The sequence below is a fragment of the Leptodactylus fuscus genome, chromosome 11, assembly GCF_031893055.1.
Source record: "Leptodactylus fuscus isolate aLepFus1 chromosome 11, aLepFus1.hap2, whole genome shotgun sequence".
Lineage (NCBI taxonomy): Eukaryota > Metazoa > Chordata > Amphibia > Anura > Leptodactylidae > Leptodactylus > Leptodactylus fuscus.
In genome coordinates, this window is record NC_134275.1 from 46,248,945 (window position 1) to 46,537,302 (window position 288,358).

The 288,358-nt window shown below is 43.3% G+C and overlaps 5 protein-coding genes across 13 annotated transcripts; 2 read left to right on the plus strand and 3 right to left on the minus strand.

Moving 5' to 3' along the window:
• Positions 1–11,635: 11,635 nt before the first annotated feature.
• On the plus strand, positions 11,636–90,941 carry ZNF618 (zinc finger protein 618). Of its 3 annotated transcripts, XM_075259574.1 has the most exons (15): positions 11,636–11,733; positions 57,355–57,592; positions 58,863–58,970; positions 59,179–59,256; positions 63,886–63,924; positions 67,387–67,476; positions 70,680–70,757; positions 75,838–75,927; positions 77,196–77,276; positions 77,955–78,035; positions 79,800–79,844; positions 80,051–80,134; positions 85,842–85,919; positions 86,428–86,529; positions 88,996–90,941. In XM_075259574.1, the coding sequence occupies exons 2-15, from the start codon at positions 57,418–57,420 to the stop codon at positions 90,519–90,521; spliced, it is 2,655 nt and encodes an 884-aa protein (XP_075115675.1). In that variant the 5' UTR covers positions 11,636–11,733; positions 57,355–57,417; the 3' UTR covers positions 90,522–90,941. The 3 variants fall into 3 exon arrangements, with proteins under 3 accessions (XP_075115675.1, XP_075115676.1, XP_075115677.1); XM_075259575.1 differs by lacking the exon at positions 85,842–85,919; XM_075259576.1 differs by lacking the exons at positions 11,636–11,733; positions 57,355–57,592; positions 58,863–58,970; positions 59,179–59,256; positions 63,886–63,924 and having other exon boundaries at positions 67,393–67,476; positions 70,680–70,897.
• An 11,434-nt stretch (positions 90,942–102,375) lies between these two features.
• On the minus strand, positions 102,376–116,132 carry LOC142184607 (cholesterol 7-desaturase nvd-like). Its single transcript, XM_075259593.1, has 7 exons — positions 115,709–116,132; positions 110,652–110,840; positions 109,792–109,970; positions 107,453–107,578; positions 106,890–107,009; positions 103,426–103,602; positions 102,376–103,250 (listed from the first exon to the last, which is right to left on the minus strand). Exons 1-7 carry the CDS (start codon positions 116,130–116,132, stop codon positions 103,089–103,091), a joined length of 1,377 nt encoding a protein of 458 aa, XP_075115694.1. The 3' UTR covers positions 102,376–103,088.
• A 12,984-nt stretch (positions 116,133–129,116) lies between these two features.
• Positions 129,117–181,734, plus strand: GRIN1 (glutamate ionotropic receptor NMDA type subunit 1). Of its 7 annotated transcripts, none has more exons than XM_075259567.1 (21): positions 129,117–130,129; positions 144,989–145,123; positions 145,230–145,406; positions 150,725–150,787; positions 151,683–151,783; positions 155,082–155,203; positions 155,339–155,513; positions 156,348–156,492; positions 156,832–156,915; positions 157,688–157,823; positions 157,910–158,037; positions 159,345–159,509; positions 160,797–160,915; positions 161,010–161,122; positions 161,607–161,755; positions 162,947–163,104; positions 164,006–164,167; positions 168,761–168,870; positions 170,531–170,676; positions 175,204–175,314; positions 180,929–181,374. In XM_075259567.1, exons 1-21 carry the CDS (start codon positions 129,674–129,676, stop codon positions 180,995–180,997), a joined length of 3,024 nt encoding a protein of 1,007 aa, XP_075115668.1. In that variant the 5' UTR covers positions 129,117–129,673; the 3' UTR covers positions 180,998–181,374. The 7 variants fall into 7 exon arrangements, 6 of the variants coding, with proteins under 6 accessions (XP_075115668.1, XP_075115669.1, XP_075115667.1 ...); XR_012711842.1 differs by lacking the exon at positions 175,204–175,314 and adding an exon at positions 181,383–181,734 and having other exon boundaries at positions 129,125–130,129; positions 180,929–181,083; XM_075259568.1 differs by lacking the exon at positions 150,725–150,787 and having other exon boundaries at positions 129,120–130,129.
• A 6,623-nt stretch (positions 181,735–188,357) lies between these two features.
• Positions 188,358–190,485, minus strand: LRRC26 (leucine rich repeat containing 26). The gene is made up of 2 exons (XM_075258891.1): positions 189,784–190,485; positions 188,358–188,669 (listed from the first exon to the last, which is right to left on the minus strand). Exons 1-2 carry the CDS (start codon positions 190,394–190,396, stop codon positions 188,362–188,364), a joined length of 921 nt encoding a protein of 306 aa, XP_075114992.1. The 5' UTR covers positions 190,397–190,485; the 3' UTR covers positions 188,358–188,361.
• Positions 190,486–263,665: 73,180 nt separating this feature from the next.
• Positions 263,666–278,391, minus strand: LOC142184759 (CCN family member 1-like). Its single transcript, XM_075259821.1, has 5 exons — positions 278,220–278,391; positions 269,566–269,779; positions 267,488–267,859; positions 267,000–267,193; positions 263,666–266,743 (listed from the first exon to the last, which is right to left on the minus strand). Exons 1-5 carry the CDS (start codon positions 278,292–278,294, stop codon positions 266,441–266,443), a joined length of 1,158 nt encoding a protein of 385 aa, XP_075115922.1. The 5' UTR covers positions 278,295–278,391; the 3' UTR covers positions 263,666–266,440.
• Positions 278,392–288,358: the final 9,967 nt, after the last annotated feature.

Below are 288,358 nucleotides of genomic sequence, written 5' to 3' on the forward strand. Positions count from 1 at the left end.
GCACCGCATTACCCTGTGTGAATGCCCTCTTATAGAGCAGTACTGCAGTGTAAAGCATAGGGGGGAGAGACTTGGACACAGCAGTCATTAGTACGTGGTGATAGAGAAGAGCTGCAGTGTAAAGCATGGATGATGGATAAAGCAGGAGGTGTATAACGCTATACAATGGGCTGATGGATTCTAGATGTACCAAGCAGAGCTGCAGTGTAAAGCATAGTGGGGGGCAGGGCAGTAGCCAACTCCTGATATTATGTGGGGGTCACACTATGTCGGCCAGAGCTGTGTTCTGTTTCCTGTACCGATGACATCACATCACTGACCACATGGTACAGCAGTAGTCAGTCTCATTCAAGCTGCAATGCCAAACACAGCCACTATACAAAATACGGCGCTGTTCTGCTTGCTATTCAGTACAGCCTTTCACACCAGCTGATGGGACTACATCCTGTATGCTGGGAGTTGTAGTGCCATCACAATACACAATAGAGCCAGGTGTTATCTAGAAAGACTGGTCATCTTAATATGGAATTACTCCAAATGTTTCAGGATTATAATGAATGAAGATCTGTGGCAAGAAATCGCCTGAGGCCCTGACCCATGTGAGAGATTATTGTGAGGTAAGAGGGTGGAGGGCGATGGGATCAGGGGGGGGGGGGGCACAAGTGGTGACATCTCCAGGATAATCGGTGACCTCTTCAGGCCAGGTGGTTACAGCTCTAGAATAAGCGCTGACATCCTCAGGATTAGCGGTGACAGACCCAGGATAGGTGGTGACATTCACAGTATAAGGGGTGACATCCTCAGGCCAGGTGGTGACCCAGGCTAAATGGTGACTTCTCTGGGATTAGCGGTGACAGACCCAGGATTGGTAGTGACATCTCCAGGATAAGCGGTGACAGACCCAAGATAGGTGGTGACATTCACAGGATAAGTGGTGACCGACCCAGGATTGGTAGTGACATCTCCACGATAAGCGGTGACAACCTCAGGATATGTGGTGACTTCTCCAGGATTAGCGGTGACAGACCCAAGATAGGTGGTGACATTCACAGGATAAGCGGTGACAGACCCAGGATTGGTAGTGACATCTCCAGGATAAGCAGTGACAGACCCAGGATAACGGGGGGCAACCTCAGGATATGTGGGGTCTTCTCCAGGATTAGCAGTGACAGACCCAAGATAAGCGGTGACCTCTTCAGCAGACTTTTTTTTTTAAAATGTAGATTGTGAGCCCCACATAGAGCTCACAATGTACATTTTTCCCTATCAGTATGTCTTTTTTTGGAATATGGGATGGAAATCCATGCAAACACAGGGAAAACATACAAACTCCTTGCAGATGGTTTTTTGCCCATGGCGGGATTTGAACACCAGGACTCCAGTGCTGCAAGGCTGCAGTGCTAACCACTGAGCCACTGTGTGGCCCCAAGCAGACTTGACATGCTGGCAGCAGTTCTGGCTCTGCTACATAGGGGCTGATTGTTGTGATGTGTCCTACCTGTATACTGTCAGGTTAGAAAACTTTTCCATTAGGTAATTACAGATAATGCAGGATGTGTCGGTAGTTCACAAATGTGGCCACAAGGTGGTGCTGTGTATAGTGTGAGCACAGAAGAAATAACCCCAAGACTAGAGATGAGCGAACAGTGTTCGATCGAGTACATGTTCGATCGGATATCAGGCTGTTCGAGATGTTCGATTCGAGTCGAACACCAGGTGGCAAACTCACTAAAAATTCGATTCTCCTCCCACCTTCCCTGGCGCTTTTTTTTGCACCAATAAGGGCCCCTTCACTCCGAGTTTACGCTCCGTGTATTCTGTATACGCTCCGCTCATTTTTTTCATTTTACACATGTAAAAATACATGTGTAAAACGTAGTTAACCATTGAGTTCAATGGCTTTTTCGTATAACGCGCGTCTTGTGCAGGGGAGGTGGGACAGGAACTTCGACAACGGAGGCATTGAAAAAAAAAAAAAAAATCGGAAAGAGTAATTGCTGGCTAATTCAGGTGACCTCCAATTTATACAAACATCTGAGACTGTGAACTATGTGACTGTGAGACAGGGATAGATGTACTGGCAGGGTTAGCTAGGGATTACCTTTATTTAGGTGGGAATGTCACTCACCCAGCTCTTTGGGGTCCTATCTGGACAGGATCCCTGTCAGCTTGCGATATGCGGGAGCTGACTTTTTCCCATAGGAATGCATTGACCAGCGTTGATTGGCCAAATGCCATACAGAGTACAGCATTCGGCCAATCAACGCTGGTTCTGCCGGAGGCTCGTCTGTGAGGAGGAGGAGTCTAAGATCGGACCAGAATGGAGGCTGCTGTGGACCAATCTTAGACTCTGCCTCCTCCGGCAGAACTAGTGTTGATTGGCCGAATGCTTTACTCTGTATGGCATTCGGCCAATCAACGCTGGTCAATGCATTCCTATGCCAAGATGTAGCAGTGCTGGCCGTGTGCTCAGCTCGGCTACTCTGGAGCGCCAGCACTGCTACACCGGAGAAACACTGAACCCTGCTGCACACTCAGCTCTGCTGCATCAGAGATGCGCTGAACCCTGCTGCACACTCAGCTCTACTGCATCAGAGATGCGCTGAACCCTGCTGCACACTCAGCTATGCTGCATCAGAGGTACGCTGAACCCTACAGCACACTCAGCACTGCTGCATCTCAGCAGAGCTGAGTGTGCAGCAGGGTTCAGCGTACACTCAGACCTGCTACATCTCTGATGCAGCAGAGCTGAGTGTGCAGCAGAGTTCAGCGCACACTCAGCTCTGCTACATCTCTGGTGCAGCAGAGCTGAGTGTGCAGCAGGGTTCAGCGGTTCTCCGGTGTAGCAGTGCTGGCCGTGCGCTCAGCTTGGCTGCATCTCCAGAGTAGCCAAGCTGAGCGCACGGCCAGCACTGCTACATCTCGGCATAGGAATGCATTGACCAGCGTTGATTGGCCGAATGCCATACAGAGTACAGCATTCGACCAATCAACGCTGGTTCTGCTGGAGGAGGCAGAGTCTAAAATCGGTCCACAGCAGTTTCCATTCTGGTTCGATCTCAGACGGCTACTCGAATCAAACATTTCACTGTTTGCTCATCTTTACTCAAGAGCTATCTATTATATGATAGAATTATTCAAAGTGGGAGATAAACTGCAATGTAAATTAGAATTTATCTGCTCCTTATAGGGTGGAAGTGTCAGGACATGCTGGGAGTTGTAGTTTCACAACAGCTGGAGACCAGCCTCATGAGATGGATAAACGTATTCACACTGTACTTAAAGAGGACCTTTCATCAGATTGGGCACAGGCAGTTCTATATACTGCTGGAAAGCCGACCGTGCGCTGAATTCAGCACACTGTCGGCTTTCCCGATCTGTGCCCAGTGTAAAGCGCTATCGGTCCCGGTACCGTAGGGCTTTACAGTCAGAAGGGCGTTTCTGACACTTAGCCAGACACTTAGCCAGGGACGCCCTTCTGCTCAGCAGCGCCTATCGCGCTGTACAGTGTGAGCGGGGAGGGGGGCGTTCCTCCCAAGTCTTAGAGCACAGCGTGATAGGCGCTGCTGGGCAGAAGGGCGTCCCTGGCTAAGTGTCAGAAACGCCCTTCTGACTGTAAAGCCCTACGGTACCGGGACCGATAGCGCTTTACACCGGGCACAGATCGGGAAAGCCGACAGTGCGCTGAATTCAGCGCACTGTCAGCTTTCCAGCAGTATATAGAACTGCATGTGCCCAATCTGATGAAAGGTCCTCTTTAACTCTTAGTATAATATCCGTGCTTATAACAAGTGATCACCTTGGTAAGTAGGATGCTGCACCCATGGAGGACACTGCACCTGCTTACAGAGCTGTACTAGTTGTGCGGTCACTGTGTACAATCATTACATTACTACGTATCCTGAATTATACTCCAGAGAGTTACATCCTGTATTATACTCCAGAGCTGCACTCACTATTCTGCTGGTACAGTCACTGTGTACATATATTACATGACTTATCCTGTACTGATCCTGAGTTACATCCTGTATTATACTCCAGAGCTGCCCTCACTATTCTGCTGGTGCAGTCACTGTGTACATCCATTACTTACCCTGTACTGATCCTGAGTTAAATGATCCTGTATTATACTCCAGAGCTGCACTCGCTATTCTGCTGGTACAGTCACTGTGTACATACATTACATTACTGATCCTGTACTGATCCTGAGTTACATCCTGTATTATACTCCAGAGCTACATTCACTATTCTGCTGGTGCAGTCATTGTGTAGATACATTACATTACTTATCCTGTACTGATACTGAGTTATATCCTGTATTATACTCCAGAGCTGCACTCACTATTCTGCTGGTACAGTCACTGTGTACATACATTACATTACTTATCCTGTATTGATCCTGAGTTATATCCTGTATTATACTCCAGAGCTGCGCTCACTATTCTGCTGGTGCAGTCACTGTGTACATACATTACATTACTTATCCTGTACTGATCCTGAATTACATCCTGTATTATACTCCAGAGCTGCACTCGCTATTCTGCTGGTACAGTCACTGTGTACATATATTACATTACTTATCCTGTACTGATCCTGAGTTACATCCTGTATTATACTCCAGAGCTGCGCTCACTATTCTGTTCTCCTTACACCAGGTACCTGTGTCCTTCACTCCCTCCTCCCCACATTATATACTCAGCTGTGTTGTTAGGCGTTTACCTGTGAACAAGCATATTGACTGTTTCTTGTAGGAACGAACAGAATTGTAAATGCAGCTGTGGAGCATAATACAGGCTGTAACTCAGGTCATACAAGACCTGTCCTGTGGCTCTCAGAGTTTGCTGGGAGTTATAGTCTGGGGAGTCACAGGTGGGATAAAGCTCCCTCTTCTGGTTAGTTCATCATCACACATTTGCCGTCAACAGGAAGATTAAGGCTCTGTTCTCACGGAGTAAAGCGCCGCTCATTTAGACAGATATACACGTGTCAGAGCGCGGTGCTTCAAAACAGATCCCATTGATTTCAATGGGTGCCGGCTTACGTGTGTAACTCATTGAAATCAATGGGATCTGTTTTGAAGCGCCGCGCTCTGATATGTGTATACCTGTCTAAATGAGCGGCGCGTTACTCTGTGAGAACAGAGCCTAAGGGTCCATTCATACAGAGTTTATTAGCGTGGAAACACCTCCCATAGAGTTCGAGTTCCTCACCAAAAAACTCCGTGTGAATGGACCTGAGAATGAGCGGAACCCATAGAACTCTATGGGGAGGCGTTTTTTCCACGTGCATTTTGACACGGATTCAGCGCCAAAATCCTTGCCAAAAAATTCCATGTGAATGGACCCTCATAATGCTGAGGATCACACTGTGCTATGGGCAGGGCTGGCGTCAGCGCACGGCGTATTTGGGCAAGTGCTGGGGCCCACAGAGCTTCTGGGGGCCCCCCGGCACTTGCCCGCCCCAGCACTTGCCTGTCCCGATTTCAGCTCATCGGTGTTCGACGGACGACGATGAGCTGAATAGGGGATTAAAGCAGGAGCTGTGACAGCTCAGCTCCTGCTTTAACGCTGCGGGGTGTGTAGGCGCGATGTGATGACGTCACATCGTGCCTACAACTATGTGAACGGTGTGAGAGCAGAGAGAGGAGCGGCGGGGGAGCGATGGAAGGTGAGTGTAAGTGTTTGTTTGTTTTTTTGTGTTAAACATTAAGGTGGAACATAATGAAGGGGGGCCCATGAAACTGGGGCAGATGAGGGGGGTAGAACGGCATGACACTGGGGAAGATGAGGGGGGGGAGAATGGCATGACACTGGGGCAGATGAGGGGTCGAGAACGGCATGACACTGGGGCAGATGAAGGGGGGGAATGGCATGACACTGGGGCAAATGAGGGTGGGAGAGTGGCATGACACTGGGGCAGATGAAGGGGGGGGAACGGCATGACACTGGGGACAGAGATGGAGGGGGGACATGAAACTGGGGGCAGAGGAAGGGTGTGTATGAAACTGGGGGAGAGATGGAGGGGGGCATATAATTTACGGGTGACTGTAGGAGGATTATACTGTGTGGGAGCAAACGAAAAATGAATGAGAATGGGCGAAGTCAACATAAAAGTGGGCAGAGCTAAATTTGCTGCGGCGCGCAGAGCGTGCCGCACATTTTATCCCTCTTTCTACTCTTCAAAAGTTGGGAGGTATGGCGTTGGTGACGCCACACTCCTGCGTGACGTCACTCACTTAATCTGCGACGTGCAGTGTCCCGACTCCCCTGCCTCCTCCACAAGGGGGCCCACTGAGGCTCTGTCGCCCAAGGGCCCATGAAAACCTGGAGCCGGCCCTGGCTATGGGTGTCCTGTGAGTCGTGGAGCTGTGTTATAGGGGCCCGTGTATGTGGTGGAGCTGTGTTATAGGGGCCCCTGTATGTGGTGGAGCTGTGTTATAGGGGCCCCTGTATGTGGTGGAGCTGTGTTATAGGGGACCCTGTATGTGGTGGAGCTGTGTTATAGGGGCCCCTGTATGTGGTGGAGCTGTGTTATAGGGGCCCCTGTATGTGGTGGAGCTGTGTGATAGGGGCCCCTGTATGTGGTGGAGCTATGTTATAGGGGCCCCTGTATGTGATGGAGCTGTGCTATAGGGGCCCGTGTATGTGGTGGAGCTGTGTTATAGGGGCCCCTGTATGTGGTGGAGCTATGTTATAGGGGCCCCTGTATGTGATGGAGCTGTGCTATAGGTGCCCCTGTATGTGGTGGAGCTGTGTTATAGGGGCCCCTGTATGTGGTGGAGCTGTGTTATAGGGGCCCCTGTATGTGGTGGAGCTATGTTATAGGGGCCCCTGTATGTGATGGAGCTGTGCTATAGGTGCCCCTGTATGTGGTGGAGCTGTGTTATAGGGGCCCCTGTATGTAGTGGAGCTGTGTTATTGGGGCCCCTGTATGTGGTGGAGCTGTGTTATAGGGGCCCCTGTATGTAGTGGAGCTGTGTTATTGGGGCCCCTGTATGTGGTGGAGCTGTGTTATAGGGGCCCCTGTATGTGGTAGAGCTATGTTATAGGGGCCCCTGTATGTGATGGAGCTGTGCTATAGGTGCCCCTGTATGTGGTGGAGCTATGTTATAGGGGCCCCTGTATGTGATGGAGCTGTGCTATAGGTGCCCCTGTATGTGGTGGAGCTGTGTTATAGGGGCCCCTGTATGTGGTGGAGCTGTGTTATAGGGGCCCCTGTATGTGGTGGAGCTGTGTTATTGGGGCCCCTGTATGTGGTGGAGCTGTGTTATAGGGGCCCCTGTATGTGATGGAGCTGTGCTATAGGTGCTCCTGTATGTGGTGGAGCTGTGTTATAGGGGCCCCTGTATGTGATGGAGCTGTGGTATAGGTGCCCCTGTATGTGGTGGAGCTGTGTTATAGGGGCCCCTGTATGTGATGGAGCTGTGGTATAGGTGCCCCTGTATGTGTTGGAGCTGTGTTATAGGGGCCCCTGTATGTGGTGGAGTTGTGTTATAGGGGTCCCTGTATGTGATGGAGCTGTGCTATAGGTGCCCCTGTATGTGGTGGAGCTGTGTTATAGGGGCCCCTGTATGTGATGGAGCTGTGTTATAGGGGCCCCTGTATGTGGTGGAGCTGTGCTATAGGTGCCCCTGTATGCCGTGAAGCTGTGCTATAGGGGCCCGTGCATGTTGTGGAGCTGTGTTATAGGGGCCCCTGTATGAGGTGGAGTTGTGCTATAGGGGCCCCTGTATGTGATGGAGCTGTGCTATACACTCACCGGCCACTTTATTAGGTACACCATGCTAGTAACGGGTTGGACCCCCTTTTGCCTTCAGAACTGCCTCAATTCTTCGTGGCATAGATTCAACAAGGTGCTGGAAGCATTCCTCAGAGATTTTGGTCCATATTGACATGATGGCATCACACAGTTGCCGCAGATTTGTCGGCTGCACATCCATGATGCGAATCTCCCGTTCCACCACATCCCAAAGATTCTCTATTGGATTGAGATCTGGTGACTGTGGAGGCCATTGGAGTACAGTGAACTCATTGTCATGTTCAAGAAACCAGTCTGAGATGATTCCAGCTTTATGACATGGCATTGCATTATCCTGCTGAAAGTAGCCATCAGATGTTGGGTACATTGTGGTCATAAAGGGATGGACATGGTCAGCAACAATACTCAGGTAGGCTTTGGCGTTGCAACGATGCTCAATTGGTACCAAGGGGCCCGAAGAGTGCCAAGAAAATATTCCCCACACCATGACACCACCACCACCAGCCTGAACCGTTGATACAAGGCAGGATGGATCCATGCTTTCATGTTGTTGACGCCAAATTCTGACCCTACCATCCGAATATCGCAGCAGAAATCGAGACTCATCAGACCAGGCAACGTTTTTCCAATCTTCAATTGTCCAATTTCGATGAGCTTGTGCAAATTGTAGCCTCAGTTTCCTGTTCTTAGCTGAAAGGAGTGGCACCCGGTCTGGTCTTCTGCTGCTGTAGCCCATCTGCCTCAAAGTTCGACGTACTGTGCATTCAGAGATGCTCTTCTGGCTACCTTGGTTGTAACGGTTGGCTATTTGAGTCACTGTTGCCTTTCTATCAGCTCGAACCAGTCTGGCCATTCTCCTCTGACCTCTGGCATCAACAACGCATTTCCGCCCACAGAACTGCCGCTCACTGGATGTTTTTTCTTTTTCGGACCATTCTCTGTAAACCCTAGAGATGGTTGTGCGTGAAAATCCCAGTAGATCAGCAGTTTCTGAAATACTCAGACCAGCCCTTCTGGCACCAACAACCATGCCACGTTCAAAGGCACTCAAATCACCTTTCTTCCCCATACTGATGCTCGGTTTGAACTGCAGGAGATTGTCTTGACCATGTCTACATGCCTAAATGCACTGAGTTGCCGCCATGTGATTGGCTGATTAGAAATTAAGTGTTAACGAGCAGTTGGACAGGTGTACCTAATAAAGTGGCCGGTGAGTGTAGGTGCCCCTGTATGTGGTGGAGCTGTGTTATTGGGGCCCCTGTATGTGGTGGAGCTGTGCTATAGGTGCCCCTGTATGTGGTGGAGCTGTGTTATAGGGGCCCCTGTATTTGATGGAGCTGTGCTATAGGTACCCATGTATGTGGTGGAGCTGTGCTATAGGTGCCCCTGTATGCCGTGAAGCTGTGCTATAGGGGCCCGTGCATGTTGTGGAGCTGTGTTATAGGGGCCCCTGTATGTGGTGGAGTTGTGCTATAGGGGCCCCTGTATGTTGTGGAGCTGTGCTATAGGGCCCCCTGTACGTAGTGGAGCTGTGCTATAGGGGCCCCTGTACATTACCCTGCCTGCAGCCTCCATGTTGTCACAATGTCACATGACCAGCCCCTCCCTCTGGGGAATTTCACAGCTAAATGTATAAAATGTTTGCTACGCTGATCTGACTTTTTGTGTCAGAATTATATATAATGGCCCCGGGCAGAGCAACCACTAAAGTAACACAGACAGCACATCACACATAACACCGCCATATATCATACGTAACATCACACATAACACCGCTATATACTACACATTATATCAGACATATACCATACATGACATCACACATAACAACGCACGTTACATCACACATATACCATGCATGACATTACACGTACTGTACATGACATCATACATCACATGGCCATATACCATACATTACATCACACATATGCTACACATTACATCACACATACACTGTACATGACCTCACACATACCCTATACCATACATAATATCACACACTCCGCATATAACGTCACGCATATACCATACATGACATCATACATACACTGTACATGAAATCACAAATAACATCACCATACACCGTACACGAAACCACACAACATAACATCACACATATACCGTACATGACATCATACATAGACCATACATTACATCACACATACTGTACATGACCATCACATAAACTTCACCATATACTGTATATTACATTACAAATAACGTCGCCATATAGCGCACATAACATCACATATATGCCATACATTACACATAATGTCACCATATACCAAATGACATCACACATAACATCGCTATATACCATACACTACATCACACGTAACATCATACACATACCATATGTGACATCACACATATACCATACAAGACATCACATGTATACCTTGTATGACGTCACACATATACCATACATGACATCACACATACACTGTATATGACATCACACATATAACTTACTTGACATCACACATATATCTTATTACATCACACATATACCTTATATGACATCACACATATACTATACATGACATCACACATATACCTAATATGACATCACACATATACCTTATGACATCACACATATCTTATTACATCACACATATACCTTATATGACATCACACATATACTATACATGACATCACACATATACCTTATATGACATCACAAATATACCATAAATGACATCACACATATACCGTACATGACATCACACATATACCTTATATGACATCACACATATACCATACATGACATCACACATATACCTTATATGACATCACACATATACCTTATATGACATCACACATATGCCATACATGACATCACACATATACCTTATATGACATGACACATATACCATACATGACATCACACATATACCTTATATGACATCACACATATACCATACATGACATCACACATATACCTTATATGACATCACACATATACCATACATGACATCACACATATACCTTATATGACATCACACATATACCATACATGACATCACACATATACCTTATATGACATCACACATATACCATACATGACATCACACATATACCTTATATGACATCACACATATGCCATACATGACATCACACATATACCTTATATGACATCACACATATACCATACATGACATCACACATATACCTTATATGACATCACACATATACCATACATGACATCACACATATACCTTATATGACATCACACATATACCTTATATGACATCACACAAATACCTTATATGACATCACACATATACCATATATGACATCACACATATACCATACATGACATCACACATATACCTTATATGACATCACACATATACCATACATGACATCACACATATACCTTATATGACATCACACATATACCATATATGACATCACACATATACCATACATGACATCACACATATACCATACATGACATCACACATATACCTTATATGACATCACACATATACCATATATGACATCACACATATACCATACATGACATCACACATATACCTTATATGACATCACACATATACCATACATGACATCACACATATACCTTATATGACATCACACAAATACCTTATATGACATCACACATATACCATACATGACATCACACATATACCATATATGACATCACACATATACCATACATGACATCACACATATGCCATACATGACATCACACAAATACCTTATATGACATTACACATACACTGTACATAACCACCAGCCATTAACCCCCTGTGCTCCGGCTCAGCCCCTGCTCGGTGACATTCAGTCTGTGCAGGCTGCTCTCCTCCTCCTCCTCCCCGGCCTCCTCCTCTTCGCAGCCTCCTCCCCCTTCAGCCGATCCGCTCAACTCTCCCGGGCCGAGGCTGCCAGGGAGCCGGGGACTGATCGCATCCAGCCGGCCAGGAGAGCCGCCCCTGCACCCCCAGCAAGGTAAGACGGCCACTGCCCGACTCGGGGCCACTGCCCGGAGACCCCCCTATCATGTGCGAGAGGTCGTGCTGGAGGGGTGGGGGGTTACCGGGAGGAGGAGGGGGCTGCACAGGGCACCCCGAGTGTACACCCCCCTCCGGGCAACATGGGGTCCGAGCGATGTATACATGTGTGAACGGGCACTGCTCTGGAGAGCACCCCCTACTGTGAACCCGGGGGTGTCTGCAGGGAAAACAATGTCCCCCCTAGTAACCAGTGGGCACAGCTACCCCCACCCCTGAACATTTACCATTTCATACATATTGAAAAAAAAATCTCAATTTCCCCAATTCCAGTACAGTGAGCAATGTGTATGTCATATGAGGGTGCAGCTCCATAGCCGGCGTGTATGGGGCCCCCCACTCCTCCAGGGGCCCCTCCTCTCCTCCGGCTCAGGCCTCATATTTCTCTTCTCTCTCAATTTTTTTTCCAATTTTTTTTCTGATTTATTTTATTAAAACAGCGCCACCTGCTGGAGCAGTGCCCCCAAATGCAGAAATTCTCCAGCAAAACAAACAATTATTTCCATTTAAAAAGAAAAAAAATCCAAATCCCAAAACTTTAATTTCCTCAGTTTTTTTTTTAGTCCTCCACTTGTATGTGGGGTGGGGGTTCCCCTATATTTATCATTGGGATTTTATGAATTCCTCGTCCTCCCTCTTTCATCTTGCAAGGCAAGAAATTAAATATGTATTTTAATTTTCCCAATAAAAGATTTAGCGTAAAAAAAAAAAAAAAAAAAATTATATATTTTTTTTTATTTAATTGTAATTGTTTTATAGCTCAAATGTTTCCTTTAGGTTGTCAGTGCCGGAGATAGATGGGGATGCAGTGCAGTATTTTTTTTTTTTTATTTTTTTTTTTTTTTTTTCTGGCCAGGGAAGAGAAATATGAAATTTCAATTATTTCTGCAAAAGATGAAGAGCTGCTAAATTGTCATATATTCCGACGTAGCCGAGCACCTCCGGATCCCGGCTCGTAGGAGATAAATCCCAGTCTTCACTGTATGCACAAGGGCAACACCCTGAAAATAAAAATTAAAAAAATTCCAGAAATCTAGTTTTTGCAAGTACCAAAGGATTTAGCTAATTTTATGTAATTTTTTTTTCATTGTATTTTTTTAAATTGTGAATATTTAGTTTATGTTCTTACACTGGGTAAAGTTGAAGTGGAGATTTGTAGCCAGAGGTCTCAGCAGTATTTTATTTTTTAAGGTTTTTTTTTTTTTTTTAATAATCATCCATCATGTGCTGTCAGAATATTTCCCACTTCACCCGCGTCTGCCATATTGGATTAAATTTTAATGAATTGATTTACTCATACGATCTGCAGTGGTGGGGATTTTTTTTTTTTTTTGTATTAATTATATTTAAATTTTGTCATCTACAGTTTAAAAAAAAAAAAAAACTGTGACCAGGTTGTGTTTCTGTGAGATTTTATGCTGCCTGGTCTGCTCTAGTTGTATTGGATGGAGTCAGTTTTGGTTTGTTTGGAATGTGTGTTTTTTTGTTTTTTTTTACCAAAGTTTTTATTTTTTGTTTTGTTTTTTTTTTCTATTATGTTGTGATTTTGTTTGGTTTAGGGATTGTTAAACGCTGCTTTTAATGTTCTTTACTTGTGAGTTGACTTGATGTGACAGGTGTATGAAGTAGTGGTAACCCAGAATTTTTTTTATTTTTTTTTTCACTTCCCACACATTTTTTTTTTTTTGTATATATATTTTTGTCTGTACATCTGTTACTACATTCATTGTCTCTTCCATTTTCTGCTTTTGTTAATTTTTGCTTAATTTTTTGTAAAGTCTTCATGATTGTGTTGGTGAGGTGCAACTTTTTGAAAACTTTACCCCAAAAAACTAACAACTTTAAAATTTGAAAATTTATTTATTTTTTTTCTTAAACATTTGAGCTTTTATTTTTTAATGCAACATGTAAATGAAACCATTGTCACCTGTTCCAGTCGACGCTCCACCGAGTGGCCTGACAATTGACGAGCCGCCATCTGCCATTTTTGATGTTTACTTGAATATATTGATTTGCCGTCAATCTCTTGGGTCCCGGTCCTGTTTCTAGCTGAAATGTAATTAAACAAATTGAAGGGTTAATTTAGTGGATGGGGGGGGGGGGGTGTGTATTGTTGTTTTTAATTTTACTTGAAAACCAATTTTTTTCTTGAGTCAGATCAATTTCTGGGACCTGGCGATGTGACTGTTTTTGTTTCATGGATTTAGAAAAAGTCAAAAATTGCAATTAAAGAAAAAAGATAGCAAAAAGTTATTCCAAATGATAAAGTTATGAATTGGGAAGATGAATCCTTCCTTTGTTTCAGGGAATGTTCACTGATTTGGTCTTATTTGTTGTAAAATCTTTGTTTTATTTTTTATTGCTATTTCATAACTTGACGCAGTTTCTTGTGGACGTCTGTCCAGGCCCGGCCCAGGTGTCTGGAAATGATTGGCACATGGTGGGGGGGCTTCTTTTTTTGGAAACCTTTTGACCATGAGAAGCGCTGTTTTCTGAAAATAACTTGACCTCTCCATACTCTGGCTTCTAGATATCATTAGACCAGTAGCGGTGCTGGTTTCTAGACATTAGACCACTGGGGTCTCTGCTTTCTAGATACCATTAGACCAGTAGAGACGCTGGCTTCTCAGTAACATTAGACCACTGGGGACACCGCTTTCTAGATCTCGTTAGACTAGTAGAGTAGCTGGTTTCTAGATATCATTAGACTACTGGGGGGGGGGGGTTCACTGATTTCTAGATATTAGACCAGGAGAGGGACTGCTTTCTAGATATCACTAGACTACTGGGGCACTGTTTTCTAGATATTAGACCAGTATAGGGACTGATTTTTAGATATCGTTGGACTACTTAGAGTCACTGGTTTCTAGATATTAGACCAGTGGAGGAACTGGTTTTTACATATCATTAGACCAGTAGAGGCGCTGGTTTCTCAATAACATTAGACCACTGGAAAGGCCACGTTCTAGATATCATTAGATCACTGGAGGCGCTTGTTTTCTAGATAACATTAGACCAATGTAGGTACTGGTTTCTGAAAATGATTAGAGCACAGGGGGTTTCGTTTTTTTTGTAATCTTGGCCTTTAGATACTCTGCTTTCTAGATAGCATTACACCAGTAGAGGCGCCACTTTCTAGATAGCATTATGCCACTAGAGACGCTGCTTCCTAGATAGTTACTGGGACAGTTTTTAGATGTTACGTCACGAGAGGCGCTGGTTTCTTTGTGGTAGCATTTTGTTTATTTTTTTTTATTTTGGACCTTTTTTTGGTTAATTTACTTTAGTGAGTTTTCTGGAGCCCGTGTCTATTGTCCCAGGCTCTCCTCAGGCTGATAACAGAGAATGATAGATTGTTCTCAGCGGTATGGGCATTCAAGATTAGGGTCCTTCGGGACTACAGTATTAATGGCTATTAATATCAGAATTGTAAGGCATCGGTTCCCAGCACCCATGGCGGTCACTGGAGGAGCGCAGCCCCTTAGTCAACTGGTCGGACTGATCCATAGTATAGTCGTGGGCCTTGCAGATTTGTACCCGGGTGCTTATTAATTTACACCCTAAATGATACTTTGCAGAGTTTGGGCCAAATGTAGAATAACATCAGATGGGTCCACAGGGAGGTTCTGTGGTCCTGCGACCTAGAACCTTTTGTGGCACGCTGATTATAAATCTATTGTATGTGGCATTTCACCATCTGTGGAAATTATTTCAAAAAATAAAAAATTTATAGAACAATATTTTTTTAAAATCACATATGCATTGGAAGTATTCAGTCTCCTCCTGAAGTGCTCTGTGCTGCTGCGTCGACATTTCATAATGAATCAATTTTGCTTGGAGTGTTCCTTTAGGCCTCATGCACACAAGCATGTGCACGGTCATTGTGCTAGGTGTGTTTTTCATGGCTAGCACATTGACCCATTCATTTCTATGGCCCCGTACACACAATCCTGCATTTTCAGGGTGTATTTTCTGGAGTATGGCGCTGGGAGCAGAACTCCACACTGGTTCTATTCCTATACATTTTGTGCACCGTGCTCCTGGCCTCAAGGAATGGGGCCGCAGAGGCAATGGCGGCACGCAGATGTCATCCATGTGCCCATTCAGTCACGACCTGGTGACACGCACACCGTTGTAGTCACTTTCTTCATCCCACTGCCTGAATCTCCAGCGATCAGCGGTGATCTGTGTAGCAGGTAATCCGTTTTCCTGCAGCGCCACCACAGGACAAATGAGTAAAAGTTCTTATTGAAGTCAATGGTCTAATAATAATATAATAATATATACATGGTGCAGCCTCCAAAATGAGAGACTCCATAGTCACTGTTCCTCTGACTAATAAATTAGGGTAAGGATCAGGGTTCCCCCTCTATTAACTCAGAACTCCTTAATGGGCCATTTTTCAGTAGGTTTCTTGTGTGTACTAGTGCCACTGTGCTGTCACCATATTACACAGTACCGTATGGCACCCAGTATGGCTGAAAGCCCCCCAATTGATGACATGGCGCCCATAATGCGCTTGGGAAAGTATTTGTTACCGATGGCTCCAGAGGGTCTGATGTCATCTAAAGAGATAAGTCACAAAGTCTACAGTTAGAAGTCATTATACAGATGAGTCTATAGAGGGCGCCGCTGTCTCTATAGCGCCCTGTGTAGGATCTGCAATCTGACATCCTCAGGACGGCCGGTGCCGGAGTATTGGACCTTTACTAAGCACAATGCTGCAAAAAAATGGAGTGTACAAAGAGCAGCAAATTTATTCGTGGCAGAGGGAAAAACAATTTTCTTACATTTTTTTTCTTTCTACATTTTGCTGGTCTAGATGTATCTCTGCTATTTTGATTAATATTTTTCTAATTTCGGCTAATTCCTAAGCTTTTTTTTTTTTCTTCCAAGAACCACAATTTTTTTTCCTTTTAAGGGAGCCTGCACATGGAGTTTTCTTTCTTCTGGAATCAAACATATTAATAGTTTGGGCATCTTCAGATGCGATACCAATCATTAGAATTATATTTTTGGTTTTAGATATCAGTTGAAGGGGTTATTTGAATTTTTAGATTTTTTTCGTTTTTAAAAACTTTTTTTTCCTGCCTTTTTCCCATTTATTTTTAGTCCCTCTAGGGGGTTACAACACAGCCTGAACCTACCACATAATGCCTGGGGTCAGCTCCTGGGCCTGTACTATATTACCCCAGTGCACATCTGCCATATATGTACCATGGATGGGATGGTCAAAGGGGAAAGGTCATCAGTGCCAGATCAGTGGGGGTTTGACTCTTGTCACCCGCACCAAATAGCCATGACATCACCCCGGTCTACATATATATTGACACACCCCCCCCCACACACACACACACACACACACACTTTAATAGCTTTGGCAATGCCAAATATCTATTTGGACGTGCCAATAAAGCTTGTTTGATTTGATTTGACATGGCATCTGCACTGGGTATTACAGCATTGTCCTATGCGTTTGTAAGGCTCGATTCACACACAGCATTTTTGTTGATATTTATAACTTTTTTATTTTTTTGACATGTCAAAGGCCGTGGCCAGATGTTACAGTAAAGTATATAGAAAATTATTGAAAAAAAAAAGTCTTCCTAGGCGGTGCTCTTGTTTTTTTCTATAGGTTTTGAAAAACAACATAAAAAAATCCTTAAACCAAAAACATCAAAAACAAAACTGAATTTTTACAAATGTTTTTGCTTCTAATGCTTTTAAAAATTAATAAATTAAAGTAAAATATTTATTCAAAACACACTAAATGTGAATGCACACTTGTGGCACCCACCTATCAGGGTAAATAATTCAAGTGTGAACGGACCTTAAATCAACAAACTAAACTCTTTTCTTTTTTTTTTTTGTATTATCATTTCTTTTACATCCTGTGTGGGATATCGGCTTACTTTTTTATCTTTGATTTTTTGGGGGTGTTTGTTTTACTTTTTTTCTTTATCTGGCAGAGCATCTGATTTTGGCTCCAGAAATAATAAAGACTTTCTCTAACGTTTCCTCACCGATTCTTTCCTCTCTTACTTTGATTAAAATCATTGTGCAGGAAAATAAATCTCCCACGTCATAAATGAAAGGGAAAAAATCGAAACACAAACTTGTTTAAAAAAAATAAAAAATAAGCATCATGGCTACTGCGATAGAACCAGACACAGGCTGACCAATCCCCTTCTTCCTTAATGAGATTGTTCGGGGGGGCCCATTTTTCAACCCCTGTGACATCATTTAAAGGAGCTCTCCAGGCAAAACTGTTAATATCTTAAATCAGCAGCACAGAGTGTTTCAGGAAAATTAGATTGTGGGAACAGTGACCTGTTGATTGATTCGATGATGTTTTCGAGGGGAGGGCTGTGTCGAGGAATATGTGAGGAATCTCAAACTGATTATGGAAGATCCAGAGTTCCCAGCAGCACAGTGTATTTCAGGAGATGAGGTGACGGTGACCTCTCTACTCATGTTCACACATTGAAGTCGTGTCACTTTTTTTTTTCTTTTTTTTTTAGGTACCTCAACATTTTTGAGCAATTTTATAAATTTGTGGCAGAACCTACCATGATATAACTGTAAAGTGTGAATCAATCTTTAGAGATCAGTGGGGTCCCCAGCAGCACAGAGTATTTCAGCAATAATCAGAAGAAAGTATCTCTATACATAGTGCCGCCTGTCTGGGGTTGTCGATGAATGCCGCCTTTCTTCTGACTCATGATAACATTTAGTGTAAAAATATTTGCTCTTTTTTTAATGCTCTAAATTCTTTCGAGAAATATTTTCTCTGCAAATGCCCGCGCCCAGAAATGCCACCCTGCATAGCTGTCACTGAATAACTCAATGTCTCTGAGGTTTGCTGCAATGTATCAGGCCGGGAAAGTCCAAGTAGGCAGGCTGGTCCGCAGTATTGTTTTTTGAAAAAAAAAAAATTCTTAAAGGGCTCCTTCAATGGTATTGAGCCTGAGGGTTTGTAGATTAGTCCTGTGGTGTCCTATGTCTTTAAACACATTGAGCTCTAGATACTTGCCCCCCGATACCCCTCGGTGTGGCTTGTTTTTGGCTTCATATAGGATTCTAGGGCTTGTGAGTTGGTCATTTTTGTGCGTTGCATTCCCCTCGGCCTGCCTCAGCCTGCTGTGTATTATCTGTATGTAATCCCTAATGAAGCCTCATCATTGTGTTTACCGGAGGAGGATGTTATGTTTGGAGATTTTCAAGATTATGAGTTCAGTTTATTTTTTTTTAATTCTCGCTGCCAAATCTTGCGTCGTTACTCACGGGGTCAAGTTGTCCTGCAAAGTTTTATTTTCTTCTGGCAATAGGGTATGCAAATTAAAATTTTCCATTCAATTAGCCCTACTCCAACAAACACATCTGTCCCCTTCCAAAAAAAATAAAAAATTTACAAAAATATCCAACATTTTCAATAGTAAAATTCAAATTCTATTTATTTTATTTAAAATGTATTTTTCCTTCTTTTTTTTTGTTCCCAGCTTTAGCAGTTAAAGGGGTAATTTTTTTTCGGGCAAAAAAAACAAAAACAAAACTTTTTGCCCGTTGCTCCCGTTCTGATGCTCTCCGGATTCCATCTGGATATCACTTCCTGGTTCTGATCGATAGACAGGAAATGACCCTGACCAGACCGTGATTGGCTGAGTAGTCACTTCCTGTGTGTCGAGTTGGGCCAGGAAGTAAAGTATCAGAGCGAGATTACCAGGGGGTCAGTGACGTGAATGTGATATTTTAATTTTTCCTTTTTATTGCCATTTTCACAGTAAAAATTTTCCAGCCTTTAATCGCAGACGGTGATCACAGTAAAGTGTATTGAGGAACTTTTTCGACTCAATATTTTTTGGGGTTTTGGAATAGGCTAAACTGGATGATCTAATGCGTGTGGGGGTCTCCTAACTCTCCTTGAGATCAGACTGTTGGATCCCAACATGGATTTTCAGGGGAGATAAGCCAATGCAATTTATAGCACATGCACACTAAGTCAAGCTGAGCATTCATGTGTATAGGGAGGTTGGGAGGACTACCTGACGACGGCTATCTAATGTGTATAGCCAGCTTTGAGATTCATTGCCCAGAGACCCATATAGACTTGACGCCGATGTAGCCTTTGATCAGACTCCATGTCAACTTTTTGGGATGCTAATAAAGATATGCTAGTGGGTACATATGCCCTTCTATTCATGGTAAATTGCCCATAGGGAACCAACACTCTACAGAGACCTAAAAATCCATATCTGCCCTGTCACCTACTCAGAAGCCCTGAGAGGGATTATGTTTTTGTCCAGTAACATCTTGGCAGTTTTTGAAGGGTGATGTCACACCTTTTTGGCGCTCTGATTGACAAACAGAAACCTACTTGTATCTCCCCCAGCTACCCTCAAAATCTAAAGGGGTTTCAGGAGCGATTTCGTATCTGCAAATCAGGTTTGTGTATTTTCTAGAGGTCCTATAATTCTCTATAGCTGACCCATGATGATCTCACATCGGCTCCAGATCTAGAGCTTGTTCCTTGTGGCCTCTTGTAGATAAGGTGTGAGCCTGCTCGGTACGTGACTATAGACTTCGCTCTGCAGACGGATTACCTCATTTCTTATTCACATCATTTCATTGTGTTTACCAAACAAACATGAGAAAATGAAATCTTGAGACGTCTCAATAAACGCCTCATCAGCTCAGCTTCCTTATTACAGCAATTTCTTTTTGTCTTTGTGTTTTTAGGTTTTTTTTTTGGTTTCTTATAATTGATCCCAGCTGAATCCATATCTGGTCTGTGTCCCCTGGTCTGGACTTCGCTTACAGGGATATAGATTTTTATTCGCCGTGAAATTAGAAAAACAAAAACTTTTAAACTGCAAGAAGCAAAGTTTTTTTTTGTTTTGTTTTGTTTTTTTTAAAATGTAGATTGTGAGCCCCAAATAGGGATCTCAATGTACATTTTTTTTTTTCCTATCAGTATGTCTTTGTAAAATGGGAGGAAATCCACGCAAACACGGGGAGAACATACAAACTCCTTGCAGATGTTGCTTCTGGCGGATTCGAACTCAGGACTCCAGCGCTGCAAGGCAGTAGTGCTAACCACTGAGCCACTGTGTTGCCCCAAAGTTTTCTGTTTTGTCATATTCCTAACTTTCGTCAATCGTGCTAGCAAAGGCCGTGTATTTGCTAACCTTGTGCTTGAGGAATCTGTTACTTGTCAGACTTTTGAATATAGTTTTCTGAGTTCAGTTTAGGCTCTGTTCACATCTGCATTTGAGTCTCTGTTAGTTAGTGTGATTTGTCAGACGCTGTTGGCCTGGAGTGATGATCAGTTACGGTTGTGTACATATAGCCGTACTTATTGACAGCATACGGAGTATATGTCCGCATGAAGTAGGGGACAGATGTCCAGAATGGCAGGATCAGACTACTCGGGGTGTATTTGTAGTCTGTTACCAAGGAGACACACAGGTCTGTATAGGAGCTGTGGACACTGGTCAGTTCACCAATTAGGAGCTGCTTTCCGGTCACTCTAATGGGGTAAATAGACAAGTTTTGTTAGATGGGATGACCCCTTTGACTTTAGGAGTGTTTCCACTTTCACTGTTTATAAAACCATTAGCTGACCCCTTTGACCTCCTGCCAAAAATCTTTGAGACAGGAAGTACCTACAGTATCTGACAACTACAGTTTTCAGACGACCTCTTCTAGGGTTGAATAATATTTAGGGATTTGGATTGCAGACCTGAACCTGTACACTTAGGGAGCCTGCACATGGAGTTTACGCTCGCTCATTCGAACGTAAAACTTGTTTAGCGTGTGTGGCGTAAAAACAGATCCTATTGACTTGAATGGGTGCTGACATACGCACGCTCCCCATTGAAATCAATGGGAGGCTTTTTTTATTTATTTTTATTATTTTTTTACACCCTTTGTGATACGCACGTATGCCGGCACCCATTCAAGTCAATGGGATCTGTTTTTTACACCACTCACTCTGAACGAGTTTTACGTTAGAATGAGTGAGTGTAAACTCCGTGTGCGGGCTCCCTTAGGCTAAGGCCCCACAAAGTAGGCGGCAGGAAAATCTGTGGCGGCAACGCATTGAGGTTTTTCCTGCAGCGCTTTTCACAGAAAGTCCTCAAAGCTTTCCTCTGCAGCCTTTCTGCTTCCATTAAACCAGTAGGGAAGTTGCCAGCGTTTCCATAGGTATAAATGACACTGCGGCGCTTTTGGAAATCGCAGCATGTCCTCAGTGTGTATTTTTCTGCAATGTGTGCATGGGATTCACTGCAATCTCATCTCTTTTGCAGTGACTGTAAAACACTGTGGTTTTTGGCGTTTATGCCATGTTGGGCTCCAACCTTAAAAAGGAAAAAGGGAAATCCAGGGTTACCAGTAGTGGGGTAAAATAAAAAACAAACTCCCTTTCCAACGTCGGGGCGGACTACCACCCTTTCCCATTTCAGCATTGGCCGAACCAGAAATGAAGCAGCTCTGGTGACCGCTACAGCGAATCATTGTCCACAGCGATCACATTTTGGTTACTGATGACATCAGTGCTAATACATCATCCATACCCAACAGGTGACCACTGAGGCCAGTGATTTGCCACTTTACTTCTGGTCCAGCCAGTGCTGGCACAAGATGGAACCTACAAAGACTGGGCGTAAGTGAGTATTGCTTTAAAAAAAAAAAAAATATATATATATATATATATATATATATATATAATTTTACCCCACCTCTGCTCCCTCCTAGATTTTTCACTTTGTCTGGAAAACCCCTTTAAGCTGTGCAGGTTAGAAGATCAGCGGGTTACCGATATTATTCTAATGTTCATGGCAGCTTTCTGAACCTCCCCTGACAACCCATGTCAGGGGAATGAATGATCGGGTTGTTAAAATTTTAGCATGGCCAATTCTTTTGTTCTTTTTAAGAACACATACACACTCAGCCCAAGCCAGCACATATGGGGTTGTTTGGGAGGACAGTGTTCGGCCAAATAAGGGTTTGATTGTATATGGCCAGTTGGTAGTTGTGTGTTTTCGTTATGTTCCTGGGAAATGAAGCCAAGTATTAATTTTGACCTGTCAGGAAGTAGCTAACTTCTCCACCTGGTCAGAATGAAGTGGAATATGGATCTCATAAATAGAGGTCATCGTAGTGCTCCAAATAGGGGTATTGAGGGCCGCTCCCTTCTAATACTGGTCCCACTTGGCCAAGAGGAGCTACATAAGAAACTCAATAATATTAAGAAATGGGGCCGACTAGAATTTTTACCAAGATGGTAAAAGAAAGTGAGAGGCTTAAATTTATTAGTGTTTTTTATATTTTGTTTTTGTGGGGAGGGGGGTTCTGAATAAATAGTCATGGTGTAATCGACCTCCAAGAACAAAGAACTTCTCTTATTTCGCCAGTACTAAGAAATTCCAAATATGAGCAAAAACCTTGTAAATGTATTTCAGCACATAATGTTGCTATTTTTATGGGAATTTTTGTGCTCGTTTTTATTGGAATTCCTTTCTGGGTATCAGACCTTTCGGTCTGGATTATTAGATTGAAGCTTGTCGGTTCCTCTGACTTTTCTGGTAACTGATAAAGAGACAACAGGACAGTTTTACGGCTTTCTCAGGAATTTCTCTTATTCCTTAAATCCTTCACAAATAGAATTTTTTCTTTTTTGCCGGCGACAGACAAATAACAAGATTTTTTAGCTCTACCTTGTCAGCTCAATCCAGAGGAAATAAATCATTTTCTGTGATTCTATGGAAAACAATTTCAGGAGAATAACACTCTAATAAATTCTGATCCATTTTCTATGACCGACAAGAAACAGCCACGTGGAGTTTTGAAATAAAGCACTCTGTAGAAATATGGCCAAAAATTATACGTGTAGCGGAGATGAAGTGTATATAAAATACCTATTATTTGGCCAATATATAATCTCTGAAAGAATCTAAGAAACTTGAAACCTTTGTACTAAAAAGAAAAACTCAAGATTACAATGTAAATTTTGGAAACAAAATTATTTACATAATTTCCTCACTTCGTGGTAGAATCTCCAACTCCTCTTAAGGGAGAAAAAGTGGGATAATCCAGCAACTCTCTGAAGTTAATAAAAATGAACCTTTAATTTAACAAAAAATAAAACAACATGACAGTGAAAAAAGAAAGAAAATCAAATAAAAAAATCCCCATAAAAAATCTGACGCGTTTCGAGACCTTAGAGTCTCTTACTCATAAGTGAAATGTAGAAAACAGGGCACTCACCCGCCACGGGATACATAAAACATTCGTTTTTATTTCATCCTCTTTAAAAAAAAAAAGGTCAAACCTTGACCATTGGGGTACAGAAGACGGAATGATGCAAAGAAACAAACAGCGACGATCGTTTCGTGCTTAGTGCACTTCGTCAGGCTTCCGAAGAGGATGAAATAAAAACGAATGTTTTATGTATCCCGTGGCGGGTGAGTGCCCTGTTTTCTACATTTCACATATGTCACTGCCTGTCTAGGTTTTTTCACAGTGAGCACCACCCTGGGATTTTATTTATTCCATGGTTTTTTGGCTGTTACAGCTGGAAGATTTGCCAATACTGACACAAGATTGTGAATATGAGCGCTGTTGCAGTAGTGCCGCTGACTACTTTGTTCTTTGCAATCTCTTACTCATAACGTATGAATAAGAGACTCTAAGGTTTCGAAACGCGTCAGGGAATTTTTTTGATTTGATTTTTTTCTTTTTTCACATGTTGTTTTATTTTTTGTTAAATTAAAGGTTAATTTTTTATGAACTTCAGAGAGTTGCTGGATTGTCCCACTTTTTTCTCCCTTGCTCTAACTACTACTCCTCTCAAGTCCGGAGTATCCCTGCACCCTGAAGATTTCACCACAAAAAAACACAGCTTTCTACAATAGGTGAGCCACAGAAATACTTTTTTGCCTTTTTTTTCTAACTCCTTAAGGCCCCCATAGGGGAAAGGTCAGTCCAACCCATCAATTTTGGATTCCCCTCCACACACGCATCTCAACATTTTTGAGCATTTTGCCCATGTTTTTTTCAATATTTAGATTTTTTTTTTTTAAATTATGTACCGTATATACTCGAGTATAAGCCGAGTTTTTCAGCACAGTTTTTGTGCTAAAGAAGCCCCCTTGGCTTATACTCGAGTCAAGCGCTTGAGCAACACAGTCGGCAAGAGCCGTATCTGCTGACTGTGTTGCTAGTTTTGCAGGTTGTCTACATCCCATAGGATCGGGGATAAATACTAGATTGATGTTGATGGGGGATCGGGGTATGGGGTGCAGTAGGTGCTGTGGGAGGGAGGGGTGGCGTTTTGGTTGTCTGCCCCTTCCCTGAGCTTGAAGACTGGGTTTTTTTTTCCCCCACTTGGAATTCAGCCTGACTACAGCCAGGCTGAATATAGGGTATCTGCAGTGCTCCTGTTCCATTGGGAAGGGGTTAATAGGAGCACTGCAGATACCCTATATTCAGCCAGGCTGAATTCCAAGTGTGTGTGGGGGGGGGGGAACCCAGTCCTCAAGCTCAGGGAAGGGGCAGACAGACAGAGAAACAAAACACCGCCTCCCCTTCCCCAACACCCAGCAACTACTGCACCCAAAAACTCCGACCATTTTAATTTTTGAAATTTTCCAGTAGCTGCTGCAATTCCCCCCTCGGCTTACACTCGAGTCAATAAGTTTTACCAGTTTTTTGTGGTAAAAATAGGGGCCTCGCCTTATATTTGTGTCGGCTTATACTCGAGTATATACAGTGTGTGTATATATATTTTTATTTATTCTTAATCATATGGGCCGTACACGTTAGATTAATGTTGACTGAACCCGACAATTTTGGCAGCCATGGCTGACTATCTAATGTATATTTTGATAACCCGACTCTTTCCCTCTCGACAGATTTAGGGTGATAAATTTTAAAGTTTAATCCTTCAGCTCTAAACCACCTCCATAGGTGTCTAGCATTTTACCCCCTTCTTTCCTTTGAAACATTTGCACACTTGGCTAAACTGAGCATGCATGGATATTGGAGTTTTTTTGGCTACTTTTAGTGACCTTCAGATAACATTAGTCAATGTATTGTTAAAAGTTTTTTTGGAATGTCAATTCAGCATTCGCAACCCATGGGCTTTTCATGGTCTATGGCCAGCTCAGTGCTATGGTTCCAGATTGTTGTTGCGGCCCTGTAAGAGGTTGTCCATGTCAGATTAGATAAACTTCTGTGAACAGACCAGCCACAGGGATGATAAAAAGTGACAAGTAGATGCTTAGATCTCTGCAGAATTTTTTCAAAAATTTCCTTTCTACATTTTTTTTTCCTATCATAATACAAAACTGGAAATATCTTGATACGTTGTAGCTTCAGGGACGTGCGCTGTGGGTCTGTAGTCTGCCTTCTCGTCACTTTGTACAGTAACGTCCTAGGTGGCACAGACGCTGAACAATTACAGGCCAAAAATAGATCACATCAAGTGCATTGCGTTGGCGTTTCAAAGGCTTCATTGTGCAGCGCTCGGGATTAATATACAAAATTGTCATGGAAAATAAAAAATGTTAAATTTGGAATATGTGTAAACTTGGCTGCAGACCAGGACTCTCGAACATGTTCTACGCGAACTGCTAAATCTCCCTCGTCCCGGAAGGGAAACCAAATCAGATCCGCTCTGAAAAATCCCAAATTATTTTGGCTCTTAGAATCTTGATAGATCAGAGGTGTTTATGGCCGGTCGGAGTCACACTGTTCTGTATTCACTTACAGTATGCCGTCCAAAAAGGCTACAGATTTATAATAAATAAATTAATAAATAAAAATTTGTTCACAAAGAGAAATTTTTGATGTAACTATGGCACAATACTAAAAAAAAAAAAAAAAAAATTTTCAATCTCAGTAAATAAAATTTTTGCAGTACCACATACATTTTCTGTTCATTTTTGCTGTTTTATAAAAAGAAAAATCTTCCTCTGCCCTTTAGAATTTTCAAAAAGTTTCTCTAAAAAGTTTTCTCTTCTGTATTTGGGCTTGTTCACATCTGCGCCCGAGAGTCCATTCTGCAGGTTTCCATTTCCTGCACTTAACAGGGCAGGAGACAGAAACCTGCAGGCAGCTTTCCAAACCCATTCATTTGAATGGGCTTGAAAAGTGTCTGGCCATGAGCGCCGATGAGCGTTTTATGCTCTCCGTGGCGAAACCGTTTTTTTTTTTTTAACCGGACACGGAGTCGGACATGCAGCACTCTGTGTCCGGTTTTAAAAAAAAAACAGTTTCGCCGTGGAGAGCTCAAAACAGTCACCGGCGCTCACAGCTGGACTCCGCATGACAAGTTTCTGTCTTCTGCCGGCATAATACGGAGTGCCGAACGCTGGTGTGAATCCAGTGTTAGATAACTTTTTCTTCTAAACATTAGAACACAATACAGTTTCAAAATTTTTAATTTTATAAAGCAGTCAACAAAATATATAACACTGGTTTTGTACAAGCGTTTTTCCAATTTTTTAGATCTGTGACCAGTTGTTACAGGTTGTTGAATAAAACGCTGATTTTTTTAAAATTATTTTTGTTTTTTTTGTTTTGTTTTTTATTTAATAACATAGCATCCTTTGGATATGGTGTATTTTTCTTTTCAGGGGTTTTTAGGGGCCAAATTCAGTGTGAATTTTTTTTCAAGAAAAATTGTGTAAATTTCTTTTTTTAAAAAAAAAAAAAAAAAAAAAATCCCCTGTAAGTTTCATGTTGCTAATCATTGCATGTTAAAAGGGTTTTACCAGTGTGATAATTTTTATTTTTTTTCCCCTCATACATGGTTCTGGTTTGATTTCAGGTGGATTGAAAAATTTTAAAATTCAATGCCCACCTCATCTATCTTCTGCTGTACCTGTTCTGACACTACCTCTGGTCACTATTGTGAGGTGATCCATTTCAGTGTGTCAACGGGGACTTGATGGACATAATCCATTTGAGAGCTGTAATTTGGCAGTGTTTTTTTTAAAGATTTAATGGAGAAAATTTAGCACCACATCTACACTAGTTTTTCTGGTGATAATGTGCCGCAAGTATTATTGGACAAGTTTGGACAGGGACGCCTCGGCTTGACATAGTGCTATTAACACATTGATTTCAATGTGTAGCGCGCGTAAGCCGGCACACATTGAAGTGAATGGGATCTGTTTTGAGCGCTCACACTCTGACACGTGTATACGTGTCTGAATGCACGGCGTGTTACTCCGTGGGAATGGAGCCTAACACTACAAATTTGTTCTCGTCAGACTAAACTTGCTTGCAGTAATTTCTCTCACTGGTTACTAGCCAAAATGGGCAATTTTGTTCAGAACTAACTTGTATTTCTTATCTATCCTGAAATGTTACTCCACTTTTTATGCCACCCCCTCCCAGATTCAGATCGCACCAATTTTTATACAACTTTTTAAAAAGTTGATAAGTCTAGTCTACATCAGCTCGACAGGCTGACCCTGCCCAATTTTTCACCTATTTTTTCTAAAAATGGAGTGAGCTGCATAAAATGTTGCAACTTTTTTTTTACCCCAGAAAGTTGCAGAATCCTATTTTGAGACATGATGACACCAGATATTTATATGCCAATATTTATGGCAAACTTTTTCTTCTTTTTAGAATTTTGGGGCTTTTTTTTCTTTTTCTGTAATATTATTTTTAAAAGTGAAATGGACAAAAATTAGATTTCCTGCAATTGTCAGAAAGAGTTAAAGCTGAGTGGTAGAGCAGACTCATCTCGGTTTACAGCTTGCTGCAAAGGGAAGAGCTTCCTTAGTTGATAGTGATAGACATGCACTAATTATTGGCGCGGTGATGTTGTTCTCTCTTCTATCTGGTGGTGAGATTTTCTGATGCCACCAGGTAATTTAGTATTTTCTTACCATGGCAGACTCTTTGTAGAGACAACTGATTGGAGCAGAACTTGACCTTGTCACAGACAATTATATTTGCAATTTTATACTAAAAAAAATTACTTGTGAAGACAAACCAATCTTCCATCCCGTAATCATAAAGCCGAGGATTGTAGGTAATAACTTAGAAAATCATCTATGCAGGTGTGGCTTTTGCTGCTGTGTAAAACAACTCAAGGGAACGTGATTGCTGGGGAACTACAAGTCTTAGCAAGTCTGTATTTTACCCTATAACTTAACTTTTTTTTTTTTCTTTGAGTTGTTGGGATCCTCAGCGATCATATTTAGACTAGGGCCACTTGGCAGCTTTGGCCGTGACTCTCATTGCAAGACCACCATGTCACCCTGAAGCCCAGTTCACAACTGCGTTGGGGTTTCCATTTGGGGAGTCCACTTGGGGTCCATGTGGTTTTCGTTCGATGCGGAGAGAAAATTGCTGCTTATAGGTTATGGGGTCCGCATGTTTTCCCAGGTAGCTGCTTTTCTATGCGTATAGGTTTATGTCCGGGAGGTCCCCAAGCGGACTCCCCGAACGCAGATGTGAATCGGGCCTAAGACTCCTTCACTCACGTAAGGGAACACAAGGGTACTGTGCTGCAATTTATAGTCACAAAACCATCAAGCACTACTGAGTTTTCTTGCAAGCGGAAGTCAAAGCCGCACCTTGTTGTTGGTGCAGGGCAATACAGTGATCTTTCGTTACTTGCCAGGAGTTACAGCCACACTTACCGTGTAAAAAGCCTTAATCTCTGGCAATTAGTAAAATAAGTATTTAAAGGGGTCCTGGATATTGAAAAACCCCTACAATAGCCTGTGGCCATCAGCTATTCCTTCCTTCCCCTTGATGTACATATGACTTGACACTTGAGGGTGCATGTGTTCTTAATGAGGAGAAGGGAGTAAGTTGCTGCCGGATCAAGTGTGTTGAAATTCGGTATATCCAATTCTTCTACCCTTGACTTTTGACTGTATATAGTAGTTATCCCTCCTCCCCAAATTTACGCTAATGTTTACGGGGACCTCTAGATCTTCAGGTGAAATCGGCGCCCTCAGACAAATTTTATCTGAAGATTTTTTTTCTTTCTTTCTTGAAGTCTTCCATTGACTTTGCCTTTTTGTATTTATTTTTAATAAATACTTTTATTGAAGTCTGTTGTGAAGAGAACGCAGGATTTTAATTGAAAATACATAATTGGAAAGACTCTGAGTGTATAAATGTGATTGTCCGCCATGTAATGTACAGTCACGCACATCAAACAACGCTAATCCTCCCTTTCATGTGCTCCCTTTTATAGATCATATTAAAAAAAGAACGCTAAACCTGCAGATCTTACCCCGTGTGCCCACTTTAAGAGCCCAGGGGCTTCCAACCTTGTTGAAAACAAGTCATGTTCAGTGGATATGTAGGAAGGGGTGGAGCCTATAAAGGAGGGGGGGGGGCTTAATTCTCTGACGTCAATCACAGAAGGTTCCTGCTGTCCTCGGAGTGAAGGGCCCCATAATAGTGGAAAGGACTGTTGTGTTCCAGTATTCACTGTCGCTCTTGGGACAACGGAAAGAGAGATTTGGATGTATCTAAATTGGAATTTCAAAAAGTTTAAAAATCGACAGTCCCTTTTAAATGTTTTATTTATTAGTTTTTAAAAAAAAAAAAAAAAAATTTAAATATAGCAGCTTTGTGTTCTCTTAAATCTTCCCTTGTGTTTTGTGCGAGTTACTAATCTTGCAATTTAACGGGAGCTGGTAATACAGAGAAGGAAAGAGCGGCACTTAATTACCCCGGAAGAGAGAGCCCGTATTCTAGAGAGAAGGATCAATACCCTTTAACCAGTTACTAGAAACAAAGGGAAATGATCGATATCCCTGTAGCAACGAGTGATGATGCTGCCACCACCGCCAACCCGCAGCTTTATTGATGGCGCTTTAATTTATATTGATACGATTGATTGGAAGCGCTCGGCCATAGGAATCGGATCCTTTTAAGTTAATTGTTGGATGTTTTTGCACAGGACTTCCACACTGTAGATGAATTGGGATTTGTGTATGGATTTCATTTACTGCTTACTTTTTATTGGGTTGTGTTTTTCCTTTTAGATTATGAGATTTTACCCAATAAAATAGTATAGACCCTATATGTAGGGGTGCACCCCCAGAGCCCCAACTTATTAGCAGAGCTGGCACACCTCAATGCCATCACTGCAGTCACCTAGCGCCATCCATTTCTGTGTGGACATATCTGTTATTACAAACTCATATACATGCACACTGCCTGATAGACCATGCATGTGTTCTTAGTAGAGAAAAGGGAATATGTTTCAAAACAAAAAGGATCAGGCATTCCATTATTCCCCTCCCATCTGTACATCAACATCCTCCATAAGTCAGGACACCCCCATAGTTACTTATTGGTCTGCCAGTCCTGATGAAATTGGTGGTCTTGGCTGAAAAATGTAAAGGGGTTTACCAGCCCCAACAGTGGGTTTTATACTGATGATGTATCCACAACATAGGACATCAGTATTGGTCTGACTTCCGGGTCCCGCAGCAATTAGCTTATCCAGATGCCTCAAATCCTGTGAATAGTTCATCGGTATAAAAAACTATAAAAAAAAAAAAACCCTGTTAGGGCCAGAAAACCGCTTTAACATTAGCGGCGTTTTGTATAGTAATTTTATCTCTTTCATCTATGGCTGCAAACTTGCTTCTCAGACTATCAGCGCAGAAATGAGAGCAAGGGGGGGGAGGGGGTCTGACTACAACCGCACACTACAGGGTAGTCTGAGAAGATGGGGAGGGGCTCAGGCATTGTGGGCCTGGTGGCTCAATAATTTAAAAAGGAGGTCAGGCTATATTTACTATGCATACACCACCTAACATTGAAATTTTTTTTGTAAATCTAGAGGGTTACATTGGGGTATTGACCTCAGGAGATTTTTGTGGGACTACTGAATGACCATTGGTGCATTCCACAGGAATACATTGAGTTGTGTCCAATATGATGGACCATAGACATTTTGAACCATATTCGGGAGTGTCCTAACCCTCCCCACAGATGTTGAAGTGTAGGAAAGGATTGGGTATGTTGGATTCGACAAACCAAATCCTTTGTTTATATGGGTGTCTGGCAGTAACTTACTGCCCTGTCCGTATTGAGAACATATGCATGCTATAGACTGGACTGAGCGTACAAGTGTTTAGGATGAAGTTGGTAGGAATAGCTAGGCCAGTTTTAATCTTGGCATAGTCTTTATCTGTATGTCATCCCAGGTAACCCCTTGTTTTCTTAAGTTGTGAATAAGCCCTTTAATTGCCATCAGTACCTAACACTCGCGCCTCCATGTTGGCTCTTATCCAAGTTTCTCAGAAACAAAAAAACCAAATTGAATTTCAACTTAGCAGAAGAAAACTCAAAAACTTTCATTTCATTTACTGATTTTTTTTTTTTCCTATACTAATATAACTTGCTTTGTTTAGGCTCCTTTATTATAGCCTTGTGTCACCCTGTATAGAGTAATATCCTATGGGCAGCATTCGAGGAGAGCTTGCGGGAGGCGACTTACTGGATATATTTGAGACCTGATTATACGGCTACAGGGAATCTTACATTTTCGCAGTATTTTCACTTCCTCTACTAATTTGAACTTTTGTTAACACCATATTGGGGAAGAGTGGGTAAATGCCTTACATGTTTTTTCATGGTAGTCCCAAATGAAGGTCTTTTCTCACTGCTGTAGGTAAGGCCAGGGCTGCACGGTGTCTTAGGTCTGGTTTGGAAGGGATTTGCCTGCAAGTTTTCTATATCCATTAGAGAATGTGTTAAAAAAGATCTCAGACACTAGCTTGTGACGGGTGACCAAAAACCCTAGCATGTGATGTCCTGTGCTATTCCCCCTGCCTATACACACAATACCATTTTGCTGTGACCAGGCAGACAGTGATTGGCTGTTATGGTCACATGACAATACATAAAAGGACAGAGATAAGCAGAAGTAGTGGGATGTCTTTGTAACCAGCTCCTCGGGGGCAGAGCTAAAAGTTAAAAATAAGGAACGTAAGTATACAATTTTTTTATTTTCCTTTTACAGAATTTTTTTTTTTTTTTTTTAGTATTGTTATCCTGTGCGAACATATTCTGTGGAATCAGAGCTCACTTTAAAGGACTCCTACACCCAGATGTTTTTGTTTGCAGACCGTCACTGAAAGTATTCTGCCTCTGTACAATTTTTTTATTTATAGCGTGTTTTTTGTTTTGTTTTTATTTAATTTTGTAAGTTTTGTATAATTTATTTACATTTTTCTTAAGGATTAATGCCATTTAAATTAATTTGGGGAAAAAAAAATATTTTTTAAATTTAATAAAATAATATTAATATTTATTAAGAAATAATTTTTTATTTATTTATTTAGTTTTGTGTTTTGTTTTGTTTTTCACTTATAATTGCAATCATTTTTTTTCTTGCTGACATAAAATATTATTCATCCTGTCCATCGGCTTCAACGTCACTGACCGGACAACAGATGAGGGAAGATATATCTATATATTTTTTATTTATTTTTTCATTTTTCATCGGAATTGCTATTTGTGGGATGATGCAAGGACTGTTTCATACAGTCTTAAATGAGGAAATATTATTTCCCGTTGACAGGTGCACTCTTAAAAGCTGCATCTCAAAATTACCTTTGAGGTTTACTTGTGCCGGCAGCGAGCCGTGACTGCCATTCAACGCTCTTCTTACGACGATCATTAATTATTTTCACAGCCTAAGAATAAGGCGGCCGGACACAAATATCATTACCGCAGAAACACAAATGCAAATTGACAACCCAGATTTTTTTTTTCCTGGAACAAAGCTGCAGTCTCCAGTAATAGCAAGATGAGGCCGAGTGGGAGGCGAGGGTAGAGGGTGGCGGGCTTCTCGTGTACGAGCAGATGCTTCATGCCGGAGTGCGGGATCTGGTGATGATGCATTGGTCCACATAAGATATAAAGTGAGGAAGATAAGACAAATAACATGTAAAAGTCAATAATTGGATTGTCTGTTTTTTAGAAGAAGGGGAAAGGGGGCTTATTAAAAAGCTGTCTAATAGGGTGGATTCTACCATGGTGGTGACTACCAGTTAGGATGGAAGGTGGCCAGATACTTGATTTGCCTATTAGTGTCCGTTACATGTGGATCATGGGCCGTTGGTGTCAGATCTGAATGTTCACAAGTAGGAATAATTGGCAGTGCCCGTTGTTAGGACTGTGTGCTGGTGGAATTGTGGCCGTCTTGTAGAGGTCTGTGGGCCTGACGTTGGGTGTTTGGCAGGCTGAAAGCAAGGCATTTGTAGATATTGACTTGGGTTGAGGGCAGTGGTAAAGTGTGTATATACAGTAGTTCAATAGGATATGTCAATTGGGTTGGATGAGACAGTCACTGAAGGACCATTGGGCTGCATGGTGGGATAGTCACTGTTGTCGTGTTGGGCTGCTTAGGGACAGTCACTGGTGTCACATTGAACTGCATGGGGACAGTCGCTGATGGTCCATTGGGGTTAGTCACTAGTGACTATTGGGCTTTATGGGAATAGTCACTGGTGGTATATTGGGCTGCATGGGAAGCTGTGATTGTTTGCCCTCTAGGGTCCGTGATTAGGAGCCAGTGATGTCCCAGTGGACTGCCTAGAGGTAAGTCATTGTTGGCCCATTGGACTTCATGGTGGAACAGTCATTGACGGCCTATTTGATTGCCAAGGGGACTGTCATCGGTGGCCCAATAGGAAGCATGGGAGGCAGCTATTCATGATCCAGTAGTTTGCTTAGGATACCCCAACAGAGAGCGATTTTTATCAGTGAGGAGATGATATATAACTATACTGATATATCATCTTATATGGCCTGCTGTATAAGACTGTACTTTGTGTTACATATTGCACATGAGCTTCTATCCTTAGGTCATATTTACCTCAGCAAATCCATACTATCTTTCAGCAGAAGACCAAGGTGGGTCTCCTGTCCATTGTGGGTGGGTGTCCTGTATTATTGTCTGGATAGTATGGGCTCTCCTTGTATATTCAGTGCTACCCGTCTGCAATCCTAGCCGGAGCTGTGTCCCTCCTGGCCGAGGTGCTGGCGGGCAGGCGGAGGGGGGGTAGGCCGTGCTACAGGCTGATTAGTTTCTCACTCTGAATAATTCTGTCACCGTCTCCGTCGGCCGCTGTATTACTCTGTCTATTCCTGCGTCGCAACTCAGAACACTTGTGACAAAAGAGACATCAGCAATGTGGATCTGGGAACGTACTTGACAGCTGTTGTGTAAAGCGCGCCGTTGCTTTCTGTGCGCCGCAATCTCGCACATTTGGAAATTGTTTACAAATGATTTGGCGACATTCAGAGTATTCCTGTCTTGTCCTTTACAAGCTCTTTATTTGCATATAAATGAGTTTTCTCAGCTGCACATTAGTGACATTACAGGAACAAGTACAATTAGGATCGGGATTTTTTTTTTTTTGCCCCCCATCCCCCATTTTTCTCGTCTTTAAAATCTGCGCTTCGGTTTTCTCGTCTTAGATTTATTAAGTTCATTTTATCCTGTTACACTCTTAAAGGGGTCACTCACTTTCTTCTTTAAAGCCGAACTTCATTCCAGCAGTAAGTGGCTTTAGAAATAGCCTGTGGGTGGGAGAAGAGCAGAGCACGGCTGCCATATGTATTTGGAGAACTTTCAATGTAGAGGTCGCCTATAGCTGGTGATCCAGTCAGCACAAGACTTCCTGATGTTGGCGTTGGACAGCTTGGCCAGCGGGTTGTCTGCAACTGGACATGGAGAGCTATTTATTTTTAGTGGCCAGGCTGTAAGAACCAATAGACATTGACTAGAAGCCACCAAAAAGTTAAGCTGGCCATACAGATTAGATAAACGTCTTCTGATCTAGCTCATTGACCTTCATCCTAATGTTTATGTAGCCTATGGTTGCATATGGTGAGAGAATGAAAGATCAGGCATGTTGGTTTTTAACCCCCCCCCCCATCTTTTATTTCCATTGAAGATGCCAATACCGAAGAAGCAGAGTGAAGGTTTATCTGAAAGCTGTTGAATGCCTATGGCCAGCTTAAGCTACCACTACTAGTTTTCTAGGTGAATTGGTCATTTGGCTCCAAGCTTGGATAAGAAGAGTAGTAGAAAGACCAGATTTGATCACTAGTAGACATAGCCGACATTATCAGTCATCATGGTGCCTACACAAAGCTTTGGTTGTGGTTCAGGGATGGTACATTCCTGTAATGAGACAACCCTATATCCTCCTACATGCCATGTGTCATTGTTTAGCTCTAGCTTAGTTATATGGTCAGGATGGACACACATGGTTAAGCCATATTGTTTCCTACTTCTACAGTTGGAATGATACAACATTCATGTGTAGGGCAGGGTAGTCCTTCTTTAGCATTTTTTTTTTGGTCTTTTTCTTTTCCCCCATTGTTACTGAGGTTGACCCTTTTGTTTGTGATGCCATAGACAGTATAGTAGTTAAGGGATTGTCCAGGATTAGAAGAACATTGTAGCTTTCTTCCAAAAACAGTGGCACGCTTGTCCAAGATCTGTTCGTGGTGCAGTCCCATACACTTCAATGGAGCCAAGCTGTCCAGGTTTGGTGCTGTTTTTGGAAGATAGAAGCCATGTTTTCCTAATTCTGGCCAACCCCTTTTTGCTGTGCTCACATTGGGGCTTGGGATTGGGGAGTTTGGAATAATTTTGTCCACACATCGAGTGAGGTTGTTTTTCTGCTCAGTAGTCGTTGGCATGAAGAGATTTCGGCACATTATAATATTTACACAGTGTCAGTTTTTGTGTTTCGGAACACAATACCCGTCTGAGGCTTTCCAGGTTTGAGCCTCCTGCGAATAAATCTACGATGCATTGGAAGTAGAACCACCACCAGGAACCGCTGCCAAGTTTACTTCCAATGTGATTTTTGTTACCGGCTACTGTCAGTTTGCATGCCAGCTCTGTGATTAGGAAAATGTGTGCCATGTCTATGCCAGGATAGGTGATAGACCTCTGTGCCAAGCTGCGGGCTTCTATCTACATGACTGTACAGGGTTACATTACTCCGGTGCCTGTAGCATGCGGTTTTATTTCATGCTTTATGCATTACAATAACGTGTAATAGGTCCCTCAATTTAGTCTAAATTTGCTTTATTTTGTTTGTGATGGAATATGTGTGGAGTAGCTTGGCACATCTTCCACATCAGGGGCGGTAGTTTGCATGACATAAACAAAATTAGAAAGATTGAACTGCCTACAAATAGGCTGCAGACCTTTCACCCTAGATGCTCTTACTGCACCCACCTAGTCCAGATGACTGTCACACATACATGTAAACCTCCAAAGATCATACTGCACCCACCTAGTCAAGATGTCCCTTAATGCATACATGTAAACCCCCAACCATTATACTTCACACACCTATTCCAGATGTCCCTTCCACCCATACATGTAGTACTCCGACTATCCTATTGCACTCACCTACTCAGATGTCTCTTAATGCATAAATGCAGACCATGACCATCATACTGCACCCACCTACTCCAGATGACCATTCCACCCATACATGTAGTCCTCCGACCATCATACTGCACCCACCTACTCCAGATGACCATTCCACCCGTACATGTAGTCCTCCGACCATCATACTGCACCCACCTACTCCAGATGTCCCTTCTACCCATAAATGTAGAGAACATGATAGTGGAGAACTCTCTTTCTGATGAACTCCTTGCAGAAATGATCACCCAATCGTGTCCCCATTCACCTAAAACATGAACTTACATCATGTAGGTGGATGGAGTATAGCCCACCAAATCTAGATACGGTGAACTCTCAGGTACCACTTTGTGATAACACCACTGCCCTTACCCAGACCAGATTTCTTGCCTTAGCCTTTCAGTTCCACCATACTATGTATACAGATGACATCTTTGAGACAACCTCTTCCCAATGGTAGAAGACCACTTGTCAATGCAGTTTTGGGAGGTCCTCTCCATAAGGTTCCAGTAGACTTTATATCTTTCATGTAGACAATGGGACAAAAATGTTTGTGACACAATCAAGTATGTTTTGGTCAATTCCTAGTTTTCTCAATATGGACTATTACCTACAGGTTATGGGTAAATACAAAATTCTTTTGTGAGCTTTCTCTGTCCATTATGACCCCCTATATAGCCTGCGTGTTCCTCATAGTGAGAGTGTCTGCAGTGAAGTTATTGCCTCTGTCATGCTGAACGCCGGGTAATCTCCACTTCTAAGACTTTGAGGCTAATTTTGGAGCTGGGGGTGAAGAGTTCATCTATTCTGATGTTACAGTAAGATGACCTCATGTGTCGGGATATTCTGAGAATATTTAATAATTCTAACTTGTACAGGAGGAAAAAAGGAGCCGAGATCTAGACTCAGAATATAATAAAGGGACTAAACCTAAAAACACCAAATATAATAAAAGTATTACAGTGAAAAAAAATTAAACTTATAATTTAGTGGTATTTCCATCTCAGTCCGCCATGGCTGAGATGGAAATATGTGGCTTAAGGTCCTGGCCAAGCGAGGAGGATCCGGGACAGAGACCCCTATAGAAATACGTGACCAGTCACCATAACTAGAATATTTTTATGGTTTTTAATAATAAAAAAAATTATATTTAAGTAAAAAACTAAGGGTGCATGCACACTACGTAACGCCGGGCGTGTATGAGAGCCGTACACGCCGGCATTACAGCAGACTGCCGAACACTTTCCATTCACTTCAATGGGAGCGCTCGTAAACGCCGCTGTTACGAGCGCTTCCATTGAAGTGAATGGGAAGTGTTCGGCAGCCCTGCTGTAACGCCGGCGTGTACGGCTCTCATACACGCCCGGCGTTACGTAGTGTGCATGCACCCTAAGATTGTATTTGGATATAGCAGAAATATTCTGTGTGAAGTTTTGTGCTTCTTGGTTGGTGGCAACAGGTAGCAGACTATTTATCTGAGCTGGAATATGTGGGTGACGGTTCTGCGTATAGAAAGAACTATTCTAAAAATAATGCAGGTATCATTGCTATTAAAATAGCTCCGATGAGCCCAAGGGATAAGCTGACCCACATTTCACTCTGACAGAGAGAGAGTTTGGTGTTTGACAGGCAGCTGTTTGCATAGCGAGTGCGGCCTAAGTCAACATGATTAGGTAGATCCAGTCAAGGGGGGGGGGGAGAGAAAGGGTCCTGTCTATACGGCCGGACTGCTGCATTGATGGCCTATCCCTTACCATGTCATTCACTTCTACTAGACTGATGGAGATAGAAGAGTAGGGTGCTCTGCCAGGTCCTGTGGAAGTAGATGGAGAAGTGCTCATGTGTGCGCCCTACCATTCATTCTCATAGGGGATTTTAGGGTCCTCTTATCTTCTGAACTGTGGGGGTCTCGGCAGCCTTACTCCCAGTGATCAGACACATAACTGGTGTTAGTTTGAAAACCCCTTTAAATGGCTTATTCAGGGATGTTTATAAACTTCCCACAGGTTCTATTTGGGGTACACCTTGGATTTTCAGGCTGTTTCCAACCTTTGATCACATGATCAGATCCAGGACATGGCATCTGAGTCAATCTGCTTCCTCCTGGATGAATAGATTATTGAAGATGAAGAGTTCATCGGCCATGTTCTAGGTTTGGGGACCATAGTACGGACTACCATTAACAAGGGAGAAGAGATGGGTTGACATGGGTGCTGGTTCTGATAACAGAACTTTCTAAGGCTTAGACCAAATAGAACCTGGGGAAAGTAAGTTTTTAAACAATCTCTGGATAACCCCTTTAACTTCCCATCAGTTGACCCCTTATCTCCATAGACTATAGAGAACTGTATCATTGGCCATGCAGATTAATAGCTGTCATCGGAGCTCTCCGAAGGATATTCCTAATGAATTGTGTATACACGTTCATGCTCAGATTGGCCAAGAGTGCATGTGTTCTGAATAGTGAAAGCTTGTGTACAAAGGCATGTAGAGACATCGGCCAAGCATTCGATTAGACCATTAGGTGATGTTGCTGAATTTGGAAGGTTCATCTAACCCTAGTCTCATGTGTATGGCCACCTTATGGCTTCAGAACCATTCATAGTCAACCCGTGTCATGCCATATTGTAAAGATATTTGCCCATTATATTAAATAGTTGAGATATGACAGGGATACAGACGAGTCTAAACGTATTCAGCCTTCATGTCATCCAAAGGTTGGCCACACCTGTTATGGGGCTGTGGTAATAGGGTATTTAAAGGGCAACAGGGGCGACACTGAGCAGTAGAGAGCTTCTCCTACCAGAATAAATCTAAGGTTTCTACTCCATCCCGAGGCCCGATGGAAATAAACGTAAATTCCGGTAAGTTCAAGAAAATTTTTATGAGCGATTAGTCTTTGTACTAGTAAGCTGCCGTGTTTATCCGCTTGCCCGTTTTCACTTATCTCCTACTGATTTTTCTGTTTCTGGCACATTCTTGAACTTTTTGAAGTTTTCGCCTGTGCTTTTGAGGAATTTGCTGTTGAAAGGAATTTAGCAAATAATAAGGCGGGCTGAGAGCCCGTGGCGCCTGAATTCCACAAATGTTGTCAGAATTTTTTTTTCTTGTACCCTTTGGCTTCTGAAGCTTGAATTCCTATCATTCTGCTCACTGAGAGCGGTGAGGCCTGAAACAAAGGCTTAAGTAATTTTTTTTTTTTTTTTTAATTTTAGTAAATGCCGGTTTTTACTTAATAATGTTTTTCATTAAGTTTGACTTTCATTTTATCCTTATTATATTTTGAGCATATTGTGTTGTAAATAGGTTCTCAAAGCTTGGAGGGAACATACTGATTGTAGGAATATTAAGGGATTTATGTGGCCAGTGGTCTTTATCCGATGGCCCTCCTGATATAGCAAAACTACAACACCCCGAATGATGGGAGTTGTCCATACAGAACAGTTAAGGATTGAAAATTGTTTGGCCATTTTAAAGACCCTTTCACATGGGGCATAATGGTGCTGTTATGGCGCCGAATTTACTGTGCATAAAAAAAAAAAATCGTCCCATTGATTTCAATGGGTGCTGCTTGCTTTTTTCTTCGCCCTGAATTTATCGCGCGGTAAATTCCGCATGTAGAAAAAAAAGCGAGCAGCACCCATTGAAATCAATGGGACGCGCTTTTTTACGCGTGGTAAATTCGGCGCCATAAACAGCACCATTTTTTCCTGTGTGAAGGGGCCCTAAGAGTTTTAGTTTCACAACAGCAAATATTTCTCCTGACCTCCGCCCCCATTACCACCACCATACACACACATGCTGTGCTTGGTTCAACTGAGTATGCATGTGTTCCAAATGGGAAAGGTGCGCAAACATTTGCCAGACACTCCCACATCAGATAGTCATCTACCTCCCCCCCTTAATACAAAAAAAAAAAAATCACTGGCAGAACCCAAAGTGGGAGAGGTTTTTTTTAATTTTATTCTGGATCTTTAGGTTCATTTTTGGATACTGTATATACTCGAGTATAAGCCGAATTGTTCAGCACAGTTTTTGTGCTGAAAAAGCCCCCCTCGGCTTATACTCGAGTCAGCAAAAAAAATAAATAAAAATTATTTCTCTTTTTTAGTGGGGGGGGGTCTATGACCAGCCGCTATATCAATGTATAGAATCTCCCATAAAATAGTGGGAAAAAAAGAAGCTTTAAAAATAATTTTTTAAAAAAGTTGTAAATCCCTCCTTTCCCTAGAATACATACAAAAGTAGAAAATTACTATGAAACACATACACATTAGGTATCCCTGTGTCTGAAAGAGATACCCTATATTCAGCCAGACTGAATTCCAAGTGGGGGGGAAAAATACAGTCCTCAAGCTCAGGGAATGAGCAGACAGACAACCAAACACCCCCTCCCCTTTCCCAGCATCTACTGCACCCGAATACTCCGACCATTTTAATTTTTGAAATTTTCCAGTAGCTGCTGTATTTCCCCCCTCGGCTTATACTCGAGTCAATAAGTTTTCCCAGTTTTTTGTGGTAAAATTAGGGGCCTCGGCTTATATTTGGGTCGGCTTATACTTGAGTATATACGGTATTTTACCTGCAAATCTGCAAAAATAAAAGTTGAAAAAATTATAATAAAAAAAATGCCTGTTGGATTGGGTAGACTATATAACCTTGTTACTAATCTTATATATTTGAAGACATGCCTTATTTTACATTATTTTTCTGCAAACCTACGACTTGTCTCTTGGCGTATTAAAAAAAAAAAAACTCAGTAAATATCCAATATATTTATCTCCAATATTTTCTAATGATCTTTTTTTTTTATCTAATCTTCTCCCATTCATCTACTATGGAAAATCTAAGTGAGGTTTTTTTTTCCCTTCCCCGTGGTCGATACTCCTTTAATATTTCTGAATTTCATGAGTACATTAAATGTGACCTCTATAACTCTAAATTAAGAATTTATGCTGTCTTGAAATTTATGAAATATTTCAACATGAAAGAGAGGCCTGTTCCCTTGGGAAGGGAGTATAATAAATCACAGCTCTGTGGATTTAATACTCCGTAGTCAGCAAGATCTGATTTTTTTTTTTTTTTTTTTTTTTTTCTTCTGCTTTCAAAAATGAAAAAAATGTAATCCTATAAAATAGCTTAACTGCCATCATCCCACATAGTAGAATTTTTAATTTCTGCTGTTTCGGCCTGGATTTATTTCCAATATTCCTGCTCGGCTTTTCAATTTCCTCTGTTATTAAAATTTAATTCAGTGCATTAGCATTTAAATTAAAAAAGGTTTTATTTTGTAAGAATCATTGGCGAGGAGGAAAAATTGTAACAGACCCATTCTTTCGTTACATGAATTTCTGATGCGGTTACAGGGATTGTTCAATTTAAAATGCAGATGGTTTTTTTGGGGGGGAGGTTGTATTTTTTTCTTTTTTTTTCTTTGATCTTGTTAAAATTTAAGAGTGAGGGCAAAAAAAAATCTAATTATTGGGAAAGAAAATAAAAACAGACGGAAAATAATGAAGTTATATATAATTTAAATTTGCCTCTTCATATATCGTTTAATTTTAGTATGCTGATGGAGTTCAACTGGAAAGGTCTAGGTTGTTTTTTTTGGGGGGGGGAGATTGGGTTTCTCTTTCTTCCTGGCAGGAGTTTAGGTGGTCATGTAATACAATGATGGCTCAAGTCCATCAGGACCAAGGCAGATTTGACAGTAATGCAAGTAGATATCAAGCATGCCCAACAGTGGGGGGCTACTTTATGGTACCCCACAGCCTACTGTCCATTACCTATTGGATTATCGGTGCCTACTAGGGGGGCAATAAAAAAAAATTTTTTAATGTTTGCTGTTAACAAAAAGAGCTGTATACTGTATGGATGCTTTATACTGTGTTGGGGTCAGTAAAGGGGCATTATACTCTGTGGAGCAGTCTTCTCTAAAATATAAAGGGATGTAGCATAGGGAGACTGGAATTTTTTGACCTGCAAATGGGGGAAGATCCTATAAAAAGGGAGTGTTACATGAAAATATTGATTAATATTTTTAATGACACCCCTTTTATACAGTTGGGCCCATACTCTACTTGCGGACATCTCCATTATCACACATAGGATGTCTTCTGCCTGTAATACGGTGTTGTTATTGCGGCACCATTTGACGTCGCATAACTCTCAACTTAGGGAGGTTGGGGATAATGTCACTCCTTGGGGAGACGCCACCTTGTCAGGTGTGTTGAGTCTTACAAAGCCATTTTTGCTCCACTGTAGAGGATTATGGGAAGAATATGCAAATTTGTTTCCCAAGATTTAAATAGGGAAACAGTGCCTCTGTATGCTGCCTTCTAGGGGAAGCTCCCGTGAACATCATGCCCGACTTTCCCATAAGCCTTTGCTGCAATGATGCGGGATTTTGCCAAGTCAGTATCCCAGCTGTGGACAGCGCTGTTTCGGTCTGATTGGATCTCTTCAGCACAGCCTAAGGAGAACTGACTTGGCAGAGGTGAGAGACTTCTAGACCAGGTTATGGGATGTTGTGAGACACCAAACTGGCTTCATGTAGGGAATTCTTTCACTGCTGTACAGGTCTCTTTGGATATAATATATATTGCCCAATCACATCACAGCTTGTTGCCTGGCGCAGTATGGGTAATGTAATACATGGCTTGAGAGGAAGATTTACTGTCTCTCTGATGGGGGTTGTAGTTTTGGACCAGCCAGAGAGTATAGGTGGAGAGTTATTAATGCTCGGCCTAGGAGAAGCAGGTTACAGAGCCAGCGGGTGCAGTAGCGGGCAGCTCATTCATAGGGAGTCTGGATAAGCTGAGACTGTGCATACAAAGGGGCAGAGCTCAGCCGAGCCAGTCCTGACACACACACAACTCTCTGGTCCACTATTACCAGTAAGGCCTGTAGATGATACAGTCCTATGAAAAAGTTTGGGCACCCCTATTAATCTTAATCATTTTTAGTTCTAAATATTTTGGTGTTTGCAACAGCCATTTCAGTTTGATATATCTAATAACTGATGGACAGTAATATTTCAGGATTGAAATGAGGTTTATTGTACTAACAGAAAATGCGCAATATGCATTAAACCAAAATTTGACCGGTGCAAAAATATGGGCACCTCAACAGAAAAGTGACATTAATATTTAGTAGATCCTCCTTTTGCAAAGATAACAGCCTCTAGTCACTTCCTGTAGCTTTTAATCAGTTCCTGGATCCTGGATGAAGGTATTTTGGACCATTTCTTTCTACAAAACAATTCAAGTTCAGTTAAGTTTGATGGTCGCCGAACATGGACAGCCCGCTCTCAAATGATCTGAAAACAAAGATTGTTCAACATAGTTGTTCAGGGGAAGGATACAAAACGTTGTCTCAGAGATTTAACCTGTCAGTTTCCACTGTGAGGAACATAGTAAGGAAATGGAAGACCACAGGGACAGTTCTTGTTAAGCCCAGAAGTGGCAGGCCAAGAAAAATATCAGAAAGGCAGAGAAGAAGAATGGTGAGAACAGTCAAGGACAATCCACAGACCACCTCCAAAGAGCTGCAGCATCATCTTGCTGCAGATGGTGTCACTGTGCATCGGTCAACTATACAACGCACTTTGCACAAATAGAAGCTGTATGGGAGAGTGATGAGAAAGAAGCCGTTTCTGCACGTACGCCACAAATAGAGTTGCCTGAGGTATGAAAAAGCACATTTGGACAAGGCAGCTTCATTTTGGAAACAAAAATTGAGTTGTTTGGTTATAAAAAAAAGGCGTTATGCATGGCGTCCAAAAAGAAACAGCATTCCAAGAAAAACACATGCTACCCACTGTAAAATTTGGTGGAGGTTCCATCATGCTTTGGGGCTGTGTGGCCAATGCCGGCATCGGGAATCTTGTTAAAGTTGAGAGTTGCATGGATTCCACTCAGTATCAGCAGATTCTTGAGAATAATGTTCAAGAATCAGTGACGAAGTTGAAGTTACGCCGGGGATGGATATTTCAGCAAGACAATGATCCAAAACACCGCTCCAAATCCTCAGGCATTCATGCAGAGGAACAATTACAATGTTCCGGAATGGCCATCCCAGTCCCCAGACCTGAATATCATTGAACATCTGTGGGATGATTTGAAGCGGGCTGTCCATGCTCGGCGACCATCTAACTTAACTGAACTTGAATTGTTTGTCCAAAATACCTTTATCCAGGATCCAGGAACTGATTAAAAGCTACAGGAAGCGACTAGAGGCTGTTATCTTTGCAAAAGGAGGATCTACTAAATATTAATGTCACTTTTCTGTTGAGGTGCCCATACTTTTGCACCGGTCAAATTTTAGTTTAATGCATATTGCACATTTTCTGTTAGTACAATAAACCTCATTTCAATCCTGAAATATTACTGTGTCCATCAGTTATTAGATATATCAAACTGAAATGGCTGTTGCAAATACCAAAATATTTAGAACTAAAAATGAAGATTAATAGGGGTGCCCAAACTTTTTCATAGGACTGTAAATGGTTGTTGTGACTGAAATTTGCTTTTGAAGGGAGATTCTGCTCTGTGCTTGATTATTCTCTTCAGTGGCAAAGACTTTCAATTAAAAGGGTGCTCTGGGCCAGGCATGTCAAACATGCGGCCCTTTACAGGCATATCTGCGGCCCGCACAAAAGTCTCAAACTTTGTCTCTAAGAGACAAAGTTTGAGACTTTTGTGCGGGCCGCAGAGGTGCAATACTCACGCGGCTATTCGCTGCTGTGTAGACGTGATGTGACGTGATGACGTCACATCGCGTCTAAATCTTCAGACGGAAGCCGCGCGGGTTGAGCCGCGCGGCTTCCGCCCCCGGCAGCTCCCTCCTATGTCGGCTCATTCATTTGAGCCGACAGCGATGGTCGCGGCAGGCGGGAGAGAGAGAGAGTGCGGCGGGGGAGCGAGGACTCGGAATCGTCGGAGAAGGTAAGTTTAATGTGTGTATGTATGCATAGAGGTGGAACGTGAAACAGGGCAGATGAAGGAGGGGACGGCATGACACTGGGGACAGAGATGGGGGACATGAATCTGGCGACAGAGATGGGGGACATGACACTGGGGACAGAGATGGGGGACATGAATCTGAGGGCAGAGATGGGGGACATGAATCTGGGGGCAGAGATGGGGGACATGAATCTGGGGGCAGAGATGGGGGACATGAATCTGGGGGCAGAGATGGGGGACATGAATCTGGGGGCAGAGATGGAGGGGACATGACACTGGGGGCAGAGATGGGGGACATGAATCTGGGGGCAGAGATGGAGGGGACATGACACTGGGGGCAGAGATGGAGGGGACATGACACTGGGGGCAGAGATGGAGGGGACATGACACTGGGGGCAGAGATGGGGGACATGAATCTGAGGGCAGAGTTGGGGGACATGAATCTGAGGGCAGAGATGGGGGACATGAATCTGAGGGCAGAGATGGGGGACATGAATCTGGGGGCAGAGATGGGGGACATGACACTGGGGGCAGAGATGGAGGGGACATGACACTGGGGGGCAGAGATGGGGGACATGAATCTGGGGAAGAGATGGAGGACATGAATCTGGGGGCAGAAATGGGGGGGACATGAATCTGGGGGCAGAGATGGGGGGGACATGAATCTGGGGGCAGAGATGGGGGGGACATGAATCTGGGGGCAGAGATGGGGGGGACATGAATCTGGGGGCAGAGATGGGGACATGAATCTGGGGGCAGAGCTGGAGGGGACATGAATCTGGGGCAGAGATGGGGGGACATGAATCTGGGGGCAGATGAAGGGTGTATATGTAAATAGATAATTTTCTTTTATGAAACTAACAAAATCTCAGAGAACAAGGCTGACTGATCACCACTTATAATCTAAAAAAAAAATTGAAAAAAATGATAGCAAATAAATGTTTAGTTTTTAATTGCTGTATTTTTGTTAAATATATGTTGCTGTTACATATTACTACTTCATATCTTGTTTTCATGACTGCTGTTAAAATACGTTCGTGACATTAGCTGCTGTGTGCGGCCCTCGCAACAACCTCTTGTTACTCATGTGGCCCTCGGGGTACCCTGAGTTTGACATGCCTGCTCTGGGCTAAAAATATTGGTGACCTATCCTAAAGATAGGTCACTAATATGAGATCTGTGGGGTAAGCCCCCATAGATCAGCAGAAAGGAGACAGTCAGAGCTACACCAATCTAGCTTTTGTCACCTGCATAATGGATAGGCCTCGGTCTGGAATGCCCCTTTTAAAGGGAGTCTGTCACCAAAATCCAGCATCAGTCCATCCTGCAAGTAGATATATAGGTGGGGTCATCTGAATAAGACGATGGTTTCTCTTAGTGAATTGTGACTTTCATTGCTAAGTTATTGCCATTTTTGTCAATATACAAATAATCTATTTGGATCAATAAGAACACTGCTACTCACCTTTTTGGAGCATTTGCATATTAACCCAAAACAGCAATTCACAAGGGAAAAACACTGTTGGGTTAGGATCACCTGACTCTAGCTGCAGGGCTGGGGTCTGGTAGCAAACTCCCTTTAAAGGGGTTGTCCAGGACCTGAAAGTGTTTTGATACTGATGACCTATCCATAGGATAGACACCCAGACCCTGTTCCGTTTATCAGTTCCGGCAGCTAGAAGCCATATACTAGGTATACAGCCAGGCGCCACTGCTACAGTGTACGGACCGGAAGCTGTACACCATGTATGGTGCTCTGTACAGTATAGTGGTGGTGCCTGGTACTGCAGCCCTGGTACTATACACTGGAGTAGGAACAGAGTTGTTTTTGGAAATTTACGTACTAAATGGCTACTGGTAGCCAAACAGATGACTGGTTCGGTGTCTGGGTGTCGGACTTCGACCGATCTGATACTGATGGACAGGTCATAGTATTGAATATGTTCAGATCCTGGACAAGAACAGTCAGTAAGTGATCGTTGGTCTCATTATTGACACTCCCTAAAAGTTCATGAACCCTCTCCAGGTGTCCCTGTCTTATCATTTAGTGCATTGTGATAGATGACTGTACCTCGGTGAGATGGCGGCCAGGTATGTGTGTGTTTTAATGTTGGACTCTTTAGAGTCTTTCATGCTGGATGACTGATCACTGGTTCTTATCTTTTCTCCATAGGGTTGTAATAAATATTCATGCCGGGGAAATAATGATATGTTCTCATTTAAATTAATTAGGATTATTAAAATGAGTGAAGAAAATAGGCGACCTTTCTACCCCGCGCTTCACACCGCGCATATATTATCAGCACAACCATTGTATAAATTAGCGGACAATAAGCAAGGGGGGGTGGGGTGGCCTTTCACAAAATTACATTATCATTATAGGTTTTCATGCCTCTGTTATTCTGCTAGTTTTGGGGTGGGTGTTGTTTTATATTTGAAATTGGATTAAAAACAAAACAAAACTCTTTGATCTCTACTTTACAATAGACCGTCACTGTAACACAGAATTTTGCACAAATTTTCTTACACAATTAATGTAGCTATGCGGTGGATGTCTAAAGGAAAAAAAAATATATAAAAAAAATTGACCAGTGTGAACTCAACCAATATTCTTTAAAATGTTATTTATTTTTGTAGAATTTTTAAACATTACTTTTTTATCTTGTAACCTTTCGTTCACATTGGCGTCAGGAAATCCAGTATTCTGGGATGACGGAGGAATAGAGGAAGAAAAAGTGAAACTCAAAAATAGCAGACTGGAATGAAGCCCAAAGGACTTCAATGAGTATAATGGGCTATGCCGGGGGCCTTTTTGTTTTTTTTTTTGATTGAACTAAAATTCCTGGTCAAAAGATATTGGGCTTCAGATGATGATACTGCAACAACGTCGACGTGCCATAGCCTAAGATATATATGGCATGTACAGGCTTCATGGGTTGAAACATTTTTTGTATGTGCATTTTTTTATTTTTCTTTTTTTTATTTATTTTTTGCACGTGTGTTGTGGCCCTTACTTTGGTGTCCTTCATTACCAATTTCTGTACCAAAATAAAATATTTCACCTAATCTTAAAGTCTGGAAACTTTATCAAAACATTTTAAGCGTTTTTATTTCTGAGACAGTTTTCTAGAACAAATTCTCAATTCGGACTACATAGATGTCACATTTTCCATGTCCTACTTTACATTTTATTGAACTGCCTCTGACTGGGCTGTGACAAAAAAAAACTGTAAAAAAAAAAAAAAAAAATAACCTGATCTATTCTTTACAATTTTTTGACATTATTTGCATACTATTTTCCTAACCACATTTTTTTTTTTTTAGTCATGGCTCATGCAAAATATTTCATAAAAATTTCCCTGCTGCTGCTCACTGATGCAGTCAGAGCTTTTTTTTCTTTGCCTTTGACATGTTGTAATTTATAGAAATGGAAAAAAAATTAAATTGACAAGAAATATACATCAGTGGAAAATTCCCCCTAGCTCTTGAAATTTTTCCACTAGAAATCATTGGCTGCCGTCTGAGCCGTGTCTGAATATTCCATTGTGTAAGGAATAATGACTGAATTCCTAAATGGGCTCCTGGAGCAAATGTCAGCGCAGGCTTTATATAGAAATGTAGACATTGTCCTGGCTCTCGCACTAGTCTATACTTATTCAAGGATATTTGCAAGCAAACAAGATTTGGTATTTTTATGCAAAGCAGCTAACTGTGTGATATACTGTAGATGTTGTATAGTAAAGGATGTAATGTGATACAAAACCGGCAATAGGTTACTATGGGTAACAGCAGAAAATCCATGCACTAGTGATTGTGTCATATGTCAAGGGTCACCATTAGGGGCAAGATCATAGCTGTAATGAAAAGTGGCCCAGCGGCCATCTCCAGCCTGACCCCTTTATATTAAAGACCAACCGCGTTCTGCATTAGTAGTCAAAGACATCAGTCCAGTGGTGACTAATGAAGTGGCTTGAGGTCACAGGGAACATTATACTGTGTGGGGCCCACTGGGGAGCATTATACTGTGTGGGGGCCGCTGGGGAGCATTATACTGTGGGTAGGCCACTAGTGAGCATTATACTGTGTGGGGGCCGCTGGGGAGCATTATACTGTGAGTGGGCAACTGGTGAGCATTATACTATGTGAGGGCCGCTGGGGAGCATTATACTTTATGGAGGTTATAGGGAATCACAATACTGTTTTTGGGGAGCATTATACTGTGTGGGGGCCGCTGGGGAGCATTATACTGTGGGTGGGGTAACTGGTGAGCATTATACTATGTGGGGGCCGCTAGGGAGCATTATACTGTGTGGGTGTCATTGGGGAGCATTATACTGTGTGGGTGTCACTGGGGAGAATTATACTGTGTGGGGGCCGCTGGGGAGCATTATACTGTGTGGGTGTCATTGGGGAGCATTATACTGTGTGGGTGTCACTGGGGAGAATTATACTGTGTGGGGGCCGCTGGGGAGCATTATACTGTGTGGGTGTCATTGGGGAGCATTATACTGTGTGGGGGCCGCTGGAGAGCATTATACTGTGAGTGGGCAACTGGTGAGCATTATACTATGTGAGAGCCGCTGGGGAGCATTATACTTTATGGAGGTTATAGGGGATCACAATACTGTTTTTGGGGAGCATTATACTGTGTGTGTGCCGCTGGGGAGCATTATACTGTGTGGGGGCCGCTGGGGAGCATTATACTGTGGGTGGGCCACTGGTGAGCATTATACTATGTGGGGACCGCTAGGGAGCATTATACTGTGTGGGTGTCACTGGGAAGAATTATACTGTGTGGGGGCCGCTGGGGAGCATTATACTGTGTGGGGGCCACTGGGGAGCATTATACTGTGTGGGTGTCACTGGGGAGCATTATACTGTGTGGGGGCCACTGGTAAGCATTATACTGTGTGACGGCCACTGGTGAGCATTATACTGTGTGGGGACCGCTGGGGAGCATTATACTGTGTGGGTGTCATTGGGGAGCATTATACTGTGTGGGGGCCACTGGTAAGCATTATACTGTGTGGGGGCCACTGGTGAGCATTATACTGTGTGGGGGCCGCTGGGGAGCATTATACTGTGTGGGGGCCACTGGTGAGCATTATACTGTGTGTGGGCCACTGGGAAGCATTATACTGTGTGGGGGCTGCTGGGGAGCATTATACTATGTGGGGGCCACTGAGGAGCATTATACTATGTGGGGGCCGCTGGGGAGCATTATACTATGTGTGGGACGCTGGGGAGCATTATACTATGTAGGGGCCACTGGGGAGCATTATACTATGTGGGGGCCACTGGGGAGCATTATACTTTGTGGAGGTTATAGGGGATCACAATACTGTTTTTGGGGGGGCATTATACTGTGTGGGGGCCACTGGGTAGAATTCTCCTGTATAGGGCCACTACATGCTGTAGATCTATTTACCTTTATTACTTGGTAGGGGTGTCCCAAAGAATTTGTTTTATTTTCTAGGGGTGCCCAGAGTCTGAGAAGGTCAGGAAACTCCTTCATTGTAATTCACATAGTCACATAGCCTGCTAGCCCCCCTCATGTAGACCCTGCATGTCAGACAGTATGGAAAATGGTAATGTATATGCCGGGGGACCTAAACATTTGCCTGTATAGAGCCCCAAAATTCTTCCCGTCTATGTGCCAGATAAAAGGTGGCAATGTACAGTTAGGGCCAGAAATATTTGGACAGTGACACAATTTTCGCGAGTTGGGCTCTGCATGCCACCACATTGGATTTGAAATGAAACCTCTACAACAGAATTCAAGTGCAGATTGTAACGTTTAATTTGAAGGGTTGAACAAAAATATCTGATAGAAAATGTAGGAATTGTACACATTTCTTTACAAACACTCCACATTTTAGGAGCTCAAAAGTAATTGGACAAATAAACATAACCCAAACAAAATATTTTTATTTTCAATATTTTGTTGCGAATCCTTTGGAGGCAATCACTGCCTTAAGTCTGGAACCCATGGACATCACCAAACGCTGGGTTTCCTCCTTCTTAGTGCTTTGCCAGGCCTTTACAGCCGCAGCCTTCAGGTCTTGCTTGTTTGTGGGTCTTTCCGCCTTAAAGGGTGCATGCACACTGAGTAACGCCGGGCGTGTATGAGAGCCGTACACGCCGGCATTACAGCAGACTGCCGAACACTTCCCATTCACTTCAATGGGAGCGCTCGTAACAGCGGCGTTTACGAGCGCTCCCATTGAAGTGAATGGGAAGTGTTCGGCAGCCCTGCTGTAACGCCGGCGTGTACGGCTCTCATACACGCCCGGCGTTACGTAGTGTGCATGCACCCTAAGTCTGGATTTGAGCAAGTGAAATGCATGCTCAATTGGGTTAAGATCTGGTGATTGACTTGGCCATTGCAGAATGTTCCACTTTTTTGCACTCATGAACTCCTGGGTAGCTTTGGCTGTATGCTTGGGGTCATTGTCCATCTGTACTATGAAGAGCCGTCCGATCAACTTGGCAGCATTTGGCTGAATCTGGGCTGAAAGTATATCCCGGTACACTTCAGAATTCATCCGGCTACTCTTGTCTGCTGTTATGTCATCAATAAACACAAGTGACCCAGTGCCATTGAAAGCCATGCATGCCCATGCCATCACGTTGCCTCCACCATGTTTTACAGAGGATGTGGTGTGCCTTGTATCATGTGCCGTTCCCTTTCTTCTCCAAACTTTTTTCTTCCCATCATTCTGGTACAGGTTGATCTTTGTCTCATCTGTCCATAGAATACTTTTCCAGAACTGAGCTGGCTTCTTGAGGTGTTTTTCAGCAAATGTAACTCTGGCCTGTCTCTTTTTGGAATTGATGAATGGTTTGCATCTAGATGTGAACCCTTTGTATTTACTTTCATGGAGTCTTCTCTTTACTGTTGACTTAGAGACAGATACACCTACTTCACTAAGAGTGTTCTGGACTTCAGTTGATGTTGTGAACGGGTTCTTCTTGACCAAAGAAAGTATGCGGCGATCATCCACCACTGTTGACATCCGTGGACGCCCAGGCCTTTTTGAGTTCCCAAGCTCACCAGTCAATTCCTTTTTTCTTAGAATGTACCCGACTGTTGATTTTGCTACTCCAAGCATGTCTGCTATCTCTCTGATGGATTTTTTCTTTTTTTTCAGCCTCAGGATGTTCTGCTTCACCTCAATTGAGAGTTCCTTTGACCACATGTTGTCTGGTCACAGCAACAGCTTCCAAATGCAAAACCACACACCTGGAATCAACCCCAGACCTTTTAACTACTTCATTGATTACAGGTTTACGAGGGAGACGCCTTCAGAGTTAATTGCAGCCCTTAGAGTCCATTGTCCAATTACTTTTGGTCCCTTGAAAAAGAGGAGGCTATGCATTACAGAGCTATGATTCCTAAACCCTTTCTCCGATTTGGATGTGGAAACTCTCATATTGCAGCTGGGAGTGTGCACTTTCAGCCCATATTATATATATATATAATTGTATTTCTGAACATGTTTTAGTAAACAGCTAAAATAACAAAACTTGTGTCACTGTCCAAATATTTCTGGCCCTAACTGTATATGGCAGTCACGTCTTTCCCTGGCAAAAACAGCCGTTTGTCAAAAGCAAGGTGAAGGACTGATCAGCTGACTAGCCGGGGCCATACTTTGTCCACTGTCCACTTTCTTAGAAGGGTCTCCAAATAAGACCCCAATGGCAGGGAGCCCCCTACTAAGATCTCAAGCAATCGCAAGTAAACTGTCAGGAAATCAGGCAAGTGCTCAATTTATCTGCAGCGTCCCCACAGGTGAAATAGGGCATTGAGAGGGAGAGACAGTCTAGAGCAGGGGTCTCAAACTCAATTTACACGGGGGCCGCTGGAGGTAGAGTCTGGGTGAGGCTGGGCCGCATCAGGTTTTCCACAAGCTATGCTCGCCGCAGCAAATTTAGCTACACCCAATTTTATGATGTCTCCGCCCATTCTTATTCATTTTTCATGTGCCCCCACACAGTATAATCCTCCTACAGTCACCCGTACATTATACAGTCCTATGAAAAAGTTTGGGCACCCCTATTAATCTTAATCATTTTTAGTTCTAAATATTTTGGTATTTGCAACAGCCATTTCAGTTTGATATATCTAATAACTGATGGACACAGTAATATTTCAGGATTGAAATGAGGTTTATTGTACTAACAGAAAATGCGCAATATGCATTAAACCAAAATTTGACCGGTGCAAAAGTATGGGCACCTCAACAGAAAAGTGACATTAATATTTAGTACATCCTCCTTTTGCAAAGATAACAGCCTCTAGTCGCTTCCTGTAGCTTTTAATCAGTTCCTGGATCCTAGATAAAGGTATTTTGGACAAACAATTCAAGTTCAGTTAAGTTAGATGGTCGCCGAGCATGGACAGCCCGCTTCAAATCATCCCACAGATGTTCAATGATATTCAGGTCTGGGGACTGGGATGGCCATTCCAGAACATTGTAATTGTTCCTCTGCATGAATGCCTGAGGATTTGGAGCGGTGTTTTGGATCATTGTCTTGCTGAAATATCCATCCCCGGCATAACTTCAACTTCGTCACTGATTCTTGAACATTATTCTCAAGAATCTGCTGATACTGAGTGGAATCCATGCGACCCTCAACTTTAACAAGATTCCCGATGCCGGCATTGGCCACACAGCCCCAAAGCATGATGGAACCTCCACCAAATTTTACAGTGGGTAGCATGTGTTTTTCTTGGAATGCTGTTTCTTTTTGGACGCCATGCATAACGCCTTTTTTTTATAACCAAACAACTCAATTTTTGTTTCCAAAATGAAGCTGCCTTGTCCAAATGTGCTTTTTCATACCTCAGGCAACTCTATTTGTGGCGTACGTGCAGAAACGGCTTCTTTCTCATCACTCTCCCATACAGCTTCTATTTGTGCAAAGTGCGCTGTATAGTTGACCGATGCACAGTGACACCATCTGCAGCAAGATGATGCTGCAGCTCTTTGGAGGTGGTCTGTGGATTGTCCTTGACTGTTCTCACCATTCTTCTTCTCTGCCTTTCTGATATTTTTCTTGGCCTGCCACTTCTGAGCTTAACAAGAACTGTCCCTGTGGTCTTCCATTTCCTTACTATGTTCCTCACAGTGGAAACTGACAGGTTAAATCTCTGAGACAGCTTTTTGTATCCTTCCGCTGAACAACTATGTTGAACAATCTTTGTTTTCTGATCATTTGAGAGTTGTTTTGAGTAGCCCATGATGCCACTCTTCAGAGGAGATTCAAATAGTAGAACAACTTGCAATTGGCCACCTTAAATACCCCTTCTCATGATTGGATACATCTGGCTATGAAGTTCAAAGCTCACTGAGGTTACAAAACCAATTTTGTGCTTCAGTAAGTCAGTAAAAAGTAGTTAGGAGTATTCAAATCAATAAAATGATAAGGGTGCCCATACTTTTGCACTGGTCAAATTTTGGTTTAATGCATATTGCGCATTTTCTGTTAGAACAATAAACCTCATTTCAATCCTGAAATATTACTGTGTCCATCAGTTATTAGATATATCAAACTGAAATGGCTGTTGCAAACACCAAAATATTTAGAACTAAAAATGATTAAGATTAATAGGGGTGCCCAAACTTTTTCATAGGACTGTATGTCCCCACATTATAATGTACCACCTTTCCCACAGTATTAAGTGCCTCTCCTGGTTCCCCAGTTTAAACTGGGGGAAACTAGAGGGAGCATGAAGCTGGGGCAGCTGGAGGGGGACATAAACCAGTGGGGGTAGTTGGAGGGGGCAATAAATTAATGGCAGCTGAAGTGGAACATTAAACTGGGGCAACTAGAGGGGGACATTAAACTCGGGACGCTAGAAGCAGACATTAAACTGTAGGGGTAGGTGGACAGTGACAATAAACTGGGGACAAATAGAGGAGGACAGGTCCCCCTCCAGCTACTCCCACGGTTTAATGCCCCCTCCAGTTGTCCCCAGTTTAAGCGCCCCCCCTTCATCTACCTCCAGTTTCATCTCCCCCACCATTTCTCCCCCCGTTTGATATCCCCCTTCCTTTGCCCCATTTTATGTACCCCCCTCCATCTGTCCCCAGTTTCATGTCATCCCTCCATCTGCCCCAGTTTCATGTGCCCCCTCCATCTGCCCCCAGTTTCATGTTCCCCTCCATCTGCCCCAATTTCATATCCCCCCTTCATCTGCCCCCATTTTCATGTCCTCCCTCCATCTGCCCCCATTTTCATGCTCCCCCTCATCTCTGCCTCCAGTTTCAGGTCCTCCCCTCCATCTCTGCCCCTAGGTTACTGACACACACACACTCCACTCTGCATCTCACATTCCTCTCAGTACTACATCTCTTTGTCTTCCGGCCGGCACACTAAGACACACCTCCCTAGTCACCGATCACCCATCACCTTCTATTGCTGTTATAAGAGCGGGGGAGTGATCGGAGGAAAATTAAGTAAAACACTAAAGGGACATAGTGGGACATGCAGGGAGCTGCGCGGGGGCCGCAAACTATCGTCCCGAGGGCCGCAGTTGGCCTGCGGGCTGCAAGTTTGAGACCCCTGGTCTAGAGTCTGTGTTGGTCTAGACTAGAGTCTATGTTGGCAGTGATCCTGAGACCAAGTGATGCTGTGATATAAGGAATTGTCTGCTGTTATCACCAAAGGCATGTAAATGAGAAGACCCCAAAAACTCAACATTATAATAATAATACATTTTATTTATATAGCACCAACATATTCCACAGCACTGTACACTTTGTAGGGTTCAAGTACAGGTGAAAAAGATGATCACAAAAAAATAGGTAATTCACACAATGGGACTGAGGTCCATGCTCGCAAGAGCTTACAATCTATGAGATTATACCTTGGTCATTACCCTTTGAGTACTGAATCACATGAAGGGTATTCTTCATTATAGGGATTGTACAGAGTCAGAGAAACATTTCTGCTTTTTTCAGAAAGAGCGCCATACCTGTCTGCAGGTTGTGTGCGGTATTGCAGCTCAGCATTATTTTTGGGAACAACTGGAAGGAAGCAGCCATATGTGTTTCTAATTGCGTACAGCCCCTGATAAGTAGTGTAATGTTTTTATATGCTGCTAAACCCACACCTCTTCTGTATTTCCTAGGGAGCGTGCGGTCCAGGGGGAAAGCGCAACACTTTTCTAAATTCATTCCAAAGAGTGTGGACAATGAGTACCCAAGATGTGACCGTTAAAAAGGAAAAACCGGAAGAAGTTCTTCAGCCGGTCCTATGGAAGCAGAAGATTAAAAATTCTGCCAAGAACAAAATGGAAGATGGGGCTGAGGAAGTGCCTGCTGAAATCTGCGTTGTGATTGGAGAAAACCGTAATCAGCAGAATATTGGTAAGTGGAGGGTGGGCCTAGTGGCAGATGCCTGGAGTGCTGCTGACAAGCAGAGTGGCCCATCTCTATTGGAAAGTAGTTTTTGTTGCCTTTTCTGTACAATCTCTTCAAAACTGCCATTATTTCACACTAGCACTCAGGTTTCCATTCTTTGGGTCTGCTCTGGAACCCAAAGGCCGGACACAATGTCCAGTTACGACTCGACATTGTAAAGTGGTTACACTCGAAAACCTACAGACCCCATAGACTATAATGGCTCCCCTGGGTGTCCTCCTGTTTCAGGCCTTGCAGGACATTTCCCTGTCGATTTTAAGCATTTCTATGGCACAGTCTCCAACGCAAGTGTGAATCCAGCCTTACTCGGGACCATGTTAGAAGTAACACAGTTCTTAGCAAATCACAGTAAAATTATGGTGGTTTGGGGCAAAAACACAACTTGGCTGGGTTCAGCATGTGAAGGTTCTGCATCAGCACCGCCTAGGAGAATATAGACTACTAGAAGAGGGTACAGCAGGACGTTTGGTGACATCACAGTCACTTGTATTGACAAGGTCCTGCATCAGCAAAACAGGGAAGGACAGAGGCTAGAAGGATACAGCAAGACCTTTGGTGACTTCATGGTCACAAATCAAAGGTGCCGCATCAGCACCACTGTGATGGAGATGGACTAGTGGAAGGATACAGCAGGACTGTACGTGATATCATAGTCACATGTCAATGGTCCTATTTCAGCACCACAGAGTAGGACAGACTACAATGAACCATAGCAAGGAGCCTTGAGAGGGGGAAACTGTGTGGAACAGTATGTGAAAAGGGGGGAATGGCAGAGCCTTAATAGGCTTCCATAGATGACATACCTGTAGGATATAAGCCTCCATCCGTCATTGCAACCAGTCACCACCCTGTGATAGCGTTGCATCCACTAGATCTAAGGGGTAAACAGTTGGGATAGAGCTAGCAGTCTGTTAGAGGCAACACTCCTTGTAGATAGCATGTACTGAGATCCTTGGGGCACCCCTGTGACATACATGTACGGCATTGTCGACTGAACGCTTGTCACCCATTATGTACATCATGGGGTGAAAGGGAAGTTATGGGGTTATTAAGGGAATGGTGTGGGTTGTGACCAAGTAAAGTAACCGCATTGTGTGCCACTACTTTGGGTGGGCGGCCCCGTGGTGAGCACTTTTTACCCTTTTCTGTGTTTGGGGGGGGGGGCATTTATATGATGACTTATGTTCTTGTCATTGTCTATGGGTGTTCCCTGCAGGTGCAGACTCTCCAGAGAGACATACAGCTGCCATGAGCAGGGAAACCTCTTGGAGCGGTGGCAGTCGTCCTCGTAATATCCCTCCAAGAATCAGCACATCTTCCCCAGGTGAGCAGCCACATTGGTAGTCACGTTAACATGTACTGGACTCTTTAACCCTGTGATGTGGACGAAGGTTGAAGGGAACCATTCAGCTGGTGCAATATATTTTGTCCTGCTGAGAGTTGTAGTCCTGTAGCGGTTGGACAGTCAGAGGTTGGTGGTCTCTGCTGTGTAGCACACTCACGCTCGCTCGTCTTTTGCTTTGTTTTTCCAGGGTCTTATGAATGTGGAATCTGTAGAAAGAAGTACAAATATTACAACTGCTTCCAGACACACGTCCGAGCGCACATAGGTAAATATAACACCGCCTAATTGAGAGATCTCGTATTTCTGTCTTCACTTGTACTTGCCCGGTTCAGTCTATTCAACGCGTGTCATATGAAAGGGCACCTGCCCCATGTGAGTGTGGATAACGGATTTCATTATCTGGAAAAATAATTAAGTTGATCTAATGACCGCTGTCCACAATACAGTCCAGGGACTAGAGAATGGCCACAGCACTGACCGCATAGAATAGTAGAGACTGAGACTGTGGCACTGACCGAAGAAGATAGTAGAGAGATCAAGACTGCGGTACTGACCGAAAAGGATAGTAGAGAGACTGAGACTGTGGCACTGAACGAAAAGGATAGTAGAGAGACCGAGACTGTGGCAGTGACCGAAGAGGATAGTAGAGAGATCGAGACTGCGGTACTGACCGAAAAGGATAGTAGAGAGACTGAGACTGTGGCACTGACCGAAAAGGATAGTAGAGAGACCGAGACTTTGGCAGTGACCGAAGAGGATAGTAGAGAGACCGAGACTGTGGCACTGACCGAAAAGGATAGTAGAGAGACCGAGACTGCGGCACTGACCGAAAAGTATAGCAGAGAGACTGAGACTGCGGCGCTGACCGAAGAAGATAGTAGAGAGACGGAAACTGCAGAACTGTTCACAGAAAATAATAGTTCAGTTGATCTTCTTAAACATAGGTCATCAATTAATAAATCCTGTAAGACCCTTTCAACCTCTCCTTTACTGTAGACCACCAGGGAAGAGAATATTGACCTTTCTCCTATCCTAGACCACCTGGTAACACTTATACCCTAGACCACCAGGGATTGAAGTATTAATCACTCCACTATCTTAGACTTCCAGGGAATTACAGTACAAACCAAAAGTTTGGACACACCTTCTCATTCAAAGATTGCAAAAACCATCAAGTGCTACAAAGAAACTGGCTCACATGAGATTCGCCCCAGGAAAGGAAGACCAAGAGTCACCTCTTCTGCAGAGGATAAGTTCATCGTAGTCACCAGCCTCAGAAATCGCAGCTCAGAATAGAGACCAGGTCAATGCCACACAGAGTTCTAGCTGCAGACGCATCTCTACAACAACTGTTAAGAGGAGACTTTGTGCAGCAGGCCTTCATGGTAAAATAGCTGCTACAAAACCACTGCTAAGGACAGGCAACAAACAGAAGAGACTTCTGTGGGCTAAAGAACACAAGGACTGAACACTAGACCAGTGGAAATCTGTGCTTTGGTCTGATGAGTCCAAATTTCAGATCTTTGGTTCCAACCACCGTGTCTTTGTGTGACTCTACATGCCTGGTTCCCACCGTGAAGCATGGAGGAGGAGGTGTGATGGGGTGGGGGTGCTTTGCTGGTGACACTGTTGGGGATTTATTCAAAATTGAAGTCATACTGAACCAGCATGGCTACCACAGCATCTTGCAGCGGCATGCTATTCCATCCAGTGTGCGTTTAGTTGGACCATCATTTATTTTTCAACAGGACAATGACCCCAAACTCACCTTCAGGCTGTGTAAGGGTTATTTGAGCAAAAAGGAGAGTGATGGGTTGCTACGCCAGATGACCTGGCCTCCTGAACCCAATCAAGATGGTTTGGGGTGAGCTGGACCGCAAAGTGAAGGCAAAAGGGCCAACGAGTGCTAAGCATCCCTGGGAACTCCTTCAAGACTGTTGGAAGACCATTTCAGGTGACTACCTCTTGAAGCTCATCAAGAGAATGCCAAGAGTGTGCAAAGCATTAATCAAAGCAAAAGATGGCTATTTTGAAGAACCTCGAACATAAGACATATTCTCAGTTGTTTCACACTTTGTTGTTAAGTATATAATTCCACATGTGTTAATTCATAGTTTTGATGCCTTTAGTGTGAATCTACAATTCTCATAGTCATAAAAATACAGAAAACTCTTTGAATGAGAAGGTGTGTCCAAACTTTTGGTCTGTACTGTATATATGACCCCCCTGCCCCCTTTACACTCGACCAGTGTTTTTCAACCATTTTAAGTGAAATACCCCATAGTGAAAGAAGTCTGGAGTACTCCCAAAATGGTGATCACGTATAAATGTTAGCAATATAAAGCTTTATTTGGAGCCTCTGTCGTCCGTTCTGTAATGCCCCCCCTTGTGGTGAGCAGCGTTCATTACTTACCACTCTGCTCCAGGGCCTGCTATGATGTCAGCACTAGACACCCAGAACAGAGAGGAAGTGGTGAGTAATGAATGGAAGTCATTGCAAGAACTCCTTTCACTTCCATAGTAAGGATAACTCATCCTGTGGGGGGATATTGGTTGTCAGCCATGGCACGTACCCCCAGGGACCCATACTGCTGGTTGAGAACCACTGCTCTAGACTACCAAGGACTGCGACATAACCATAGAGCACCACGGAATGAAATTCTACCTCTTCTACTATCCTAGACCTGCATACATTAACCCATTCACTACCTCAAACCATCACGAAAGTCCTATTATGCCTGAAATATCTATTTTGCTGATGTTATCTTATAATGTCATGATGTGAAGTAGTCTTTAAGGAATATTGCACCCTCATGAAGTGTTCTGAGATGTGTATGAGTTTTTGATGGTTGTGGATCACACCAGAGGTCAGTGCAGGGGAGCTGTATATCTGTATGTACCATCCCCCAGCTATTCTGCAGGCGCTGTAGTATACAGAAAGTTATCAGTCTGTATACAGTTCACCTTACACATTACACAATACACATTACACATATATGCCATACTCATTACACCATACACAGTACATTGTACACATTACACTGGTCACAGTACACTGTACTAAGTACACATTACACCGCTTACAGTCCACATTACACCGCTCACAGTACATTGTACACAGTACACATCACCCGATACAGTGCTCACAGTACATTGTACACCGTACACATTACTCAGTACACCTTACATAGTACAGCACTCACAGAACATTGTACAAAGTACATATTACACCACTTACACTCCGCATTACACTTCTCACAGAACATTGTACGCAGTTCACCTTATATAGTACAGCACTCACACAACATTGTACGCAGTACACCTTACATAGTACCGCACTCACAGAACATTGTACGCAGTACACCTTACATAGTACCTCACACCCAGAACATTGTACGCAGTACACCTTACATTGTACCGCACTCACACAACATTGTACGCAGTACACCTTACATAGTACCGCACTCACAGAACATTGTACGCAGTACACCTTACATAGTACCTCACACACAGAACATTGTACGCAGTACACCTTACATTGTACCGCACTCACAGAACATTGTACGCAGTACACCTTATATAGTACAGCACTCACACAACATTGTACGCAGTACACATTACATAGTACCGCACTCACAGAACATTGTACGCAGTACACCTTATATAGTACAGCACTCACAGAACATTGTACGCAGTACACCTTATATAGTACAGCACTCACAGAACATTGTACGCAGTACACCTTATATAGTACAGCACTCACAGAACATTGTACGCAGTACACCTTATATAGTACAGCACTCACACAACATTGTACGCAGTACACCTTATATAGTACAGCACTCACAGAACATTGTACGCAGTACACCTTACATAGTACAGCGCTCACAGAACATTGAACACGGTACACATTACATCGTACACAGTACACAATACGCCATACACAGTATACTGTGATTAAAATGTGTAATTAAATCCCAGCTCCAATAATGAGATAAAAGCCTCAGAAAACGGATGGGATGTGCGAGATATTGTAATTAGAAGAGCGGATCCAGCCCGCGAATTCATCAGGATGAGAGAGACGCTTTATTGGAATCTCTTAGATTATTAATGGACCTCGCTACATCAAAAAGATTATCTTCAAACCCTGCTAATAGATTGGGTAAAGATTCTCACTTTGAGATGGCGGATGAGAACAGCCTCTTAGAAGAGCCGCCACCTATGGCAGACGTTCCCAAGTTCTCATCTGTCGAGGCTTCGAGTGCTATGCGTGTACTTGCTTGCAAAAGAAGACTGTATTTACAAGATATTTCAGTAGTGCAGCACCCCCAGTGGTCAACTGCAGTAGTGCATGCTTAATTTTCATCAAATTGAGGGGAAAGTTACAAAATCATTTGCGCCATTCTTTCCCATACGCGGATATTAGATCTAGTATTTTTCATCTAGTAGTTTAATTCCACTTTCTGTCCATGATTATGGGGGCAGCCATCTTGCTTGAGCTCCTCCTCTGCTCAGTTAACAGCACTTAGTGATCTGCTTTACAGTATAGTCATGGCCATAAGCAGCAATAGACTGGACATGCTCTGTAACATCATCTATTGTCAGTAGTGATGTCATTATGGGTCAGTGGTGTTCTCTGTAGAGATGTTATCTTCTATTATAATCCTGGACTGGACATGTTGAATTTTAATATGTCCGCTCCTTCTTTCTCACAGGAAGTAAGCTTCCACCAGAGGAGTCTGAACGCAGCTTACTCCCCTCTCCCCCTTGACCACATTACATTTTGGGACATTATCCTGTACCTGGTCCCTGTGTCTCATCTATGATACAATAATGTATTAATAATGTGAGAAATGTGTATTTATGGACTTATATATTTTGTTTTTCTCCTCAGACAATGAAGCTGCATCTGTAGAGGGCGCTGCACAGGGAAGTAAGTATACCATCCTACTTATTATCATATACCCTACAGATTTGGGGGGTTGGGTGGGGTTCCCTTACTGCACAATCAGGCCACATGTTGCAAAAAAGCTGTGGTTTATGGTGCAGAGTCTGTTGCATTTCTTTGAGCCAAAGCCAGGAGTGTTTGCAGAAGGACTGGGAAGTAGAAATCAAGCTCTTGTGCTCTGTTCACACCAGCATCATAATGCGCTAAAACAGCGGTTACACACGGAGCCCAGTGGACCCCGTTGATGATAATAATGCCTGTTGGGTGTACGTTCTCCATGCAGGACTTCCTTCTCTGCCAATTCTCAGCAGACTCTGTGATGGAGTCTCCATTGCAGAATCCTGCGCCGGTGTGAACGTCTTCTTATTCTTCTCACTTCTGCTATATCCACTAATGAAAAATCTGCCAAAAAAAACTCAGCTTTCCTGCAACTTGTCTTGCATCAGCCTAAAGGGGTTTTCAGAATATCAATGGTCTGTCCTCATGTACCCCTCCATACAGCTGACTTTTGGGGGTGCCAAGAATCAGACCCCTGTCCCCCTCCACTGGTCTGATATTGATACGCTGACCCCATCATCCACACCTATGACACCAACATTGGAATCCGTTTTATAAAGTGAGTCGCGTTCTGGAACTTTCTATAATATACTTTGTGTTTCAGTTCCTCACGGCTTGCTGTCAGTGAATAGAGACCATCCTGTATTTATTCAGATTCTGACCAGACCTGGTTTGTTACAATGTGTTAGTGGTGTAGCGTGAGCCTGGACTCCAGACTGATGTGTTTTACGTGCACTGATACATTGTAGCAAACTATTGATTTCCTACTCTGTTAACTCTTTTAATCTGGCACCAATAGGAGCCATCCGGGCCAGATTATCATTTATGATGGATTGTGGCCTCTCAGATGCCTGATATTGTATCTCTAGCGCCCCTATGGCCCATTTTACGTTACATTGCAGTGTACAGAATAGTGCTCCTTTCCCCGGCGTTCAGTGGTGACTTTATGGTTGGGAGTTATGTAAATCTGTCCTATGCTGATGTGCGATACATAAGACATGACCACATTACTAGACGTCCCTATTGTTGGCGCCTACTGTAGGTAAGTGAGGTAAGTGCAATACTCCTCATCTTACAGAACTGGATTGTCAGAACGGGCATTAAAACAGGACACAACTATAATCTCATTGAATTCGATTTTTTTTTTTTTTTTTTTCAAATTTATTCTCCAGTATTGTATTTTGTTATTTTCATACTATATTGTACTCTAGAGATGCATTCACAGTTCTGCTGGTGGTCACTGGATACAGTCAGCAAGCTAGTCATTGTATATTCCATGGCTTAGCTGAGCTCCTATCATATAGGGGGGGGGGTTGTTATTTTTCCTGCATCATGCTTTACCACCAGAGCAGCCATTTTGTAGACACTACCAGGAGGGAATGCTGAAAGATTTCAGCTGTGAAGCCTACAGGCTGGTGAATGCAGCCCAGCTTAAGACATGAAGTATAAGTTATATAAGGAATGCAGTTTGCAGATTATATGTGGATGTACAGGAGTGATCTGAGGTGACCGTATCCAATGACTTAAAGGGGTTTTCCTTTAGAATTTGTCATCAGTATGTGATTGGTCAGGGGCTGATACCTGGGACCCCACCAATCAGCTGTTTGCAGAGGGCACGACACCCACAAGTACTACGGCCTCTTTGCTGTGCCAGTTAAATCACATTCATCAGTCACATTGTGCAGCAGCTGCTCAGTCCCAATCAAGTGAATGAGACTGAGCTGCAATACCAAGCCCAGCCACTAGACAATGTATGGTGCTGCTTGGTATTTGGTGAAAAGATCGCAGCTCTATACCCGAATCCTGCAATGTCTTCAATCATCTGATCAGTGGGGGTCCTGGGTGTCAGACCCTACCGATCTAATAATGATAACCTATAGAAAGGAGAGGTTAATATATAAGTCCGGAAAGCCCCTATGTGGTGTAATGAAGGGGATCACTCGGAGACCCCTACCATTCCTGGAAGATCTGCAGGGACCACCAGCAATTAGTTGTAGTGATCGGTACATAATAACTACTAGATGGGGAGAGGTATGTAAGCCATTATCTGTCTGACCCCTGAAACAGAGCTAGTCATCGGCCCCTGGAGCCACAGCCATGGGCCCTTAGGGGCACAAAGGAGACAGAGCGCCCATAGCAACCAATCAGTGGTGTTGAAAAATGAAACCTGAGCTCTGGTTGGTGGTTGGTTGCCAGACACCACTAATCAGATCACGTCTTTCACTTCCAAAGACCTTTGTATAAATGGGATTTGTTGGTTGCAATGGGCAACTGCATGACTTTCTCATTCTTTCCCATTGTTCCTGATGATAATATGGCCGCCTCGGTGACATCACTGGGGTGTGATATTGTCTTACAGCATAGGATATAGGTTCTGATAGGATTGTGTACACGACGCCATGATCTCCATTATTAAGTGTACTGTCTCATGTCTGCTTCACATCACTCCATGTCTACTCATACACATGTAGCCAACTGAGACATTTTACTCCTATGTATTCCATCAGTTCTAGGCAAACCTCCTTATCCTTCCCATGTCTCTCTGGAAAACCAATATGGCTGCCACAGGGAGTTCTTCTCAAACTGGATTGCAAATTTAGACTACCCTGTTTTCCCGAAAATAAGACCCCCCCCCCCCCCCCCCCCCCTTCACCTTCTGGATCACATACAACCGGCAGTCATGCCGGCGCTCCGCTAAGGAAGCATCAGCATGACTGCCGATTGTTCCCCGCTCCAGCCGCTGCATAAGACATCCCCCGAAAATAAGAAAGGTCATATATTTCGTTAGATAATTAATTATAAGAAACTGTCTTATTTTCGGGGAAACACGGTAGTTATAAAGTAATGGACCCCACCCTATAGTTATGGGTGAGCGCCACACCTGTTTACAGGTTGTGTGTGGTATTGCAGCTAGGCCTCTTTCACTTCAGTGAAGTTAAGCTGCAATACCAGACATAACCATGGCCAATGGTGGTGGCTCTGTTTGCAAAAAAATAAAAAATGTTCCTTTAATTAGGCAGACTTGCCATTCAGGAGCATAAGAAGGCTGAGTGACAGCTGCTGCGGGCACAGCCATGGCAGCCATATTGACTTACTAGGAAGAGGACAGGCAGTGGGGTTGACAGAGTTAATAAGGTCAGTCTCTCACTCATTTTACTCAGTTGGACGTTGATATATTCTTACTTTGGTACTTTTGTTCTTTCTGGAAAGTGTCAGCAGGCCGCCCCTGTGCCTGAGTCCCACAAGGGTGGTACTGGGCGTACATCCCTAGAGCCTGCCCTGAGTCCCCCCCCCTCATCCGCCTGTCCCATGCTGTTGTCCTGCTTGTGCTTGTGAGCCTGTCCAGTCATTCATCTGAACGTGCTAGCATACATATTTTCATTCTTGCAGACAATTTTCGCTACACGTGCGACGTCTGTGGCAAAAAGTACAAATATTACAGCTGTTTCCAGGAGCACAGAGACTTACATGCGGTGGACGGTAAGTATCCCGATGTCCAGCGCTCAGAGGTAGGAACCAACATGGCCAGCATACTGACAGGCTTAGCTGTCTTTATCCCTGCCCAGTTTAGCCTATGAGATCTGTCACACTGCTAACTGCTGACAAGTTCCCTTTATAACCAATATTAAAGGGGTTATTTAGTCCTACAAAATGGATGGCCCCAGCCAATCGCTGGAGCAGAGCCGCCCCTTCATTGTTTACCTGTTACAGTGCCCTCCCTTTGGTAGTGGCTGTGTCTAGTTCAGTCCCTTACCTTTCATTGGAACTGAGCTGTAATACCGTGCACAACCACTAGCAGATGGATGGCGCTGTGCCTGGTATACAGTAAGGCTATGGCGATTATAAAAATCACAGAAAATACAATCCTAGGGCTACACGGTGGCTCAGTGATTAGCACTGCAGCCTTGCAGCGCTGGGGTCCTGGGTTCGAATCCCGTCAGGAACAACATCTGCAAGGAATTAAATGTTCTTCCCGTGTTTGCATGGATTTCCTCCCTTTCTACAAAGACATACTGATAGGGGAAAAAACAAGTACATTGTGATCCCTATATGGGGCTCACAATCTACATAAAAAAAAATAAAAAAAATGCAAGCCTATTGGCTTGCTGCAAGTCACATGCACCAATTAACCATAGACTTTGTAGGACCAGAGATTCCCTTTAATTGGTATCCACGCTGTCCTGAAGGGGATGTCCATACAACACCTAAATTTCTAAATTCTCACCCATCAAATAATATGACCGTCTTACCAGTATTGTCTATCCTTTTATGAGGTTTTTCTCCATATTTATTCCCTGAATTGGTGATGGCTTTGGACAGAAGTGCCGCCATGATGGTCTCAACCACCCGCCTTGTTTTTGTTAGGCCTGATTTTGATATACTATCCCTTATTTACGGTCGGATGGCTTCTGATTGGTTACTCAAGGTGGTATCAGATTACAGGTGGTATACAGTATTCCTGTCAGTCAGTCATTAGCCCCGCCCTTTAAGACTAGAAAGCACAGACATTTCACGCAATAAATGTTACGTTATTCTGAGTATTTCCCCACAGAAATAGTATACATCAATCTGCTCAACAACTCCTGTATTTCAGGAGGTCTTACAGCCCCAAGGTTTTTGTTTTTTTTCCCCACAGAATAGGACATCATTATCTGGTCAGTGGAGGTCCAGCATCCAGATCCTGCACCAACCAACTAGTCCGGTGCCTAGACTGAATCAGGCCGGACGCCGCTCTGCTCCTGCTCAAGTAATAGCTGCAATATCATCCACTGTAGAGTGGTGGCGCCACAGTACTGCAGGAGCAGAGCAGCTTCTGGATCCATCCAGTACACCAGCCTCAAGAATATGGCCGAACCAGCCTATCTGTGAGGGCTCTTGATGTTCAACCTCATCGGGTCCGATACTGATGACCTATCCACAGGATATAAAAAAAACCACCACCATGTAGATAGGGGTATCTGTGCCCAAAATGAAGGATCTTCCTGAACCCAACGTATCCAAGCCCTTGTGATGTGGTATTGAAACATTTACATCAGATCTATTGATGTCCTCTGTTATGTCAAGGGTGTGAGAATTTAGTAAATGAATGGGTTGTGCGGTGTCCCCATTAGATAGATCATATAGGCAACCCTGCACACATGCTTAGGGGTCTGTAGTGTCCACTAGAGGGTGAAGTTTATACAGCTTGACCCAATAGGGTGACACATACAAGACTTCCCCCTAGTGGTGACTACAGACTGATCCTCTTTACGAAGGAACTATCATCTCTGTTAGCATTGCCCAGGCAAGGCCCACTGGCCACTCTTTATCACGGCGATCTAACTGGGCAGGGGGGGACGTCATTGAGTATCGGCTGGGCTTTTATAATTTTTGGATTGGGCACATTCATTTCCCTCCTGGTTATTCTTGGAATCTTGTTCTCTTGCTGATGGATTTCCTGCCTTCCTTTATTACCTGGCATACAATAAAATCAGACCTTTAAGAGTGAGGAGCGCGGTCATAACCGATAACATGGCGTTATAGATTTAATAATATTCAGTCATATATATATATATATATATATTTATTTGTAATAAATATATATATATATAATTTATTTTTTTAATTTTTTAACCTTTTTATATTAATAGTTTAAAAAAAAAAATGATGGGTGCATTGAGCACCCCCAGTATCAGCTTAAACAGGAAAAATGCCCAGAATGTAAGCAAGGTGGTGGTGCACATGGGAGGAGTCTAGTACCATCTACATATAGCTGATCATTGTCCTTTTTGTCCTTTGTACATGTTCTTCAGTTCCCATGTAGAATTTTGGGATCATGTGCTGATATATATTGCATGGGCATCATAGTAAACATACGTGTTTTTGGAGCTCACGCCTATGTGTTGATAATTCTAGTACCTTTTTTGATTTGGTTTTGCAGAAATCTATGCACTTGCTGCAGAAACCACTCCAAAAATTTCTGCAAAAACATCAGCCACGTCTGTGTATGCCCCTTTACATCTAAGTCATTATCCCAGTCGTGTCTATATGGCTTGGGTTACAGGCTGTGAATTTAATGCGAGGACTTGGTATTATAATAAGCTCACAATAAAGTTGGTGTATACGGGTGCCGCCATATTCATGAAGTGCAGATTATAGCAGTTATTTTTTATTTATTGCTTTTATTATTGCATATATATATATATATATATATATATATATATATAGGGTCAGGGGATAATATATATAATTTATTTACTGGAATGTCACAGAGACCAGGCATCAATTTAATATCTAAAAATTATTTAGATTATTTAATTTAATACTATAGAGAATCTCACCTGACACCTTGTGGCCATAAGTAGAAGCGCAGGTATTAAGTTTACTGAGGCCTTGCCTATGTGAGTAGAGGCGACACACACAGAGGCCTATGGTCCCTATTATAGAGCCCTGAACACTCGGTATACATCTACATCCCACTCAGTAACCTCTTTAATGAGGCCACGTGGCCCTCAGAGGTGGCGTCTTCTGATTCCCAATGCTGCGCTGTAGTAAGAGGATGGGGAAATCTTGTGGGTTATAGCTTGGTTCATTCTGTATTTTCTGCATTTTATTTTTTATTTTTTCTTATCTTCAGAACATATGACATCAGTTTTCTTTTTATTTTTTTATGGTTCTTTTTTTTTTTTTTTTTGCCTTTTTAGACACCTATATCCATATGATGGTAACGTCAGGGGACGCAAAAGAAGAGGACCTAGACCCATGTGTGAAACTTGGTCCAAGTATGCACAGAAGTGGGAAATCTCTCGGATATCTCACTCCTTCCATCCGTATATATACACTTTGTTCCCTTTTATCAGTCTTGTCCCCATTTGTTTAGGGAGGACTCTTCAGTTTGAGGCAGGATGTGTGCGCTGCCGAGGTTTTGTGTGTGTGTGTTATATATATAATACCCATAGAAAAATAAAGGTAGCATATAAAGGTGGGGGGTCCCCTGTATGGGACAGAGAAGGGAGGAAGGGTGCACGCACTATAATGCATTGCCATCCATGGTAATAGTGTATCTATAAATTCCCTTTGATGTGTTTACAGTTTTTGTTATTAGAAGAAAGCAGCATCTCCATATCCTCCTCTTCCTGCTCATCTACCTCCTGCTCATCCTCATCCACCTCCTGCTCATCCTCATCCACCTCCTGCTCATCCTCATCCACCTCCTGCTCATCCTCATCCACCTCCTGCTCATCCTCATCCACCTCCTGCTCCTCTTGATTCACCTCATGCTCATCCTCATCCACCTCCTGCTCATCCTCATTCACCTCCTGCTCATCCTCATTCACCTCCTGCTCATCCTCATTCACCTCCTGCTCATCCTCATTCACCTCCTGCTCATCCTCATTCACCTCCTGCTCATCCACCTCCTGCTCATCCTCATCCACCTCCTGCTCATCCACCTCCTGCTCATCCTCATCCACCTCCTGCTCATCCTCATCCACCTCCTCTTCATCCTCCTCCTGCTCATCCTCATCCACCTCCTCTTCATCCTCCTCCTGCTCATCCTCATCCACCTCCTGCTCATCCTCATCCAACTCCGGCTCATCCTCATCCTCCTCCTGCTCATCCTCATCCACCTCCTGCTCATCCTCATCCTACTCCTGCTCACCCTCTTCCTATTCCATCTACAGACAATCCATGTAATGTAAAACCAAGAGCAGAGACTGAGGAGAAGAAAGGGGATGGTGCTGCAGTTTGTCTGTGAACCTGCCTGCTGTGGGGGTGGGGGTGGGGTAGACCTTTTCGTATACAGCACAGCTCTGATGTCACACCAGGAAGAGCCCACCCACTATTGAAGAGTGAAATGGCCAGAGATGGAAAAAGACCCCAAAACTAGGCCGCACTACTACTCTTTAGACACTGTGCACACATCACTATTTCACCACCTTTATTGGTTTTTATAAGTTTTTTTTCTTCCAGATTGTGTCCTCCTATGCCCATCACCAGTTCTGTAAAATGAGTTCGGCTCTGAATCGTTTGACTTAACATTACCATTTGTTGTTGTTGCATAAAAGTATCTGAGGCACCATATACAGTCCTATGAAAAAGTTTGGGCACCCCTATTAATCTTAATCATTTTTTGTTCTAAATATTTTGGTGTTTGCAACAGCCATTTCAGTTTGATATATCTAATAACTGATGGACACAGTAATATTTCAGGATTGAAATTAGGTTTATTGTACTAACAGAAAATGTGCAATATGCATTAAACCAAAATTTGACCGGTGCAAAAGTATGGGCACCCTTATCATTTTATTGATTTGAATTCCCCTAACTACTTTTTACTGACTTACTGAAGCACAAAATTGGTTTTGTAACCTCAGTGAGCTTTGAACTTCATAGCCAGATGTATCCAATCATAAGAAAAGGTATTTAAGGTGGCCAATTGCAATTTGAATCTCCTCTGAAGAGTGGCATCATGGGCTACTCAAAACAACTCTCAAATGATCTGAAAACAAAGATTGTTCAACATAGTTGTTCAGGGGAAGGATACAAAAAGTTGTCTCAGAGATTTAACCTGTCAGTTTCCACTGTGAGGAACATAGTAAGGAAATGGAAGACCACAGGGACAGTTCTTGTTAAGCCCAGAAGTGGCAGGCCAAGAAAAATATCAGAAAGGCAGAGAAGAAGAATGGTGAGAACAGTCAAGGACAATCCACAGACCACCTCCAAAGAGCTGCAGCATCATCTTGCTGCAGATGGTGTCACTGTGCATCGGTCAACTATACAGCGCACTTTGCACAAATAGAAGCTGTATGGGAGAGTGATGAGAAAGAAGCTGTTTCTGCATGTACGCCACAAATAGAGTTGCCTGAGGTATGAAAAAGCACATTTGGACAAGGCAGCTTCATTTTGGAAACAAAAATTGAGTTGTTTGGTTATAAAAAAAAGGCGTTATGCATGGCGTCCAAAAAGAAACAGCATTCCAAGAAAAACACATGCTACCCACTGTAAAATTTGGTGGAGGTTCCATCATGCTTTGGGGCTGTGTGGCCAATGCCGGCACCGGGAATCTTGTCAAAGTTGAGAGTCGCATGGATTCCACTCAGTATCAGCAGATTCTTGAGAATAATGTTCAAGAATCAGTGACGAAGTTGAAGTTACGCCGGGGATGGATATTTCAGCAAGACAATGATCCAAAACACCGCTCCAAATCCTCAGGCATTCATGCAGAGGAACAATTACAATGTTCTGGAATGGCCATCCCAGTCCCCAGACCTGAATATCATTGAACATTTGTGGGATGATTTGAAGCGGGCTGTCCATGCTCGGCGACCATCTAACTTAACTGAACTTGAATTGTTTGTCCAAAATACCTTTATCCAGGATCCAGGAACTGATTAAAAGCTACAGGAAGCGACTAGAGGCTGTTATCTTTGCAAAAGGAGGATCTACTAAATATTAATGTCACTTTTCTGTTGAGGTGCCCATACTTTTGCACCGGTCAAATTTTGGTTTAATGCATATTGCACATTTTCTGTTAGTACAATAAACCTCATTTCAATCCTGAAATATTACTGTGTCCATCAGTTATTAGATATATCAAACTGAAATGGCTGTTATAAACACCAAAATATTTAGAACTAAAAATGATTAAGATTAATAGGGGTGCCCAAACTTTTTCATAGGACTGTAGCTCTGTAATCCATAGCCGCGGTGTATGAGCAAAGCTGATTGGAGGAGAGGATGGGACAGTTTTCCTCCTCCATTGCCATGCCTCTTTAACCACAAGTTCATTTAAAGGGGTTGTTCACTCTGGACAGCAGTGAGCATTACACTCATTGACAAAAATATCTCGCACCCGGATAGATATATCAGATTGCTGTAAACTCATCTTGCAGGAAGATATGTAAATGTCTGATTAGACCATGGGCCTTACCACAAGAGGACGTAAAAAGTGCTTCCCTCTGAGGCTACTTTTAGGTAGTGTACTTCTTGGTGAGATATCGGTGACTGCTAGCCATGCCCCTACAATATGACATTTTTCCCAGTTTGTCTCACTTTAAGAGGAATTGCTGCCATCTAGACCAACACCTTGTTTTTGGGAGGTGTTGGGGCACTGGTTACATGAGGGCACGCTAATATGGTGAACAGGACGGCCCAAACACGTCACCAATAGAGAGGATCATTTGATCTGCTGACAAACATGGGCAGCGCCCACAGTTTCCTTGTCCACAATGATCTACAGGCCCAGTTGTAACATTTGTGGTAAATGTACTGCAGGATACCATACACAGCCTGTATACCTCCATGTCCTGCCGTATCTCATCTTGTATCCAGACTACAGGCCCAGCTGTAACATCTGTGGTAAATGTACTGCAGTATACCATACAGAACCTGTATATACCTCCATGTCCTGCCGTATCTCATCTTGTATCCAGACTACAGGCCCAGCTGTAACATCTGTGGTAAATGTACTGCAGTATACCATACAGAACCTGTATATACCTCCATGTCCTGCCATATCTCATCTTGTATCCAGACTACAGGCCCAGCTGTAACATCTGTGGTAAATGTACTGCAGTATACCATACAGAACCTGTATATACCTCCATGTCCTGCCGTATCTCATCTTGTATCCAGACTACAGGCCCAGCTGTAACATCTGTGGTAAATATACTGCTATATACCATACTGTATATACCTCCATGTCCTGCCATATCGCATCTTGTATCCAGAATACAGGCCTGGCTGTAGCAACTGTGGTAAATGTACTGCAGTATACCATACAGAACCTGTATATACCTCCATGTCCTACCGTATCTCATCTTGTATCCAGACTACAGACCCGGCTGTAACATCTGCAGTAAATGTACTGCAGGATACCATACACAGCCTGTATATACCTCCATGTCCTGCCATATCTCATCTTGTATCCAGACTACAGGCCCAGCTGTAACATCTGTGGTAAATGTACTGCTATATACCATACAGAACCTGTATATACCTCCATGTCCTGCCGTATCTCATCTTGTATCCAGACTACAGGCCCAGCTGTAACATCTGTGGTAAATGTACTGCTATATACCATACTGTATATACCTCCATGTCCTGCCATATCGCATCTTGTATCCAGAATACAGGCCTGGCTGTAGCAACTGTGGTAAATGTACTGCAGTATACCATACAGAACCTGTATATACCTCCATGTCCTACCGTATCTCATCTTGTATCCAGACTACAGACCCGGCTGTAACATCTGTAGTAAATGTACTGCAGGATACCATACAGAACCTGTATATACCTCCATGTCCTGCCGTATCTCATCTTGTATCCAGACTACAGGCCCAGCTGTAACATCTGTGGTAAATGTACTGCTATATACCATACAGAACCTGTATACCTCCATGTCCTGCTGTATCTCATCTTGTATCCAGACTACAGGCCCAGCTGTAACATCTGTGGTAAATGTACTGCTATATACCATACAGAACCTGTATACCTCCATGTCCTGCTGTATCTCATCTTGTATCCAGACTACAGGCCTGGCTGTAACATCTTTGGTTCACCAGGGCAACAATGAAGTCTGGGGCCGGAGAGTTTTTGTCAATGAGTGTATTTTGAGAGAACTGTGTAATTCTTCATGTCACCTGTTTGGGCGCTGCAGAGGAATTGAATGCTTGTATTTGGCTTCTCCCAGGATTTAGCTGGAGCAGCTTTGGCTGTGACTGGAGCAGTGTGTTATAGCTATGTCTAGGATTTAGTGCCGTCCTCCCCGAGTTGACTCCTCTATATAAAGTCATTTTGGTATATTTCTCGCCTTGGGTGATGTGGATTGATCTCCTCCTCTTTTTGTTTTTGCTCCTGTAGAAACCGGTAATTATATGTGTGAGTTCTGCGGCAAACAGTACAAATATTACACCCCGTACCAGGAGCACGTAGCTCTGCACACCCCTATCAGTGAGTATCACCATTAACCCCTTCTCCCTGACACAGCCAAGCGTTATGGAACATGCTGGGTAGCCAATGCTACAGGGTCCCATATACCTAGTATACCTATAACCGCTATACTATGTGCAAATAACCCCCTTCATTCAGCGCACACAACACTACACAGTGACTTGTGATGCCATATTGTCATCCAATCTTGCACGTTGTACGCAACCTCACCACCATAGACTACCATGCACACTGAACGCGACATGTCTGCAATTTGGCTGATGTTTTACACCCAAAACGTACATCACATGCTATTTGTAGTCGTAGTCTAAGTGTTTGTTCACACGATCAGTGTTCTCAGGCAGGTGTGATCCATGATCCATGAAAGAGTAGGGCATGCTGTACTTTTTGATGGATCAGAATAAAAAGGTCAGTGAAAAGAAAGGAGCAGCATTGGTGCGAACTGGGCCATATGTCCAAGAATCAGCATGGTGGTGTGAATATAGGCCAAGACTAGGAAACATCAAAAATAGAATTTGTGATTGGCCGAGACTCCACTGGTCAAAAATTCTATACCAATTTAATAACATACCATACATAAAATTCGGACTACCACCTGCCACCACTAGGGGCGCTATGGAGCTTATTGCATACAATAGTATTACAAGTCATTCACTATGCATTGGGTAAAGACTACCTACTAGACCACTAGGGGTATAACTGCAGAGACCCTCACAATCATGAGACCCTACCGAGTACCCCAATTTAAATTCCGGTCTCTTATGTAACATTCTGCTCTATTTTTCCATATAGACTGCTGCAGAGAAGCCAAGTGCGAAAAAATGGACCCTCATTCTCGTGAGCTGTGGGGGTCCCAGCGTAGAGGACTATCAATGTAGCAGTGGACAGAGCGTAATGTGTCCCTTTAATGTGAATGGGAGTTGTATCATTTGGATCCAATGAGCTCCCCCTACTGGTGGCTGCAGGCAAAGAGACAAGTTAGGGAGTAAAAGGGTAACTGGGCATGAGGCAGCTATAGAGTAAGTGAATACTGAATATAATATGGTAGGTGTAACGTACAGTCATCAATCACCAGGATAGACACCTTTGAGGAAGTCTCTTTTTTTGTGAGACGTCTTTTGAGTTTCCTCTGCCGGTGTTGTCAGATTTTCTATGGAAGAGAACTTTATTCCAAGAATACAGAGGCGACACTCTGCTGGGAAATGATAATCTACCGGCGTGATCTGTATCCGGGGAACACCAACATGACTTTATTGTCTGTTTCTTAGAAAGTGCATTCAACCAAGATGTGGAGGGGAAGCAGCCCAACAACTATGAGGAGACCAACAGCAACTCTCAGCACTCCAGCGGTGAGTAGACCTCATGCACCACTCACCTCCAGAGCTGCATTCACAACAAAGCTTTCCTATCACGGCACATTATATTGCGCTGTATTGCAGGAGATGTCGGATTTTCCATCATGTTTAATTTCTGCCTAATTAAAGGGGTTTCCCCCTATAAAGTGTACAGCGCTGTCCAGGTCAGTGAAGAGTCTGCAGTGAGCACGATCACCCCTCTCTCCCCTCTGATCACCACTCCTAAGGACAAGCCATCCAATGTATAAATCTTGGATAAACCCCTTTAGGGTATGTTCACACTGAGTTTTTTTGCAGACTGATTTTGAAGTGGAATCCGCCTCAAAAAATGCTTCCCATTCATTTCAATGAGAGTCAGCCTGCAAAAAAAAAAACTCAGTGTGAACATACTCTAAAGGATCTCTCCATTGGGCTCAGTTCAAACCTGTGCCATTATTTCCTTTAAAAACAGAAACCATGACCCCGTGCCGGATTCATCACCTGACAAGACATCATCAGTGCCTGAAGAACCCCTCCGGGTCTCTGGGGTTATGTTATGGTGTCCATAATTTGGCCACAAACTTTCAGATCATGCTATCGTGTTGGCTGATAGAATTCATAGCAAAGGCTAAAAGAGAAGCCTATGACGCAGATGTGAACGCCGCCTAACATGCATTTATGTTCTTCTCATAGCCGGCTCCAGTCGAACGCATGCAGGGATGTCTGACATGGTGGGTGGAAGTGGAGGAGGCAGCATGACCAACTGGCAGAAGGGTGAGTCCTCATGATCACACCCCACATGTACTGTGAGCATGGCATACCAGGTGTGGCCACTGGGTGGAGCTCTGACAGTAGATCATAGGCCAGGATTGTTGTAGTGATTATCAGAGACCATAAATTCTCTTTATGTTTCATGTCATGTGCTCTAATACTAGGCGGGGGCACAGTTAATCTGTAACCTCTAGATACTATGGGGCCACGCGGACTCCGTTTTACTCCTCATCCATCTTTTCACATGTCAGTGACACAATGCTATACACATCCACATGTATTACTGCTGGAGACATCCGCTTTAGATAGTTAGGTCTTGGCTTGTGAACCTGCTGCCCCTTGTGTGCCTTAAAGGGCTCATAAGACGTTATATACTCCCTATACTACTCATATGACATCATAATTTTGGGAGACTGAATAAAGAAGGCAGAGAAGGTATCCATATATAAAAAAAAACTTGATAGTCTTCAGTAGTAGTTGATACCTTTTTAATGGCTAACTAATAATGATGACAGATTACAATGTTTTGGAACTCTCGGCTCCTTTCTCAAGTAAATTTAAAAACCATTTCTGAAGGATGCATATTTATGTACAAAAGGACACATAGGGATAGAATTCTAGGAGGAGGGGGTTAGAGGGTTGTTAGTTATTGGTAGAAACAATGTAAACAATTCCTGGTTGTCACATATAACCCACACCTGGAGATGTTGAGAGGAATCACACGCAAACTACATCCACTACTGCAAAAAGATCACCGTCTAAAATCCATATTTCCAGACCCCCCTCTCCTGTGCTACAGACAGCCACCAAACCTCAGGAATATGATTATTAGCAGCTCACTGTCACCTGCAACTAAAACAGGAACATTCCCATGCGGACAGAAGAGGTGCAAAACATGCCCTCACATACTGACCACCAACAAGATAGAGATACCAAACTCTAACAGGGAATATCAAATCCGAGGTGCGTTCACCTGTAACACACCTAATGTAGTGTATTTAATAATGTGCACCAAATCTCCCACTGAAAATCTGTATGTTGGAGAGACCGGACAGCAGCTTAGAATGTGTATGAATTCACATCGCCATACAATTAGAGAATGAAGAATGGACCTTCCCATGTCAAAACATTTCTGTAATGAGGATCATAATACCACCGATCACATGAAAATTTTGGTTTTAAGAGGGAATTTTAAATCAAGGAAAGAGCGACGGATTTATGAGTATAAACTTATGACCCTGCTTCAAACACTGGAGAAGGGATTAAATCTGTCACATGGTTTTATGGCATCCTACAGAAATCACTGACCTGAGACCCTGTGAATTGATAAGAATTGTTTACATTTTTTTCTACCAAAAACTAATAACCCTCTTCCCCCCCCCTCTTCCTCCTAGAATTCTATCCCTATGTGTCCTTTTGTACATAAATATGCATCCTTCAGAAATGGTTTTTAAATTTACTTGAGAAAGGAGCCGAGAGTTCCGAAACGTTGTAATCTGTCATCATTATTACTTAGCCATTACAAAGGTATCAACTACTGAAGACTGAATAACAAACAAATTCTGCGCCGTCACATCCTGCAGTCATATGCTCTTCATAAAGTAGGGGGGAAATGTGACTGCAGGATTGGACGGTACAGGGATTCTTCACCCCTCGCCCCAGTCTTGTGCTGCCCTATGTACTGTCCGAATACAGCTACACAGATAGTACATAGAGCAGCACACGGATATGATGTCATATTAACAATACATTCCTGTGTCATTTCAGAAGCCACCAGTCCGATGACCTCCAGCTCCTTCCCGCTCATGCAAGGTTTGTGTTCTGCTTTCCATAATACTGTACATCACACTGAGGCTGCACTACTGAAATCTTCTGATGACATCACCATTCCTGATTTCTTTATATGACTCTTAATTTTACGGGTCTCATAGCTTTGTTAGTTTGACCCATCTTTGTGAACATTCTTCTAAAACATTTGAGTCTCAATTCTTATGGGGTTTTTTTGTTTTTTGTTAAAGGCAAAGGATGGAAGAAGAAGATTAAAAGGAAGGAAGAAACGAACAACAAGTCCGTGAAGGAAGAGAAAAGCGGGAAAGTAGAAGGTAGGTCCAGTGCCAGCGCGCAGCCTCATGGAGTCTATGACAGGCATCGGCAACATTCGGCACTCCAGCGGTTGTGAAACTACATCCTCAATTGCTCAGTTGTTCTCAAAACTTTCCTAGAAGCGAAAGAAGCATGCTGGGAATTGTAGTTTCACCAGCTGGAGTGGCAAAGATTGCTGAACCCTGGTCTAGGACATAATTGATGTACCCAAGTTGCAATGTAGTGAACATGTCATCTAAGTGACGCCATATGTAGATTTCAGGCTCTATTCACATTGTGCTTTTCCCTTTACATTCATCTTATGGGAAATCTACCAGCACATGCCATATAGTAGCAGATATTACATCACATAACATCATCCATAGGACCCAAAGAAAAACCGTTGTCACTGTATAAGAAAGTAATCCAGGCTGTGCTTTACTATACATTAAATTTGTATAAAACTATATCAACGCATGTCAGCCCGAGGTGACCAAAACGAACCTATGGATAATCTATACATTTGTACCAAACAGAACATGCAGGGAAAACATGGTGTGAACAGAGCCTTGTGTTATAAAGCTAACAAGTGCCCAGAAATCCTTCTTACATATGTCACCTTCACTGCAGTCCAGTAAACGTGAAGCCAATGCAATCATCAAGCCAATGCAATACATGCTTGGAAAACCTAGACCGCAATTCACAACCCAACCACTGGGTGGCAAATAACATATAGCATATCGTCTTGTGAGAGAGTATCACAAAATCAGGTTGTCTGGAAAATCTATTTATCTGGAGGTTAGTATGGACCTGGCTGTATGTGTCCCGGGCAGCGTCCATTCTGCCTACTCCTCCTTCTCATAAGTGTCAGGTCAGACAAAAGTCTAGCTCATAGGCAGCAGTGATAAAATAATACTTCAGCACTCAAGAGCTTGAAAAAATTCTTATATCAAAAATAATTTATTTTAACCATAATATTAAAATTCTTTCCCACAGTAGCAATTCTTGGATCAGTAATAGAATGTAACACCTGAATATAGAATAAAATCCCAAAATAAAATTAAAAAGTTGTCTGTTTGAAATTACTGTTATTTTTTGACAAATATCTTAAGACAAGTCAACAAAATGGTAGAAGGATATGAGCGATGTAATAAATATCCAAAAATCCCAAAACATAATCAAAAGATCATCAATATCTCCATAAATGTATATGTCATCACATAGAGAATAGACAAGTCATGAGGCAGCAATATATGAGATTAAAGATTGCTGAATACTGGACATTAGAAAATAACATGTCTAATGATACGCAAGCAATCACATAAGAGACGACAGCAGCACAAACAACAATAATGGATCCATAAAGAAGAGCAACATACCTTTTGTAGAAAACCAGCATGTGTGCGCTACTGTGTGGGGACCTGAATAGCTGACATGTTAGATTCACTTTAAGTAAATGATGTTATAATGAAATGCACGTGCTATAACTTACAATATAGGGAAATGGATTAATAACACGGGTGAGAAACAAGCCCTACTGTGTGGACGATATTCAAGATCTCATCTATAATATAAAGATGTGAAAAATGAGTATAACATGAATCTGCAGATATGGAATGAATAACAAGATAAGATAAGAGATAAGATAAGATAATCCTTTAATAGTCCCACAGTGGGAAAATTTCAGTATGTTATAGCTGCATAGTAATACAGATACAGGATAATACACAGTAATATATTACAGAAGTAGACACACATATGCTGAGAAAGATATACTAGGAGTCCATAGCAGCTAAGGAACAGAGAAGAAAGAAGGAGGACATACATAGTCATTTAGTTCTCTGTGCGGAGTGATCTTCGCTTGGTCTGATGTAGATTGTACAGCCTGATCGCAGTTGGAAGGAAGGACTTGCGATAGCGCTCCTTCTCACACTTGGGGTGAAGCAGACGGTCACTTACAGTGCTGCCAAGTGACATCAAGGTCTCATACATGGGGTGAGATTTGTTCTCCCACATGGAGGTCACCACAGACAGTATCCTTCTGTCACCCACCTCCTGTACTGGGTCCAGGGGGCTCCCCAGGACAGAGCATATACGGTTCCTAAAGAGATCACACGGTAGGAGTGCTGAGGTATTACTTTGCAAGTGACTGCTATTGTTCCAAGTACATTCTGGCACCAATCCTTTGCCATATAAGATGTACACTCTTCTCTTTCCACAAATTATTCCAATGTAAATTTCAAATAGGCAGCAGTGGGACCTACAAATAGGTAAGTACCTTGTTCTGCGTGCAGAGTGCTCGCCTACTCATCACTTCTCTATACTGAAGAGTACAATGTGATTGAGGACGAGGCCATGCATACAGTTACTAGGTCCATACACCCCCTTGTGGTGGTCAGGGTTCACATAGTGATGATCTATCTTTGGGATATGTCATCAGAAGATCTTCAAAACGCTCCAAATGTTCTAACTCCAGGTTTATTAGTGTTTGGATGTAAAATAAGAATTCTGTATTTTGGGTGGAGACGTCCGTCATAGACCTCATACATAATGTCGTGTTTAGGGTTCTGCTACTTTCACACGGCCTAAATTGGGGAGGAATGTGAGGCGGGCTGTTGTGTCAGAATCTTCTCTCAAAACCAGCACATGGAGCCTGTGGCAGAAAGCTGAAGCTTGCCGCACGCACAATTAATGTAACGTACCATGAGGCTAACGAAGCCTAAGCCTCGCACCCCAGTTTATGCTGTGGCAAGATGGATCAGGGCGCTGAAAAAAGAAGGATCGTATCTCTGCCTCCCATTGAAAACCACGAGAGGCAGATTCGGAAAGGTTTTTGGAGAGGATTGTGATGCAGAAGAACATCAAATTCCTCTCCAAATTCTACCACATAGACCTGGCCTTAATGGGGTTTTATATAAGTGTCAGAATACAGGGCATCCGACCCCTGGGGCCCCCATCGACCAGGAGAACATATGCGTTCCACAACCTGCTCTTCAGATCCCTGGTAATATAAGGTACAAGACCTGTGGCCCATCTGCCGTGTCTGAATATCCCCTAAAGCAGCGTCATTAGAGGAGCTGTTACTATCGCTCACATATATGTGTAGTACAGGTAAACCTGCCACAACACGACTGTGTGACCGCGCTGAACCGCACTCCTGACATTTCTGGCACATGTCCTTCATCTGGCGCTCTTATCTGCCATCATTAGTATCTCCAGGCGGCTCATTAATTAAGATTCACTCTGGCTGAATATTGTTCCTGGGATTAGCAGATAGCATCAGCCTGCCAGATACCTGTGAGCAGCCAGGGGTAATATTGTAAAATAATGCTCAGGAATGGCTTTATATACATCTCATGGCTTCACCCCTACCATTACAGTCATATTCCGGGCACATCCCACACGTCCTCAGGTGCACCGAGCGCTATTTTAGGTGTAATCAAATTTTATTGAATTTTTTTTAAAAAAAGATACAGAACAATTGTGAGGAACAAATGCAAAACACTTAGTTAAAGGGCCACCGGCCCAAGGTTCCAATGAAAAAGGCCTCTTAGGACCACACAGTAAGATCCAAGCTGGGGGGACCCCCAGCTCAAAGGAGAGCATTCTGAGAACCAAAAACAAAACGTAAGCATGGCCCCAATCGAATTGGAGGGGGGTGGGGGGTTGTAAGAGGACAGACAACACTCAGACTACTCACGAAAGACAACGGAGGGGGGGGGGGGGACAAGACAAACAGTGGACACGTAAAGAACAGAAAGGAGATCACTGGAGGACTAGAGCAGGTCAACCAAACAGTGAAGAGAATTCCAAAGTCTCCTGGAACACCACCCACGGCCGCCAGAGAGTTTCAAACCTGGAAGAATCGGGCCAGTCCCTTGCAACCAGAGCCTCCATTCTACGAATAAAGAGGAGCCATTCTACAAGAGAGGAAGGTGTGGGGCTGCGCCAGTGACGCGCGATAACTGATCTGGCGGCCATGAGAAAGTGACGCAGGAGATTCCCTTTCACCTTCAACAATTTATCCGGGATGATGGAGAGGAGGGCCAACTGGGGGGATGGGGTCAGGGAATGGCCAGAGACCTTCCCTGCAGAGCGAATACCGAGGTCCAGAAGAGTTGAATCATAACACAATCCCACCAAACATGGACCAAGCGCTATTTTACATCAGTGGCCATGATGGTTTCTATGACTATTCCCACAGGTCTCTTGGTATATACTGGTTGTGCTTTGCTGTACATAACGTCAGTTACTATCATATCCCGTGCATAATCCAGTTCTTAGAGGCGTTGTCCTGCCATAGCGCAGGATAGTGGAGAAGCCCACCTCTAGGACCTCCAGCAATCACAAAAAGGGGGGTCCAGTGTACCCTGTATGAGTGCACCTGACAGCTGCAGACAGCTAAGTACGGCACTAGGCCATCTCCGTCAGTCTCCGCGAACGAAAGGAGCAGCAGCACAAGTGCATGAACGTTACTCCACTCATATGGAGGGGACTCAAGACCCCATTGTCTAAACTGATAGAGGTCCTTGGAGTAGAACCCCCAGTGATCAAATACTTACTGCCTAACCTGTTATGGTGGACCAACCCCTTTAAAGGGATTGCATCACCAGACCTTTGCATATCAGCCTAGATAGATAGATAGATAGATAGATAGATAGATAGATAGATAGATAGATAGATAGATAGATAGATAGATAGATTAGGGTCACCTGAATCAGATGTTTTCCTCTTGTGAATTGCCTGTTACTGAGATATCACTATTTTTGTCAATATGTAAGTGAGCTCTTTGGAGCAATGACAACAGAAATTAAAAACTTGATATCTTAGCAATGAGGCAGTGATTCACAAGGGGGAAACCACTGTCTGATTTAGGTGACCGTAACCTATCTATCTGTGGGGCTAGAGCCATGTGCTGGGCTCTGGAGACACAATGCCTTTAAGAAGAAGGAGTGAAGTGCTTGTTATGGGTCCTCCAAGCTCTATGTCCTACCCATATATGATAATACAAGCTGGCCACATTACACTAACACCAGCCAAACCTTCTGATTTTGACTTTTCTGTAGGGAGTTAGGTCACTGGCCGAGGTATCCAGCACCTGCTCTCTTTACCCCATCCTCACAAAGAACACATACACATTGGGCCGAGCATGCACGTGTATGGAGGAGGGCCTGTGATAACTGTTGGCTGTAAGTCAAAGATGGGAGCGGTTCATGTTACATCTTCTCTAGGGTTAGAGACAGGCAGACAACAAGCTGACCCACCCACGGGTAGAGAAAAGTACTGAAGATGGAAGCAAATGCCTTACTCTGTACATCTCTAGTGATGACTTGTCTAATGGGGGATTTTAATGACGTCATCATTTATTTTATTTTTTTTTTTGTTCCTTCGCATAGCGATAAGTCCATGAGTAGCCTAGACCTCTGGGCTCATAGACAATGTGCTCACTGTGTGTAGGCTGCTAAAGACCGCTGGCCCCGTACCACATCTGATGCAGAGCTGTGACCAGTGTTTTGTCCGCACGGTCCTACCAATCTAGATAATCCCGGTTAGGTCTTTAGTAGGACTCCAGAATGTTTTCCACATCCTGGAGTCTTCAGAGAGAAACAAGGGCGTTTCAAGGGGCCTTCCCACCATGATTGTACTCGGAGCCTCTCGTCTGTGACGTATATAAGGACATTGCATTGTGAGAATTCTTTTTGAAACCCCCAAATTGTTTTCTCGCAGAACCGTACACTTGTGGGGCTTGCGGGATTCAGTTCCAGTTTTACAACAATCTCCTGGAGCACATGCAGTCACACGCTGGTGAGAATACTCGCAAATTCATTGTCATTTGCTTGTAAATGAAGTCTTCTAGATATTCCATTCTCAGATATGAGCTTTTTTGCGCTGCAGGCTTTGGGACTAGTTTTGCTCCATGTTAGGCGGCTTCATTCCAGCTCAACTTTTTGCTTCACCTTAATGTATGGAAAAATCTGATTATTATGGCAGCATGAGAGATAGCAAAGCCTCCATGCCCCTTACCCACGTGTCCCAGAGGTTTGGCTCAACTCTAGGGAGGACTAGACCAGGTTATTCCCATTTGAGCCGGCTTTATTGATCAGATTTTTTTAATATAAATTTTTGTAGAGAAGGAAATTTTGTGGCAGGAGTAGTCCATAGACCTCACACATTTCCCGTCTTTGTGGAGGCGTCTCTGTCCTCTGGTGGTCTTTCCGCGACTCCATCTTGCAATTTCGAGTATTGTCGCTCTTTAAGATTTACTTGGCGATTCCAAACTTTATTTCTTTTTCTTTTTTTTTTGTATCTTCAGCTGACAACGAGAACAACATCATCACCACCAACCAACCCAGGTCGCTGCCCCCTACGGAGGAGAACTGGAAGTCCCAACCCCAAAGAAACAACACCAATAACAGTATGTGTGCTTGTGTGTTTAACATGGTCAAATATAAAATACTATTGTGTTGTAAGTGGTTGTCCTGCAACCTCGGCACCCACAGAGAGAATCTTCAGTAGCAAATTGGGTTACAGCTTTTTTTATGGGATGGCAGAACCAAATATTAATAATATCTTCCTAATCTTAGTATTCCCCCTACACATATGCTAAAAAACAAACAAAACATTGGTGGCATTGGTGACAAAGAGGTGGGGAAAGTTGCTCCTTAATAATAATAATAATAATAAATTTTATTTATACAGCGCCAACATATTCCACAGCGCTGTACAATTTGTAGGGTTCAAATACAGACAGAAAGATACATAACAAAGAAAGTCATTTCACACACTGGGACTGAGGGCCCTGCTCACAAGAGCTTACAATCTATGAGGTAGAGGGGGTGACACAAGAGGTAGCAGTGGCGGCATTGCTTATACTAAGGTCAGACAATGTTGTAATAGAGGTTACTGTCATTACATAAACATCACTAGTGGTGTCCTTTAATATATGGATGGAGCTTGGACATATAAAGTTAGCCTGAAACGGCATCATATCATGTGGGGTAATGTGGGAGCGGGGACAGAGGAAGATTAAATTTTGGAGATTCTAATTATAGTATGGAAGGGTTTACGTTAGACATTGTGATAGGCTTGTCTGAAAAGATGTGTCTTTAGTTTGCATTTGAAACTGTAGTAATTGGGAGTTAATCTGATTGTCCGTGGTAGAGCATTCCAGAGAAGTGGTGCAGCTCGGGAGAAGTCTTGTATACGAGCGTGGGAGGTTCTGATAATAGAGGACGTAAGTGTTAGGTCATTGAGTGAACGAAGAGCACGGGTTGGGCGGTAGACAGAGATGAGGGAGGAAATGTAGGGAGGTGCGGCATTATGGAGAGCCTTGTAGATGAGGGTGATAACTTTATATTTTATCCTATAATGATTATGGAAGCCAATGTAGTGACTGGCACAGACCGGAGGCATCGCTGTAGCGTCTAACCTTATAGATGAGCCTGGCTGCTGCATTCAGAATAGATTGTAGAGTGGAGAGTTTAGTGAGGGAAAGACCAATTAGTAAGGCGTTACAGTAGTCAAGGCGAGAATGAATCAGAAAGACAATAAGTGTCTTTAGTGTATCTCTGGTGAGGAAAGGGCGTATTCTGGAGATGTTTTTGAGGTGGAGGTGACATGAACGAGCGAGTGATTCAATATGAGGGGTGAAGGAAAGGTCTGCGTCAAACATAACCCCGAGACAGCGGGCATACTGCCTAGGAGTTATAGTAAGGCCTGAGACTACAATGGATATATCAGGGACAGATCTATTAGTTGGTGGAAACAGTAGTAGTTCAGTCTTAGAGAGATTTAGTTTCAGATAGAGCGAAGACATGATATTAGAGACAGCAGAGAGACAGTTGCTGGTGTTCTGTATGAGTGCAGGGTTGATGTCAAGATGTGTATAATTGGGTGTCATCAGCATAAAGATGGTACTGGAAGCCAAATCTGGCGATGGTTTGTCCAATGGGGGCTGTGTAGAGAGAAAAGAGACAGGAGGCCTAGGACCGAGCCCTGAGGAACCCCAACTGCAAGGGAAAGAGGGGAAGAAACAGATACCTTGTCAATTTCCAACTTAAAGGGTACCTTTCACAACCTCCACCAACTCTGACTCTCTGTTTGTTTCGATAGCTGCCCCTGCACCAGTTGTAGCACAGTTGGATTTTTTTTTCTCTAGCACCCACTGTTCCTGAACAATCATTGCTGTTAGTTTCAGCAACCTAATTAGGTTTTCTACTGGTAGGTGGGTGGTCTCAGACTAACTGCTTCAGCGTAGAACCGCCCACCTAACAGTGAAGAGCCTAATAAGCGTTTTGATGCTGAAACTAAGAACACCAATTGCTCAAGAATGGTGGGGGCTAGAGAAAAGATTCCAACTGTAGCAGAATCAGTGGAGGGGCGACTATTAAATGATGCAAAGAATTTAAGTCGGTGAAATATCTCCTTTTAACTAGAAATGGCGATGGTTATTTCCCCCAACTTTCCCATGCACATATACACCCTTTTCAGCTGGGCATGCTTGTTTTCAATGGGAGAGGAGAATAAATGTCTGCCGTAAAGCCAAAGGCATGTTAAAATTTAGCGTCTATCGAATAAACAGTGACTGATGTTAGATGGTCAGCCCGGCCCACCAACGTTGGTTGGTCAGCATTAGTTTAAGGTGTGTGTGTGTGTGTGTATATATATATATATATATATATATATATATATATATATATATCATGCATATATATACCCAGCTTTAGAGTATTATAATTTGCTTTTGCAGAAGCCTCATTAATGTGAAATTCCCATCAGATAATGTTGCACATTATTCCTCTGCTGTAACACGCCTGACCCGGCCTGAGATCTTTATCACATAAACTTTGTCTCCTTATTGTCCCGTCTCTCACTTTTCCAGCAGCTGCAGCAGCGTCCTCTGCACCGGTGCCAACTGTAAACAACTCCATACCTGAAAAGGAGCGCCAACACATTGCAGAAAGGCTTCTGAGAGTGATGTGCGCCGACCTGGGCGCTCTGAGCGTGGTTAACGGCAAAGACTTCCTGAAGCTGGCACAGACGCTGGTAGACACTGGAGCACGTTACGGGTCCTTCTCTGTCAACGAGATTTTGGGTAACATGAACACGCTAGCGCTGAAACATCTACCACGAATGTACAACCAAGTCAAAGTCAAGGTGACTTGCGCTCTCGGGAGCAATGTCTGCTTGGGGATTGGGGTTACCTGTCACTCGCAGTCCGTAGGGCCAGACTTGTGTTATATCCTTACTGCCTATCAGGCTGAAGGAAATCAGATAAAGCGCTACGTATTGGGCATTAAAGACGTGGACAACAGGGACAGCGGCGAATTCATCCACCAGTGGGTGCAGAACGTTCTCTCGGAGTTTGTTATGTCAGAGATCAGGACAGTATACGTAACGGACTGTAAAGTGAACACTTCCGCTTTCTCCAAGGTCGGGACGTGTTTACGTTGTTCTGCCTGCTCGTTGAACGCTGTGGTACAAAGCGTGTTAAACAAACGCACCTTACAGGCCCGTAACATGCACGAGGTCATAGAACTTTTGAACGTCACCGAGGAGTTGGCGGGGTCAACCGGTATCGCTAGGGAGACCTTCGGCTCCTTGGAAGAAAGCTGTCCTCCTCCTTGCTGGAACTCTGTCACAGACTCCCTCTTGCTGGTTCACGAGCGGTACGAGCAAATCTGTGAATTTTACAGCCGGGCCAAAAAACTGAACATCATCCAAAACCTCAACAAACATCTACTGAGCAATTTAGCCGCCATATTGGCCCCAGTGAAACAAGCGGTTATCGAGCTCAGCAACGAGCGCAAACCAACCTTACAGCTTGTTCTTCCCACCTACGTGAAGCTGGAGAAGCTCTTTACCTCGAAGGCCAATGACGCCGGGGTCATCAGCAAGCTCTGCCACCTGTTCCTCGAAGCTTTGAAGGAGAACTTCAAAGTCGAGTCCGCACACAAAGTCGCCATGATTTTGGACCCTCAGCAAAAACTACGGCCCGTTCCTCCATATCAACACGAAGAGATTATCAGCAAAGTCTGTGAATTGATCCACGAGGTCCGAGACGGAGCAGAAGAAATAGAGTTTGAAGCGCCAGCCAAAAAACCAAGACAATCCACCGAGACGACCAAAGTTCAGGAAGACGATCGCATGGGGAAGAACGAAGTTTATGACTACTTACAGGAACCTCTTTACCAAGTGACTCCAGACCTTTTCCAGTACTGGTCATCGGTTTCCCAAAAACACACGCACCTCTCCAAACTTGCCTTTTGGCTGTTGGCGGTCCCCGCGGTTGGGGCACGGAGTGAGTGTGTAAATATGTGCGAACAAACATTACTTATCAAAAGGAGGAGACTTCTCAGCCCCGAGGACATGAACAAGGTCATGTTTCTGAAGTCCAACATGCTTTGAAGCGCTCATGTTTTTGGGTTTTCAAACTACTTTTAAAACACTGTTCCAAAAATATAGCGAACGACAAAGGATTTTATGCTGAAAACACTGTGGACCTCAAAAAAGAAAAAAAAAAAAAAAGGAAACGCTAGGAACCAAGTGCTTTTTTGTTTTTATTTTAGTTAAACTCGAGAATAGACAGAGCGAGTGTTGTTTTTAGGTTCACCCACGAACGATGGTGACTGTTCTTTACGCTACAGGCAGCTGACTTCCAAAGTCACTTGAAGATTCAACTTTTTATTTTTTTTTGGTTTGTTTTTTGTTTTTCTTGAAGTTAGTTTTTCTGTACACATAGTAACTATTTATTTTTCACAATTTTTTGGCAGGGCCTTATTATACGGTGTATTTGTTAAATCGACTTTCAAAATTTTGAAAAAATTTCAAAAATATCAGGGGAAGGAGATAAAAAAATATATATATATATATATATATATATATATATATATATATATATATATATATATATGAAAGGGAACAAGAAGGAGCCTTCAGCCAACTGTGAGGGTGAAGAACTAAAGATTTATCTCCAGGCCCTGTTTTTGTTTGAGTCTTCTACGTGTTTTATCCACCAGGAATCTGCCCGTTGTATTTTTTATGTCTGTTCCTTAGACTACTGTTATCTGACTGTACTGTTAGAACCCGCGTTATTGGGCTGTTTCCCGATCTGAAGGACATGAATTTTTGGGGCTTTTTTTTTTCACCTTAATTCTAAATGGTCTGGAATGTAACCATTGAACGTAAGGAGCGATGATTGTGAATGTATGTGCAATACCTGGCACAAGAGGATGCCCACACTATAACTGTAGCACAACTGTCTATGTAACGCAGCGCAGTCTCAGGCAGTACTTCCTGCTGTCCACCATCTAGGAAAGGGCTTTAGAACTGTTTTGATATTTATTTAAACTTAAAGGGGTTCCCTAAGATTACAACAATTTTTTTTAAACCCAAAAACAGCGCCACCTCTGACCATAGGCTAATTATGGTATTACGACTCAAGCCAATGATTTTGGTTTAAAAAAAAAAAAAAATCATCTCAAGGAACCCCATTAGGTTAACTTACAGGAGAAGCTGTCTCCCCACCTCCAGATTTTTGAATGCTTTAATTGCCACTTCACTGATTCTGGCGCAGTTGGAGTTTTTTCTCTAACCCCCTAGTGTCCGCAGCAATCAGTGCAGTTAGTTTTGGTGCCTGGTTTCCTAACCAGACTCCCTTATGGTGTCAGGCAGGAGCAGGTAAGGGGGACGTGACTCAAAGCTCCAATTAGAGGCAGACAGTGTGACAGCCACGGCTTCTGCCTGACACCATCCACTAGACATTAGAGAGTTTAGATAGTATATCAGGCACTGAAACTCAGGAAGAGCGGGGGCTAGGGAATCGATTCCACCTGTATACGGATTAGTGGAGGGGTTGTGAAGGTTTACGTCTTACATAAATGGCACTACGTCGGTTGTCAGGTTGTGCCCGGTACTGCAGCTTGGCATCATTACAGTGAATGAGTTGGGTTGCATTAGCAAACACTACCTGAGGACTATTGTGCTGTTTTTGTAAAAAGAAAAAAAAAAAAAGTGTTTTTTCTAATTCTGCACAACCCTGACCTTCTATGTGTTTCATCAACATGTTAGTTGTCTATTCTTTCACATTGTCACGCCCTGCCTCTACCAGCACCACTGTAATAGCACATCCCATTCATTAATACTCCATATTCTACACTACCTCTAGTAGCTCTCTCCCCCAACACTTTTTTTTTCGGTATCCCCTTCCATCCCCTAGCTAGCCCATGTGGTGCAATACAGTAGTGGGCCAGCAGTTACACAATAGGGGCCCTGCATTGAGTCCAGGCTGTTCCCCTTGAACATTGATGCAGTGGAAAACTTTTCAGGCCCTAATTTTTTTTTTGTTTTTACTGGGGGAAGGGGGGGCCTTAGTACCACTGTTTATTTGCACCTAGTAAAGTAAAAGTTTACTGACCTCTATTTCTATGAGTGTTGGGCAGCGATCATCTCGCGTACAGCGTAAGGCGTTGTTATATGACTCCGACACACAGATCAACAGAGTAATGCAATGAGGACATTCAGGTTTAGAGGAGACGTCTGCACAGAGTTATGTAGGAATCTACCATCACAGGGATGAAGGGGGGGTGACGCTCCAGGCTTCTTGTCCTGGATTACATGGTGGTTACCATATAATATTTTTATAGAATTTTTAGTAATTCACATTGTTAATCTGATTGCTAGGGTTGTCTTGGCATAGCAATGATGTCAGTCTCACTCCTCTAGACAAGCTATAACATAGGCTAACCGGGTTTCTGAGGGAAAAAAAAAAAGTTCTAAATGTTAAAAATATTTAAAATATTAACCAAAAAATGTGGAAATTCTCTGAATTAGCTTAAGGCTAAGGTTCCACGGGCCAGAACCGCCACGCTAAAGCGCTGCAGGAACAACCGCGGCTCTTCCCGCAGCGCTTTGAATAGAAAGTTCACCGAGTTTTGCTCTGCAGACTTTCTGTTACAATTATACCTATATCTAAGCCACCGGCGTTTCCGTAGATATAATTGACATGCTGCGATTTTCAAAACCACGACGGTTTGGGATTTGTTCCGCAATATGGGCATGGGATTCGCATGAATCCCATCCACTTTACAAGTACTGTAAAATGCCGCAATTTTTCCCGGGGCCAAATCGCAGCGTTTCCAGCCTGTGGGGCCCCGGCCTAATAGGGTTTTTCAGACTACAATATTGATGATCTATCCTTAGGATAGACTGTAGGAATTGGAGTTGTGGGGGTCTGACTCCCAGTCCCTCCACCGTACAGCTGATTTGAGGGGCCCACAGCACTCCATCTAGAACTGCGTATTCTACATGGTTTACCAGACACAGCGCCACATGTGTAGTAGTGGCTGTGCCTGGTGTTACAGCTCATTTGCACTAAAGTGAATAGGAATGAGCTGCAGTACTAGACAGAGCCACTGCTATAAGAATGATGCTGTGCCCGATGTAGCAATGTAGGACACAAGGTAATAGATGTATTACCCCAGGCCCTGTATAGAATATTAGTCCTTCTTTACAACCAGTAAGCACATGACGGAAGCCCTTCATGCCCTCTAAGGTTTCATATATATATATATATATATATATATATATATATATATATATATATATATATATATATATACAAAAAAAAATTATTTTTTTTTTATTTTATATTTTATTACTATTATTTTGTGATTTATCCTAGATTTTTGTTGCTGTGCACATTTAGCCAAATTTCACTTTTTCTAGAGACACCTGCTTGATTTAACCAAAACTTCATAAGATTCTATTTAGCCAAAGGGTATATTGGGTCTTTTCTGAAGTTGAATATAATGTGGGTGTTTTTAGTTGATTTTACACTTTTTGCTAATTCTATATTGTATTTACCTCCCTGTAATTGTAGGTAAGAGCTGTAGGCAGCGAAACGTCTTAGTGCACCGCCCCATATCGACCTATAGATGGGTATACAAGTATATGGAAATATGCCAGGATGTGAAAAATATCAAGTACTGGCACTAAAGTTATTGATAACAAAAATAAAAGCCAAAATTCCAATTTATAGAATACAAAACTTTCCTTTGAGATAACGGTCAGCTCTCGGTTTTCCATAATCACTTTAGAAGCCTTACAGTGTACATTTACCTCACAGACAGGAGGCGGCCATTCTGTGGGCTTGGCTAACTTATGGAGAAAAGATGATGTCACCAAGTCCCTGGTGATGTCATTAACAGCTATTAAATGATAGGTCAGGATCTCTGTATGTCACTAAATTTTAGGACTGATATCCAACCGAGTGGCTGTCTAGGTGACCCTTCGTTCACATCTGCGTTTGGTATTCCATTCAGGGGTCCCCATGCAGACTCCCCGAAAGGATTACCAAACACAATTGCAAGCGGTGTGCACTAAAAGCACACGGACCCCATAGACTATAATGGGGTCCGTGTACTGGCTGCGCGCTGCCCGCATGAACCATGCAGACAGGAAAGTAGATAGAACTGCTTTCTTGTCCGCATTTTCTGTGCGGAGATCTGGCGGCAAGCACACGGACCCCATTATAGTCTATGGGGTCCGTGTGCTTTTACTACACACCACTTGTCGTTGCGTTTGGTATTCTGTTGGAGGGGCGGTCCCCATGTGGACTCCCCCAAACGGAGAACCAACGCAGATGTGAACCAACCCTGAGGGGGCAGGAACTTTAAAGTGCGCTGGCATAGTAGGTGAGTGGTAAAGGGAGGCCAAAATGTTTTTCCAAAAACTTCATGTGAACCTACTGGTGAGCTTTAACTTGAAAATTAACCAAATTGTCTACAATTGTAACTAACCAGGGTGCAAAATAACACATCTATCTCATATCAATACACTGACCCGCCCCCTTTTATATATACATAATGTGATTTTTGAATTTTTTTTAGCTTTTGTTTTACACTGCTAAAATTCTGTATTTAATTTAACGTTGGCGTTTCCTTTGCTTGCTAGAATAATTTTTACCTCCCGTTTGGGGTGTGTATATATGGCAAAAATTTGTGATGACCCTGTAAATATTTAGAACATTTAGTCCACGATGAAAATTACGCCAGTCTTAGCCAAATTTTTTATTTTATTTTTTTTTTTGAGAAATTTCACAGATGATCTATGGACTTTGCACTGTGCTAAGACTAAGCCAGATTGGGGGGGAGGGGGAAATACTCTACAGAAATGTTTGTGTGGCAAACCGGGAACTAAAAAAAGAAAAAACAAAGATATATTTTTATTTTTTTACTTTTGTCTTGTAAATTTTATCCAACTGTTAAAAAAAAAAGTTTAATGTGAAGGAATTTCTCAAGGATGACGCAAGGATGAGGAGGATGTAGAGCGTTAATGGCAATACCACAAGTTCACTCCGCGGCTCGACAGGAGTCCGGACTCCAAAACAGAGAATCGCACGAGATTTTCTATGCCGGGTTTTCTACAGGTATTAACGAATATTTTTCTTAATCCTTTTTCGTTCGGTGTTTAATATTTCTTAATACCGGTAGCGTGTGTTCCTTTATACTTTTTTAGTAACACAATATTTTTCTACAGATAACATTTGCCTGCGCAGCGCTGACGGTTACGACACGCTGTACGGCCACTCCGCGTACCGTATGTCCCGTCAGATCGCTCCGAAAACTTCCTGTTGTACAAAATAGACTCGTTATTTTTGTTGGTGCAGATCGAGAATCTCACACACGAGCAATACTGCACTACTGACGTATCCGCTTCTTGTATGTTTTTGGAAAAAAATTAAACTTTTTTTTTTTTTTTTTTTTAAATTGTTGGCCATGAGGTGAAAGTGGGGGAGGAATTTAAAGTAGCAAAAAAATCAGATACTAGAGGAGTGTTATTTTATTACTAGATGTTACTTTTTGGAACTCTGTTAAAGGGATCCAATCATTAACATCGCTTTTTTTTTTTAACTAACATGTAGGAATAGCCTTAAGAAAGGCTATTCTTCTCCTACCTTTAGATGTCTTCTCCGCGCCACCGTTTGGTAGATATTCCGTTTTCCATCTTTATGCAAATGAGTTCTCTCGCAGTACTGGGGCCGGGCCCCAGCACTCAAACAGCACTGGGGGCGTCTCCAGTGCTGCGAGAGAACTCTTCGGTGCCGCCTCCATCTTCTTCAGGAACCGACCTCTACGCGTCCTCTTCCGGTTTGGCTTTCAATCTTTTAGGCATGCGCAGTCCGCTTTGCCAGTGGGCAGAGCCGACTGCACCTGCTCACGGCCATTTTTTTGTGACCACTTACTACAAAAGCTCGCGTAAGTGGCCACAAAAAAACGGCCGCGTGCAGGTGCAGTCTGCTATGCCCGCTGGCAGAGCCGACTGTGCATGCATAAAAGCTTGAAAGCCAGACTGGAAGACGACGTGTAGAGGCCGGTTCCTGAAGAAGATGGAGGTGGCACCGAAGAGTTCTCTCGCAGCACTGGGGACGCCCCCAGTGCTGTTTGAGTGCTGGGGCCCGCTCCCAGTGCTGCGAGAGAACTCATTTGCATAAAGATGGAAAACGGAATATCTACCAAACGACAGCGCGGAGAAGAAATCTAAAGGTAGGAGAATAGCCTTTCTTAAGGCTATTCCTATGTGTTAGTTAGATAAAAAGTGATTCTAATGATAGGATCCCTTTAAATTGAATGCCTTTAGACTATGTTCAGACCAGCGCTTGGTTTGTTTAGAGTTCATTCCTGAATCCGCTTTAAAAAAAAAAAAAATGTAAAGGGAAAAGTTGCAAGCAGAACTTTTCTCTCTGCATTTTTCCGGCCCCCAGGTGTAGGTGTGAACCTTGGGAATATTTTTTTTTTTTTTATGACTTGCTAACTTCCTCCCCTTAAAGCAGAATATGTCATAGAAATCAATATTATCTACAAAATTTGTAACTTAAACTTCCGTGTAGCCCAACAGGGAAAACGAAAAATTCCTCCTTCCCTCCCTCTTGGGCCTGTACAATATTTTACTGCGGCGCCTTCACATTCTTACTCTGCAGGTTTACAAGCAAATACATTGTGTTCCTGCTTGGATGTGATTCTTGTATCCATGTGAAGACGCCTCATGATTGTGTTATTTTTATTTTAAATATACTGACATTTGTCTAAAGTTCTATATATATATAAAGAAGAATTCTATAAATATCTATATACAAACTGAAGGGTTTTGCTGTTTTAGCAGTTTGTTGCTGATGCTATTCCTTGTATAGGTTCCAAACCGATGCGGGCCAGTCCGGTGTCAGAGGGCGATCACTAGGAGAGTCTTGTTACTTGGTAACGCAACAAATATTTTCTGATGCCAAGACAGAAGACACATTGTAACTGTGAGGACGACCCAGTTGCTTGATGACTGTCTGTGATGTATTTATGGTTTTACAATAAAATACAGTTTCAAAAATCTTCTGGGCTTGTGACAGCTGCAGCATAAGTAATGCTTGTTATTAGAGATGAGCAGTTTTGGAAAATTCGATTTAGCCACTTCTCCAGATTTCACAAAAAGATTTGATTCTTTCCGAATTGATTCGCAGCAAATAATGTTATAAACCAGCTATTTCCTGGCTGCAGAGAGCCTGTATAGTGGTGTAGAACACTGTGCCTTGTACTGACACACATGGGGCGTCTGCTGTGGTAGTCAAACGATACAGTGAGTGAGTAGGACAGCCGCACACTTCACTTATTTGGACACAGAGACCCAGTATGGAGATTGCAGCAGTCTTAGGACATGCAGTAATGGAGGTTGCCGCAATGTGAGGAGTCAATACCTAGTGGCAGAGTGTGGAGGTTGCAGTAACCGTATGAGGCTATACAGTGACCCAGTGGCAGAGTGAGGAAGTGGCAGCATCCTTATGATGCCATGCAGTGACCCAGTGTGGTCACTTCGCCATGCTAAACATCCACTCTGATGTCACAATACTGGCTGGGCAGGACGGCTTTTCCAGGGCAAACTCTGCCAGTTGCGGCCACAAATCCAGTTTGGCTGCCCAGAAGTCCAGCATATCTTCCACAATGGGTGGCCGGGTGCACTCCAAGTATGCCATCACCTGCTGGTTCAAGTTCTGCTCTGTGTGTAGGTGCTGGTAAGCAGCTTCTTCACTATGACAGTGAAGAAAGCTGCTCATCAGCAACTCAGGCTACTGATGCCCATAATGCTCCTGCCACCCACACAAGTTGAGCTCTTAGGGCTCCTCCAGTAGGACATGCAAGAAGATGGACAATGGTGCAGATAGACAGCACCGAACTTGCTATATAGCATGTCTCTATAAGTTATATATAAAAAAAATACTCCCTGGTAACAAGGGTCTAACATTGTTGAGAGCCAGTAGCCATGCCAGTTGTGATTGGTCACATTGTCATCCAATAATGTCTGCAGATCACTGATGTTGTCCTCAACTGTCTAAATCAGGAGCCTGACCATTTACAACATCAGAACCCTAATCACTCTCATCATTACTACCAGAGGAAGTGGTGGATGTCTCCTCCAGATCTTGGCTGGGCACTAGCTGCTGACTGCCCGGTAGTATCTCATCCTCACAATATAGTGAATCTGAGTCCACAGCATATAGTTACTCTTTGAGGGAAAATATAAAAGGACAGAGACAGGTTCAGAACACCTGAGAGCACAGGGCCTGCTGCTAGGCCATGCCAACTAAGGGTTGTGTCTGATGAACCCACCAACTCTCGGCTGGGGTTGTCTGATATGATTTGGGATTAAGTGGATGACTGAGTCAACCAGTCTTCAACTGTTGAGTTGCTTGTTAAAACACAATCGCAACTTGACACTAGAAGCTCAGGCCTCTGAGTGACCCCTGCTGCCACATCCCTTTACTCTGCTGCAAACTGTGTCTGCGCCAGAAACATTTAGGCCTTGTGACCCTCCCCTGGGCATGGCCTGTCTCCCCTCTATCTGACATACTGAGAAATGGCCTGTATTTGTATACTCTGCACACAATGGTTAATTTGCCCCTTGTGTCCCCACTATCAAACACCTTTAAAATCAGCATGATAATAACTGGTAACTATGAAGATTGGTGGCTAAGAATTCTTGTTTTTTTGTTGCCACAACTGTATTGAGAAATGGCCTGTAATTGTATACTCTGAACACAATGACTAATGAGCCCCTCATTTCTTTCCCCCACTATTAAATACCTTTAAGAGATAACAGATAAGTGCAGGTATGAATGGATAATTCACTGTTTTTTGTTGTAACGCACTGTCAAAAGCTTGCTTTGTTCCATTTTGAACACACAGGTATGACTAATGAGCAGTAGTATACTCCGAATACAATGGCTACTGAGCGCCTAGTTTCTCTCCCCCCCCCCCCCCCCCACTGAACACCTTCAAAAAGGCATGATGAGCTGAGTGCAGGTATGAGTGGCTAATATTTCAGTGTTTTTGGCTGTAAAAGGCTTGTTGTGTTCCACCTTGAACACACAGGTATGAGTAATGAGCAGCAGTATAATGGCAGTGAGTGCCACAATGTATATCAAATTTCTTTTTGTTGCTGCAACCACCCCAAATTCTTCTTCAATTTCCTCCCTATACTTTCCCTTCACTAGCAACCTTCCCCCTGAACTTCTATCCATTTTCTAGCACTGTCCCTAGCGCCTGCTGTCTATCCCTGCAGTAAGAGCAATGTAAAATAAATGTACCTAAAATGGACTTTTTTTTTATGTTGTTGTGATCAATCCAGGGTGGCTAGCTGCTAATTTGCTGCACGATTGGCATTATGGGTGATCCAGTGTTTGCAGAGGCCCCTGCTCCTAACGTGCAGTAGCCATTTTATTAAACAATCTGATTTCATGCATCAAAGCATGAAGAAATCCAGATTCTAGGTGAATTGAGGATTTGCTGAAATTCAGATAAAATTTCACTTTGGCAAAATTGATTCGCTCATCCCCAATTGTCATCTGCACAGCGTGTGGAGTGGTAAGTGATTTTTTTTTTTTTTCCCAGCACATTTATCAATATAATTGCGGTTATTTGCACACATGCACCTCCACAAAACCACTACCACAAAGTAGCCTGGTACTAAAGTGGTTAACCCTTTCCCGACATCCGCCGTAATAGTACGGCGCATGCCAGGCGTGTAACTATGGTAACTGCCCAGGAGCCGGGCAGCCGCCATAACCGCCGGGTGTCTACTGCTTTACGCAGTAGACAACTGGTGCTAATGTCTCAGATTGGTCCCTGGACCGATCGGAGGCATTAACTCCTCCGGCGCCACGGTCAGAGGCACCATTTTCCCGGCGGCGCATGGGTGCCGCCATTTTCTTTGTGTAGGCTGGCGTCACGTTACTAGGACAGCCGGGAGCCTTGTGAAGACTCGCCGGCTTGTCATTACATTACTTTTATTGCAGGCTATGCTACATAGCCTGAAATAGAAGTGCCGGTATATTGTAGTGCATTGCATTAGTGATCAGACTCCCTGAGGTTCAAGACCCCTAGGGGGTCTAATAAATGCAAAAAAAAAAAAAAAATTAAGAGTATTAAAAATTCAAATCCACCCCCCCCCCCTTTCCCTAAAACACAAAAATAGTTAAATACTGTGAAACACATACATGTTAGGTATCCCTGTGTCTGAAATCGCCCGCTCTACAAATCTATAAAAATATTTTTCCTGCACAGTAAACGCCGTAGCAGGAAAAATAGTCAAAAGTGCCAAACCGCCGTTTTTTCACAGTTTTGATTCTGATAAAAATTTGAATAAAAAGTGATCAAAGCAATAGCATTTCCCAAAAATGGTAGCACTAAAAAGTACACCCTGCCCCGCAAAAAAAAGACACCCTATGCATCCCCGTACACTGACATATAAAAAAAGTTACAGCTGTCAGAATATGGCGACACTTAAAAAAAAATCCAAAACTGTTTATAAAATGTTTGTTTGTTTTTTCTAAGGGGTTAAAATGTAAATAAAACCATATAAATTTGGTATCCCCGGAATCGTACTGAAACACAGAATATAGGGGACATGTCATTTTGGCTGCACAGTGAACGCCGGAAAACCAAAGCCCGTGAGAAAGTAGCAGAAATGCATTTTTTCTTCAAATCCACCCCATCCAGAATTTTTTTTCCAGCCTCCCAGTACATTATTACAGAATAATTAATGGTGTCATCATAAAGAAAAAATTGTCCTGCAAAGATTAAGACCTCATATGGCTCTGGGAGCGGAGAAATTAAAAAAAAAAAAAAGTTATGGGGTTTAGAAGGAGGGGAGTCAAAAATGAAAATCAAAAACATGCCATCGGTCAGAAAGGGTTAAACACATTCTATTGTAAACATGATAATTACAAACAAGTTAAAATACAAAGCATATATTACTGAAGATGTGGAAGAAAACTTTAGAAAGTCTGGAAGGCTCCATCTACTGTCACTGTTGTCTTTAAACAATTACATGTCAGTAAATCCAGAATTGCAGGAACGTTCAATGTATGAGAAGTTCAGACCATGCAGAGTTCATAAACCGTAGATGAAAAACTCATCACATCCCAGTTAGATTTATTCTATTCCTACGGACAAGTAAAATCACCACCAGATGTCAGGAAAACCACAGAAGAGCCATAGAAAGTCCTGACACTTTGCACAGGTCCTTACTGGAATCGGCTAATACAGAGGTACAATAGTAGGAAGAACGAGCAGAACCACAAGGATCCCAAACCTCTAGGACGGAGAAAGAATGGGCCAAAATGGCACCAGACAATGCAGGCACTATACAGTCTCCATACTGGAGGGGTCTTGTAGCTTCATTACCAATAAAGGCTCTAGGAGTAAGTTTAATACAAGTCAGTAAGGCCCCATGGAACCGAACAACCGCGACGTGAACGCATTGCGGTTCTTCCCACAGCACTTTGATCAGAAAGTTCAGCGTTTTCCTGCACGGACTTTCTGTTACAATTATACCTATGGGAAAGCTGCCGGAGTTTCTGTAGATATAATCGACATGCTGCAATTTTCAAGACTGCAACATTTTTGGAAAATGCAGTGTGTCCGCGCTGCGATTTTTTTCTGCAAAGTGGGCATGGGATTTGCATGAATCCCATCCACTTTGCAAGTACTGTAAAACACCGCAATTTTTCCCACGGCGTTTCCTCTGCGGAGTTTACAGCCTGTGGGGCCCTGGCCTAAGTGTGTTTGGAATCATTTCTCATTGTTACCAACATCTGGTGAGGATTTCGTGTCAAAGTCACATTTACAAAGTTGACATGTCCAATACTTCTCAGCCACTGTATTCACGGTCAGATCTCATCACCCAAACAAAACTACAAATTTTATAGAATTGTTCTACTCACAAGGAGAACTTTCAGAGAACCTTCCACTATCTTCAGCACCTCAAGCTCTGAGCACCTGCTAATACTCACCACCCTTCTACTATAGTACTGAGGGGGCAAATTCAGCAGTCAGTCTCACCCCTTTATCCAACACAAGCGAAATAAACTAGACACTAAGGGAAGAGCAGAGGGGCAGCAACTACAGAACATACAGAGCTCGAACTTGATGGTGAAAAGTTAAAATTTAAAATTCCAGCTTTAGAAGTGCCACAATGCACAGTCATTAAGTTCCTCAGGGGTGTGTCATCCAAGCTCCACCCACCACCCTCACAATACTATGGCAGAGAGCGTCCCATATTGAATTAAGCTTTTTGCTACTTGGTAATGTCTGTTACCCGGAGTTCTCAAATCCAGCCATGATTATTTAGTTGTACATTGGGCAGAGCGCCCCCTTTGGCACATTATAGTAATATTTAAGGGAAGACATTGTGTTCATTCCCATCACTTTGCATGAGTAAAGGCACTTTAAATACAAGAGGGAGGGAACAAAAAAAATAAAAATATCCAGGTCAACCAAGGCGTAGAATCTCCGCTCAGTGCCACCTAGTGTAAGTGAAGTCTCTCAGCGTCATCTAAAAACAATAAATATCACTTCATGCCGTCCTTAGTGCTTTTCGTTTTTAATTGCTGCCTTTGGTATAACATGTCGCTCGATCCTTCCCTCTTACTCTTCACCAATCCAAACTGTCCTCTTGGAAATGAAGTTTGGGGCTGTTTTCACTGTAAAATTGGGAATACCAGCGGCGGTGTTTCTGGATGGCGGAGTCCTCCTTCACCAGCAGAGGCTTGGAGATGTATTTCTTGTTGTTCCAGACCATCACATCCCGCTCAAACTAAAACAGGAGACAAGTCTAGTCAAGTGGGTGGATAAAGAAACAGCCATCAACGCCAACAGGTTACGACATTAATGGGTGTGCGTAGATCAGGGCAACAAACTCATCTCACCCATGGGCCCTCCAAACAACCCCCCTTTCCAATACCATTACCCCTTACCCATCTGTCACTTACTTGGATACACTCAGCCTTCAGAATGAACTTTGGGACAATGGCTGGGATATTTCTCTGGTAGTAGATACTGTGAGATACTCTCTGCAGCAGAGGCTCTGTGGGCGTCACACAGTGCAGGATCATCCCTTTACCCAAGAAAGTGTGGGAGAAGTACAGGTACACGATACCGGGACCAACCTGCGGAGACCAAGCACAGAATGTGAGAGAAATAGGTCACACTTACCACATCTTAGAGATTGGCAGCCAGGCTGTTGACTTAGATATGGCTGCTCATGTGAACATGACCATAGCAACCAGAGGGGAGCAACAAACACTGTACACACCCCAATAACGCAATACAACCCTCTGGACAATGCAGATGGGAACACTATCCTAATGAGATAACCTTATTGACTTAGTCAACCATGAGAAATAAGATCTTCAGCAACTATCCAAGACCAAACTCACCTGACCACATATCTGTATATAGGAACTTTGAGACAAGTATATACAGTAAATTGTAAAAGTATTCAACCCCCCCTGTACTCCAATATCCCCAAATAAGATCCAGCGCACAGAATTGCCTTCAGAAGTGACTTCCTGAGTGATTAGAGTCCAGCTGTATGTAATTAGTCTTAGTATAACTTGAAGTGGTTTGTGAGAACACTAGTGAACAAACAGCATCATGAAGACCAAGGAACTCAGACAGGTCAGAGAAAGTTGTGGAAAAATGTAAAGCAGCGTTAGGTTATAAAATCCATCTTAAGCTTTGAGCATCCCAAGGAGCACCGTTCAATCAATCATCAAAAAATGGAGAAGTATTCTACAACTGTAAACCTACCAAGACTTGGCCGTACACCTAAACTGATAACGCAAGGAGAGCACTGGTCAGAGAAGCAGCCAAGAGGCCCATGTCACTAGAGTAGCTGCAGAAATCCACAGCTCAGGCAAATGGAGAATCTGTCCACAGGACAACTATAAGTAATGCACTCCGCAAATCTGGCCTTTATGGAAGAGTGGCGAGAAGAAAACCGTTGTAAAAGACAAGTGCCGTTTGCTGTGTTCCCAATATGGCTTGTGGCAAACGTGGAAGATGATGCTCTGGTCAGATGAGACCAAAGCTGAACATTTCGGCCTAAATGCAAAATACTGTGTGGCAGAAGAGTAACCCTGCTTATCTCCCTGAACACCATCCCAATGTGAGAAATTGTGGGGGGCGGCATCATGCTGGCGGAAGGCTTCACTTCAGCAGGGACAGGGAATATGCTCAGAGCTGATGGGAAGATGGATGGAGCCAAGTACAGGGCAATCCTGGAAGAAAACCTGTTGGAGGCTGCAAAAGACAGACTGGGAAGGAGATTCACCTTCCAGCAAGACAATGTCACTAAACATACAGCCAGAGATACAGTGGCATGATTTACATCAAAAAATATTCATGTGTTAGAATGGCCCAGTCACAGTCCAGACCTAAATCCCATTTAAAAAGGCCATTCAGGTGCTGCCTCCAGTTCTTCCAGTACTGCACATGCCTGAGCGCCATTTTGGTGTAGCTTGCTATATAACAGCATATTGAGCAGTATGGCGAGTTCTATAGGCAGCTACAAGAAAATGGAGCATTACTGTGCATGCATGGGATTTGAAGCGCCAGGAGTGAGAGAGGATGGAGGCAGTTACAGTAAGTGTGGAGGAGGGCATAACGGAACACAAGCTACAGAAGGGTGTTACTGAGTTAGGAGGTGGGGGTGCTCACTGGCCCTAGGGTAAGGCCAGGGTGCTCTGTGAGCCTCATTAGCATATCGTTATTACTAAAACGGGGGGGGGGGGGTGCACCTTTAGAAGAACTGGAGGCAGCACCTGAATGGCCATTTCCTGAATGAGAGCCCCTTTAAGGCATGTACCATTTGCACTTCACAATTATCTGCTACTTTGTATTATGACTGAAAATCTCAATACATTTAAGTTTGTGGTTGTAAGGCGACAAAATGTGAAAGTTCAGGGGTGGGAATACTTTTGCAAGACACTAGCACAAGTAACAATCCAATGAAGGAACAGTCTGAACTCAGGAGCAAGATCAGAACGTAACGTCCTCATGTGCGCTACAACACCCAGAAGACTCACCTGCAGGGAAGGCATTCAAGGTTTAAAAGCCAAGACTGGCCAGAGAGAACATCAGACAGACAAGTCACAGCAGAAGGAAGATTTTAGAACTTTCTTCCCATCAGGAAGGGGAGCAGAGGACAAAACAAACAAAAAAAAGTTAGAATAATAAAGTGAGAGGTTCAGAGAACAGATCCAGGGGGGAAAAAACCAAACAAACCCAACAACCTTTTAAAACATACTTTCTATAACTAGGCATCATACATGGGGTGGCCATTTTTTTTTTTTGCCAATGTTCTCAATCTACTTTTCACAGACAGACAGCATAACATCCACAGGGAGGTGGAGGGGGTGTCCTTGTCTATAAAAATCTAGACATGTGAATAAGGCCCTATAGTGGCAGAGCCCAGGGCTCCCAGATAGCTCAGCATGTGCCATGTCTGGCTGGAGGGGACTCCATTGGGAAATCCACTCCCTAAAAGGAAGGAACAAAATGCTAAAAAACAAAACAAAAAACATTACTCCGATTTAAAGAAGTTAGCAGGGAAAAAAACTGATATACAAGATCTATCTGCAAACCCATCACAGTAGCATCATGTGACGTGACCTCAGATGTGGAAGGGATGTATTACCCATGAGGTCATTGCAGCAGAATGGAAAAGGGAGGGGCATAAAAAGGCAACATGTGCATCATGGGATATGTAGTCTATCCAGACAATTGCATGTAAATACATACAAGGGGCAGCAAGGCTGGGAATGGATCTGCAGAGAAAGGGGTTATCCAGCTTCAAGATATTAAGGCCAAGGTCACACATGGCAAGTCACAGCTTTTTTGCATTTGCACACTGGCCTAGCGTAGACCGACCCCTGATCACGCTGAGAAACCTGGGAAGGAATCTATGTCAATGTGCTCCATCCCCTCCCCCAGCCTCTATGCTGCCACCTAGTGCTGTAAATACCATAAAATGGCTAAAGATCAGACCTTCCCCTGTCACTGAAGGTGTGCAGCCGCTCCTCTTCCAACAGTAAACCTAGTCAGACTATCCAGTAAAGCACACACGGAGAATACGAATAGTTGTCCAGTTAGGCCATATCTTGCAGTGTCCCCAATGGCAACTTTTGAAACTCCAATAGAGTTTGCTAGATTCACATCCAAAGCTGCTTTCAAATATAAAAGTGGAATAATATCTTCACCCCTTGTCCATAGGCGCTCACTCACTGCTCATCCCTACACATGGCTGCTACTGAACACAGAAGTCATGAAGCCTGAAGTGACAGTGCAGATAAGGACCTGTACACAGCACCACTTACGGCCAGACAGATGGGTGAAGGGCCTCATGTGGCCGCTCCTCTCCAGCCCAGATCACTACCAAGTCTACAGACCTTACCTGGCGAGCGACGACATCCACATCCAGCAAGGAGAAATGCTTCCCGAAGACTAGAGAGGTGTGCTGCAGGAACATCTGGGAGCAGTGCTTGTTGGGGGCTGCTTCTGGCTCCCACCGGACCTGAAACCAACAAATACAATGGCTGTTAGGCTAGGGCTACACAGGGGTTTGGGACTCCCATCGCACATCCAATGATCACTCTGAGACTCCTTAATATAAGCAAGCAATGTTCAACTTTTTGGCAGCACCACCACCTTCTGGATCACAAGGCAATAACTTTCACCAACGTTAGGAGCTACAGAGTGACCCCACAATCCCATCCCAAGTCACTGAAAGGAGTCACAATGGGCTGGGCAGGGTAAGGCAATATGGTTGAGTCTTCAGGATCTTGCAGTGTCCTAATGTCAACATTTCCTGGTCCTGTCCCCATCCCAGCTGCCACTGCTTAGATTTCCATCAGTATTTGGGTCTGTATCCCTGTGATAACACTAGACAAGTCACAAGGCAGGCAGTGTTGTCATGGGGCCTGATGTCACCTCAGTAGGTGCCAAGTACATTTTTACCTTCCAATTGTGCCTGAAGAAATCCCACATCCTAGACTTCGTGTATCGGAGGTCGACCCCACTCATTATGCTGGGCTCGTGCAGGAAACTAAGATGGGCGATGTCTGCCGCATTCTCTGGGATCTCCTGAAATTGGAAGATGCACACACTGAGGAAGATTCAAAAATGGTCGCACAGGACGTACAAAGATTCATTTCATTAAGAGGGTTTCCAGGAATTGGTTAAAGTCTAGAGGGGCCCAGGGCAGATATACAAGTGGGCAAGAGGGTTTGTGCCGGCCATTAAAGAAAAACCCAAAGTCACCAAAAACTGACAAAAGGGATTTAATAAATATTTACTGAAAATCACCAGACGACAATAAGACATCACCTGAAACTTGTCATTCAGAAGAATTGTAAGATACAAACCAACAGAGGTGGCCTGGACAAGAACAGGGGTGCCCTTAACTGAAGATTGTTGCAAGACCTTTTGAGGCGGTCAAGGTGAGCCTCAGAGACTTCTGCCCCAGTTCACAGATATTGTGGTCACTCCTTGTGAGTAGACTCGTCTGGCTGTCTCATGTGATGTCTTCTCCAGACCGCAGGTCTGCAATAGGATTTCAATCAAGACGCAGAAGACCTTCCAGAATACGCCAATGCTTCACTCTTGCAATTCTTGGATGTTTCTACGACCGACAGCAAGCCTTCTGACAAGCCACTACTTAATGTCTCCATGGTCTGGAGGTTTCCTTGTACCCAGCACACATGGAAGACATACCAGAGCCCCCTCCAGGGGTCACAGCAGGTTCTGTCCTTTGTAGGCTTCATTGTGTGAATTGATGGAATTTGCCAAAAATCGCCAGGTTTATGTTCAGTCTCGTCTGTCCACAGGACATTCTCACAGCTTTGTGGCTTGTCAATATGGATTATGGCAAGTTCCAGCATGACTTTCTTTTCTCTGTCAACTTCCATTAATACTGTGGGGGATGGAGTGATCTGCTGTATCTCAGAGGTCACCTCTAGTCTTTGGTTACCATTCATATTCAGTTTGTCATCAGCTTCTTGTGGCCACATCCAGGGATGCTAGATACAGTTAGATATGGTTTTGTATAATATGTGCAGCCATAGAAACAGGTTTTAGGGCCTTCCCCTTTGTAATCTTCACTTCACCCTTTACTAACTGGTTACAAGTGTGACATCACACTCCGGTCCTCACAGACATTACTTTCACGCTTTTCTAAGAGATCTTTGTCTGATTTTCAGTAAATTTGCATTTATTAACACTTGTCAGTTTCAGGTTATTTTAGTAATCCAGTTGACCCCTCAATTTGTGCTGGTGTAAGAACCACGGCTGTAGTGCCTGTGACCAGAGAGACTGTGGCCAGTTAACCCCTCAGGTTAGGTTGGGAAGGGTTCCCTTTACTCCTTCCTCAATGGCTCCCACACAACATTACAGGAGCAGCTCACTTGCTATTGCAGCCCAGGAGGTTTCAATAGCAGCAAGGATTAAGATTGTGACCTATAAGATGCAGCTCTACTACAGCACCGTTTATAGGGCAAGTCATATTCGTACCCAAGCCCCCCCACAAGGCTGAACACAGGAACACTGTGACCCCTTCACTGCATTGCACTAGTCTGATCTGTAGTGGTCATGTGATGTCAGCCTCATCTTATAGAAGTGAATGGGAAAAGGCTGTAATTCTATCACATGGCCACTAGAAAATCATAGCATGTAATGTAAACAAAACTGGTCACAGTGCACAAGCACCAGTCTTTTCAATAAAGTCTTCCCCGCTGACCATCTTTGGAGACCCATCCAGAGAGCACATCAATAAAAAATGGCTAACAATAACCCTTTGCGGACATCTGCTCCAATGGAGGACACATGGTGAAACTAAGACTACTTTATGCAGTTTCCTCCTCCACTGCCAAATATAACATGGTCGTTTATTCACAGGGGTCAATAGCCGAGACAAAACCTCCACACCCTAGGACACATGTCCTGATGATCATACTATAGGTGTAGTGTATGGGACGACTGACTGCCACCACCTCAAAGCTTCCTCATGAGCATGTCTGAGTCATGTCCATGGCAGTTTTCTGCACATGCTCCATTCCCCTTCCCCCTCCAGAGGTGGTGGCTGATAATAGGGAGCAATAGCTGGCACTGTAACGTGTACTGCCTGCCAATCGTAGGACGGTTCTCACATTCATGAACCTCAAACTCCCAGCATTGTTCTGGTTGTCACATTTGTGGGTTTAAGATTTCACTGCAGAACTAGCATGACTACATTCCCCACACTGCACGGTGAGGACAAGAGAGGAGTTGGTGAGGACAGTGCCCCCTTCTGTACACCTCACCTCTATATGAGCGTTGACGTAATGCTCGGTGCGACCTCTGTATATCCATTCTTTACGGGTGATCTCTTCCTGCTCAGGCATGTTCCATGTTGGCTTGATCTGATCACAGTGATACCAGACGAACACCATGCCGTTGATGTCTTCACATGGCCAAGTCTTAATTTTGGCAAACTCTGGAACTGCAAGGATAGAGGAGATTGTGTAAGTGCCTTATGGTACCGTGAGTCAGCCGTTACCTCCTTTAATTCACCCCCCCAAAGGGGATCCCAGGATTAGAAAAATATGGCCGACCTCTTCTAGATACACAAGCGGGTATTGCAGCTCAGCCTCATTTCCATTACTGAACATACGGTCCAATACGACTACCCAAACATGGACAGGTGTGTTGCTATTTCAGGAATACAATAGCCATGTTCTTCTAATTTTGACAATCCCTTTAAATACAGCTCCACAAAATAACCCAGACATCTCACTGCCTCAAAACGCAGGTTTAGTCCCTTTGGGTTTCTCACGCTGCATGTACCCTGCAGAATTACATTAGTTTAGGTTGCCTCTACACTTACTGTGTGGTGACTAGTGTTGAGCGAATAGTATTCGTCAAATACCTCGTCGGCATAGGAGTGCATGTAATCAGCCGAACACCAACGGGTTAAACACATCGAATCTTTGAAGCGTTTAACCCCTTGGTGTTTGGCCGATTTCATGCATTCCTATGCTGGCGAGGTATTCGACGAATACTATTCACTCAACACTAGTGACTACCCAACATCTACACATACTGAAGTGACTACAGAGGTTCTGCTAGAGCGTACACTGCACCTCCTGCACACAGGAATCTACTCCCAACACTTGTTACCTACCCTTTTCAGCATAGGGTATGTGGCTGCATTTGCCATCCTCTCCGTGGAACTGCCAGCCATGGAAGGGACATTCGATACAGTCACCGACCACTCTGCCTCCCACGGCAAGATTTGCACCCAGGTGAGGGCAGTAGGCATCTACAGCATACACTTTACCATCCAGAGTACGGTACACTGCAAGCTGTTCACCTGAAAGACAGAAAGAGACATCAAGTCAACCAATCAGAACATTGTAAGTATCAGATAACAGTCATTCTGCCCATCATCCTCCGATTGTGTACAATAAATGCCGCCTCCCCTGTCTACACTCAGCCCATCATTTGTAGGATTTCACTGAATGAGCTTGCTGAGGCCCATTAGCGCATAGCTCAGCCTCCCACCACAACACCCACTATAAGGCAGCAGTCTATGCCGATGCTATGGTACATATCGGGGCCCTTTAAGGCAGACAGAACACTGCAGCTCTATAGCTTTGTTCATACTCTGACAGAGCACTGTGTGGTGGCAATTTTTGGCTCATTCATTTACCAGTTAATGAAGCCAAATATTCTACAAAGTGCCTGCTAATAACTCCCGAAAGCAGCAGCTCCTACAGCCAAGTTTGACACTCCTGGTGTGGAGTCGGAGGTGTTACATAAGAGGTGATGAGACCTGGAGCTCTCCCCCCCCCCCCCCCATGTAGGCCACACAAGTCCTGACACCTTCACAGTTATGTGCTTATCTGCCCAATCTGGAGGATCAGAGAGTTCACTGGCTCCACATTGCACAGTGAGCATATACTAGAGAAATATCACTTATTCCAGTAGTTTAGAAACAGTCAGCAAGCAGACTCTTACTATATACTGCGATCAGCCTAATCTCTGGCACCACCATGCATTAACAATGAAGTGGCATCCTGTTCTTGTGATTTGAGGGGTGCAAGGATTAGATAGACCTTTGCCCCCATCCTGTGGATATCCCTTTAAAGCCAAACGAGTACATTGCACAAGCCCTGCTATGAAAGATAGTGATCAAGGCGACTTGTTGGTTTGGGGGGGTAGGGGGGTGAGGAGATGGCAAAGTCATTCAGCCTCAACTCCCTTGAGGAGATTGCCAGGTCCAAGTGGTTGTCATGACACATATTGTAGTACATGGTACGTCCTCCCTACACTACAGTATATGGTAAAGTGATCAAGAAGTTTTATATTTTAACTTTAGAAACAACTAAACTATTACAAAGTAATCAAACTAACCAGGTCAGTGATCCCCAGGGCAAAAGTCTGCACCATCCAAAAATAATGTTATTTATCCTGTTCTGCAAAACGACAAATTACTGCCATACACCTGCTTGATCCTCTGTTGCTATTGTCAGGGGAGATGAGGCCAGTCTTACATGCCAAGAAATTGTACCAAGAAAAACTACAACTTAACCCACATAAGAAAACCCTACACACCGTCTTCTGCTAAACAAGTTGAGGTCGGGATTCACAATCATCTCTCATATTCTGAGCCTTGCCGGTGGATCACGAGTAGGTTGTACTACATTGTTCAGAAGAATTAAAATACTCTTTTTGTGAGTATCCTGACCCCAGATCACAGTAATGGAGATAGATGTAGGATAGCAAGGAGAAGAGGTCACTATTTAAAGGGGTTGTCCAGTTTCAGCAAATAAAGATTATTGTTTGTATAAGTCTGCATACATAATTTTTGTATTTTTCATTACTAATTTTTTAAACTTTTTTTAGCCTCTACAAAGTGCGATCCCTGTACTGTACCCCTGTATAGATAGCAGCCGGACTGTATATCTATAGGGGCTGGCCTCAGTTATCCCCTCATGTCTCCATAAAGCTCCCGCTATTTCGCAGAATCAGCAATGTATGGTAATCAGGAGGCAGGGCTCAGTCTGAAACAGGTTAACAGATCCCAGTACCGGCTCTGCCCCCCACTACTGATGACCCAACCGGTGATAGGCAGTCCGCACACCAGGCCATAGTGTTCACATACCTGAAAGCCTCATGTGAAACAATATAAGAACACAAACCCTTCCAGACATCTCAGTCACCTGTAATGGGGTGGTCACATGACATAGTATAGAGCTGCTCTATCCCTACAGTACCCCTTATATACCATCTCATATACCTGTAAGTATATTGTGCCCTCTGACCACATGACAGTATAGAGCCAATCTATCCCTACAGTACCCCTTATATACCATCTCATACAGCTGGCAGTGTTCTGCACCCTCTGTGCCATGTCCGGCAGCTCTCAGCAGCGTGCTAGGTGTGGTTGGCACAGGTACAGGGTATTACAGCAGACTGTTTGCCTCCGGGGCTGAAGTTCACTTTGCATCATTGTGAAATTGTACAGACACCAGCCTGGCATTGAGCGCACCCAGCACAAGCCATGAAGCTCTGTGCCAGACTCTGTATACCAACACGTAGAGGAAGCCATTAGTGTTTTACAAACTTCCCCCATGCAGCATCACTACTTCTGCCTCCTCCATAGACATACATACTGGGCTGAGTGTGTGTACCAGTCTGGGAGAGGCTCATCTCCAGTAGGAAACAAAGGATTGGGCATGACCAACTCAAACACACCTGTCCGGTCCCATCATGCCCATTAGAAGGGCTTTCATCCAATATCGCCAAACTGTGACCCTCCAGTTATGTAGAGCCTACAACTCCCATCAGGCACATGCTGAGAGTTGTAGTTTCATGACAGCTGGAGAGTCCAAAGAGATTGGGCCAAACATGTAGCTCCTCTGCACAATAATAGAAGAGGGTCCTACAATGAGAAAGGGGGTCACAACCATGAACTCAATTCTCAGTGGAGATGTTCCCTGGAGACCCTCAAGTTATTATATCATGAAAACCTCTGCAACTTTCTCAAACTTTGGGCAGATGGGTAAAACCCCCAAATCTGAACCTCTCTTGATCATGTGATCTAGATACAGGGTCATGGCCCCATTGCAAATTGACATAGATGGGACCTGCATTATAGGGCTTCATCTTATGCCCAGCTCCCATTGTAGCATTCTTTGTAAGGGGATTCTTGTGTCTATTAGAGACCCCCTTTAGGTGTTGGGGTTATTCACTCAATGGGGTTAACCCTTTATTTACCAAAGAATTGAGTATGGTTATTAGGTGGGCACATAACTCAGGGCTATTAGGGTGGAGCTATTATACTCTCCCATCGATCAGCATTATATACAGTTACCCCACTTTATATATTTTTTTAGTGGACTTCTATGTATTGTATGGTCTTTTTTAGTTTATTAAAAGTTATGTTTTATGTTACTCCTACAGTGACTACACAGATACAGGGCCAGACAGTCTCCAGTCACTGATAAAGTAGGCCATGACAATGATGGGACTGTCAGCCCTTTACCCAATTGCAGGCTGCCGAGCAGAGGCAGGTACCAAGCACCCTCTAAAATAAACTGGTTTCTCGAGAACTGTGACACGAACAAACTGCAGCGACCCCACATTCCTGACTATGGGAAACTGGTTCTACAAGAACTACCGCACAGGACAAAGGTTGCCGTAGTGTACGATTACACTCCCCGCAACTACAACCACCAGCATTGTCAACCTGGACCACACATGGCCCCCACCAGCAGCCATTGAGGAACTCAGCAAGGCATTGCAAAATTATCACAACTTTCCATCTTGTGATTCATCAGGTTGTCCCCACTCCAGCTCATGATGCAAGGAGACATCACCCAAGAAATCAGCTGCAGGAGCATAAGATGTTACAGTAACGGCAATCATACAGAGCACAGAACATGTCCCCAAGAGTACACACATACCTGGAGGTCCCCTTTAAGTCACACTCTGACAATGATACCAAACAGGTGACCAACAACCAGGATCCACCTCACCTGCCTGACTACACATGTGATGTTATTGATCCATCTATACTCCTGGTAGAGATGTAGCAGAGCTGAAGATGACATTTATCTATTGCTGTACATCAAAATATTCAAGACAAACAGGTTCATAGTGGTAACCCAAGAAACACACCGAGATGTAGCAGAGCTGACAATGAGCGATTGCCATACACCAGATAATGCAACAGTCTTCTAGTGATACATCAGACAACACTGAGATGTAGCAGAGTGGAGGTTGTCATCTGGGACAGTTACATTGATCTCTTCACCTTACACCTGTCCCCTAAGTTTATTCTTGATCTAGTATCCCAGGTAATGACAGCCAGAATGACCAGCCCAGGGTCTCCCCCCTCCTACCTAAGTGATCCCTTCATGTCAGTACCACAGCAGCATTTACATAGAAGCACATGGCAAACTACACAATAGTGTAATGACTAGTTTAACTCTGCTACACCAGGGTCATCCAAAAATCCCAGTATCCATGTTTTTCACAGTTAAATCGCAAACTCTACTCAACTACACCAAGTCCAGATCCCCACATAAACTTCACCATGCTACATGCTCTGAACCTAACCATATGCAACATCTACAAATTCCACTCAGCCTGCCCAAAATAGTAAGCACAACTTAGCCCATATTCTTTAAAATCCAGCAGACACCATGTCCCCCAAACCAAACCTAGCAAATTCCCCAACCGCCATCTCCCCAAAGTCATCTAAAGCACCCTACCCTAGCAAACTCCACCATGCCCACATCCCCCTCACCCTAATATAGAAATCTAGATACACCACACACACCGATAACCCCCAACCCAGCTGCACCATGCTCCAAACCTCGCAAAATACACTCAGCTACACCATGGCCATCATCTCTGCAAAGCAAGCTACACCATCCCCAGCTCTCCTCACCATGGCCACATCCCTAAATCCCACAAAGAACCAGGTTCACCTCCCCAAACCTACAAGTGTCACCTCAAATTCAGCTGCCCCATCCAGTCTGTCGGAAACTTCGCAAACTCCACTGTAGCAATCCTGCAGCACAGCAGATATGACAGAGGACTGATACAATGTAACCTTCCATCAGTATAGCAAAGCCATAATACATAATATATTGTACCAGTCCTGCAGCACAGCAGATATGACAGGACTGATACAACGTAACGGCAGCTCAGCTCTGCAGCTCTACATACCGCAAACAGTGAGGTTGTGCACGGTCCCGGGCTGCAGCAGGTGAGAGTCCAGCACTTGGTACCAGCCATTGGGGTACACCGGGGGCAGGTCTCCCTTCTTCCGCCGCCTCCGGACCATGTTGGCGGTCTGTGCCCGGCTCCGGCCCCGCTCCGGGATGTAGCCCACATCGTCCGGGCTCCGCAGCAGCTCTAGCGGGCGGCTCAGCAGCCTCCAGCCCCAGCACCCGAGCGGCAGCCCGAGGAGCAGCAGTAACCCCAGCAGCAGCAGGGGGCTCCTGGCGGGGGCGCTGTAGTCTGCGGAGCGGCTGAGGTCGGGCAGGAGGCTGGCGCTGAGGAGCAGACTCCCGGCACTGGCCAGCAGCACGGCGCCCAACAAGCCCAGCACCGAGAGCGCCAGCAGAGACCGCGGAACCGACTCCATCATCCCCTCACACACCTGTGACACAGCCCCGCCCCCGCCCCGCCCTCTTATTATACCTGCCGTCTCCACGCAACCGGCGCGGCGCCGCCTCCATGGCAACCGTAGTTCCCCAGAACCGCTACCTGGCTACGTGACCCGCACCCCGGCTGTGTGTGTACAGGCCCCGGGCAGACGCCTCCGGCTATGTTCACACACTGCACTAAAAAAATATTCCAGGATAAACTTTTCCCCCAAAATAACTGCCAGGCCAACTTTTCTTATTTTTTGAGATTCTATTCACATGCCCCCAAAATCCATCCGACAAACCGCAGTGTGAACAAGCCCTTAGTGAGGGTTCACGCAGCAATGATACAAGCTGGCACAAATTAATGTGTTTTTACAATGGAAGCCAGAGCAGAAATCTAATTCTGCCGCCGTTTGGGGTATTACAATGCTCTGTGCGCTCACTCGCTGACCCCATTATCTGCTAGGGGCCCAAAGAATCCTTGTATTAGGCCATGAGCCTGGGGCCACTGCAATAATGAATGGGCCTGTAGAGGGCGTGGGCAGCACACGGAGATCACACATGTACGGTCCGTGTTATCACAGAGCCGCAGGTACATGAAGCCGAAACCCACTAGAGACGGGCGAACCTCACAAGATTTATTCTGCGAATATCCATCAGATTTCAAGTCGAAAGTGCTTTTACTATACTCCAGGTGTGAACAGCGTCATGATGTCAACACACGACCAATCACAGGCCGCAGTGGGGCACCAGGGCCCCTGACATCAGAGAAGAGATCTGAAGAAGGCCAAAGACCCAGGGCCCAGGAGAGGTGAGGAGGGGGATGTTATTTTCCTGCCCCTCCTCCAGGCCTCTATCTCTGGAGACCCCCCAGAGTGTAATAGCGCAGCACAGGGGCTAGCAGCACTGGAGTCCTGGGTTCAAATACAGCCATAGCCGTGGCTACGAGGCGTTTGCATGTTTGTCTGGGCACTCAGGTTTCCTCCCACGTTTCAAAGTTACAGTGCAGACAATATGTTTGTAAAGCGCTGCAGAATATGGTGGAGCTATATATGTAAGTAAAATAAACTGCCCATCTCTAATGAGCTTTGCCTTCTATCAGTGCTTGTAGGGAGGGTCTTCTCACCATCTTGGAGAACTAAGCACAGATCTGTGGATGAAGGTTTGCTCCAATCCGTCTGTCTCTTCATGTCATCCCAGACTGACTGGACAATGTTGAGATCAGAGCTAGATCTGCAGGGGTCATATCATATAAAGGTGAGTTCACATGTAGCTTTTTGGACAGGATTTTGAGGCCGAATTCACCTCAAAATCCTGATCAAAAAGATGGCTCCCATTGAAAAAAGAACAGACATGCTTATACAGGCGAATCCTCCCGACTGGGCCCATTCATTGGGCCTAATCCAGAGCGGAGTGCGCACTGCACCATCCAGTCACGGCATCTTTGGTCTGGAAACTGAGACGACCAAAAAACCCTGTGTGCACTCAGCCTAACTGTTTTTCTGCAACATGGGGCCTTATGTCCGGTTCACACTAGCTTCTGCATTCCGTCCGCATGAGGACACCCCACCCCGGACGGAATACAAGATTTATTAACCAATGGAGGCCTGGATTTGGAGTCACCCCCAAAATTAAAGTGGAAAAACACACTATAGGCTGATCCAACATTGATGTAATGTTCTTAAAGGGGCTCTATCACTGGGAAAAAGTCATTTTTAACTAATCACACCTTTGCATAGGCTTTAGAAAGTCTATTCCATACCTACCTTTAGTATGTAAATTGCCTCAGTGGTTTCTGAATAAGTCTGTTTTTGTTCATATGGTAATTAGACGATACATCATGCACCCCTTTGCTATATTTTCCTATGCACAGGCTGATGATGATGACTCAGCTTCCTTTTTGCACACACACATAGGAGGTAATAGGAGAGACGAGTGCTGCTGGGAACTTCCTGTGCTGGCTGGAAGCTCATTAGCATATGAATAAAAACTGACTCATTCAGAAACCACTGAGGCAATCTACATACTAAAGGTAGGAGTGGAATAGACTTTCTAAAGCCTATGCAAGGATGTGATTAGTTAAAAATGACTTTTCCCAATGATAGAGCCCCTTTAAAACGTGTCAAATTGAAGCTCAGTAGTGTGTGGCCTTCACGTGCCCGTATGACCTCCCTACAATGCCTGGGCATGCTCCTGATTAGGTTACGGATGGTCTCCTGAGGAATCTCATCTCAGACCTGAACTAAAGCATCTACCAACTCCTGAACAGTCTGTGGTGCAATGTGACACGCTGGAGGCACTACCAGGAGACAGGCCAGTACACCAGGAGACGTGGAGGGGGGTGTAGGAGGGCAACAACCCAGCAGCAGGACCGCTACCTCCGCCTTTGTGCAAGGAGGAACAGGAGGAGCACTGCCAGAGCCCTGTAAAATGACCTCTAGCAGGCCACAAATGTGCATGTGTCTGCATAAATGGTTAGAAACCAATTCCATGAGGATGGTATGAGGGCCTGACATCCACAGGTGCTTGGCCTTTGCCACAGAACACCAGGATTGGCAACTTTGCCACTGGTGCCCTGTGCTCTTCACAGATGAAAGCAGGTTCACACGGAGCACATGTGACAGAGTCTGGAGACGCCATGGAGAGCGATCTGCTGCCTGCAACATCCTTCAGCATGACCAGTTTGGCAGTGGGTCAGTAATGGTGTAGGGTGGTATTTCTTTGGAGGGCTGCACAGCCCTCCATGTGCTTGTCATAGGTAGTCTGACTGGTGCCAAGATGAGATCTTCAGACCCCTTGTGAGACCATATGCTGGTGCGGTTGGCCTTGGGTTCCTCCTAATGCAGGACAATGCCAGACCTCATGGGGCTGGAGTGTGTCATCAGTTCCTTCAAGATGAAGGAGTTCAAGCTATGGACTGGCCCGCCCGTTCCCCAGACCTGAATCCGATTGAGCACATCTGGGACATCATGTCTCGCTCCATCCACCAACGTCACGTTGCACCACAGACAGTCCAGGAGTTGGCAGATCCTTTAGTCCAGGTCTGGGAGGAGATCCCTCAGGAGACCATCCACAACCTCAGGAGCATGCCCAGGGATTGTAGGGAGGTCATACAGGCACGTGGAGGCCACACACACTACTGAGCCTCACACTGACAGGTTTTAAGGACATCACATCAAACTTGGATCGGCCTGTAGTGGGTTTTCCCACTTTAATTTTGTGAGGGACTCCAAATCCAGGCCTCCATTGGTTAATAAATTTGATCTCCATTGATGATTTTTGTGTGATTTTGTTGTCATGACATTCATCTTTGTACAGAACAAACAATGAGAAGATTTCATTCATTCAGATCTAGGATGTGTTATCTGAGTGTTCTCTTTATTTTTTTCAGCAGTGTATATAGGAAGTTCTTATACTTCTCCCTTCTGCTCAACCCACTCCTGGCTTTGGCTCAAAAAAAAATGCAACAAAATCTGCAACAAAAAAAGCTGTGTTTCCGCAAAGTGGGGCTTCAGCCTTAGATGGCACCCAGCTTTCCCAGCAGCAGATATCTGTAGGAGACGTCTGAATAGACTGATCATAAATTAGTCTCTTCCTGTCATATCCTACAATCAAGTAGTCAGTGACTGGGTGAGAGTGCTGCCCCTCCCTGCACACAACACCTTCACCTGTAAGATATAAGACAGAGGTCAAGGTTTCCTGTAGACAGAGTGAAGTTCAGATTGCCATCTGTTATATGGGCTGTAAATGTAGCAGAGCTGACACTTTACTTGAACTTCCTTTTTTAGGCTCTGATATCACTTTCTACCCTACGCTGTGCCAGCTTACAAACTCAGCTCCTCTATATATGTACATGCCACAGCAGAAGATCTAGCAGAGCTTAAAGGGTTGTCCAGGAATTATAATAAAAACAGGGGTGGGTATAAAACGGAAAAAAAAGTCATACTCCTGAGCTTCTTATAATTCCCAGACAACCCCTTTAAAGCATTAGAAAAGCATGTCTGCCTCCTTCCAAAAACAGCGCCACCCCTCTTCACAGGTTGTGTGTGGTATTGCAGCTCAGACCCATTAGGTGTGGTTTCTGGAATAAAGAAATCATGTTTTTCTAATCTAAGTTCACATGTAGGAATTTGGCACTGAATTTGACTTGGAATCTGCCTCAAATTCCGCTTGAAATCCGTCTCTCCTTCACTTCTGCTGAATGTAAAATACAACAAGGCAATGTGATTGTTTTTCTCTTTGGCCCAAGCCAAATTTAGAGACATAGCAAAGCTGACTTTGTCATCGAGCTTTCACAGTGCATGAATAAACCAATTTACTTACAAATTCGGCTGCTACACCCTGTTCTAGAAGAATGTAGGGGACCCTTGCTTTCAAATAACTCTGCATAGAGCGCCCCCTCATGTATGTACCAGCCAGTTTTATAAGATTAGTCCCTTACATGTGAAAAGTGGACCCCTATCCTACCTATGTAAGTGCCCCCTGTGCACACATGGTAGGTCCGTGCCCAGGCACATGTATGTGATTGTGTCAGCCATACGATTAATAAAGCTTTTATTGTACAAACATGTCTAAAAATGTCTACGTCTATACAATAACAGCTGAGAAGTAGGTCAGGACGCGGCGTCCGGGGGGCGCAATTTAGGAGAAATTCATATTTTTATGGCTAATGTGTACCAGTCCATCAAGTGATGCGGTTGCTAAGGAGATGGGGCTGGTTGCTAGGGAACAAGATGGAGCAGTCAGCGAGCAGATACAAAGCCTCCAAGGAAACAATCAGGATTTCTGATGAAAAAACTGTTTTAATATCGGAGGGAATAATAATAGAGGGCGCATGCGGCCATATTGTGAGAGGAGCACTGATGGGAAGGAGGCGTCAGATGCCTCATACCTCAATGATGTCATCGGGTAGACCGCATTGTCATTATAATGGAGCTCTGTGCTGTATTATTATCATACTAATCCTTCACATCTGTTCCTGGGAAAGCTGAGTCAGTATATATATATATATATATAGCTACCTTGTGAGTTCTGCAGAACCAGGCTGGGGTGTAGCTATAGGGGGTGCAGAGGTAGCAGTCAGGACCGAACCCTAGAGCCTCAGGGAACCCAATGGCCTCGCTAATCATAAGATGACACCAGTATTCTAGATAGCACATGGTAAATTGGGCCCGGTACAGATACAGTGGGGCCCCGGTACAGATACAGTGGGGCCCCGGTACAGATACAGTGGGGCTCCGATACAGATACAGTGGGGCTCCGATACAGATACAGTGGGGCCCCGATACAGATACAGTGGGGCCCCGATACAGATACAGTGGGGCTCCGATACAGATACAGTGGGGCTCCGATACAGATACAGTGGGGCTCCGATACAGATACAGTGGGGCTCACAGACATATTGTCTACGGTATCTAGGTAAGCTGGGTAACAACCCCTGTATTTACAGTTATATGGAAACCAAGGAGCGATGTAGTAGAGCTGGGTTTGTCATTGAACTGATTCATTGAGCATATCTATAAGGATTATATTCTGCTATTTCTGTACTATGACAGGGACGTGCAGCGCTGCACATGACCAGGTCCCGGCATAGTGTGCCGCTGTGTACACAAGCCTCGGAGCAGCCGGCACCCTGCGCTTAACATCCACAGCCCGGCGGGAGTCTTTACGAGAGCAGAAAAGAGCTCAGCGTCTCCATTCATTCTGCCAGCTGCAGGGAGGGGGAGCCGCGTTCACCTCTCGTTTCATCTTCTATAGCCAGGATCTTCAGAGGAATCTTGTACGGTCACATCTACAAGGTCCTGTTATCACAGACCCAATGCAAAATCTGTAACTGGGCCCAATTTAACACACTCTTATTACGCCTCAGACTCTAGGGTCCAGTAGTGACTGCCACCTCCTATAGCTACGCTGTACCTGTTATGCTGTTATGGAGAACTTCCATAGCACTAGGGGCAAGAAACTGACTGTATGGAAGGGGGTCTTTCTGCTGGGACCCCCTCACCTGAAGATGCTGAACGGTAACAATGTGCAGTGTTTAGCATATTAGATTAATGTCAACTTTACTCCTTCCCCCATCCCGATATTGGAGGCCATCCAGTGAGTGTGGGGGCGCTCTTGCTCTCTCCTGTCCCCATGTTGGCGAAGATAAGGATTGGGAATGTTGGGATTCTATTGCCTGATCCATTTGCACTCAGGGAGATAAGATGTATCTGACAGTGACCTACATCCTCTCTCCATTGAAAACATCCACATGCATGCTTGGCTGACTTCAGTGAGCATATGTGCATTTGCTATTAGAAAAACGGGTATAGCTGTCTAAAGTGTGAGACCACCACTCTGATTTTTTAAAAAATTTTTTATGTAGATTGCGAGCCCCACATAGAGCTCACAATGTACATTTTTCCCTATCATTATGTCTTTTTTGGAATATGGGATGGAAATCCATGCAAACACGGGGAGAACATACTCCTTGCAGATGGTTTTATGCCCTTGGCGGGATTTGAACACCTGGACTCCAGCGCTGCAAGGCTGCAGTGCTAACCACTGAGCCACCGTGTGGCCCCTCACCACTCTGATATTGACATGCTATCCTTAGAATAGGTCATCCATATTAAATTTGTGGGGGTCCCAGTTGTTGGATCTGCTGCTCCAGGACAGCGCAGTTTACATGGATCACGCTAGTCCTATAGACTTCAATAGGACATAACTGTAGTACCTAAACCCACCACTATACTTCCTACAGCTCCCCGCATGCTTCAGGACAGCTGATCTGTAGAGGGTCTGGCTGCTGGACTTTCACAGACCTATTATTGATAATCTATCCTTAAAGGGTTTTTCTGGCCCCAAATAGATTTTTTTTTATACTGATGAGTATCCATAGGAGAGGTTGCGGCCTCTTCACAAACCTGTCAGAGCTCCCAGCAGCAGAATGAAAATCTACACTAGGTAAGACCTGCCATAGCTTTCTGTTCTAACACACATCAGGCAACTGCCTTAGTAAATCAGCCTTATGCCAAACGTGTGGCTCAATATCATCCCTCTACACCAGTTTTCTGATGTAAAGGGAATGATAAATTCTCCCCAATGGGTCTATTCAACGCAAGCTCCATGCTTTGGGTTTTACGGTAGAATCCACAGCAAGATGGACTAGGCTACCCAACGTGCTGAAAAAAATAAGCATCCATTACTGCAACAATGGGAGGCGGATTCTGGACGGAATTTGGAGCTGATTTCATGGTGCTATCTGCCTCAAAATCTGCTCCAAATTCCTCTGTGTGAAATTAGTCTAAGGTGAAAGCCAAATTTCCCTTAGATTGGAGACTCGGTAGGACATCCCCCTCCGCCTTTCCCATGAACGGTTTATACAGCACAGAGAACTACAGCTATAAAACTAAACAATTGTGTCTATAGAAAGCAAAATCTTGACCTGTAACTGGTGCCCCCTGGGCCTGAAAATGTGAGGAATGCAGGCAGAGTAAAAGCACTTTACACACCTATATATCCTATTCGGCTGTTTTGGGTGACACACGCCCTGTAGTCCTGACTTTACACCTGGATACGAAGAAGTTGTTGAACGTCAGCAAACACAACCTGACATTGTTACAAGAGGCCTCTGAGGTTACTCGGGTTCAGCGATGATTTTATCCACTATTCACAGCATCTACAGTATAAGACTTGTAGAGGAGGTGCAGCTGGTCCAAGCACTACCCTAGATTTATCCGAAATCACTATCTCGCCAACCATAGAGGCAGGAGAGCCACAGATGCCCATGTGAGGCTCTTAGAGGCTGCGCCCTGTGCAGTGACACTCAGCAGGTCACAAGCAGTGTAAGGCAGGGGTGTCTAGTTGGCAATGCATTGTCTCCAGAAAACAGACAACATTTTGGGACATCCCTGGCCCACAATCCCCAATCCAAGAGACAACAGTGACATCATGACACAGTACAGATCTCCATACACATTAGACTGTGTCCCCAACCCCCCCCCCCCCCCCCCCCATACACATGTACTCTGGATTCAGCTGAGTGTGCATGTGCTCTCAATGGGTTAAGGCTGCTGTCAGATATTTCTGGAATCATCTTATCTCCCCTGTGCACAAGGGTTAAAGGAGTTATACTTTGATGACCTATCCTTAAGTCATCAATGAATGACTGGTGGGGCCAAAATCCAGGACTCCCCTGAAAAACTGTTTGAAGAGGCCATAGCACTCATAATGACGTCAGACACAGAATGGTCACAGAGTACAGGGGCAGCTCAGTCCCATTAAAGTGAATGAGGATGAGCTGCCCTTCTCAAGTCTCTTCCACCAGCTAATCTATGCGGGTCCAGGGTGTTGGACCCCAGGTGATGACATATTGATGATGTAAGACCTAAGAATAGGTCATTAATATATAGGCCCCGAAATTCCCTTTAAAAGGTTGTACAGAATTAGAAAAACATGGCTGCTTTCTTTCAGAAACAGCACCATACCTATATGTGGGTTTTGGTTCTGGAATTGCAGCTCAATTTCATTGAAGTGAATAGGGCTGAGCTATAATACCATGCACAACCTGTAAACAGGTAAAGAAAGAATCCATGTTAAATTCCATCATGCCCCGCTCACCCATTCCCCAACATCTCCCGGTTGAAGATAGTTTAACACCCTCATATACACCACCATAAGTGAAAGTTGGGGATCTGTCTGGAATCAGTAAGGCCACCTAGAATGGAATACAGTATGTTGGTGCTTAATAATGACTTATCCCTTGACATTACAGCATCTTTGTGTGCCCATTAAACTGCCAGAATAAAAACAATGGGGCCAATAATGTTTGTGACCCACTATAACCCCCTGGAAGGCGCTGTATAAAAAGACTCAAAGATGATAGGAGATGAATACAAAGATTGTAGCACTTTGGCATCATGGAGTGAAGGCCAGACATGGGGGAAATTAGGATACAGGGGGTGCTAATTTCTGTAGGCACTTAAGAAGGTCATTTGGATTAGAAGCAGTGTCATATATAGATCCTGGGTACATATAAATAATACTGCTCACCCGATATAATCTATAATTTCCTGCTACTAGAAGACATGGCGCTCGTATTGTTCTAAGCAGGTTGCCATGACAACTGATAAGTGGGACTCTCAGCTGCAGAATAGTGCGGGTCTCTAGAGCCGGTGTCATTACATTTAGCATATATATATATATATATATATATATATATATATATATATACTGTTTAAGTGTAAGAATGAAGCCGGTATATCAGGGTGGCAAGAGCCCCCAACTCCTAAACACAAGATTTTTGGCTGCACTACATCTAATACAAAGAGGCTGCAGTCATATATCCAGACATCAAACATGAAGGCACCTGGCAGCTCCCCTTGGCTTGGTAACATTGTTGTCCACTAACTTTATTATGTTGTATGTAAATTTTGCAGCCTCCATAACAGTGTCAACTACAGTACCTCCATAACAGCGATAGCTACAGTACATCCATAACAATAACAGCCACAGTGCCTCCATAACCGTGCCAGCTACAGTGTCTGCATAACAGTGGCATCTACAGTACATTGATAACAGTAACAGCTACAGCGCCTCCATAACAGTGACAACCTAAAGTACATCCATAACAGTGACAGCTACAGTACAGTGTTGGCCAAAAGTATTGGCACCCCTGCAATTCTGTCAGATAATACTCATTTTATTCCAGAAAATGATTGCAATCACAAATTCTTTGGTATTATTATCTTCATTTAATTTGTCTTCAATGGAAAACCACAAAAAGAATTGTCAAAAAGCCAAATTGGATATAATTCAACACCAAACATAAAAAAGGGGGTGGACAAAAGTATTGGCACTGTTTGAAAAATCATGTGATGCTTCTCTAATTTGTGTAATTAACAGCACCTGTTACTTACCTGAGGCACCTAACAGGTGGTGGCAATAACTAAATCACACTTGCAGCCAGTTGAAATGGATTAAAGTTGACTCAACCTCTGTCCTGTGTCCTTGTGTGTACCACATTGAGCATGGAGAAAAGAAAGATGACCAAAGAACTGTCTGAGGACTTGAGAAACAAAATTGTGAGGAAGCATGAGCAATCACAAGACTACAAGTCCATCTCCAAAGACCTGAATGTTCCTGTGTCTACCATGCGCAGTGTCATCAAGAAGTGTAAAGCCCATGGCACTGTGGCTAACCTCCCTAGATGTGGATGGAAAAGAAAAATTGACGAGAGATTTCAACGCAAGATTGTGCGGATGATGGATAAAGAACCTCGACTAACATCCAAACAAGTTCAAGCTGCCTTGCAGTCCGAGGATACAACAGTGTCACCCCGTACTATCCGTCAGCGTCTGAATGAGAAGGGACTGTATGGTAGGATACTCAGGAGGATCCCACTTCTTACCCAGAGACATAAAAAAGCCAAGCTGGAGTTTGCCAAAACTTACCTGAGAAAGCCAAAAATGTTTTGGAAGAATGTTCTCTGGTCAGATGAGACAAAAGTAGGAAAAGGCATCAACATAGAGTTTACAGAGAAAAAAAAGAGGCCTTCAAAGAAAAGAACACGACCCTACAGTCAGACATGGCGGAGGTTCCTTGATGTTTTGGGGTTGCTTTGCTGCCTCTGGCACTGGACTGCTTGACCGTGTGCATGGCATTATGAAGTCTGAAGACTACCAACACATTGTGCAGCATAATGTAGGGCCCAGTGTGAGAAAGCTGGGTCTCCCTCAGAGGTCATGGGTCTTCCAGCAGGACAATGACCCAAAACACACTTCAGGTCAGCACTAGAAAATGGTTTGAGAGAAAGCCCCGGAGACTTCTAAGGTGGCCAGCAATGAGTCCAGACCTGAATCCCATAGAACACCTGTGGGGGAGAGATCTCTTGATGGCAGTTTGGAGAAGGCCCCCTTCACATCTCAGGGACCTGGAGCAGTTTGCTAAAGAAGAATGGTCTAAAATTCCAGCAGAGCATTGTAAGAAACTCATTGATGGTTACCGGAAGCGGTTGTTCACAGTTATTTTGTTTAAAGGTTGTGCTACCAAGTATTAGGCTGAGGGTGCCAATACTTTTGTCCGGCCCATTTTTGGAGTTTTGTGTAAAATGACTTTTTTTTTTTCATTCTCTTTTGTGTTTTTTCATTGCAAGCAAAATAAATGAAGATATTATTACCAAAGAGTTTGTGATTGCAATCATTTTCTGGAAGAGAATGAGTATTATCTGACAGAATTGCAAGGGTGCCAATACTTTTGGCCAACACTGTATCTCCATAACAGTGACAGCTACAGTACATCCTTAACTGTGACAGCTACAGTACATCCGTAACAGTGACAGATACAGTACACCTATAACAGTAGCAGCTACAGTACCTCCATAACAGTGACAGATACATTACACCTATAACAGTGATAGCTACAGTACATTCATAAAAGTAACAACTACAGTGCCTCCATAACAGTAACAGCTACAGTGCCTGCATAACAGCACCAACCACAATGCCTTTACAGCAGTGGTAGTCACAGTGTTTTCAGATCAGTGAAATTTACATAATAGGGACAGCCACTATGCCCCATACCAGGGACAGCCACAGTACCTCCATAACAGTGACAGCCACAGTACCTCTATAGCAGTGACAGCTACAGTACTTCCATCACAGTGACAGCCACTATGCCCCATACCAGGGACAGCCACAGTACCTCCATAACAGTGACAGCCACAGTACCTCTATAGCAGTGACAGCTACGGTGCCTACATAACAGTGACAGCCACAATACCTCTATAACAGTGAAAGCCACAATACCTCCATAACAGTGACAGCTACAGTACCTCTATAACAGTGACAGCTACGGTGCCTACATAACAGTGACAGCCACAATACCTCCATAACAGTGAAAGCCACAATACCTCCATAACAGTGACAGCTACAGTACCTCTATAACAGTGACAGCCAGAGTACCTCCATAACAGTGACAGCCACAGTGCCTCTATAGCAGTGACAGCCATAGTACCTCTATAGCAGTGACAGACACAGTGCCTCTATAGCAGTGACAGACACAGTACCTCTATAGCAGTGACAGACACAGTGCCTCTATAGCAGTGACAGACACAGTACCTCTATAGCAGTGACAGCTACAGTACCTCTATAGCAGTGACAGCTACAGTACCTCCATAACAGTGACAGCCACAGTGCCTCTATAGCAGTGACAGCCACAGTACCTCTATAGCAGTGACAGCCACAGTGCCTCTATAGCAGTGACAGCCACAGTACCTCTATAGCAGTGACAGCCACAGTGCCTCTATAGCAGTGACAGACACAGTGCCTCTATAGCAGTGACAGACACAGTACCTCTATAGCAGTGACAGACACAGTGCCTCTATAGCAGTGACAGACACAGTGCCTCTATAGCAGTGACAGACACAGTGCCTCTATAGCAGTGACAGACACAGTACCTCTATAGCAGTGACAGACACAGTACCTCTATAGCAGTGACAGCCACAGTACCTCTATAGCAGTGACAGCCACAGTGCCTCTATAGCAGTGACAGCCACAGTACCTCTATAGCAGTGACAGCCACAGTACCTCTATAGCAGTGACAGCCACAGTACCTCTATAGCAGTGACAGACACAGTACCTCTATAGCAGTGACAGCTACAGTACCTCCATAACAGTGATAGACACAGTACTTCGATAACAGTGACAGCCACAATACCTCCATAACAGTCACAGCCACAGTACCTCCATAACAGTGACAGCCATAGTACCTCTATAACAGTGACAGCTAGAAGTGATACAGCTCTGACCTCTGTCATGGTCAATAATCTATCCTGTCATTGTCCATTGTATACACAGGTGTGCTCCTCTCTATTTACAGCCATCTACTATCGTGCACAGTCCAGGATGCTATATTATCTGCTGCCCTGGATATAGCCCCGCTCAGCTTTGGAGGTGACAGGAGAAGATCCGCATCTCCGACACTTGTTCCAATTACCTAGTGACCCGAATATCTGCACGGAATAACTACAAGACATCAGGGAGGGGGATGTAGGTGCCTGCAATAGCAGCCGGTGCACAGGGGGTTAATGTAGCAGCGGGTCTGTGGGTGGGTTTGTTATTTGGGAGAGAGACCCCCCTCCTCTCTATTGGTGGAGACTGTGTCACTGCAGAGGAGACAGAGAGGGAATCAGCCGCAGCTCTCGTTTCAGCACCAAGGACAGCAGCAGCAGCCGCAGCCCCTCCATGAGGACAGAGGTCTTCTCCAGCACCAGCCCTGATGTCCATCACTGACCATAGCACCTAGACACTCCATCATTGTCCCCCTTCCAGCATCACCCCCAATTCCATCATCACACCCCCATCCAACTCCCACCCCCACCAACATCAGCTCCACCTCTGTTGTCCATGTCAACCATCTGTAGACCATTGGCACCACCTAGACTCTAGTATCTCCACATCTCACCATTGCCTCCTTGGAGACACCTGAGATCTCAGGAGATCTGGATTAGGAGTGACCAAGATTAAGGAAGTCCTCCACCTAGCCAGGACATTTATGCATGGTCTCCTCTCCTGTGAATGATCAGGACCTCGGCTCCCCATTGAGTACCATTCCTCCACCCACAGCCCACCCCTCCATATTGCAGAGAGTCCAGGTTTCTTCTTCTTCCAGACTGTGGCGTCTCGGCTTCACCCTGTTTGGAGCTGGGGGGCCCCCCAAATACAGGACGTTGGCTCAGCCGGGGTGTGCAGAGCCCATGGACAGAATGCGCCTCTTTCTCCTGGCCGTTCTATTCCTGTTCTCGTTTGCCAAAGCCGGCTGTGACCCTAAAATAGTGAACATAGGGGCAGTACTGAGCACCAAAAAACATGAGCAGATATTTAGGGAGGCGGTGAACCAAGCCAACAAGAGACATGGCACCTGGAAGATCCAACTCAACGCCACCTCAGTCACCCACAGGCCCAATGCCATCCAGATGGCACTGTCTGTATGTGAGGACCTCATCTCCAGCCAGGTAAATGTGGGCACAGAATGGGCACTGGGCAGGGAAGTGACAAGGGCAAACAATGTGTAGGCATAAGACAGGCAATCAGATTACTAGAAGCATGGCATCACTGGGGAACATGGGCTAGCAAATGGCACAGGGTAATCTGTAAACATGATGGAGCCTTCAACTAGTCAAAGGCGACTATCCTCTATATACACTGTATTATATATGTAAATATCAGGTTTGTAGACTATCCTCTATATAGACTGTATTATATATATGTATATCAGGTCTCTGGACTATCCTCTATATACACTGTATTATATATATACAGTATATACCAGGACTGTGGACTATCCTCTCTATACAATGTATTATATATATGTATATCATGTCTATGGACTAGCCTCTCTATACTCTCTCTCTGATAGATATATATATATATATATATATATATATATATATATATATATCAGGTCTATAGACTATCTTCTATATACACTATATTATATATGTATATATCAGGTCTATGGACTATCCTATATATATATTCTGTATTATATATGTGTATGTATAACAGGTCTATGGACTATCCTCTATCTACACTGTATTATATATGTATATATCAGGTCTATGGACTATCCTATACTGTATATATATTCTGTATTATATATGTGTATGTATAACAGGTCTATGGACTATCCTCTATCTACACTGTATTATATATGTATATATCAGGTCTATGGACTATCCTATACTGTATATATATTCTGTATTATATATGTGTATGTATAACAGGTCTATGGACTATCCTCTATCTACACTGTATTATATATATATATATCAGGTCTATGGACTATCCTATATATATTTTGTATCATATATGTGTCTGTGTATAACAAGTCTATGGACTATCCTTTATATATACACTGTGTTATATATTTGCATAACAGATCTATGTACTGCATATACTACATCCACATTACATATATGTATAACAGGTCTATGAACTATCATCTATATACATGACTGTATACATCACCTCTGCATTACATACAGTGTGTGTGTACATATATATCTCAGATGTATGAAGTACCAATGGTGCAGATGTCTCTGTAGAGGGTATCTTGCCCTCCTCCCCATTTGGCAATGTACTCATAGCCCCCCACAGACCTGGCAGCCTGGCTCTAGCACATACTTGGTGCTGCCTAGTAACACATCTCTACATGAAAATATACATAGAGGTCTGGAACACATGTACAACTCTTATGTAACCATCCCAGAGAATGAGGGGTTAATTATGCCCTATACATAGCTATACGCCCCCTCCTCCCATCAATCCTGGCGCCTCAAGAAGCTCTTGGGGCTGATTTTTTTTTTTGGTACGTGTTAGGGGGTTGCAGTCTGGGATGGAACTACAACTCCCAGCATATCTTTAGAGTCACAGCCATGCTTGTACATGTAGGGAGACGCCAACCACTGGTATACAGGTATCACCTGTAAGCTGTATATAAGACTCTACTATATGTACAGTCTTCCCCTCCCCCTCCTCCAAGAGGTACCACAGTGAATTTCAATGAAGCTCCTTTGTCCGCATTGCAGCCTGATCCACAAATCCCTGGATCACCAGATCTCTGCACAGATCACATCAATGTACAGAGCCGAATAGCTTCCGGTGACCCGCGGGTGATCTCAGGTGGCAGCTCCTCTCATCACTATGGGGGGTCATGCAGTAGATATACCAATGGTAGAAGGAAAATGACGTCACAGTCACTTGGTCATAATACCTCTGTGTGGTATATACAGGACAGCCTCTATTACTAGGGAGAATCTACAGTCCAGGCTGTATACCTGGGGGGGGGGGGGAGTATGTAAGAGGCTGCTGTTTATATGTACACCAGGTATCTATCTATCTATCTATCTATCTATCTATCTATCTATCTAATATCTATCTATCTCATATCTATCTATCTATCTATCTATCTATCTATCTATCAATCTCATATCTATCTATCTATCTATCTATCTATCTCATATCTATCTATCTATCTATCTATCTATCTAATATCTATCTATCTCATATCTATCTATCTATCTATCTATCTATCTATCTATCTATCAATCTCATATCTATCTATCTATCTCATATCTATCTATCTATCTATCTATCTCATATCTATCTATCTATCTATCTATCTATCTATCTATCTATCTAATATCTATCTATCTCATATCTATCTATCTATCTAATATCTATCTATCTAGCTATCTATCTATCTATCTAATATCTATCTATATCTATCAATCTCATATCTATCTATCTATCTATCTATCTCATCTCTCTCTCTCTCCTATCTATCTATCTATCTATCTATCTATCTATCCCAACCGCAGATTGATCTCCCACTCACACACCACCTCCTCACCTCGCCCTCTCTCTGTAGGTGTCCCCCAAGGCTCCGTCCTAGGATCCCTCCTGTTCTCCATCTTTACCCTTGGCCTGGGCCAACTCATAGAATCTCATGGTTTTCATTACCATTGCTATGCTGACGACACGCAAATATATTTCTCTGGACCAGACCTTACCTCTCTGTAGTACAGAGTTCCAAAGTGTCTAGCGGCTATAACCTCCTTTCTCTCCTCCCACTTTCACAAACTCAACATTAAGAAAACGGAGTTCATCATCTTCGCCCCACCTCGTATGGCCCCTCTACCTGACCCATCTATCAGAGTTAATGGAACCATGCTTACCCCTGTCCTACAGGTCCGTTGCCTTGAGGTAACACTGGACTCCGACCTATCCTTCAAATCACACATACAAACCCTCAACACCTCCTGCCGCCTCCAGCTCAAGAACATGCATCGAATCTGCTCCTTCCTCACCCCTGAAGCTACAAAGATACAAGTCCATGCCCTCATTATCTCCCACTTAGATTACTGGAACACCATTCCCTGCGAACACCCTCGCCCCCATCCACCTTAAACTGCACTCTTCACTTAATACATGTCTCCCCCTGTTCTTCATCGGCCGCTCCCCTTTACCAACCCCTTCACTGGTTACCCATTGCCCAGCGAATAGAGTTCAAAATACTAACGCTGACATACAAGGCCATCCACAACCTGTCCCTTCCATATCTCTCTGACCTAATCTACCGCTATCTGCCCACATGTAACCTCAGATCCTCCAAAGACCTCCTACTCCGCTCTCCTCTTATCCGCTCTTCACACAACCGTCTCCAAGATTTCTCGTGTATCCCCCATACTCTGGAACTCCTTACCACGACACATAAGACTGACCCCCACAATCACAGGCTTCAAGAAGACTGAACTATTCAGGAAGGCCTACAACCTCTAATAACACTATCACCACACCACCATCTGAACAGTCTCTCCCCTCACCTTCTGTCTCTATCCCCCTTCCCTCATAGATTGTAAGCCCTCGCGGACAGGGCCCTCTATCCCACTGTGCCAGTTGGTCATTGTTAGTATTATATTTGTATATTTAGTGTACCGTATGTAAACCCTAAGATGTACAGCACCATGGAATTAATAACAATCTCTCTCTCTCCTATTTACACATTTATTACTTGTTGGTTTCCATGTGATATAAATGATATCATATCAGGATGTAACAATGATATAGTTTTTGTTGATCACTCATCTGCTGCTTCACTTTGCCCTTTGCTTCTAATATGAAAGAAGCTGGGTTAACCAGCAGAACAGAGTATTTTAGGAGGTGGGTTTGCAGTACGCTGATGTTAGGAGAAGAATGGAGACAACTGGAGGAGCAGAGTCCCTCCAGCAGCACAGACTATTTCAGGAGAGTGGCACACTGCTCTTCACCTGTCTACCCTTGTGATGATGTCACTGAGGACAGGACTGCATGTCAATGTGACAACATAGTGGTGATAGATGTTACTTCAAAAGCTCCAGAGATTGGTCAAAATGTAATTTGCTAGATTTTATCTTCAGTAAATTTCCTGACAGCTGGTAACACTTCTGTCTTTATGAAAACCACTCAGTTGTCTTCCTGGGCCCCCAAGCGGCCATTAGAGTGTTCTCACAGGGGAATTGTTAGCCTTGAGTCTGATGAATGTAATGCTATTATGTGGTGTGAGTATCTGGAGCCTGTAAGATGAGACTGGCACGACACTACTGCAGCAGAGAGTACAGCGATGCCATCCACGGGGTGTGCCAGGGTAGCTCATCACCTACAGGGTGACTGGGGCTGTGTCTTCTTGTCTGTGGGTGCAATCAGTGATCTACACCTTTAGGTATTGTCAGGGTCTGGGGTTGCTAGGTGGGGTGGCATAGACACACAAGTCCAAATTCTTTAGTCCAAAACAAAGATAGAGTTTTATTTTCACTCAAAAAGGTAGTGCAGGAACAAAATACAAAAATAAATCCCTGCCCGGCTAGGCTCTAACTAAACATAGAATAGGTTACCTCACCTAGAATAACAGAAATCCAAAAGCCAGTAGAATCATTCAGGACACAGCTCCAAAAATATGACCTCTCTGTTTGGTACTCCAGCCAAGCTCTGCCAAAGTGTTGCTGCTGGAGCTGGCTTTTTAAGCCTCCCTTGATGAGGAGACTCTCTACAGCTGAGTCGCTGCTAGAACATCCCCAAAGTGTGGACTGGAGGGGGGTGGAATGACAGGTCCCACTACCAACCTACCTGCCATTCCTAAAAATCCAGCCCAGTAACTGGAACTCTGAAATAACCCTCAGCAGACAATAGTTATCTGCTGAGAAATGTTCTTTCTGGAGTTTTCTCATCTCACCCACCTGAGTAGTCTGGATGAGATGCACACCCCCTCCATTACCTGACCAGCCATCGGCTTACATTATCAATATACACTCACCGGCCACTTTATTAGGTACACCATGCTAGTAACGGGTTGGACCCCCTTTTGCCTTCAGAACTGCCTCAATTCTTCGTGGCATAGATTCAACAAGGTGCTGGAAGCATTCCTCAGAGATTTTGGTCCATATTGACATGATGGCATCACACAGTTGCCGCAGATTTGTCGGCTGCACATCCATGATGCGAATCTCCCGTTCCACCACATCCCAAAGATGCTCTATTGGATTGAGATCTGGTGACTGTGGAGGCCATTGGAGTACAGTGAACTCATTGTCATGTTCAAGAAACCAGTCTGAGATGATTCCAGCTTTATGACATGGCGCATTATCCTGCTGAAAGTAGCCATCAGATGTTAGGTACATTGTGGTCATAAAGGGATGGACATGGTCAGCAATAGAGATGAGCGAACACTAAAATGTTCGAGGTTCGAAATTCGATTCGAACAGCCGCTCACTGTTCGAGTGTTCGAATGGGTTTCGAACCCCATTATAGTCTATGGGGAACATAAACTCGTTAAGGGGGAAACCCAAATTCGTGTCTGGAGGGTCACCAAGTCCACTATGACACCCCAGGAAATGATACCAACACCCTGGAATGACACTGGGACAGCAGGGGAAGCATGTCTGGGGGCATAAAAGTCACTTTATTTCATGGAAATCCCTGTCAGTTTGCGATTTTCGCAAGCTAACTTTTCCCCATAGAAATGCATTGGCCAGTGCTGATTGGCCAGAGTACGGAACTCGACCAATCAGCGCTGGCTCTGCTGGAGGAGGCGGAGTCTAAGATAGCTCCACACCAGTCTCCATTCAGGTCCGACCTTAGACTCCGCCTCCTCCGGCAGAGCCAGCGCTGATTGGCCGAAGGCTGGCCAATGCATTCCTATGCGAATGCAGACTTAGCAGTGCTGAGTCAGTTTTGCTCAACTACACATCTGATGCACACTCGGCACTGCTACATCAGATGTAGCAATCTGATGTAGCAGAGCCGAGGGTGCACTAGAACCCCTGTGCAAACTCAGTTCACGCTAATAGAATGCATTGGCCAGCGCTGATTGGCCAATGCATTCTATTAGCCCGATGAAGTAGAGCTGAATGTGTGTGCTAAGCACACACATTCAGCACTGCTTCATCAAGCCAATACAATGCATTAGCCAGTGCTGATTGGCCAGAGTACGGAATTCGGCCAATCAGCGCTGGCCAATGCATTCTATTAGCCCGATGAAGTAGAGCTGAATGTGTGTGCTAAGCACACACATTCAGCACTGCTTCATCAAGCCAATACAATGCATTAGCCAGTGCTGATTGGCCAGAGTACGGAATTCGGCCAATCAGCGCTGGCTCTGCTGGAGGAGGCGGAGTCTAAGGTCGCTCCACACCAGTCTCCATTCAGGTCCGACCTTAGACTCCGCCTCCTCCGGCAGAGCCAGCGCTGATTGGCCGAAGGCTGGCCAATGCATTCCTATGCGAATGCAGACTTAGCAGTGCTGAGTCAGTTTTGCTCAACTACACATCTGATGCACACTCGGCACTGCTACATCAGATGTAGCAATCTGATGTAGCAGAGCCGAGGGTGCACTAGAACCCCTGTGCAAACTCAGTTCACGCTAATAGAATGCATTGGCCAGCGCTGATTGGCCAATGCATTCTATTAGCCCGATGAAGTAGAGCTGAATGTGTGTGCTAAGCACACACATTCAGCACTGCTTCATCAAGCCAATACAATGCATTAGCCAGTGCTGATTGGCCAGAGTACGGAATTCGGCCAATCAGCGCTGGCCAATGCATTCTATTAGCCCGATGAAGTAGAGCTGAATGTGTGTGCTAAGCACACACATTCAGCACTGCTTCATCAAGCCAATACAATGCATTAGCCAGTGCTGATTGGCCAGAGTACGGAATTCGGCCAATCAGCGCTGGCCAATGCATTCTATTAGCCCGATGAAGTAGAGCTGAATGTGTGTGCTAAGCACACACATTCAGCTCTACTTCATCGGGCTAATAGAATGCATTGGCCAGCGCTGATTGGCCAGAGTACGGAACTCGACCAATCAGCGCTGGCTCTGCTGGAGGAGGCGGAGTCTAAGGTCGGACCTGAATGGAGACTGGTGTGGAGCGATCTTAGACTCCGCCTCCTCCAGCAGAGCCAGCGCTGATTGGCCGAATTCCGTACTCTGGCCAATCAGCACTGGCTAATGCATTGTATTGGCTTGATGAAGCAGTGCTGAATGTGTGTGCTTAGCACACACATTCAGCTCTACTTCATCGGGCTAATAGAATGCATTGGCCAATCAGCGCTGGCCAATGCATTCTATTAGCGTGAACTGAGTTTGCACAGGGGTTCTAGTGCACCCTCGGCTCTGCTACATCAGATTGCTACATCTGATGTAGCAGTGCCGAGTGTGCATCAGATGTGTAGTTGAGCAAAACTGACTCAGCACTGCTAAGTATGCATTCGCATAGGAATGCATTGGCCAGCCTTCGGCCAATCAGCGCTGGCTCTGCCGGAGGAGGCGGAGTCTAAGGTCGGACCTGAATGGAGACTGGTGTGGAGCGACCTTAGACTCCGCCTCCTCCAGCAGAGCCAGCGCTGATTGGCCGAATTCCGTACTCTGGCCAATCAGCACTGGCTAATGCATTGTATTGGCTTGATGAAGCAGTGCTGAATGTGTGTGCTTAGCACACACATTCAGCTCTACTTCATCGGGCTAATAGAATGCATTGGCCAATCAGCGCTGGCCAATGCATTCTATTAGCGTGAACTGAGTTTGCACAGGGGTTCTAGTGCACCCTCGGCTCTGCTACATCAGATTGCTACATCTGATGTAGCAGTGCCGAGTGTGCATCAGATGTGTAGTTGAGCAAAACTGACTCAGCACTGCTAAGTATGCATTCGCATAGGAATGCATTGGCCAGCCTTCGGCCAATCAGCGCTGGCTCTGCCGGAGGAGGCGGAGTCTAAGGTCGGACCTGAATGGAGACTGGTGTGGAGCGACCTTAGACTCCGCCTCCTCCAGCAGAGCCAGCGCTGATTGGCCGAATTCCGTACTCTGGCCAATCAGCACTGGCTAATGCATTGTATTGGCTTGATGAAGCAGTGCTGAATGTGTGTGCTTAGCACACACATTCAGCTCTACTTCATCGGGCTAATAGAATGCATTGGCCAATCAGCGCTGGCCAATGCATTCTATTAGCGTGAACTGAGTTTGCACAGGGGTTCTAGTGCACCCTCGGCTCTGCTACATCAGATTGCTACATCTGATGTAGCAGTGCCGAGTGTGCATCAGATGTGTAGTTGAGCAAAACTGACTCAGCACTGCTAAGTCTCTGCATTCGCATAGGAATGCATTGGCCAGCCTTCGGCCAATCAGCGCTGGCTCTGCCGGAGGAGGCGGAGTCTAAGGTCGGACCTGAATGGAGACTGGTGTGGAGCGATCTTAGACTCCGCCTCCTCCAGCAGAGCCAGCGCTGATTGGTCGAGTTCCGTACTCTGGCCAATCAGCGCTGGCCAATGCATTCTATTAGCCCGATGAAGTAGAGCTGAATGTGTGTGCTTAGCACACACATTCAGCTCTACTTCATCAGGCTAATAGAATACATTGGCCAATCAGCGCTGGCCAATGCATTCTATTAGCTTGATGAAGCAGAGTGTGCACAAGGGTTCAAGCGCACCCTCGGCTCTGATGTAGCAGAGCTGAGGGTGCACAAGGGTTCAAGTGCACCCTCGGCTCTCCTACATCAGAGCCGAGGGTGCGCTTGAACCCTTGTGCAGCCTCAGCTCTGCTACATCAGAGCCGAGGGTGCGCTTGAACCCTTGTGCACACTCTGCTTCATCAAGCTAATAGAATGCATTGGCCAGCACTGATTGGCCAGAGTACGGAATTCGGCCAATCAGCGCTGGCCAATGCATCCCTATGGGAAAAAGTTTATCTCACAAAAATCACAATTACACACCCGATAGAGCCCCAAAAAGTTATTTTTAATAACATTCCCCCCTAAATAAAGGTTATCCCTAGCTATCCCTGCCTGTACAGCTATCCCTGTCTCATAGTCACAAAGTTCACATTCTCATATGACCCGGATTTGAAATCCACTATTCGTCTAAAATGGAGGTCACCTGATTTCGGCAGCCAATGACTTTTTCCAATTTTTTTCAATGCCCCCAGTGTCGTAGTTCCTGTCCCACCTCCCCTGCGCTGTTATTGGTGCAAAAAAGGCGCCAGGGAAGGTGGGAGGGGAATCGAATTTTGGCGCACTTTACCACGTGGTGTTCGATTCGATTCGAACATGGCGAACACCCTGATATCCGATCGAACATGTGTTCGATAGAACACTGTTCGCTCATCTCTAGTCAGCAACAATACTCAGGTAGGCTTTGGCATTGCAACGATGCTCAATTGGTACCAAGGGACCCAAAGAGTGCCAAGAAAATATTCCCCACACCATGACACCACCACCACCAGCCTGAACCGTTGATACAAGGCAGGATGGATCCATGCTTTCATGTTGTTGACGCCAAATTCTGACCCTACCATCCGAATGTCGCAGCAGAAATCGAGACTCATCAGACCAGGCAACGTTTTTCCAATCTTCAATTGTCCAATTTCGATGAGCTTGTGCAAATTGTAGCCTCAGTTTCCTGTTCTTAGCTGAAAGGAGTGGCACCCGGTGTGGTCTTCTGCTGCTGTAGCCCATCTGCCTCAAAGTTCGACGTACTGTGCGTTCAGAGATGCTCTTCTGGCTACCTTGGTTGTAACGGGTGGCTATTTGAGTCACTGTTGCCTTTCTATCAGCTCGAACCAGTCTGGCCATTCTTCTCTGACCTCTGGCATCAACAACGCATTTCCGCCCACAAAACTGCCGCTCACTGGATGTTTTTTCTTTTTCGGACCATTCTCTGTAAACCCTAGAGATGGTTGTGCGTGAAAATCCCAGTAGATCAGCAGTTTCTGAAATACTCAGACCAGCCCTTCAGGCACCAACAACCATGCCACGTTCAAAGGCACTCAAATCACCTTTCTTCCCCATACTGATGCTCAGTTTGAACTGCAGGAGATTGTCTTGACCATGTCTACATGCCTAAATGCACTGAGTTGCCGCCATGTGATTGGCTGATTAGAAATTAAGTGTTAACGAGCAGTTGGACAGGTGTACCTAATAAAGTGGCCGGTGAGTGTATATATATATATATATATATATATATATATCTATATATATATTATATAGATATATATATAGATATAGATATATATATATATATATATATATATATATTATCACTAGACAGGTTCCTCAGAGCCACAGCATCCTAATAAATTTGCTCGGTTCGTACAGTACATCAGCACAGTCTCTTGTAACAAGTACACAGCTGTGTGAGCAGAATTAGGTCTGTACAGATGTGTAAACGACGATGTTCCCATTTGCTATCTGTTGCAAAAAGTTGGTAATGTCCTAGAAAACTTTGCTCCAAAGGGGGTGGACTATGGACAATCCTGAATTGGAGGTGTAGACTCAAATAGAGGCGAGTCTGTGTAATGTAGGGTCCTATAAGAGGTCATCTGACAAGGATAAACTGCTCATACACTTACATCAACCTCACTTATATAGCAAGCATAGCCATGCACAATCCACATACAGTACTCATACTTACCAAACAGGTAAATTAGAGACATTCAGGCCCCACCCCCAAACCACCCTTTGACCATCCCTGGAACACCCAGTTTTTGTAAGGCATAACCCATTTTCTGTTCAGGTCTTGTTAAATTTGATGTAATTGTTCCAAAAAATGGGGTACACGGAGCAACTACAGGCATTTACTGTGTGTGGAGCGCTGGGGTATATAGTACTTATGTAGGTTTGTAGGAAGCGTCAACTATGTATTGTACTGTATATCTAACATAAAGGAGTTACTAGGTACTGTATATAAATAGCAGGGGAACAGTTACTATGTATTGTATATGTAACATGGGAGAAGTTACTGACATGGGAGGAGATAATGACCCCCAAAAATATTGTATCTATGACATGGGAGGAGTTACTATGTATTGTGTTTGTATGTCTATATATACAGTACAGACCAAAAGTTTAGACACACCTTCTCATTCAAAGAGTGTTCTGTATTTTCATGACTATGAAAATTGTAGATTCACACTGAAGGCATCAAAACTATGAATTAACACATGTGGAATTATATACTTAACAAAACAGTGTGATACAACTGAGAATATGTCTTATATTCTTGGTTCTTCAAAGTAGCCACCTTTTGCTTTGATTACTGCTTTGCACACTCTTAGCATTCTCTAGATGAGCTTTAAGAGGTAGTCACCGGAAATGGTCTTCCAACAGTCTTGAAAGAGTTCCCAGAGATGCTTAGCACTTGTTGGCCCTTTTGCCTTCACTCTGCGGTCCAGCTCACCCCAAACCATCTCAATTGGGTTCAGGTCTGGTGACTTTTTTGTTAAGTATATAATTCCACATGTTTTAATACATAGTTTTGTTGCCTTCAGTGTGAATCTACAATTTTCATAGTCATGAAAATACAGAAAACTCTTTGAATGAGAAGGTGTGTCCAAACTTTTGGTCTGTGCTGTATATATATATATATATATATATATATATATATATATATATATATATACAGCACAGACCAAAAGTTTGGACACACCTTAAATATATATAGTATGTGAGGAGTTGCTATGTATATAATATATATATATATATATATATATATATATATATATATATATATTGTGGAGAAGGTGACTCGGTAGTAGCAAGAGATAGCGACACAAAATCTTGTAGCAAACAGGTTTATAGAGAAAAAAAACAAAACATAAAAATAAATAAAGCTTCAGTTCAGGCAAAAAATGTGCAAAATAAAATACAGCCTTAACTTGAGGCAAAAGAATGTGAAACAAAACCCTGCTTGTCGGAGCACTAGCTAATCAATAAGGTACTAACCCTATGTGTGGCTTACTACCAGCCACACGAATAAACAGAAAATAGCACAATACAGTCTCACCAGACTCTCAGGTTGTCAGGACAGACCCCGCCACTTCCTCTCGCTCCCATGATCTGTCCTGAAGTGAAGGCTCTGCAGACTTTTATGGCCCAGCAATGAGCCTAGGATCCACACCAGGGGCTGAGGCCTATTCAAGATCTGCCCTGGAACAGACATATGTCAGAGACCTAGGGCAAATATATCAGGACTTCAGCACTCTGTCTGTCACCTTCTCACTATATATATATCTTTAATCTGACAAACTAGAATTTGTCAAACTACATGTTGACAAGCCCCACAAAGCTTCTGGGAGAGTGTCCTATGGACAAATGAGACAGAAATCTAAATTGGCGAGGCACATCAGCTCTATGTTCACAGATGGAAAAATGAAGCAAATCTTGAAAAGAACACTGTCCCTGCTGTGAAACATGGAGGAGGCTTTGTTATGTTCTGGTTCTGCTTTGCTACATCTGGCACCGGGTGTCTAGAATCTGTGCAGGGTACAAAGAAATCTCAAGACTATCAAGGGAATCTAGAGAGAAAGGAGCTGCCCAGTGTCAGAAAGCTTGGTCTCAGTCGCAGGTCATGGGTCTTACAACAGAATAATGACCCAAAACACACAAATAAAAACATCCAAGAATGGCTAAGAGGAAAACATTGGACTATTCTGAAGTGGCCTTCTATGAGCCCTGACCTAAGTCCTATTGAGCATCTTTGCAATGAGCCGAAACATGAAGTCTGGAAAAGGCAACCTTCAAACCCGAGACAACTGGAGCAGTTTGCTTATGAGGAGTGGCCAAAATACTCGTTGAGAGGCGCAGAAGTCTCATTGATAGTTACAGGAATCGTGTGATTGCAGCGATTGCCTCAAAAGGTTGTGCAACAAAATATTAGTTAAGGGGACCTTCATTTCTGTCCAGGCCTGTTTCATGAGATTTATTATTACTTTTGTCAGATTCAAGTTATTTCTGTAACCATTGTGGGTTTTTCTTTCATTAAGCAAAGGGTACCAACAATTTTGTCCACTTGTATATATATATATATATATATATATATATATATATATATATAATGGAAGGAGTTACTATGAATTCTATACATGATATGGAAGGAGTTAATATGTACTGTATATATGACTTGTGAGGAGTTACTATTTATTTTATAAATGGTATGTGAGGAGTTACTATGTAATGTATATATGATATGGAAGGAGTTACTATACATTGTATATATGAAATAGGTGGAGTTACTATGTATTATATACGACATGACAGGAGTTACTATGTATTATATATAGAAAAAGAGAGGAGTTACTTTATTGTATATAGGGTATTGGAGGAATTACTATATATTGTATACATGATATGGAAGGAGTTACCAAGTATTGTATATATGATGTGAGAGGAGTTTTTTATATAGTATATATATGATACGGGAGCAGTTACTGTGTATTGTATATATATGATGGGAGGAGTTATTATGTACTGAATATATATCATAGGAGGATTTCCTATATACTGAGTACATGACATGTTAAGAGTTATTATGTTTTGTACACTGTATTTAATATGGGAGGAGTACTATGTATTCCATATATGACAGGGGAGGAATTACTATGTATTGTATATATGACATGGAAGGAGCTATGTATTGTATATATAACATAGGAGCAGTTACCATGCATTATATATTTCATATGGGAGAAGTTACTATGTATCTAATATATGACATGAGAGGAGGTGCTCTGTATTGTATATTTCCTATACGAGGCGTTATTATGTACTGTATATATGATTTGGGAGTAGTGACTACTGTGAGAAGGTGACAGGTAGGGTGCTGGAATCTCACTATATCTCCCCCAGGTTTTTAACTTATGTGTGCTCCAGTGCGGGTCTTGAGTGGCCTCAGCTCCTGGTGTGAGTCCTTGGCTCATTACTGGGCCAGAAAAAGGCTGCAGATTCTGTACTCCAATACAGATCCAGGGAGTGAGAGGAGGCGGATGGGTCTGTCCTATAACCCTGGGTCCGGTGAGACTATATTGTGCTTGTTTTGTTCGTGTGGCTGGTAGTAAGCCACTTGTATAGTTAGGTTATAATTTCTGTTTAGTTAGTCGCTTGGATGAGCAGGATTTTGTTTTATTTTTGCCTGAAGTTAAGGCTGTATTTTGTTTTGATCATTTGTGCCTGAAGTCAAAGTTTATTTGTTTTCCTGTTTTTCTAAATAAACCTATTTGCTGCATATTTTGTGTCCCTGTTTTGACTGTTTGAGTCCACACCACTGCTTCTACTGAGCTACCTTCCCCACACTATGTATATGTATATGTTAAATGGAAGGATTTACTATGTTCGCTATATGTGATATAGGAGGAATTCCTGTGTAATATATACAAGACATGGGAGGAGTTACTATGTACTATACACAGGACATGGGAGGAGTTACTATGTATTAAATACTGAACATGGGAGGAGTTACTATGTACTATACACAGGACATGGGAGGAGTTACTATGTATTAAATACTGCACATGGGAGGAGTTACTATGTATTAAATACTGGACATGGGAGGAGTTACTATGTACTATACACAGGACATGGGAGGAGTTACTATGTATTAAATACTGCACATGGGAGGAGTTACTATGTACTATACACAGGACATGGGAGGAGTTACTATTTATGATAGCCAGGATATGGGAGGAGATACTATGTATTATATACAGGGCATGGGAGGCGTTACTATGTACTATATACAAGACATGGGAGAGCTTACTATGTACAGTATTATATACAGGACATGGGAGAGTTTACTATGTATTATATACAGGACATGGGAGAAGTTACTATGTATTACATGTATTATATACAGGACATGGGAGGAGTTACTATGTGTTAAGTATAGGGGATGGGAGGTTTTATCTCTTATTGACCAATTACTGATTTAGCATAGGTTCCTATATGTCTATGTAATAAATAATATAATAGAGTTTTTGTTGTTATTCACACCTCTCACTGTTTCCCGTCCAGGTTTATGCCATATTGGTCAGTCACCCTCCGGCACCAACTGATCACCTGACACCAACACCAGTTTCATACACGGCCGGATTCTACCGGATCCCAGTCATTGGGCTGACAACCAGGATGTCTATATATTCTGATAAGGTACATAACATGTACGCTACACATATACCACAAGCCATAAGTTATCCATTTATATATTTATATTTCATCCTGGATCACCTGTGTTCTTCTGCTTCCTTCAATCCAGAGCATCCATCTGTCTTTCCTACGTACGGTTCCTCCATACTCCCATCAGGCGCTGGTGTGGTTTGAGATGATGCGTATTTTTGGCTGGAACCATGTCATCCTCATAGTGAGCGATGATCACGAAGGTCGGGCTGCCCAGAAGAAGCTAGAGACCTTGCTGGAAGAAAAAGAATCCAAGGTTAGTATGGGAAGTGGCCGTTGACTTTTTGATAACCTTGTTAACACTCCTCAGACTGTGACCTGTATGTAGATTTCTATACATTAAGACATGTTTCTCTTCTCATTGTAACATGACAGCATTGTGCTTATACATCTAGAGTGTGTCACTAGCACCAGACAGAGCCTTGTACTAGAATTCATCTCACATGCTTTGCCATAGGCCAAATCTCCTTCAATTAAATCGATCAATACAAGGGAATAGCCTGGAGCTTTGCAAATCCAACTACGACACCGACCGACACAGAACAGGTCTCGTGACCACCTCTTCCCACCACCACCGCCACAGGTGGCCAGCAGCTTGGCGAATTGGTTAGCAAAGACCAAAAATAAATCTGATGGAACTTTTTGAGTTTTGCCCGTACAGTGCGGATTCTCAGGAGAGCTCTTGCTGTGACGTCATCAACATTTGCTCCACCATCTCCATCCGACACGCTGTCAACATGGCTTTTGCTGACATTGCTCATGCGATAGATTGGAAACCCCCCCGCTGGCTGCCCAGCTCCCTGAGAAAATGCATTGTGCTCAATTTGGCGTAGAGGAGCGGACTCCAAAATTTATAGAGATGTATTATAGGCTTAGAATGCTGCTGAGACCACGTATCCGGACACGTAAGTCGTACATGACACTAACATGATACTAGTACATGTTCACTGCCGCACGTGTTCACAAGCAAATTACCAATGGATCCATATGTAGTGTTGGATTGAGGTTCTGTGAACCCACCAGATAAAACGATTATGGGCCATATTATCCAACAACCCCTAGGAAATAGATCATATTGCTCTACAAATTTGGGTGTCTTTTGCTGGACCATTATTGTGTTAGAGCCTGGGCCCACCAAAGGATCCTCTAATACTCTGGAGCTGTAGTCTGACCCTGTCTAAATGGGTCTTAGATTATGAAGTGCCCATATGACTTATCGGGTTCTTCTTCTCGACAGGCAATAAGGCAGTTGCCCCTCTTTCAATATGAGGGAAAAGGGGTGCATAAAAAAAAAGTCAGGTCCTACTATCCTGGGTTGATGCGGTAGAGTTGACCGATATCATGAAAAGAGGTCCAACTTTATTATTTGCTATTGGACCTTTTCATCTCTACCTAAGCCCCAGGTCACGGTCTCTTCATACTTTTTATGAAGACAATAAAGAGTTGTGGGATAAAAAGCTTCTAAAGGAACACAGAATATTTCTACAGAGCCAATATCTAATCTGAGGTATGGGCGCATTGGATTGTAGACAACCCTAGAACCAAGACATTCCTGGAAGTTTCAAGGGGTTGTACCAAGATATGAAGTTATCCACTATTGATAGGAGATAGAGAATAACTTCAGGAAACACCCTCCGAACCCAAGAATGGGCCTCCCATTTGGAATATTGGGCTCTGGGTCTACTTGTTGTGGGATTCCTTCAGAGGCATCTTTAGCTGGATTCTGATGTATCTAGGTAACTAGGTATCTAGGAGGCATGCTGTTGGAGATAAAGTAATAGAGGGCTGAAAAATACCACAAATACCTGTCCTCTCTTTCTACGACTCAATGGAGTCTCGGTGGCACCACATGACAACCCTGACTCCTTTAAGGAGTTTTTTAAGACTGGTCATCTTTTTCTCTAAATGCAGCGCCACTCTTTTCCACAAAGGCTGTATCTGGTATTGCAACTCAATCATATACAAGTGTTTTCAAAGCACTAAAGTTTAGACAGCCCATTTTCTACAGAGTTGGGCAGTTGCAGGTTAAAATCTGGGCATCATTATTTAGTGGATGTAATGGCGCCCCCTCTAATCTCTAGGATACTGTGTGTGCTGCTGACAGATTTCCTGCTCTCTGATGTTGCATTTTTTTTGTGTGACTCAAAGCACTAAGGAGACTTTGCACAATGGTAATAGTCCGTGGGACTTGTTTGGCAACTTTCTTATGATAAGTGATGATAACGTCACCTTAAAGGTTGGCTGGAGAAAGTCTGTATTTAGGTGACTGCCATGTTATTATACCCCCTGACAGTTTGGAGGGCATGTGTAGCTCTCAGATATTGAGGCATGGCAATGTGCGAAAAATGGTAAAGTGTATTTAACCCGTATTGATTATTTAACCTATTTGATGTATAGGTGTATGTGATATATACATAGTGACCAGTGCTCGACGTCTCCTGGTAACAGCAGCTTGTTTGGGAGTCATGACACTGTGATAGCGATGGGATCCTTCTCTGTACACTGAAAACACCTCTATTATCAATCCTACACAACAGAGTAGACACGTAACACTACTATATGCCATGTCATACATACATTTTACTCAAATATAAGCATGGAAAAATGCTACTAAGTAACAATGCTTTCAGAAATAGAAAGGTTAATAGTTTACTTTTGTGAATGAAGAGAGAAATGTAAATCCTATCATTATTTGGTGTGACCTTTGCCCTTTGTGTTCCATCAACTATTCTCTGTATACTTGCATACAGTTTTTGGCAGACCTCGTCTGCCGCTGCCATCTTGGAGAACTAAGTACAGATATTCTGTGGATGTAGGCTTGATCCAATCCTTCTTTCTCTTCATGTTATCCTAGACAGACTGAACGATGATGAGATCAGGGCTATATCTGTGGGCGCCAGATCATCCAGGACTTCTCCAAAGGGCAAAGGTCACACCAAATATTGATGGGACTTAATTTCTCTTTTCTTCATTCACAAAAATAAACTCTTACCCCTTCAATTTAACATTATTTTTTTGTATTTTATAGCTGAATACTTCATTTTAAAAAAAAAAAATATTTAAAAAAAATAGTATTTTTATTTTAGAAATTAATATATTTTTTTATTAATTTTTTTTAAATTCAGCATTTTTAAATTCTCTTTATTTTAGAAAACCATTTGTATAAAAATTCATATCAAAAAGCAAACATGGAATACAATCACTGTAAATATTTACTCCAGCCAATTTCTATGATAACACAACCGATTATACTTAGACCTTCAGTACAAGAGTATTAAAGAATTATTTAGTATTTTTATGATGAAAAATGGCCCAATAATACGTATTAACCTGCCTGAAGTATGCACATAAGAGTTCATGTTATCTTACCTTTGCCCTTTAACTGTGTACAAAAGTTATTGCATTAGAAAATGTCAAATAAATAACAAAAAAATAAAAATATATAGATAAAAAAATTGACAATAAAAAAAATCACTAAACACTAAAATATTAAAAAGGTATTCACATTGAAACAATTCACGTAATTGGGGTTACTGACAAAAGACACTTTGACCCTGTTTTTAATATATACATACAAAACTCTAATACATTAAAAATGTATAGAAAAAATTCTATTAACCAAAAATTTTTTTAAATTAAATTGCATTAATAAAATTTTTTGATCTACAATTATGTTTTTACTATATATAATTTATCTGACATTTCTCATACATCTGGAAGTTATTTGGAAGTTATTGTATAACGTCGTCTATTTTTTTAATTCTATTTTTTAATGAAAAAATTGGAATATTTTTGAAATTCATCTATATACCATTAATAAAATGAATCTGTCTGATATATTGTGAGGGTGTTGGTAGGAATTTCATTGCATGTCCACAGTGGATAAACAGATGAGCCATTGTAATCTGGCTTTCATTTCCTCGCCGCACCCCCCTAATAAACATATTCTGCATTTTGACCTTCATAGATTTTTTTTTTACGCATCCCAAACGTACGAAAGGGCCCAGGGGCACAACACAGCAGAGTCGTAGCTAGGTTTTCCTTTACCTTGGGTAAAGGCTTAAGGCTCTGTTCACAGAGGTTGATGTGTTTTTTGTCCTGGACTACCATATTGAGTTCGGCAGACTCTTCACTACTTACCAAGCACAGCGCCATATATTGTATAGTGGTTGTGTTTGGTATTACAGCTTAACTCCATTTGAAAGAGATTCAACTGCAGCATGGGCATGAGACCAGAGTACGTGATGTCACTGGCCTGAGATGAGAAAATGGAGCTCAATATCATAGTCCCAAACTGTATTTCTTCACCAGAAATCCAAGGTCTTGGATTTTGCTGTAAATTTGCTGTGGGAAGGCATTTTCTACAGTCATTTTTGCCAATTTTGCCTAAAATATGTAGCATGTGCACAACCCACACTGGAAAATGTCCTTGGCATAGGATTGGAATTGTGGAAATACATTCACATGCATGGAAATACAGATTGTTGTCAGTTTTAATGCAGATTTTGGCACTGAAATCTGTTTCAAATCTGCCGCATGTGAACAGAGTCTTACTGTCCTAGCCCTGTATCTGAAAATCCTGGCCAAGGCAGAGAGGCTTGTTGGTGGGCTCCCCTGGCATCTAGCACCTAGGGCCAATGCCCACAACGTCATCCCCCCTAGCTATGGCCCTGCAACATAAAATTATATTTTTGATTTTAAGTCTCAGAGCTCTGAATTTTTATCTTAGATATTAAATAATATGCTGTGAAATAATGACACAGCTTTTTTTTTTTTTTTTTTTTTTTCTAAGACTTTAGTATTGATGATCTTTCCTTAGAATAGGCCATCAGCATTGGATCAGCAGGGTTTAGACTCCCGGTACCCCCAATGATGAGTTGCATGAATAGATTGTGACGGATGGGCTAGTGCTGTGACTTTTTCATTACCAGGCACAGATGCATAAAGTCTGTAGTGGTTGCATCTGCTACTATACATTGATGGACTACCCAAGGGATAAATCATCAATATTAAAGTCCCAGAAATCTCCTTTAAAGGGATTGTGTCCCTAAAACCCAGCATATCAGTTCAGCCTGCAGACAGGTAGGTTAAGGTCACCTGAATCATACAGTGTTATCCCCTTGTGAATTGGTGTCTCCATTGCTGAGATATCGCCAAGTTTGTCATCATGTAAATGAGCTGTTTGTCAAAATGGCGGCGTCCTAAGACATCTTTTACATACTGAAAAAACAAGGATATCTCAGGAATAGAGGCAGCGATTCACAGGGGGAAAACACCATCTGATTCAGGAGACTCTGACCGATCTATCTGCAGGGCTGGCCTGATATGTTGGGTTCTGGTGACACGCTCCCTTTAAGTTGTCCTCGGCCCTCTCCGTACAATAGCTCTGCTGCCTACGATCTACATTCACTGACATACATCATATGTTTTTTTGCAAGCTCCAGTGTTATTATCACCCTTTAGCAGAGGTGGAGAGATGAGGTGGATGTTGGATTGCTTTTCTACACACCATATTCAACTGTTTATAATATTCTTCTGTGTCTACATATTTTCTCTGTGCACATTATTCATCAGAGTAAAAAAAGGAACTATGAAAACCTCGAACAACTTTCCTATGACAACAAGCGTGGACCCAAGGTATATATGCATGGAAAATGCACGTAGCCCACCGGTTCTAACTAAGTCACAGACACCCCAAAACCAAAAACAATACGATCTAAATTCCTCCCCTTGCCCCCCACCTAAATTAGGTGGTCCGTGACTGTCTGCTATTTTTGTGCAATCCGGTAATGGATTGGACAAGACAATGGGAAATGTAAGTGCTGAGCCTGCCCCTGCAGTGAACTCTCTATACTCTTTGATGCTGGAGGGGCTAGCAAAAAAAATAAAATATTAAAAAATATATATTATAGTATAAAAAAATTGTGGGCACCTCCAGCAGCTAAAGTTTGTTAGGAATGCATGTGAACCAATGAATTAACCTGCAAGTTTTTTTATCATTATTATTTAAAAAAAAAATAAGGAAGATTTATTCTACAGTAAAAAAAAAACAATCACGTTTATTCTTCAAAGGTAAATTCTTTGTTTTATTACAAAAAAAATTCAAAACATTTTTTCTACTTTTTTTATTTGTGATATATTCTTTTTGGTTTTTTGATTTTGGGAAGAGGACACTCATTGGATTTTTTTTTTCCAAAAAAAAAAAAATTGCATTTCCAGACTTTTTTTTTCCTAATATCTTATAAAATGCACGTCTTTTTTTTTTTTTTTTTAATTTTTTTTTGTTTTTCTTTTTGGGTCTTGGCGAACTTCAGTTTGCATGCAGAGTGCAAAATGAAAGCAAGGAAAAAAGTAAAGAAAAAAAAAGAAAAGGAATAAAATAATGAAAGAAAATATTGGACATAGATTAAGAAATCAATTCTCTCTTTACTTGTGAGAAGAGTGTGTAACCTTCTTTTTCTAGATAGCATGGCTCTCTCTCGGAAAGGTATGTATTACCCATGCTAATTCCATTTGCTCACACTAATCACAGGCAGAAAAAGTTCTTCATTTTGAACCCGGGACCAAAAACGTGACTGCTCTTCTGACCGAAGCAAAAGGACTCGAAGCCAGAGTGATCATTCTCTCCGCTAGGTAAGATGGCACCCTTAACACTTTGACCTTTGTCATTGCCTCAATGCCAGCAGAATATGTTGTTTCTGATATTTTTTTTTTTCCATGAGCAGGAAATGTCCGTTGTATTTCATAAGGTCAAATATAGCCAGTTCATCTTTATGAACTTTTTAAATATTTTTTGATTTTCAGGTTATTCCCAATAAAGAACAAAGATGAGCAAATATAGATTAGTTTTGAGGTTTGCTAGTTTCATACCAAAAGTGCTCTTCAGACCCCAGCATATAAGAAATGGTGGCCAAGGGAAAGAGTGAAACAAAAAATTAAACAGTCATACTCACATTCCTTTACTACTTCAGGGTTTCCTTATGGTGTCCATTGTTCACTCCCACGTGTCTTTCCACCTCCTAAGTGACGCCATCAGCCCTTGGGGACCCCTGCAAGCATCACCACACCCCATGTGACTGTGGAAGCTTAATTACAGGGCCTCGGTCCTCTGAGGTCACTGCCAGGATGCCAAAAGTGGCTGGTACATCAAGCACTGTTAGGGAGGCCATGAGAGTTGAGGAGTTCAAGTGTTTATTATTTTTCTGCACCTCCCTTCGGCCTCCATCTACTCTGAGGTCTAAAGAGACCCCAGCGTTTAATAATGATACATGGGTGGCAAACCTCAAAAATCTCTAAGATCAATAGGTCAGTGTGTGTACAGGAAGAGCAAAATTATTTCTGGCCATTATATGACTTATATTCTGGATTTTTAGCAATTTTCCCCTCTACAGGCTCTATCTCTAATTTTCAGTTTTCCCTGAGCTGGTGGCTGGAGACTAGTAGAGGAGGATCTGCTTCATAACTCATTTTTGCTCAGATGCAACAGCAGGATTATATAAGACACTATAGAAAAGTACTGATCTGGTAAAAAAAAAAGTACCTTATATTCACTTGTACTAATAATGACTCAAACTCTTTGAATTTTCTGGTTTTACACATCAGGATATAACAAATCTGATCTTTAGAAGGTCTTAAAATTTGGTAATTCCAACCACAGATGAAGAACTCCACACCACAGATTCCACTGCGTCATTATTTATTTGCCAAAAATTAAGTAAAAATGGAAAAGCCCTGTGTGAAAAAATAAGTCCCCCACCTTTGTGGAACCATTTCACAGCAATAACTTAAAGGGGTTGTCTCATTTCAAGGATCCTATGTATACTGGTAGCTTGTGTAAATTGAAGACTTTTCCTAAATATATTGTTTAAGAAATGCTGCTTTGTTTGCCTGCTATGTGAACTTATTCCTTCCATTGATTACACAGCGTTGCTATAACCATGGACCTGTGAGATAGGACAAGTGAGATCAGTGACTCAGTGCTGGCAGGACAATCAGTTAAGTTAATTGCAGTTGAAGTTAAAGCAGACTGTTATCTCTCTATGCAAACAAGTTCTTAAGAGATTTTGGCCCACTCTTCCTTATAACGTGGCTTCAGGTTATTGAGGTTTGTGGAATTTGTTTCTGCACAGGTATGGCCACAGCAATTACATTAAGGTCCGGGCTGGGCCATTACAATACTGAAATTCTTTTCTTGTTTAGCCATTCTGTTGTAGCTTTGTAGCATTGTCCTGTTACATGCTCCAGTTTCAGCCAAGCTTTAGCTGTTGGATAGATGATCTCACATTTGACTGTAGAACACTTCGGTATATAATGGAGCTCATGGTTGACTCAGTGACTTTAAGATAAATGTTCTGCACAAATAAGCCCAACTCATCCCCCTCCACCACCAGGCATTAACGTTGGGATGAAATATTTGTAGTGATACCCTGGAGTTGGTCAAACATCTCCGTTTTGGTCTCGTTTCCCCAAAGGACGTTGTGCCAGAAGTCTTGTGGTTTGTTCAAATTCAGTTTTGCAACTTTAAGCCAAACTGTCCTGTTATTTATTTATTTTTTAAAAAGACGCTTTCTTCTGACAAACATTCCACACAAGCCATATTTGTTCAAGCTTTTTCTAATTGTAATATCAAGAACCTTAGCATTTCACATATCTGAGATGTACTTCTTGGGTTTTCTTGCATTCTCCCAAAAACGTAATTTAAAAAAATCAACAAGCGTATAAGGGATCTGTATAACACTCAGTGATGCGGGGATAAAAACAAAAAGACAAGTTAAATAGGCAGGCTGGGGTGACATTTGTTGGGACATTCACGTCTGGGAAGATTACCAGTTGTTTTGTACAGTTTTTCACTTGGGAATAACCTTTCTCACTTCAAATTGTTTGGAAATGGTCTTATATTCTTTCCTAGATTGATGGGCAGCAGGAATTGGTTCTCTAACATCATTGCTGATGTCTTTCCTCCTTGGCATTCTTAACACACACTTGAACACTCCAGGCAGGCGAACTGCAAAGATCTTCTGCTCTTACAGAGTTGGTGACACTTGTTGATGATCAGTTACTCAGGGGCACTGGATTAGCAGCACTTGGCTCCTATTTACCCTCGTAATTCCCATGGAAGTAGTAAGAGAGTACTTATTTTTTCCCACACTGCTTCCAAATTTTGCCCTAGCTTATGTTAAAGAAATAATGACATGGTTATATTTACCTAATTTTAAGGACCATATGTTTTTTGTATATACTGATACCGATTTCAGGAGGGTGAACGTTGTTTTTCTCATGACTGTAAGTACCTCTCTATATATCTCATATGTGTCTCTCAACATATCTATGATCTATTGTCTACTAAACATCTATCAAACATCTATCTCTTTTCTGATTATATCTCTTTTCTATAATATTAATGTTCTATCTATCTAGTCTTGTTCTGTGACATCTTTATCAGTATTTGCTCATGAGTGGGGACTACAGCCATCAGTCACCAATGAAAACACCAATAATACCCCTTCCTGTTGGTTGACTAGTTTGGCCTACAAAATGTCAGCCTATCCACCTACCCATATACACAGACCAAAGAAACAACTCAATTCTGACACTGGAGAAAAATTCATAGCAAAAACTTTGCTTTGATTGTTGATAAGTGTTACTGTGCAACCTGATAACTAACCTGGCACGTTTCAGTGTTTGCTTCTGTAAACCATATGGTGATTTTAGACCTTACCTGCACCTTGTTCTCCCGCTTTGAGATCTCTTGTGTTGATTCTGTATATAAAGTATTGTAAATATTCTTCATGCTGAGACCTGTAAGGCAACAATCAACATTCTGGGACTTTCCATGGTAGAGTCTGACCTTTTTCTAGGTCTGTACCATGTTGGTCCCCGGATGGCTTTATATGGGGTCTTTTATCTTTCTGTTATGTTCTTTCCTTTACAGTGAGGATGATGCCAGCACCGTATACAAAACAGCAGCAGTTCTGGAAATGACTGGCCCCGGTTATGTCTGGTTGGTGGGTGAACGGGAAATCTCAGGAAGTGCCTTGCGATACGCTCCTGACGGTAATGTAACATGGTCACCAAGACTTTATTTTTAGTAATATTTTCAAGATTATGTCAATATGGGCAAGGTCTGGACCTACTGGAGCCATGGTCAAAGGCTAACACATAACAATCATCTCTCTTTTCTTCCTCCAGGAGTCATTGGTCTCCAGCTGATCAATGGGAAAAATGAGTCGGCTCATATCAGTGACGCGGTTGCAGTCGCAGCTCAGGCAATTCATGAGCTGTTTGAAAAGGAAAATATTACTGACCCCCCAAGAGGTTGTGTTGGGAATACCAATATATGGAAAACAGGGCCACTCTTTAAGAGGTGCTTATATGTCTACCATTGTAGCAGAGGGAGAGAATGAAGGACCTGCTTCCTATGTTCCTATGAGAACTCTTCTGGTCTGCGCTCTGGTTTTGTTTACCCTTTTCTTATGTGGACCCAAATACCTTTCACATCAGGCCCACTCATATTAATTGTTACATGGGTTGTCTCACAAAGACCACCCTATTAGGACAATAGGACCTTTAGAGGGATCCAGGACAACCTTTAGAACTTAAAGTGGACGTTCCACCTCCTCCACCAAGTACAACAGTTGCATCCATCAATACGTGCCACCCTACTGATCCCAGCACAGATGGATTTTTTTTCCTCTAGCCCCTCCATTCCTGAGTAATCAATGATGTGACTTTCAGTACCAATTGGTGAATTAGACTAATGCTAATTAGGCTCTCTATTGTCAGGTGGGTGGTCCTGAGTTGGAGAAGACAGTCTGAGACCGCCCACCTGACAGCAGAGAACCTTATTAGCATATTGGGTGCTGAAACAAACAAATATTGCGCAGGTAGGAGCTAAAACAAGAATTCCAACTGTGCTGAAATTAGCAAAATGGGATCTAATGAAGGATGCAAACAATTAGAGTTGGTCGATGTGGTGAAGGGTGGAAGAAAGGAAGTAGACATCGATGTTAATGGTACCAGATCTCTATGGCAGGGTCGATGTAGGAAGTTTTGTTGTGAAGATGCAGTATTAAGTTAGGCGGATGAATGTCCAAATGTAATATAACAGGCAATTTTACAAAAATGACCACGCACAACTTTTTGTGAATTGGGCATACCAGCAAACAACATATTTCCATTCTATACTTTGTCGCTTTAGGGTTCTCATGTCTTCCAAGTATCCAGAAGGAGTCACGGGACGAGTAGAGTTTAATGAGGACGGAGATAGGAAATTTGCTAATTATAGTATCATGAACCTGCAAAATCGGAAACTCGTCCAAGTTGGTATCTTCAATGGCAGTCATGTGAGTTGGGGTAACGGGGAAATCTGGTAGTGATATGAGCTATAAGTCCTACAATATAGAATAGCAGGACTATTTCTATCTAGGTGTTTTTCACTATATTTTGCACATTTTGCACATGTTTTATCTATGATACTGTCACATACTTTTTATAAGAAGTCATTATCTGTTCTTGTTTTTGGTATGTCTATAATAATTACTGATTTTTGCTTTTTTACTCTGTTGTTCCAGTTTAAGGGGTCTTCCAACTGTCCTAATAATAACATTGATGCAGAGACCTTATTTGCCCTCTCTAATGGCATCTTAGTGTGTAGGTCGATAATATGACTTTTTTCCCCCCAGATTCTGCAAAATGAAAGAAAAATAATATGGCCGGGCGGTGAAACGGAGAAGCCGCAAGGTTATAAAATGTCAACTAATTTAAAGGTAATGAGAGAGCATTCTTATAAAATATTATGTCTTAAAGGGAACTTGTAATCAAAAATGACCTTTTAAACAATTTTTACATTAAATATAATTTTTAAGAATTTTTGTTGATTTAAAAAAAATTTCTATGTTATTATCTATATTTTAAGGAAATCCTGAAATCTTGTAGTTTTTACTCTGGCCACTTAGCCTAGCTATCAATAAGTTAACACTTCCTGTTCTGTAGAGATCACTTCTCAGCAGTCACCATATTATCATCACAGGCAGGATTTCATTGACAGATAATACCTATGTATAGAGAACATGATTACCTATTAGCAATAGGTGATGGATCACAGCTCACCTCCTCTTCCTCCCTGCACAATTGCCTTGGTATAGGTCACAGAGTATGCCCACAACAATCTTCCATAGAAATCGAGAACAGTCATCTCAAGTCTACAGGTTCCTGTGTATCTCTAAAATCAGATAACAGCAGTTTAGGCAAGATGGCTGTCTCCATGATCATATACAAAAAACAGAATAAAAAAAAAATCAAAAAAGAATCAACAAGTGTATCAACATTCCCTTTAAATTTAGTTGGAGGTATCTCAAAGGAACACTTTGGTTACAATTGATATTCTTAATGCACGAGGCGGTGCATGACAAAGATTCAAACAATACCCATTGACATGCTCCGCCCCTTTGGCCTTCACAAGACAAAGTTTTGCCTGCACGGTTTCTCTAAATTGCATGATATCTCCCCTTGCTCAATTCTTCATTGTTTGACCCACAGATAGTTACTATCCATCAGGAACCTTTTGTGTATGTGAAGCCAGCTCTTCCGGATGGGTCCTGTAAAGAGGAATATGCCATAACTGGGGATCTGATCAAAAAGGTCCCATGTTTAGGACCCAATGACACCATTCCAGGTAGAGTATTTCCCCAGTACAATACTGAGCTGTGTACTCTGATGGTGATATTGTCATATGTTCTCATATCCATTGCTTTTCTTTAGGTCGCCCCACCGTACCCCAATGCTGCTATGGCTTCTGTATTGATTTATTACTGAAACTTGCCAAAGAGATGAATTTCAATTATGAGTTTCACCTTGTAGCTGATGGGAAATTTGGCACTCAGGAGCGGGTGAGTTCTTTAGCTATTCATAGACCAATTATTTCAGGCTATTTTACATATATACCTATTATACAACTAACCATCCCATTTCACACTATGACCTTAAAGGGGTTGTATCATGTTATACTGTTATCTCCAACTAATAGGCTAGTGGATAACTGCATAATCGAGGGTCCAACTGCAGGGAGCCCAAACGATCCTGAAAACAGGACTGCAGTGCTCCCATCCTCATGGAGTGGCAGGTCGCACATTTATCCTGCTACTCAATTCATTCTCTGATGGCGCTGGAGAACCAAGCACTGTACTTGGAGCAACTTGGAGAATAAATGGAGAAACAGGGTGCATGCTTGGCCTGCTACTCCATTAGGATGGGAGGATTGGAGCCCTGTTCTTGGGGTTGGTGGGGGTCCCTGCAGTCAGATTGCCACTGATCATTAAGTTATCTCCTATCTTATCAATAGGGAATAACTTCATAGCTTTATAAAATGTAGGAAATTAAGAAAATATGTCCCAAAGTGGGGATATAAATGTTATATATGCTCCCTAAATACAATTTATATACCTGAAAACATGGTTGGCAAGTTCCTCATGACCATTAATAGAGTTATCCCACAAGACAGGCTATTAGTGTGTGACTGTTGAAGGTCCGACCTTTAGAACCCCAGTGATCACTAGAACAGGTTCCCCAAATCCCCTGTGTGACCACCACCCAGTTCTCTATGGAAATAAAGAGGTGGTGTGCATGCGTGACCACCACTCCATTCACTTCTGTGGGATTGGCAGAGCCTTGCACTTCGGCACTAGTCTACCTCTCCATTCCAATGGGGGCTCAAGATCGAACAAGTCAGAACCTGGACAATTAGACACTTATCACCTATGCACAGTCCAAGATCCCTTTAATGCATGAAGGCCCTGATCACATTGATCCATGGCGATCTCCTCTTATTTACACAAGCTCCTCCATGTTTAAACTCATATTCTACAATTATGAAGCCAAGGGAATAGACTTGCATGCACTTAGCTAGACTTGGGAGAGTGCAGCTACATGAGGGCATCTCAGATAAATCCAGATTGGAGTGGCTGAGCCCACAGGCCGGTTGGGACGACATGCTGCTGGCTCATCCACTTGTCAGATTACATGCAGCTGCTGGTGGATTAATCTGGGATAATACCTGACAAATTCCCTTTGGCTCTTCAACTCTTTGCTGTCAGATTTTCCTAATGTCATAAACTTGCTCTTGTAATCATCTTAGATTAATCTGATAAGAGCATCCGCCTAAAATCAAGAATGAAGCGGGTACTTGGTTTCATTACAGGTGAATAACAGTAATAAGAAAGAATGGAACGGGATGATGGGCGAGCTACTGAGCGGGCAGGCGGACATGATCGTCGCCCCACTGACCATCAACAATGAGCGTGCTCAGTACATTGAATTCTCCAAACCCTTCAAGTATCAGGGGCTGACCATACTTGTGAAAAAGGTATGTGGGGCAGGAATTAGCAGGGCAGCCCTTCTGGTACTAGTCGCCATGCCTTTCTTATAGCAGGACAGTGTGGGGCTTGTTGAACATCCTACCTCAGTCATAGGCCAGATGGATTTGGGCCTCCTTCCTTCATGAGCCCCATCACAATTAGCAGCTTCCATATTGTCTTTGAGACATGAAAAGTTCTCTTTAAGGGACACAAAGGGTGAGGGAAATAGTGGGTCATTTGATGGGGATAATATGCCAGGAGAGCACAGTGGAGGCCAAGAAGACATTGTACATATTCATGACACTTAGGATAGGTCATCAAAACCAGATGGGTGGGTGTTCGACACCTGAAACCTCAGCCAATCTGTTGATTTAAGTGGTTGTGTTTTTTTTCTTTGGCCTACTCATGGCCATGTACTACAGAGATGTGCCAAGTCCACCAAACTTCCCCCAATCCTTCCAATGACTGTCTGAGTCCAGGACTAGGTGGAGACCAACTTCTAAAGGTCCATATACCCTTGTGCTTGTGTATTAGGGTAGATGAGTTAGGGCAACACATTTACTAAGTGCTCCAGGAGGACTAGGTAAATACAGTTTATAGACTTTATACTCTTATTTGTGTATCTAACTATCTGGAAGAGTAGAATAGCAAAAAGCTAGATCCACATGAAAACAGATCTGCATACCTGTGCAGTAAGGTAAAAACTTTCATTTCTAAAGTGCTAAGTAAAAAAATGTTTAGTATTTATGTAAAAATTTGAAACATTCAGCTATGAAATATTTATTTGGAGATGAAGCAAGAACTGCGGGGCCCATGTCTTGTTATTCTATGATAGGCAAGAATACTGTGGTGGTAGTTATGTATCAATAATACCCTACATATTACTGCCATATAGTAATATAGAACATGCCGGTATAACCTGGGTATCTCCTGTATATAGTTATACATGTACAGCTGGTATATGTTATACATCTTCTTGTATATAGTGATATGCACTGTGCTGGTATAACCTGGGTATCTCCTGTATATAAATTATATATGTACAGCTGGTATAAGTTATACATCTTCTTGTATATAATGATATGGACCATTCTGGTATAACCTGGGTATCTCCTGTATATAATGTACAGCTGGTATAAGTTGTTCCCCAAGGTGGGACTATTAAAGGATTATCTTATCTTATCTTATCTTCTTGTATATAGTGATATGGACCATGCTGGTATAACCTGGGTATCTCCTGGTATATAACTACATATACAGCAATACTATAGATCTTCATTTGTATTTCCATACAGGAAATCCCCAGGAGTACCCTGGACTCATTTATGCAGCCTTTCCAGAGTACTCTGTGGCTCCTGGTCGGACTCTCTGTACACGTGGTGGCCGTTATGTTGTATCTACTGGATCGGTTCAGGTCAGTTCTATGATGAATATACACTATGGGAGCATTCCCTGTATTTACATGGTTGTATACCCCGACTTACCCAATGTAAAATCTTTACTTCCAGTCCATTTGGCCGATTTAAAGTAAATACTGAAGAGGAAGAGGAGGATGCACTGACACTGTCCTCTGCTATGTGGTTCTCCTGGGGTGTCCTGCTGAACTCTGGAATAGGAGAAGGTGACTATAATATATATACTTGAGATCTATGCAGAAATATTCATCATTATTAGTGACGGGATGATCCACTTTTATTAAATTCCTGTGCTCACTGTAGTCCCCTACTGGAGATCATAGTTTTCTTCCTTACCTGTGGGACCACATAGACCTTTCCCTGCTGAGGACTACAGATTTCCTCCTAATGAGTATAATGCTATTTTCAGCCTTGGGATCCAGAGGTCTAATAGATTTCTTGTTGATAAAGCGCTTTCCAGAGCGTGCTCATTACAGCAGGTCCCTTAAGCATAGTAATATGGGAAATAATATTGTAGCTCTGGGCGTCCATGATTGTTTATCTCCCAGGATGGTTGGTAGATCTCAGAATTAATAACTTGCAATGTCTTCCCTGGCATTACATATACATATAGCCTTTAATTAAAGGGGATAGCATCCATTGTCAGTGCCCCCCCCCACCACTAATTGGATCAGTGACATATTTTCTCAGGGGCGCCAAGAAGCTTCTCTGCTCGGATCCTGGGCATGGTGTGGGCTGGATTTGCTATGATCATTGTAGCCTCCTATACTGCTAACCTGGCTGCCTTCCTGGTGCTGGACAGGCCCGAGGAGAGGATAACAGGAATAAATGACCCCCGGGTGAGTAAGTGCACATAGGTGAGGAGTCAATATTGAATAAGACAGTAGCAATCTATTACCTATAGGTCACATGTAGAGCACATAATGGATTCAGAGTCTTCCCTAAACTCATTGATTCCTACCTGTGTCTGGGGTTCTGCAGCGTGCTCTGTGGTGTTGGGCTATTCTTTTTTACAGTTGTTTCCCTATAGACTTTTTAATAGGAAAAAAATACACCATAAAAATGCCAGTGATACTGTGTGCATCCAAAAACCACCAACATAACAGCAAAAAGTAGTAGTGTGCACTTAGTGAGGCCTCCATAGGAACCACCAGGTCATAATTCACTACCAGGGGTCTGCTATGATCTAATAAGTTTTTAGCAGGGGGCGCCACATAACTTCTGCCATTACATTCATGAACTAGGAGGATATAGATGGTGGCCATATAGAAAGTGCTGTGACTATGGCTGCAATATGCTAGCTATAGTTCAATTCCTTCTGGAATAATCTGGGTACTCAGTCTATCGTGAATATAACATACCTAGGCAATGTTTGCACTGTGTATAGAGATGTGGCGTGCAGTTACCAATGGGTGCATTGACCTTGGGTGTATCACTGCCTGATACAGAACATCAGGTAGGAGTGGTTGGATTATTGAACGTTATTCTATAACATCGCTACTGATCAGATAAAGTTGACATATTATCTCCTCACCTTCACTGAATGACCCTGCCAACGAGACACTAGGCTTTAGACTTATCCACCTACAATAGCCCAGTAGGTCATTCTGGAATCTTAAGGGGGTTTGGGAAAACCCAAGATCAAATACACAACTAAGAAATCCAGAATCTCACTAGCCAGTCATACACTTTATACACACTGGGCATAACACAGAACCGGCTTGGCCCAAGCTTACCTTTATATGTCTTTTCTAGGACTTATAAATTGATGACCTATGCTTAGGACCTACTCCTTACAGCACCTCTCACCCCACCGATCAGCTGGTTGAAGAGGTTGCACCGTTAGGGCATTGCCGTCTTTTCTGAACACCAAGCACAGCGCCGTACATTGTATAGTGGCTGTGCTTGGTATTGCAACTCATAAGTTGCAACATATAGGTCCCAGAAAACTCCTGTATGTGAAAGTAAAGGTGGGGTCTACTTTCTTTTGTTTTTTTCACATGACTATCTTTCATGGTTTCTCTCCGCAGCTTCGTAACCCCAGTGACAAGTTCATCTATGCCACGGTGAAGCAGAGCTCTGTGGACATTTACTTTCGGAGACAGGTGGAGTTGAGCACCATGTATCGCCACATGGAAAAACATAACTATGAAAGCGCAGCTGAAGCTATACAAGCAGTACGGGATAAGTAAGTACTCCCCTATTCATCTCCATGCACAGAGACCTGTGGCAAAGATAAAACACAACAACCCAGCTCTCTGCGTCTTAGTACATATTATAGGCTGGAATGTGACCTGACTACATTTCTCTGTAAGGTTATTACCGGGCACTTACAGGAATGCATGACATTATGGGAGAAAATGACATAGTGGTCATGACTGTGTGTGCCCTCTAGGGGGCACCGTATTCAATAATAGCCTTTAAGTGTTCATCTTTGCAGCATTGCATATAATGCCTGGTCTGTTATATTTAAGTTTTTCATGGATTTACCAACAGGGTGTTATATAATATGATATATGACATCCACAGGGTCATATATAAATGCTCCAAGTGTATTGAACTTGGAGGAATGATACCAGATATCTCTAGGCTATGCTGCCGCAACTTGGGGGTTTGTTATATGAGGTTCGGAAGTTGCAGTCACATATAGGCTCCAGTATCTGAGGGGGCCCAAATCTTATTTTGCCAAATAAGACACCAGTGTAATGTACATGGTACATGTTACAGGCGTAACTTAAAGCTCCTGGGTCATAGTGCAAAATCTGAGTATACTGCATGGTTTACATGGTCTCTTCATATAGCAAAGAGACCTTATGTGTCCCTAAGGCTCCTGGGCATAAGTGTGACCATGTTGTATGCACCCCTTTAACTTACACCCCTGTCTGGTACAGATTTAGTATCAGGGTCGAGAATCTCTTTGCACTAATATCTTCAGTTCATAGACACAGTCCATTCCAAGCATGCCCAGAAGGGAGCCACAGGTACTTCTGAGGCACTTATGGTAGACATTTATGGGGTCCTTTGATGATCCTATAAAATGGGGGATCAATGTGGTTCTCCTTACATGTCATCTTCCTTGTCTCTCTCAGTAAACTTCATGCTTTCATCTGGGATTCGGCTGTCCTAGAGTTCGAGGCTTCTCAAAAGTGCGATCTTGTCACCACCGGAGAACTTTTCTTCCGTTCTGGTTTCGGTATTGGTATGAGGAAGGACAGTCCTTGGAAGCAGAACGTATCCCTCAACATTCTCAAGTATGTTCCAGACTGAATACTTTGTAATAACTGGGAATTTTCAGGTTTAATGTCTACTTATACACTATATATATACTATAGGTACAGTACATGAGGTTGCATAGGGGCCTCAGGAGAGACATGGCCCTGTCAAAGTTGTTCCCATAGCCTTTGCTATTAGTGTTGAGAACCTATAAAGGACTCTCTTCTCCATGGGCATGTTGTGTTAACCAGTAATGGTGGGAGAAGCCATCACAAGGGTCAGGGAGGGTGAGCAAGCACCCAATGTCATACAGTGAAGCTCAATGTTAACTCTTGCTATAAGACCTTCTTCCCTTACTTGTGCTCATTAACACCCCTCCACCCCACATCCTGATGGAAACTTTCCCTATATGGTTATACTATGGTTATATTCTGTCCTTCGCTCTTCAACAAGAGCTTTCAGCAAAAATGTTGCTCATCAGTCTTATTAAGAAGGCCAGAGTAACTGATAAGCCATATTATGGCTGTGGAACAATGGATAAGAAAGCCTTAAAGATGGCCAGGGTTAAGGGGATATCGTCACTCCTTAGAGAGAGACCACCATGTAGGTGTGTGGTGTCTTATTACGCCATAGACGCTCCACTATGAGGGATCATGGGAAGAATATGCAAATCAGTCTTCCATGATGTAAATAGGAAGACAGTCATGCAGTCCACTAGGGGGCGCTCCCTTGAACATCATTCCCGACCTTCCCAGAGGCCTTTGCTGCAATGATGTGGGATTTTACCAAGTACAGTCTCTAAGCCGAGGACAGCAGTTTCAATCTATTTGGATCTCTTTAGCCCGGCGTAGAGAAGACTGACTTGGCAGAGGTGAGAGGCTTCTAGACAGGATTAAGAGGATATCGTCACTCCTTAGGGAGAGACCACCATGTAGGTGTATGGAGTCTTATTAAGCCATAGACGCTCCACGATGAGAGATCATAGATCTTTAAAGATGGCCATACTTGTTAGATTACCGTCGGCCAAAACTGACAAACATCTAATGTATATGGGGCAGCACTGTTCCCCTAGGTCAGTCATACTGAATTTCAACATGCACAATCATCTTATTCTCAGAGAAAATAAGTCACTGCCAGAAGTGAACTGGTTTACTCTTATCTACATCACATTAAGGACACATGTATGCTCAGCCAGGAGAGAGGGAAGATCTACCAGTAAACCATCTATGGTGCATGTTCTGCTTAGTCATAGTTGTCTTTATTTATTCACAAGGTATCAATACCCAAGGCAAAAATATTTACTTCAATTTCACAGGAATAGATAAAGATTCTATACAATCAGATAAGCACATTTCCTAAAAATTAAGAAAAAACATACACAAAGGACTGAATCACCTACTGTGACATTCGACACAACACGAGGGGTTGTTGATGTAATATTATGTTCTCTTATGCTGCAGACAAGGGAATGTAGAGAAATACCAAACATAACTCATATCAATAAAAATTGAAAGGAGCTCTTATAGTAAATGCCAAAAAACAGGTTTGGTTAAATACTTTCTGATCCTTAATGTTACACCCATCATGCAACATGAGGAAGCACTGATTCTTTATGTAAGAACATACTTGGTATAATACTGCCCTCTATATACAAGAATATAACTACTATAATACTGCCCCATATGCACACAAATATAACTACTATAATACTGCCCCTATGTACAAGAATATAACTACTATAATACTGCTCCTATGTACAACACTATAGCTAGTATAATACTGCCTCCTATGTACAAGAATATAACTACTATAATACTACTCCTATGTACAAGAATATAACTACTATAATACTGCCTCCTATGTACAAGAATATAACTACTATAATACTACTCCTATGTACAAGAATATAACTACTATAATACTGCTCCTATGTACAACAATATAACTACTATAATACTGCCTCCTATGTACAAGAATATAACTACTAGAATACTACTCCTATGTACAAGAATATAACTACTATAATACTGCTCCTATGTACAAGAATATAACTACTACAATACTCCTTAGTACAAGAATATAACCACTATAATACTACTCCTATGTACAAGAATATAACTACTATAATACGGCTCCTATGTACAAGAATATAACTACTATAATACTGTTCCTATGTACAAGACTATAACTACTATAATACTGCCCCATATGCACACAAATATAACTACTATAATACTGCCAATATGTACACAAATATAACTACTATAATACTGCCCCCTATGTACAAGAATATAACTACTATAATACTGCTCCTATGTACAAGAATATAACTACTATAATACTGCTCCTATGTACAAGAATATAACTACTATAATACTGCCTCCTATGTACAAGAATATAACTACTATAATACTGCTCCTATGTACAAGAATATAACTACTACAATACTCCTTAGTACAAGAATATAACCACTATAATACTACTCCTATGTACAAGAATATAACTACTATAATACGGCTCCTATGTACAAGAATATAACTACTATAATACTGTTCCTATGTACAAGACTATAACTACTATAATACTGCCCCATATGCACACAAATATAACTACTATAATACTGCCAATATGTACACAAATATAACTACTATAATACTGCCCCCTATGTACAAGAATATAACTACTATAATACTGCTCCTATGTACAAGAATATAACTACTATAATACTGCCTCCTATGTACAAGAATATAACTACTAGAATACTACTCCTATGTACAAGAATATAACTACTATAATACTGCTCCTATGTACAAGAATATAACTACTACAATACTCCTTAGTACAAGAATATAACCACTATAATACTACTCCTATGTACAAGAATATAACTACTATAATACGGCTCCTATGTACAAGAATATAACTACTATAATACTGTTCCTATGTACAAGACTATAACTACTATAATACTGCCCCATATGCACACAAATATAACTACTATAATACTGCCAATATGTACACAAATATAACTACTATAATACTGCCCCCTATGTACAAGAATATAACTACTATAATACTGCTCCTATGTACAAGAATATAACTACTATAATACTGCTCCTATGTACAAGAATATAACTACTATAATACTGCCTCCTATGTACAAGAATATAACTACTATAATACTGCTCCTATGTACAAGAATATAACTACTATAATACTGCTCCTATGTACAAGAATATAACTACTATAATACGGCTCCTATGTACAAGAATATAACTACTATAATACTGTTCCTATGTACAAGACTATAACTACTATAATACTGCCCCATATGCACACAAATATAACTACTATAATACTGCCAATATGTACACAAATATAACTACTATAATACTGCCCCCTATGTACAAGAATATAACTACTATAATACTGCTCCTATGTACAAGAATATAACTACTATAATACTGCTCCTATGTACAAGAATATAACTACTATAATACTGCTCCTATGTACAAGAATATAACTACTATAACACTGCCCCCTATGTACAAGAATATAACTACTATAATACTGCTCCTATGTACAAGAATACAACTACTATAATACTGCTCCTATGTACAAGAATATAACTACTATAATACTGTTCCTATGTACAAGACTATAACTACTATAATACTGCCCCATATGCACACAAATATAACTACTATAATACTGCCAATATGTACACAAATATAACTACTATAATACTGCCCCCTATGTACAAGAATATAACTACTATAATACTGCTCCTATGTACAAGAATATAACTACTATAATACTGCTCCTATGTACAAGAATATAACTACTATAATACTGCCTCCTATGTACAAGAATATAACTACTATAATACTGCTCCTATGTACAAGAATATAACTACTACAATACTCCTTAGTACAAGAATATAACCACTATAATACTACTCCTATGTACAAGAATATAACTACTATAATACGGCTCCTATGTACAAGAATATAACTACTATAATACTGTTCCTATGTACAAGAATATAACTACTATAATACTGCCCCATATGCACACAAATATAACTACTATAATACTGCCAATATGTACACAAATATAACTACTATAATACTGCCCCCTATGTACAAGAATATAACTACTATAATACTGCTCCTATGTACAAGAATATAACTACTATAATACTGCTCCTATGTACAAGAATATAACTACTATAATACTGCTCCTATGTACAAGAATATAACTACTATAACACTGCCCCCTATGTACAAGAATATAACTACTATAATACTGCTCCTATGTACAAGAATACAACTACTATAATACTGCTCCTATGTACAAGAATATAACTACTATAATACTGCCCCTATGTACAAGAATATAACTACTATAATACTGCCCTCTATGTGGCTTAATATAACTATAACATTCATAACCAAAATATATACAATTTTCACATGTAATGTGTGTTGCCTTTTAATATCTGATGTCGCCAGATACTTGTATAAGGTTTTCTTTCACAGGTCTTTGTATATTGGGGTACATATAATATGAGAGTGCTTCATCTACCAGTAATATAAGGCAGATGTATCTTACGGTATGTTATTTCTTAGATCACATGAGAATGGATTTATGGAAGATCTTGATAAGACATGGGTCAGATATCAGGAATGTGACTCTCGCAGCAATGCCCCAGCTACACTAACCTTTGAGAACATGGCGGGTAAGTAACAATACATGGTGGCAGCTTTGCATTAGTACTTGTAACTACTGGAGGTTACCCTTCATCTAGGGTAAATATTCACTTTTCTGTGCCCAGCACCAGGGCACATCCCGCACAGCCTCTATAGCTATGTTCCCACCTTTGGGATAAAGCTGCATATTCAGCCAGTTACTCCTCTTCATTCCTTCTATATATGCATGCTCGGCTTCTATCGGTACTAATACCATTAGCTGTGCGTTGCTGGGTCAATATTTTTACTTGTTTGAATGGAAAAAAAATTTGTAAGTGTGTAGGGTTCTTTTTTATTGAACTGGTTTTTTATTTTATTTTTTGTTCTATTCAGTACTGTCTCTTGTATTCTATTGCATCAAAGGTGTTCTAGAAAGAGCCAACATACAATAAATGTATAGAAACATGTCCAAAAAGAGATGATAATTAGAGATGAGCGAACAGTGAAATGTTCGAAGTTCGATTCGAGTAGCCGCTCAATATTCGACTGTTCGATCGAACATCGAACCCCATTATACCGGTAGTCTATGGGGAAAAACACTTGTTTAGGGGGAAACCAACGTTCGACTCAAGAGGGTCACCAAGTCCACTATGACACCTCAGCAAATGATGCCAACACCTCTGGAATGCAACTGGGACAGCAGGGGAAGCATGTCTGGGGGCACCTAACAAGCCCAAGTCACAGTTTTACCCCACCATCACAGCCTATCAACTACACACTTTCCACACTCAAAAAACCCACTATGAAAGTGGAAAAATACCTGGAAACCTTTTTTCCTCCCCAATTGGATGGACAGAAATCCAAATTTTACTCTAATGAAACCTTAACAAGCACCCCTTTAAATCCCATTGCCCATGACAACCACAGATGGAATAGGCAATGGGAAATCCAACAGTACCCACCCTGAACTGTCATTGTGGATGTGTGTGTGTGATGTGGTAAGACCTTCCAAAATTCACTTTCCTGGCCCTTAACGTGAGCCCTTCCAAATTAAGTTAGAAGCCCATAAGCTGAGCTACCAGCAGAGATTGAGGCCCTTTAGGTGACTTCAGCCTCTTACCAGCAGAGTTTTAGGCCCTTTAACTTAGTTGAGCCTTGCACCAGCAGTGCTTTTGGCCCTTGGAGTGAGTTGAGCCTCTAACCAGCAGAGTTTGGTGAAATCAGGGTGGATTGAACCTAGAAGGATCAGAATTGTGCAACGCAGATGGTAGAGGAATATGAGGAGGAATTGTAGAGGTTGAGCGCAGACATGACAATTCATGTTGGGGTGCTTGACAAAGGTGGGCACGAAAATGATGGGTCTATCCAGTGGCTGTTCATTTTGATGAAAGTCAGCCGGTCGGCACTCTCAGCTGACAGTCGGCTGCGCTTATCGGTGATGATCCATACAATCCATACAAAAAAACCCCATAAAACATAAAATAAAAGACAATATCAAAAATACAATAAAAAGAAAAAATTATTTTAAAAAATGTAGCCTATACATAACAACATAACATAACAAAATTGAAAATAATCTTTCAATTTATAAATATTCCTTACAAGTAAATAAAATGTAAAAAAAAAAACATTAAAAATGCAATTAAAAAAATTAGATTATTATTATTTTTTTTTAACGGATAGTTTATCGTGTCGTTTTTTTCCCCGCAGGTGTGTTCATGCTTGTTGCTGGCGGTATTGTTGCTGGAATCTTCCTGATATTTATTGAAATAGCCTACAAACGACACAAGGACGCCCGGAGGAAGCAGATGCAGCTCGCCTTTGCCGCCGTGAACGTTTGGCGAAAAAACCTGCAGGTATGACAAAACGTTTTAGAGAACTTAACCAACAGGTGCGTTCCCCGTTTCTTTGTCAGACAGCAGACTCTTCACCATGTTCCAGTCCACGTCTTGTCCAGTCTACATTAAAACTTCTCCATTTCACTGTGGATTCTCAGGTGTGGCCATCTTATAACGTGTTGGTTTACGTCATAGTTTGTGTGTTGTGACCAGGTCAGTGTCAGAAGATGGCTGACAATCGAACTTCTTCACACTGAACGGGTCATTCTTGTCTTCCATTTCTTCTTTTATGATGAGACATTTGTTGACCAGCGTAAAAACAAGATACTAAAACTGCAGTTAGGGGACAGGAGGGGCAGACACACTGTGACTCTGACTGGTTACTATCTACACACTGCCTAACAACAACTGAATTTAATATGAGGTTGTTAACTAGTTTGTCCTTAGCAACCAGTCTGTCTCAGATAATTTTTTTTTATCAATTCAAAAATCTTTATTTGTTCTTGTACTTAATGTGAATCAAATGGGTACTAGGTCTAATCCTTCTTTCAACCTGAAACCTTAAAATACAAATTTCTCCACCTAAATCTATATAGGCTTTTCCAAAAATTTCCTGATCTTTCACTGGCCTTTTTAAAGACCTGACTAATCTGAGACAAACTTATTGCCTGACAACCTCCAGTTGTTGCTCGGCAGTGGACCCATAGGTACCAGTCTGACAACAAGTAGCTGGTTTGTTTCTAGCCTGACAAACGGGGGAAAATACAAATAAAATTGCTTAGCTGGTTTAGGTTGAGAATATCTAACAGGGGGCTCTTCAGTATCATGTCTTCCAGTACAGAACCCACACTGAATAATTGCGGCACCCTGGTATCTATCGGGATCAATATAGGGGAGGTATAAACGCTGCCAAACATTGAAACCGTGACGTCAGGCAAATTGTCTGGGGTGGCCACACCCTTTTGTTGCGACCACAACTATTTTGGAGGCATGCCATGCCCTCTTTTTGGGATATGGATGCAAAAGTGTGCCAGCCACACCCAATTTTGTGACATGCCCATATAGAACAACAGTGGCTCTGAGGACATAGGAGCATTCCACCAGGCTTGGAAGTTTTGCCAACTCCTATAGGAGGTCACCCCTTATTTCAGGAGCCACCCGGAAATTTTAGAAGAGTTGGCAAAGGTGAACATCACATAAACCAGGGTACAGGGTGATGCAATTGTTTAGATGCAAGGGTGGAAGTCGTGATTATTAGAGACCCCATTTAATTCAATGAATTTGTTATTGAACATTTAAAGTGATGTGCTTATTATTTTAAACAAAGTTAAAACGATCAATTATTTAAGTCTGAAAATTTAACCCTTTATATTTCAGTTATCCATTTAGCCGTTATATACTGCAGTTTTAGTTTTTCTCAATTGTAGCAGGTATTACTATATCTATATTTATATATATGTGTGTGTGTGTATATAGGAATTCATATTCTGTTGAATGTGATGTCAGACTAACCCTTCCCTTTCAGCCGGGGCTACAAAGAAACGTGACCAAGTGAATCCATTTCATTGATGTTATATTGGACTGCACTTTCCTGATGGTCTACAGCATCCACATGGGTTCTTAACTGTTCCATACAACCTCATATATTTCCATATGACTTCCATATACCACACTGAAACACAGCCCCATGGCTATCACACAACCATGTGTCTCAGTCACCAAGATATTGAGGCTCGTCAAACACCGACAGATCATTGCCGCAGAGTCAACCCGTACCTCACCATATGTTGGTGACAAATGGATCACGAACCCATGTCTGTCCTGTAGCGTAATATATGACAATTAGTTGCCATGTTGCTGTAAATCTACTGTTAAAATCTGGAGACAGATGCTGGTGATTTTAAAGTGAATAAATATACAGGTTTGTGAAAAAAAAAAATATAACAAAAAAATAAAAATAAAAAAACAAACAAACTAAAGTGCAGTTGCAATCTACATAATCAAGATTAATTCATATAAACTTATATTGTGGTGCATGTGCTCTTTCTGTGAGGTCCTGCAGACCTGGGAGACCTAGACAATGATTTATGGGGGGGAATTAAAAACTTGGGTAAATATGAAAAACACAGCATTGTCTGAAAAAAAAAAAAAACTTGGTAGGGAAAATGAATCTTAAAGGAGATGTCCTATGATTAAATATTATTTTACACTGCAAAACAAGTTTTCATTAAAAAAAAATAATTCTGCATTTTGACATTACTGTTACTTGTTATAGCGCCCCCCTATGTTCTTCTGATTCCCTCTCCAGAATGTCCACCTGAAGTGTTCAGTGTCTTCCAGTATGTTGCCTCTTATCAGCTAGCCTGCACAATAGCAGGTATCATTTGGCCACTTGTGTAACTGAGGGTGCTTTAGGCTACTGAGCATGTGTGACCACCAGCACAGAATAAATTAGGTGGACATTCTCAAAAGGATCCAAACTCACACCAGATGGCGCTATAATAAATATGTAACAGTAATATCTAGACACAGGAGTATTTTTTATTATAATTCCAATCAAAAATTTGTCCTGCTTTTTTTTGTTTGTGGGACAACCTCTTTAAGAAGGTTGGGCAGTCAAAAAACCATCAGAATTAGTGTTCATTGCTTTATTGTTGAATGAGTGTACCTAGATTGGAGGTGCACGACCTGAGGACCAAGAGTCCGTAAATGGAATATCAGAATTTTTGCTGTAATTTTTTTTTTTTTTTTATAAGCCTTTGGTCGTGAGATATATGATGCGTTATGTTGGGAACAGAGTAGCATCCAAGATGAATAGAATAAAGAATTAAAAAGTTGATAAATTTAGTAAAGAAAAGAAATAAATTTCCCAATGGATTCTGTATTAAGTAGCGTTGCCCTTTTAAATAAGGTCAGAAAAAAAATTCTTTGGTGACCTAGATTCTTTAGAATCTCTTAATAACTTTGAAATAAAACAAGGCGCGAACATGTGCGTTCTTGTAAACCATACAAAAAACAAAAACTACCAGAACCTAGGGGTATAATTATATTGAGAAATTCCAAAGCAACAAAAACAATATACAAAAATAATATATCTACATTTTGCAGATATATAGAGGTATGTTTTTGGATCCTGATACTAAACAGTTCTCAAATTTTTGAATTTGTTCTACCCCCCAAAATTCAGCCTGACAAACACAGATGGTAAGAGCTATTTTCTGGTGTCTGGTCTCTCGGAAACACTCTCTCTCTTCGTGTTCATCCAGGGAGAAGTCTGCCGGCCAGGGGCACTAGACTGTCACGAGCACCACAATTTTCACTTGCCAACCTTCTAGAAATCCCCTGCACCCCGTGTCAATGTAGGGGAAATTTTTTTTTGTACATGTTACGTGTGCATGTCACTCTGTGGGGACTGTGAAAAGAAAAAAAAATACAATCTTACAATCTGAGACCTTTCCACAGGTGGGAACTTCAGAAAACAAAAGTCTGTCACGTTACTAGAAGGAAGGCAAGTGGAAAAAATCTATTTGTTTAAGCAAAAATTTGGATTTGGGATAATACATGGAGCAAAATATAGTCATTCCATGCCATCCATCCCGCTTAAACCCCATTTGTGCATGCCTATCTAAAAGGAGAACAACAAATCCCAAAATTTATCCCATCAATGGTGCCCGGGCACCTATGGAATAAATTTTTGTTATACTCAACGTTGGTATAACAGAACAAGCCTCATCTTTTTCTTTTCTCTCCCACCTTTTATGATTTCACAACATTTTCTTATGCAATGTCAAAAATAGCTAATGCTTCTCTATTTTATTTGCCATTTTTTTATTTTATTTTTTTTTTAGAACTTATTATTTTCATTTGAATTTTTTATTTTATTTTTTGCTTTTGGACAACAGAAAAAAAAACAAAAAAACAAAAAAAAACGCTTTGCGCCAATGCACCATTAAAATTTTTGACTACATTTTTTACAGAAATCTCATACAATGGCTGCTTTCTAATGCCGTCTTCTATCTTTCTTGTAACATTGCCTCCAGCTTAAAGATCCTAACCTTCTCTAGCCACCCACACAGTCCTTATACCCCACATAGCTGCACTTAGAATTCACCACTGTCCAATGCCGAAGGTGAGATTATCTATAATGCCCACGGTCACCAAACATTTTTCAAAAATTGGCATTGTGGACCGGTGGAAATTTAATGTTTGTATCTTTTGAGAAAAATCAGTCAAGAATATTTTCCCCCTAGTTGAAGCGATAGCAAAGTAGGCTTAGATACATGACCCTTACATGATTCCAATGTAGAAGACATTGGTGGATCTCACCTAGTAGAACTATAGAACCTTCTAAGATGGAACTGGTGACCATTTTGCTTACTTCTCCCTCCTGCCCAATCTACCAAAGCTAGGAGACCTTCTTCCTTAGTTGCAATACAGAGTCTTACGAGATAGGACGACATCTTGCCACCTTGGACTATATTCAGTAGAGAGTAGTTGAAGGAGAGGCACATTAGCTATCTAATTACTTATACATATTCATTTTAGGATAGAAAAAGTGGTAGAGCAGAACCTGACCCTAAAAAGAAAGCCTCTTTTAGGTCCATCACCTCAACCCTGGCCTCCAGCTTCAAGAGACGTAGGTCCTGCAAAGACACGGTAAGGAAGAAGAATTCAGCTCTTTCTTGCTCTCTCTTTCTCTTACTCTCTCTTTCTTGCACTCTTGAAGGAAGAGCTTTGCTCTCTCTTTCTCTGTCTCTTGCTTGCTCTCTTTTCTGTATAGCTCAACCTCTTCATCTTCTCTTCTAACTCTACGTCTTTGTCTCTGGCTTTCTCTATCTCTGTTCCTTAATTTCTTCTACCATTTCATTGGTTGCCAAACGCCCATCCAGAAGCTGCGCATTGTACATGCAAGTACATTCCAGCCCCATGTTTTTGTCAACAGTCAGTCATCGAAAAATCAAAATTTAGTTTTCTGGGCTCCGTCAAAAAACAATGGAGCTGGGTTTATAATTTTTTTTTCTTTTTTTGGTCAGTTTTAAGACACTGCTAAATTTATCTTTTTTTTTTTTTTTTATTCTTTAAACAAACAAAAAACAAAAATAAAAATAAATAACTTTGCGTTTATTGGTGCCAATCTTTAAATCGAGACTTTTTTGTGTTTCTTTTTTTATTATTTTTTTACGTGTTCCTTCCTGTTCGTTGTTGTTACGCCTTCTGGGCACACTCTATTTTTGTTATTTTGGCAAAGTTTCACATCACTAAGAGTCATGTTTGTGTCACAGGTTTGTGTACTTTTTTGTTTGTGATGACAGCATTTTGCTGAAGAGACCCCCTTCTCCCGCACTGAGAAATTAAACCCCTTTAACTCTCAACCCCTTCCAGATATGTTCCATTAATTCCAAATGCAACAATTTGCTTGAGTAAGAACCAAACAAAAAATATTTTTATAGGATAATGCCAACACAAAAAATCATTACAAAAAAAATCTGAATTGTCAAATTGTATGTTACTGGTTTTTATTGTGTTTATAAATGTGAGTTTGTTAGGATAGATTTGTTTATAAAACAATGTGAAAATTTTTTTGTGTGGCTGTACCATGTGCTAGGTTTGTATACCTTGTATATTGTCACGGTTTAATCAATCTGTATACCTTGTATACATATACACAATGATAACATACAGTCTATTCATATGAACAGTCACCTTAGCCAGTGGGTAAACAGGCGCGGAGATAGAGTGAATCATTCAGACAATGTTTTATAAAAATTTTCAAAATATGCCCACCAACTTTGCCGGGATTGGCCAACCATCTAATGTGCATTAGGTGTTTGGCCAATGTCAGGGAAGTAAATGATTGGTGTATGATAGCAAACTATTTCCCTCTGCCCATGGTGAACACTAACAAGCTCGGCCACACCAAACATGTATGTGTACAGGGGGATGGGAGAAATAGATGCCAGCCGAAAGATACCTATAGAATGTGTATATGCTGATAACCATCTTGCCCGACTACTCTATAGACATGCACATTTGGCTTGGTAGACTGCTGCTTGTACACTTAAACCGGGAGAGGAGATGAGAACACCTCTGGCAATGGCTTATTTCCCTATGAGCAGACAGACTGAGCAGCTTTAATCCAAAATTGGTAGGCCTTCAAACATATCGCAGCCAGGCCTCTCAGTATCACTGGGTTCAGCAGATACACATGTAATATGTAAATGTATAGCCAGCTTAAGTCATTCAATGCCACTTTAAGAGGAATATCACCTAATTCTCACATCATTGTGATATCCAGGGAAAGTTCATGTATTCAAGATAACCAGCAATCCCTGACTTGATCTTGGAAGAGATATGGTTCCTTCAAAGTATTCACGATGTTAATACTCCTGCCAAGGAATTCAGGAAAGGATAATAGTCTACTTTTTATATGGGAAATAAAGGTTTATTATCCAAAGATATAGATAAGTAGCAAAAGCAAAATAAGATAATCTTGACTTTTTCAGTGTCAAGGTTAAACAACCAGACTCAAAAACAATATTCCAGGACATCTATAGAAGAGACAATAATCCTATGTTCAACATTGAGATCTCCCACATTTTTTGGAAAAATTTTGTGCAATGATTATGATCCTTCTGTTATATCAGTGGTGTCCAACCTGAGGTGATCTAAAACTAGACCTTCAAAGATAGGAGGCTATTTCCTTAGATCACAGATTGGTAGTCACATCCGGTAAAGGTGACCACCATACAACTGTTGGCCAAACACTTGGTTGACTGATCGCTATTCCTTTCCTCTACCCATAGATATACAATCTGGAGAAATGAGGTTGCAGCCAAACACCTCTGGTAGTAGGTTATCTTCCATGAAAATAAAAGGAAGTTCAACTTGAGCGATTTTTCTTTCCACCAACATCTGCTGTCGGTGGAGAGTCGGGAGGGATGGTTGGCCAGTTCCAACAATATAGTAAAGTTCAGCTGTGTGTATGGGAAGTTCATGGTGGAAGATCCCATCAATTAACTTTAATGGGTACAAGTGTTTTCTATTTCTGGTGATTGTCCTATTTAGGGGCAAGAGAGGATGGGTTAAGCAGAAATATCTCTTTTTATGTTTTTTTTATCTGTGGAGACATTTTGCAGCTGCTTACCGCTCCCTTCTCCACATACCCACCATAAACAAATGGCCAAGGTATCTAAAGGGTCTCCTCAGTATGTGGCCTGACTTATTAGAACACAAGTTGCATTACTTGACACTTTTTTGGGTTGATCTTTGACTTACTGCCTATAAGGTAGTGCTTCAGAGACCATTTTCTTCTATCCAAGTAGCGATATATTGAATGTTACTCTCTTAAAGGTTTCAGAACAACACAACCTCTGACCATACTCTTATGGACACCATAGAGGAGGGTACTCCGATCAGGACACCTCTCTATGTTCCACAACCAAAAACCTGACCACAGTAAGGAAATCATGGCTGAGCTTCTGACAAATCCCAGACCATAGAAAGTTCCTGCAGTTATGGTCGTATCCACTGGCAAAAAATCAAGACAAAAAATATCCTCACTAAGATGGTTTGAGGAAATCTTTACATTTCAAATTATTTCAATTTGCAAAATTAAAATATTTAAACTTTTAATGGTCTACAAATTGAAATGTAGTTATATTCCCACTACTATAGTTTCCACATATCTCCCATTATCCTGAATAACAGGCCTAGGTCCAAAAAACCCATATAAGATATTATTTATAGCTGCTGTAATAAGACAACTATTACCGTCAGGTCAGTGTCAACAAACAGTTGCCATATACAGGCAGTCAGAGGCGGCAGCGACACAACCACATATGGAGTTTGAGCTTTGAGGGCAGCAGGGCATACACAGCACCTACTGTGCACAGATCAGACCGGCACACAATGGCACTTTATCTTCTAACACATTGTGGCTTTTCTTTGCCTTTTGCTGAGATTGCCGGACAAAGTCTCCCCTGCCTGGACGGCACAATAGACGACAGTGGTATTTCTAACCTTCTACTGTAGACAGAAATAAGGGAAGAACATTGACGGCAGATACTGAATATCCCAGGCTCCGTACCCAATCACATCCAAAGCTGCAGTCAGCAATCTCCTGCGTCTACACTGGAGTGAGGGATGTAACCTAATATTAACAAATTATGGGCATGCTCTTATGGCTCCAATAGGTCTAAAATATCATAGATTTGTTAGGTCAAATCTCGGACCACCTAAACTATCAGATCCAAGACCAGACCCCTAAAATATTAGACCCAAGAGCCCTTAATTTTATTACCATAGACCAGACCCCTTAATCTATAGTTATCTATAACTTAATAGTTATAGAGATAGATAACTAAAGTTAACTAAGATAACTAAGATATAACTAAAGATAACTACTGTAAGTTATAGAGATAGATAACTAAAATTCTGTACTACTACTATTTACATATGTAGCCCCTTTACAATGCTGTGTCCATATTCCTACAGGAAAAATCCCATAATTAGGAAAATGTGGCTGAAAACCACAAATAACCGGTTTGTCACCAGTTGAATATGAGCCCATGTGTAAAAAGCTTAAGACTAAGGCCCCGTGTAGCGTGCCGCAGCAAAAAAGCGCTGTGGAAAAAATCATGGTGGAAACACATCGCGATTTTTTCTGCAGCGCTTTTCACAAATAGCCTGTGGCTGCGGAAAGGTTTTTGCAATGTGTGGATGGCCTTAGGCGTGTTTATTTCAAGATTTACAATAGTATTATAGTAGTTATATTCTTGTACATAGGAGCAATATTATAGTAGTTATATTCTTGTACATAGGAGCAGTATTATAGTAGTTATATTCTTGTACATAGGAGCAGTATTATAGTAGTTATATTCTTGTACATAGGAGCAGTATTATAGTAGTTATATTCTTGTACATAGGAGGCAGTATTATAGTAGTTATATTCTTGTACATAGTTTTATACTAGCTATAGTCTTGTACATAGGAGCAGTATTATAGTAGTTATATTCTTGTACATAGGAGCAATATTATAGTAGTTATATTCTTGTACATAGGAGCAGTATTATAGTAGTTATATTCTTGTACATAGGAGCAGTATTATAGTAATTATATTCTTGTACACAGAAGCAGTATTATAGTAGTTACATTCTTGTACATAGCAGTATTATAGTAGTTATATTCTTGTACATAGTTTTATACTAGCTATAGTTTTGTACATAGGAGCAGTATTATAGTAGTTATATTCTTGTAGATAGGAGCAATATTATAGTAGTTATATTCTTGTACATAGGAGCAGTATTATAGTAATTATATTCTTGTACACAGAAGCAGTATTATAGTAGTTACATTCTTGTACATAGCAGTATTATAGTAGTTATATTCTTGTACATAGCAGTATTATAGTAGTTATATTCTTGTACATAGTTTTATACTAGCTATAGTTTTGTACATAGGAGCAGTATTATACTAGCTATAGTCTTGTACATAGGAGCAGTATTATAGTAGTTATATTCTTGTAGATAGGAGCAATATTATAGTAGTTATATTCTTGGACATAAGAGCAGTACTATAGTATTTATATTCTTGGACATAGGAGCATTATTATAGTAGTAGTGATATTCTTGTACATAGGAGCTGCATTATAGTAGTTATATTCTTGGACATAGGAGCAGTATTATAGTAGTCATGTTCTTGGACATAGGAGCAGTATTATAGTAGTTTTATTTGTGTTCTTGGGTGTAGTATTATAGAATTTTTTGCCCACTAAGAACATCATTTTAATTTATTTTTCATATGAAAAGCATAAATTCTTTACATTATTATTGGTCAATACTGAGTAATATATCACCTCGTGATTTGAAAGGGCCAGCCCCAGTGTTCTAGGACAGTTAAGAAAACACTACCATCTCTCATTATTCAGATGTGTGGGGGGACAGTAGACATATTAGACAGCTGTGGAGGTTGGATACACTCTTGTTTCTAGTAGTACATCCTGCACTCTCCATACATTACTACACTTACATCTTCCATGGTAATACAGATCAGATAGATGACAGTGATCTCCAGTGTGTGTCCTGTATATTGTTCTCAGTGTAACAAGTGTTCTCAGCAGCCAGTAACCCACCTGAATATATAACTGGCCCAACGTATTGTCATTTTTACAGACATAAAACTCTGCAGAATGAAACAGAAGCTGCGTCGGCAGTGTCCAGGCTTGGCCCCAGTTGATCCTCACCTTTCCTCTCTGTATATTTGTATTTTACAGCAATACCATCCAACTGACATCACGGGTCAGCTAAATCTGTCCGATCCCTCTGTTAGCACTGTGGTGTAGTACAAAGAAGAGAGACAGTGACTGTTCTGGCTTGTGGATGGTATATAATGGACCTAAGAGCAACGCAATTCACAATTGCATAACTGGTAAGAACGAGGTCACACCAGGACTCTGGGACTGCATGTTTTCCACATACCCCTTTCCCCCCTCTGCTCACTACACCTGCCTCGATGGTTGGATTTTACACTTCAAAAATTTACTGGAGAAAAATGAACTGAAATTTTTTTTTGCTTCTAATAAATTTTGCCCCTCTCTCCGCCCTTTTTCCTATTGATTTCTCTGTACATCATTGGACATACAGACGATATTGAACGCTATGAACACTTTGCATTTTATTTTTATTTATTTTTTTTACTTTTTTATTTTATTTCTTTTTTGCTGCTAGGTCTGTGTTATTCTCGTACTGCTGATCATCATCTGCCTCCTTTTTTTCCATCAGCAACAGTTGTCTCCAGTATGCATGGGATGTATATTTCTGCACATGTATTATTATTACTCGCAATGTCAAATCTTTCACTTTGCTTTTTCTTTTAGGTTTTTTTTTCTTATTGAGGGTCTTTTTGATTTTCCAGAAGCAGCACACCTCTTGTTGATATGCTGTGGTTGGTATTGCAATTCTGTGCCATTGACTGGGGCTGAGCTGCTATACCAGACACTGCCTGTGGACATGTTGGCGGTGTTTTTGGAAAAACAGACCCTTTTTAGTTGAATCTTGACATTCACTTGAAGATCCTTAGATCTATGGCGCATGCACATAGCACGCACTGAGGCTGAGGTCAGTACATCTTGCTTGGGCTTACTCTGAAGGTAAGGTGAAGTATACTGACCTTGGCTTCATTGAATGCAATGTGCAAGTGCCGTAGTCCCTCAATGGATTCATCTGAGCAGACACCAGGGATCTTTAAGTTTGGATTCCTAAGGAGACCAGTGGTGAATGGCGCTATGGTTCAGAAGTTTAGGACCCTAAAACTCAGCTGTTTAACACTATGATGGCGGTTTAGTGGTTCCCTTTAAATCTTACAATTATTTTTATTTTTTAAGTCAAAGTAAATTCTAGCTTCTGGCACCCATAATAACATGCTCACCAGCACTTTGTTGGTAAAATTTATGTTTTTTTAATTCCACCCATGGAAAATCCCAACCTGCTTTTGTGCGGGGTGTACAGAAACCCCATCTTTTTCGACCAAGACAAACCATAGTACTCCAGTATTTGGGCGTACCATATGCTGTTACTGGAGCTGGCCATTTTGCATAAATTAGGTATAGAACCAATTGAGTTATTTTTGTCTCCATTCAATAGTAGTCCAGACTATGAAACCTCCATTGACTACCTGTAAATGTAACCTGGAATAATGGGACTATAGTGGATAGGATTATGTTGACAATTTTAAGTTAATATTTATCCTACTTTTTTCATTAATATTTTAGATTTTTTATGTTATTATTTATTATTATTATCCAACCTGAAGATATAGGAGATAAGTAGGCTATTTAGAATATTTATTTTATTTGCATTTTATATTTATTTTTCCCCATATCCATATATATATATATATATATATATATATATATATATATATATATATATATATATTTGCAGGTTAGGACTATGATATAGAAATTTAATGTTAGGATAATACTATATAAATTTACATGTCCCAGATATGTTACAAATGCTAAAGGCTTGTCTACATGTGGCAGATTTCTTGTAGAAATTTCCACTTTAGAAGATTGGTTCTGTTCATGTAAATGGGTTTTTTTCTGAAGCATGTTTATAGATTTTTGTACACTGGGCAAAGTATTCTTGATGATATTGGATTGTTTGGACAATCCCTGGTTTTCGTCCATACCTACATGCTATTCAGATGGAAGGGAGATTTAATTTCTGCAACGTATCTGTTGCATGTGAATATACCCTAAGGGTCTTGTGACTGTTGGGATGAATTAGATTGTGTCAGGCTGTGGCTCCATGGTCCCCACCAGAGGATGTGGTTCTAATGACCCTCCTCCACCCATACGCAACTTGCTCGTCTGTCAATGGGCATCATGTATCAAAAGAATCATTCAGAATTTATATTTTTTTTTATTATATTGAAAATTAAATTGGTTGGCAGTTTCATACTTGTGGTCCATTACTTTTATTTTGGGCCACCTTCAATAACCATTGGCAGAGCACTCATTTGGCTGACAGCTATTCCTACCCATACACATGAATGCTCAGCCTGGGTAACTGTTTTTTTATGGAAAGAGCGCAGTAAGCAGCTACCAGACACCTCTGGCGGAAGCATAACTCCCAGGAAGCTAAGGATGTTGAAAAACAATATGCCCCATCCTTCCCCTAACATCATCTTCCTAGGGAGAGCTGACCATAACGTGATAAATCGGTGATTTTCTCTAATGTGCATGGGTACCAATCCAAATTTAAAATGACATATATACAATATGTATGGAAAGCTGTACCGATCGGCAGTGTAGCTATTGAGCTGTAAATACTCAGGATTCATCTGCATTGAGGTGTAATTTAAAGGGGTTTTCCAGGATTAAATTATTGATAGCCTACACGTATGTATAGGCCAACAATAGCTGACCAGTGGGGTCTAAAATATGGAACTCCCACTGATCAGCTGTTTGATTAGACCAGACCATTCAGGTGTACCAAGCACAGCGCCGTACATTGTATAGTGGCTGGGCTTGGTATTGCAGTTCAGTCTCGTTCACTTGATTGAGACTGACAAGCAAACAGATCACATGACGAATAATTGTGACGTCATTGGCCTGTGAAGCAGCGGTCACTCAAGTACCATTGCTGCTTCAAGCAATTGATCTGTGGGGACCCAGGTGGCCAACCCCCACCGACCACAAATCTATGACCTATCCTGAGGATAGCTCAGCAGTATTTAACCTTCTGAAAACCCCTTTAACCGTGCAGGGCTAGACAAAATATACAAACTATTCATTCCCATAGTCCAATACCTATAAATTGTTTAATATTGTTATTTCCAGAATCTTTTCCATAAAAACCTGTTTTTTTCTGTAACATTCTGAATATTTGATGTGAATATGATCTATAAATATATGACAATATTAATATTATTGTTATTATGTAGATTTTTTTTATGACTTGTGATCATGTACTTACCCATGTGATGGCTTTACATGGTGATAAGGGATTTATTATTAGTTGCAGGGGAAAAAATCCTGTTTCAGTGAAACTTTCTGCAAAATTGCCGGCAACCCTTCTATAGCAGTCCATTTCATCTCCCGATTGGCGCCTTCACTTATTTTATTCATTTATTCACTAAATTCTTCCTCTTCTGGACTGTACATAAAAAAAAAATACAATGTAATAATCCAATTGATTTTTATTTTTGTCACTTTTTATGTGCAATCTGGAAAAGTCCACATAAAAAAACCACCACCTTAAAAATATATATCTATAGATCACAAGACTATCCCTTCATTTCCAAACATTCTTAGGTAATTTATGGTAGACATGGATGAAAAAGATTGACTTCTCAATATAGATTCTTTAATTTAAGTTTTCTTTTAAAGGGATGGCCAAAACATTGCCACCTTTGACTGTTTTTGGTATTGCAGCTTGTCCTTATTTAAGTGCAGATGCTTTTGTTTCCATTTTTGGACAATCCCTTTAAGGCCTGGTTCACATCTGCATTTGGTATTCCATTCAGGGAGTCCACATGGGGACCCCCCGTACGGAATACCAAACGCATTAAAAGGCAGTGAACAATGAAAGCACACGGACCCCATAGGCTATAATGGGGTCTATGTGTTTTCCATGTGGTGTCCGCAGAAGTCATGTGGAGAGAAAATTACTTCAAGAACTACTTTCCTCTCCACCTGACTCACGCAGACACCACCTGGAAAATACATGGACCCCATTATAGTCTATGGGGTCTGTGTGCTTTCATTGCTCACTGCTTTTTGATGCGTTCGGTATTCCGTTTGGGGGGTCCCCAAGCGGACTCCCCAAACGGAATATTGAATGCAGATGTTAAAAAGACCTAAGGCAGGGGATTCAGTTGCGACAAAAACAATCAAATACCAACATAAATTGGTTGTTTCTTTGTGCCAGAGATTCAGATCTTTGAACTTGGGCTACAATACACATAGCTGGTCTCTTGCATTATGTATTTAAAGGGATTGTCCAGGACTAAATTAAAAGATTTTCTGTTTTCTTGTTTTCTTTTTTTCCGGAAACAGCCTCATGTCTGTGCATTGATTGTGTCTGGTATTGGAGCTCATCCACATTCCAGTGAATGGAGCTGAACTGCAATACCACACACAACCTGCAGACATAAGTTGGCAATGTTTCTGGAAAAACAGTGGACTCTTTTGACTAGTCCAAAACCCAGTTCAGTTTCACATACTTCTGTCTGGAGGTGCAGTAAATAAAATAACATATCAGTCATTTGCTTATAATTCCTGTAGGCCGGCGGGACGGGCCTGTAACCCAAACTGGTTCCGTTAAAGGGGTTTTTCAGCTTTAGACACTCCATTTTTGTTAGTTGATCATAAGGTATGCTGTGATCTTTATCGATCAGCTGTGATCATCAGGAACTGACAAGTGTACAGTTTCCCTGCAGCGCCACCACTGGTGGAATGAAGTATTGCATAGTTATTAATAAAATCAATAGGCTGTCCATGTCATTCAGGGACGTGCTGGGTCCTCCAGAGCAAGGGACACTCTTTGTAGCCACTTTCTGCTACAAATATGGCCTTTGAAAATGGGTTTTCTAAATCTGACACCCCTTTAACTTCTAAAGCGTAGTGATGTCATCAGTTGTAACAATATAATACCGATTACTTTACTGATATTACTTTGCTTACTATTATTCTTTTCTGTTGTGTTTCTTCCTTTATGGCTTGATATTTTGTGATAGTTGCTGACGTGTTCCTTCAGATTTGATCATTTATTGCATTATTTATCTATACTATATTGTATGTATTATCATCATATACCTCATTTCCTCTATAAAATTGACTGTAGTCTAGATTACGGTAGTCTGTGTACTATATAATAATATAAATAATAAAAAACTATTCCAAAAATATACAAATTCACTAGATAATGACCTATAATGAGGCAATGGATGACATACAATATACATTTGTGCATGCACAGTATTACAATACGACATTACAGATACACACTATGAAAACTTAGGGCATGTAAATCTGTAAATGACGGGTAATATACCCCGAGGTGAAAAGATTTACACTGAATCAGGCTTAATCCACCTTTGGCTTGTCAATTGTGAGAGAACTACAAGTCCCTGCCTGTCCTAGCATCTCAGGACATGATGGAGCTTGTAGTTCCATCACTATTGGCAATCCGAGGGTCCTAGGCCATCATTCCAGGCTTGTGTCTCTAGTACGAGGGGTCAGATATACGTTTATATATTTCATATATATAAATATATATTGCTATAATTTGTTTTTACAGATTTGTATTTACGACTATATTCTCGAGTGCTCGGTCATTAGATTTTCTGTATATGCCACTCAATGTCAAATGATATAAAGGATATTTATAAATAAAGCTCTTGTAAAATATTCCTTTTCATGGATTTATTTCTTACAATTTTATGTTCACATTTTTGCATCCTAGAATATTGAGAGAAAAAAAAGAATACTCTGAAAACAAATATATTTCTAGTAGAGATTTGTGCTATAATTTCTGCCATTATGTGACATAAATGATAGTAAATTTGTTGGGATGCCCCTTACATTAAATCTGCCCACTTCCATGTCACTTTAAAAGGGGCGAAAAGGCAAAGGGTGGCAATTGTCTGCATAAAAATGCTGTCAATCAATTTACAACAAAGAACTAGTCCAAAGACCCAGGTAAGTTTCCCCCAGAAAATATAAAAGTATGTTTAGTGATTTTCCTAATTTTGGGGTCCAGGGAAGAGAGAGAGTAAAATCTTTGGTTCCGTATGAGATACAGATTTCTCTTTCATCTACATCTTCCTCTTGCCAACCTGCTCTGTCTGTGGTTGAAGCAGATGGAATCGGTTTAGGCTAAAGGAATGGGGCGAAGCTTGCTTGGTCTCTACTGCAGACTTATGAGCCAGTGTGGGGTTTGGGTCCCGTAGACCCACCAAGGGGAAAGATTCTGTTCACCCTCCATCTATGCAGGACATATCTACAGTATGTTCACCCAAATAAATAGACCCCTGTCAATAGAGAACACAGACCAGACCCCCAGAATAAATCCTCTATATAGACAGACTGCCAAAAAGTCCTGTTAACTCCTAAGTAAATCTTTACAAACCCTGTTTGAACACCCCAGTGTTTTTTTCCAGACCTCACCCAATAATTCAGCTATTTGCACCACAGTGAATTAATGTATCGTAATCAATGCCTTCAGCCACACCCATGCCCACTTGGCTACGCCCACGTGCAACCATGTCCTTTAGTGGCCCCAACATCCTATCATGCTCCTTGTGGTCCCCATACAGTATAATGCCCTGCTCACTGTGGTCCCCACAGTATAATGGCCAGTTAATATGATCCCCACAATATAATGTCACCCTAAATATAGTCCTCATAGCATACTATAGCATCCTCAACCTTAATAAGACCCCCCACAGTATAATGGCTTCCTGCTTCTTTGTACTCAACACCACTGCATCTGAAGGACGTATATGAGTTGAAGCTGAGACATATCTCCGGCCTGTCGCCTGGTGCAGCACCTGAAATCTGGAACTGTCCTGCTGAGTAAGGGATGGTTGGAAGGTACGAGCATTGGAATTCTGATCAGACCACTTGAGTACAACAAACCCATCACAGCTCCAGACAACATCCCTGAATCATGGCGACAATATATTTCCTAATGTAGTTCTGTAAACAGTGTGTGTGCCAGGGCTAGAATGACGATGCAGCATCCGACATCAGGCGAGATTTCAGCTGTGCCCAGGAAACGTGCCAATTTTTCCAAAATGTCTGTGAGGCTCCTCAAAAAAGTGGACACTTCCTGGAGCCAGGGAAGAGTTGTCAAGTATTCTCGAAAGTCACCTACAACTCAGAATACCCCCTTGGACCATTGGGGCCCATTTTTGTGTCAGAGTCTACAGTCTGATGGGCCTTTCCAACTCTTCATGAAGCAGTCTCAGCCCTTCTCTACACTTTTCCATATTTAGTAGCACTGTAGAGGAGGACAAGGGAGATGAAACAAAATGTATACATCCTGCAGCATATAGAATATATTTTCTCATTTTTTTTAATATCTATGAATTATGTTATTTAACAAACAGGAGTCATGTAAATGTTTTTATTTTTTATTTTTTGTAACTTAAGTGTCCCTTTAAATTTTTGAGCAATCTAAGACATAAGCATGTTCCTTATATACGGCATTCTGGTATGTGTTGGCCATTTGTTATGCTCTCCCGTTTCCTAACTGTCCTTTTCTTATACACGTGTGGTTTTCGTTGGCCTTTTTGTAACAACCGCTCGTAGAATACAACAAGAGACCCCATCGCCAAGCAGAGGATGATGCTGCCCAGGAACAGCGCCATACCGATTAGCAGAAAGTACAGGTATTCATACAGAGTGAAAAAGTCTTGGCAGTGGTCAAAAGAATCCCTCTCAATTTCTATGATCGGATATTGGTTCAAATATTTTGGCACCCCACACAAAGTTCTCTCTTTCTCTGAAAGACATTAAAAAATAAATAAATTACAATAATTTCCATTTTGAAGAAGCGGATTGGTAAAGGTATACAATAGGGAAAGAGCGCCCCACAGTGGCTCAGTGCAGAATGCATTTTGAAAAAAATGTACTGCATGGAAGTGGATAATGGTGGAGCACATCCTATCCTTGTAATGGGGAAAGAAGATAATATCTGTAAGAACATTGTAAGAACATTGTATCAAAACTTTTTGCAGGATCCACAAATCCTTTAAGGATAGGATGTGATGGGGAATATACTTTGGGAGTTCCTCTCAGGTGAACTAGCCAAAGAAAGTGTTGTGAAGGTGACAAAAAGGTCATACATATAGGTAAGGCTGTGTTCATACTGCCATTAGGAGCAGTTGTTGGATGCTCCATCAAAGGGTATATGGTAAGAAGAAGAGCATGGCATGGCATGCAGCGTTATTCTTGCCGTCAAACCAGACACAGCAGAGAATCATGACAGATGACATTTTAAGTCAATGAGGTCAGTCAGGCACTGACAGATCTGGATTATTTTTTTTAGGGAACCCTAATAATTAGAAGACAAAGTCATAGACCATCTAAAATATTTTATAAAAGATAAAAAAAAGACTCCTAAAAGTCTGTAGATCCGGATGCATCACTCACAGAAGGTGGAGCGTAAAGAGGACCTTGCTGTCGAGGTCACTCAAGCTTACAACAGGGCACACAAAAATATTTCTATATACCCCAATGTTGTAACAATGACCCTGGGATCCATGAAAGGGATAAAAAGGTTTTTTTTAAAAAATGTGTGACATATAACATTAACCCTCTTGCCTGCCGATGGGGCTCAACGGAGCTTCCAAAAAGAATCTAACAACTTCCATGAAATTTTTGTATAGGTATCCATTAAAACTAGTCTCAATAAATGTGTCCGTTTATACCCAGATCCCATACCCCAACTCCTCCTTAAAAGGTACCTATTATTTTACAAAACTTCTGAAATAGTGACATCATGTCAGAAGTTTTAACGGGTGGGACCCAGGTTCTAAAACAGAGAGCGAAGAAGAGCCAACCAAAAATTAAGGGGTGCCATCTAACGTGTCAAAAAGTAACCAGTAGACGCTTACCATGAATTTTGTCAGCATTATCTATCATCCAAGACAACAGATACTGAATTTGACAAGTGCAAGCCCAGGGGTTTCCATCCAATCTCAGCTGTGTTAGGACTGGTAGATTATATAAAATGTCTACCCTTAGGCCGATCAGGGCGTTGTTGTGTAGATAAAGTGTGGTAAGATTTCCTAGAGGCTCTAGGACGTTCCGGGGCAGCCTGGCCATCCGGTTGTTCCCCAAATTTAATGTTTTTAGATTAGTCAAAGGCATGAAAACCTCTGGTTTTAGAGTTGTCAACTGGTTGCTACTAAGATCCAAGTAGCTAAGGTTCTGAAGGTTCTTGAAGGCTTGAGGGTCAATGGTGGATATCAAGTTGTTCTGTATCTCCAGACGATGAAGGTACTGGCTCTTATGAAATGATAGCATCTTCAAAGCAGAGATTTTATTGTAGGCGAGGAGCATGGTGTGGATGTCTTCATCCACATCTTCTGGGATGAAGTACAGACCTCGTCCGTAGCAGTCTACAACTCCTGAGGAACAACTGCAAATATCCGGACATCTGGAGTCCTGTAGACGGCCCAAACCCATAAGGGTCATGCAGATGATGACCTCCAGAAAACCCTTCATGTTGAGGATCAACAAAAACACTTTCAAACTTTTGAGATCCTGAATATATCCGTGAATTATCGACCTACAATCTCATGGCTGCATCTTGTTCTTCGCAATCTTCTTAAGTACAATACCGAAAAAGAAACTTCTTCCAAACTTGTGCTAATGTCTTAAGTAAACGGCGGGTCACGTGAGCTGTGCAAATATTAACTGAGATTAATGTAAGGTTATTTGGCTGCTGTGTTTTCTTTCATTGTTCTCCTATTGACAGGGATAGGCGAATTAACTCCACCCAACAGGATAGAGGAGAAAATAAATACTTTTCACCCAGAAAGGGCACAGTGTAGGAGATTAGAGAAGTGGACAGGACGGTATTTACACTGACAAGCAAAACCGCAAACATTTCCTTGTTTACACATAAGATAAAATGTTTTCCTCATTATTAACAATACATACTAATAATAATCTTCCATGTACTTTGCTGATAAGAGGGGAAAGTGGCAAGGAATATACAGTATTTACAGTACATAGTATTACATAGGGTACACCATGAGGCTAGTATGGTGCCTAGTTCTGGTTGAAGTCATCCTCAATGGTTCTTGGTGACAAGGACCTGTGCAGGTGGTTAGATCGAGCCATTGGTCATGGAAAAAGACGACTCTTCTAACTTGGATTGCAAAACAAACACCATAATTTTGATCTTTGTTATGGGGTCTTCATATCTGTGTACTCTAAAGGTCACAATGATCCTGTCAGAGCAAGTGGCTCTCAGTAGTACTTCTTTAAGGGATCCCAATAATAAGAACCCCTCAAAGACACTCAAAGTCTAACGATGCTTATGGACAGAGACTGACCTAAAAGGACTCACTAAGCTTAACCCTATCAGATATGGCAGTGTATACTACCCCTAGACAATACTCTATAGAGCATCACAGCTGCAAATTAAAGGGCTTTCTGAGGGTTTTACATTGCATAGGATAGGTTATCAATATATCAGTAGAGGATCCAACTCCTGAGATCAGTGCCGATCAGCCAATTTAAAGGGGTTTTCTGGTCCTGAACTACTGTTGGCCCACTGTCAGGATAGGTCATCAATGGGGGTCTGATAACAGATGAGATGTCTGAAGAGGCCATGCTGCTTGTGAGTGCTTCAACTTCTTCCCTGCATGCCACCTCATCAGTCACCTGGTACAGCAATAACTCAGTCCCATTCATGTGAATGGGACTGAGCTGCAATACCAAGCACAGCTACTATACAATTTATGATGCTGTGCTTGGTATTTAGGGAAGAGACTGCAACACTCACCTGAATGCTGCTGTCTCTTCAAACTTCCCAGGTGTCAGACCCCCACTGATTACATATTGATCACCTGTAATGGAGGATAGGCCATCAATATGACCGCTGAATCCTTGAGCGGCGGTCCTGCCAGCGGTCAGCACACCACACCGCTATCATGTGTTACAGTGTTAAGCTGTTTATTTTGTGAAGTGAGAAAAAGACCCCTGATGACTCTTTTTAATAGAAGAAACGCTGCGTAGGGTCATAAATTCCCAGTTAGTCAGTGGACTTATCATCCAGTTCAGCAGTTGTACGGTGACCTGACTGTCAGTGCCTCTCTCCTCTCTGTTGGCGTGGCAATAGGCCAGTAACCTCAGAGGGGGGGAGTGATTTGCTGGCAGTTCACGCTTTGGGTCCTGTTCACAAGTTGCTGTTTGGAAAAAAGCCACTGTGGTTTATTAGGGAGTGAGGGTTTCAATATCCTATAGGGCATATATAGGTGTATATACAATTGCCCCTCCCTAGTTATTTATTCAATTTTGTATGGACTGAACAGGTGGAACACAATCATTTTGTTTTACTTTTTGGATTGGTTTTAAAGGATATCAATAAAAGTGAAATTTTATGTGTTTATTTTTTTTGGGCAGATAGTGTCATTTGTCCCTCTGTGAACTTTCTAATATACACACATTTGTTTGAAATCAGTGAATTATTGCCATCAATATGCAAGTCCATGAAAACCCCTTCAGGCCGGGCCCCATGTTGTGAAAATGCTGTAGTTTTTGCTGCAGTGTTTCCACCGCGGCCAAATTGCGATGTTTTACAGTACCTGCAAAGTGGATGGGATTGTGGTTAACCTTATTCACACATTGCAGAAAAAAAAATCTACAGCGGAAATGCTGCGATTTCAAAAACACAAGCATTTTTGCAAATCGCAGCTTGTCAATTATATCTACAGAAACACTGGTGTTTTCCGGATAGGCATAATGTAAGCAAAATATCTGCAGATTTTTCCTTTCTGTGAAAAACACCACAGAAAAAATGCAATGTGTTTCTGCTGCAGTCTTTTCAGCTGTGGATCTCTACGTGGAGTATTATTAGCCTGTCCGTCATACGTCCAGTGGGCACATGATGAATGTTACTGGCTAGGGGGAGTAGAAAGTTAAAGAACTCCTTTAGTTGTGTTGAAAACTTGATTTAATATTTCTTTTAGGCCGGGGCCCCACGGGCCGGAAATGCCACGAAGTGGCTGCAGTGGAAACGCCACAGTAAAAATCGCAGTGTTTTACAGTACTTGCAAAGTGGATGGGATTGTGAATCCCATGCCCACTTTGCGGAAAAAAATTGTAGTGCAGACATGCTTTGATTTAGAAAACTGTTGCAGTTTTTATTAAATCGCAGCATGTCAATTATATCTACGGAAATGCCGGCGGCTTTCCCATGGATATAGTTGTAACCTTCTGTTCAAAGCGCTGTGGGAAGAACCGTGATGCGTTCAAACCGCAGATGTTCCTGCAGCACTTTAGCCCGGCGGTTCGAGCCCGTGGGGCCTTAGCCTTATAGTGTTATGTTACAGAGTAGTAAACGTTTTCGGCAATAATGCCTTCATCAGACTCTGGTATAAACATGAAAAATCACACAGGACAGAAGGTCAGTCAGTTGTAGACCATTTTTGATCCTGTTCCAAGTAGTCCTCTGTGTGCAAATAGTCTCCTCAAGTAAAGTCCAATTGCAGTACTTGTGGACCGATGAAAAGAGTGGTGTCCGCCACTCCTATATCTCCAGGTAAATGTAGCAGTGTCCCCCACTCCATGCCAGCCCTTAGAGCAGGGGACACTGCCACATTTACCTTGTAGAGTGCTGCATACAAAGTTTTACACAGTATGGCCTGCAATACCAGCCAAACGCACTATGCTATGTATGGCACTGTACCCGGTATACTATTAAGAGGCTAAAGTGGTCATCCAAGCCTCATTCAATCAGCTGATCGGAGAGGGTGCTGGGAATCAGATCCCTACCAATCTCATATTGATAACCTATCCTAAAGAAAAGCCAACAATAAAAGTATAGATCTCTTTAGGCTTACAAATGTTTTTAGTAGAATGGACTTGTCATCTCCTGGGCAAATGCAACTTTTTAGCCAATTCTATGATAAACTCTGGCCTTCATTCTCAGTATCGATGAGTGTCCCAGAGTGTGGACCCGACAGTTAAAACTGATAGCATATGCTTACCATCAGCCATCACTTTATCAGATAAGAATTCCTCTTTAAATTAAAGAGGACCTTTCACCATATCCGGGCACAGGCAGTTCTATATACTGCCAGAAAGCTGACAGTGCGCTGAATTCAGCGCACTGTCGGCTTTCCCGATCTGTGCCCGGTGTGAAGAGCTTACGGCCCGGTACCGTAGCTCTTCTATGGTCAGAAGGGCGTTTCTGACCATTAGCCAGAGACGTCCTTCTGCCTCGCGGCGCCAATCGCGCTGTGCTGTGGAGCCGGGAGGAACGCCCCCCTCCCTCTGCTCACACAGCTTGTCCGTAGACTAGCATTATCAGGAGCGGGAGGGGGCGTTCCTCCCCGCTCCACAGCACAGCGCGATTGGCGCCGTGAGGCAGAAGGACGTCTCTGGCTAATGGTCAGAAACGCCCTTCTAACTGTAAAGCGTTACGGTACCGGGACCGATAGCGCTTTACACCGGGCACGGATCGGGAAAGCCGACAGTGCGCTGAATTCAGCGCACTGTCAGCTTTCTGGCAGTATATAACACTGCCTGTGCCCAGATATGGTGAAAGGTCCTCTTTAAGGGAAATATTAGGAAACAGAAAATAAAATGACTTTTAATCATCTCAGAAACAATCAGCAATTCGATGGATGTGAAATGAACCTCCTGGAACGGTGCCCGGACTCTAACAGCTGAGTAATGGGTAAACACGGCCCCTGGCATCATCCCGTGTATGGCTTCCCTGGGGAATATAGGATTTAATAACAAGTAAATACAGGTTGCGGTTTTCAGGCCTGACACGGGATTTCATTTCTAAACACATGTGGGTGAAAGGATTAACAACTTGAAAGGATTTGTGGTGGGAATATTGACAGCTCATTATAGTGCGAGGCAGTGTGACCTGTAGGGGGCGCTTTATATGCTATCCCGGAGACGCATCATATACCAGATTAATTTGCTGCATTTTAAACTACTCTGTAATAATATGGTATTAAGAGAGTCATTTCCTTTACAAGGAGCGTTGCTATTTTTCCGAACCCCCTCCAAGGAAGGACCAACTTGCAGTATTTCAGTACAACTTTTAAGGGGAACCTGAACTTGCCCAAATTTCTAAAAAAAAAAAAAAAGACCCTCCATAGCTTTGACCATTGACAGCAGCCTGGACCACTTGAAGCTGCTTCTATTACTATGTCAGGTGAAACACAAGTACACACGGTGCAGTTGAAAACTACAATACAGCTGTATTCCAAGCCTCGCATTGAGGCTGATCTACTGCGCATGCGCGTGGTATGAGTCTGGACGACAACTACGGAGCGATTAACAAGCTGCTTTTTAACATGATATACACTTCAATACGATCCAGCCAAATGAACCCCAATGAATAAATCTAATATGGAGGTTGTATATATGCGTTTTACAGTTGCGGTTAGCATTTGAAATAGTTCCGGCGCACAAATTTGCATTGCGGTTGCCGTAACGATAAATAAACTTCCGCATACCGCGTGGACGCCACTATTGACTCGCAGGTTCACCGGAGCACTGCAGATCAACTCCCTGTTGGGGTGACAGGTCCAGTCGTGTTCCATATTGTGTATCACTTGAAAAAGGGGTGACAACCCCGAAACGCTTGAATAAGCATTGTGTGTTTCAATATCTGTTCTCAATAAAGCTTTTTTAATATAGAAGGTCAAGCGCAGTTTTTTGGGTCCTCCTTTGTCACAAAAGGGGATCCCATTGGTCTGTCTTTTTTGTATTGCAGTACCAGTCACAGACAGAACTTATATCAGTGTCAGGCGGACATGATTCTGAGGTCCACCCTCCCTATATACACTTACATGTAATCATATGTTACCATTGTCTACTCCGGACACAGGGTCTTCAATAAAATCTTATTGTTAATTTGTGAATATTCCACAAGAAATAGATGGGGGGGCTTTATTTTATTTCTTTTTGATCTTTAGAGCCCACCTAACATACCATGGGGAAAACATAGTTGGAGAAGGAGGATGGCGGGAGAAGAAGAACGATGAACCCGAAGAACATAACTGGAAAAGGAGAATGACGATCTGGGACAACATAGCTGCAGAAAGATGAAGATGATCCTGGACAAAATAGCTGGAAAAGAGGACGACAATCGGGACAACATAGCTGGAGATGCAGGACGACAATCGAAGACAATATAATTAGAGGAGGACGACAATCTGGGACAATATAGCAGGAGCATAACCATGATAAAATGGGAAAGTAGAGCTTACGTGGAAGGATGTCATTCACCAGAGCTGGTAAAGAAGCATGACATTATGGAGCAACAAAGCTGCAGCAGAAGCATGATATTCCAGGACTGCAGAGATTGGGAAGGAGGATGACCAATATGGGGCAGAAAAGCTGTAGCAGAGATGTGCCAACCCCAGGCAGCAGAGGTAAAGAAGAAGCATGATAATCTGGGACCGCAGATCTGGAACATAAGTATGACAATATGGAGCAGCATAGCACAACAAACACCAGGCCCTCCTGTTCTTACTAATGGGGGTCCTTTTGAACTTTATTATAGGGTCTTTTCCAGACTCTCTTCAGATCACTGGGTCATATAATACTATCCAGGGCAGCAAGCAAGAAAAGAGAAAAAGAACCCCATAGATTGGAGGAAACTTACATTTAGGCAATCCATAGATAGTCTGTAAGAAATTCTATTGCCTGTAGCTGAGCATGTTCTCTATTGCTCCATTCAACTCTATGGAAGATGTAGGTGAGCTGTGTCTGTATCTCAGATAGAATTGTATGGCGTGACAGTGGGCATACATGTCCTGGGGAGATGAGACAGAAGATGGCAGTCCCACTACTATTAATCGGGGCAGGTCATTAACAACTTTGTAAAGCATAAACAAAATGATTTTGCTTAAAAAACGAGAGCAGATACCCTACCTCATGGCAAGAGCTGCACGTCCTCCTGGGTAATATTTGCATAGTAAATTCTATACCTAGAGGTGGTTGGGTACAAGAACTCTCTTCTTATCTGTCAGCTGGGTTCTTGAGGTAAGCTACCAAGGTGAGAGAACAGGAGGCAAAGGAAATCAAGGCTAAGACTCTGTTCATATCATGACTAATCTCATATACTTTTCTATACAGAAAAAGAAAAAAATATATATACACTAACCCAACAGAGACAAAACGGACACTCCCATCAGGTCCTATGGATATGTTTGGAATACATACCTCCTGTTAGGGGGCAATCACCCCTGGATATGTTGCTGTAGGCCAAATCAATAATCAATAAGTTCGAGCGCTCGGGAAACAGACTCAGACACCAGTGTATCTCAAGCAAATGTTTCAGTTTATTGCAGCATCCAGTGGATACTTATAGGAAGTATAATATACTACAGTCACAGGGTCCATGCCGTTACAGGGAGATCCGTTTCTGGGCCTAGTTTTAGAACCTGCAGACACAAGAACTGATAACAGTCTATGCCCTAGACTGGCTGGCAGTGCTGACCTGTATGAGGCGGACATTAAACTGTGGAGGCAGATGAAGAAGGACATTAAACTGGAGGCAGATGAGGGGGCATTAAACTGGGGGCAACTAGAGAAGGACATTAAACTGGGGATAGCTGGAGGGGAACATTAATGTCCCCTAAATTTGTCATAGCGTGCTAGGTGTGCCAAACATTTTGTCCCTCTTTCTGTCTTTTTAAAATAGGGAGGTATGGCAGTGTATCGCTGCACAGCAAAGGCAGGATTGAGGCGTTCAACATTAGGCCTCCTGACTCCATCCTGACAATCATCAGATCACAAACAGATCCTGGATCCATCACTATAGATGATATGTGTCCAGTCCGTGCAATCCAGGATGTTCGTGACATCACCGCAAACATAGGGCATGGTAGCTGGCTGTCATTGGCAGGTCATGTAATGGGCACCATGATGCCAAACTTCTTTCTGATGAGTGCTTTAAAATGATCTGTACAGTAAAAGGGGGGTGTATTAAAGGCGTCCTCCGTATCTGGATGGTGGTCAAAGAAACTGTAGGAGATGTTTGTGCATGTCAGTAGATCAAATGATCCTCTCTACTTGTGATCTGTCTCTGTCTGAGCCGTCCTGTTCACTATGTGAGTGTGCCCTCACGTAACCACTGCCCCAACACCCTCCCAACAGTGAGGTCAGAACAGCCAAGATGGCAGCAATTCATCAAAATGATCATCCTGCTTCTCTCAGTTCAATGATACACAGCTCTCAAAATCTGTCAACTGGGCAACATGTATTTAAGACATGTCTAGCAGTCACCGATCTCTTATCAAGAGGTACATTATCCAAAGGTAGCCTCTGAGAGCCTTTTTATAGCGGAAGCACTTTTATTCAACTTTCGGTGATTCCCAGAGTTTAATCAGACCATGCCTGTAAAGATTTACACATCTGCCTGTGACATAAATGTAGAAATCTTTCTACAGCAATCCAACATCTGGGTGCGGTATTTTTGTGTCAATTGGGATATTTGACATTGAATCAGGAGGTAATTTCTATACACGCATTTACATTCTTGAATTTTCGGGGGAGGGGGAGTTGCGCTGGCAACTCAATCTACACCCAAATTTGTTGGGGATTGAATATATTGTTTGCTCTATGACAGTAATATTCTGGGTGGATTAATGAGATTATTCGGTGACTATCAGTGATAATTATCGGGGTTATGTGTCACCAGATAGAAATACAAGTGGCCAAAACTGTTCAAGTCCTATAGAGAAAAAATATTTTCCAGGGCTAAGTGATAGATACTGACTAGAGATGAGCGAACACTAAAATGTTCGAGGTTCGAAATTCGATTCGAACAGCCGCTCACTGTTCGAGTGTTCGAATGGGTTTCGAACCCCATTACAGTCTATGGGGAACATAAACTCGTTAAGGGGGAAACCCAAATTCGTGTCTGGAGGGTCACCAAGTCCACTATGACACCCCAGGAAATGATACCAACACCCTGGAATGACACTGGGACAGCAGGGGAAGCATGTCTGGGGGCATAAAAGTCACTTTATTTCATGGAAATCCCTGTCAGTTTGCGATTTTCGCAAGCTAACTTTTCCCCATAGAAATGCATTGGCCAGTGCTGATTGGCCAGAGTACGGAACTCGACCAATCAGCGCTGGCTCTGCTGGAGGAGGCGGAGTCTAAGATAGCTCCACACCAGTCTCCATTCAGGTCCGACCTTAGACTCCGCCTCCTCCGGCAGAGCCAGCGCTGATTGGCCGAAGGCTGGCCAATGCATTCCTATGCGAATGCAGACTTAGCAGTGCTGAGTCAGTTTTGCTCAACTACACATCTGATGCACACTCGGCACTGCTACATCAGATGTAGCAATCTGATGTAGCAGAGCCGAGGGTGCACTAGAACCCCTGTGCAAACTCAGTTCACGCTAATAGAATGCATTGGCCAGCGCTGATTGGCCAATGCATTCTATTAGCCCGATGAAGTAGAGCTGAATGTGTGTGCTAAGCACACACATTCAGCACTGCTTCATCACGCCAATACAATGCATTAGCCAGTGCTGATTGGCCAGAGTACGGAATTCGGCCAATCAGCGCTGGCTCTGCTGGAGGAGGCGGAGTCTAAGATCGCTCCACACCAGTCTCCATTCAGGTCCGACCTTAGACTCCGCCTCCTCCGGCAGAGCCAGCGCTGATTGGCCGAAGGCTGGCCAATGCATTCCTATGCGAATGCAGACTTAGCAGTGCTGAGTCAGTTTTGCTCAACTACACATCTGATGCACACTCGGCACTGCTACATCAGATGTAGCAATCTGATGTAGCAGAGCCGAGGGTGCACTAGAACCCCTGTGCAAACTCAGTTCACGCTAATAGAATGCATTGGCCAGCGCTGATTGGCCAATGCATTCTATTAGCCCGATGAAGTAGAGCTGAATGTGTGTGCTTAGCACACACATTCAGCTCTACTTCATCAGGCTAATAGAATACATTGGCCAATCAGCGCTGGCCAATGCATTCTATTAGCTTGATGAAGCAGAGTGTGCACAAGGGTTCAAGCGCACCCTCGGCTCTGATGTAGCAGAGCTGAGGGTGCACAAGGGTTCAAGTGCACCCTCGGCTCTCCTACATCAGAGCCGAGGGTGCGCTTGAACCCTTGTGCAGCCTCAGCTCTGCTACATCAGAGCCGAGGGTGCGCTTGAACCCTTGTGCACACTCTGCTTCATCAAGCTAATAGAATGCATTGGCCAGCGCTGATTGGCCAGAGTACGGAATTCGGCCAATCAGCGCTGGCTCTGCTGGAGGAGGCGGAGTCTAAGATCGCTCCACACCAGTCTCCATTCAGGTCCGACCTTAGACTCCGCCTCCTCCGGCAGAGCCAGCGCTGATTGGCCGAAGGCTGGCCAATGCATTCCTATGCGAATGCAGACTTAGCAGTGCTGAGTCAGTTTTGCTCAACTACACATCTGATGCACACTCGGCACTGCTACATCAGATGTAGCAATCTGATGTAGCAGAGCCGAGGGTGCACTAGAACCCCTGTGCAAACTCAGTTCACGCTAATAGAATGCATTGGCCAGCGCTGATTGGCCAATGCATTCTATTAGCCCGATGAAGTAGAGCTGAATGTGTGTGCTAAGCACACACATTCAGCACTGCTTCATCACGCCAATACAATGCATTAGCCAGTGCTGATTGGCCAGAGTACGGAATTCGGCCAATCAGCGCTGGCTCTGCTGGAGGAGGCGGAGTCTAATGTCGGACCTGAATGGAGACTGGTGTGGAGCGATCTTAGACTCCGCCTCCTCCAGCAGAGCCAGCGCTGATTGGTCGAGTTCCGTACTCTGGCCAATCAGCGCTGGCCAATGCATTCTATTAGCCCGATGAAGTAGAGCTGAATGTGTGTGCTTAGCACACACATTCAGCTCTACTTCATCAGGCTAATAGAATACATTGGCCAATCAGCGCTGGCCAATGCATTCTATTAGCTTGATGAAGCAGAGTGTGCACAAGGGTTCAAGCGCACCCTCGGCTCTGATGTAGCAGAGCTGAGGGTGCACAAGGGTTCAAGTGCACCCTCGGCTCTCCTACATCAGAGCCGAGGGTGCGCTTGAACCCTTGTGCAGCCTCAGCTCTGCTACATCAGAGCCGAGGGTGCGCTTGAACCCTTGTGCACACTCTGCTTCATCAAGCTAATAGAATGCATTGGCCAGCGCTGATTGGCCAGAGTACGGAATTCGGCCAATCAGCGCTGGCTCTGCTGGAGGAGGCGGAGTCTAAGATCGCTCCACACCAGTCTCCATTCAGGTCCGACCTTAGACTCCGCCTCCTCCAGCAGAGCCAGCGCTGATTGGCCGAATTCCGTACTCTGGCCAATCAGCACTGGCTAATGCATTGTATTGGCGTGATGAAGCAGTGCTGAATGTGTGTGCTTAGCACACACATTCAGCTCTACTTCATCGGGCTAATAGAATGCATTGGCCAATCAGCGCTGGCCAATGCATTCTATTAGCGTGAACTGAGTTTGCACAGGGGTTCTAGTGCACCCTCGGCTCTGCTACATCAGATTGCTACATCTGATGTAGCAGTGCCGAGTGTGCATCAGATGTGTAGTTGAGCAAAACTGACTCAGCACTGCTAAGTCTGCATTCGCATAGGAATGCATTGGCCAGCCTTCGGCCAATCAGCGCTGGCTCTGCCGGAGGAGGCGGAGTCTAAGGTCGGACCTGAATGGAGACTGGTGTGGAGCGATCTTAGACTCCGCCTCCTCCAGCAGAGCCAGCGCTGATTGGTCGAGTTCCGTACTCTGGCCAATCAGCGCTGGCCAATGCATTCTATTAGCCCGATGAAGTAGAGCTGAATGTGTGTGCTTAGCACACACATTTAGCTCTACTTCATCAGGCTAATAGAATACATTGGCCAATCAGCGCTGGCCAATGCATTCTATTAGCTTGATGAAGCAGAGTGTGCACAAGGGTTCAAGCGCACCCTCGGCTCTGATGTAGCAGAGCTGAGGGTGCACAAGGGTTCAAGTGCACCCTCGGCTCTCCTACATCAGAGCCGAGGGTGCGCTTGAACCCTTGTGCAGCCTCGGCTCTGCTACATCAGAGCCGAGGGTGCGCTTGAACCCTTGTGCACACTCTGCTTCATCAAGCTAATAGAATGCATTGGCCAGCACTGATTGGCCAGAGTACGGAATTCGGCCAATCAGCGCTGGCCAATGCATCCCTATGGGAAAAAGTTTATCTCACAAAAATCACAATTACACACCCGATAGAGCCCCAAAAAGTTATTTTTAATAACATTCCCCCCTAAATAAAGGTTATCCCTAGCTATCCCTGCCTGTACAGCTATCCCTGTCTCATAGTCACAAAGTTCACATTCTCATATGACCCGGATTTGAAATCCACTATTCGTCTAAAATGGAGGTCACCTGATTTCGGCAGCCAATGACTTTTTCCAATTTTTTTCAATGCCCCCGGTGTCGTAGTTCCTGTCCCACCTCCCCTGCGCTGTTATTGGTGCAAAAAAGGCGCCAGGGAAGGTGGGAGGGGAATCGAATTTTGGCGCACTTTACCACGTGGTGTTCGATTCGATTCGAACATGGCGAACACCCTGATATCCGATCGAACATGTGTTCGATAGAACACTGTTCGCTCATCTCTAATACTGACATGAAAGTGGAGCAGGCCACAACATAAACTATTATCAGGCCTATATTGCCCCCTAGTGGATCTATTTGAAACTTGACTGTTAAGAATATTGAAAAACAAGAAGCTGGAGGGTTCTAAAAGTCTTCATGCAAACAATATGGTGCACCCGTTGCACCCATGACCTGGTACTTATGGTGGCCTTAAGGCCTCTCTACAACATAATAAGGCACCAATATTATAAATGGCACATGTGCTTGGTGACAGATTTACATTGGAGCTGGTTATACATATAGGCATCCATGTGGGGCTGAGCACATACCAGCACAGTTGGAGTTAGACCAAGTTTACACAGACAATATTCACTATGCAAACAGTTGAAGGTCACAGACATGCTGACAACATCTACAGAACATCCTATTAATATTATAAATGTGAAATGTTTGTGAGTTTGTGGGTTTGTGACTTTGGATGTTCGGATGTTTGGCGGTCAATCACGCAAAAACCGCTCCACCGATTTGGCTGAAATTTTCCACAAACATAGTCACTATACTCAATTGCGCAATAGGCTACTTTTCGTCACAATAGCGCACATACGTTTTTCCCAGGACCCCCCCAAAACCCAAACTCACATCACTATCTCTGCAATCTCACACACTTTGGACCATAGCAAGCCCCAAAATTCATATTACCCCCTACAGCAGAGGTCAGCAAACCCTGGCACACGTGCCAAGAGTGGCACTCCTGCCATATTTCACTGGCACGCCAGCAGCACAACCCTGCAAGAGTTAAATGAAGTCCGAGTCTCTTCAGTGCTCTGCTAGAGCTGAGGCATAAGGACACTCCCCTTTGAGAGGGGTACAGGAAACCCAGGGGGTGGAGCTTAATCGCTCAGGTCTGTGCCTGCTATAGTGATAGCTCCTGCCGTCTGCACCCTGCAAACATTCCCCGAGGACGAGGAGGAGAGGAAGCTGCTAGCAAACTGAAAGTAAGAAACACACAGCTCCCTTCCTTTACTTCCTATTCTCATTAATGTCAGGCATTTGGGGTTATTAGTTTAGTGTTAGTAACTCCATGTGCCTCACATTAATAGCAATAAAACCCATCATGTCCCTCATATTAACCCCTGTGTGCCTCACATTAATAGGAATAAACCCAATCATGTCCCTCATATTAACCCCTGTGTGCCTCACATTAATAGGAATAAACCCCATCATATCCCTCATATTAACCCCTGTGTTAGAGTAAAATCCTCCATCTTTGTATTTTGTCAGTCATCTTGTAACCTTTCACACATAAACTGTATAAGTAAGTCGCAGCTGGCTATTTGTATATCTCTTATCTTCATGGTATATGGAGGTCACTGAGACTCATTTAGCACCAACATGACATCTTATCTCTGTTTCCATGATATATGCATATAGACATAGTGTAAGCTGCTAGTTCACACATAAGTGTTTTTGAAACTTTCTTTGTTTAAGGACAAAGTACAAAGTCCATTAAGCTGTAATGATATGCAAAATACATAAGGCCTCAGCCAATAGTCATGTGCCAGGTTTATCTTATAACCAATTATTTTATGCCAACTATGTTAGAATAGTCCAACCTGCTCTTGTCTGTATTGTATTTAAACCACCTTTGTGCACCATTAAATTAGAACTCACTTGATACACCATCAGTTGTATGTGTGTGTGGCTTCTCCAGACCTGATAATGGGCGTAATTACTTCAGGCCTGATATTTAATTTGGAACTCAGCAACATACTCTATCATGGGGACCCCTTAATGTCCCTAACAGAACCTGACGCCCATCGTGGGGAATCGATAATCGTTTAATGTGCAGCCGATAGTGTACTGATCCACTCACCAACCGATTTGGAGACGGGCCCGAAGGACCTCAGATGAATAAAACGGCGCTGTAACGGTAAGTCCTTTTCTTGCCAAATAACTAATCTGAGTTCCTACATGTCCCGGATCCTGTGTGTCGGTGAGTGAAGATTAGTGCTGCATATGTTATAACAATCGATGCCATATTATATAGTGTGCAAGAACCTGAATAGTATGTTGTCTGTAGTGGGGTGGGAAATGTTATACCTCATTCTTTGTCTACTGTCCATGCTGTCATTTGGTTGTTACATCTGTTATAGAGTTTAAAAAGCGGTGCAGAAGAGAGTTATTCTTCATCCTTAATCCCTAGAGTTGCGAGAGTGGAAGTACTGAGTGATTGAAAAGTCCTTGTTTTGGACACTAAGGACTGAGTAGAATCTGAGTAAGTACATGCAATGATTCAGGGGTGTTCGATAGAGGGACACAGACAAAGTGGAGTCTGTGGAAACCAAATGAGGGTTTTGCCCTGAGCACTACGCCAGAACATGCACATTAGAGATTAGTTCAATGAAAACAGAGTGACTGTTTGGGAGGTCCCACTAGGTGAGTCAAAAGTGACCCTCTATTGTCTTAATTGCCCTAGAGGAGTGGGATGCTCACGGCTGACTGGCCATCAGCTATTATGGGGGAGGGACCCTCTGAGGTAGGGTATACCCCCATATGAACTAATAGGAATGGGAGAGAGAGAAGAAGATGCCGCTCAAGAAAAAAAAAAAAAAGAGCAGGAGTTACCAATGGAGAATAGGCAGGACAGATACAGGGATAGAGGGTAACCAGGAAGTGTTTTAATTGTGGAAACCAGGGACACTTGGCTAGAGATTGCTGGTGCCCTAAGCGAAGGACAAAGGCTTTGAGTGTAAGGAAATGTATAGTGAGCATCCATTCACAGTCCAGCTAAAGGGTTAATGTGCTCGGCACTTAGCATTGTGTTGTTAGTTTGTTGGTTAGTGGAAAGTGGAAACATGATATGTTTTGTGGTGAGGATACTGCAGGTTAAGTGTAGGTATGTGTATACACATATGTGTGTATATAGGCTTGGGGGTGGACGTTAAGGAATTTCTAGAATGTCTATAGTGTCCTTTTATACAGGAAAGGTTTCCCATTTTGAGAATGCTCCTCTCATGGTAATGTTTTTTTAAAATTGGATAAATGGCATAAATATGAGATCAACATTATTATGTTTATTTTATAGTAATATGCAAATTGGTAAGAAGATGAAGGCAACTATTTACATGTTTTGGTTTGTTTTCTCCTCAATATTTAGCTGTGCGGGAATTATAACTAACTCTGTGCCTATTTGTAGGAATAAGATTTGGCCGTCCCAAGAGAATAAGTGATATCACGGTACAAAATATATGAAAATTTTTATTTTAGTTCAGACAAGTTCTTTTTGATTTAATTGACATTTGTTTTGTTTTGTCTGGAGCTCCAGTGTGACGTTGCATGTTTGTATGGAAGGTTCAGAAAAGTGAATGGGCCCATATATGTGTGTCAGTTATATGTACATGTTACATGTGTCTGCTATGTGTACATGTTCTGTTTGTCCATGTCTGTATTGTTACATTTTCAGTCTCCACAGCAAGCAGATATTGAATGCTGATAACCACAGAGGGTGGTGACAAGTAGATATGAGAGGGAGGCATAAAAGTTCTTTCCATTGTTGAATACATATATGTGTGTTCTGGTGTAAATGAGATGTACTTGATATACCATGTACATGTATTATGTACTCAGTGTTTATTGGTGCGTATGTGTATCAATTATATCAGATGGGCTTTACACTTGTAACATAAATATTTGTTATGGGTTTATACTATAAATCCATGAATGTTAACAATCGGGATTTATTGTGTGAAAAAGTTATTCAGATGTTCCTTCTGATATGGGATTAGGCCCCATAGGGGTAGGCAATACATGTGAACTATCTTGCCACAAGGGGCACAGAACGCCCCTAATATGTACACGCAGGTAAAGATAAATTGCAGTTCTACAAAGTTAAAGTGGTGTTTCTGGGTCATTGTTTGCTACAAGGTGTTAGATAGCTGTGTAAGTAGATCAGAAGTCACTCACATATCTGCTCTGTAATTTAAGGCTTCCGCCTTCTCTGCTGATATATGTTGAGTATTTACTTACCTTAATGAATTTCTGGAGTGTTTAGAAGTTTTAGAGAACTGAATTTACTTGGGATTGTATAAATAAGTCTGCTAGGATATGTAGTACTACAGCTATGACAAGTGTGGGGAGAGTCAGCGCAGCTGCTTCCATGATAAGACAAAGGGGTAATAAATCTTTCATTGGAAACAAAGATAACAATGGCTGGATATCTCAGGCTGCAGTGTGTCTTATCTATGTCTTCTAATGTAAGCTTTGCATTCTGTGCTGCACTACAAGTCCCTTCTAACCTGTTAACAATAGTTTCAGGGGAGGAGTAAGGAGAGTCAGATAACTTAAAATTAATTTTACTTTTGCTGATTTGGTTATGTAAATGATGAATCTATTGTTAACTCTGATGAGAATTCTTTTATTTTAGATGATTCTCGATTTGGGAATGATGGTGGATTCTGCACCAGATATGTCATGGTCACTGAATATGAGGTAAACCAAGGGTAAAACCAAGCACAAAGTAGAACCATTATGGAACTGTATGGGTCTCAGCTCATGAAGCTGAACTAGAAGCCATCACTGAGACAGGGTACAATGTCTGAGGGTAGGTGTTTGATATAGTGGGACTATGGTCCAATCTGGAGAGCGAGAGCTTTCTGTAGGGTTAATGTTAAGCCTAAAAGGATTTCCAGGCTGTTCAGGTAGTGATGCTGCCACCTCCACACAGGTGGGTATAGTCAAAAGTCAGGACACACACTAAGGCTGATACGAAGGAAAGTAGAGGTAACTTGTGGGCAGACACTGCCGCTAACCCAGCTGCAGAGGCCTAGGGGATATGCCTTACTGATAATTGGTCACTATACTCGACCCAAACCCCCCTTTTAGCTCTCTTTTCAGGTTTTACAACACTGAGGCACCAAAAATGGTCCAGGACTACAGTAAAAGAGGATGTACAAGTCCTGATCTCCGGTGGTAAGAGAATATATTTACTAAGTGCATTGTCCCCACTGATGGCATAAAGCAGTGTTTAGAAGTAGCCTTGTGTGACCTGGTAAGCAGAGGATGGGCGGCTGCAGGATTTAACATCACTACAGACACTGCATGGCATGTGTTAAATGCAAAGTAGGCCAAAAAGTGAAAAGTTTCTCAGAGCCAGGCCCAGAGCCCTTGTACCCGTTCCAGAGATTGCAGGTTAACTATATGCAGTTACTAAAGGTGAGATGGTATAAGTACGTGCTTGTGTGTATAGTTATCTATCTTCAGGATGGCCTGGGGCATATCTGGTGAAGAAAGCCATCACAAACGGGGCTGCAGATAGACGGCTACTGAAGATGTAGTGTGTCACTTGTATTGGTATTTTCTGTAAGGTACCCTCCTGACAGAAGAATTGGCTTTAGCCCATGTCAAACTTTCTTTGGGGGTTGTATTCTTGGCAATTCCTCCAGATGTGGTATGGTGTACTGACTGACTATGTGATGTCTTGGCAAAAACATCTGACTAATGTATGGCTTTGAGTTTTCTCTCCTTCTCAGATTTTAAGTTAGTGGGCGGGACCTATTCATTTGAACCAAGAGATTGATGGTGATAAAGAGACACGTGAGAAAAACCTTGGAGCCAAGATTTGATGGTCCTTCCAAATGCTGCTGATAACCAGTCCTTCTGTGATATTTGAAGGAGAGCCTAATTGTATCCATGCTTCATATTGCAAGAAAGTATCTACACACAAAGCGATGAAGATTCTCCTGATAATGCTGTTACAGATGGTCCTGACGATAAGCCTGCATAGAACATTTAACAATGAAGTGGGACAATACGTTTCTTAAACATCATATGATTTTGATTGAAGATCTGAATGTGTCAGATTGTAGGATATGTCCTCATAACCCCATATTAGCCTAAGTCATGTCATATATAGCTGTTTCTTTGACGCAACAGGAAATGTTTGAAGTATATAGTTAAGAAAATACCACCTCATATTTTAGGAACGATACATAGTATAAACAAGTAAATATCAGCAAGTTGTAGTAAAAATCTTATGTTCATTTTGTTTGTTTAATACAAAACATATACAAAAGGATGAGCAGACCAAGATATAAAAGGCCAGAACTATGATTGAGATTAGGTTAGAATACAGGAACATATGAGGGGAATCTGGTAAAGTCCGGCAGTAGACATTAAGTCACTGAAGTACCTAAATATGAATTCCTGTATTCAGCCATCTCAAAATGGGGGAATGTTAGAGTAAAATCCTCCATCTTTGTATTTTGTCAGTCATCTTGTAACCTTTCACACATAAACTGTATAAGTAAGTCGCAGCTGGCTATTTGTATATCTCTTATCTTCATGGTATATGGAGGTCACTGAGACTCATTTAGCACCAACATGACATCTTATCTCTGTTTCCATGATATATGCATATAGACATAGTGTAAGCTGCTAGTTCACACATAAGTGTTTTTGAAACTTTCTTTGTTTAAGGACAAAGTACAAAGTCCATTAAGCTGTAATGATATGCAAAATACATAAGGCCTCAGCCAATAGTCATGTGCCAGGTTTATCTTATAACCAATTATTTTATGCCAACTATGTTAGAATAGTCCAACCTGCTCTTGTCTGTATTGTATTTAAACCACCTTTGTGCACCATTAAATTAGAACTCACTTGATACACCATCAGTTGTATGTGTGTGTGGCTTCTCCAGACCTGATAATGGGCGTAATTACTTCAGGCCTGATATTTAATTTGGAACTCAGCAACATACTCTATCATGGGGACCCCTTAATGTCCCTAACACCTGTGTGCCTCATATAAAGGTTACTATTATGTGAGACATATGGAGGTACTAATAAAAGACCTCAGTAATGAAGATACTTAATTATTACCTCCAAGTCTCTCACATATCAGTAACTAGAGATGAGCGAGTACTGTTCGGATCAGCCGATCCGAACAGCACGCTCCATAGAAATGAATGGATGCACCTGGTACTTCCGCTTGGACATAGCCGGCGTGCTTAACCCCCCGCGTGCCGGCTACGTCCATTCATTTCTATGCGAGCGTGCTGTTCGGATCGGCTGATCCGAACAGTACTCGCTCATCTCTATCAGTAACTTACACAGGTGTTAATGTGAGGGACAATATGGGGTTAATTGCTATTAATAAGAGGCACATGGAGTTACTAAACTGTCATGCACAGGGCCAGACTTTATGTTGCTTGATCAAGAGTATCCTGTGCCCAAAACTTACATGTACTGGCGCAAAATAACAAATCATACAATGTCGTATATCGAAGTATATTAACCTGAAATATCTCTGTCCCAAAGACACTATGTACAGTTTCTCAGAACACCATATAGCAGCTGAACTACAAATTACGTTCAACACAAAAGTCTCATGTATTCTCTGAATTACAGCAAAAACAAGATACAAAGTTACATTTTATATCCCATACCTTATACACAGTACGAAAACCTTACCCACCCCTGTATTTACCCACTTCTACAATCACCGCAGACGAAGTCGCGGGTACCAGCTAGTGTATAATATTGTAACTGTATGACACATTTAGGATGTTACTTACTATTCCCTCTAACCCAGCCCGACCACTGGGACCTGCAAAGAGTACGCGGATTGGGGTGGAGACAGAGCAAGTGCTACTGGGCCCTGGAGTCCGAAGGGACCTAAAAACCTCTCAACAAAATAAAATGACACCTGTCTTATAGACAACAAATGGTAAGTAGGGGCCCATTACAGGTTTTACATTGGGGCCTGGAAACTTCCAGTACTGTCTCTGGCTCCAGCAATCCTATACAGATCATAGCACCGCTGTGTCTGGTACTGCAGATGAATATGTGACTGTTTGTATTACTTTTTTGCAGTAGCGTTACCTGGGAGCTGACATGTGGGGCCTCTGTCCATCCATGAAAGTCCCTATCAGTCGTCTTGCTTGGGTAATGAGTCTTGTTCATACATCTTCCTTGATCGTGGTGGTCTCTTATGTCTGGTAAATGAGAAAAGTACAATGAGCGCTGTGCTGGTGATAGTGGGTACACTGCTAACTAGGGGCATAACAATCGTGGCCCCAGAGAATGCTACTGCGACTGGGCCCGGAGGAGTATGGGGCCCGCGGCAAGCTGGAAATGGCTGGAGCCCACACCATAATGATGAGGAAAGACTTGTTCCCTGACTGCTTTACATATTGTTAATGGAGATTGGCCTGACTGGGCCCCTTTCCATTAAATTCCAGCCCAGGGGAGGTGTATAAAAATAAAAAAAATACTTATACTCACCTGTCTTGGGCTGAGCATCCGCTCCGGGAGTCTTCCTGCGGCAGATGCTAAATCCAAGTGGACTAAAGGACCTTTGATTACGTTATTACGTCAAAGGTCCTTTAGCCTCATAGGATATGTTCAGATTCTTGTTTCGGCAGGGCTATTCTGGATTGTACACGACAGTGTGGAAGCTGATAGCGTTTGATAGAAGGTAAGAAGGAGAGAAGAGAACATGTGTCAGCAAGAGGGGGACATAGGGGTGCAGGCTGTGAGTGAGCAAGTGGGGGAATGGGGATGTAGGCTATGTATGAACATGAGGGTCAGTGGCGTAACTAGGAATGGCGGGCCCCGTGGCGAGCCTTTGACATGGGGCCCCCCCGACCGACGCCGAAGACCCCGATCAACCTCCCCCCGCATTCCTGCATGCACTATTATGCCCCATAGTTGCCCCTGCACACAGCATTATACCCCATAGTGGCCCCTGCACACAGTATTATACCCCGTAATGGCCTCTGCACACAGTATTATGTCCCATAGTGGCCTCATCACCCAGTATTATGCCCCACAGTGGCCCCTGCACACAGTATTATGCCCCATAGTTGCCCCTTCACACAGCATTATACCCCAAAGTGGCCCCTGCACACAGTATTATGTCCCATAGTGGCCCCTTCACTCAGTATTATGCCCCATAGTGGCCCCATCACCCAGTATTATGCCCCATAGTGGCCCCTGCACATAGTATTATGCCCCATAGTGGCCTCATCACCCAGTATTATGCGCCATTGTGGACACCCATTAACAATTATTATACTCTGGGGTCTTTTCAGACCCCAGAGTATAATAATCGGAGACCGAGAGGGGGATACAAACATAAACACTGTTACTTACCTATTCTTGAGCTCCCCGCTGTCGGCTATCTTCAATGACGCCAGGGACGTCATGTGACGGGGGGCCTCCGTCGCGACGCATAAGGACGCAAGCCCTGGTCATGTGACATCTGAGACGTCACACAAGTAGGCCCTGAAGCCTTCGCGGAGCGTGGAGAGGTAAGTAACACTGTTTGTTATGGTCGCTTACCTCTCCCGGGCCTCCAATCATTATACTCGGGGGTCTGAAAAGACCCCCGAATATAATAATGATGTTTGTGGGGCCCGTGGCGTCACTTATTAATCCCAGCCCCTGCTAGGATCGGTAAGTAAGTAGGGCCCGTTACTGGCTATTAAAAAAAAAAAAAAAAAAAACGCAGCCGGGGCCCCTAATGTCCCGGGCCCTGTGGCAGCTGCTACCACTGTTACCACGGTAGTTACGCCACTGATGAGGGGGAATTGGGGTAGAGGCTGTGTGTGAGCAAGAGGGTGACATGGGGGTGCAGGCTGTGTGTGAGCAAGAGGGTGACATGGGGGTGCAGGCTGTGCGTGAGCAAGAGGGTGACATGGGGGTGCAGGCTGTGTGTGGGCAAGAGGGGTATATGGGAATTTAGGCTGTGTGTGAGCAAGAGGGGGGAATGTGAGGTTCAGGCTCTGGGGGGGCAGTGTGAGCACATAATATTGTGTGGGGGTCACTGGTGAGCACAAAAAACTGTGTGGGTACCACTGTGAGCATATAATTCTGTGTTGGGGCCACTGTGGAGCATATAATACTGTGTGGGGGCCACTGTGAGTACACAATACTGTTTGGGGACCACTATAGAGTACATAATATTATTTGGGGGCCACTGTGCAGCACATAATACTGTTTGGGGACCACTATGGAGCATGTAATACTGTGTGGGGTCCACTATAGAGCATGTAATACTGTCCAAGTATTGTTTACATGCCGGGTGCTGCGCTGCTCACTCATCATATTCTTGATAACTGCAGTTGTGGGTACTAAAGCTGTATCCCTTTTAAGTATCTGAGATATCGCTTCAGCGCCCGTAACCACCACTATCAAGAATTCACTCTAAGAAGGGGGTAGGGGGCCCCGAAGGTTTGCACCTGGGCCAACAAGATTTTACTTACGCCACTGCTACTAACCTCACACTGAGCACAGGCTACCTTTCCCTGGTAGACAGGGCAGACTGGCGATCTTTGCTCACATGACAAGGGTTGCAGCCAAAGTCCCTGTGTAGTTCTAGCCTTATGCACAGTCAGGTCATGTGGTAAGTGGGTAAGTGGTACAGGTAGTCTTAGCCTCTCTGGACACGGGCATACAGTAACAGTGTCCATCCCAAAACCTCCACCCCAGCTTCCGGGCACACCGCCTCTAGACATACAGTTTTTAGAGAGAATATAATTAACACCTGAAATGATTAATTTGTTTTGTTCATTGAAAAGTTTTGGTTCCCCTTGCAGTGCAGATGAATTACCAATATAGGGAGCTGATTTTGAAGAGAATTTTTCAACAAGTCCTATTGATCATTGCCAGGGTAAGGAAGCTCACCCCATACTGCAGTATACATGATACTAGAATTAAAGGGGCTGTCCAAGCCTGACATTAATGACCAGGGGATGACAGCTGAGCTCTCTCATTGGGCACCCTCAGCAAACAGCTGGAAACATGTGGCAAGCTGGGTATGCCCACTGTTGGGGGCAATGAACAGAATGGGCAGGATGAATGATGTGGTGCAAGAAGAGACTGTGTGCCAAAGATGTTCCATATTTATCACCAATGAACACATTAAACGCCTCCTTACTACAGAAAGTGGTGTTAATGGGTTAGTAAATTCCCTCATTGTTGCTGTTCTGGCTTTGGCAAAGCTGAGTGAGTATTTCTATCTAGGGGTTATTCAGGCATCATAGCTGGCTGTTCTGTGTATATTCCATACCCGACCTATCCCCGGCTCTTCTCTTCTCTATCACATTAATTATTCCTCCGGCAATAGATAAATCTATTTCTGGCTACAGAACAAGAACTAGAAGTAAAAAGAGACAAAACATCAGAAGACGAGACAAGAATCTGAGACAAGATGTCCAAGAGTTCTGAGAAATCACCAAGATGTAGGAGTACAGAGAACAACCTGTAATGTAGTGCCAAGTGGATACGATTAGATACACAGCTCACCAGACAGTATCACACATGACAGGATTGGATACATGGCTCAGCTGAGAGTATCGCAGATGATGGGATTAGATACACAGCTCAGAAGACAGTATCACACATGATATGATTAGATACGCGGTTCTGTAGACAATATGACACATGATAGGATTAGATACACAGCTCAGTAGACTGTATCACACATGATAGGAACATATACTCAATTTACAAATAGTATCACATATGATATGGTTAGATAAACAGCTCAGCAGCAGCAGACAGTAGCACATATGATTGGATTAGATACACAGCTCAGTAAACTGACACGATAGGATTAGATACACAGCTCAGTAGACAGTATCACACGATAGGATTAGATACACAGCTCAGTAGACAGTATCACATACTATAAGATTAGATACAGAGCTCAGTAGACCATATCACACATGATAGGATTAGATACAGAGCTCAGCAGACAGTATCACACATGATAGGATTAGATACACAGCTCAGCAGACAGTATCACACATGATAGGATTAGATACAGAGCTCAGTAGACAGTATCACACATGATAGGATTAGATACACAGCTCAGCAGACAGTATCACACATGATAGGATTAGATACACAGCTCAGTAGACAGTATCACACAGGATAGGATTAGATACACAGCTCAGTAGACAGTATAACACATGATAGGATTAGATACACAGCTCAGCAGACAATATCACACATGATAGGATTAGATACAGAGCTCAGTAGACAGTATAACACATGATAGGATTAGATACAGAGCTCAGTAGACAGTATAACACATGATAGGATTAGATACACAGCTCAGCAGACAGTATCACACATGATAGGATTAGATACAGAGCTCAGTAGACAGTATCACACATGATAGGATTAGATACAAGGAGCACAGCTGCAGTACCCTGGCATAGCTGCTATAAAGTGCTCTGAGCCCTCCTACAATTGCGCTGTAGAAGTTCCTTAAATATGGCACAAATGAGTTACTAAACCACAGGTTGGCCCTAGTTTAGGGTCACTTATTCTGCCTGTGCAAAAACCCTATGTGGGGTATTTCTGTACAGGGTTAGGGCAGGGGTATTCACCTTACAGGATGGACATGTAGAAGCCCCCGACACATTAACCCAAATACAGGGGCAAAGCATGGGGGTGTGAGGGGTAAGTAGCCCCAGTGTAGAGTACTTTATACAGGTCTATTGGTTTTGTGCTTCTGCCTATTACCCCCCCCCCCCTTTTTTATTTTATTTTATTTAGAAATTGTGACAAAACAACAACATTTCATATAAAACATGGCGGCTTTAGAGAGATTATGAAATTCATGACAGAAACTGCCAAAGTTTTCAGAGTGATAAGCCAAATCTCTGGCCTTGACTGAAAATCCTGTCAGCAGCCATGATGGAGCCCATGGTTAGTCATGTGTGTTATAACATGGCACCCGCCCTCTGCCACCTCACCTTTTCTCTTCCCTCATAGATTGTAAGCCTTGTGGACAGGGCCCTCTACCCCCACTGTGCCAGTCGCTCATTGTTAGTATTATATTTGTCTGTATATTTTGTGTACTGTATGTAAAGCAGCATGGAATTAATAATGCTATATAAATAAACAATAATAATAATAATCTTGTTCCCTCCATTTTTCTTCCCTGACTACCTCAGCTGCTTCTTCTGTCAATCAACCAAGCAGCCTTCTCCCCATTGGACACAGGTGTTATCCAGCCCCGCCCATTTTCTAGGCCCTTAGCAACAGCTTTACCTATACCTCCCAGCCACTAGGGACACTAGCACCATCTCCTCCCAACCAATCAGATTCCAGGTGTAATTTTTCTGCCACCAGGTAGAACATAAAAGCTACGAGCCGATTGGTTGCTATGGGCAATTGTCCAGCTATAATGTATGCAAAATGGCTAATGAGAATTTTCCAGAGTGATATTTACATCACATTTGACAAAATCCAACATTAAATAGAAGGAGCTTAGTGTACCCCAAATAGGCATTTCTGAAAAGTTCATGGCGGCTCCCACGGTCCACCAGACAGTATATTTCCCGTGAAGTATATTCATTGGAATCTGAGAGCACTCGAAAAAAATTAATGGAAAGTTACAGCCCTTTTATAAAAATTCTGCCCCCTATTAGGGCATAACACTCCCCTTTGTGTTAGAAGCCTCACTTATTTTTGTGCAGCGGACACGTAAATTGTCAGTCACGCCCCTTTGTGTGACGCAAAGTACCCCAAAGCCTGGCAGATGTTTGCACTTTTGGGATGTCAGGAGGTCACCCCTTTTTGGAGATTTGATACATATGCATTGTGGTAATCAGGGGTAGGTGTGGCCTGTATATAGGGGTGTGACCTGTATATAGTGGCATGGTGGCGCACGCTATTAGTTGTCTTTTTTCTTCCTGAAAACGTTTCCAAAACCTGGTAAGTATGGGACCATTGGAGTGACCTGCAATACTACTCACAATCTGTGGACAGGGGTGGCACTATTTTCTGATCTAGAACAATGTTAAAAATTCAGGGCTTTCTGTTTTTGGGAAAGCTGAGTGACTACCTGTATGGTTACCCATGTATTTTAAGCTAAGACCATACAACAACATGTAGCTGTGGTTTCCATATTTACTTCCTGTCATTCAGGAATATAGAAAAGCTGAGTTGGTCCCTTTAAAATGAGTTAAAATGGCAGCCATATTGATTTGGCTGTAACCCAGCCTTCCCAGGAAAAGATAATAGAGAAGTTTGCAAATATCTGTGCTGTTATGGTGTTTATGATCTCGAAGTTTGGGCACTCTGCCAGAAGGGTTCTGTAATAGCCCCCATCACCATGTGGAAGAACTGGTATTCTCAGCAAAATTGCTTGTATATAATAATCCTAGAATTCTTATCTGTCAGGACACAGAAAGGAACTCGAAGAACCGGTTTGGTTTCTGACAACTGTCAGCCATCTTGGGGCTGAAGCCTCTGGTTACACAGGGTGCACATAAGTCCACACAGACACCACCCTGATCCCTGCTACACGATTTATGGGGGCACTCCAAGGGTTTGTACTCAGTCTCCACCCCTGGGAACATTGATTTCTGGCTGGATCCATTTCTAGGGGCTCTCTCTTGCTTGCAATGTTATTAGATGTTCTAGTTATGGGGTTCTCTTTGTCTGTCACTCTGTGTGGGGTACTCTTTAGATTTGGTACTTTGTCTAACACTATCTATGGGGTAGTCTTTGTCTCACATGAGCTATTGGGTACTCTTTGGCTTGTGCTGTTAATGGGTTCTCTGTCTCACACAGTTTATGGGGGTCCTTTTTGTCTTGCTTTATTTATGGGGTTCCTCTGCCTCACATTGTTTATCGGGGTCCTCTTTGTTTAGCACTGTGTGTGGGGTACTCTTTGGCTTGCATTATTTATGGGGTCCTCTTTGCCTTGCATTATTTATGAGGTTCCTCTTTGTTTTGCACTATATATGGGGTCCTCTTTGGATCACTATATTTATGGGGTCCTTTTTGGCTCACACTATTTATTGGGTTCCTCTGTCTTGCCCTATTTATGCGGTGTTTGCGGGGTCCTCTTTGGCTTGCACTATTTATGGGGGTTCTCTTTGACTCACATTGTTTTGGTGTCCTCTTTGGTTCACACTATTTATGGGGTTCCTCTTTGCCTTGTACAGTTTATGGGGGTCCTCTTTGGCTTGCATTGTTTTGGGGTCCTCTTTCACTCATACTATTTATGGGGTACTGTTTGGCTTCCATGTATGGTTATACTCCATATCCATTAAGTTGTGTGTGCATACACTGCAAAGTGATCTAGAACGTCCTAGCTGGGATATTTGTGAGTTCAGCATGCTTTTTCTGTCGGAGTTACCCCATAAAGTAGTCCTTTATACAACAGCCAAACCATAAGAGCAGAGCCTTGTCCGTTAACACCACTGAACACATTAAACGCCTCCTTACAATTTTGCGGCTCATTTCCCTCACGAGGTCTCTGTAGGACGAGCAGTCCCCTCCTCTATGAGGAAATGGCTCATTAAAAGACAAGCAGGAGATAACAGCGGGCATTATGTCATCAGATTCCTGAAAAAGTCGCTGAACCTGACAGATGCGGCAACAATAATAAGTGTTATCGGAATTGCACTGCCACGGGGTGTGACCAGGTTACCTCTCCCCATAACAATGTATCTAGCCCTGAACCCAAATTCTGGTTACCTCACTTACAGTTGTATTTACCCCCATGTAACAGCCAGTCCGGCACAGTCAAAACATTACACCTCTTCTCCTGCCGGCTCATATTCCACCCACCATGGCCTCACGGGATAAAATGACTCTTCTCCGCCCCTTAGAATAATTCAAAGGGTTGTATTAGAAAAACATGACCGCTTTCTCCTAGGAATAGCGCCACCACTGCCCACAGGTTATGTGTGGTATTACAGTTCATTCACTGTAATACCACAATATCGTAATATCGGGCACAACCCATGGAGAGGTGTGGCGCTGTTCCTTGAAAGATAATAACAGCCATGTTTTTTCTAATCTTGAATAATCCCTTTAACAATATGGCACAGATAATTTAACTTTACTGGCTCTATGTGATTCTGGATGGGTACAGTCATATTCTGGCCAATGCATTTACCTGTATCCTTATTTTCTTACTATTATGCCAGTTATGGTCAGCAACCCTTGTGAAACTATAATTCCCCCCGTGCTCCATTCACATCTATAGGAATTTCAAAAACGGTAAAAGACTGGTTCACATTTGCGTCAGAGTATGCCGCTTTCAGTTTCTAAATGGTGGGCTCCGTGTGTAACCACTGTTGTAGTCCAGCTCTCCATTGCTCATGTTCCCCGATAGACCTGAACGATAGAGTGCTCGGAGCTAGTGTGAGCCTAACCTATGCAAATATGCCTGCTGGGAGTTATAGTGCGACAACAGCTGACATACTGAAGGTTGCTGACACCTGCCATAGAGACAGACAGCGCAACTACTATGAGAAGAAGCAACCAATTGGCACACGTCTCTATTGCTGAGTGAGGGGTGCACAGCCCCAGACTGTCCTGTTATGATAATAGCTTCGGACTTAGCATGCATAGGGGTCCAATTTTGCCCTTTCTATAGTGTCAGCAACCTAGTTCAGCCACTGCTGATACCCAGGTGATCAGCGCCACTCTCCATGTCTAGCCTATAGATTATATAAAGCTCTATATTGTCCCTTTCACTGGCTGTATCCTCTCCCTTGTCAGCCATTATACTTAGTCAGGGTCGGCTCCAGGTTTTTATGGGCCCTTGGGCGACAGAGCCTCAGTGGGCCCCCTTGTAAAGGAGGTGGGGGATTCGAGACACTGTGCGTTGCAGATGAAGCGAGTGACGTCATGCAGGAGTGTGGCGTCACCAACGCCATACCTCCCAATCTTTTAAAGAGTAGAAAGAGGGGCAAAATGTGCTCCACCCACTTTTATGTTGATTCCACCCATTCTCATTCATTTATTATGTGCTCCCACACAGTATAATCCTCCTACAGTCACCTGTAAATTATATGCCCCCCTCCATTTCTCCTCCAGTTTCATATACACCCTTCCTCTGCCCCCAGTTTCATGTCCCCCTTCCATCTCTGTCCCCAGTTTCATCACGTTCTCCCCCTTCATCTGCCCACAGTTTCATGTCCCCCGTCTCTGCCCCAGTGTCATGCCGTTCCCCCCCTCCCCTTCATTTGCCCCTTCAGTTTCATTGGGCCCCCTCAATCTCTGTCCCCAGTTCCATGCCGTTCTCTCCCCACCCCCCCATCTGCCCCAGTGTCATGCTGTTCTCCCCCCCCTCCATCTGCCCCAGTGTCATGCTGTTCCCCCCCCTCCCCTTCATTTGCCCCTTCAGTTTCATTGGGCCCCCTCAATCTCTGTCCCCAGTTCCATTCCGTTCTCTCCCCACCCCCTCCATCTGCCCCAGTGTCATGCTGTTCTCCCCCCCTCCATCTGCCCCAGTGTCATGCTGTTCCCCCCCCTCCCCTTCATTTGCCCCCCAGTTTCATGGGCCCCCTTCATTATGTTTCACCTTAATATGTAATACAAAACAAACACTTACACTCACCTTCTATCACTCACCTTCCATCGTTCCCCCGATGCTCCTTTCTCCAGTCACATACGCGATGCAGGAGCTGTGAGATCAGCTCCTGCTTAGCTCCGGCCCGGCTTGCGTGTGTAGGCGTGATGCGATGACGTCATCACGCCTACACACGCAAGCCGGGCTGGAGCTTTAAAGCAGGAGCTGATCTCTCAGCTCCTGCATCGCGTATGTATTCCAGCTCATCGGCGGACGGACGCCGATGAGCTGAAATTGTGACAGGCAAGTGCCGGGGGGCCCCCAGAGGCTCTGTGGGCCCCGGCACTTGCCCGACTATGCCGTGCGCTGACGCCGGCCCTAATGTATACATGGCTGTTCTCTGCTGTGTTATCTGGATATAATATTGGCATGACTTTCTGCCGGGACAGACTCAAGGCTGGGAGAGCTTATCACGATGTCCTCCACACATAGCAGAGTCGTGTGTCTTGTACTTTATGTAGCCATCATCATCAATGATCATCATTATCATCATCATCCTCAGGCCTGGTTCACATCTGCATTCGGCACTCCGTTCAGGGAGTCCGCTTGGGAACCAACCCCCCCCCCCCCCCCGCCCCATCCCCCCCTCCCCCGAACGGAATACCGAACGCATAGACAAGCAGTGAGCTTATGAAAGCACATGGACCCAATAGACTATAATGGGGTCTGTGTGTTCTCCATGCGGTGTCTGCAATAGTCATACAGAGAGAAAAGTACTTCATGAACTACTCTCCTCTCTGCATGACTCGTACAGACACCGCAAGGAAAACACACAGATCCCATTATAGTCTATTGGGTCCGTGTGCTTTCATAAGCAGATGTGAACCAGGCCTCAGGCTGCCATTGCCAGCTACAGCTGATATTACTGATCTACAATAGAGCTTATTACATTATAGAAAACACTGACAAGTCAGATGTCACCTGCTCGGACGGAATATTCCACCCTGCGGTGCAGAGATATTTGGGGTCCTAGGTGCCTGCACTTTGGGGGCATTTTGTGAACAAGGTTTTTCAAGGGCTCGTCCACTGTTTTGTAAACAAAGTATTCCTACTGGCCGGGGGCTATAAACCAGTGATAACCTAACATGTCTCACAGTTCTGGGTTTGCTACAATTGTACCCAGTCTAGAAAGCCATTGGTGGCACAGATTTCCTGTTCTGATTGTTACATTGTATCACAGCGCAGGTAAAATCTGGTTGTAATCCTGTTCAACTCATGGAATATGCAGGTAAAACATGCCTGTAATGCTAACAGATGATTGTCTAGACAGGATGCAACTGGAGCAAACTTTCAGCTGTAAGAAGTATTACTGGTGTAGATGTCCATTCTGGTGCACAGTTGTCCACTCGATGTTTTTGCGTCACATTTATCGGGGGCCCTACAGCAAACATTTGACAAGGGCCCCCCCTAGCCCCCTGAACCCACACCCTCCTGCACAAACCACATTCCTGCACACACTATTATGCCCCATAGTGACCCCTATTCACACACAATTATACGCAATAGTGACCCCTGCACACACTGTTATTCCGTATAGTGGCCCCTGCACACAGTATTATTCCCCATAGTGGCTCCTGCATACACTATTATGCCCCATAGTGGCCCGTGCGCACATTATTATGACCCATAGTGGCCCCTACACACAGTATTATGCTCCACTGTGGACCACCCATGAACAATTATTATACTCTAGGGTCTTTTCAGACCCCAGAGTATATTGATTGGAAACCAAGGGAAGTATACAAACATAAAAAACACTGTTACTTACCTCTACCTGGCTCCGGCACACTCTCCACAGATCTCTTCAATGTTGGACCAGATGTCAGCTGACACAGGCCAGCGTCACGACGCATAACGATGGTGGCCTGGAGCGCAGGAGAGGTAAGAAACAGTGTTCTTTATGTTCGCTCACCTCCCCTGGCCCTCCTATTGTTATATTCCAGGGTCTGAAAAGACCCCAGAGTATAATGATAGAAGAGTTTGTGGGGTTCGCAATGCCTCTGGCCTCACATACAGATCCCTGCTCCTTTTCACAGCCGCATCCGCAGAATGGGAAGTGCAGGCGGCCGTGAGCTGGACGGAGGATCGGTAAGTAAATAGGGCCCGTTACCTGCTGGGATTACTCCAGCAGGTAACAGCCTATTGAAAAGAAAACCCACATCAGGGGCCCACTGTGCCCTCTAATGTCCTGGGCCGTGTGGCAGTAAGGTAGTTTCACCCCTGACAGAAGCTCCTGGGCCCAATATAAAATTAGTAACAGTGCCCCCACATACCATTTGCTATATACAGTATAATACTGATGTCTTATACTATAAAGAGGCCTTTCGGTCCCCTCACCCTCCAGGGCCTGGTAGTGACTGCTACACCTGCACCCCCTATAGCTACACCCCTGGCTGTTACACTTACCAGATCTGCTCTGTTTTCTTTCATAGGACAGTGTCTGAAAACGTGTACAGATATAGCACAGCTGAGGGTTTGTTACAATGTATCCGATGCAAGTAAAGCAGCTGCGCAGGTTCTTCCTGCCTTGTTTACAATACAAAGGATTGTTTAGCCTGAACACATTTGTAGCAAACCCTCAACTTCAGGCCTGTGGAGATCAGCAGCAGAGAGGGGAGGGGCTTCACAGCAGATAAATACTGCCCCCTGCCCCTGGAGCGCCTCAGATCTGTGGTTGTCACTGGCAGCACATCAGGATCAGGTAGGACCTGTCTGCATTCTGTTCCTTAGACCTGCCCTGACCCTGCAGGACCCAGAGCTGACAATGAGCTCTTGTATTCTGATGGCTGGATTATGTATAGCTGGATATGCCCAAAATTACTTCATCCCATGCACAGTACTACTTCCATAAGCCTGTGACATACAGAATATTAACACTAATAAAACACAGAGAATTGCAAAGCTGGTCTACAGAAGTAATACTGTGCATGTCTGAGAAATAGCTGAGCTTTCCATTCTCCCTAAATACCCTGTCCAAGGCAGGGTGACACCCCCCCCCCCCCCATACACACACACACCATCCTAAAACTAGAAGAGGACCACTGGACATATATACGCAGGGGCAATCTACTCTCCCATATGCAAATATATGCATAGTACAACTTCATTATGACTACTTGAAAGCGGCAGTTCTCAGTATATATTATATATGAATTTATGCTCAGTACAACTTCCCAGTATCTGTGCATCATGTAATTTTGGGGTGGTAGCCATCTCAACCTTGCACCCTCATGTATCTAATATTGTCTGATGCTATTGTTCTTAGTATTAATATTTGCATATAAAAGTTCACAGTACAACTTCATTATGTCTACATGATGAATACAATCCTCAGTATCTATCGTGTAATGTTTTATATCAGTATATGCCCAGGTCAGCGTCATTAGGGATACATGATGGATACAATGCTCAGTATCTTCCCTGTAATATTATATATCAGTATATGCCCAGTATAGTGTCATTAGGTCTATGTAAAAAGCATATAATCCTCATTATTCCCTATCAGGATGTCTTTGGAGAGTGGGAGGAAACCACAGTACCTGGAGGAAATCCACCCAATACAAGGAGAACATGCAAACTCCTTGCAGATGATGTCCTTGGTCAGATTGGATCCTAGGACCACCATGCTGCCCATCATCAGTATCTGTCCTGCATTATTATTATTATTATTATCATTATTATTATTATTATTATTATTATTATTATATTATTTGGGGTGTCTGCAGTTTCAGCCTCACACCCTCTTATATCTATTTTGGCCACTCCTTTAGGATGGCAACATTTCTCAGTATTAGTAATTTGCATATACCAGTGCACAGTACAACTTCTCTGGGTCTGGTTCCCAGGTATACCTCTCAGTCTGTGATCATTAACCTTTCGCTGTCCTTATGAATATAGCACTGACATATTGTCCACATTACATCATGTAATGCAATATAATATAGTATTTATTTAATATAATAGCATATATATATATATATATATATATATATATATATATATATTATGAAATAAATATTTAATATTCCATATAATATCATACAATATAATGTAATATAATACTATATAATTAGAGATGAGCGAACAGTGTTCTATCGAACTCATGTTCGATCGGATATTAGGCTGTTCGGCATGTTCGAATCGAACACCGCGTGGTAAAGTGCGCCATTACTCGATTCCCCTCCCACCTTCCCTGGCGCCTTTTTTGCTCCAATAACAGCGCAGGGTAGGTGGGACAGGAACTACGACACCGGTGACATTGAAAAAAGTAGGAAAAACCCATTGGCTGCCGAAAACATGTGACCTCTAATTTAAAAAAACAGCGCCGCCCAGGTTCGCGTCATTCTGAGCTTGCAATTCAACGGGGACGGAGGTTTCCGTCCAGTTAGCTAGGGGTTAGATTCTGGGTAGGCAGGGACAGGCTAGGATAGGAAGGAGAAGACAACCAACATCTCTTATAAGAGCTAAATTCCAGGGAGAAGCTTGTCAGTGTAACGTGGCACTGACGGGCTCAATCGCCGCAACCCAGCTTTCCCAGCATCCTGAATGGAATACACTGACAGTGTATTCCCGTATACCCTATATATACACCCCCGATCCCCGTTCCAACGGTGTGCCCCCCCCCCCCCACCTTCACCCCAGAAATACCCAGCAAGTCCCCTAGCAATAGAATTGGGGCTATATACACCCACTATGTTTGCTACTGCCATATAGTGCCATTGTCTGACTGGGAATTCAAAGAATATATTGGGGTTACATATAACTTCAATTCCAGGGAGAAGCTTGTCAGTGTAATGTGGCACTGACGGGCTCAATCGCCGCAACCCAGCTTTCCCAGGATCCTGAATGGAATACACTGACAGTGTATTCCCGTATACCCTATATATACACCCCAAATCCCCGTTCCAACGGTGTGCCCCCCCACCTTCACCCCAGAAATACCCTGCAAGTCCCCTAGCAATAGAATTGGGGCTATATACACCCACTATTTTTGCTACTGCCGTATAGTGCCATTGTCTGGGAATTCAAAGAATATATTGGGGTTACATATAACTTCAATTCCAGGGAGAAGCTTGTCAGTGTAACGTGGCACTGATGGGCTCAATCGCCGCAACCCAGCTTTCCCAGGATCCTGAATGGAATACACTGACAGTGTATTCCCGTATACCCTATATATACACCCCAAATCCCCGTTCCAACGGTGTGCCCCCCCACCTTCACCCCAGAAATACCCTGCAAGTCCCCTAGCAATAGAATTGGGGCTATATACACCCACTATTTTTGCTACTGCCATATAGTGCCATTGTCTGACTGGGAATGCAAAGAATATATTGGGGTTACAAATACCTTCAAGTCCTGCCACTGCCATATAGTGCCATTGTCTGACTGGGAATGCAAAGAATATATTGGGGTTACAAATACCTTCAAGTCCTGCCACTGCCATATAGTGCCAGTTTCTCACTGGGAATTCAAAGAATATATTGGGGTTACAAATACCTTCAAGTCCTGCCACTGCCATATAGTGCCAGTTTCTCACTGGGAATTCAAAGAATATATTGGGGTTACAAATACCTTCAAGTCCTGCCACTGCCATATAGTGCCATTTTCTGACTGGGAATGCAAAGAATATATTGGGGTTACAAATACCTTCAAGTCCTGCCACTGCCATATAGTGCCAGTTTCTCACTGGGAATTCAAAGAATATATTGGGGTTACAAATACCTTCAAGTCCTGCCACTGCCATATAGTGCCATTGTCTGACTGGGAATTCAAAGAATATATTGGGGTTACAAATACCTTCAAGTCCTGCCACTGCCATATAGTGCCATTGTCTGACTGGGAATGCAAAGAATATATTGGGGTTACAAATACCTTCAAGTCCTGCCACTGCCATATAGTGCCATTGTCTGACTGGGAATTCAAAGAATATATTGGGGTTACCTGCACCCACAATTTTTGCTACTGGTATATAGTGCCAGTTTCTGAGTGGAAATTCCCCAAATAATTTGGGGATTCATTCACCCTACATCTCAGGCTCTTGCCATATTCACCCAGGTTGTCAGTGCTGCACCAGCTCATTCCCAGACAGCTCAGCCCGAAAAACACATTACCTATATAGAGGATTTGGACAATGAAGACAACATGTTCTAAATCTAATGTCTGCACCTTCTCCAGAATTAAAATAAAGGCAGCGTTTAACTTTCAAATAGCACTGCACAAAGGAAGATCTTATCAGCTTGTCTCATGACATGCTACTAAAAAGTGTCATTTGTGTATCTTAATGTAAATATAGTTGTATAAGCTTTTTGGGTTTTAGGCACTGCCAAGTTATTTATTACCACCCGCTCCCTTATAATGATGATGACGCCAAAGTCATTGTGGGTGTTCAGAGCTCACAGCTTTGGTTGACATTTGTCTTGCTCTCTGTCGGTACCAGCTGTCTTTTTGGATACCGTAAAGTTATGTTGACTTTATTAACAGCTATAGAAGCTTTAGCCAGGTTGTGACGGTGTGTAACAACACTAAGTGGGATACACATTAATAGTCAGTCTATGTACGCTAAACGTATCACTGAAGTAATTTTTTTTCCCTCTCCCCTAATATAAGAAAGGAACAGACATTAGACCTAGACCGGGGTTCGAGGCTTGTAAAAATCCAGTATTATTTGTTCTTCATGATGTGAAATATGTGTTGAAAAGCAACCCAAGATGAAGTCAGCCATGTGTGCCAGTGTGTTACTTGGCATGCCTTTGCTGGCCCCAACTGTAAGGGTCACTCTCCATTTCCTCCATTTTCCACTCCCCTTCACACCATTTGTGGTGAAGCAATGGGATGCACTGAAGTGCACCCTCTAGCCTCGTGTGGGACAGGGACATCAGATGCCACTCCAACCCCCTAGTCTTCCTCCGCCAGCCAACTGTGCGAAGATGAGAGGAGTGTGCTCTGAATGTTTTCTGCCTAGCAGAGGCTAGTTCTCACTTACGAAAATGGCCCCACTTTGACCTGTATATCAGGCACAATGGTGTAGGTTTCAAAGAAACATGGCACCAACAAGTTGAAAAACGTGGGCCATGCGTGGACCGTGTTTGAGTCTGGCAAGCTCCAGATCTGCTACCAGGTTCCAGCCATTATCACAGGCGCAAAAATGCCAGGCCCCAGGTGTAGCAGGGAAAAAAAAATGCTCTCAGCCAGGATGGCATCCCTGACCTCGGAGGCACTGTGCTGTCTGTCCCCCAAGCTGATCAGTTTCAGCACGGCCTGCTGACATCTCCCCACGCCAGTGTTACAGCGTTTGCCGCTAGTAGCTGGGGTGGAGGTTGCAGCATCGTAGGGTTTCAGTCTACTCCTGCCATGAATTTTGGCCTGGGAGAGGAGATAGGCCACCCCAGTTTGCACCCGGGGACCAGACTCCACCACATTCACCCTGCCTGTCATTAAAGATAAGCACTGCAGCATCCCTGACCACAGGCGCTTGTCCATGTGTCGGTGGTCAAGTGGACCTTGCAGCAAAGCGCAGAGCTCTGGGCCCGACTGATGTTATGGGACACATGCAGGCGCAAGGCAGGGACAGCACACCAAGAGAAGTAGTAACGGCTAGGCCCAGCATAGGGAGGTGCCCCAGCTGCCATCTGCTGACGGAAGGCCTGGGTATCCAGAAGCATAAACAAACACCAACATCTCCAGGGCCAGCAGTTTATCGATGAGGCTGTTAAAGGCTTGGGCATGGGGGTGGGTTGTGTTGTACTTCTGCCTGCAATGAAAAGCTTGGGAGATGTGGAGTGGCTGGGAAGAGGCGCATGATGGTGCAGGCCAAAAGGGCGCATGAGGGTGAACTCCCCAATGTGTCAGAGATAGGTGTGTAGGTGTCCTTGCATCATATACTTGCACCATACTTGGCTTTGGAAGTTAATTTTGTGCCAAAAAGTGGTTAAGACAGCGATACCTCAGCTACTCCCGTTACACTGTCTATTGACAACTCCAGCCCTGAAATTACCACCTTTGGAAGTGGACCACCACTTCTAAGATCCCAAAGGAAGTAGGCAAGAGATGTGCAGTGCAGAAAAAAAGATGAAAAAATAAGTGTAGGCAGTAGAGCACAGAGGGATCGGAGAGGACAGAGCTGGTGTCGGCCAGGTATTCCCACAACATGCGCCTATACTTGTCCCTCCTGGTGACACTAGGCCCCTGAGTGGCAGTAATTTGTCCAGGGGGGGCCATTAACGTGTTCCAGACCTAGGAATAAGTCTTCCAACAGGGTAGAGTTTTGCATGCCTTTGCTTCTACCCACTGTATTTGCTGCTTAGCTTCCCTCCACATCTACACTGCTTTAGCCCCTAAACATCACCCCAGTTTATGCCTTTGCTTCTACCCTGTTTTTTTGTTGAATTAGCTTCCCTCCACATCTACACTGCTTTAGCCCCTAGACATCACCCCTGTCCATGTGGGGTCGGTGGCCTCGTCATCCACCAACTCCTCTTCCAATTGCGCACTGCCCCCTTACTGCAAACCGCACATGACCACAGCTTGCCCTGATGGCAACTGTGTCTCATGATCCCCACTGAGGTCCAGACAAGTCGGTGGCGGGTCCAAAACCCCAAAATTGGAAGGAAATGGCGGATGCTGCAGTATTTCTAACACCTGTTCCTGGTGCTCGGGCTTGGTCTGTGTTGTACCCTGCACCCTGCTTAACGCAGCTGCCATATCCGGAGTTGTGCTGAGCGCATGCTAATGTTTTGTGTCCAGTGCAATGGATGGGATGGGATTTCACATAAGTCTGCCACCCATGGCCACTCATGGTTGAGCAACTGAGGGAGTTGACTTTGACGAACCCGAGGGTTTTGGAGTTGGAACTACATCAAAGGTCTGTGCTGCTCACACACTCTGCTCAACACATGATATGTTTAGTGCCAGCAGTGTGGAGACGTCGCACAACAGCAGGTACAGGCGTTGTAGGAGTGCATAGAGGCTAGCAGCGGCAACTATAGACTTTAAAAACTATCCGCACAAGCGCCACACTTTCACCAGTAGCTCAGGAACATTGGGGTACCTTTTTAAAAAGATTAGCAGCAATGAGTTAAAAACGTGGCCCAGGCATGGAATATGTTGCAGGCTGCCAAGCTACAGAGCCGATCCCAGGTTACGGCCATTATCACACATGACAACATGCCTGGGCCTAGGTGCAGTGGCAAAAACCACATTGCCGTCTCATCGAGGATGGCATGACTCACTTTGTAGGCAGTGTGCTGTCTGGCTCCCAAGCTGATGAGCTTCAGCACGGCCCGCTGACGTGTCCCCACACCAGTGTTGCAGCGTTTCCAGCTCGTAGCTGGGGTCAGTCTAACAGCGGAGGAGGAGGAGGGTGGTGTTTCAGCCCTCCTCCCAGGAATGTTTTGTGGGGAGACAAGTCAGGAAAATTCTTGAAACAGGGGAGAGTTTTGCATCTTTGCCCTTGCTGCCTATGGACATCCCTTTGCTTCTAGCCACCATTTTCCCTGCTTTGCTTGCCTCCACATCCACACTGCTTTTGCCCCTAGACATCACCCCAGTCCATGCCTTAGCTTGTACCCCCAGTTTTTGCTGCTTAGCTTGCCTCCACATCCACACTGCTTTTGCCCCTAGACATCATCCCTATCCATGCCTCTGCCCCTAGCCATAACTCTGCCACCCCTGGAAACTCATGGTGCAGAAACTTTGGGAGCTGACTTTGAGGAACCCTTGGGTTTTGTAGATGGAACTCCATCAAAGGTCTGTGCAGCTCACACACCCTGCTCAAGATATGGTATTGTAGGGTTTCAGCGTGTGTGAATGACGGACAACAGCCTGTGTTTGGACAGATGTAGGCCTTGCTAGAGTGTTTTTAGGCTAGCAGCGACTCCTGTACACTTGCAAAAGTGGGCGCACAAGCGCCGCATTTTCAACAGTAGCTTCGGTACATTTGGGTATATTTTCAAAAAACGTTGCACCACTAGGTTAGACGTGGGCCAAACATGGAACGTGTTGGAGGCTGGCAAGCTCCAGAGCCGCTACCAGGTTCCAGCCATTATCACAGGCGTAAAAATGCCAGGCCCCAGGTGTAGCAGGGAAAAAAAAATGCCATCTCAGCCAGGATGGCATCCCTGACCTCGGAGGCACTGTGCTGTCTGTCCCCCAAGCTGATGAGCTTCAGCACCACCTGCTGACGTCTCTCCACACCAGTGTTTTAGCGTTTGCCGCTAGTAGATGGGGTGGAGGTTGCAGCGTCGTAGGGTTTCAGTCTACTCCTGCCATGAATTTTGGCCTGGGAGAGGAGATAGGGTACCTCAGTTTGCACCCCGGGACCAGACTCCACCACATTCACCCTGCCTGTCCTTAAAGATAAGTAGCATCAATGACCACAGGCGCTTGTCCAAGTGTCAGTGGTCAAATGGACCTTGCAGCAAAGCGTGGAACTAAGGGCCCACCTGATGTTGAGTGACACGTGCTGGTGCAAAGCAGGGACGCCACACCGGGAGAAGTTGGGACGGCATAGTGAGGTGCCACAGTTGCCATCAGGTCCGGGAAGGCGGGCGTTTCAACAAGCCGGAACGCCAACATCTCCTGGGCCAGCAGTTTAGCGATGTTGGCGTTCTAGGCTTGCATGGGTGGGTGGGTGGTTAGCGGTGTATTTCTGCCGGCGCTCCAATGTCTGAGAGATGGTGGGTTGTTGTAAAGAAGCGCCTGATGGTGCCTTTGATGGTGCAGGAGAAGGAGATAAGACATAAACAGGGGAGGATGAGGGAGAAGTCAACAAAGTGGCGGAGGCAGATGAAGTGATGTCCTGGCTCGTCCTCTGCAGTGCATGGCCAGCACTGTGAGCAGAGGCAGTGGCATGAACGGCGGGCGACATTTGTCCTGCCGTTGCTGCCTGCCACTGATTCCAGTGCTTGGATTCCAAATGACGGTGCATTGAAGTGGTGGACAGGTTGCTCTTCTCAGGGCCCCTACTCGATTTCGAGAGGCAAATTGTGTAGACGACACTATATCTGTCCTCGGCGCATTCCTTGAAAAAACTCTACACCTTCGAGAAACGTGCCCTCGATGGGGGAGTTTTTCTGGGCTGGGTACAAAAGGGAACATCTTCGGACATTCCGGGTCTGGCCTGGCTTCGGCAAAGCAGCTGACCTCTGCCTCTGGACATGTCTCTGCCTCTAGCTACCCTTTTTGGTGCTGCACCTGCCTCAACATCCACACTATTTTACCAGCTTGATATCCGCCTTGTCCAGGTGGGGTCGGTGTCCTCGTCGTCCACCACCTCCTCTTCCAACTCCTGTCTCGCCTTCTCCTCCTGCACAATGCGCATGTCAACTGGCTGCCCTGACAGCAACTGCGTCTCATCGTCGTCGATGAGGGTGGGTTGCTGGTCATCCGCCACCAAATCGACCGGAGATGGAATGGAGGAGACTCTAGTGTTTGAGCATCTGGACACAGATACTCGTCTGTTAGGTCCGTGGAATCGCGAAATGGAGGGGCAGGTTGCGGTACAGTCAAAGGAAAGGAGAACAGCTCTGGGGAGCAGGGACAGTTGGGGTTATTGTTCTGGGAAGATTGGGAATTTTGGGTGGAAGGAGGACAAGACTGTTGGGTAAGAGGAGGTAGAGGCTGACTGGCTGGTGGACAATGTGCTTTAAGCGTTATCCGACAGCCATTGCAAGACCTGTTCCTGGTTCTCGGGCCTACTAAGGCTACTAAGGTTAATGTTGAACTTTTGTGCAAAGTGCAGAACTTAGGGCTCGCCTGATGTTAAGGGACACACGCTGGTACAAGGCTCAACTCACCCTAAGTGCCAAAAACACTGCTGGTGCAAGGCTCTACTCATGCCAAGGGCCTCAATCTCTGCTGGTAGCTCAGCTTAAGGTCCTGTAATTTTGTTTGGAAGGGCTCATGTTAAGGGCTAGAAAAGTGAATTTTGGAAGGTCTTACCACATCACACACACACACACACACACACACACACACACACTCAAAATGACAGTTAAGGGTGAGGGCTTTTGGATTTCCCATTGTCTATTCCATCCGTGGTTGTCATGGGGAACGTGATTTAAAGGGGTGGTTGTTACTGTTTGTTGAGCTTAAATTGGGGTTTGTGTCCATCCATTTGGGGAGTAAAGAAGGTTTCCAGGTATTTTCCCACTTTGATAGAGGTGGTATTGAGTGTGTAAAGTGTGTAGTTGTTAGGCTGTGATGTTGGGGTAATAGAGGGTCTTTGGTGTGTTAGATGCCCCCAGACATGCTTCCCCTGCTGTCCCAGTGTCATTCCAGAGGTGTTGGCATCATTTCCTGGGGTGTCATAGTGGACTTGGTGACCCTCCAGACACGGATTTGGGTTTCCCCCTTAACGAGTATATGTTCCCCATAGAATATAATGGGGTTCGAAACCCGTTCGAACACACGAACAGTGAGCGGCTGTTCGAATCGAATTTCGAACCTCGAACATTTTAGTGTTCGCTCATCTCTATATATAATATATAATACCAATAAAATATCATCCTACTAATATTATAAATGTGAAAGTTTGTGTGTTTGGATGTTTGTGAGTTTGGATGTTTGTTCCTCAATCACGGCTACACGGGCGAACGAATTTGGCTCAAATTTACCACACACACCTTGGGTCCCGGAATGAAACATAGGCTACATGGTGTCCCCGTACAACACCCAAATTCACGGCCGCACCCGGTTATTTACACTGCATTCGCTGCAGGACCTGAGATGACGTCATCCCAGGTCCTTCAGCTGCTCACCCAGTTGGCTGCCGCTCCAGTGTGGGCAGAGCTAGTGGCCGGCCAGCGTGCAGAACATCACAACTTCTCTAAGAAATCCACGGCACCTGGCTGAAGCGCCCATTCTGTGAGTCGGCGAGCTGTGCGTCGCATGCCCCGCCTGTGTGTGCTCGCCGCGGCCAGGGAGTCGCCTGCAACGCCTCTGCGGCCTGCTGTTCTGACCTGCCTGCGGCCTCTGTCTGTGGACCAACCCAGTGTGTCGGCGCAAGGTCTAATGAGTGCGCCGTGTCATTCGGCCGCGGGAGAGGGGCTGTGAGACCAGGGGAGTTAAATGACTTTGAAAAGAGGAAGGTGTGAGTTGCTGAAAGAGGGGGGCCGGTTGTTAGAGGTCCAGGGGTTGCCAGTCCAGTGGTGGCCATGGAAACAGGGGGACCGTGGGAGCAAGAGCCAGGGGGCCCCCAGGAAGTACAGGGGGCCAGAGGGGCCGCAAAAGGGGCCACCAAGGGGGTGGCGGCGCGGGCCATGCCAGGGCGGGGGAGTCCCAGGGACATAGGAGACAAAGGGGGCACGGGGGCGCCCGGACAGCAAGGGGCAAGAGCGCGAGAGACGAAGGCGGTTGGGGAGAGTAAGGCGCAGTTGTTTGGTAGAGAGGCTGCGGGGGGCGGTCTAGGACCATATCTGGCGGGGCTGCGTTCCAGTGCATGGCGGATCACAACCGGGCGCGCAAGCGTTAATGTCACTGGCTCAGCACCAACGCTAACCTGCAGACGAAGTCGCGAGTAGATGCTAGTATACTATAATGTAATATATAATACCATGTATATGATATAATGTAATCCTATTAATATTATAAATGTGAAAGTTTGTGAGTTTGGATGTTTGTGGGTTTGTGTGTTTGGATGTTTGTTCCTCAATCACGCAAAACCCGCTCGACCGATTTGGCTGAAAGTTTCCACAAACATAGTTAATACACCCGATTGCGCAATAGGCTACTTTTCATCACAACAGCGCACATACGTTTGTGCCAGGACCCCCACAAAACCCAAACTCACACCACCATCTCTGCAATCTCACACACTTTGGACCATAGCAAGCCACAAAATTCATATTGCCCTCTGCAGCCTCGCCCCTAACCCCACACAATCACATATACATATACTTTTCCACTTTGCCCCTCCCCTTAACGATACTCCAGGAGGCTCTCTTTAACGCTCTGGAGCAGCCATGTTTGCCGACCCCCACCGCTCTGACAATCCGCGACACCGCCCACCCATGTCAATACCCCTAGGAAGTCTAATAAATGCAAAAAAAAAAGTTTTAAAAAAAGTAAAAAACATATAAAAACAAATAAAAAGGATTAAAAATTAAAATCACCCCCTTTCCCTAGAACACATATAAAAGTAGTTAAAAACTGTGAAACACATACATGTTAGGTATCCCCGCGTCCAAAATCGCCCGCTCTACAAAGCTATACAAATATTTTTCCTGTTCGGTAAACGCCGTAGCGGGAAAAATGGTCAAAAGTGCCAAACCGCCGTTTTTTCACTCTTATGATTCTGATAAAAATTTGAATAAAAAGTGATCAAAGCAATAACATTTCCCGAAAATGGTAGAACTAAAAAGTACACCCGACCCCGCAAAAAAAGACGCCCTATACATCCCCGTACACGGACGTATAAAAAAGTTACGGCTGTCGGAATATGACGACTTTTCAAAAAAAAATGTTTTAACACAGTTTGGGATTTTTTTAAGGGGTCAAAATGTAACTAAAACCATATAAATTTGGTATCCCCAGCATCGTAACGAAACACAGAATACAGGGGACATGTCATTTTGGTTGCACAGTGAACGCCGTAAAACCAAAGCCCCTAAGAAAGTCGCAGAAATGCATTTTTTTGTCAAATCCACCCCATTCAGAATTTTTTCCCTGCTTCCCAGTACATTATATAGAATAAATAATGGTGGCATCATGAAGAAAAATTTGTCCCAAGAAAAATTAAGACCTCATATGACTCTGGGAGCGGAGAAATAAAAAAGTTATGGGGTTTAGAAGGAGGGGAGTCAAAAATGAAAAACCAAAATCAAAAAATGCCATCGACGGGAAAGGGTTAACTTCAAATACTTCTGTCCCAAAGTCACTATGTAAAGTTTCTCACAACACCGTATAGCGGCTGAAATACAAATTAACTTCAACACAAAAGTCTCACGTATTCTATGAATTACCGCAAAAACAAGATACAAAGTTACATTTCATATCCCATACCTTATACACAGTACGAAAACCTTACCCACGCCTGTATATACCCACTTCTACAATCACCGCAGACGAAGTCGCGGGTACCAGCTAGTGTAATATAATAATACTATCTAATGTTCTAATACCATGTTTTTCTGAAAATAAGACAGGGTGTTAATTTTTTTTCTCTGAAAAACGGGTTAGGGCTTCTTTCGGAGTCTAATTTTTCCGGTACCAGAATGAAGCAGAATCTTTTCTGATTCACTCTGGATAAATCTTGTACAATGGTTAGGATTAGTAATGCTTACATTCACAATTGATAGCGCAGGGTCAGTGGCTCTTAAGCAAACTTACTGGCACAGTAAACACAACAGACACATTGTGTGGCAGTGGCCCCAGGCCTATCCCTACTCTTTCATCCTAAGGGAGAGGTGCTGTAGTGGAGTGACTGCATCTGTGGGAGTGAGCAGGGGTGGTACCTGACGTCTGGTCATGTAGGTAGCCATATCCACAGCACAGAAGTGGTTCAAAGGTGGGAACCAGGAAGCAGCACTCGGATGGCAGACTCGGGAGGCGGGATTCATTTGTGGTTAAGCAAATTTTGCCCTACTGTTACGGGAGGTAGCGGGGCACTAGTGTAGGAAGGTTGGGAGCTACAGTATGCCTATTCTGTCACATCATTCTGATTGGTTCCTATGGGCAATAAAGATGGACCTTCTGATATGCCGGAGTCTTCTCAGCAGCTTATGTGACAGTAATATTCTTAAAGGGGATGTCCACTTCTGGCAATCCTTTTCCATTAAAGGTCACTCAAAAATAAGGTTATTACAGGCAGGATTTCCAATGGCCAGCTGTAATCTATGGAGGAACCTGGCAGCAAGTGTTCAATTTCCCTACAGCATCACCTCTGGTGATCTGTGGTATCACATGATGTCCATGGAAATTAATGGGCTGTCTATGTAATGTCTGGTCCTCCAGTGCAAGTGATACTCCATGATGGGTGTCGGTGCTGTAATAGCAGACAAATTAGTTGAAACCCAACTTTACCAAAGGATTTCGGTCTCATGTCTCTCTCATAATTCTCTCCACAGGGTAGATATAAGAAGAGAACTCCCCAGAACATTTTACACAATGTCTTCACTAGAATCCAAAATTTTGCTCCTCCAAGACGAAGATGAAAGTGTATCCTCCACACAAGACCATGGGCTCAGGCTGAGGGACCGGGTGGCAGTTGTGATGGTGGCCATGTTGGTCATCATGTTCATGGTCATCTTGCTTCTATGGAACTACAAGTGCATTATGATTGATCACCTCTGCCAGGGGATTGAGGAGATGGAGACGCCAATATTTACAAATGACTAAACCATGGATGTAATGAACCCCCTGATATGTTGCACCAAACTCCAAGGTGGTGGGGGACCCAAAAGTGACAACCGTGGCTTTAAAGCTGCCCAGCATATGCATGGCCGACAGCTGTCTGCCCCGACTCCCCACGTAAATATGCTTGGTTTGGCCGAGTGTGCATGCCATTTCCATAGTGGAGGGAGAGAAGGGGCTGCCATACTCTACTGATGCTGCTTATCTCAGGGTAAAACAATGGTTAAAATCCAATCTATTTAATCCTGGCCCAGTTGTATGGGATTACAAAATATGACTGCTTACTTTCAAACAGCGCCACATTTGTCAACAGGATGTGTATGGTATTGCAGCTCAGTCCATTTACTTCAACTGGACTGAGCTGTAATACCAAGTACAACCTATTAATAAGTGTGGCGCTGTCTGCATAAATAAGAAGCCATGTTTTTCTGATTCAGTACACCTTTAAGTAAGACCCAAGAAAAAAGATAATGAAAACCTGATGTATTTTTTTTTTCTTCTTCATTTACACCCAAAGGGAATTAGACTTTGCTAGATCTTTCCTTTCTGCATGTACGCAGAGCTGAGCTGATCGCTCACATGACTAAGTATCTGGGCTCCCACAATGCTCTGCACAGGAAGCCAGCAGGATTCTGAATGTATCTTATGTCTGACAAGACAAGCAAACTTTGAGAACAAGATATGGACAAAAGGATATGCAAATATCTACTGTATGTGGATTAAAACTGTACAGCTATTGTAGAAAAGTGGAGTGTTCCTTTAAACCATTAATGTAATCAGGGTAGGGCGGGGGAGGGGATATGGTTACATATTTTGTGTCATTAAATTCTTATGATCCTAAGTTTCATACTTTGTCCTCTAGGTCATCTCAATACTTCTGGAAATTGCGCAACTGGTGTAGACTTCTACTGCTCTATATTTCCTGACACACAGCTCCAAATCTCCTGCATGGTAATAGAGTTGAAAAAGAAAATTCTGTTTGCCTACACTTGCCTCTAGGGGAGCTCAGGAGCTTATTGTAAACTGCACTGCTCTTCAGGTCAATGTATAGTATACAATCTGGTCCTGCCCTGGTCTGCCCCTAGTGGCCACTGCAGGCAGTTAGTATTTCATTTTTTAACTCTTTAGGGTACATTGGTGGCCAGTGATGTCAGATGCATCTCAATTATTGAGAAACAGGTCCCACTCATTCCCCACCAACTTTTTACAATGTTGCGCAAGGACCCAAAAACGAGAAAAGTTGCAAAATTGTGACTTTTTGGACTGAAAATTGGCGTAAAAGCATTAATAAATTACCCCTGGGATTAGGCAGGGAATGTGGAGCTGTGTATCATCATAATAGAGGAACTGGAGTAGATGGAACCATTTTCCACTTCTACCACTCGAGCTCCTTAATAGCCCCCCTCCACTGATTTCAGCACAGTTGGCATTTTCTCCTTATCCCCCACCATTCCTGAGCAAAGACTGCAGTTAGTTTTGGTGCCTGATATGCTAAGCAGACTCCCTAATGCAAAGTGGGTGGTGCCTGGCAGCAGGCAAGGGGGTGTGACTTAGAGCACCAACCAGAAGCGGACAGTGTCTGAGCTCAGAATCACACCCCTTTGCCAGCTCCTGCCTGCACTTTGCATTAGGGAGTCTAGTTAGTATATCAGGCACCAAAACTAACTGCACCAATAGCTTGGGAATAGAGATGGGTGAACCAATTCCTTCTGAGCAAGGTTCGATACGATTACTGTATATACTCGAGTATAAGCCGAATTTTTCAGCCCAGTTTTTTTTTGCTGAAAAAGCCCCCCTCTGCTTATACTGGAGTCAGCAAAAAAAAATATATATTTTTTTTTTTAGGGGGGGGGGATCTATGACCAGCCACAATATCAATGTATAGAATCTCCCATAAATAGTGCAAAAAAAAAATAAAGAAGATTTAAAAAAAAATAAAAGTTCTAAATTCCTCCTTTCCCTAGAATACATACAAAAGTAGAAAATTACTGTAAAACACATACACAATAGGTATCCCTGTGTCTGAAAGTGCCTGGTCTACTGAATATAGGGGATCTGCAGTGCTCCTGTTCCGTCGGGAAGGGGTTAATAGGAGCACTGCAGATACCCTATATTCAGCAGACTGAATTCCAAGTGGGGGAAGGAAAAACAGTCCTCAAGCTCAGGGAAGGGGCAGACCGACAACCAAAACACCCCCTCCCCTTTCCCAGCACCCAGCAACTACTGCACCCAAAAACTCCGACCATTTTAATTTTTGAAATTTTCCAGTAGCTGCTGCATTTCCCCCCTAGGCTTATACTCGAGTCAATAAGTTTTCCCAGTTTTTTTGTGGTAAAATTAGGGGCCTTGGCTTATATATTCGGGTCGGCTTATACTCGAGTATATACGGTATTCCAAATTCTATTTGTTTTTTTAAATTAAACTAACCAATTGGTGATTCATCTTGGATGAACTAGAATGTCTACGATGAGACGTGTTGCAATAAATTATCCCTTCAGAATATAATATGTGGAGGCTTTTGGGTTGCTCTCCTGGTGATTTCATGCATTCAGGGTCATGACTGAGGCCTGTGATTGGGCCACAGTGGTCACATGGGCATGCCAATGCGTGCGGCCACTGTGGACCGATCACAGGCCTCGTCCGAGTGGGTTGGAGTCTCATCTTAAACCTTCCAGGATACCTGAAGTATCTCTGTACCAAATTTGGAGAAGATTGTTCCAGTCGTTTGGTTTGCAATAGAGAACAGACAGACAGACAGACAGACAGAAATTCATTTTTATAATAAAGAGAGATATGTATATTATATCAGGGTGTAGCTAAATAAAAAAAAAAACTTCCAACTGTGCCGGCAGCAGTGGAAGGGGCTATTAAAGGATGAAAAGAGCTTGGGCTGGCGGAGATGGTGAAAGTTCCCCTTTAAGGACTATAGACATGCAGTCACCTGTCGTCCCTGTGTGCACGCTGCTGCTATATACTGTACATGAGGGAGGTTTATGGCCTTATTATAGCAGCACTCTGTGCACTCAGCTGAAAACAACAGATGGTCTAATGACCGGGTAACGGAACTGTCTGGAGAAACTAGGGTGATGGCGGAAATAGGAAATTCATTGGAGAAATTTACAGCAGGTTCAACAATCGTTATCATAGACGTTAGCGCCACCTTCTGGATAATATAATAAAGTGACACACTGGTTAGAACTTATACTGTACACATTCATTATATGAGGCTCATATCAGGATTCCTAATGTTACAATCCCAAATCACAGGGCAATAACATATTAAGTAAGGCTGCAGTGTAAAGCATGGCGGGAGAATCAGCAGCAGCAGCGTGTACATGCATCATCTCTTCCATTTACATTATATAGACTAGAGGGTCCCTAATGTGCACAGCATCTTAGATTTAAAAAACAAAATCCCCCCCCAGCAAATTCTATAGTTCCCTCTTGTGGTCGGATATATTACTGCAGAAGCCTTTCCCTCGAGTGAGGCATGTGTACATGTTTCTAGGATAACTACTTTATGGTTTATTAATAGAATTACAACTTCAGTGAAGACTGACACATAGTAATATAGAAAAGTAACTCTTCATGTCTTACGCCATGCAAGGTCTGTGTAAAGCTGTGTGGACCCCCCTACTTTCATAGGCAAGGGAAGCAATGGGTTACGGCCGGAAAAAGTCACAGTCAGTATCTCGTTGCAAGTATTTTCACACATGCATGGAAGGTTTAGAAGCAAACACGTTAGATTCTCCCACAGCGCTGAGCTGGACGGGGTTCAGCAGGGAAGGTATTTAGGACAGGCATATCATACTGGGCTGAATCCGGGGCCAGCTGAGGACAGCGCACCACTGATATACTGTTTGGTCCACATTAACCCCTCCACTGCTGCCTGAGGAACACCCATCACTGAAGGATGAGGGGGTTCAGCTATGGGCCTTCTGTAGGACCCTCACCCTGCACAGCGGCTGTAGTTTCTCTTGTGTTTGCCTGTGACCTGGAGGGGGCACTGGTGATATTATAAGGGTCATAGGCGGATTTACAGTATAGGGGATAGCTATGGGAGGCGGGGGGAATAATGATAAAAGTTGTGTTTGATCATAATGAATAGTATTAACCCTGGCAGAAAATTAACCAAATATCCAAGTTTACAAATAATAGTGCCCAGATAATAATACTATATAGTGCGTAAATAATGCTACCATACAGTGTCTAAATAATTATACTATACACTGCACAAATAATAGTTCTATACAGTGCTGAAATAATAGTACCACGTAGTGGTCAAATAATACTATATAAGGTTTAACCATACAGCTCCCAAATAATATTACTATACAGTGCCCAATTAGTGGCACCATATAATGCCCCAATAATAGTACTATAAAGTGCCCAAATAATAGTACTCTATATTGTCTAAATAATAGTATTATACTTCTCTTAAGGACAATATAGTGTGTAAATACTAGTACTATACTCTGTGTAAATACTAGTACTATACAGTGCCTAAATAACAGAACCATACAGTGCCCAACTAATAGTGAAATACAGTTCCTACATAATAGTCCCATACAGTGATCAAATAATAGTACCATACAATTATCAAATTATAGTATCCTACAGTGCCAAATAATACAACAATATAATGCCTAATGGTACCATAAAGTGCTCATATTATACAGGGCTCAAATAAAATTATCCAGTACCTAAATAATTGTACCCTAACAATTGTATTTATCCAAATAACAGTACCACATAATGCTGAAATAAAAGTACCATACAGTGCCCAAATGATAGTACCATATATTACTGAAATAACAGTGTCTTATAATACCTTGACAGTCGTATTGTGTGAACCAAAATAACAGCATCATATAGTGCCCAGTAAGTAATAGCATACTGTACTCAAACAACTACCATATAGTGCTCACATGAAGTGAGTGCCTAAATAATAGTACCGTTCAGTGGTCAATCCATTCCTACACTGTGACCAAATGATATTACTCATATTGCCCCTCCTATTATCTGCTCCACACTAATATAAATACCCCTCTCTGTCATCTTGAAGATTTTGAAGTTATAAGGAGAATGTTTTTATTTTTCCTGACATTATTGGATCACAGGCTCTGTAGCTGCGTATCATGACATGACCACTAGGTGGCAGTATTACAATAGAAGTCAATAATTTTTTTTTTTTTTTTTTTTTTTAAGATGTCGCTTTTTGGAAATAACAATTTTTGAGCCCTAGTGAAATAAAAAGTAAAATGACCCGTCGCCTGTGCTAATCATTGGGCACCAAACTGGCATATGTTTTCTGTAAAAATCAGGACCTTTTTAAGCCCATAAATAGTGATAACATGCCCATTATGGTATATAGGGGACTACTACCCCTCGACATTGTAGTCTCTTTTCGATTTCAATAGCTTTCTATAGTGTTGGAAATTCATAGAGGGAATTTGCTAAAACTGATCTTTCCACAATGGAAAAGAATGTACTTTTTTAAATGATGTTTCGGTGTTCAAGACTGCCCCCTAATGGACAAATGTAAAACAACACATTTTTGCAACAGGAAGTTAGAATTGAAATTCCAATAGTTCGGCACAAAGAGCCTGGCATTGACGTACCTTGCAAGTAACAGTTCAACTCCAATCCATGGCTGACACCAAAAAGTAGAAGTGTACGGATCTAAATCCCATGCTGGGTTCACACCAGCGTCTGGACTCCGTTATCAGGTTTCCAGAAGATGGAAACCTGTCATGCCGAGTCCGGCCGTGAGCACCGGTGAGCGTATTATGGGTTTGGAAAGATGCCGGCATGTTTCTGTCTCCTGCCCAGTTTTGTGCAGGAAACGGAAACCTGCAGAACGGATTCCCGGGCGTAGATGTGAACGAGCCCTTAGCAGAATTTCCGGATTATTGGACGCTGGATTAATAGAATCATAGAGAACCTTCTGCGGTAGGTCCAGCAGTGAATGTTTTCATGCTTGGATAAACTAAGAGGTTAATAGATTTTTCCCACAGTTGTCCCCCTCCCCTCCCTCTTCATCAATCTGTTGTCAGATGTAGCAGGTTGTTGTGAGGGCTGCCCCTGTATCACCCTGGTTGTCAGGCTGTCTGACTTTACTGCCAATGTCAACTGCGAAGCCTGACACCCACCTACGTCACACCATAGACAAAACTACAGCAGCTATACAGACAAAGTGTCAGTCACCTTACCAGAGCCCAAATGGGGTCTCAATGTAGCGATAAAATATGCCAGCTGCTTCCAAGGACAATGATGAAGATTAAATTTTCCGCAGTTTAAAACTTAACTTTTATTTCCATTCATCGGTAAAATAGTTACATAGTAACTGAAGTCATGCCTTAGCGTATACCAAGCGACGCGTTTCGGGGTCTCACTTGACCCTGCCTTGTCATGACGGGATTTGCTTTTAGGCAGAGTGCAAAAAAAATCATGCGCCGTATACCGATATGGAATCCGACAGTCAGTAAAAATCATATTAACATTCTATAGGGATATACTCAGGGGCGTAAGCTAAGGGGAGGGGCCTACAGGACTGTACCGCCCATGAGCAAGATAAGCATCTCATCTTAGATAACGCCTTTTTTTTTAGCAGATAAGAGGAAATTTGGCATTGGGACTAGGGCACTTGTTACCTTGTAGGTATGGTAAAGAGGGGTAGTTTTGGAGAAGGGTTAGAACAAAAAGTAACAATTTTAAGTTTGCACTGCTGCCCCAGCTCAGGATTTGTTACAATTTATCAATATAGATAAAATCCATTGGTTTGGAATCCAAATGCTGGTGTGTTTAAACGTTGGTCTACATGTCAACTGACCCTGGGCAACAATTCAAGGTCATCCATTCACTGACAGCAAGCAGAGGTCTTGGCAACGATGAGAAATTGAAACCAAAAGTTGTACAAAGATTAAGCTTGAAGAGTTTACATTGAAAAGCTGATCCTCCTATTATTCCTGTTCCATGAATAGAATGTTAAATCGACAGTGAAGACTGACACTTACATCAGCAGTGCTCTGAAAAGGAGGAAACAGTTTGATAATATATTCTTACTGTCTAGACTACTCGAAAAACTAAGTGACAACTTGCGGACAAGTCAGGGACTTGCATTTTTTTCATGTTCCGGAATTTTCTCACCAGCATTCCTGCTGCATCAGATTCTATTTCCCAGCAAACATGGGTTATGGAAACCTCAATGTATACACAGCTATAATTCCCCCACAGTGTTGCAGCTCTGCTATAGGGTAGGGGGTCAGGGGGTCTTAATGGTCACTATGAGGTCATATATCACCATAAGGGACACATGAAGTTTCGGGAGATGCAATGATAACCTTTGCCTAGTGCAGAAGCAAACACAGCAGGGTCAATAGGAGACGAGAGATCTGACTGGGAACAATTAGGCGCCACTTCATACACAGTGTTGTCACCAACAGTTACAGGCCCAATAATTCCCCCCTGTACTGCTATGTGCTGCCTTCACATTCTGCCCATTGTCAGGGCAAAGTTATGACAGTCACACAAGAGGCAAAGGAACGCGGTTAAAGATCCCATAGGGAGAGTTACCAGGCAGCGCCGAAACACTGCGGGACGGATAATTAGCGCTGAAAGATCACCGGGCCTCAGCAAATATCCCCCGTGCTTAGCTCCACGCTGACAGGCCCGCATTGTGCTGAGAGGGTGACCTTCAGAGGGGCAGAATGGACACTGGCACGGACACAGTAAAAATATTTGGGTTCACATGAGGACGTTGAGGGTGGCTGATAAACTAGTACTTGAGACCAGATGGATTGGTAAAAAAAAGGGGTGCTTTCTCTTTAAGGAGCAGCCCCCGCCCCACCAAAAAAATTCTTTATATTGGAAGAGTGCCCTAACAATACAATTATCATTGGGTATTCTGCTGCAAAAACTCCTTCCAATCAGATGTGATTTGTGGCAGCAACAGTTTAATTAACCTACAGCGCCCCCATAAGTGAAATGAGGCATGACACAGTTTTCATTAAAGTCCATAGGTTGTCTGTGCGCTATATGGATACGTTGGGTCCTCCAGCAAGGCACTCATTGTCATTAAAGTCAGTGGGAAAACTGTGTGCTTCAAAGATATGCTGGGTCCTCCAGTGAGACATTCTTTGTTGTTACTCTCCACTCTGGAAATATTGCCCCCGCAGGTGAAAAGAAGCATCACACATTTAACATTAAAGGTCAATGTGAACATACTATATGGATAAGCTGGGTCCTCCCGTGAGACACCTTTTGCTGTTACTGTCCACTCTGGCCACAGTGCCCCTGCAGGTGAAATGAAGCATTACACATTTATCATTAAAGTCAATTGGCAGTGCACATACTATATGGATATGCTGGATTCTCCAGTGAGACACCTTTTGCGGTTACTCTCCACTGTGGCCATAGTGCCTCCGCAGGTGAAATGAAGCATTACAGAATTCTTATTAAAGTCAATGGGCATATACTACACAGTCCAGTCATATTAATGTGACCACCGCCTACTTTTGACGTCAACGTTAAATAACCAATCGCAGAAGGCACGTGTCATCAGCCATCTGGGTGCACTCATCATTGTGGAAAGCACGATGGATCAACACAAGTATGCATCTATCCTTGCAGACCATGTTTACTCCTACATGCAAATTGTTTTTCCTCAAGATGATGTCATCTACCAGCAGGACAATGCGACGTGTCATAAAGCTCACAGTGTACGTGCATGGTTCGAGGAGCACCAAGATGAGTTTACCGTATTCCCTTGGCCAGCAAATTCCCTGAACTTGAACCCAATCGAGAATCTGTGGGATGACCTCGATTGGGTTGTTCGCACCATGGATGCTCAACCGCGTAACCTAGCGCAGCTGGCCACGACACTGGAGTCGACATGGCTCAACATCCAAGTGAACATCATTACAACATCCCCCTTCTTCTTGCACGTCTCGCAGCGGTCCGCTCTGCGAAAGGTGGTTAATCTGCATTTTGACAGGTCACATTAACGTGCCTGGACTGTGTATATAGTTGTGCTGGGTCCTCCAGTGCATTCCTTTGGGGGCTGAAGTACCTATTAGGTGGTCCCATCAGCAGTATGACCTAGGTATATCAGCCATTCTCAGTGATCGGCGGGGGTCCATTTGAACTTTCAAGCATTTGGAGGCCCAAATGTTGATGAGTGGAAATTTCCAGTTGGCCAGACATGACTGGTTTTGGGTTGACCATATTTCTTCTCTTCCTGTGCGGTTTTCAGGTTCTTCTTGTGAAGATTTGGACAGTTGTTTAATTTGCAAACATCTTCAGCCTTACTACGACCTTACGTCTGTTCCTCTAGTCCAATGCCAGGTCTATGATTAATTTCTTCCAGAAAATGATTGCAAGCACAAACTCTTTGGTAATAATATCTTCATTTATTTTGCTTGCAATGAAAAAACACAAAAGAGAATGAAAAAAAGTCAAATCATTGGTCATTTTACACAAAACTCCAAAAATGGGCTGGACAAAAGTATTGGCCCCCTCAGCCTAATACTTGGCAGCACAACCTTTAGACAAAATAACTGGGAACAACCGCTTCCGGTAACCATCAATGAGTTTCTTACAAGGCTCTGCTGGAATTTTAGACCATTCTTCTTTGGCAAACTGCTCCAGGTCCCCCCTGAGATGTGAAGGGGGCCTTCTCCAAACTGCCATCAAAAGATCTCTCCCCCACAGGTGTTCTATGGGATTCAGGTCTGGACTCATTGCTGGCCACTTTACAAGTCTCCAGTGCTTTCTCTCAAACCATTTTCTAGTGCTGACCTGAAGTGTGTTTTGGGTCATTGTCTTGCTGGAAGACCCCTGACCTCTGAGGGAGACCCAGCTTTCTCACGCTGGGCCCTACATTATGCAAAATTTGTTGGTAGTGTTCAGACTTCATAATGCCATGCACACGGTCAAGCAGTCCAGTGCCAGAGGCAGCAAAGCAACCACAAAACATCAGGGAACCTCCGCCATGTTTGACTGAAGGGACCGTGTTCTTTTCTTTGAAGGCCTCTTTTTTTTTCTATGTTGATGCCTTTTCCTACTTTTGTCTCATCTGACCAGAGAACATTCTTCCAAAACGTTTTTGACTTTCTCAGGTATGTTTTGGCAAACTCCAGCCTGACTTTTTAATGTCTCTGGGTAAAAAGTGGGGTCCTCCTGGGTATCCTACCATACAGTCCCTTTTCATTCAGAAGCCGACGGATAGTACGGGGTGACACTGTTGTACCCTCGGACCACAGGGCAGCTTGAACTTGTTTGGATGTTAGTCGAGGTTCTTTATCCACCATCCGCACAATCTTGCGTTGAAATCTCTCGTCAATTTTTCTTTTCCGTCCATATCTAGGGAGGTTAGCCACAGTGCCATGGGCTTTAAAATTCTTGATGACACTGCGCACGGTAGACACAGGAACATTCAGGTCTTTGGAGATGGACTTGTAGCCTTGAGATTGCTCATGCTTCCTCACAATTTTGCTTCTCAAGTCCTCAGACAGTTCTTTGGTCTTCTTTCTTTTCTCCATGCTCAATGTGGTACACACAAGGATACAGGACAGAGGTTGCGTCAACTTTAATCCATTTCAACTGGCTGCAGGTGTGATTTAGTTATTGCCACCACCTGTTAGGTGCCTCAGGTAAGTAACAGGTGCTGTTAATTACACAAATTAGAGAAGCATCACATGATTTTTCAAACAGTGCCAATACTTTTGTCCACCTCCTTTTTTATGTTTGGTGTGGAATTATATCCAATTTGGCTTTTTGATAATTATTTTAGTGGATTTCCACTGAAGACAAATTAAATGAAGATAATAATACCCCCTATCAGTGTATCTTTTGGAGTATGGGAGGAAACCTATGCAAACACGGGGAGAACTTACAAACTCCTTGCAGATGTTGTCCTTGGTTGGATACGAATCCAGGACTCTAGCACTGCTGTGCTAATCACTGAGCCAACGTGCCAAAGTGCCGCCTTAGTTACTGAATATTCTTGTACATAGGAGCAGTATTATAGTAGTTACATTCTTGTACATAGGAGGTAGTATTATAGCAGTTGTATTCTCGTACATAGGGGGCAGTGTTATAGTAGTTATATTCTTGTACATAGGAGGCAGTATTATAGTAGTTACATTATATTTCATGGTGGCTGTGTCATTGATTGTGGATATGTCCTGGACAGTTTATACAGCAGATCTCCTCCATGATCCTGAACATTGCTCATTACATGACTCCTCCAAGTGGCTTGTTAAGAGCCCCGTTGACGGACCTGTCATTAATACTGCTCACGTTACGCTGTTGTTCAGCATTGCTGGCATGGACTGTGGATTTCAGCCTCTGTTCTCAGACTCACAGCAGTTTCTGAAAGGATGAGGGATGGTGAAGGACAAAGAAAAAGTTGTAAACATGTAGCGTACCACACAGAAAGGAGCAAAAATAGCAGCAGCTATAAAAGTTTTGTCTTTGGAGCCTTGAAAGGAATCTGCCATAGGAAACTACAAGCATGTTAATCATCCGTAATGCAAACATCTCAGCGCGCTCTTAGCAACGTTTAAACCACAGCACCAGCAAACAATACAGACGGGGCCGTGGTCACACTAGGAACCTGGCGACGCTGGATCTATTACCACCAAAATCCAAGGAACACAAAGATTTACATAAAACCAAGACCTGATGACACGTTCGTGACTTGAAGAAGTTTCTGCTTAGTAAACATTTTCTTTGCAAAGATGATAAATTATAAACCTGACGCACAAACCGACATTTACCTATCACCAAGATGAATAAAATCCAAGAGAAATTCTAAGCTACATCCCAATAGACTTGACATGGCCTTCCATTATTAATTTTGGGCTTCATTGCTTAGGGATACTTATTAATATAGTAGTTGTACTCTTGTACATAGGAACAGTATTATAGTAGTTAAATTCTTATACTTAGGGGGCAGTATTATAGTAGTTATATTCTTGTACATAGGAGGCAGTATTATAGTAGTTATATTCTTGTACATAGGAGGCAGTATTATAGTAGTTATATTCATGTACATAGGAGCAGTATTATAGTAGTTATATTCTTGTACATAGGAGGCAGTATTATAGTAGTTATATTCTTGTACATAGGAGCAGTATTATAGTAGTTATATTCTTGTACATCAGAACAGTATTATAGTAGTTATACTCTTGTACATAGCAGTATTATAGTAGTTATATTCTTGTACATAGGAGTAGTATTATAGTTGTTATATTCTTGTACATAGGAGCAGTATTATAGTAGTTATATTCTTTTACATAAGTGCAGTATTATAGTAGTTATATTCTTGTACATCAGAACAGTATTATAGTAGTTATACTCTTGTACATAGCAGTATTATAGTAGTTATATTCTTGTACATAGGAGTAGTATTATAGTTGTTATATTCTTGTACATAGGAGCAGTATTATAGTAGTTATATTCTTTTACATAAGTGCAGTATTATAGTAGTTATATTCTTGTACATCAGAACAGTATTATAGTAGTTATACTCTTGTACATAGCAGTATTATAGTAGTTATATTCTTGTACATAGGAGCAATATTATAGTAGTTACATTCTTGTACATCAGAACAGTATTATAGTAGTTATACTCTTATACATAGCAGTATTATAGTAGTTATATTCTTGTACATAGGAGTAGTATTATAGTTGTTATATTCTTGTACATAGGAGCAGTATTATAGTAGTTATATTCTTTTACATAAGTGCAGTATTATAGTAGTTATATTCTTGTACATCAGAACAGTATTATAGTAGTTATATTCTTGTACATAGGGGTAGTATTATAGTAGTTATATTCTTGTACATAGGGGGCAGTATTATAGTAGTTATATTCTTTTACATAGGTGCAGTATTATAGTAGTTATATTCTTGTACATAGCAGTATTATAGTAGTTATATTCTTGTACATAGGAGGTAGTATTATAGTAGTTATATTCTTGTACATAGGAGGTAGTATTATAGTAGTTATATTCTTGTACATAGGGGGCAGTATTATCGTAGTTATATTCTTTTACATAGGTGCAGTATTATAGTAGTTATATTCTTGTACATAGGAGCAGTATTATAGTAGTTATATTCTTGTACATCAGAACAGTATTATAGTAATTATATTCTGGTACATAAAAGTTAGTATTATAGTAGTTATATTCTTGTACATAGTAGGTAGTATTATAATAGTTATATTCTTGTACATAGGGGCAATATTATAGTAGTTATATTCTTGTACATCAGAACAGTATTATAGTAGTTATACTCTTGTACATAGCAGTATTATAGTAGTTATATTCTTGTACATAGGAGTAGTATTATAGTTGTTATATTCTTGTACATAGGAGCAGTATTATAGTAGTTATATTCTTTTACATAAGTGCAGTATTATAGTAGTTATATTCTTGTACATCAGAACAGTATTATAGTAGTTATACTCTTGTACATAGCAGTATTATAGTAGTTATATTCTTGTACATAGGAGTAGTATTATAGTTGTTATATTCTTGTACATAGGAGCAGTATTATAGTAGTTATATTCTTTTACATAAGTGCAGTATTATAGTAGTTATATTCTTGTACATCAGAACAGTATTATAGTAGTTATATTCTTGTACATAGGGGTAGTATTATAGTAGTTATATTCTTGTACATAGGGGGCAGTATTATAGTAGTTATATTCTTTTACATAGGTGCAGTATTATAGTAGTTATACTCTTGTACATAGCAGTATTATAGTAGTTATATTCTTGTACATAGGAGGTAGTATTATAGTAGTTATATTCTTGTACATAGGGGGCAGTATTATCGTAGTTATATTCTTTTACATAGGTGCAGTATTATAGTAGTTATATTCTTGTACATAGGAGCAGTATTATAGTAGTTATATTCTTGTACATAGAAGTTAGTAGTATAGTAGTTATATTCTTGTACATAGGAGGCAGTATTATAATCAGGAGATTTACAAAGGTTGCAGTTCATGTGGAAGGTTGGGGGTTATGATAATGCTCACAAACGTATGGATATTTATGGATAATGGGGAATTTATGAAAAGGGTATTATGGGGAACACATCTATTTCATTGAAGAGAACAGGGTCAGTGTCGTCCCAGAGAACAGGGTCAGCACTAGAGAAGTTCTTAGTTTTGAGAGGAGGACTTCAGTAAGTCAGATGAGAAGTTTTCAGGATGGACAGGGGAGTACTTGTGAATGAAATCTAATGTGCTGGAGGGAACAAGAAGTGACTTTAGGATAAAGCATAGACCTTTTATGTAGATTATGGTCACTGACAGAGTATGAGCCATAGCTCTGCAAGGTTTGATACATGGAGATGTTGCTAAAGTGTTATACCTGCTCTCGTGTTACTCACTGCTTTCCGATGACATGTGCACTGTGATGCATTACACTAATCCTTTTCACTATATAATATATACATCCTTCTTAATGTACATTTTTGGTCACCCTAATGCATGTGATGGCATTTCCATTGAAGGGCATCTTCATTGTTTCTGGCAGATGGCCGCTATGCCTTGTGTAGACTTGGCATGATACGTGCATGTTAGGGATGGACATGCGGAAGTTATTCTGGATGGTAGATAAACACAGCCAGTAGTACATTAGCTATTTTAATAGACCCAGTCGGGTGGAGGTGAGGCACATTATATATAATAGCATCTGATTTCTCATATACCTATCTATACTTGTATGTTGGGTAATTCAATGAAACGTCTTTGAGATGACCACCAAAAATTGCATTGAATAGATGTCTACTAGGTGGTAGTCTTCACCAAGAGGTGGTCTTCTAGGTGGTGATCTTCTGGAGGATATTCACTGAATAGGGACACAGCCATAGTGGGTCACACTGGGCCTTTGTATCTAGGGTGGAGTGGAGAAACACTAAACTGAACAAGGGTCACCATGGTCCACAGTTAAGACATAGCAAGAATTAGTACCAGATCCAATCATGATGTAACCCTATGGCGAAGAATGCATCGGCTCTACAAGTTCTTGCTCACATTCCGAGATGTAAGACAACCAAAAGTGGTTTCCATGGAGACAAAGTATGGATGACGTATCACCATCTCTGTCCCAAAGCATTAAGTGCCTTGTTCTATACACCTTCCATCGCCCTCATAAACCACAAGATTGTGATGAGAATTGTCAACAGCACCTGTCTGGAGTGTGTACAAAACAGACCTTACCATGCAAGGGCCCCCGCTACAGTCACAGTTGTCATGCATTCCTGAAGGGCTGACATGACAGCGCAGGGAGATTATCTGAGGAATGGGCTATATCTTACAGGGGCTGAGCTGGGGTTATCAGCAACATAAACAGAAGTCAGTAGGCGGAAGCAAGCCAACCATCAGAATGACATTGAATTGTCACCTGACTAATTTAGAACTGATGACAAGTAACATCATGGGGCGTCTTTTATTACTCAGCTAGCTAGCATTAGGTGTGAAGGCCCTATTGTGAGGTAGATGACGAGTATTGCCATCCCACAGGCTTCCCTCCACATCCCAACTGTAGCTTCTGGTGGAGAACTCAAATAAGGAAGCAGGTTGCCCCACTGTTGTCTTCTGCAGCTACTAAACATCAAATCAATCCCATGGCTCATGATTGACATTATTGGACCACTACAGTCTTCTGGACATCTGGTGGTCAGATGGTGGCTGGGAATTAGTCCTGGATGGTGTTTTTGACCAGGAGGTAGCTTGCAGCAGCAAGTGTTGATTGAGGTTCTTTTGGCCCAACAGATAAAATGATTCTGAGGCCCACCTCACCAACAACCCCTTAGGACATAGATTATAGTCCTTTTCAATTCTGGGTGTCTTCTCCTGGACCATTGTTGTGTTTTTCAGAGGATCCAACACAAGTAGTCCTGTCTGTAATAGGAGGCCAGTAATGCTATGCTCAGTATGGGACAGGCCCACCACAGCATCAGCAGGGCCAGTTATTGTCTACTTCAAAGAGGTTGTCAAAGGATGGGCCCAAGGAACCTTAGTCCATCACTGTAAGCTCCTCCCTGTAATATCCCAGCAGAATACAAAGAGCACCTGGAGAAGGTGGATTCTGTGTTGAATTGCCACAAGATAGCTCAATGTTTCTGTTTGTTCAGTGAACTAGCCTTGCCCTTTTATTTCTCGCATTTTAGAAAGGATTACCTCATACCCGGACTTATTTGTATTGATCTATGAGGTATGCTGCTCGCCTGAATCATCATGTTATTTCCTTAGGCAGCTGTTAGATTGCATCTTGCATAATTATAACAACCCTGCCCTTCATATATTACCAGGAGGTGTTATCCGGACACACTTGTGATAAATGTGGGATTCGATGGTTCAGGTTCAACTACTCAGATTGCATGATAGTGGAAATTTGGTTACACATGAAGTAGATCATGTGTGTAGAATAGTGAGTGAAGCTCTGGAATATAGCACAGGATGTAACTCAGGATCAGTACAGGATAAGTAATGTAATGTATGTACACAGTGACTGCACCAGCAGAATAGTGAGCGCAGCTCTAGAGTATAATACAGGATGTAACTCAGGATCAGTACAGGATAAGTAATGTAATGTATGTACACAGTGACTGCACCAGCAGAATAGTGAGTGCAGCTCTGGAGTATAATACAGAATCAGTACAGGATATAATACAGGAGTATAATACAGGATCAGTACAGGATAAGTAATTAGAATTGTAGAATTGTGAGTGAAGCTCTGGAATATAGCACAAAATGTAACTCAGTATCAGTACAGGATGATAATATAATGTAATGTATTTACACAGTGACTGCACCAGCAGAATAGTGAGTGCAGCTCTGGAGTATAATACAGGATGTAACTCAGGATCAGTACAGGATAATATAATGTAATGTATGTACACAGTGACTGCACCAGCAGAATAGTGAGTGCCGCTCTGGAGTATAATACAGGGTGTAACTCAGGATCAGTACAGGATAAGTAATGTAAGGGATTTACTAAGTGTTTACCTTCTGTATTACACCCGGTAGATTTCTATATGTAGGGTCCAGAGGTGAACATATAAAGTGATGTTCATAGCACAATTTATTCTCAGGCATTGGTCACGCTCGGCAGACGGTGATATCTATCTATCTGCCATTACTCTATCTTCCTCTCTATCTGTTTACATCACATGCTATGTATATGAAGATGTACTTGGAATTGAGCACTTGAACATTACTAAACTGTTCGGTCTATAATGTCAGAGCCTCTTAGTTTAGGTGATGAGTGGTCTCCAAGCTCAATTCACAGATGACTCAAGGTAATTGCCTCTTACAGAAAAGCTGTGTACAAAAAAGTCTGAATTGAAAGACCATTTGATGCATAAAACATATATGGTTAAAACTTATCCTTTAATAAAGCAATGATTTAAAAAAAAAAAAATACAATTGTGTCCATATAACCAAAGGTGAAATCAAAAGAAGTAGACTGCACACTATGGAGGAGGGAATAAACTGGGCAAGACCAAACTTAGGTCATATCACACAAAATTTGGGGGGAAAAGATATAGGCGTCTTATAGTCCGAATGTGGCGCCTGGCAACTGCTCTAATAGAGAGGCGGGTGCCGGCAAGGGATAGACGCCGGGGCCTGAGACATCGCTGCGCTCCTCTGCCCTGCATGAAGCCAGCAGCGGCGATGCTATTCCGCTCCTCCGTCCCCCCGCCGCTGGCTTCATGCAGGGCAGAGGAGCGTAGCGATGTCTCAGGCCCCGGCACCTGTGCCAGCGTCTATCCCTCGCCGGCATCTGCCTGTCTAGTACAGCGGATGCCGGGTCAGTATCGGTGGCCCCTTCTCCCCCGGGGCCGGTCCCCACCGGCCCCGTACCTGCGAAGTTGCAGGCCGGCTCCTGCGCGGCGATATCGCAGGAGCCGACCTGTTCGGGTGACAGCCGGGAGCCTAATGAGGCTCCCAGGCCTGTCACGGCTATATTAGTATTGCGGCTGGGTCTATGACCAGCCGTAATACTAATAGACAGAATGTCCCATAGACAGCAATACAGTTGTATTGCCGTCTATGGGACTTGCAATCAAGTGACCGCAGGTTCAAGCCCCCGGGGGGGGAATAAAATAGTAAAAAAAAAAAAAAAAAAAAAAAAGCTTTAAAAATATATAATAAAAATATGAAATAAATAAAAGTTCTAAATCACCTCCTGTCCCTAGAATATATATATATAAAAGTAGAAAATCATAAACCACCAGGTTTTTTTTTCAATACAAGGTGATCTAAGCAATAGATAGTCCCCAAAATGGTATAACTAAAAAGTACTTCTGGCCCCGCAAAAAAAAACACTCTATGCGTCCCCGTACAGCTGCAGGGTCACCTGTCAATGTGGCCTTGCAGCTGTTGCAAAACTACAACTCCCATATATTAAATATTTTACCATTTTTTGCTTCCAAATTTTTTTTCCCTATTTTCCTCCTCTAAAACCTAGGTGCGTCTTATAGTCCGAAAAATACGGTAGATACTAGATAGACCTTTAACACCTAAACTCCCTCGTTCGATATGTTTGCTGGATTTGCTCCACATCACTGTAAGCTTTTCGTGTTAATCTTAACCAGGCTGTGACAATGAATGTAGGGACCCCACAGGTAAGGCTACTGGCCTATCGTCACACCAACACCCTCTGCAGCCCCAAAACAGATGTTTCTTTCAAGGACAAATCTGAGGAGTCCGCCCTGTAAGGGTGTGGTATCGGCATCCTCCAGCTCCTGGTGACATGTTCATAGATGTTTGGGCCAAAATGTACGTGTCTGCCTCTAGTTGCCCCCAGTTTAATGTCCCCTTCTAGTTGCCCTAAGTTTAAATTTGGGCATGAGGACAGGGACCTCATACTGTGGGGAAGTTGGAGGGGAACATTATAATGTGGGGTCATATAATGTTAGGGTAACTGTAGGATCATTATACTGTGTGGGGACATAAAGAAAAATTGTTGAGAATGGGCGGAGATAAAATATAAGTAGGTGGAGCTAAATTTGCCACGGCGTGCATAGCGTGCCACACATTTTGTCCTTCTTTCCATCCTTTGAAAGTTGGGAGGTCATACTATGTCATACTTGCTAAGGGCCCCTTCACACGGCGTAAGCGCTCGGCTCATTCTGAGCCCTACACACGAGCACTTCTAAACAATTCCCGTTCACTTCAATGGGAGTGCGCATAAAGCCGGCTTTACGGGCGCTCCCTTTGAAGTGAATGGGAAGTGTTTAGAAGCGCTCGCGTGTATGGCTCAGAATGAGCCGAGCGCTTACGCCGTGTGAAGGGGCCCTAACTCTCCTGGAAACTGTAGGAGGCTTCCAAAAAAAGGAATGGCCACACCAGATGGAGTAGCTCTCACTTTATATGTGACTTGACCACATCTGAAATGGGGATGTTTGCAGAACAATAAGTGGCGATCTTACAAAAAAGGGGTGTCAGGTTTAGAAAAAAGGCGTTTGACTTCATCAAGAGTTTTTGAGACGTTATGTGTGCCCCGTTTTCCCTGAAGACCCAAGATAAATGTTGGCAAGTATAATATAAGTAAGATTATAGTGGGCAACATATAGCACAGATGTCCTGGGAGAGTGGCGCGTTACTATTTGCATGGCCCTGCCCTCTTAGAAGGTGTGGCACGCCCCTTTCTTTTAAAGTGCTCATGTCGCATATAAAATGCCTGGCAGATGTGGAAGCATTTCATCAGATCTGGGAGATTTTTCACAAGAACAGGACTCTTACTGTCTTAAGGACCTGCACAGCAGAGCCATGTGACCCAAAGATCCTAATTCTAATGCATGTACTATAGTCCAATAATATTGAAAAGACAATTCTGGCCAGTCACTAGGCAGTGCTAATGGAGGTAGAACAATACAGTACATTAATGCATACCAGCAGCAGTTCATGGCACCTATATTATTATTATTGTTTATTTATATAGCACCATTAATCCCATGGTGCTTTACATTTGGGGGTTACATACAATACACCGAATGTACAGGTAGATATAATGCTAACAATGACTGACTGGCACAGTAGGGTAGAGGGTCCTGCCCGCGAGGGCTTACAATCTATGAGGGAAGGGGGGTAGAGACAGAAGGAGAGGGGGAGACTGTACAGATGGCAGTGTGGTGATAGTGTTATTGGATGTTGTAGGCCTTCCTGAATAGGTGAGTCTTCAGGGCCTTCTTGAATCCTGTGATTGTGGGGGTCAGTCTTATGTGTCGTGGTAAGGAGTTCCAGAGTATGGGGGATGCACCTATATGCACAACATTCTCAGGATAATCAAAATTATTTTACATTTTTAGGGAGTGTGCGTCTACATATGGAGGAATGGAGATGTGTGTAACAATCTGGTTAGCCATGCTTTGTGCATTGCCACTAGTTTGTTCTAAAAAAAACACAATTTCATGCATTTTAAGTATTTTTTCCTCAGGTATAGCATGAGCCTTTTTACTGTTTTCATGCCAAGCCTTGAGCTCTGCAGATATCTATCGCTGGGTTCACACCTGCGTTCATGTCTCCGTTCTATGGTTTCCGTCTTCTGCATGGCAGAAGACGGAAACCATAGACCGGGTCCGGCCGTGAGCGGCAGTGAGCGTTTTAGGCTCTCCGCCGCGAAACCGGATTTTTTTATCCGGACACAGAGTAGTGCATGTCCGACTCTGTGTCTGGATTATAAAACCCGGTTTCGCGGCGGAGAGCGCAAAACGCTCACTGCCGCGCACGGCCGGACAGCTTTCTCACCCATTCAAATGAATGGGTGAGAAAGTCTCCTGCAGGCTTCCGTCTCCTGCATCTGTTTTATGCAGGAAACGGAAACCTGCAATAAGGACCGATGAACGCAGATGTGAACGAGCCCTATCACTTATCATATAGGGAGCTGCCTGACACAATGGAAATCCTAAAGTAACCCCAAGTATCCAGGAGACATCAGCCTTGTGCCGAGATTGATTTTACCGTCTGAATGTGCAAAACTCAGGAAAGAACAAAGAAAAAAAGATGGAAAATTCTGTCTAAGATGTCAGTCTGAGACCTTGCAAGAACGATTGCCTTACAATAATTTCTATCACGCGACTTCTGGGTGCGAGGAGATGAAATGTTAGATGATGGACGTAGATTCATTGAGTCTCGTGTTCTGGTTTGAACTTTTTTTTTTACAAAAAGTTTCATTGTTACTCACAACAATTAATCATATTCAAGGGATTATTTTTCTGGGTGGGACTTGTGAAAGGAGGACGAGACCTGACTGGTCACTATGGACAAGTTAAAAAATTTTGTTACAATATTTTTGGCATTCTGAAACCTTTACTAAATAAATCACTTCTCAGTTACCTGAATTTGACCCCTCCTTGATTTTTGGCTGGCGGCCGATTAGTCAGACTCTTATTCACCTCTGAATTATTACTTAAATTAATTTCCAGGGGATGGAGAATGAGCGAGAGATCTTTAGATGACTAATGAGAGACTTTTTGGGAGTCTTCCCTCCTCACAGTCCCATTATCTTTGAATTATTCTTAGACTCTGGTATCATGTAATCTCCCACCCAGTATTACTTCTTTAGAGTGAACGGTGCCGCCCCCTTCTGATTCAGTTCCTTGGGATTGCATTAGCAATGTGATATGATGATGTCATCAATCAACAAGTCCAGATAATGGTGTTGCCCTGTCTCCAGGCAGGCTGCTTTTACTTACAGCCAAGGGATAGGTACCGAAGAGGTCACACCACAAAGGCCATCAATGAGCACTTTGGGGCCCTTTTCATAAGGAGGGTCTGTCCTGGCTAGTCCCATCCATTTTGTGTGCAGGATATAGAATCTACATGGTTAATACCTAAAAAAAAGGAGGCAAATCTCCCAGGTACCCTGTGCCTCCTTCAGCCCTCTTGTTTTCTATGGTTTCTATTAGTTTAGGGGTTCTGGATTTTGGAACCTGGTCTACGGTTGATATCAGTTTAGGAGTCTGGTTTGGGGTCTGTATTAGTTTAGCGTTCTCATCTTGGGTCTGTCTCAGTATATGGTCTGGTCTGGGTTCTATATTAATTTAGGGCTCCAGTCTAGAGTATCATTCCAGTGTCTGGTCTGGTGTCTTTATTAGTTTAGGGGTCTGGTCTGCGGTGTATATCAGTTTAGGAGTCTGGTCTGGAGTCTGTATTAGTTTAGGGATCCAGTCTGCGGCCCGTATCAGTATATGGTCTGGGGTGTGCATTAATTTGGGGGTTTAATCTTGGGTCTGTATCAGTATATGGTCTGGTCTGGGGTCTTTATTGGATTAGGGCTCCAGCCTGTATTAGGTTAGTCGGGGTCTAGAATCTGTTTTTGTTTAAGAAGTCTAATCTGGGTTTGTATTATTTTAGGGGACATGGTCTAGGAACTTTATTCATTTAGCAGGGGGCTGAGCTCTCTATTGCTTACGGCGAGTACGGTCTGGGATTCAGGGCGTCTGGTCTGTAATTTGTATTATTATAAGGGATCTGGTCTGAAGTTTGTATTGGTTTAGGTTGTCTCAGGTCTACAACACATCGATTTAGGGGATCTGTATTAGAGTAGGGGTTCTGGTCTGAGGTCTGTATATGTTTAGGGTTCTGGTCTGAGGTCTATTAATTTTGTGACTTTGGACTTTATATTAGTTTAGGGGGTCAGGTCTGAAGTTTGTACTATTTGAGGTGGTCTGATGTAGAGTCTGTAATAGTTTACGGGACTGTAGTTTAGGGAGTCTGGTCTGGGTGTATATTTGTTGATGGGGTCTAATCTATAATCTATTAGTTTAGGGAATCTGGTCTGGGTTCTGTATTAATTTAGGTTGTCTGGGGATCAATCAATTTAAAGTATCTCTTCTGGGATCTGTATTTGTTTCAGTGGTCTTGTGTGAGGTTTGTATTAGTTTAAGGGGTCTGGGGTTTTCACCAGTTAAGGGGTCTGGATAGGAGTCTGTATTTGCTTATGGGATCTGTATTAATTGGGGAATTGGGTATTTATATGTGTTTGGGGGTTTTCTCTGGGGTTTAGCAGCTTTGGGGTTTGTGTGTTTTATTGGTCTTTAGCCATTTTGGGTTGTGATGAAGCCGGGGTCATGTGCTACAGGGGCCACTTCATTGCTATATGCTATGGGGCCCCTCTTTCTTCTATGGCTGACGTCACCTCACATTTCCATCCATTGTTATTGCAGAAGTTTCCAGAACAATAGGTGACTCTGTAAGCGAACACTACGGATCTACATACTGTAGGTATATAAGATACACATATGTCTGTCCGGGAGGAAAGTGCTGCTGACATGATGGTATTTTCCGAAACATTTCTATCAGGGGTCAGCGATTGTAATGAGGTGCGAGGGTATAAATATCTGCCCTACTCATCGCTATTGACGGGCTTATTAATACATGCGTGGTCTGAATTGCAATGGCAACAGGTTTAGGAAAAAGGAAAGTGAGACAGAAATATCTCTCTATTCTTGGGTAAGCCTACCCAAAGATCAGCGGAGGGTAAAAATCCTGTTCATGGACACTTAGGGGGCCAATATGAGGTTGGACTAACATCCGTCCTGCTGCTTGACTTCTTCTACTTCTATGCCTGTATATGTGTCAGTCTGGCATCCTATTTACTAGCCAGGATCAGATGGTCTTGAAGTGCTGATGGCACAAATGGCAAAGACGTGTTCTGTAGTAAAGTTTCCCCTTTAAGAACTTCTCCCTTACGAAGAAAATTATGTTTACTGCGATTTTATTGAGCAGAAATTCTTAGTGTAACATTTGGATGGAGCAGCTGGAATGTGGGGGGAGTGGGTGGAGGGGCACTGTTACTATATGGACAAATTTTGTTCCCATAGCTGACCCTTAACCTTTCCCATAAGGGGCAAGGCAGCTGTCCCAGCCAAACTAGGGTGACGGAAGAGACGGATCATCAATAATGTACTGTACAGGCCTGGAAGGAGAGAAGACGCTGCCGCAAGTCAAGCTAAAGGTCGTGTTTGTGTTGTCTGTCTGCTGACCAAACAAAGGGGCTCAGAGCTGAGACCCTCCTCGTGTCTCACATATGGGCGTGGTGCTATCTGAGCCATCCTGACAACTCTGACACTGTGGTATTCAGCAGCATGCCCACCTTGGCCACAACATTTTGCACTGTCTGTTTTTGGTCCCAATTTTTCTAAGAGTAAGCCATTACCCCCTCTGTCCCTACAAGCTCTGCCATGTATACCATCACTCCAGGCACATATTCCTTATGTATGCCAGGATAGATGTCCCTATATATCAGAACTTTAAATCTCAGACATTTCCCATAATCCCATTATCCCACCTAACATATTCCTCATTTGTGGGCCAGATGCCCTCTATATTCCACCACACATCCTCTATATTGTCACTTATTTCCCAACTTTAGGCACAGATGGCATACATACCAGATATTTTTATCACACAGATGTCTTCTATGATGCCAGTCATATACGACCCAGAGTCAGGGGTGGATTTGGCATTTTTATGTATAACGAACTCCCCTTATACTGCCTCCTTATTGTACCTGCACATAATACACTGCCCCTTATCTTTCTTGCCCACAATATATTGCCCCCTTATTTTCCCACACATACAATTTATCCCCCCCCCCCCCAAAAAAAAAAAAAAAAATACTGCCTATTTATAGCCCCTACACACAATATATTGTCCCCAGGCCCTTATTGCTCTCACATATAATATACTGCCCCTTTACTGTCCTCACACACAATATACTGTCCCCTCATTGCTCTCACATATAATATACTGCCTATCTATTTTACACACACATACAATATACTGCCTCCTTGTTGACCTCGCAAACACAATATACTGCCCACTATAATGCTTGTCACATTTCCTCAATTGCAGATGTCCCCTTTATCATACCTCCCAAACATCCTGGATTCTATGGGACAGTCTCGGATTCCAAGTTGTGTCCTGCGGTGCTGGTCGGTGGGAAGTATGTCCCGGATTCAACTCATCTGCATCCGGAGAGGACACCAATGAGTTGAATACAGTGGTAAAACAGGACAGCTCCTGCTTCACCACTGTGCCCCCCTGAGTGCTCTGGCTTCGGAAGCTGTAAGCACGATGTGATGACATCACTCACATCAAGCCTGCAGCCTCCTCAACACTGCGGAACAAGAGACCTGAGACAGAGCCGCAGGGGAGAGAGGAGAGGTAAGTATCAGTGTTTTTTTATGTTAAACGTTGGCAGATGAAGAGGGACATTAAACTGTGGGGGCAGATGGAGGGGGGACAATAAACTAGGAGGCATATAAAGAGGGACATTAAACTGTGGGGGCAGATGGAGGGGGGACAATAAACTGGGGGGCATATAAAGAGGGACATTAAACTGCAAGGGCATAAAGAGAGGGACACTAAACTGGGGGGGCATATAAGTGGGGCATTAAACTGCAGGGGCATATAAAGAGGGGCATTAAACGGGGGGCATATGAGGGGACATTAAACTTTGGGGGCAGATAGAGGAAGATATTAAACTTTGGGGACCAATAAAGGGGGCATTAAACTGCCGGGACAGATGGAGGGAGGACATTAAACTGGGGGAGCATATGAAAGGGACATTAAACTTTGGGGACAGATAGAGGGACATTAAACTTTGGGGCAGATGAAGAAGGACATTAAACTGGGGGCAACTAGAAGGGGACATTCTTACCCTCTAGTTGCCCCCAGTTTAATGCCCCTTTCCGGTTGCCCCCACATTTTAATGTCCCCCTCCAGTTGCCCCACGGTTTAATGTCCCCCCTTTAGTTGCCCCCAGTTTGATGTGCCCGTCCAGTTGCCCCCACAGTTTAATGTCCCCTTCTAGCTTCTCCCAGTTTAAATTGGGGCAGCTGGAGGGGGACACTAAACTGTGAGTGCACCAGGAGAGAGACTTTATACTGTGGGGTCAATTTAAGGAGAACATTATAATGTGGGTGAATATAAAATTAAGGTTATATTGTGGGGGAGCATAAAGAAAAATGGATCGGAATGGGCGATGTCAATTTACAAGTGGGTGGAGCTAAATATTGTCCCTCTTTCTGTCCTTTGAAAGTTGGGAGGTATGTCTATATGCCATTAAGAAGCAAAATTTCTCCTACTTGATACATTATTCCCAGAACTGTCGGATGTGGTAGTGAGGTGGGTGGGGAGGGGGAGGGTGCTAGTATTCACCTTGACGCAAATGGCGATGGGTTCAGTGTGAGAAGTGACAACCAGGACCCGGCAGTGGAATTCACAGAATTTCAGAGAGAGGTGAGATATTTGCAATGGACACATAGCCCGGAGAGTGGCACCGCACAGCTGCTATACTGACTCAGCAGAGCCCAGCGTCCTGGCACATACATACCTGAGACTTATCAGAAAGATTATAGGTTTTATTTTTTGAATGGGTGTGCAGTTCCCCTTTAAGAAACAACAACCATTCATAACAGAGGCTAACATGGCTGCACTTAAAGGGGCATTCTGGGTTTATATAACTAAAGCTTATTCGCTGTATGTAATAAGTTCGGCATCTTTCTTATATTCTTCTGCTTGCTGGAAGAGAATACCCTACACAAGGGAGAGCTGTGATACATTGTAACAAACCCTGAATCTGTGCCAGCTGGATGAAGCAGTGCAGTTGGCACCGAATGGCGGTGAACAAGAATTTTCCCATTTACTGAAAACAAGCAGAGATCTTGACAAGGGTTTAGAACTGAATCACAAAGATTTCGGAGGCTGCAGAGCTTTCTGTCCCAGGTATCTCAAATTTTATGGATTTCTTTTATGACTCAATATACCTGCCCTTTGGATCCGCCTCCACTGTTATGTTTACATGTAATAAAGTTCAATCACAGCATAATATTACCTCAAGGTAAAATATTACGACTCCTTCTCATGGCAGCATACCATCATGGGTTAACGCTGACCTCTTTGGTGTAGGTATATTATCTGCAAGAGAATCCTCCTTCTTACTGAATATTCTGGGTTATTAATACAGGCACAGAAAGGTAGAACAAGTACTCATCCCTCAGAAGGACAGGGGGCGGAGCATGATGCAGATATTCTTCTTAGTCAGGCCCGCCCCTTCAGTACTGATATATATATATATATATATATATATATATTATAGTAAGGACACATCCCTATCTTGGGCATCTGGTTCTCACAAAGGTTAACATCACATCTGTTGGTCACATGGCCATGGAGCTGTGATGTCACTTCCTGAGAAGGAGAAAACAGCTATGTTTCCTTATCCTGGATAACCCCTTTAAAAATACATTTAGGGGTTATAAATCAGAAAAATCACCCCCTGGTTCCATCTATATGTAACTCCAGTACAGGTCAGTGTATGAATTTACCATGTGCAGAGATACCCTTTAACACCTCTATATTCATGAATAACTCAAATTTAAGGCAAATATATTATAAATAAAATAAACCATTAAAAACTTTTTTTTATTTCAATTTACATATAAAAGCGTAATACTGCCACACATTCAAATCACAGTCACAAGAGTCATAAAAGGGTTAAACACCTATGTACAAGCCAAGCTTACCCCACCCCATGTCACGCCATAGGAGGGAAACCATTGTTATTTGTATGTAACCACCAGTACAGAAATAAAATGATGTGAAGGGTGTGGCTATGGCATCCCACCGCTTCTCACCAATGGATGGCCACATACCCAGCTCCTGTTATTGCCAACCATATCTGCCTGCTGCTGTCCTTGGGAAGGTGACATGGGGATGGGGTTATGCTAATTAGTGCCCTTAAATATATACAATATGTAAAAAAAAATTTAACCCTACAACGGGAGCATAATGAAAACCATCAGTGTATGAAAGACACATAGAAAGAAATAGGCAAATATTATATGGGAATGAAAGACACAAAGCGTAATCCTCTACTCTGCTTAGTGATGCGTCACAAAAAGTTACGATTTATGACATCACACGGGCAGTGATCTTCACCCCTCCCTCTCCTAAAACGAAAAATTTTGTAATGTTCTGCTTTACGCTGCATTCTGGTCATAAGGTATCTTGGGTCATGTTATTTTAATTAGTTTCAAAAATATGTGAACCTCCCCTCCCCCCCCCCCCCGTTCCATGGCACCAGAACACACTAGATCAGTAACATATGGAGGTGTGTGTGTGTGTGTGTGTGGGGGGGGGGGGGGGGTTGGAACATGGGTGGAGACTTGACCACCACATATACTTTCACGTTGCATAAGTTTCCCCAAGGTTGCATGTAGCTGACTATAGGTATAACCATCTGGGATTTATTATAGACCCATGCCACCCTATATCATTTGACCTCCTACTCTCCATCTCCCTTAAAAGGAGGGGGGTTCCGTGAAAAAGTAGGGCTCTTAACTAAACATGTAGTCTTGTTCCTTTCATTTAATGTATTCACTCATAAGTTTGTATTAAACCTACTGACAAAAAAAAAAAAAAAAAAAAAATTCAAAACAAGAAAACCCCCCACCTATTATAACACTTCAGTTATGAGAAAATGTAGTCATGTGACAAAGATCCTGTGGCTGCTGCACATAATGTTACACTGGACTTGGATACTATACCTATGAGGTTCTGTGGGTAGGGCTACAAGTAACATTTTTTACATACAAACCTACAGTTTAGGTAAATTGTGACTAGGGCTAAGAATCTGGTTTCCCCTGGAAAACCCCCTTTAAGGGGATGTCAAATGATAAAAGGTGTGGGTCCAAGTTATAGGTTTCATGATAAAGTCCTTTAAGGAAACCTTGTGAGCACTGCGGCCTCTAGTGAGGTCACAGCTTACAAATATTTTAATTAGCTAAGATCCTTGTGATGTCACTGGCTCCTGAAAAGTATCATTGGCTAGATTATCTGTGATGTCAATAGATCACAAGGTCCATATATGGCTTCCAAACCATTGTGTTGCATTTTTAGGAGGGGAGGGTCTCAAGGATGTTAAAAATGGAAAAAAAAACCAAAAAAAAAAAAAAACAACCTTTGGTAGACCATGTCTGGCTGCTAAGGGTCTATCATGGGTCGTATACTTTATTTTTAGGTTTCAGTATAGCTACTGTAATACCTCTTTGGTTGCTCCCAGGCTGAGGCACTACTGGCCACTTTCAGTAAAGTGCCTGTGATGGGTATCTACTACCCAAGTCAGAGGAGCAACAAAAATTTTTTTTGAAAAGCAGCAAGTTTCCCAATTTTTTTCCCCATAAAGTGCCTTCCTGAAAAATATCTAGACTAAGTCGTAGTTTATAAATTCCCTTATTCCCATTCTGGGAGAATGCTTCTGGTAAGATCAGATCAGAAATAGATTTTTGCTCTCCACAACCACCACACAAGTATATCCTGAAGATGGCAGGTAGTGTGTGAAAATAATCCATTTGTAGATTAAATCATCCCCTTCCGGTCACCAGACCCATTTTAAGTCTCTCAAGTCATATGAAGGTTAATGGTAGCCCATGAAGTTCTCAAGATCGTCAGGTTATCTTGTTTTACACCCAAATATTAATTTTGAGCCATGTCTGTTACTATCAATGTTTCAATATTGTACTGGGACAAGTGTCAAGTCTATGACCCTCATCAGATCACCAGATCTTAAACCTAATTGGGTAGATCTTGGTCTTCATGGGATACATCAAAGTCATGATCAGCAATGGTCGTCAATTCACTAAACCTTATCTATACTATACTTATCTAACGTTTCCCAGGTATTCTTGAAATACCATGTTGGCATCAGGTCTTACCATTTTCTCAAAAGGGCCACCACCACAGCTCTTAGCATCAAATTACGAGAACTTGCAAGTGCTATGAGTGACTTGGCAGGACATCTACAGCCCATTACGTCATAATACTGCTTTGCTATAATCCACAGTCACACTGTACAGATACCCTGAATTCTCCTGTGATCGGGACTCCACTACAATCTAATTGTACGGTCAACGTATCTTTACGCTCACATTGGAGTAAGTCTGCCTCTCTATCATTGCTAAGCCCGTGATGTGCGCCACTCCTCCATTCCATGAATTTTTCTCAAGAGGGTCAATGGCAAAGTTGTGCAACACTTATGACCGTGATGCACCGTCCACTGTATCACCACCCAATTTTGGGTGGTCAGGCCCTATCAGCTGGAAAGAGTTTGGGGATGGGGAATCTTTTTTCCATGTGGCCACCACCCCATAAGTCTAAAAAAAGTAAGCCATTCTGGCCACTCAGTCTGTGAATTTGTGGATGTCGTTGTGTAACCGGTAATGGGGGTAAGACAGCTCAGAGTGATAGGGGCAGTTTTGGTGACACCTGCACTTTTCAATCCACATCATGCTTTTCTGGAAAGTGTCTCCATCGTCACAACGGAAGCGCACCCTCATGGTTCTGGTCTTGGATGGGGTGCAGCATCGGCCATCTGTACAGGATCCACAGTAGTTTGGCTTGTACCTCCGCACACTGGTGCACCCAGCATAGGTGAAATACATTGCCTGCTTGGCCTTCTTCGTTCTGGTGCATTTCTTGCCATTCTGAGTGGAAAAAGGCACCAAATTACAAAAATGACAAACTGTGTAGGGCCAGTTACATAGAAAATTAATTTGGCCAAGTTTTTATTTTTAGTGTAGGGGACATAGTGACTCCGTTACACCACATGCAGAGGTTACTAAAACCTTTGGCCACAATGTTGGATCATTGTGTTCTAAGTTCTACACTTGCCCAAGACTGTCCTCTTACTACAACATTGTACCATACCTCCCACCATCCAACAAGAAGGCAATACTTTACCTTGGGTTTAGATGGTAAAGGGTCTTTGCAGGGTCGGATTTGGCACAAGCGGGTCTCCTTCATGAGCTTGCATTGAGGGTTATCATTGGTTATCCTTGTGGAAAGCCCCATGCCACAAGATTTGGAGCACTGGGACCATTCGGTGGTTTGGATGGCACAGCTGGAACGATCTGGCTGAGGATGAGGACCCAGGCCTATAAACAGCAAAATGAAAAGAAAAATTCATGACAGCCATCCCAATTGACAGTTCTTTCGTCAGATGTCCCAAGGTCATTAAAATATTTAAAGACCCAACCATTATATATTAATGACTAAGAACATCCAACAAGTCTAGTGTGAAAAAAAAAAAAAAAAAAAAAAAAAGCGGCACCTTTCCATGTTGATTTGGCCAAAAAAGCCACCAGGTGCACTACGAATGATCATTCATAACAAATGATGCAGTGCTGGTTCCAGAACTATTATGGCAAGGAAGATTCATTACAACTTACCTGTATCCACTTTGAATCCATTTCGGACCAAAGTAATGAGCTCGTTGCTAGATACAGGTTCCACATCCTCCTGGTCCAGGTTTTCTTCAGATGACTTCAAAATATCATCCACGTCTCCATTGGTGGTGTCTCCCGAGTCCTCCGAGATGTGGTTACTATCACACATCCACTCCTCACAGCACTGTCCTGGGACCTTCACAAGTCTTGGATTAATGCAGTCAGCACTTGGCAAGGCCATTTCTTGAGGACACAGGGGCATACATCCCACCACTCCGTCCATGCAGGAGCACTGGTGTTTGCAGTTGGGTTGAAAGTTCTCCCCATTTTGGTAGATTTGCCCAAAGAATTCACAAGGTCGACCTTCAGACTTTGCTGACAGAAGAAAAAGAAATGTTTTCTGGTTAGATTGTGCAAGAAGGCTACAATAATGTTAGACATTCATCATAAGTGAAAATTTGTGCCCCCACTTCACAATATGGTGCAGTGAAGACCAAAATGGCCAATAGGCCTTAGGAGTTGTAGCAGAAATGGATACTTAGACTTCAGATTCCTTGATGCGTATTGAGGGGTTAAGTTGAAGTTATGGGACAATCTCATGATTCTCTTGGTAAATGGGCATCTACTCTTAGTGTAGGGATGCTCATAGCTAAATTCTGAGAGAGACTCTTAGATTGGACCTTTAACAAAACTTCATGAACTTTGTGACTTTAGAAAAACCAACCCCTTTGTCCTGTAATCAGGACAGTAGTACTAAGGAGAGGCAGTGACTTTTACCCTATGGGTGCTACAGTTAATAAAAATTAGCCTGTGAGGGTCTCTTAGCTTGAACCTTCTAAATTCACAAAGATTATGAAGTTCCACAGAAGAACCAAACCCCTTATACCTGCTTGGAGGCTTCTGAAAAAAAAATGCCAGGAAAGTAATCTAGCCTTATTTTCCAGACCACAATTAAACACATGTACAGCTAACCTAAGGGATGAGGATCTCTCAAGATCATTTGTCTGGATTCCTACCGTTAACAGAGGATAGGCCATCAATAATTTAGTTAATCTACACAGTGACCAAATTTAAGGGTTGTCCAAAACCAAAGAAAAGGGTTGTGCCATCAAGCCAAGACTTGACAGAGAACAGTGATAGATCTTGGAATCACTCCTGATGGCCATCAAAGGGGCATCCCAAAGCTAAAAAAAAAAAAATTTATGTCAGGCATGTCCCTTTAAGACGACCAAAGTCTCAGAATTACTCGGAAGTCACGACGGGTCACACGGTTATGATCTGAGAGCCTCGTAATGTGATCTGCAGTAAACTTCTCCCACCAGAACATTCTGTCAGATCAATGTCTGCCTCGCGGATACACCAGGCTTGTTAGAGGTGACATGTAATGGCTCGGTAGTGCCAGCGATTCCGAGTTATAACAGTTCCGGGCAATTATACTTGCTGAGCAGAGCCCAAGTGTTTACAGTCCCAGGGCGGGTTATCTGCAGACAAGCGGATGATAGCTGGCGAGACATCTTGCCAGGTGCGGTATTGGCATAAACTTATATCTGCTCTTTAAAAACAGTCGACAATAGAACCGTGGCCAAGTACCAGCCCAGTGCCCAGCGGCCATGGAGCTCATCTCCTAATGAGTTCTGATAGGTAAGAGAGAGAAAGAGGTGCAAACCTAAATGCAATTACACCCTGATCTGGGTCACCAGCCAAGCCGAAATACAAGCCCTAATTATTCCGTCTCATTGCCTCTGTACATACTATGTTATTGCCAGGTTTTATGGGTAATAAACATTGCTGGAGGTGCGCCCAAAGCAAAGGTGCCGGGCTTGACTGCTGCCGTAACTGTGCCCGCAGTGTTCTGGGTATGGTGCCAGATCCAGACAGACTGGTTTGTGAGCGGATTTCAAGGGGAGGCTTCTTTCGGAAATGCTCTTATATGGTTGAACTACAGGCCAAGTCAAAAATCAGGGACCAAACAAAAAAAAAAAAAAAAAAAAAAAAATCAGGATATTTGGATTTTAACCTGTTTGATACATCATCCATATATGAACAGTGTGTATAGGGTATAGCACTGGGACACTACTTACCACGGCAGATACCCTTGGTGGAAGAGGGGTCAGCTCCAAAGTCGCAGTGCAGCCCCTTGATGTGATCGCAAGGGTGTCGCAGATCGCAGTCCTGGTTGTATTGATGGGCACAGACCTTGCAGCATCCGCAGCTGTCTGTTACAAGACTGATACCAGGGGCACACGTAGATGTTTCCTTGGGGCACACGCAAGTTGATGGACAAGATGGTTCTCCCTACAGAAAGCACATAACTTGTATTACAAAACAGACTCAAATCACATCCAAATCTGCATCTGAAAAATGTATTGGCTTCCAGTTCCCACTAAGATCTGACATGTCTCTACAGCCCCTGCTGATTCAGGGTCAGCCCAAATACTGGACATAAGAGTAGAGCTATACAGAAGGAGGGGAAAAAAAAAAAAAAGATTTACCAGAGAGCGCTACATAAAATTATTACAAATATTCATATAATATTTTATGGCAAGGGGATGATTATCTTTCTATACTGATTGGGGGGAATGGTAGCTTGTAGTTCATATACACAAGTGCATGGCGGATCTGTACAATGTTACTAAACCCACAGGAGGGGCGCTATAATGGATGAGGAGATTACAACATGGAAGGAAAGATATTATAGACAAGGCTAAATATGAAATATCCTCTGCAGGAACTAGTCAGTATGAATGTAAATACTTATCCATAGGGGCAGCACTATAGTCGTTATATTCTTGTACATGGTAGCAGTATTATAGTAGTTATATTCTTCTACATAGGAGGTAGTATTATAGTGGTTATATTCTTGTACATAGGAGGTAATAAAGTTTATTTCTATAGCGCCAACATATTCCGCAGCATTGTACAATTTGTAGGGTTCAAATACAGACAGAAAGATAGATTACAAGAAAAGTCATTTTACACAATGGGACTGAGGGCCCTGCTCGCAAGATCTTACAATCTATGAGGTAGAGGGGGTGACACAACAGGTAGCAGGGGCGGCATTGCTTATACAATGGTCAGACAATTTTGTAAGGGTGCATTCACACTGAGTAAACGCTAGCTTATTCTGAACGTAAAACACGTTCAGAATAAGCGGTGTCTAAAGCAGCTCCATTCATTTCTATGGGAGCGGGGATACGAGCGCTCCCCATAGAAATGAATGGGCTGCTTCTTTCACTCCGTGCAGTCCCATTGAAGTGAATGGGGAGTGCCGGCGTGTACGCTCCGGCATGAGCAGAGCTTGCCGTATACGCCGGCACTCCCCATTCACTTCAATGGGACTGCACGGAGTGAAAGAAGCAGCCCATTCATTTCTATGGGGAGCGCTCGTATCCCCGCTCCCATAGAAATGATGGGTCCAGGGAGGGTTTTTTCAATAGTGGGGTTATAACAGCATGCTTGAAAGAGGATGGGAAAATTCCAGCAGGCGACAGAGATTGGGGAAGGTGTGAGGGGAAGGGGTCACTACTGCAGGTCGTAGGGCGAGATGAAGAAAGTAGCTGGGAGACTTCCTCTTCTGTAACAGGTTCAAAAGATGAAATGGACAGTCTGAAGTGCGGTTGGTGAGGGGATCATTGCTATGGTAGGTGTGGGAATTAATGCCACCGGGGGATTGGGCAGTTATTTCCTGACGGATCTTATCAATTTTATCATGGAAATAAGTGGCCAGGTCATCAGCACCAAGGTCTGTGAATGGCGTCTGCACCTTGGGTGTGAGTAAGGAGTGAAAAGTTTCAAAAAGCCTTTTAGGGTTGCTGGAGAGAGAAGAAATAAGGGCGGTGAAATAGTCTTGTTTGGCGAGGTAAAGGGCAAATCTATAGGTTTTAAGCATAAATTTGAAATGGAGGAAATCTGCAGGTGAACATGATTTTCTCCACAGACGTTCGGCACACCTAGAGCACCGCTGAAGAAAACGTGTCTGTGGCGTGAGCCAGGGTTGCTGCCTCCTATGTAGGACTTTATAAATGGAAGGGGGGGGGGGGGGGGCACCTCTTAAGGGTTTCATTATAGTGACTGGTGGCCAGATTGGGACAGGAGATTGAGGAGATGGGGGACCGAGAGGACTGTAGAGTATCTGAGATGTGCTGGGTGTCGATAGCATGTGATGGGTAGGTGTATCTTGTGAAGGGGAGAGGGCACTGATGGTGAGAGACAGAAGATTATAATCAGAGAGTGGCAGATAAGAGTTAGTAGCTATAGTCCTGTACATAGGGAGCAGTATTATAGTAGTTATATTCTTGTACATAGGAGTAGTATTATAGTTGTCATAGTCTTGTACATAGAGGGCAGTATTATAGTAGTTTTTCTCAGATATACTTTTAAGTGTAGATGAACTGCCCTTTAATAATATTTGGCCCTTAAAGGGACTTGATGACTGTTTTATAACATTATAATGGAGTCATGAGAGATAAAGTATTATAAATGATAATCCAGACTGAGAAAGTTGAAAAGCAGGCTACAGCGTTCTCGGAAAGTACCGCCATACAGAAGGACTCTGCCAGGAATCTTTATTTTCAGTGTGCAGTTCTCCGCTCTGGATGTCACAGATTTAGTTAATGTGAAATCTGTAAATTCTCTCATGTTAATCCTCAAATTACACCTAATTCCTGCACGGGCAGCCAAAGCCTGGCATAAACAAATGGTCACGTGCCCGGCTGACTCAGAGCAGCTCCGCCTTAGCTCTGGCATCACTCACAGGATCTGGACAGGGCAGGAGCGGTGACTTCGGGATTAACAGAGCGCCACTTTACTATTGCTGTTATGATAACCGGTTCAGGACTGGAAAAATGGTCCAAAGGGGGAAAAGATGAGGAAAATATTTATTCTGACCGCAGAACTCTCCATAATTAAAAATAGCACCGTGTTTTCTAACCAGTATTACACAGGACTATATATATTTACTCTGTATCCAAGCCTATCATGCGTTGTATGGTCTCTGGAGCCATGTATCTAAGCCTCTAATACTCCTTTACATCCATGGTTAGGTCTTCCTATAATTTCTCATGAGAACTGCCCATATCATACTTTGGAGATCTTTCTAGAAGCTTCTTATCCTTCCAGATCTTCAACCACATGAAACATTAATCGGAGAGTAGCACATAATGTAATCTGACATACTAGACTGGTGCAGCAAGGGTTAAAAAGGAAAGTCCCCGATTTGATGGGCTGTATTCAATACCACCATACACATACACTCACCGGCCACTTTATTAGGTACACCATGCTAGTAACGGGTTGGACCCCCTTTTGCCTTCAGAACTGCCTCAATTCTTCGTGGCATAGATTCAACAAGGTGCTGGAAGCATTCCTCAGAGATTTTGGTCCATATTGACATGATGGCATCACACAGTTGCCGCAGATTTGTCGGCTGCACATCCATGATGCGAATCTCCCGTTCCACCACATCCCATAGATGCTCTATTGGATTGAGATCTGGTGACTGTGGAGGCCATTGGAGTACAGTGAACTCATTGTCATGTTCAAGAAACCAGTCTGAGATGATTCCAGCTTTATGACATGGCATTGCATTATCCTGCTGAAAGTAGCCATCAGATGTTGGGTACATTGTGGTCATAAAGGGATGGACATGGTCAGCAACAATACTCAGGTAGGCTTTGGCGTTGCAACGATGCTCAATTGGTACCAAGGGGCCCAAAGAGTGCCAAGAAAATATTCCCCACACCATGACACCACCACCACCAGCCTGAACCGTTACCGATACAAGGCAGGATGGATCCATGCTTTCATGTTGTTGACGCCAAATTCTGACCCTACCATCCGAATGTCGCAGCAGAAATCGAGACTCATCAGACCAGGCAACGTTTTTCCAATCTTCAATTGCCCAATTTCGATGAGCTTGTGCAAATTGTAGCCTCAGTTTCCTGTTCTTAGCTGAAAGGAGTGGCACCCGGTGTGGTCTTCTGCTGCTGTAGCCCATCTGTAGCCTCAAAGTTGGACGTACTGTGCGGCGTTCAGAGATGCTCTTCTGGCTACCTTGGTTGTAACGGGTGGCTATTTGAGTCACTGTTGCCTTTCTATCAGCTCGAACCAGTCTGGCCATTCTCCTCTGACCTCTGGCATCAACAACGCATTTCCGCCCACAGAACTGCCGCTCACTGGATGTTTTTTCTTTTTCGGACCATTCTCTGTAAACCCTAGAGATGGTTGTGCGTGAAAATCCCAGTAGATCAGCCGTTTCTGAAATACTCAGAGCAGCCCTTCTGGCACCAACAACCATGCCACGTTCAAAGGCACTCAAATCACCTTTCTTCCCCATACTGATGCTCGGTTTGAACTGCAGGAGATTGTCTTGACCATGTCTACATGCCTAAATGCACTGAGTTGCCGCCATGTGATTGGTTGATTAGAAATTAAGTGTTAACGAGCAGTTGGACAGGTGTACCTAATAAAGTGGCCGGTGAGTGTATATACTACCAACATACTGTCATAGTGCCTAGATAACACTGCCATACCCATATAGTATGAACATGCTTCAGTACAGTGCACACACAGTAGTGCCATATCTATATACTACCATACGGTGCCTAGATAACACTGCCATACACATATGGGGCCAATGTACTTCTATACAATGCCTGCACAATACCATCACACTCATGTAGTACTGTCTTACCCATAGTGCCAATACTAATATCGCCCAGTAATACCAAACACCATATAATGTAAATACAACATTGCCAATAAGCACCTACACAATATCACCATATGGTGGGCACGTAACAGAGCCGTACAGTGTTCATACCACACTATGCCCACAACATACCAGCACACAGCATCATCATGTGGTCAATAAATTGCCCACTGGGCCTCTTCCGTAGCTGTCAGCCGCATAGTCCTGAGGGCATGCTGCCTGCACGCCAAAGCCCGCCTCACCAGGAATTTGGAGATATTCCAGGGTAGGGGCCGTGCGCCCTCATCTCCTGCCAAGTATGCCATTTACCCCCCCAAGCCGCGTGCTGTCTATTAAGGGTACCACACCACCAACATTAGCACATTAGCCACATGCCAGTCATAACTGAGCATGGTTTACTCTGTCCTCCCATAATCCCTTGCTCTACCCATCCTGAGCTACCTGATACATGAAAAGAATACTAGAGCTGCAGTGAACACGGACACTGGGTCCTTCACTATAGAACATCAAACAAGTGGCTTTCCATTATTTTATCTGTGTGGCTCCTCCATGGTAGCAGTACTGCTCCATGTCATAGCAATGTGTGACAACGCAAGACTATATGCCTTTCAGGGTCTATGCAAAGCTGGGTGTGACGGCTGCCATTAGTGGTTGTAGGAGTACAGGATTATAAAGACTCCATATATAAAACATGATTTTCTAACCAGCTCCAGAGCTAAACTCCCACTGTGCAGCGTGTAGTGAGTGATACCGCCATACAGGACGCCTGGACCGCCGCCAGCCGCAGCAGAGTACAGAAGGTCAGCGGGGTCACTGCTGGAGAACCCCAGAAAAGGGGCAGCTCGGGGGATGTACCACTGACAGGCGTGCCTATGGGAGCCATCACACAGATTTTCCAGAGCAGATTATAACAAGACAGATTTAGCTAGGGGGACAATGCATTGACAGCAGTGTTTACCAGCTTTCCCAAACTCCTGAAGGGTTTCGTAGCTTAGTACAGGCGCTATATCACCACTCAGGAGACTGGAAAAATTGGGTATTGGTTTACTCTTCCATATGGGTTTTATGTGTAGAAAGATTAATAGTACCCCATTGTGGCCATTCAGGATTCTGGGAAAAGCTTTGTTACCTTCAATGGGAGCTGAAAAAGCATTCATATTGGTTATCACCCAGCTTTCCCAAACTACTGAATGGTACCCTGGCCTAGTTTTCAGAATTACAGGAGCTATATCAGCATTCAGGAGACTGGAAAAGCTGGGTAGGTACCATATAGTGTCTTGTGATACTCCCCCCATCACTACCATTATTGCCATTCAGGTTTCTTGGAAAGTTTTGCTACAGATGTCATATTGGTTGTCACCCAGCTTTACTATGAGAAGATCTGGAGCAGCAGCCTCTGAATACCACTGTAGCACACCGGGGGAGTTCTCTGGGGCAGAAGGTGACCCTATTAGAATAGGGGGCAATGTATGGGTGACCCATTCGGATAAGTAAGGGCCCAGGGGAGGGGCCAGTTCCTATATTGCCCCCCCCTCCCGTCATTAGCCCCCGCTAGATGCAGGAATGTGGGGTCTGCACTTAGGATGTTTTTCCTTCAAGATCTCACATGGAGAGGAAGATCAAATCATCGCGCCAAGTCCCTTGAAATGTGATCGGGGCCGTCACCAGGGAGGTTATACATAAACATCCAGGGACGTAGCGGGCAAAAGCAGCACCCACTGTTTACAAACCTCACCCGGGTATTTATAGGGGCAGCAGTCACCCGTCTTAAAGGGGCAGATCAAGCACTTGGGATACCCTGGTCATGGAGGTGCCCACAACATGCCACGCCATGTGCCCAGATAAGCCACTGCCTCGGGTGACAAGTCGCTCGCTACCCAGATTTCATGTGAAATAGTCAAGTCGCGCGTTTTAAAGGGACACAAGCTAGAGGACTTATGGGGTTCATGGTGTGAATGATATTTTATTGTGTATACCGTCATGATTGCTATTAAAGGGATATTTCCGATGCTTGACCCTATGGACCAGCCTCTGCCTCGACACGTGTTCTGTCCCTATAAGTTGTATAGCCATGACATGTAGGAGACAACCACCCTTGCTGGTTAGTAGCCATGGCCCATAAGAAGCAAACAATATCTTACTGGAACTGCAATCCCCTTCATAATCTTCTGGTACTCGTCGTTCTGCACCAAATGCATGGCAAGCATCAAAGTTTATGCAGAGCTCCCACAGGGGGTCTTCATCTAGCTTTTCCAGACCCCTGAATGGCTCATCTGACTAGTTATGCAGCTTTACACCCCCTGACCCTGTAATGGCAGTCATATTGGTTGCCACTCTGCTTTCCCAGGTGCAGAGAAGACTATAAAACAATTTGTAAAGCATCACATATACTGACATGGCCTGGAAGGGGTTAACAAGCAGCATTCAGTATAAGCCCACCCCTGAGCCCTGGACCAATCAGAGGCCACCATAAGGAGACTTTGATCTCAGCATCACAACAAAGTCATTGATTGTGCCCGTAGACACGTGGGAGGGGGCGCTACAGGACCCCCAGACCATGCTATACAGGGGGCAGAGGGACAAGATCTGCAGACCAGCACACCTGCAACTCTACTACAACTCCTAGCCAAGATAAAAGGTGCAGGACATGCTGGGAGTTGTAGTCCCCCAACCTGATACTGTAAATGTCTCAGTCAGCAGAAAGAATACACTAATAACATACTACAACTCCCAGCATGGATGCAAAGTAATGCTGGGATTTGTAGTGTTAGAACACATCCAGAATGATCACATTTCAGGTCTAACGTCTTATTCTATACAACTGAAGGACTACAACTCCCAGCACGTCCACGTGGTTCAGTACAAAGTAATGCTGGACCTTGTAGTTCTACAGCACTGATTATAAAGGAAGACACATTAAGTCTTTGTATACAATAACATCCGGCTATTCTACTGACAAACTACAACTCCCAGCATGTCCACATAGTCAGATCCAGAGGACTAAGAAGTGCTGCAGTACTCATAATGAAGATACATTAGGTTCAGTACATCATAATATCAGGCTATGCTGGTAAGGAACTACAATGCCCAGCATTTCTGTACAACTGGTTGGAAAGTACTGAGGAGAGCTGGGAGTTGTAGTTCTCACCACCCATAACAAAGACACTTAGGATCTAGTTCATAAGCAACATATGAAGCTGTGCTGCTGAGGAACTACAACTCCCAGCATGTCCATACCGCTGAGTACAGAGTAGTGAGGAGAAGGTGTGCTGGGATTTGTAGTTCTGCTGCACTCATAAGAAATGACAACCCTTTAGATCTAGTAACTAAAATACCCATCAAGTCTGTCAGCTGGATACAGAGTAGTGAGGAGGAGAAGTGCTGGGAATTGTAGTCCATAAAAAGAGATGACCTAATCTAATAACTACAATTCCCAGCATGTCCATGTAGAAGGGTGAAGTGAGGACGAGGAATGCTGGGATTTGTAGTTCATTAGAAGTGATGATACTTCAGGTGTGGCAACTACAACTCCCAGCATGTAATGAACAGAGCTGAGGATGTAACATATCCATACCCAGTGAAGGTTAGGGGGTCTCTCCCATATAGTGCTCCCACGCCCAGGGTAGGGGGTCTCTCCCATATAGTACCCCATGTCCAATGCAAGGTAGGGAGTCTCTCCCATATAGTGCCCCCATATCTACTGCAAGGTGGGGGTCTCTCCTATATAGTGCCCCCATATCTACTGCAAGGTGGGGGTCTCTCCTATATAGTGCCCCCATATCCAGCGCAGGGTGGGGGTCTCTCCCATATAGTGCCCCCATATCTACTGCAAGGTGGGGGTCTCTCCTATATAGTGCCCCCATATCTACTGCAAGGTGGGGGTCTCTCCTATATAGTGCCCCCATATCCAGCGCAGGGTGGGGGTCTCTCCCATATAGTGCCCCCATATCTACTGCAAGGTGGGGGTCTCTCCTATATAGTGCCCCCATAGCCAGTGCAGGGTGGGGGTCTCTCATGCCTACTTACCGTCCTCCTGGAGCAGGCAGTCCCCAGCAGTGCAGCCAGTAGCAGGGCTCCAACAGGGCACAGGTCAGCCAACATGGTCTAGACAGCAGGTACAGGACCAGGGATCCTCAGTCACTAGGGGGTGTTATTGAGCTGGTGCCCGGCTACCTCAGCCTTAGAGTCACCTGCGAGTCTCAGCTGTTCATTGACAAAACTCTGCCAGTTCCAGCCTTATATACAGGACCAGTCTCCGCCCCCTCCATGACGTCACCCACTGCTGGCACTGTCTGAGAGAACCTGGCGAGAGAGTCTCAGCGCTGCCACCTGCAGGTCACTCGGGAACTGCATCTCACTAAGAATAGACGCAAATCAGGACACAGTTGTCAGAAGTGCCCAGATTCCTCAGGGTGTCAACAAGTTTCTTCCTGGTCAAAAACCCAGACCTGTGACCTGCTGAGTGGCTCAGCTTCTGGGTTGATTTCTAGTAATGTGGACACACACCTGAGGGCTTTTACCCCATTGCCCTAGGCATTAGGGGGTATTAATTTATGCAAAGAGCAGTAATTAAAACTCAACAAATTGAAAGAGTTAAATTATAAAATGCTTTCTGCCTGCCACAAGGGGCAGCTCACTGAAAATGGGATCTGCATATACCTGTATGGAGTGAGCTCCCTCCAGTGGTGGCTGCAGGGTAATGGGATTTCTATTAAATATGTATGCAGGGAACTCCCACTAGTGGTGGCTGCAAGCTAATCAGATTTATATAAATAAGTATGCAGGGAGCTCCCTCTAGTGGTGGCTGCAGGGTAATGAGATTTCTATAAATATGTATGCAGAGAGCTCCCTCCAGTAGTGGCTGCTGGGTAATGGTATTTCTATAACTATGTATGCAGGGAGCTCCCTTTACTGGTGGCTGCAGGGTAATGAGATTTATATAAATATGTATGCAGGGAGCTCCCTCTAGTGGTGGATGCAGAGTAAAGGGATCTACATAAATCTGTATGGGGTGAGCTCCCTCTAGTGGTAGCTGCAGGATAATGAGATTTTTATAAATATGTATGCAGGGAGCTCCCTCTAGTGGTGGATGTAGAGTAAAGGGATCTACATAAATCTGTATGGGGTGAGCTCCCTCTAGTGGTGGCTGCAGGGTAATGAGATTTATATAAATATGTATGCAGGGAGCTCCCTCTAGTGGTGGCTGCAGGGTAATGAGATTTCTATAAATATGTATGCAGGGAGCTCCCTCTAGTGGTGGATGTAGAGTAAAGGGATCTACATAAATCTGTATGGGGTGAGCTCCCTCTAGTGGTGGCTGCAGGGTAATGAGATTTATATAAATATGTATGCAGGGAGCTCCCTCTAGTGGTGGCTGCAGGGTAATGAGATTTCTATAAATATGTATGCAGGGAGCTCGTTCTAGTGGTGGATGCAGAGTAAAGGGATCTACATAAATCTGTATGGGGTGAGCTTCCTCTAGTGGTGGCTGCAGGGTAATGGGATTTATATAAATATGTATGCAGTGAGCTCCCTCTAGTGGTGACTGTAGGGTAATGGCGTTAATACAAATATATACTCAGTGAGCTCACTCTAGTCGTGCTGTAGGGTAATGCAATGACTGGGAGGGAAAACTGTTCAGTTTCTGGCCCTATCTCACCAGGGGCCCCACTGCACTTGCAGGATAGGTAGGCAGGTACAAGTAGTCTCCTTCTATGTAGCTCAGTGGTTTCTAATCTTTGACACTCTCAACTACAACTCCCAGCATGCCATCATTGCCCAAGAACTGAATCAGCCTCACAGAATTTATTTAGAATGGCAGTGATTGTTCTCTTGTGATGGTTTCTGCTACATCTGTTTCTGGGAAAGCTGGGTGACAATAAATATGGCATCCATCTAGTTCTCCTAGAATCCTGAATGCAAATACAGAATTAGAAAACAAAGCCTCATAGGGCTGAATGCAGCCCCTGTAAAGTATAATGTGTCATGGCTGCTGCCACCCAGCTTTGCCAGGTGCAGATATGACTAAGATACAGATGAACAGCCGACTCATTGACAGACTCTTTAGTGTAAATTTCAAGGAACTATGAAGACGCCGTCTGTGCGTATACCGTGACCTACAGACTTTGTGTAGCACCCTTATTACAGATGACTCATGAGCGCCACCTCCAGGCTGTCAGCAGGTGACTCATCCTTACCTGTCATGTATATAACGCTTACATATTCCACAGCGTTGTACAGAAAAGACACATTAACTAGGGTCTATGCATATGGAATTATGGCCAATGGCATAAGCAAAATCTCTCATTCACCCTCTGTTAATTCCCTTCCCCTCATTCATAGTCTGTTCATTTCCTTCTCCTCATTCATCCTCTTTTCATTCTCTTCTGCTCCTTCATCCTCTTTTCATTCTCTTCTGCTCATTTATCCTCTTTTCATCCTCTTCTTCTCATTCATTCCCTTCTCCTCAATAATGGTTTGTTAATTCCCTTCTTCTCATTCATCCTCGATGATTATCATTTATCAGTTAATATACTGTATTGTTCCTTTTTCATTATGTGGTCATTCTATTTTAATCTCTTCTTTCACCCTTTTGTTCATTCTATCACAGTCCCTATTTTCTCCTAATTCCTTCAATTATTTCCTGTCAGTCCCTACTTTCCTTTTCTTCATCCTATTATCTCTTGTCAGTCCTTACTTTCTCCTCATCCATCATATTATCTCCTTTCAGTTCCTATTTACTCTTCACTCATTCTAAAGGGTGGGCTGTAAGTATGGATACACCCAGTTGGGCCATAAGTATGGATACACCCAGATAAAATGGAAGTAGTTGCTGATATCACCTTACCATTTGTGGCATATTAGTACATGGGAGGGGGGAAACATTTGAGGCTGGGTGACGCCCATGGCGGCCATCTGTTTTTCTTGTGCAATTCTCCATGTGTTTGATTTGTTACATGACCCCCTTCCCATTGAAAAAAGTAAAGTTGAATCCAAAATGGCGGATTTGCAGATGGCCGCCATGGGCGTTACCCGGCTTCAAATGTTTACCCCCTCCCATGTACTAATATGCCACAAACGGTAAGGTGATATCAGCAACCACTTCCATTTCATCTGGGTGTATTCTTACGTCTGGCCCAGTTAATTTCCTTCAAAATTCCTTCCATTTACTTACGGATTCAGTTAATTCTTATCACAATCCCTACGTTTTCCTCATTGATTCATTTAATTCCCTTCACAATCCCTACATTTCTCGCATTCATTCAGTTCTATCCACAATCCCTTCTTTTCCCTCATTCATTAAGTTAATTCCTTTCACAATCCTTACAATTTCCTACTTCATTCATTAAGTAAATTTCCTTCTCAATCCCTAAATACCTCATTCATTGAATTTACAATCTCCTCTTTTTCCTCACTCATTTGTTCATTCAATGAATTTATCTTTTCCCTGCTTATTCAGTTAATTTCCTTTACAGTCCCTAAGGTTTCTTCATTGATTGAATGATTGAGTGATTGTTTAATTTATTAATTTAATGAATTCCATTTACAATCCGATTCTTTGCCTCATTCATTCATTCATTCATTCAGATAATGCCCCTGGCACTCCCTTCTTTTTTCTCCCTCAGTCAGTTTATTCCCTTCACAATCCCTACCTTTCTTTTATTCATTCACTTAACTCCCTCTACAAACCCTACTTTCTCCTCTGACTTGCTCTCCACAACTTACTTTGGACCTCAGTCATTTACCCTGTTACCACAACACTGTCCAGTATCCTGCACGAAGCCCCCCCACCACCACCTTCCTCCCAGGCCACCAATTAAATATAGTCCTTGTTAGAAGTGTATTTTTGGCCATTCACTGCCCGTCATGGGATGCTGCTTTAATAATCACTAAAAATTACTGTGATGAATGTGGGCGGGGGAATCGTGTATGGGGGTTATTTATGGACAGTCAGGATGTTATCACAACGTAATTGCATTGTCAGTAAATATAAAGTTGTCAATACCTAGCTCTGTAATGTCATAAAGCTATATAAGGGTCCGTTCACACTTGTGCTCGGTGTCCGGTGTGTGCATTCCGCTGGACGGAAACCTGGCGGTCAGCTTTAAAACCCATTAACTTGAATGGGTTTGAAAAGGTGACCCCCAGTTGTTCGCCTGCAGCCTGACATGGTAAACCATCTTTTTCAGCCTGACACAAATTCGGACATGCAGGACTTTGTGTCTGGCTAAAAAAAGTGGTTTCCCCGTGAACAGGCTGCAGGCGGACACGGGTGGCAGTGGCGGATCCAGGCTTTGTGGGGCCCTGTCGGCTTTCCAGCAGTATATAGAACTGCCTTTGCCCAAACCCTTGAAAGGTCCTCTTTAAAGGGATTCTACCACTAAACTAACATTTTTTCTAATTACCACGTCGGAATAGCCTTAAGAAAGGCTATTCATCTCATATCTTTAGACGTGGTCTCTGTGGCACCGTTCCTTAGAAATACTGGTTTTAACCGGTATGCAAATGAGTTCTCCGCAGCAATGAGGTCGGGCCCCAGCGCTCAAACGGCGATGGGAGCATCCCCACTGCTGCCCGAGAGCTCACTCCAGCGCCACCTCCATCTTCAGCTGCAACCTCGCCTCTTCTGTCTTCTTCTGTCGGTCCAACTTCCGACACCTACGCAATACGGTCCTGTATTGAACTACAAGAGCAAGAGCGGCCTCACCTCCCCTGGGGCTCCAATTATTATACTCGGGGGTCTGAAAAGACCCCCGAGTATAATAACAGTGGCAGTGGGATCGCGGCCTGGCCCGGACCTATTCACTGCCGGCCTCTGCGGCCTATAGTACAAGGGGAAGCAGGGGCGGCAGTGATCAGGCCTGGGGAGGTTGGTAAATAAAACAAAAAAAATGTTATTATACTTACCGATCGCGCTGCTGCTGCTCCCGCTGCCTCCGTGATCCTCTTCTCTCGGCAGACGTCAGACGTCTACGTATCAGCATAGGCAGCCTGATGACGCCGCGTACGCTGATACGTAGACGTCTGAACCAGCGTACGGAGAGCGGCAGCTCTCCTCCACTGGTTCAAAGAAAAGAGAAAAAAAAAAGTTAAAAAAAGAAAAAAAAATTCGCCGGGGCTGCCGCTCCCATTAGAGATGCGGTGCTGGGTAGGTGGTCACCTTTACAAATTCATTCAAGTGAATGGGTTTTAAAGCTAATTGCCTGGTTTCTGTCCCCTGTCCAATTTCGCCTGGCCTGAAGATGGAAACCCAGAGAAATGCACACACCGGACACTGAGCGCAAGTGTGAACGCACTCTAATAGGAGCAATATTATACATAGGAGGTAGTATTATAGTAGTTATATTCTTCTACATAGGAGGTAGTATTATAGTAGTTATATCCTTGTACATAGGAGGTAGTATTATAGTAGTTATATTCTTGTACATAGGTGGTAGTATTATAGTAGTTATATTCTTGTACATAGGAGGCAGTATTATAGTAGTTATATTCTTGTACATAGGAGGTAGTATTATAGTAGTTATATTCTTGTACATAGGAGGTAGTATTATAGTAGTTATATCCTTGTACATAGGAGGTAGTATTATAGTAGTTATATTCTTGTACATAGGAGGTAGTATTATAGTAGTTATATCCTTGTTAGAGATGAGCGAACACTAAAATGTTCGAGGTTCGAAATTCGATTCGAACAGCCGCTCAATGTTCGTGTGTTCGAACGGGTTTCGAACCCCATTATAGTCTATGGGGAACAGATACTCGTTAAGGGGGAAACCCAAATCCGTGTCTGGAGGGTCACCAAGTCCACTATGACACCCCAGGAAATGATGCCAACACCTCTGGAATGACACTGGGACAGCAGGGGAAGCATGCCTGGGGGCATCTAACACACCAAAGACCCTCTATTACCCCAACATCACTGCCTAACAACTACACACTTTCCACATTCAAAAAAACCTCTATCAAAGTGGGAAAATACCTGGAAACCTTCTTTACTCCCCAAATGGATGGACACAAACCCCAATTTAAGCTCAACAAACAGTAACAACCACCCCTTTAAATCACGTTCCCCATGACAACCACAAATGGAATAGGCAATGGGAATTCCAAAAGCCCTCACCCTTAACTGTCATTTTGAGTGTGTGTGTGTGTGTGTGTGTGTGTGTGTGTGTGTGTGTGTGTGTGTGATGTGGTAAGACCTTCCAAAATTCACTTTTCTAGCCCTTAACATGAGCCCTTCCAAACAAAGTTACAGGACCTTAAGCTGAGCTACCAGCAGAGATTGAGGCCCTTGGCATGAGTAGAGCCTTGCACCAGCAGTGTTTTTGGCACTTAGGGTGAGTTGAGCCTTGTACCAGCGTGTGTCCCTTAACATCAGGCGGGCCCTAAGTTCTGCGCTTTGCACAAAAGTTCCACATTAACTAGGCTGAATGGTACAAAGATTAGTAGGCCCGAGAACCAGGAACAGGTCTTGCAATGGCTGTCGGATAACGCTTAAAGCACATTGTCCACCAGCCAGTCAGCCTCTACCTCCTCTTACCCAACAGTCTTGTCCTCCTTCCACCCAAAATTCCCAATCTTCTCAGAACAATAACCCCAACTGTCCCTGCTCCCCAGAGCTGTTCTCCCTTCCTTTGACTGTACCGCAACCTGCCCCTCCATTTCGCGATTCCACGGACCTAACAGACGAGTATCTGTGTCCAGATGCTCAAACACTAGAGTCTCCTCCATTCCATCTCCGGTCGATTTGGTGGCGGATGACCAGCAACCCACCCTCATCGACGACGATGAGACGCAGTTGCTGTCAGGGCAGCCAGTTGACATGCGCATTGTGCAGGAGGAGGAGGCGAGACAGGAGTTGGAAGAGGAGGTGGTGGACGACGAGGACACCGACCCCACCTGGACAAGGCAGATGTCAAGCTGGGAAAGTAGTGTGGATGTTGAGGCAGGTGCAGCACCAAAAAGGGTAGCTAGAGGCAGAGACATGTCCAGAGGCAGAGGTCAGCTGCTTTGCCGAAGCCAGGCCAGACCCGGAATGTCCGAAGATGTTCCCTTTTGTACCCAGCCCAGAAAAACTCCCCCATCGAGGGCACGTTTCTTGAAGGTGTAGAGTTTTTTCAAGGAATGCGCCGAGGACAGATATAGTGTCGTCTACACAATTTGCCTCTCGAAATCGAGTAGGGGCCCTGAGAAGAGCAACCTGTCCACCACTTCAATGCACCGTCATTTGGAATCCAAGCAATGGAATCAGTGGCAGGCAGCAACGGCAGGACAAACGTCGCCCGCCGTTCATGCCACTGCCTCTGCTCACAGTGCTGGCGATGCACTCCAGAGGACGAGCCAGGACATCACTTCATCTGCCTCCGCCACTTTGTTGACTTCTCCCTCATCCTCCCCTGTTTCTGTCTTATCTCCTTCTCCTGCACCATCAAAGGCACCATCAGGCGCTTCTTTACAACAACCCACCATCTCTCAGACATTGGAGCGCCGGCAGAAATACACCGCTAACCACCCACCCACGCAAGCCTAGAACGCCAACATCGCTAAACTGCTGGCCCAGGAGAGGTTGGCGTTCCGGCTTGTTGAAACTCCCGCCTTCCCGGACCTGATGGCAACTGTGGCACCTCACTATGCCGTCCCTAGCCGTCTCAACTTCTCCCGGTGTGGCGTCCCCGCCTTGCACCAGCACGTGTCACTCAACATCAGGTGGGCCCTTAGTTCCGCGCTTTGCTGCAAGGTCCACTTGACCACCGACACTTGGACAAGCGCCTGTGGTCAGGGATGCTGCAGTGCTTATCTTTAATGACAGGCAGGGTGAATGTGGTGGAGTCTGTTCCCCGGGTGCAAACTGGGGTGGCCTATCTCCTCTCCCAGGCCAAAATTCATGGCAGGAGTAGACTGAAACCCTACGACGCTGCAACCTCCACCACAGCTACTAGCGGCAAACGCTAAAACACTGGTGTGGGGAGACGTCAGCAGGCGGTGCTGAAGCTCATCAGCTTGGGGGACAGACAGCACAGTGCCTCCGAGGTCAGGGATGCCATCCTGGCTGAGATGGCATTTTTTTTTCCCTGCTACACCTGGGGCCTGGCATTTTTACGCCTGTGATAATGGCTGGAACCTGGTAGCGGCTCTGGAGCTTGCCAGCCTCCAACACGTTCCATGTTTGGCCCACGTCTAACCTAGTGGTGCAAAGTTTTTTAAAAACATACCCAAATGTACCGAAGCTACTGTTGAAAATGCGGCGCTTGTGCGCCCACTTTTGCAAGTGCACAGGAGTCGCTGCTAGCCTAAAAACACTCTAGCAAGGCCTACATCTGTCCAAACACAGGCTGTTGTCCGTCATTCACACACGCTGAAACCCTACAATACCATATCTTGAGCAGGGTGTGTGAGCTGCACAGACCTTTGATGGAGTTCCATCTACAAAACCCAAGGGTTCCTCAAAGTCAGCAACCAAAGTTTCTGCACCATGAGTTTCCAGGGGTGGCAGAGTTATGGCTAGGGGAAGAGGCATGGATAGGGATGATGTCTAGGGGCAAAAGCAGTGTGGATGTGGAGGCAAGCTAAGCAGGAAAAACTGGGGGTACAAGCTAAGGCATGGACTGGGGTGATGTCTAGGGGCAAAAGCAGTGTGGATGTGGAGGCAAGCTAAGCAGGAAAAACTGGGGATACAAGCTAAGGCATGGACTGGGGTGATGTCTAGGGGCAAAAGCAGTGTGGATGTGGAGGCAAGCTAAGCAGGAAAAACTGGGGGTACAAGCTAAGGCATGGACTGGGGTGATGTCTAGGGGCAAAAGCAGTGTGGATGTGGAGGCAAGCTAAGCAGGAAAAACTGGGGGTACAAGCTAAGGCATGGACTGGGGTGATGTCTAGGGGCAAAAGCAGTGTGGATGTGGAGGCAAGCTAAGCAGGAAAAACTGGGGGTACAAGCTAAGGCATGGACTGGGGTGATGTCTAGGGGCAAAAGCAGTGTGGATGTGGAGGCAAGCAAAGCAGGGAAAATGGTGGCTAGAGGCAAAGGGATGTCCATAGGCAGCAAGGGCAAAGATGCAAAACTCTCCCGTTTCAAGAATTTTCCTGACTTGTTTCCCCACAAAACATTCCTGGGAGGAGGGCTGAAACACCACCCTCCTCCTCCTCCGCTGTTAGATTTACCCCAGCTACGAGCTGAAAACGCTGCAACACTGGTGTGGGGAGACGTCAGCAGGCTGGGCTGAAGCTCATCAGCTTGGGAGACGGACAGCACACTGCCTCTGAGGTCAGGGATGCCATCCTGGATGAGATGGCAATTTGTTTATCCCCGCTGCCCCTGGGGCCAGGTTTTTTAGCTTGTTGGAGGGCTCTGGAGCTTGCCAGCCTCCAACACGTTCCATGCCTGGCCCACATGTTCAATGTAGTGGTGCAATGATTTTTAAAAACATACCCCAAATTAGCTGAGCTAAGGGTGAAAGTGCGGCACTTGGACACCCACTTTCCCAAGTCTACAGTACCTGGAGCTAGCCGCAATACACTCCAGCAAGGCCTACATCTGCCTGAAGCACCTACTGTTGTGCGAGGTCACCACACGCTCTAACCCTAGATACCGTATGTTCAGCAGGGTGTGTGAGCAGCAGAGACCTTTGATGGAGTACCAGCTACAAAACCCAAGGGTTCCTCAGAGTCAGCTCCCTCACTTTCTGCACCATGAGTTTCCATGGGTGGCAGACTTATGGCTAGAGGCACAGGCATGGATAGGGGTGATGTGTAGGGGCAAAAGCAGTGTGGATGTGGAGGCAAGCTAAGCAGCAAAAACTGGGGGTACAAGCAGCCGGTGACATCATCACTGACAAGCACAGCTGTCTGTCAGCTGACAGGCTGACTTTCACCAAAATGAACAGACAATGGATAGACTCATCATATACATGTCAGTTACATGACAAATTTAGTGCAATTTGCAAGTCCAAGATGGTTTGGAGATCTGCGGAGAGGAATCTCACCACCTCTTGCGGGTGCCATCATTTGGAAGGCAAGCCCTGGGCTCAGTGGGTGAGAGCAAGCGCAGGATAATCGTCGTTTGGCCTGGCGGCCACTGCCTCTTCCACTGTTGACAGGGCTGGCGCTGCAGTCCAGACCAGGAGCCAGGACACCTCCACATCTGCCTCTGACACTTTGGGGAGTTCACCCTT

Coding starts and splice junctions, on each gene's coding strand:
- GRIN1 (XM_075259567.1), top strand. CDS start 129,674: ATGGTCTCCTCTCCTGTGAATGATCAGGACCTCGGCTCCCCATTGAGT. Junction 145,124..145,229: donor TGTCTATATATTCTGATAAG/GTACATAACATG, acceptor CCTTCAATCCAG/AGCATCCATCTGTCTTTCCT. Junction 163,105..164,005: donor ATACAAGCAGTACGGGATAA/GTAAGTACTCCC, acceptor TGTCTCTCTCAG/TAAACTTCATGCTTTCATCT.
- LRRC26 (XM_075258891.1), bottom strand. CDS start 190,396: ATGAAGGGTTTTCTGGAGGTCATCATCTGCATGACCCTTATGGGTTTG. Junction 188,670..189,783: donor TAATGCTGACAAAATTCATG/GTAAGCGTCTAC, acceptor AATGTCTTTCAG/AGAAAGAGAGAACTTTGTGT.
- LOC142184607 (XM_075259593.1), bottom strand. CDS start 116,132: ATGATGGAGTCGGTTCCGCGGTCTCTGCTGGCGCTCTCGGTGCTGGGC. Junction 107,010..107,452: donor TCTTCAGGCACAATTGGAAG/GTAAAAATGTAC, acceptor TGTTGGTTTCAG/GTCCGGTGGGAGCCAGAAGC. Junction 103,603..106,889: donor TGGATGTCGTCGCTCGCCAG/GTAAGGTCTGTA, acceptor TGGTCTCCGCAG/GTTGGTCCCGGTATCGTGTA.
- LOC142184759 (XM_075259821.1), bottom strand. CDS start 278,294: ATGTTGGCTGACCTGTGCCCTGTTGGAGCCCTGCTACTGGCTGCACTG. Junction 269,780..278,219: donor CTGCCTGCTCCAGGAGGACG/GTAAGTAGGCAT, acceptor TGCTTTCTGTAG/GGAGAACCATCTTGTCCATC. Junction 266,744..266,999: donor CTTTACCATCTAAACCCAAG/GTAAAGTATTGC, acceptor TTTTCCACTCAG/AATGGCAAGAAATGCACCAG.
- ZNF618 (XM_075259574.1), top strand. CDS start 57,418: ATGAGTACCCAAGATGTGACCGTTAAAAAGGAAAAACCGGAAGAAGTT. Junction 79,845..80,050: donor CTCCTTCCCGCTCATGCAAG/GTTTGTGTTCTG, acceptor TTTTTGTTAAAG/GCAAAGGATGGAAGAAGAAG. Junction 85,920..86,427: donor GCACATGCAGTCACACGCTG/GTGAGAATACTC, acceptor TTGTATCTTCAG/CTGACAACGAGAACAACATC.